This window comes from Bidens hawaiensis, unplaced genomic scaffold, assembly GCF_021521415.1.
Source record: "Bidens hawaiensis isolate Kalapana, Puna unplaced genomic scaffold, B.hawaiensis_p1.1 tig00000296_1, whole genome shotgun sequence".
NCBI lineage: Eukaryota > Viridiplantae > Streptophyta > Magnoliopsida > Asterales > Asteraceae > Bidens > Bidens hawaiensis.
The window spans coordinates 1738596-2026953 of record NW_027491024.1 but is presented as its reverse complement, the minus strand read 5'-3'; the positions used below and the strand labels follow the sequence as shown (position 1 = coordinate 2026953).

Sequence of the window (288358 nt, the reverse complement as noted above, 5' to 3'; positions counted from 1 at the left end):
AATGTGTACTGATGCTTATGTAATATGTACTAATGTTTATTAATGAATGGAATATGTGTTGTGTATTGAGATTGGAAATTGTATTAATTATATGTATTTTCTTAATGTTGTGTAGAATGGCACCAAAACAGTCAGCTCAAATGTCAGAAGTGGATGTGAGTCGTCTGATTGCTCGGCAGCTAGAGGCGGCGATACCGGATATAGTATCGCGCATCGCCGCCAGTATTAATAATACCACCAATCCAGGCCCTGCGAGCAATCAAACGACCACCAATAATGATGGTGAACAAAATGTTAATCCTCCACCGAACGGTAACCCGATTCCGAGTAATGACGCACCGCCTAGGGTGGTCGTTACAGACAGTAATGGTCCTATACCTAGTGTAGAAACGAACCGCACTGAACCGACTCCTGCAACAAGGGGATGTTCAATTAAAGATTTCATGTTGTGCAAGCCCCTAGAGTTTAGCGGGTCTGAAGGACCAAATGGGTTGGTTAAAGGGATTGAGAAAATAGAGTCGGTTGTGAACATCAGTAACTGCCCTTAGGATTATATTGTTAAGTATGCTACCTGCACGTTCACGGACCATGCCTTGACATGGTGGAACACAATAGTGCAGACTCGCGGTCAAGCAGCGACAAACCGCATGACCTGGGCAGAACTCAAGGCCCTTGTGCTGGAACATTTCTGCCCGAAAAACGAACTGCAGAAGTTAGAAAACGAATTGTGGAACCTGGAGATGCAGGGGGCAAACCACTTGGGTTATACGAACCGATTTAATGAGTTGTCACGATTGGTGCCATGGTTGGTCACCCAGAGTCAAAGAGGGTTGAGCGTTATATATGGGGACTAACTTTAGTAGTAAGGAGTATAGTCAACGCTGGGGGACACCAGACGTTTGAGGGTGCGGTGACGTAAGCTGGTATCGTCACATACGATTTCGTGAGGAGTGGGTCACTGAAGGTGGCAGGAGAGTCTGCTGGAGGAAAGCGAGGTACGTATGACAATAGGATCCAGGAGAAGCAACAAAATAAACGTGCTCGGCCCGCTGCCCAGAACTACGCCATGACTAGTTCAGGCGGAAGGCAGGAACCGCAGACAAGGACGTTTCCTAGGTGTGGGAAATGCGGTTACCAGCATGGTGGCGAGTGCAGGGGGGTAGTGTGCCACCGGTGTGGCAGGAATGGGCACTACGCACCGAGTTGTAGGACAAACCTGAACAATCTGAACCGACAACCGCAACCTATCCGTGCGCAGCCATTTAGGACCCAACCAGCCCGACAACAAAACCCACAAGGAAACCAAATGATGACCACCAGCCGTGCTTGCTTTGAATGCGGCAGCACAGATCACTTCAAGAGGAACTGTCCGAAACTGAACCAGGGAGGAAATGGGAGGCAAACCGTGGGTCAGGCATCATCGTCCAATCCGGCGAGAGGCCGAGCATTCGTGATAGGGGCGAACGAAGCACGCCTGGACCCCAGCGTAGTGACAGGTACATTCCTCGTCTCTGATCATTACGCTTCTGTATTATTTGATACAGGTGCCGATATAAGTTTTGTCTCTGTTAATTTCCTATTGATAGCAAACCTTCCGATTAGTGAACCCATAGAACCTTATACCGTAGAAGTCGCTAACGGTAAAACCATGATAGTTAATCAGATAGTTCGGAATTGCCATTTTATTCTGAACGATCAATCCTTCCTGATTGACTTATTACCCGTAGAATTAGGTAGCTTTGACGTGATAGTGGGAATGGATTGGTTAGCACGTAACAAAGTCGAAATAAACTGTGAAAAGAAAATCGTCAAGATCCGGGTGTCGGATGACGAAGAGGTGTTAGTGCAAGGAGAGAAGTCAGGCACAATGATACCATTTATATCCCACCTCAAGGTGTTGAAATATATACGCCAGGGATCCGTGGCGTATCTAGCAAGCTTGACGGCCACAAATTCTGACGAGAAACGGGTGGATGATATCCCGGTGGTACGCGAATTTTCACAAGTTTTCCCATAAGAACTTCCTGGATTACCGCCAACCCGACAGGTAGAATTCAGAATCGATTTAATACCTCAAGCTGGCCCTGTTGCTAAAGCACCTTACCGACTTGCACCGTCCGAGATGCAAGAATTATCCAATCAGTTGCAAGAATTGTTGGATAAAGGATTCATACGTCCTAGTCATTCCCCGTGGGGTGCACCTGTATTATTCGTGAAAAAGAAGGACGGGAGCCTTAGAATGTGCATTGATTACAGGGAGCTGAACAAGTTAACAATCAAAAATAGGTACCCTCTTCCCCGAATTGATTACCTGTTTGACCAGCTGCAAGGTGCGAGCTATTTCTCAAAAATCGATCTTAGATCGGGATACCATCAGGTTAGAATTCAGGAAGAGGATATCCCAAAAACCGCATTCCGGACTCGCTACGGCCATTACGAGTTCTTAGTTATGCCTTTCGGGCTAACAAATGCGCCGGCAGTGTTCATGGACCTCAAGAATCGAGTCTGTAAACCCTATCTCGACAAATTCGTCATCGTGTTTATTGACGATATTCTGATTTACTTGAAAAGTAAAGAAGAGCACGAGCAACACTTGAGAATAATTTTAGAGCTTCTGAATCAGGAGAAGTTGTATGCAAAATTCTCCAAGTGTAACTTCTGGTTACAAGAAGTGCAATTCCTCGGTCACGTTGTAAACCATCAAGGAATACACGTTGATCCGAGTAAGATTGATGCAATTAAGAATTGGAAAGCGCCTAAAACGCCAAAGGAAATCCGCCAATTCTTAGGCTTAGCTGGATATTATCGTCGATTCATAGAGAACTTTTCCAGCATCGCCCAACCTTTAACTCTCCTGACTCAAAAGGATCGAAAGTATGAATGGGGAGAAGAGCAGGAGACGACGTTTCAAACGTTAAAGCAAAAATTGTGCCAAGCGCCGATTTTATGTCTCCCCGATGGAGACGATGGTTTTGTCGCGTATTGTGACGCATCGCGTAGAGGGTTAGGATGCGTGTTGATGCAGAATAATAAGGTTATAGCCTATGCTTCCCGACAGTTAAAAGTACACGAGAAAAATTACACTACTCACGACTTAGAACTGGGAGCGGTTATCTTTGCACTTAAAATCTGGAGACATTATCTCTACGGTACGTAGTGCACCATCTTCACCGATCATAAAAGTTTGCAGCACATATTCGATCAGAAAGAACTGAATATGAGGCAACGAAGATGGGTCGAGTTGTTAAGCGATTATGACTGTGACATCCGTTATCACCCTGGCAAGGCTAACGTTGTAGCCGATGCCTTGAGTAGGAAAGATCGGGTTAAGCCATTGCGAGTGCGAGCGCTAGGGATGATAGTCCAGTCGAACCTTTCGGATCTGATTCGAGTCGCTCAACGTGAAGCGTTGAAAGAGGAACAATTGGAAAGGGAGGGACTTTATGGCAATGAAAAGAATTTCGAACAACGCGTGGACGAAATTCTCTATTTCAAAAATCGGAGTTGGATCCCGACCCTCCATGACCTTCGTGAATTAATCATGGACGAAGCGCATAGATCGAAATATTCCATACATCCGGGATCGGATAAGATGTACATGGATGTGAAAGAGTTCTACTGGTGGCCGGGTATGAAAAAGGATATCGCAACGTATGTCGGTAAATGTACGACTTGTGCGAGAGTTAAGGCGGAGCACCAGAAACCCTCGGGGATGTTACAACAACCGGAAATTCCCGAATGGAAGTGGGAGCAAATCACGATGGATTTTGTGACACATCTCCCTAAAACGCCCCGAGGACATGATGCAATTTGGGTAATCGTGGATCGATTAACCAAATCGGCACATTTTATCCCGATTAGGAATAATTATAACACTGAGAGACTTGCGCAGATTTATATAAATGAAATTGTGTCTCGTCATGGGATACCCATCTCAATCATCTCCGATTGGGATAGCCATTTCACCTCCAAGCTTTGGCAAGCTGTGCAAGAAGCGCTGGGAACGCGTATTGATCTAAGCACAGCTTACCACCCTCAGACCGATGGTCAGTCTGAGAGGACCATCCAAACCCTGGAGGATTTGATTCGTGCATGCGTACTGGATTTTAAGGGAAATTGGGACCAACATCTTCCACTCGTTGAATTTTCCTATAACAACAGTTACCATAGCAATATAAAGGCAGCGCCTTACGAAGTATTGTATGGTCGGAAGTGCCGATCACCACTCTGCTGGACTGAAGTGGGCGACACTCAGGTTATTAGATCAGACCTGGTCAAGGAAACGACCAGTAAAATCCTTGAAATTAGGAGCAATCTGAAGGCCGCGCGGGATCGGCAAAAGAGTTATGCCGATACCCGTAGAAAACCGTTGTCGTTTGAGAAAGGTGATAAAGTGTATTTGAAAGTATCACCTTGGAAGGGTGTAGTCAGATTTGGAAAGGCGGGGAAGTTAGCCCCGAGATATATTGGACCATTTAATATTACTGCAAAAATCGGTCCCGTAGCATACCGATTAGAACTACCGGATGAACTGAGTGCAGTTCACAACGTGTTTCACGTATCGAACTTGAAAAGATGTCTGGCGGATGAGACATCGGTGTTACCTTTAGAGGGTGTCCAAATAAGTGATAAGCTCAATTTCGTAGAGGAACCCATAGAAATAGTAGACGGGAAAATCAAGCAACTTAGACACAACAAGATTTCGTTGGTCAAAGTTAGATGGAATTCACAACGAGGCCCAGAATATACATGGGAACGAAAGGACGAATTCCGGAAGAAATACCCCTATAAATTTTCTCAAAAGGAAGTAGTCGACGTGTAAAATTTCGAGGACGAAATTTCTTTTACGGGGGGAGAATGTAACGATTCCGACAAAATCAGGTATACCCTAACCGGTATATACTATTTATGTGTTATTTAATAATGAATATGTGAATTATGATGCGTTTATACGAGTGTGTATGATTCATAGTACGACATTAAATAATAATTATATTAAAAACATTCATGATCAACTTGATTATAAGTAATTAGGCTATCATATGCATTAAAGAGTTCGCATTTGGTTAGGTAACTTGTATCGGTAATCGTTGGAGGATTACCTGGTCACACTAGTATGCCCGAGACAAAGGAACATTGATAAAGTATGACACACGACGATAATACATGGATTCATAATTATGTATTCATCTACGAGAGTAAAATGATATTACGTATCAATATATATATATATATATATATATATATATATATATATATATTCAAATAAAAATATATCTAAACTTAATGACATAGGATTAACATGTAACTACCTAATAACTAGCTTGTAATTAACATATAATATCATTAATGAACAAATTAAATGACCACCTAAATACTACACACAAACCTAGGGCCAAATAAGCTCACCTTCTAATATGTATTACTTTATTTAAATGCACATTATTATCAACCATCACCTAATCATACCACCTCTCAACCTATTATTATATGTTGTTTGACAAAAAGAATAAAATGACAAAAGGGAACATCATCATTTTACTTGTTTGAATAAATTTTAACCATCACCATGCACACCATATCCAATCAGCATCAACTTTCACCAACCCTCCTCACCCATCCCCTCTCCCTCGTCCGGTTCCACACCAACCCAATCTCAAACGTATTCTTCAATCTTTTGATTGTGATCTACTTGTTCACCATATTATCTTCAAACTTCAAATCTAATATAATATTGGAAGAAAGTCATCCCTAGTTTTATTATATAAATATGTGTTAAGAGACATAACAAACAAAACACACTCATTTTAATTCTTTCTCTCTCTCTTCTCTCGTCACTCTCTTGGCAGCAACACACAACTCAAACTTTATTTATAACCACTCAAGCTCAAGTATGAAGGAGGTCTAAATCGTTGCAAGCATTTAAAGTTCAAGTTTCTCTTGTTATTCCTCTAACTATTCTTGTTTACTAAGTGAGTACCTAACCCTACTAGTGTTATTTTCATAAAAGTCATAAGTTGTTTATGTCCTAAACACTCACCCAAATAGTTAGTATGGATTTGGATTCCTTAATTAAATATAAATAACTAAAGACGAACTTGTTTCATCCATAAAACTAAAATAAATAAAATGAAATTAAATTACATGATTAGTGGTCTATAAAATGGCTGACGTATTAAAACTATAAACCAAGTATATGTATAAATGCGTACTTAAAATATTAAACCCATACCATCATTTAAGTTTAAAATGCTCATTTACAACTATTATTTATATATGGTATAAAATGTACACTTATACAAACATAAAACTAAATACCTATTAATATATGTAAGAGTTGGTTGAAGATCACTTTGGATATACGTATACTGATGTATGTGGTTATGATAATAGGAGTTTTCTTAGAAATTACTCAATGAATTATTTGTCAACAAAATTATCTCGTTTAGAAACAGGGCTTTAAAAATCTTAAAAATAACTTATGGGGCAAAATTGTAGATCAAAATAAATTACGGCATGTTATTTCAGGAAAATCTATATTACGCATGTGTGTATATATAACTCAACAAAATACGAATATTAACCAGTTGGGTGACGCGGCCATGAAACATTGAATGAAACATTAGATCTAAATTGCCCATGCACGTTATAGGGCACCCGTAGGTCGAGACTTGGACTTTAAATTATCTAGCGCGCATTTGAGAATCAGGTGAGTTTTCACGAGCCCCTTTTAATGAATTGTTTCAATTATATTTTCCCGGGGCGGAAAACATGTCTTATTTAAAGTATTTAAGTACATACCGATCGTATGGAAATACTTGTATATTTATATATATATGGTCTGATGCACAGAATATATAAAATGTTTATCATGTGTTATTGTTCTGGGGTAACATAGTTCCCAGGGGTTATTATTGTTCTGGGGTAACATAGTTCCCAGGGGTTATTATTGTTCTGGGGTAACATAGTTCCCAGGGGTTATTATTGTTCTGGGGTAACATAGTTCCCAGGGGTATTTATTGTTCTGGGGTAACATAGTTCCCAGGGGTTATTATTGTTCTGGGGTAACATAGTTCCCAGAAAGTTAATGGAAATGTTCTGGGGTAACATAGTTCCCAGCATGATTATATTGCTAATAAATGACTATTAAAATGATTTGTCAGTGCTTATTTAAATTAGTGAAACTCACCAACTATTCGTAGTTGACCCGTTTTCTTTACATGCTTTCTAGGTACTCCCAAACTGGAATAAGTGCTACATGCTTGATGATGCTTGCTTTTTGTGGAAGCTTAGTGATCATTTTGTATTAAATATATTAATGTACTGTTGGTAAAACTTATGTGTAACGCCTAGACGGTAACTAAACTCGGAACAATGTAATATGATGTGAATTAATGTAGTGGTGTTTTCTTTATAAGCAATGCTGTTGATATCAGACGTGTCTGTTGCATCCCGTTTACGTTTCCGCTGCGGTTACGGGGTGTTACAGAACTTGGTATCAGAGCCATTGGTTATAAAAGAATTAGGATGTCTTTAAAAGATACCTAAAATATAACCAGTAGCTCAAGTATTATAGGATCTGAATATCAACTAATAATTTATAGTGATGAGATCTGGATGAACTTGGACGGACAAGTGAGTTATTATGGTCCGGAACATAATAACAGACTTGTCCGCACGAGGGAATTCGGGGGAAGTCACGGGGAACATTAATAGGTAAAATCGGCAACATATGTGTAAGTATATGATAATATTTTTATGTGTCAAAGTTGTATAAGTATGTGTATATTAATCATGATTTACATTATGAAAGAAACTATATGTTTGCTAACTTGTTACAGGTAAGGATGTCGAGGTCTCGAAGTTTGTCCATGGAAGAGGACCCGGAGGAGGCCAGTTCCGGGGACTCTAGGAGCTTACACTTAGCATCAAGCACCGAGCCTAGTGAGACTAGCCGTAGGAGTGCTAGCTTGTCCTCCCCTGCTAGGGTTGCCAGTTCCCCCACCCCACCCGCACCACAAGTCACCCCTACCCCTCCCAGACCCGGTCCCCGCCTCAAGGCGCGGATCAGTGCCCCTTATGTCCCACCTACCTTTACCCCACCCAGACCCACTTACCACAGGGGCGAGTCCTTCTGCCTCCAGCCTGAGCCTGTGCCTCCACCCGTGTGGGGTACCCCTAGGCTGGAGGGGGATGAGCGTCCCTCCTCTGAGGCTGCATGGCTCCGAGTGCTCCACGAGCAGGTGGTTTATCACACCGTCGCCTTGACGGTGGGGATCCAGAGGAGGAATCACTTGGCGGACTGCGTACTGGACAGCCAGTACGCGATTGGCCTGCTGAGGAGGGAGGGTGCAGACTCCCGGTGGATGATTGACAGGATGGAGGCGCGGATTCGGGGATTGATGGCGGTGTTGGTGGTGATGGTGGCAGTGTTGGTGTGGTTGGTATACCACCATGTTTAGTCATGTTAGGATGGTAGTAGTCAGGGTCCGCTTTTTGATACTCTGTGTAAGCAGTTAGTGGCGATGCTAACATAGAGTGAATCTTGGGTAGTTATAGTACAACCACTAGCCCATAGGGGGTCTCTTTTTGGGAATATCATTGTAGATACTTTTGGTGTATCATTCAAGCACTAACCCATAGCGGGTTATGTCGAAATGATGCCGGTGTAGGACCGATGTATGAAAACTTGATCTATGGCCTGATGTTTACGAAATGTGTACTGATGCTTATGTAATATGTACTAATGTTTATTAATGAATGGAATATGTGTTGTGTATTGAGATTGGAAATTGTATTAATTATATGTATTTTCTTAATGTTGTGTAGAATGGCACCAAAACGGTCAGCTCAAATGTCAGAAGTGGATGTGAGTCGTCTGATTGCTCGGCAGCTAGAGGCGGCGATACCGGATATAGTATCGCGCATCGCCGCCAGTATTAATAATACCACCAATCCAGGCCCTGCGAGCAATCAAACGACCACCAATAATGATGGTGAACAAAATGTTAATCCTCCACCGAACGGTAACCCGATTCCGAGTAATGACGCACCGCCTAGGGTGGTCGTTACAGACAGTAATGGTCCTATACCTAGTGTAGAAACGAACCGCACTGAACCGACTCCTGCAACAAGGGGATGTTCAATTAAAGATTTCATGTTGTGCAAGCCCCTAGAGTTTAGCGGGTCTGAAGGACCAAATGGGTTGGTTAAAGGGATTGAGAAAATAGAGTCGGTTGTGAACATCAGTAACTGCCCTTAGGATTATATTGTTAAGTATGCTACCTGCACGTTCACGGACCATGCCTTGACATGGTGGAACACAATAGTGCAGACTCGCGGTCAAGCAGCGACAAACCGCATGACCTGGGCAGAACTCAAGGCCCTTGTGCTGGAACATTTCTGCCCGAAAAACGAACTGCAGAAGTTAGAAAACGAATTGTGGAACCTGGAGATGCAGGGGGCAAACCACTTGGGTTATACGAACCGATTTAATGAGTTGTCACGATTGGTGCCATGGTTGGTCACCCAGAGTCAAAGAGGGTTGAGCGTTATATATGGGGACTAACTCCAGTAGTAAGGAGTATAGTCAACGCTGGGGGACACCAGACGTTTGAGGGTGCGGTGACGTAAGCTGGTATCGTCACATACGATTTCGTGAGGAGTGGGTCACTGAAGGTGGCAGGAGAGTCTGCTGGAGGAAAGCGAGGTACGTATGACAATAGGATCCAGGAGAAGCAACAAAATAAACGTGCTCGGCCCGCTGCGCAGAACTACGCCATGACTAGTTCAGGCGGAAGGCAGGAACCGCAGACAAGGACGTTTCCTAGGTGTGGGAAATGCGGTTACCAGCATGGTGGGGAGTGCAGGGGGGTAGTGTGCCACCGGTGTGGCAGGAATGGGCACTACGCACCGAGTTGTAGGACAAACCTGAACAATCTGAACCGACAACCGCAACCTATCCGTGCGCAGCCATTTAGGACCCAACCAGCCCGACAACAAAACCCACAAGGAAACCAAATGATGACCACCAGCCGTGCTTGCTTTGAATGCGGCAGCACAGATCACTTCAAGAGGAACTGTCCGAAACTGAACCAGGGAGGAAATGGGAGGCAAACCGTGGGTCAGGCATCATCGTCCAATCCGGCGAGAGGCCGAGCATTCGTGATAGGGGCGAACGAAGCACGCCTGGACCCCAGCGTAGTGACAGGTACATTCCTCGTCTCTGATCATTACGCTTCTGTATTATTTGATACAGGCGCCGATAGAAGTTTTGTCTCTGTTAATTTCCTATTGATAGCAAACCTTCCGATTAGTGAACCCATAGAACCTTATACCGTAGAAGTCGCTAACGGTAAAACCATGATAGTTAATCAGATAGTTCGGAATTGCCCTTTTATTCTGAACGATCAATCCTTCCTGATTGACTTATTACCCGTAGAATTAGGTAGCTTTGACGTGATAGTGGGAATGGATTGGTTAGCACGTAACAAAGTCGAAATAAACTGTGAAAAGAAAATCGTCAAGATCCGGGTGTCGGATGACGAAGAGGTGTTAGTGCAAGGAGTGAAGTCAGGCACAATGATACCATTTATATCCCACCTCAAGGTGTTGAAATATATACGCCAGGGATGCGTGGCGTATCTAGCAAGCTTGACGGCCACAAATTCTGACGAGAAACGGGTGGATGATATCCCGGTGGTACGCGAATTTCCACAAGTTTTCCCAGAAGAACTTCCTGGATTACCGCCAACCCGACAGGTCGAATTCAGAATCGATTTAATACCTCAAGCTGGCCCTGTTGCTAAAGCACCTTACCGACTTGCACCGTCCGAGATGCAAGAATTATCCAATCAGTTGCAAGAATTGTTGGATAAAGGATTCATACGTCCTAGTCATTCCCCGTGGGGTGCACCTGTATTATTCGTGAAAAAGAAGGACGGGAGCCTTAGAATGTGCATTGATTACAGGGAGCTGAACAAGTTAACAATCAAAAATAGGTACCCTCTTCCCCGAATTGATGACCTGTTTGACCAGCTGCAAGGTGCGAGCTATTTCTCAAAAATCGATCTTAGATCGGGATACCATCAGGTTAGAATTCAGGAAGAGGATATCCCAAAAACCGCATTCCGGACTCGCTACGGCCATTACGAGTTCTTAGTTATGCCTTTCGGGCTAACAAATGCGCCGGCAGTGTTCATGGACCTCAAGAATCGAGTCTGTAAACCCTATCTCGACAAATTCGTCATCGTGTTTATTGACGATATTCTGATTTACTTGAAAAGTAAAGAAGAGCAGGAGCAACACTTGAGAATAATTTTAGAGCTTCTGAATCAGGAGAAGTTGTATGCAAAATTCTCCATGTGTAACTTCTGGTTACAAGAAGTGCAATTCCTCGGTCACGTTGTAAACCATCAAGGAATACACGTTGATCCGAGTAAGATTGATGCAATTAAGAATTGGAAAGCGCCTAAAACGCCAAAGGAAATCCACCAATTCATAGGCTTAGCTGGATATTATCGTCGATTCATAGAGAACTTTTCCAGCATCGCCCAACCTTTAACTCTCCTGACTCAAAAGGATCGAAAGTATGAATGGGGAGAAGAGCAGGAGACGACGTTTCAAACGTTAAAGCAAAAATTGTGCCAAGCGCCGATTTTATGTCTCCCCGATGGAGACGATGGTTTTGTCGCGTATTGTGACGCATCGCGTAGAGGGTTAGGATGCGTGTTGATGCAGAATAATAAGGTTATATCCTATGCTTCCCGACAGTTAAAAGTACACGAGAAAAATTACACTACTCACGACTTAGAACTGGGAGCGGTTATCTTTGCACTTAAAATCTGGAGACATTATCTCTACGGTACGTAGTGCACCATCTTCACCGATCATAAAAGTTTGCAGCACATATTCGATCAGAAAGAACTGAATATGAGGCAACGAAGATGGGTCGAGTTGTTAAGCGATTATGACTGTGACATCCGTTATCACCCTGGCAAGGCTAACGTTGTAGCCGATGCCTTGAGTAGGAAAGATCGGGTTAAGCCATTGCGAGTGCGAGCGCTAGGGATGATAGTCCAGTCGAACCTTTCGGATCTGATTCGAGTCGCTCAACGTGAAGCGTTGAAAGAGGAACAATTGGAAAGGGAGGGACTTTATGGCAATGAAAAGAATTTCGAACAACGCGTGGACGAAATTCTCTATTTCAAAAATCGGAGTTGGATCCCGACCCTCCATGACCTTCGTGAATTAATCATGGACGAAGCGCATAGATCGAAATATTCCATACATCCGGGATCGGATAAGATGTACATGGATGTGAAAGAGTTCTACTGGTGGCCGGGTATGAAAAAGGATATCGCAACGTATGTCGGTAAATGTACGACTTGTGCGAGAGTTAAGGCCGAGCACCAGAAACCCTCGGGGATGTTACAACAACCGGAAATTCCCGAATGGAAGTGGGAGCAAATCACGATGGATTTTGTGACACATCTCCCTAAAACGCCCCGAGGACATGATGCAATTTGGGTAATCGTGGATCGATTAACCAAATCGGCACATTTTATCCCGATTAGGAATAATTATAACACTGAGAGACTTGCGCAGATTTATATAAATGAAATTGTGTCTCGTCATGGGATACCCATCTCAATCATCTCCGATTGGGATAGCCATTTCACCTCCAAGCTTTGGCAAGCTGTGCAAGAAGCGCTGGGAACGCGTATTGATCTAAGCACAGCTTACCACCCTCAGACCGATGGTCAGTCTGAGAGGACCATCCAAACCCTGGAGGATTTGATTCGTGCATGCGTACTGGATTTTAAGGGAAATTGGGACCAACATCTTCCACTCGTTGAATTTTCCTATAACAACAGTTACCATAGCAATATAAAGGCAGCGCCTTACGAAGTATTGTATGGTCGGAAGTGCCGATCACCACTCTGCTGGACTGAAGTGGGCGACACTCAGGTTATTAGATCAGACCTGGTCCAGGAAACGACCAGTAAAATCCTTGAAATTATGAGCAATCTGAAGGCCGCGCGGGATCGGCAAAAGAGTTATGCCGATACCCGTAGAAAACCGTTGTCGTTTGAGAAAGGTGATAAAGTGTATTTGAAAGTATCACCTTGGAAGGGTGTAGTCAGATTTGGAAAGGCGGGGAAGTTAGCCCCGAGATATATTGGACCATTTAATATTACTGCAAAAATCGGTCCCGTAGCATACCGATTAGAACTACCGGATGAACTGAGTGCAGTTCACAACGTGTTTCACGTATCGAACTTGAAAAGATGTCTGGCGGATGAGACATCGGTGTTACCTTTAGAGGGTGTCCAAATAAGTGATAAGCTCAATTTCGTAGAGGAACCCATAGAAATAGTAGACGGGAAAATCAAGCAACTTAGACACAACAAGATTTCGTTGGTCAAAGTTAGATGGAATTCGCAACGAGGCCCAGAATATACATGGGAACGAAAGGACGAATTCCGGAAGAAATACCCCTATATATTTCCTCAAAAGGAAGTAGTCGACGTGTAAAATTTCGAGGACGAAATTTCTTTTACGGGGGGAGAATGTAACGATTCCGACAAAATCAGGTATACCCTAACCGGTATATACTATTTATGTGTTATTTAATAATGAATATGTGAATTATGATGCGTTTATACGAGTGTGTATGATTCATAGTACGACATTAAATAATAATTATATTAAAAACATTCATGATCAACTTGATTATAAGTAATTAGGCTATCATATGCATTAAAGAGTTCACATTTGGTTAGGTAACTTGTATCGGTAATCGTTGGAGGATTACCTGGTCACACTAGTATGCCCGAGACAAAGGAACATTGATAAAGTATGACACACGACGATAATACATGGATTCGTAATTATGTATTCATCTACGAGAGTAAAATGATATTACGTATCAATATATATATATATATATATATATATATATATATATATATTCAAATAAAAATATATCTAAACTTAATGACATAGGATTAACATGTAACTACCTAATAACTAGCTTGTAATTAACATATAATATCATTAATGAACAAATTAAATGACCACCTAAATACTACACACAAACCTAGGGCCAAATAAGCTCACCTTCTAATATGTATTACTTTATTTAAATGCACATTATTATCAACCATCACCTAATCATACCACCTCTCAACCTATTATTATAGGTTGTTTGACAAAAAGAATAAAATGACAAAAGGGAACATCATCATTTTACTTGTTTGAATAAATTTTAACCATCACCATGCACACCATATCCAATCAGCATCAACTTTCACCAACCCTCCTCACCCATCCCCTCTCCCTCGTCCGGTTCCACACCAACCCAATCTCAAACGTATTCTTCAATCTTTTGATTGTGATCTACTTGTTCACCATATTATCTTCAAACTTCAAATCTAATATAATATTGGAAGAAAGTCATCCCTAGTTTTATTATATAAATATGTGTTAAGAGACATAACAAACAAAACACACTCATTTTACTTCTTTCTCTCTCTCTTCTCTCGTCACTCTCTTGGCAGCAACACACAACTCAAACTTTTATTTATAACCACTCAAGCTCAAGTATGAAGGAGGTCTAAATTGTTGCAAGCATTTAAAGTTCAAGTTTCTCTTGTTATTCCTCTTACTATTCTTGTTTACTAAGTGAGTACCTAACCCTACTAGTGTTATTTTCATAAAAGTCATAAGTTGTTTATGTCCTAAACACTCACCCAAATAGTTAGTATGGATTTGGATTCCTTAATTAAATATAAATAACTAAAGACGAACTTGTTTCATCCATAAAACTAAAATAAATAAAATGAAATTAAATTACATGATTAGTGGTCTATAAAATGGCTGACGTATTAAAACTATAAACCAAGTATATGTATAAATGCGTACTTAAAATATTAAACCCATACCATCATTTAAGTTTAAAACGCTCATTTACAACTATTATTTATATATGGTATAAAATGTACACTTATACAAACATAAAACTAAATACCTATTAATATATGTAAGAGTTGGTTGAAGATCACTTTGGATATACGTATACTGATGTATGTGGTTATGATAATAGGAGTTTTCTTAGAAATTACTCAATGAATTATTTGTCAACAAAATTATCTCGTTTAGAAACAGGGCTTTAAAAATCTTAAAAATAACTTATGGGGCAAAATTGTAGATCAAAATAAATTACGGCATGTTATTTCAGGAAAATCTATATTACGCATGTGTGTATATATAACTCAACAAAATACGAATATTAACCAGTTGGGTGACGCGGCCATGAAACATTGAATGAAACATTAGATCTAAATTGCCCATGCACGTTATAGGGCACCCGTAGGTCGAGACTTGGACTTTAAATTATCTAGCGCGCATTTGAGAATCAGGTGAGTTTTCACGAGCCCCTTTTAATGAATTGTTTCAATTATATTTTCCCGGGGCGGAAAACATGTCTTATTTAAAGTATTTAAGTACATACCGATCGTATGGAAATACTTGTATATTTATATATATATGGTCTGATGCACAGAATATATAAAATGTTTATCATGTGTTATTGTTCTGGGGTAACATAGTTCCCAGGGGTTATTATTGTTCTGGGGTAACATAGTTCCCAGGGGTTATTATTGTTCTGGGGTAACATAGTTCCCAGGGGTTATTATTGTTCTGGGGTAACATAGTTCCCAGGGGTATTTATTGTTCTGGGGTAACATAGTTCCCAGGGGTTATTATTGTTCTGGGGTAACATAGTTCCCAGAAAGTTAATGGAAATGTTCTGGGGTAACATAGTTCCCAGCATGATTATATTGCTAATAAATGACTATTAAAATGATTTGTCAGTGCTTATTTAAATTAGTGAAACTCACCAACTATTCGTAGTTGACCCGTTTTCTTTACATGCTTTCTAGGTACTCCCAAACTGGAATAAGTGCTACATGCTTGATGATGCTTGCTTTTTGTGGAAGCTTAGTGATCATTTTGTATTAAATATATTAATGTACTGTTGGTAAAACTTATGTGTAACGCCTAGATGGTAACTAAACTCGGAACAATGTAATATGATGTGAATTAATGTAGTGGTGTTTTCTTTATAAGCAATGCTGTTGATATCAGACGTGTCTGTTGCATCCTGTTTACGTTTCCGCTGCGGTTACGGGGTGTTACAGTTACTCTTGGTGGTTTGAACTATTTCCACACCCCTTATGTGCAGAATATGGGTCTAACCAATGAACCGAATTTATGGTTCCAATTTTGTTGAACAAGTACTAGAAAGCATGTGCTGTTCTAGTTCTGCATTCCATCCTTGATCGGGAATCAGCCTGGTCCAGGTTTGAGACTGTGGAACAAGGCGTAATGGTGAAGCAGGTTATGTTTTGCATGATTTGTAGGGGTGTAGCGGGGTCATCATGACAAGGGATCACGTCATGGGTATGTAGGTCTACTAGGATTATATGCAGTGGTTTACATTAGTTATTACAAGAAATTACACACATTATTAATAACGTTGATTTAAATCATAATCTGAATCAGTTTATAAGAATAATGCTTAATCTGAATTAGTTTAAAAGCATACTGCTTAATCTAAATCTGTTTAAAAACATACTGCTTAAAAAATACAGGATTCCACAATACAAATATTCATAAGCAGTTAGCCGAACAAAATTAATTGAAAGCCCACAATACACCCTCGAAATCTCTTGATTGTTCTTCATCAATTTTGTAAGTTGAATTATTTCAATTTGCTTCAAGTGACTGTGTGGGTGGTAATCGTCACTCTCTTGGCAGCAACACACAACTCAAACTTTTATTTATAACCACTCAAGCTCAAGTATGAAGGAGGTCTAAATCGTTGCAAGCATTTAAAGTTCAAGTTTCTCTTGTTATTCCTCTAACTATTCTTGTTTACTAAGTGAGTACCTAACCCTACTAGTGTTATTTTCATAAAAGTCATAAGTTGTTTATGTCCTAAACACTCACCCAAATAGTTAGTATGGATTTGGATTCCTTAATTAAATATAAATAACTAAAGACGAACTTGTTTCATCCATAAAACTAAAATAAATAAAATGAAATTAAATTACATGATTAGTGGTCTATAAAATGGCTGACGTATTAAAACTATAAACCAAGTATATGTATAAATGCGTACTTAAAATATTAAACCCATACCATCATTTAAGTTTAAAACGCTCATTTACAACTATTATTTATATATGGTATAAAATGTACACTTATACAAACATAAAACTAAATACCTATTAATATATGTAAGAGTTGGTTGAAGATCACTTTGGATATACGTATACTGATGTATGTGGTTATGATAATAGGAGTTTTCTTAGAAATTACTCAATGAATTATTTGTCAACAAAATTATCTCGTTTAGAAACAGGGCTTTAAAAATCTTAAAAATAACTTATGGGGCAAAATTGTAGATCAAAATAAATTACGGCATGTTATTTCAGGAAAATCTATATTACGCATGTGTGTATATATAACTCAACAAAATACGAATATTAACCAGTTGGGTGACGCGGCCATGAAACATTGAATGAAACATTAGATCTAAATTGCCCATGCACGTTATAGGGCACCCGTAGGTCGAGACTTGGACTTTAAATTATCTAGCGCGCATTTGAGAATCAGGTGAGTTTTCACGAGCCCCTTTTAATGAATTGTTTCAATTATATTTTCCCGGGGCGGAAAACATGTCTTATTTAAAGTATTTAAGTACATACCGATCGTATGGAAATACTTGTATATTTATATATATATGGTCTGATGCACAGAATATATAAAATGTTTATCATGTGTTATTGTTCTGGGGTAACATAGTTCCCAGGGGTTATTATTGTTCTGGGGTAACATAGTTCCTAGGGGTTATTATTGTTCTGGGGTAACATAGTTCCCAGGGGTTATTATTGTTCTGGGGTAACATAGTTCCCAGGGGTATTTATTGTTCTGGGGTAACATAGTTCCCAGGGGTTATTATTGTTCTGGGGTAACATAGTTCCCAGAAAGTTAATGGAAATGTTCTGGGGTAACATAGTTCCCAGCATGATTATATTGCTAATAAATGACTATTAAAATGATTTGTCAGTGCTTATTTAAATTAGTGAAACTCACCAACTATTCGTAGTTGACCCGTTTTCTTTACATGCTTTCTAGGTACTCCCAAACTGGAATAAGTGCTACATGCTTGATGATGCTTGCTTTTTGTGGAAGCTTAGTGATCATTTTGTATTAAATATATTAATGTACTGTTGGTAAAACTTATGTGTAACGCCTAGATGGTAACTAAACTCGGAACAATGTAATATGATGTGAATTAATGTAGTGGTGTTTTCTTTATAAGCAATGCTGTTGATATCAGACGTGTCTGTTGCATCCTGTTTACGTTTCCGCTGCGGTTACGGGGTGTTACAGTTACTCTTGGTGGTTTGAACTATTTCCACACCCCTTATGTGCAGAATATGGGTCTAACCAATGAACCGAATTTATGGTTCCAATTTTGTTGAACAAGTACTAGAAAGCATGTGCTGTTCTAGTTCTGCATTCCATCCTTGATCGGGAATCAGCCTGGTCCAGGTTTGAGACTGTGGAACAAGGCGTAATGGTGAAGCAGGTTATGTTTTGCATGATTTGTAGGGGTGTAGCGGGGTCATCATGACAAGGGATCACGTCATGGGTATGTAGGTCTACTAGGATTATATGCAGTGGTTTACATTAGTTATTACAAGAAATTACACACATTATTAATAACGTTGATTTAAATCATAATCTGAATCAGTTTATAAGAATAATGCTTAATCTGAATTAGTTTAAAAGCATACTGCTTAATCTAAATCTGTTTAAAAACATACTGCTTAAAAAATACAGGATTCCACAATACAAATATTCATAAGCAGTTAGCCGAACAAAATTAATTGAAAGCCCACAATACACCCTCGAAATCTCTTGATTGTTCTTCATCAATTTTGTAAGTTGAATTATTTCAATTTGCTTCAAGTGACTGTGTGGGTGGTAATCGTCACTCTCTTGGCAGCAACACACAACTCAAACTTTTATTTATAACCACTCAAGCTCAAGTATGAAGGAGGTCTAAATCGTTGCAAGCATTTAAAGTTCAAGTTTCTCTTGTTATTCCTCTAACTATTCTTGTTTACTAAGTGAGTACCTAACCCTACTAGTGTTATTTTCATAAAAGTCATAAGTTGTTTATGTCCTAAACACTCACCCAAATAGTTAGTATGGATTTGGATTCCTTAATTAAATATAAATAACTAAAGACGAACTTGTTTCATCCATAAAACTAAAATAAATAAAATGAAATTAAATTACATGATTAGTGGTCTATAAAATGGCTGACGTATTAAAACTATAAACCAAGTATATGTATAAATGCGTACTTAAAATATTAAACCCATACCATCATTTAAGTTTAAAACGCTCATTTACAACTATTATTTATATATGGTATAAAATGTACACTTATACAAACATAAAACTAAATACCTATTAATATATGTAAGAGTTGGTTGAAGATCACTTTGGATATACGTATACTGATGTATGTGGTTATGATAATAGGAGTTTTCTTAGAAATTACTCAATGAATTATTTGTCAACAAAATTATCTCGTTTAGAAACAGGGCTTTAAAAATCTTAAAAATAACTTATGGGGCAAAATTGTAGATCAAAATAAATTACGGCATGTTATTTCAGGAAAATCTATATTACGCATGTGTGTATATATAACTCAACAAAATACGAATATTAACCAGTTGGGTGACGCGGCCATGAAACATTGAATGAAACATTAGATCTAAATTGCCCATGCACGTTATAGGGCACCCGTAGGTCGAGACTTGGACTTTAAATTATCTAGCGCGCATTTGAGAATCAGGTGAGTTTTCACGAGCCCCTTTTAATGAATTGTTTCAATTATATTTTCCCGGGGCGGAAAACATGTCTTATTTAAAGTATTTAAGTACATACCGATCGTATGGAAATACTTGTATATTTATATATATATGGTCTGATGCACAGAATATATAAAATGTTTATCATGTGTTATTGTTCTGGGGTAACATAGTTCCCAGGGGTTATTATTGTTCTGGGGTAACATAGTTCCTAGGGGTTATTATTGTTCTGGGGTAACATAGTTCCCAGGGGTTATTATTGTTCTGGGGTAACATAGTTCCCAGGGGTATTTATTGTTCTGGGGTAACATAGTTCCCAGGGGTTATTATTGTTCTGGGGTAACATAGTTCCCAGAAAGTTAATGGAAATGTTCTGGGGTAACATAGTTCCCAGCATGATTATATTGCTAATAAATGACTATTAAAATGATTTGTCAGTGCTTATTTAAATTAGTGAAACTCACCAACTATTCGTAGTTGACCCGTTTTCTTTACATGCTTTCTAGGTACTCCCAAACTGGAATAAGTGCTACATGCTTGATGATGCTTGCTTTTTGTGGAAGCTTAGTGATCATTTTGTATTAAATATATTAATGTACTGTTGGTAAAACTTATGTGTAACGCCTAGATGGTAACTAAACTCGGAACAATGTAATATGATGTGAATTAATGTAGTGGTGTTTTCTTTATAAGCAATGCTGTTGATATCAGACGTGTCTGTTGCATCCTGTTTACGTTTCCGCTGCGGTTACGGGGTGTTACAGTTACTCTTGGTGGTTTGAACTATTTCCACACCCCTTATGTGCAGAATATGGGTCTAACCAATGAACCGAATTTATGGTTCCAATTTTGTTGAACAAGTACTAGAAAGCATGTGCTGTTCTAGTTCTGCATTCCATCCTTGATCGGGAATCAGCCTGGTCCAGGTTTGAGACTGTGGAACAAGGCGTAATGGTGAAGCAGGTTATGTTTTGCATGATTTGTAGGGGTGTAGCGGGGTCATCATGACAAGGGATCACGTCATGGGTATGTAGGTCTACTAGGATTATATGCAGTGGTTTACATTAGTTATTACAAGAAATTACACACATTATTAATAACGTTGATTTAAATCATAATCTGAATCAGTTTATAAGAATAATGCTTAATCTGAATTAGTTTAAAAGCATACTGCTTAATCTAAATCTGTTTAAAAACATACTGCTTAAAAAATACAGGATTCCACAATACAAATATTCATAAGCAGTTAGCCGAACAAAATTAATTGAAAGCCCACAATACACCCTCGAAATCTCTTGATTGTTCTTCATCAATTTTGTAAGTTGAATTATTTCAATTTGCTTCAAGTGACTGTGTGGGTGGTAATCGTCACTCTCTTGGCAGCAACACACAACTCAAACTTTTATTTATAACCACTCAAGCTCAAGTATGAAGGAGGTCTAAATCGTTGCAAGCATTTAAAGTTCAAGTTTCTCTTGTTATTCCTCTAACTATTCTTGTTTACTAAGTGAGTACCTAACCCTACTAGTGTTATTTTCATAAAAGTCATAAGTTGTTTATGTCCTAAACACTCACCCAAATAGTTAGTATGGATTTGGATTCCTTAATTAAATATAAATAACTAAAGACGAACTTGTTTCATCCATAAAACTAAAATAAATAAAATGAAATTAAATTACATGATTAGTGGTCTATAAAATGGCTGACGTATTAAAACTATAAACCAAGTATATGTATAAATGCGTACTTAAAATATTAAACCCATACCATCATTTAAGTTTAAAACGCTCATTTACAACTATTATTTATATATGGTATAAAATGTACACTTATACAAACATAAAACTAAATACCTATTAATATATGTAAGAGTTGGTTGAAGATCACTTTGGATATACGTATACTGATGTATGTGGTTATGATAATAGGAGTTTTCTTAGAAATTACTCAATGAATTATTTGTCAACAAAATTATCTCGTTTAGAAACAGGGCTTTAAAAATCTTAAAAATAACTTATGGGGCAAAATTGTAGATCAAAATAAATTACGGCATGTTATTTCAGGAAAATCTATATTACGCATGTGTGTATATATAACTCAACAAAATACGAATATTAACCAGTTGGGTGACGCGGCCATGAAACATTGAATGAAACATTAGATCTAAATTGCCCATGCACGTTATAGGGCACCCGTAGGTCGAGACTTGGACTTTAAATTATCTAGCGCGCATTTGAGAATCAGGTGAGTTTTCACGAGCCCCTTTTAATGAATTGTTTCAATTATATTTTCCCGGGGCGGAAAACATGTCTTATTTAAAGTATTTAAGTACATACCGATCGTATGGAAATACTTGTATATTTATATATATATGGTCTGATGCACAGAATATATAAAATGTTTATCATGTGTTATTGTTCTGGGGTAACATAGTTCCCAGGGGTTATTATTGTTCTGGGGTAACATAGTTCCTAGGGGTTATTATTGTTCTGGGGTAACATAGTTCCCAGGGGTTATTATTGTTCTGGGGTAACATAGTTCCCAGGGGTATTTATTGTTCTGGGGTAACATAGTTCCCAGGGGTTATTATTGTTCTGGGGTAACATAGTTCCCAGAAAGTTAATGGAAATGTTCTGGGGTAACATAGTTCCCAGCATGATTATATTGCTAATAAATGACTATTAAAATGATTTGTCAGTGCTTATTTAAATTAGTGAAACTCACCAACTATTCGTAGTTGACCCGTTTTCTTTACATGCTTTCTAGGTACTCCCAAACTGGAATAAGTGCTACATGCTTGATGATGCTTGCTTTTTGTGGAAGCTTAGTGATCATTTTGTATTAAATATATTAATGTACTGTTGGTAAAACTTATGTGTAACGCCTAGATGGTAACTAAACTCGGAACAATGTAATATGATGTGAATTAATGTAGTGGTGTTTTCTTTATAAGCAATGCTGTTGATATCAGACGTGTCTGTTGCATCCTGTTTACGTTTCCGCTGCGGTTACGGGGTGTTACAGTTACTCTTGGTGGTTTGAACTATTTCCACACCCCTTATGTGCAGAATATGGGTCTAACCAATGAACCGAATTTATGGTTCCAATTTTGTTGAACAAGTACTAGAAAGCATGTGCTGTTCTAGTTCTGCATTCCATCCTTGATCGGGAATCAGCCTGGTCCAGGTTTGAGACTGTGGAACAAGGCGTAATGGTGAAGCAGGTTATGTTTTGCATGATTTGTAGGGGTGTAGCGGGGTCATCATGACAAGGGATCACGTCATGGGTATGTAGGTCTACTAGGATTATATGCAGTGGTTTACATTAGTTATTACAAGAAATTACACACATTATTAATAACGTTGATTTAAATCATAATCTGAATCAGTTTATAAGAATAATGCTTAATCTGAATTAGTTTAAAAGCATACTGCTTAATCTAAATCTGTTTAAAAACATACTGCTTAAAAAATACAGGATTCCACAATACAAATATTCATAAGCAGTTAGCCGAACAAAATTAATTGAAAGCCCACAATACACCCTCGAAATCTCTTGATTGTTCTTCATCAATTTTGTAAGTTGAATTATTTCAATTTGCTTCAAGTGATTGTGTGGGTGGTAACACAAGTGAATTGACTTGGCACCAAGTATTTATAGCAAACAAGAATTTATTTTGATCCCATAATGGATTTTATATTGCAGATAACATGCAAATAATTCTTGCCACAAAGATATGGTCATTTTCATGCAGAACCCATTTATATACCCGCACTGACTCATTTGTAATCGGCAATGTTGAGAAATTATGCAAATTACTTCTGGCTCCAACCAAATTAGGTCCATAACCGTCATTGTGATACTCGTCGCACAACCCTACATATGTAGTCTTTTGTATTACATGTGTATAGTGCTTGTCTAATAAATGCATATTTGGTCTATTGTATTATATATAAGAAGCACTTATATATTACTTACATATACAATATGTTGTATTATGTATATGGAATAGTTATCCCATACATATTTTCAACACTAATCTATTATGTACATATATAGTCTATTATATTACATATATGTAGTGCTATTATATGTTGTATTTGATGGGTTTTATACAAGATTATCAAAGTTCAAGTTAACCATATTTAACTAGAAAACGCAACGGAAGCTTAGATTTTAAATCTAGTTATAAACATACCTTTATGTTAAAACTAAAACCCAAAGCCAAGGATCAATATTACAAGAACAATATGCTTACAAAATGTAAATGGTACCTTCTTATACCTTATAAGAAGATGTAGATGGATGAAGAAGATGATGACTTTGAATGGCTAGGTTGCAAAGGAGAAACCCTCAAGCTTTTGATACCCCAAGCTTTGAGCAACAACACCAACTAGTTGCTAGGATTTTGAACACTTGAACTAGCTCACAAAACTCCCTATTTTCTGCCCACTTTGAGCCGTGGGTTTTGGAGAGAAAAAGAGAGAATATGAACTTGATTTTACACTTGAAAATTCTAAAATGAAAGATCACTTTTTGCATGTCTTGGATGTGGAGATTAATAAAGAGGCATCACATGGACCAAAAGAAAGCTTTGAACTTGATTGGACCAAAACCTTCCACCCACATGGGGTGGACGGCTTCTTCTTTCTTTTTTTTTTTTTTTTTTTTTTTTGTTATTTTGTTTTAACCATTTTAAAACCATCTCCATTCATTTTATAAAACTTAGTTTTATAAAATGTACATGCATTTACATAATTATTTAACCAATTAAATAATTAATTTACATAAACAAATTATCCAGATAATTTATTTAAATCCTCAAGTGTGTTTGTTTAGAAAACCAATTTTCTAAACACGTAGTGTTCGGTATTCTTTTAAATGATCAAATCACTAAAGGAATACATTTGGTGTTGTCTAGCTTGTTATTGGGTATGACCCGACTTGGATCAAACACAGTTAGCCACATTAGTATAAGTATGTGTCTCGGGCATACGTAATTCCAACAATCTCCCACTTGCACGAGATACATAGAAAATTAATGCAAGTGGTGAATACCGCCTAACAACAGTTCACCACCCCTAATGTGTTTGACGAAGTGCCATTCAATAACATCATCCCTTCAAGTTCCTTACTTGATATGATTTAGGTGAATCTATCATTATATCCCTTTGTTACTAGATGTCATGTTGAATCTAAGAGACATAGGTGATCATTCTCTTTACAATTCAACTTTATCAGGCCTTAGACATCTAAACTCTCAACACATAAGAGGAACAAATTCCATCTTGACTGTATACGCCTCCCACTATCACTTTTATACTCCACCTGAGCTCATCCTTATGTACCATCTTTTACGAATAGCGAAGGGGAGAGTCAAAGTGTAATACTTGGTGAAAATCAAGACCCAATATACATCTCAGGTCTAAGGATAATATGAAATTCTCCTTTACTCAAGATTACTAATGATCAAGTCAATCGACTCCATGTAGTAATATTGAGAGCGGGTCAGTCCAATATTTGTATCCCACAAATATCTATGAACTTTGGCAGCAAACCTATGCTCCATATTCATTCCTTATGAATATCCACCAATCCTAGTTCATAATAGTCTTGCTTCATATTTGTTCCCACAAATGTGATTGACTACGGACTTTTAGAATAAGATAACTTATTCATGGATTAAACATGCAAAATTAGAATTTAACTCAAGATTCCATAATCATATAAAAGAGTTAAATTACAAAAGTCTTTTAAACGTAAATACAAAATAGATCAAATCCAATTACTAGAATATCGAAGTCCTAAGCCACTCGCATGACGCTCATGTTTCGGTCTTTCTAGGAGCTTCGTGAATGGATCCGCAAGATTTTGATCAGTTCCAACTTTGCGAATACATATCTTTCCTTTTTCAACTTCATCCCTTATGTAGTTGAATCTCCGCTCTATGTGCCTTGTCTTTTGGTGTGAACGAGGTTCCTTGATTTGTGCAATCGCACCCTCGTTGTCACAAAAGATTTCTAGGGGGTCTTGAATGGAAGAGACCACCCCTAGATCAGTAATGAATTTCTTCAACCATGCAGCTTCCTGAGCTGCTAATGAAGCGGCGATGTATTCTGATTCTGTAGTGGACAATGCTACCACTTCCTGTTTTGAGCTCTTCCAAGAGACAGCTCCTCCATTAAGAGTGAACACATACCCAGACTGTGATCGAGAATCATCTCGATCAGTTTGGAAGCTCGCATCCGTGTAACCTTTTATAGCGAGTTCCTCCTCACCAGATCCATATATCAGAAACATATCCTTAGTTCTCCTAAGGTATTTCAATATGCTCTTAACAGCCATCCAATGACTGTTTCCTGGATTCTGTTGGTATCTGCTTGTCATGCTCAAAGCGCATGACACATCCGGTCTAGTACATATCATCGCATACATGATGGATCCTATAGCAGAAGCATATGGGATTTGTTTCATCGTCTCTTGCTCACCCTTTGAGCTTGGACATTGAGCTGAACTCAATATGGTCCCTCTTTGAATAGGTACAAAACCTTTCTTGGAGTTTTCCATCTTGAACCTTTTCAAGATCTTATCAATGTATGTACTTTGGTTCAAACCTATCAAGCGCCTTGACCTATCCCTATAGATCTTTATTCCCAAAATATAGGCAGCTTCACCAAGATCCTTGATGGAAAATCTACTTCCAAGCCAAGCCTTAACGCTTTCCATGGTTGGAATGTCATTTCCAAATAGTAGGATGTCATCGACATACAATACTAAGAAGGTAATTATACTCCCACTAGCTTTCTTATACACACAAGCCTCATCAGCGTTCTTGATGAATCCAAAACTTTTGATTTCTTCATCAAAACGATGATTCCAAGTTCTAGATGCTTGTTTCAATCCATAGATTGATTTCTTTAACTTGCATACTTTATTAGGATGTTTTGGATCGACAAAACCTTCAGGCTGAACCATATAGACATCTTCCTCAAGATATCCATTTAGGAAAGCGGTCTTGACATCCATTTGCCAAATTTCATAATCATAATGTGCAGCTATGGCAAATAATATCCTAATAGACTTAAGCATTGCCACAGGCGAAAAAGTTTCATCATAATCAACCCCTTGAGTTTGAGTGAAACCCTTAGCTACAAGTCTTGCTTTATAAGTATCCAAGTTTCCATGCATATCAGTTTTCCTTTTGAAAACCCACTTGCTTCCAACAGCTTTGGAGTTGAGTGGTGGTTCAACCAATTCCCAAACTTGGTTGTCATACATGGATTGCATCTCAACGTTCATGGCTTCAAGCCATTTGTCACAATCATTCTTGGACATTGCATCACGGTATGTGGTCGGTTCATCCGAATCTACCACGTAGCAACCTTCTACAAAAAATCCATATTTTTCAGGTGGATTGCTAATTCTACCAGATCTGCGAACGTTTTGTGTGTTTTGATCAACCACTTGATCACTTTCAACAACCTCTTATTGAGTGCTAGTATCAACCAATTGTGTATCATCTTGTGATTCTTGATCCTCATCAAATTTCACTGTTCTACTATTAGTTCCTTCCTCAAGGAACTTAGTTTCCAAGAACTTACCCTTTCGAGCAATAATAACATTTTGCTCACTAGGATCGTAAAAGTAATATCCTAAATCATCTTTAGGATAACCTATAAAGATACACTTAGTGGATCGGACTTCTAATTTGTTTGGGGTGTATTGCTTTACATAAGCTTCACAACCCCAAACTTTTAAGAATGATAGCGATGGAGCCTTTCCATGCCATACTTCAAAAGGTGTCTTCTCCACTTTCTTGGTTGGAGCCATATTCAATATGCGAACAGCGGAAAGTAAAGCATAGCCCCAAAATGATAGAGGTAAAGTGCTTCTAGCCATCATCGATCGAACCATATCTAATAGGGTACGATTTCTCCTTTCAGACACACCATTATGTTGTGGTGTTCCAGGTGGAGTAAGTTGTGAAATAATTCCACAACTCTTAAGATGATCTTGAAAAATACCACTTAGGTATTCACCTCCTCTATCACTACGAAGTACTTTGATTGTGGTCTTGAGTTGTCTTTCTACTTCAGTTTTGAAGTCTTTGAACATTTCAAAAGCTTCATCTTTGTGTTTCATTAAGTACACATAACCATATCGACTATAATCGTCAATAAAGGTAATGAAGTATCTTTCACCATTCCTAGTCATTGGTCTAAAAGGACCACATACATCCGAATGTATGATACCCAATAATTCTTTTGACCTTTCAAAAGTTTTATTAAAGGGTTGCTTTGTCATTTTGCCTTGTAAACAAGATTCACATATATCAAATGAATCATACTCATTTGTTTCTAGAATACCACTCTTGCGAAGAGTTTGCATGCGATTCTTGCTTATATGTCCAAGGCGACAATGCCAAAGATAGGAATCACCCAAGTCCTTCTTGAGTTTCTTGGTGTTGACATTGTACATTGAACTACTATGTGACATACCACTTTGATCTATTTCATATATACCATTCATGGGTATAGCTTTAAAATAAAACATGCCATTCATCAAAACATGAATATCACAATTTATAAATTTAAGATCAAAGCCACATTGTTTTAAAAGAGACACGGAAATAATGTTTCTCCTTAACTTAGGAGCATACAAAACATTCTTCAAAATTACTTCCAAACCACTTGGAAGCTTTAACAAGTAGTCTCCTTGGGCTTGGACTTCAACTCTTGCTCCATTGCCCATAAAGAGACTAATGTCCCCTTTGTTGAGTTGTTTACTTCTTTTGAACCCCTGCAACAAATTGCAAATGTGAGTTCCACATCCGGTATCAAGTACCCATGTATTTGAAGAAATAACATTTAGTTCAATATGTATAGTAAAGATAATACCTGAGGTATGCCCCGCATCCCTCTTATCTTTTAACGCATTGAGATAGGTCGGACAATTCCTTTTCCAATGACCTATCTCTCCACACTCAAAGCATGGATCTTGTGCCGCAACCTTTTGCTTCTTTTCCTTCGGTTTGGTGGGCGTGATGGCTTTCCTCTTTCCTTTTCCTTGGACGTGGCCCTTGCCCTTAGCAACACTTGCTTTGGGGTTGGAGTTATGTCCCCTTTTCCCTTCATTGATTGTTAGAACGGGTAAAACCCTTTTACCCATTCCCGCTTCGGCCGTTCTTAGCATTGCGTGAAGCTCACCAATGCTTTTGTCCCACCCATTCATGTTATAGTTCATGACAAAAGTTTCAAACCTTTTGGTCAAAGAGTTGAGGATCAAATCCGTAGCCAACTCATTAGAGACGGGACAATTCAACCTACGAAGCTTTTCAATGTAGCTTTTCATTTTTAGGACATAAGATGAGACGCTTTGGGTTTCCTCCATACGACATGCATGAAACGCTCGAACCGTTTCGAAACGTTCCGCTCTAGCTTGTTGAAGGAACATTTCCTTCAATTGAGTTATCATGTCGTATGCCCCATGATGCTCGAAATCCTTTTGGATTTCGGGAATCATAGTCCCTAACATGAGGCAAGAGGCTTGCACCGAATCTTTGGTGTACTTGACCCAATCGTTATACGCCTCCTCATCTTCCACGTTAGGCTCATCGGGAATGGGATCGTCTAAGACATATGATATCTCTTCTTGTTTGAGAACTATTCTTAAGTTGCGATACCAATCCATAAAGTTATTATGGTTTAGACGATCCTTTTCAAGGATGGTTCTTAAGGATAGGTTACGGGTGTTATGGGTAGAGGTGTTTGCATTGTTAGCGGCCATCTACAAAATTTAACAAAGTTTTATTTTAGTATTATAAACAATTTAATTATTAATACCCTTTTATTCAAAATTTTAAAATAATAATTAAATTCTAGAATCCAACGATAAATCAAATTTCGGTTAGGTGACCTTTATCCCGTTATTTGATTTAACAAGGTAGTCAATCTTGACAATTGCAACCCTTTGCAACTTCTAGAGGTATGGGACCATTCGAAATCCTTATTTCGTGTTGGCATGTTTATCCCATCAACACCATTGGACCCCATGCTTAGGTGACCTTTATCACATGGTTTCCAATTCAAGTCGTCCTACTTGTATAAACATGTAAGATTAACATACAAGTGGTTAGGTGACCTTTATCCCACAAATATGTTAATATTACCCTAAGTATATTAGTTTGCTCAAAATGGTTAGGTGACCTTTATCCCATTTAAAGTTCCCTAATACGTTAAGTGTCATACAAAAGGATGGTGTAAGACTTGTTTCCTTGGTAATTATGAAAAAGGGATTTTAAGTTTTCCAATATTCTAGTTTGAAAAACATTATGCCATATCCTAACATGCATTTAGTAATATGGCGATTTTGAAAACCAATTTTCAAGGTTCAAGTTATAATAAAACCAATTTTATTATATGTGAGTAATCGCTTAGTTTTAATAAACCCATTTAATTAAACTAATTGACGCGATATTACCAAATATATATTAGAACCCGTTTTATGCTTGTTGTCGTTCCTATGTGACGGTTTGGATATCCTAATATCTATCAACCACACATTACAATAAGTAAAACAAACAACCAAGCAAACACATGCAAAATATAGTCATAACCGAGAACCGCTAAGTTTGACCATACTTGTTAGCCGAAACAAGTATAGGTCATAAGTCACACCTAAGGGACAAAACATGACACAAGGATGGAATGTTGACTCCCACTTGACCTTGCATCCAAATGCTTCAAGTATCCTTTCCAAGTTGTTGTGTTCTTGTTGGGCTTGTTAATGGGCTCCAAACTTCCAAAAGTCTTCTTGGGCCCAAGAGTGAAATTTATGGGCCTAATGGGCTTGAATCCCATGATGGGCCGGTGAGGCCCAACAAGCCCAAAATTTCGGTCCAAGGCCCAAATCCACCAATTCTTGCATCTTCAATTTTTACAAAATGTATCCTAATACATATTTTTCTAAAAAAAGAAAATGCAACTAATCTATTTATTACAAACCAACTTATGAATAAATAAATTACACAAGCCTAAGATTATGAATTATTACAACCATATTGAATAATAAACATAATCAACATACACAAACAACAATCAACACATCCAAGGTCTAGGTTTCGGTTATGACACATCCAAACATACCAAATGTTCTAAGCATGCAACCTAAGCAACCAATGCCCAAAATCACCAAATAAAATCGGCCCCCCCCCCCCCCCAAGAGGCTACGGCCCAAAAGTGAAATTTATTATTTTTTTTTATTTTCAACATCCAAATGTTAATAATGGTTTCCTAAGATCTTTCCATGCATGTCAAGATCTTACAAATCCATGAGGGGTATAATCCACCAAAATTTCGGACCCCTTTTTCACCCATGAAAAAACCCGAAATCTATGAACATGTAAGAAACATAAGTCCTTGTAACCGGCTCTTGATGCCATTGATGGGTTTTATACAAGATTATCAAAGTTCAAGTTAACCATATTTAACTAGAAAACGCAACGGAAGCTTAGATTTTAAATCTAGTTATAAACATACCTTTATGTTAAAACTAAAACCCAAAGCCAAGGATCAATATTACAAGAACAATATGCTTACAAAATGTAAATGGTACCTTCTTATACCTTATAAGAAGATGTAGATGGATGAAGAAGATGATGACTTTGAATGGCTAGGTTGCAAAGGAGAAACCCTCAAGCTTTTGATACCCCAAGCTTTGAGCAACAACACCAACTAGTTGCTAGGATTTTGAACACTTGAACTAGCTCACAAAACTCCCTATTTTCTGCCCACTTTGAGCCGTGGGTTTTGGAGAGAAAAAGAGAGAATATGAACTTGATTTTACACTTGAAAATTCTAAAATGAAAGATCACTTTTTGCATGTCTTGGATGTGGAGATTAATAAAGAGGCATCACATGGACCAAAAGAAAGCTTTGAACTTGATTGGACCAAAACCTTCCACCCACATGGGGTGGACGGCTTCTTCTTTCTTTTTTTTTTTTTTTTTTTTTTTTTGTTATTTTGTTTTAACCATTTTAAAACCATCTCCATTCATTTTATAAAACTTAGTTTTATAAAATGTACATGCATTTACATAATTATTTAACCAATTAAATAATTAATTTACATAAACAAATTATCCAGATAATTTATTTAAATCCTCAAGTGTGTTTGTTTAGAAAACCAATTTTCTAAACACGTAGTGTTCGGTATTCTTTTAAATGATCAAATCACTAAAGGAATACATTTGGTGTTGTCTAGCTTGTTATTGGGTATGACCCGACTTGGATCAAACACAGTTAGCCACATTAGTATAAGTATGTGTCTCGGGCATACGTAATTCCAACAGTATTATGTATTACCAAAAAAGTAAATGGCCTTAAACGTTACAAGCATTTTTTAACAATGCAGTACATCAGTACTACACATATTTATTGCGACATAAACGCATATATACATTGTGTAACATCGTTAGTATACTATGTATTTAAAAGTCACATGTATATTTTGATGTTAATCATAGTAAAACTGAAACTTGTAAAATATGTTATGTAGAAAAGATGTATTTGTTGTGAAACCGGTATATAATTGATTACGATATCAATACGATTACGTATTTAGTTGTTGATATGATATACGATTAGAATTACTTTCATAGGTGCACTGTGTGTGTTGAGAGTTCAATCGGACAACATAACAATAAATAAACAAATGATAAAGATAACTGATAATTACTTCAATACTTTACAAGTATATATAGACGATTAACTCATTCGTTATACAGGCCACAATGAATGAGCTTCATTCGTCATCATACGTAAAGTTCAATACTTTAAGCTAACAAATAAGTACATTCGTAACCTTCATTCGTTAATATGTCTAACGTATGGACCAGAATACACATGAATGGACACATTCGTTATTGGCTACTCTAACGAATGTGTCTGTCTTACAATAACAAATGAACTTAATACATTTACCAAAAAAACCCCTATAGTTTTTAACAAAGACCAATTACATTAAACAAAGACCGATATGAACAAAACGTGTACTAACAAACTCTCCCTCGTCTCGTGCTCTTTGTTTTGTTCACTTGAACCTCTAGGTCTTCCAATCTGCATAACTATGAATCCCAAACACACGGCAAACACGAAACACGCGTTAAAATTGCATAGCGGCTTCATTGTCTTTTACGTTAGCCCAATGAATCCAATTCTTGTACAGGACTTCTTTGTCTGATTCCGATAAATTAACCAACCACATAGGGTCGATTACTCGAACAAACTCAGTCTTCAGCCCCAATCCCATCGCAATCACGGATTCACCTGTTCGATTATCATAATACCACCAATTGAATTTCATGTAAAGACTTCGGGGAAAGGTCTTCACAGGAACTTTCTTTAAAGTGTGACGGGGTTTTACCTTAAGTACCAGCTTCCTCCAACCAATTCTAGGATCTATTTTTTCCATATACTTGTGTGCCGTAACTTGTGGCTTGAAGTACTTAAATCCATACTTTACCTCGTGTAATAAAAGCTTATAGAACCAATCCACTATTTGGTTTCCACCATGACTAACGAATGGTCTATTAGCCAGTGTACGCACATCCTACCTCTGAAGAGTAAAAACATTGGCAATACGTTGATGGTATTGTATGTCATGTTCCCATTTGGCAATGCAAACCTTCAACTCCGAATCATATAACCATGAGACAATGTCTCCTTTCACCATCTTCGAGGCAACGAAGTTCTTCATATGATAAGCAGTAGCACGAGCCTTCAACTACTTATCATCCTTCTGTTTTGCATACCTTAACAAACCAATAAGTTTGTTCATTCTAGACTTACTGTGCGCAAACATACCCTCAAATACATTATCATCCGAATCTCTTGAAACCGTCTGACGTAATTTTCCTTTATCCTTCTTTTTCTTCTTTGAACGCTCTTTGGCCGCTTGATAATTCTCTGTATTAAAGAATGGAATCCTTTCATCTGTATTCCAACGAGTCCAAACAGGATATTCCTCAGCCGTCACGTCTTCGACCTCCACATCTTCATAATTAAACGGCGTATTCCCAGTTGGAATACTCGTATCAAATCTCACATCCTCATCATCCACGACCTCCACATCGTCCTCTTTCTCCAACTCATCCTCATTCAATCCCAGAAGCAAGGCGATTTGTTTATTTGGTTAACGAATAGTCAACAAATTCTCCCTATTCGATCTCGTCCGCATTCACCGTACTCATCACAATACCTTTATAATAATCCATAAACAGGATCATGTTCGCCTTTAATGAATCAATCGGTTGAACATTAGTTGTATCACTATCCACTACTAACTGCTTACCCGATTCTTCAACACCAACACCATGAGATCTAGATGCACCAGCACCTGGTTGCTGCTCACCATATGCACCAGCCTCGGGGTCTTTATCATCGTCATTACCCTTCAGTTTCTTCAACATATCATCTTTACAAGTAAGCTGAAGGATAACTCTGTCTTGTTTCTGGATTTTCACCCCCTGAGAAGTAACCAGAGCTTTCAACTCCAGGTTCTCTATTTGTAGATACTGCAATCCTCTCATAATCTGTCGTTGATCAACCTTCATTTGTTCTTGAAATTGTCTATCTGCCGCCATTTGGTTTCCTTGTATATGAAACAGATTCAACAATTGAAACATCTGACGTTAAATAGACATGTTATTGAATGTGGGAGGAACTAACTGCATTGGACCTTCAGGTATGTTGAAAGACATAAATGAGAAATTAGGTCTTAGCATCGGTCTTGCAGGAAGTGACAGACTTTTTGTTGCAATGGTTTGTTGAGGAGTCGGCATCGGAGATAGCATAGCTTGTGGAATAGATGCGAACCTCGGATCAGTTTAAACTGTCGTTGTTATGTAACTACTGCGACACTCGTTAGAGCATTAACCGTCGGTATTTGTTGAGATGTTACGTTAACTGTTGGATGTGGTTGGGATTCCACAATCTCAACACCAGAACCTCTACGGGTTCTACGTTTATGTCACACCCCAACCTACAGCGGAAATGTCGGGGTGTGAGCTGATTGCTCACAGCTCTCAAGGTACTATCATGCAATATTGGAAATTTCAATATCTATAAAATTTAATTCACATAAAACAAAATATTAAATACAATATCTAAAATGAAATATAGTTCAGCAAATAAACATAAACCATAAAACAAATGTCTTGTTAATTTTCTCTATCTTTATTCTTAAGTGATATTTCAAAACTTGAACTAACTTCACATCACACGATGACCTGCATATGCGTTAAAAATAAAGTAGATTTGTCAACATAATATTGAGTGAGCAACACACCTGTTTTAATGTGCATATAATATAAAAATAAGTATTGCAACAAGTCAAATGAGATAAGCAATTTAATCAATGAGCAAAAATAAATGAGATGTCGAAAAGCACACAGCTATTACGACGGTTGCATGATCATACTATTCTGAGATTATGCTAGACCTCTCCGAATGCGGTTCACATAAAGAAAATAAGCACATTACAAGTAAGGTACAAATCGTTAAGCACAAGTGACAATAGTTGCAGTTTGGGTATTAAATAGTACGGAAATAAATATTAAACGAATATGTCCCCAAAACAGTATAAAATGAGTTTCAAAAGGGGGAATGTGATTCTCACCTCAATAGACGAACAAAGGTGAAATAAAATATTAAGAATGACGATTCACGGAAATCACGCGTTAACGATAAAGCCTTTAACGACGAAGATCAGAAGGTTAATTGGATCAACTTAGTGCCGACCAAAGAATGATGAGGAACAGGGTATAAACAAACATGATAATCTAATTAATGGTGGGGAAATTGTAGGCGATATAACATACGTTGTGTATGCAGATTTAATTGAATTTTCATGGTCGTTATATAATAAATCCGTAAACCAATTAATACATATAGGAAATTCGTATCTTGTTGATCTTAGTTTCCTGATTACGAGCGTCGGTGAGGGTCGTTTTGGCAAGGGGAATCAAAACCCCAAATCAGTTACAAGATTACAAAACGTAAAGCACAAGATTAGGGTTCGGGTATAGTAATTTAAGAACGGATTGTTGGATTGTGATTAGGATACGGGTATGGGTTTGGCTCATTTGGGTAAACGGATTATAATATTGTCAGGATTTTCATATTAGTCCCTATACTATTCAGGTGGAAACATAATAGAGTTATTGTTTTGTTTAGGGTTAATTATGTATAAATTCAAAGTTATTTTTATATATATTATATAAATATAATAAAAAAATATTAATAAAATAATATTTTCTCGAAGAAACGCAATATATTTATTTAATAAAATAACCTGAACATTGAACCAAGTCGGGTAGAAATATAAATTCGAAAACCCTAGTTGTTACAGTTAGCAGGCTTATCTGTTGCCACACCCTTACCCTTACCCTTACGTTTACGTTAAATAGCTTCACGAGCTGCACCACCATCATTTCCATCACAGCCATCACCGTTCCCACCTTCACCACCTTCACGTTCAGAATCCAAATCATGTGGATCCAACGATCACTGGGTGGAGCTACATAATTATCACGAGCAACATGACTGATTAATCACGTAAACCTCAGCTTGTTCTCAATAGTTTAACCGCGGTTAGTTCTTAACCTCCTCATAATTTCTTCACTCATATGCTCCAGAACCATAATATCATTAGCAAGTTCTGGTCCTTCACCAAATTAGGTTCCAAGTGGTCAATAATCAGCTGCTAGAATCTCATCTACATGAGAACTTATTCTTCACATGGTGTGTCATATAATTCTCCTTCAAATGGTAGAACACAGGCTCAGAGAAATTAAAAGGCTTGTTCAGTACTAAAGCAACGAATGCAGATTGCAGCATTATATGAAATTCGTCGAAGCCTCTTTTACATCCGCCGAGACAATGTATAGGTACATGTAAGAGATTATAATAATGCTCGCGTAGATACGCCTTATTACATCGAGACTTCTCAAGCTCGCCTTTATAATTTAAACATCCGAATAACCCCTTGATAATGTCCTTATCAAACTCACAGCGGTCATCTATCGTATCAGGAAACTGTAAGACCTTTCGTATCACCCCAATATCAATAATAATCTTCGTTCCCTGAATCTTTGCCTCAATCGGCTTCTCGTCTGAGTTATAATTGGAGGTATTACAAAAAGGTCAGATAATACTAAAATATATTGGAAGGTTTGCCAAGATAGCATAAATGTAACATCCTACTTTTGATAAGAATTAATAAAATAAATTTCGTTTATTTTATAATATGTCGTGTATCGGTTTAAATAAATAAACTAATAGAAGGTGGGAATGAACTTTAGAAGATGGAATATAAGATGGAATAGGCCTTAGGTCCATGGGCTTAAGGGAGTATAAATACCCCTTAAATCCTAAAGCTTTCCATTTCATCCATCTCTACACCATAGCCTACACCATCAAAAACACACACAAACACTATCCTTTATCCCGAGCCGAGATTCGAAGGCGAAAACCCGACCCCGTTGGTGCTAGATCGTCGTGAAGAACCAAAATAACGTCAAGGCTTAACCGTGTTCGTAGTTCGACTCGTTTAAGGTACGTTTATAATTAGAAATCATTCGTTTAGGTTCGGATTTATTTGGGAAATCACAGATCTGTTCTTGTATGTTGAAAACGAATCATACACAACAAGTAATACTGAAATCCATTAACGTTTGATATGTTAATCGATAACCTAAAAGAACCCCTAACCTATATGCCTAAATTGCACCCCTTAAACATTGATGTTTGGACAATTTGATGGTTAGGTTTTGTAGATGCTGTAATTCCGAATCTATTGATACCTAAATCGTGATTTTTGGTTAAGAAACGAGGGTTTAATTGCAGATCTGATGAATGTTGACTATTCTGTGTTCTTAGCAATTTTGACTTTGAACCTAAGTCAAAGTCTGGATAAGAACAAGGATGATTCGCTAAGAATGGTACAATTCGTTATGTCCAGATAGCGAATTAGTTCAACCATTCGTTAAGACAAAATAACGAATTAGATCACCCAGTTTGTTATGCTAAAATGACGAATCAAGTGATTCGTTTCCCACTAGTTCGCCATGGAATGATAACGAATCAAGTGATTCTTTACCTGCCCAATTCGTTATGATAAGTTAACGAATCAGAGGACGAACCAGATGATGATTAGATGACGAATCAGTTAACGAACTAGATTATGAAAGTAACGAATTAGCTAGCGAATTAGGCTTAATTCGTTATGGCGAAGGAGATAGCGAATTTAATAATAAATTAAAATCCTAATGGAAAATGTGTTAAGACAGCTCGACCCCAGCCAGGGGCTCTGCCCCTTGGACCCTGCTAGGGGCTGCCGCCCCTAGACCCTGCTGCCAGGGGCGCTGCCCCCGGACCCCCGTTCGTTGAGGGTAATAATTAAAGATAGAAATACGTTTTGGGTAGTAATAGTTAATTGATACATGTAATTATTATACAGTTAGCCGTGCACAGCTCAATAAAGGAATAACTATAAACGGTGAACGTAATTGCATTCAGGTGAGTTTCTAGCCCCACTTCCTTGTTATGTTTTCGGGGCTGTGTGCATACTCGATGTGATTTGTTAATACACTTACCTTAAATGGTAAGTGTATGTCTTATATGATTTGATTTATGTGTGAATGAATGCTTGATGATGCATGAACGATCTTCGGATATTGCGTGTACCGTAAAGGGATAGTTTAAAGATATGATTGATATATATATATATATATGATATACAAATGATGTATGTGCAATGGAAGTTATAATTAAGAATGTATAGAAAGGTATGGAGGGTATGGTAGAAAGGGAACGGACCCAAATAGTATCCGCGAATGAAGGGAACAGACCTTAATAATATCCGCGAATGTAGTGTAAGGACTCTAATAATATCCGCAAATGTAGGGAACGGACCCTAATAATATCTGCGAATGTAGGGAACGGACCCTAATAATATCCGCGAATGTAGGGAACATACCCTAATAATATCTGCGAATGTTTTAGGACGAGGTATATGCATAGGTGTATGTATCAGAGAAAAGAAAGAAGGTATGATAGTATGAACGAATGAAGGAAGGTAAAGAACTATGTATGTATATGTACTTTCGGGTACGTGTATATGAATGTGTAAGGACGTATTGTATGTTTTCTGATTAACTAGAACTCACTCAGCGTAGCTGACTTTTAGTATGCACGCAGGTGGGTAGAATGAGGCAGCTGGCTTGAGCGGGGCACATGGTAGAAGAATAAGAGTCTGGAATCTGAAGACTTGTTATGTTATGTTTTGATTTTGAAGGACAAGATGAATGTTTTAAGACATGTTATGACTTCTTATTGTAATGTTATGAATGTTTTAACATTCCGCGTATGTTTTTATTAACTCTGATGATTAGAACTATGTTGATGAGTAAATCCAACGTCCAAATGTGAGGCACCGGTAATGGGGCCTTACAATAAAATATCCCAGATCGTTTGAGAAACGCAATCATACTTCCAAACATCGATCTACTGAAGAAATCTTCTTTTAAGAAGGCACAAATATTATGCTTCTTTTCATACGACCACTCAACGACTTGAGCTTCTTCCTCAGCTTGTTGAGCAACAAACTCTTCTTGAGCAGGAGCATCGACTTGTATATCCTCAGCCATAACTAAAAAAAACCGAACATTAGTATACGTATTATACATTAAAAATCCAAAATTCACCAACACCTAGTTAAAATTTTGATTTATGATCAAAAGAATCACTCATTCGTTTAGGTAATGTACTCATTCATTAAAACATATCAACGAATGCACACATTCGTTAAACCAAATTAAACGAATGAACACATTCGTTAGCAATTAAGTCTCATTTGTTAAATAAATTAACAAATGACACGTATTCGTAACATGTAACAATGAATGTGTTGTCATTCATTATCAGATAAAACAAAAGAATACTTCATTCGTTACTGAGAACGAATGTGAACAAACGAATGGTATATTTGACTAGATTAGTCAAAGAATCAAAATTACCAAAAACAGTTAAAAGTCAAACATGCATTTTGAATTATCAATTCATTACAAACAACATGTTTATACATTAAAATCATTATTAATAACATTGTTATGACATCGATAGCAAACCCAAACATTGATTTGATTAATTTGAGTAATTTTAAGTGTCAATTGATCCAGTTTATGTTCATTACGAGTTTAGTCTAATTAACCCCTTAAAACTGGTCCAAAAATCATAACTAAACCATTAAATGACTCGTCTTTACGTGCTGAACAATGTGACATCACTCAAACAAGTATTAATTGATGTTAGAAATTTTTGGTAAAATCGGAAAGAGTTTCTTTCTGTATTCTCTTGTCTCAAGGTAAATAGTTGTGAACGAATGAGCGTCCATTCGTTCACATAGGGTTTATATATGCCGTGCACTTGGGTACAAAACCATAGGAAACAAATAACCTTATTGGTTACACGTAATTAAGCGAATGACCTCTCATTCGTATGTTTATTCTTAACATAGGTAACGAATGTCTCTCATACGTTAAGAATACCGAATATTATGTTATTAGTTACTCATTAGTAAAAACAGTTTAACGAATAGACACACATTCGTTATCAAACAGAGGAAGCGAATGTGAATGGGGACGAATGTCATGCATCCGTTGCTAAACCTTAACGAATGGGTGTCCATTCGTTACAACAGTGGTAATGAATGGTATAATACCTTTTAAAATGGAATTTTACCATTTCAACATTTTAAATTAACCATCAAAAACCAATATATTGATGTATTTACATTAAAAAAAAAATACTTAAACAATTTTACCCACGGGTAAAAAAATTTTAGGTTAAAAATGCTTACTTTAACAGACTTAACTTAAAAATGTGGGAATTTTTTTCTTTTCAAATCCTTTTATCCACTTAGCTCAGTAATCGAAAATAATCTGGAAATAAAACCTTTTTGAATTTTAAATTTTTTAAAACTAAAACAAAAATAAAATCTACAAATAAACGAAAAACTGAAAAGTAAACTACATAAGCGGTACATATTTTTATGAGTTGAGTAGGAATCATATTGATCAAGAAATCCATCCATAAAAGTTTTATATTTCAACTTTATTATGATTGGTGTTAAGTCAGTCATTGGTATTGTTATCCACTTAAATTTATAACAAATGTTTTAGGAATTTCTGTGATATGTTTAAAGCTCAATTAGGGCACAAGATATTAGAAACTATCAGCTTATTATCTTGACTCAGGCATAATTTGATTTTTACTATGTCACCCCAACTTGACTTAAACCTTTAAATCACTTGACCAAAATATATGCATTTTAGTTTTTTAGCAACCTAGCATATAATCCACACTACAAGATATACTCTCGTTATCAAGCAATACTTCGAGTTCCTTTCCCACAGGTGAGTATGCACGATTTCATCTTTATAGCTTACATTAACTATATCCCTTGTGGTCCATTTCTTACGTGTATTAAGACGCAAGCAAGAGAGCAACAATTTTATGATTCACATCGTGATTTGATCAAGTGAGTAGTAAGTGTTGTACAAAGTACAATTGTGATCAAGTTTAATAACTTATGTAACATTCGTTACTTTTCAAACCCGAAAATCCGACCCGTTTTAAATTTTCGTTTTTTATTTATAAATAAATGTATAAAACATATTATAATATCCAACTCCATAATAAAATATGCATTCAACATTTGTAATCCCCGATGTGATACCCGGCATTTTCAGTTAAATCCTGTTGAGTGTGTCAGTAAACCCAGTTAGTTCTGTTAACTAAGTTAATGAACTCACATGCATATAGTGTCATATACGCATACATTGAGTCAGTGGTGTCGTTAGTGACCTAAGTTAGAGTAACTAGTTATTGATAACTAGAATAATAAACTTGTCACACGTGTTATAATATATGATAGGTTATAATAAATTTGTCACACATGATATGTTACATGTATTATATGTGGTGGGTGAAATTGTGTTACATGCTACATGATTAGTTGTTGTATACCTATATCTTGTAGGAGAAGTGAACAAATAAAATAACATAACCTATGATATATTACATGACAAGTAACCAAAAGACTAGTACACAACATATGATTACTAGAAAATGTTTATAATAGAATGTAACATGTCACATGTAATAAAAACTGACATAACTTAAAGTTTAATAAAATTAATTATGTCTTAATAATTGTGTTAATGATGAGTAAATTACAATTAAGGTTATAACTTTTATTTTTCTTCCTTTTGGCCGTCCATATCACATCACACACACACACACACATTTTATTTTTCAAAAACACTCTCAAAATATCATAATCAAGTTGGGTGATTCTTGGAACAAATAGTGATATAGCATTGATCAAGCAAGTAAGTAAGCATGGTTAATATATATTTTGTTTATGTTTCTTTTATTTGGGATTGTGGGATTGAGTATCCAAACACATGTAATCATAAGAAATAAAAAGATGATCAAGTTGATGGTTTTAAAAGAAATTGTGTGTCTTGTTATAAAAGAAAATACGGAAACCTTTTGTGCATAAATAATATTTTATAAATCAGTAAAATAATGAAATATATGAGATTTGGTTATAGAAAATGGTTTCTTGAGTATGATATAAGAATCATGATTTTTGTGACTTTTGGTTTGAATCTTCTTGTTGACAGATTCTGTGTTTTAAATTGTAGATTGTATAACTTGATGATACGTTGGTGTTTTTGATTGATTTGTGATATTATGATTAAGTAATTTGAATCTAGTTTTCAAAAAGTCAAGAATCATAATTTTCGGACTTTGTTTGACTAGTTTTTATCAATTTACAAAATCGGGTTGCAATCCTGATTGAAAGAGTAATTTTCTGAGCTGTGTTGTAAATTGTATACCTTGAGATTAAAAATAGATACGGGTGTAATTACACATCTAAAATGTTATACATTGAATTAGGAATCTAATCCAATTGGTCTTGCATCAGTCGGACAAACATAGAGTTTTTGGCAAATATTTGTGTACTGCTGTGTTAAAATAGAGACTGAAATTAGGTTGTTGTAGAGTGTGAATATTTTGTATATCTGGGTGAATTGGAAAATTATAAGAAAAATATTTGTTATACATAATACTTGAAAGAATATGTGTGAATTATTTGGTAATTTAATCACAAGTTTTGGTTGGTTGGAAAAATCAGTTTTGATGATTGAAAACTTGTTAAGGATGATCAACATATTGGTTACTGAAAATAATTGTAATTTGTAATAGATTGATTGTGGTAAATTTAATTTTAACTTTATGTGTCAACTTAGAACTATTTGAATAATTGGTTAGTCTTACTTATGAGAAATGAAATTGGTAAAAGTGTGACTTAGTCATAGAGTTGCATGAAAAAAATGATTAACTACAAATTTCATGATCGAATATTAGGTTGCGACTATGAATATCTTATGACTATTTTAAGTCTAGATAATTGGTCAAAAGTCACTAACGGGTCGTCAGTCAACATTTAGGGTCAACGTTCAATATTCTGGTCAACGGTCAATATTTTTAGTCAACGGTCAAAACCTTGAACCTTTTGGTCAAAGTCAACGGAAAGTCAAACTTTGGACAGACTTTTACTAATCCGTGGAATTGTTTGGATACTAAGAATTCTAGAATCGCTTGGAAAATACTTATAGTGCTTGTATGAATATCTACTTTTTATAAGTCGTCAGTTAATATTAATTTTTATGCTTCTAATTCTAGTTCGTGACGTTTAATTGCTTCTATTTCATTTACGTACTTTCGGTTTTATTTCAAGTTTGTCTTCAACATCAAGGTGAGTTTCTCACACCCCCTTTTTAAAGCTTTTACATATTTTGGTGGTAGCATATATATCCTATCAACATTACAATTTCGTTTATTTATTATATACAAACTAAAATTCGTTACATGGACTTATGTGTGTATTTGCTTACTTACTCAAAGATTACTTGCTCATGGTTTCCTCAATAAGTATGATCATATGCCCCCCTATGCACTCTGGACCTTTATGTTATGAGTGGAATAGGGACCCTCGATTCGAGTACATTGGTTAATACCAATTGAAAAAGACATTACTTGCGCTTATCTGAGTACGTTGGTGCACAATCCCAACTGGAAAGGACCTTACTTGTTCATTTTACACTTGTTCATGGAATTGTACGAATTTTCTGTACTTATATCAAACTGTGGAAGCTCACCAACTATTCATATAGTTGACCTTTATTTTATATATATACTATAGGTACCTTATGTAGAGGTATGCTGCCGTGAAGAAGACACTAGAACTTAGGTTATATTAATAAATGGAGAAGTTGTTAATTGTTCTTGTATTTCCCTTGTATTTCTTGTTACAAACATGTGTACTTTATGTTTAAATTAATTAATGATAATATTGTCACTTAATAGTGTCACATTTGTTTTGAGCAATTTGTACGTCACACTCGGGCGTATTCTGCTTTAGCCAGGGTGTTACAACTTATAATGGGTAGTAAAACTGCGGGTTCGCCTCATGATCAAAATAATATTCACATTTGTGAATACCCATATGGAAAACCGCATAAAGACCCAATGAAGTCTGTAATTCTCGAAGTATCCCATCAATACATGATTTAAGGCCATAAGACCACAAACCGTTCTATTGTTAACCATTAACTAGACGCTTATTTAAAATTTGGTTTTTGGAGATCAAACATATTTAAGTCTTGAGTATGACACAACTATTACATTTCTGCCTTCATCACCAAGACTTTGTAAGAGACGAACACCTCTTTCAATTTGGCAACATTATGTTTATATCAACTACTCTTCCTTACTGGTTTGTTTAAGACCTACCAATGCACCAATAAAATTAAGCACATAGTCGTTTATGTCTATTTTAAAACTGAAATTTATTATATAAATAATCAATGACTATCATTTCCCCAGTTTTCTTTAAAAGTCATTTTTGAGGAGCGGATTTTTATTATTTTTTTATTTTTCAAAATATCTCATTGTTTTTGGATTTTATCTGTACAAATTGAAAGCACAATATATTTGTATTTCCCCATTTTTCTTCCCCTCCCCCCGGTAAAAACCAAATTATTGAAGAAAAAAATCAATAAACAAAACAAAAACAATAAAAATGATTACCCAAACATAGGAATAACAGTAAATGATTTTAAACTTTTTAAACCAAGAAAAAAAATTTTGAATTTTGTATATTTAAAAGCTTTGGTAAAAAGGTCTGTGTTTTGATAATCCGAGTGAATTTTTTCAATGTCATTTAATTTCTTTTCATAGAAATCACGGATAAAATGGTATCGAATTTCAATATGTTTAATTTTAGAGTGGTGCACGAGATTCTTCGTGATACATATTACGACAGATTTATAAATAAAAATTGGAGTAGTAAGAAACTTCAAACCGTAATCCCACAGATGTTGCTGGATCCACAAAACCTGTGAACAACAACTCGATGTTGCCACATATTCGGCTTAAACCGTTGAATTAGTGAAAAATACGCTTCACAACCGCCAAATGAGTCCCTCGTGGACTCGATTGATACCTGGCACAATGACAAACAACAAAAATTATATCAGGACGCGATGCAGTTAAATATGTTAAAGAACGAATCATCGCTCAGTAAATGGCCGGATTAACGGTATCCTTCAATTCGTCCGGTGACAAATTGTAACCCACGGGAAAAGGAGTAGAAGGGACTTTTCTGGCAATGATCTTGAATCGACTCAAGACATCATTCACATACTTATTCTGATGGATAAAGATCCCATCGTCTGACTGATGAACCTGCAACCCTAAAAAGAAACTAATTTATCCAATCGGGCTCATCTCAAATTGTCTGCATCGACTTTTCGAAGTCCTTATATAACGTGTCATTTGTGGAGCCAAATATGATGTTATCGACATAAATCTGGATAAGGGGCAGATTTTTTTCAACTGTCTAGTAAAAGAGAATACAATCAACAGTCCCTCGTTTGAAGCCGCTATCTATCAAATGGTTTGCAAGTGTGTTATACCAAGATCTCGGGGCTTGTTGAAGACCATATGGAGCCTTGTTTAAATAGTAAACACCCTCAGGATAGTCAGGATCTTCAAAACCAGGAGGCTGCTTCACATACACCTCTTCATGAAGTTCTCTGTTAAGAAACGCACTCTTAACGTCCATTTGATAAACTTTGAAATTATTAAACGCTGCGTAGACTAAGAAAATATGTATAGACTCCAGTCTCACAACCGGTGGATATACTTCCGTGTAATCCGTAACTCCTTGCTGATTGAAACCTTCCACAACCAATCGTGCTTTATTAAGAATGATGACCCCACGGTCATCCTTTTAGCTTCTATTCGGGATAGGCCTTTTAACCCGATCTGGTTTTTCAATGAGATCTCACACACCCAGTCGCACAAATTGCTACAACTCTTCTTGTATTGCTTCTAACCACGAAGAATCTTGAAGTGCCATAGGAACACTTGTCGGCTCAACTTGAGATAAAAAGTAAGGGTATCGAGTGATGCTCATAATTCCCGAAGCATGCATATCCGTGCATGCACACAATACCTTATCCTTACAAACATTAGCTATATGTCGTGCGTACAAACACCGTCATTAACATTGCCACCGATGTTTTCCTGAAAATGATACGAGTTAATCTGAAAGATCGGATTCTCAGAAACTACAATATTGTCCTATAAACTGGTGACGTTTTTATCTGCCGATTGATCATTCAAAGGTTGAGATGATTCTCCGACATGTAACTCAAAAACATCTCAAGTCTCAATCAATGGAGCAGATGAAGAATCTTCAAAGTCAGCATCATCTGAAGAATTAGAAACATCATTGGATGTCTTAGATTGATCTTTTACCACTTCATCACATTAAATAGAAGACCTTGGTATGGAAAAAATTTGTTCTTCCAAATATGCATGAACAACATCTTCGGTTGGTATCTCAACCAATGGAGTAAACGACATAAATAAACTCTCATAATCAAATATCCAATCAGGTCCTTTTTTGGCAGGTGGTGTACTATATCTTTGACAATCAACATGATGCCATTCTTCAACACACCCAAAAGAAAAATTAAAGATGTGTTTCTTGGGTGATGCATAACCAAGAAAGTAGCCTTCAATCGCCTTTTGTTCAAATTCACCCGCCTCTCGTTTAAGCATAGTACAAGGACACCAGAAAGGTTTGATAAATTGTAAGTTAGGCTTATAATTATTATGCAGCTCATAACTCGTCTTCTTGAGCTCTTTAACCGTTAGAACATGATTCAAAATATAGCAAGCGGTGTTCATAACTTCATTCCAGAATTGGACGGGAATATTTGAATCTACCAACGTTGTTCTTGCTACTTCAATCAGTAATCTATTCTTTCTCTCGGCTACACCATTCTGTTATGGCACATACGGAACACTGTATTCCCGATGAACTCCTTTTTGAATACACAAAAAGTCCAAGACATTATTCTTAAACTCCGTTCCATTATCACTTCAAATTCATCTCACTTTATGTTTGTAAAGTGATTCGATCTTGGTAATCAAATTTTGTAAAAGAATAGGTGTCTGATCTTTGTAACTCATAAATAACACCCATGAAAACCATGAACAGTCATCAGTTATGACTAGACAATACAAGTCTTCAGCAATACTTAAACGATTCACTGCACCGAATAGATCCATATAAAGACGTTCCAAAGGAGAATGCAACATGTGTGACTTCCTCTTCTGTTTACCTTTCTTGCATGCAACACAGTGATAAGTCAATTTGATATGTTTTAATGAAACACCGTCCACCAAATCAGTTTCCATTAAGTGATTCGTCTTTTAAACATGAATATGACCCATACGCCTATGCCATAAGATTGAGTCTTTCTCAGTTGCTTTTGAGACAAAACACGTTTCATTAGAAGAAGAAGAAGAACACGATACATTAAATCTCATATTGAGTAAATAAATATCATTCGATCGAGGAGATCTCATGATTACACTTTCCTTGTTAGTGAAAAAATGGTAAATTTTTTATCACAAATCTGTGACACGCTAAACAAATTGTGATCCACTTTATAAACAATATTTAACCTGCTCAAATGTAACACAACCATTTGAGACTACACCCTCTTTCGTAATCATCCCACCTTGATTAGGACGTAGGTAGTGGGCGGCATTTATAAGCGAATTGTGGCGATTAGGGCGCAACCCCCCCCCCCCCGCCCCTCGGCGAATTGTGGGGCGATACGGGGTGGGGGGTATTTGTTGCCGGCTCAAACTAAATACCAAACCATTCACCATACCATATTCAGACTCAAATATAAATACCAAACTAATTCAACCATTCTCACCATTTCATACTTCTTCACCTTTTCATGTCATACTATCTCAAAATGGATTCTCCGAACTCTTCCTACATTTAGGATCAAGTAATAGAGGAGAGTCAGAAAATTCGTCAAATGCAACGAGTGTTGAAGGATGTAGAAGAGGTCATGAGCGCAATGCGGTACGTCTCCAATAAGATAGTATCTGGCTCAACTAGCTCTTTATCGCAATGTAGGCGATTATATATCCTTTGAATTGTATTTGAGCGAACGATCGTTTGATGAAGGACTACTTCAACTACAGACCTACATTTAACGACATTACGTTTCAACGTCGTTTTCGGATGTCTAGGCGTTTATTTGCGCATCGTGTGAGATTTGAAGCGGGATTATATGTATTTTCATCAAAAACCCGACGTAAGAGGATATTTAGGATTCACCTCCATCCAAAAGTGTACTTCGACTCTACGCATCCTCGCATACGGCAACACAACAGACATCAACGATGAGTATTTAAAGATGGCTGAGAAACCGATGCGAGACTCTTTGGAGAATTTTTGCATTGGTAAAAATTAATGTAATAAACAAAGAAGGCTGATGAGTATTAGTATTCAAAGAAGGCTGATGAGTTAGTGCACGGTTTTGCGTCTTGAGTCTTTGTATTTATCGTTAAATGCATTTGTCGTTTTGATTAATGCAATAATCAGTTAAGTTATATTGTAGTTAGCTAATGTAAGTGTCTAGTTCGCTAAGGATGTTTAGCGAACTAGATCTAAGCTTTTTCCCTCTTGTTCGTTAAGGATGTTTAACGAATCAAGAGGCGATTCGGTAAGTTATTTAGTTTTATGTATGTAACGAAGCAGACTCTAGTTCGTTAGGGGAAGTTAACGAACTAGGTCCGTCTTCTATTTATACGTGAACACTGTTCACGAATTATTAAAAGTTTTGAGAGATAATTATCGAACCTCTGTTGGAATCGCTCTCGATCTTCATCTTAATATTATTCACACATACACATACTAATATTGATAATATATACATACATATAACATACAAACAAACGTGATAATGAGCTAGATCCGAGATATAGGATTAATCGTATTCACCCAGATCTGTGATCTGTTTATAGTTATAGGATTGATCTGAGTTCAAACAAGTGGTATCAGAGCTTTCGGACGCTTGATTTAGTTGTTTATTTGGATTATTAGCCTGATAATTAGTATTACATATTGCTATTGTTCTATTTTGATTAAATTTGGATCAATTAAAGGATAATTGATTGAATTATGGAATGTTTGGACTGGTTTTGAGGTTGTTAAGGTATTGGTGAGGTATTGTGGATTGGAATTGAAGTTTGGTTTGGTTTTGGATTGAATTGGTATTGATTCTGATTTTAGCCGAAACAAAGAATTGGTTTTGGTACAATTGCATTCGAGAAACGTGTTAATCGATTACGAGAGTTGTTGTGTGGGTTTCGTTTGGTAATGACGAGTTGAGTGGTACTTGTTTTGTGAGATTTGGTTAAGATTTGAGTGTGTATTACAAATCTAAGTTCTGGGTTTCATGTTCTTCATTTCCAGATTTCTGGAAATCCTCTTTGAAGATTTGAAGAATTAAATATCCTTCTAGTTCGCTGAGTATTTTTTTAATTCGTTATCAAATTCACATTAATTCGTTAACTGATCTGGTCAATTCACTATGAGTTATAGCTAATTCGTTAACCAGCTCGCATCAATATTTGATTCGTGTCACTTGATTTGTGATTCGTGTAAACTAATTCGTGTTACACGTGTTCACCTTGGAATTTGTGTCATAACAACCTTTGCCACGTGGCATTCGGTGTCAGAGTTTGTTACAAACCGTTGTAACAACCTGATTCGCTATTAGTTGATTCGTTATCAACTGTAGCATGTTCGTTATCTATTTCGCTAAGTCTTTCTTAACGATTCGTTACTGAAAACCTTCTAATTCGTTAAGGTTACACTTAGCAATTCGCTAGCCAATTCGTTAGTCAATTCGTTAGTTTGACTTATTGTTGAATCTGATTCATTGACTATCTGATTCGTTGGATTGATTCGTTAAGTTCAATCTTGATTCGCTATCTGATCAATCTTAGATTCATTAAGATTTGATTGGTTAGTTTACTGTTCACAGTTTGCTACAACTGTTCACAGTTTGCTACAACTGTTCACTGGTCTTTACATTTAAACCCTAAATTTTTTATATTTGTCTAAAATGGCTGGTATGTATGCACTAGCCTCACAGAATATGTTAATGCAACAAATGTTGCAACTTGATACCGAGATAGGGTCACATTTGAAATATCCAAGATTGATGAAGTTTAGTGACTTTTCCAACTGGGAACCTCGGTTTCGTGCTCATCTAGGATCAATTCATCATGACTGCTCATATTGTTTAGATGAAGTTTATACCGTTCCTATGATTGGGGATGAGACTATCGGATCCAGACCTAAAGCTATATCTCAATACTCACAGGAAGAGAAGAAAGCATTAGAGATAGAGACAAAAGCCTATACTACTCTAACCATGGCTTTACCTAAGAATATCTTTCACCAAGTGGGTAGTATAAAAATTTGTGCTTCTTTGTTTCAACATATCCAAATGAGAAGTATGGGAAACAGTGCTGAAAGCAAAAAGGTGATGCTTAAGTTTCAATTCAGAAACTTTAATTTACTCAAAGGTGAGACGGTTGAAGAAATGACAACGAGATTCAATCACTTGATTGTAGAAATGGATAAAATGAAGTTGGAAATTTCTGAGATTGACAAGATTGATACTATTAAGAGTGCACTACCAAGTTCATACTCTACTTTTCTAATGGTATTAAAATAAAACAGTTATTTCAATGAAGACTTGACTGCAAGTGAGTTCTTACAAAAGATTTAAGCTTGTGAGTATGATCTCAAGTGTCAAAAATCATCCAAGGAAAGTCAAGATCCTGCTTTGTATGGTGGTAGCATGCCTCTAAGTTCAACCATTTCACCGATTACTGCATTTCTTACCCAAGAGAAAATGAAACAACCATTTATAGTGATCCTAGAGCATGTTTTTATACTACTGGTAGTTCTGGGTCACCAAATGTTTCTGCTGGTTCAGGAAGTTCGTCCACTACAAATCAGTACTCATTACCTCCAAATGTCAACATGAAAGAAGCTAAACAAATTTTTCCTTTTTATCAGCTTTCATGACTTCTTATGAAAATTTGGTGAGTAGCAAGATTGCCACTAGTGATCTGATTGATGAAGACTATGATCAGATTGATCCAGATGACTTAGAAATCAGGGATTTAAAGTGGAACATGGCAATGATTGTTCGTAAGGTGAAAAGGTTTATGCAAAGAACTGGAAAAGATTTTCCTGCCCTGAACAAGAAATTGGGATTTGACAAGTTAAAGGTGAAATGTTATAATTGTCAAGAATTCAGACATTTTGCAAAAGAATGTGACAAACCGAAAAAGGAGTATACTGGTCCTCGTGGTCAAAATCAAAATTCTTCAACACCCCGAGGTAATGATGCTGAGAAGAAACCATCATGTTCTGGGTTACAAGCTGTGTTAGCTGATGGAAGTGATTGGTCACAACGACTATTGTGTAATGATAATCATGCTAATTTGGCTTTGTTTGGGTTGACTCAAGATTTTCATGATGCTAGTGGAAGTAAGATGTCTTCTGATAATGACTCTGGAACGGATTTTGATGACTCCTGTGACAAGCCTACAGCTGTCTTTGCATGCATGGCTAAGATCAATGAGGTTAGTCATTCTATTTCTGCTGCATTATTAGTTAAAGCAACTTGTGTTGAATGTGAATCTAACAAACCTATGTTAGAATCTTTAAAGAATCAAAATGACAATTTAGTGAGAGAAATTGCTTCACAAAAAGATACTTATCGACAATCTCTCGAATCTCAAATGAGATCTCGTGAAAAGATTGAAGCATTGTCGACAAGTAATCATGATCTCAAAGCTGAGTTATCTGTGAAATGACAATTAATGACCAAAAGTTTCAAGAAATCTTGAAACATCGTTCAAAGATAACCGAGCTTGAGAATGAGGTTCTTGAGTTAAAGAACAAATTGGGTAAATTTAGAAACTCTTCGTTCTTGTTGAATGAAATTATAGAAGTTTCTGGAAAACAAAAAGATTCAAAGAAAGGCATAGGTTTTGTTGAAATTCCTCCACCGTTTCACAATGATTATAAAATTAACCCTTTTGCTCCAACTGAGGAAGATGTTATTCTTAAAGAACATGTGGTTTCAGAAAAAGCAAAACCTATTACTACTAAATGTCTTAAAACCCAATCTTCAATTCAGAAACCTCATGTTCAAAGCAACAAAGTCTTTGTTGAAAATGTTGACAAAGTTATCATTGAGGATGTGTTTGAACCTGTAATTATACACAAGAACAAGAAAATTCCAAGTTCTAATCACATACTTTGTGAACCTCATGAATTTGAGGAGGCTGTGTATGGTTCGCACACAACTAGGGTGAAACAAGATGCTTATGTTAGTGTCAAACTAGTGAAGGCTAAAAATTCAGAAAAACCCAAAATTTCTGATGAGGAGTTGTTGCGTTTCATAAATCCTAATGTCTCTAAGCCATCATCTGCCCGTGTGTTTATGTTAAAGGGGATGGACATGATGTTCACTGAGAAAGACATTCCAATAAGTATCATTAAACCTGAACTGATTGAGAGTGTGTTTCACAATGAAACTTCCATGGTTCGTGAACTTAAACGTCAATATGCTCAAGCGAAAACATCAGTTTCATCTGATCCATTGACTAAAGCAAAGCAGGTTTTAAAACAAGCTAAGAAAATTCAATTTGTAAAGTCAACTAGAACAGATACATTGAAAAGTTTTTCAAACTGTTCTAATTTAGATTTCTTTTTGAAAAAGAAAGCTGAATTATCTAATGATTTTGCTAAGAGCATGACCAAAAATGTGAGTCATCATTCATCATCTGTGTCACATGTTCCGACAAACTCTCAACATCATCATGTTGACATTGTTGGTACATGATTTCAGTAGTTCAGTATCTAGTGTCTGTAATCGTGTTAGTTTTTTTTGTTTTGATGTTTTAGTTAAGTTGTCTCACAAGTTCGCCTGTTATAAGCGAACTTGTGGACAAGCGAAGTTATTGACAACTTCGCCTAGTTTGTTAGGCGAAGTTGTCGAGGTTTTTATATTCTTGGTTACGACTTGTTTGTAAGGAAGTTTTTCAGAACGTGTAATGGTGATTTGTATATCACGTGTTAAAAGAGTTGCAATACAACGTGTCTTATGAGTATTGTAACGTGTATTTGTGCTTGGTTTTAACGTATATCGCATCGAACACTCGTATCGTCTTACGTAGGGATTCCGCACCTACGTAGTACGAGATACTTCCGTGTAGATCCGGCTGGGAACCTACAATTGGTATCAGAGCTTTTGCTCGTGATTGTGTGGTTCGGGATTATCACACGAGTGTAGAAATCGTTCCGTTTGACTTTTCGTGGGACGAGTTTACGTTGAAATACCGAGTTTTTGTGTCCTAACCATCTCCCACTATCAAATATAACCCATTACACCTTCGCATACCTCGCAATACGTCAAATTAAAACCTGCAAAAACCTTGTGTTCATCAGGCGAAGTTGTCGTCAATGTTCGTAGGGTTTAGGCGAAGATATTAGTTTAAGCAAAATTATCATTAACTTCGCTTGTCTCACAAGTTCGCTTAAATTAAGCGAAGTTGTCAATAAGCGAAGTTAACATCAGGCGAAGTTAAGAAGCAAGCAAAGTTAAGGTTTAGCGAAGTTGAGTATAAGCGAAGTTAAGCTTAAGCGAAGTTAAGCATAACTTCGCCTACCGGGCACTGTTCAAAATAATAAAAAATTATGTTATACTTTCCTCGTGTTTTGAGTTGTGTTACTTTCAGCAATGACTTCGATAAACATTACGGAACTGGTGAAAATGGAAGTTGAGGCCGGTTCAGCAACTAAGGCTCCGAAAATGCTTAAGGGTACCGATTTCGTTGCTTGGAAAGATCGGTTTGAACAGTATGTTAAATATCAAGATTCTAAGATGTGGGTGTGCATACCAGATGGATACATTCCACCAATGGCCTTGTTTGAGGGTTGTGATCAAATAAAGAAGTACAGTAAGATGGATGAGGAGGAGAGGAAAATGTATGAGGCAGAGAGTAAAGCTCATGCGGCGATCACCATGGCTCTTCCACAAGAGATTCTTCACACCTTCAGGAAATACAAAACCGCTAGAGAGCTATGGGAAGCGCTAGAAAATCGATATGAAGGTAATGTGGGGATACGTGCATCCAAAATTAAGCTACTAAAAACCCAATTCTTGGTGTTCAAATATTTGAAAAATGAATCACTTGATGATATCATCACAAGATATTATCACCTGATGACCGAACTAAGCAATTACTCCATTGTATACAAAGAAGAGGAGATAGTAGAGAAACTTCTTGATGCTCTTCCACCGAAATGGGAAATGTACACGGTTTTGATGAGAGAAGATAAAGAGTTTGCCAATATCGATTTGGAAACAGCAGTCAATAAATTAAGAAATTTTGAACTTAACATGGTTCGGAAAGAGACAACAACTGATCAGGTTCAGGATCCGGGAATGTATGGTGCGAAAGTTACTTCAAGTTCAAGTTCAAAGTCAGAATCCTCTGCTTATTACTCAAAGGGAGACTCATACTCAAATTCAACTCAGGATGGTCATGTGACTCTCAACATAGATGGTGATGTATGTTTCGTAGCTGCAGGAAATAATTCTTTAAAACCTCAAGCCACAACTGGTAACTGTTCATCAAATGTTCCAACCAACAACTACTCACAGATGCCCATGAGTGTTAAATCAGCTGAACAACAGTTTGCTCTCTATGCATCTTTCATTGCATCTTATGAGAATTACATCGAAGGTAAAATAGTCGATCCCGCAACTTTGGATGAAGACTATGATCAGATTGATGATGATGATCTAGAAGAGATGGATCTGCAGTGGCAGATGGCTATGATAGTAAGACGGGTTAAAAGATTCATGAAGAAAACGGGTAGACCAGGTTTTGACAAATCAAAGGTTAGATGTTACAACTGTCAACAAAATGGTCACTTTGCCAAGGAATGTACAAATGAGAGAGTCGAACGTAGTCAGAACAGGCCTGCACAACAAAATGGGGGAGGTAGTGAGAATAGGGCTATGGTATCTAGACACCATGGGGGATACAACTGGAATCTGCAAGTTGAGGAAGTGTTCGAACAGGCAAACTTGGTAAACATCGAAACTGGAGGGAGTGAGAAAGAGACGGGAGAAAATAAAGCTTATATGGCAGAAGTGAACGATCAGCTTTCTGAGGTAAGTTCTGAACTCTCTTGTATGTAATGTGAAAATCTGTCTGAACAATTGAAAACAATAACTGATCAGTTTGTTTGTTTGGACGCTCAATTTAAAACGTTAAAAGAAGATCATCACTATACTAAAACTAGAGAAAACAGTTACTCAGTAAAAATAAAAGCTAGTGAAAAGGATATCAGAAGTCTTAAAGCCAGTCTAACTGAGAAAATACAAGTTATTGATCTTAGTTATGAAGTGTTAGAGGAAAAAACCAAACTAATTGCTGAAAGGGATAAACAGATAGCTGATTACTAGGTAAAAGTGGTGGAATTAAACAGAAAAATTGAACAGTTTAGAAACTCCTCAGCAATGCTTGATCACATCCTAAGTGTTCAACGTTCCCCAGTTAACAAAGGGGGAATTGGATTTTCTGAAGTTCCACCACCATATAACCATAACTATACGTATGATCCTAGTAATCAGAAATCTGTTGATGTTGAAATTAGTCAGATAGTTCCTTTCAAAGTTTTGATTAAAGAACCTGAAGTTAGTAAAAGCGAAACATGTAAGCCTGTTTCAAATGTTAAGATTTCTGCTCCTAGTTCTGTCTCATCAAATTCGGACAAGACATCCGAATCAAGTGAGATAAAAGAAGAGGTAGTGTTACTAAAACGTGGGGAGGAATATAAGCCAATTGAAAAGAACTCTCCCCTAAACCCGTTTGTTCCACCATATGTTAGACAAACGGGTAGTAATGCAACCTCAACATTTGAAACAACTGTTGAGACGAAAGTTGAACATAGGAGTTGTTTCAGATGCAATCAAATAGGAAAACTGATTGCTGATTGCCCTCTAAATCAGAGATTCAGAGGTATGTGGCCTCCGAAAACTGAGAATAAAACGAATAGTAATTACTATAATGGTAAGAATGCAAACTCACCAAAGTTAAGACATTGGACTAAACCAAGATTTCAAAGATATCAATCTCAGTTTTCCCAGTTAACAACCAAACCTACCATCATAATTCGGTTAATTCACTAAGGTTTGGTAGGCCTCAAAGTCAATACTCAAGAAGGTTTCCTTTTAGGACTTACAGAAATCATTCTCAAACTGACTTTGGGCAACCAAAGTACAGGATGCCGTTTAACAGATTTAATCGACCCAAGACCAGTAGGTCTTGGGTCCCTAGATTTTAATCTCTTTCTTTAACTGTGCAAGAACAGTTGAACAGGGCAGTAAACAATCTGTGGGTTGTAGACAGCGGCTGTTCCCGGCACATGACTGGTAACAAAAATTTGTTACACGAATGGAAACTTGTTCAAGGAGGTAGGGTAAGTTTTGCTGGAGAGAGTGGTGGTAGAATTACTGGTATTGGGACTGTGACAAATGGAAAAATGAAATTGGAAAAGGTGAATTTTGTTGAGGAGTTGAAGCATAATCTATTGAGTGTATCTCAGATTTGTGACAAAGAGTACACGGTGCACTTTACTAAAAATGAAGCAATAGTTATGTATCCTGGTTTTAAGATAACAGAGGCATGGGTGGTGATGAAAGCTCCAAGAGAAAAGAACACATATGTAATGGATATGAGGTCAACTGAGATGGCAACAAAAGAATCATGTCTTCTGTCAAAAGCAACTGAATCAGAGTCCGAGTTATGGCATCGAAGAATAGGGCATATACATCTTAGAAAAATGAACTACATTGTCAAGAATGGGCTGGTGCTTGGTGTTCCCTTGAAGAATTTCAACTTTGAAGACCAATGCTTATCGTGCAAGAAGGGAAAGCAACACAAGAAACCCCATCTCTCCAAGAAGGTTAATTTTATAGTCAGTACCCTAGACCTACTTCACATGGATCTTTTCGGTCCCGTGAATGTAAAAAGTCTAGGTGGAACATCATATTCCTTGGTAATAACTGACGATTACTCTCGATACTCTTGGGTATACATTCTGTTGGCAAAAGATGAGACGGTTCAGTTAGTAGTTAACCTGATTACCAAGGTTGAAAATATTGTGGGGAGAAAGGTTAAGTACATCAGGAGTGACAATGGGACAGAGTTCAAGAACTACTAGATGGAGATGTTCTGCTTACAGAAAGGGATAGACCACCAGTACAGCGCCCCGTATACTCCGCAACAAAATGGAGTGGCTGAGAGGAAGAACAGGACACTAATTGAAGGAGCCAGAACCATGCTGGCTGATGCTAAACTTCCCGTGATGTTCTGGGATGAAGCAGTTGCCACAGCCTGTTATATCCTTAATCGTGTTTTAACTGTTAAAAGGCTAAATAAAACTTGTTATGAACTTTTGCGTGGTCGAAAGCCAAACTTGAATGGTCTCGAACCATTCGGGTCCCCGTGTATGAAATTAAAGACAAACTCAAAATTTGGTGAGAAAGCCGACGAAGGTATTTTAGTCGGATATGTTGTTGGGACACCCAACAGAAGAGTCTTTAATTTATCGAGCAACAAGGTTGAAGTGGTATGTAACACCGACATCACGAGTTACAAACCACCAATACCTAGCACGGGACCTGCTGAAGCTTTTGACTATGATAAACTGTTCAAATCCTTTAATATGCCTTACTTGGATTTTACAGAAGTTGATGAGAAAATTGCTACACAGATTCTGTATGATGAGGAAGAAAATTTTGTGCCACGTCCGAAGTACAATGAATGTCAACCTTCCTCGTCAACTGCTGCTGATACCCCTGCTGCCCCTACTGAAGACGAATTTTTCAATCCATTTCACTCTCAACAACAATCGCCCATTGATGAACTCTCTTCGAACCTGGAAGACAATCTGAAAGTCAGTTCGGTTCCGACTACTGGAGTTCACAAAAATCACCCTATGGAGAACGTGATAGGTGATCTGTCTAACGGTGTACAAACAAGACGAAGCTTGAATGAACCCACTTGTGTTTACGCAAGCATTAAAGAAACGGGTATCTTAAATGAATGCTTGTACACCTGCTTCATCAGCCAGATTGAACCAAAAAACTATCAAATGGCTCTAAAGGACAGCTCGTGGGTCGAAGCCATGCAAGAAGAGTTAGCCCAGTTTGAGAAGATGGAAGTATGGAAATTGGTTGCAAAACCGAAAAATGTTCATGCTATTGGCACCAAATGGGTTTTCAAATGTAAGAGAGATGAGAAAGGAATAATCATAAGGAACAAGGCAAGGCTGGTAGTAAAAGGGTTTAATCAGCAAGAAGGGATCGACTACAATGAAGTGTTTGCTCCTGTGGCTAGATTGGAAGCCATTCGACTATTTTTGGCATTTGCTGCATACAATGAGATGAAGGTGTTCCAGTTAGACGTGAAAAGTGCTTTTTTGAATGGTAAAGTCGATGAGGTAGTATACGTTGAACAGCCTCCAGGTTTTCCTGACTGTGACTTTTCTGATCATGTGTACAAGCTGAGTAAAGCGCTATACGGACTACATCAGGCCCCTCGTGCCTGGTACGCAACCTTATCAGATTACTTACTTGAGAATGGGTTCGAAAGAGGAAAGATCGACAGCACGCTATTTGTCAAGAGAAAGGGGGGAGATTTTCTTCTAGTTCAAGTCTACATGGATGACATCATCTTTGCTGCATCAAAAGTCGCCATGTGTCAAGATTTTGAAGAAGTCATGAAAAAGAGGTTTGAAATGAGTGCAATGGGTGAATTAACTTTCTCTTTATGATTGCAGGTCGATCAGAAGAAAGATGGGATGTTCATCCATCAAACTAAATATGTCCAAGACGTTCTCAAACGCTTTAAGATGGAGGACAACACTCCATTTGATACTCCAGTTTGCGTCAACCACAAACTGGGTGCTGATTCAGACAGTGATGCAGATGTGGACCCCACCCAATATCGAGCAATCATAGGTTCTTTAATGTATTTAACTACATCTAGACCTGACATTATGTTTGCAGTTTGTCTCTGTGCTCGTTTTCAGGCAAACCCAAAGGAATCTCACATGAAGGGAGTAAAGAGGATATTGCGGTATCTCAACGGCAAGCCTAAGCTGGGATTGTGGTACACGAAAGGGGGAGACCTGGACTTGGTCGCTTACTCGGATTCTGACTATGGAGGTTGCAATCAGAATCGAAAGTCGACAACAGGTGGTTGCCAGTTTCTGGGAGGAAGATTGGTGTCATGGCAGTGCAAGAAGCAGACCTCTGTCGCCATTTCTACCTGTGAAGCAGAGTACATGGCAGCATCAAACTGCTGCTCCCAGGTTCTTTAGATACAACAGCAATTGCACGATTACGGTCTGAATTTCACTCAAACTCCTATTTGTATTGATAAAACTGCTGCAATCTCAGTAACTAACAATCCCGTAAAACATAGCAAAACTAAACACATTGACATTCGTCATCATTTTATACGGGATTGTGCTGAGAAGAAATTAATAGTGCTCGAAAAGGTTGATTCGTTAGATAATTTCGCTGGTTTTTTTACAAAAGCGTTTGACCGAACTCATTTTCAAAGTCTTGTTGAGCTTAATGGGATGATCAATCCCGAGTAACCGTGTTTCTCGTTTCTAAAAAAAACGTCACTATCGCTTAGAATTATGTCGGTTGCTTCAGTTTGAAGGACATATCTTCGGATGTGTTTGGTCCTCACTTCTACCAGTAGATTATGAGGATAGCCATTAACCAGATGACTGAAAGTGACTGGGGATGTTTATGATGTGTTTTTATTCTTTCGCTGAAAAATAGTCGTTCATACTTAGTTAGAAGGACACATATTCGTATGTGGTCGGTCCAGTTGATCCATTGGATCTTCAGGATAGCTGTTTACCTGAAGACTTTGACTTGATCGGGGCGATAGAATCTAAATTTTTTTTGGGGAGATGATATAATTTTTCAAATCTACAACTTCGTAAGAAGTTTCAATACAATGTTTCTAAGAAAATTGATCCAACCTTGGAAAGTGATACAGAAACTATTCATGTGTGCTTAACTAGTGAAGTTATTAGGCCTAAAAGACTCTAGAACAGTCATTGTATGTTATGGTAGCTTTTTATGGTGCGTAAAAGTTAAAGTGTTACTAAATAAATCTTCTCGATTCAAAGGGAAGACTTATTAAGAGTTGTGTATGTCTCCATATACATCTTTCCGAATGATAGGCAGAAAAGCGATTACCCAGTCATACACGAGCCCGTGAGTGTTCTGATTTCCGAGAAGATAGTGTGTCAAGTACCTGCAGTGATCCAGATTCGGGACTTGTAGTAGTCTACAGTTTGAAGCTATGTAAATCTTTATTATTTATAAAATAATAATAATAATAATAATAATAATAATAATAATAAAAATGATGATGTTTAGCCTTCTGAAGCCTATTATGTTATAATTATCAATCAAGAGGCAAGAAAGAGAACGGGAAAAAGACTCTAAAGATCAAGATGTACTTATTGTTTAATCAGACACTACGGGTCGAGGTTAACTCGGGGTGACTTGGGGAAAGCCAAATAAGCTTTGAGAATAGATGGGAGGCATCACAATCTCTGATGTGTTGTCCGTTTAAATTTTGAGCTTAATTGAACCTAATCCGTATCACAGAAGCGATGAAAACCATACTCAGTTGTTTACATGATTACAACCTGTTTCTTTAAGTCATAATACAGCTGAACATGGATCTAAGTGACAGCCATCTAATTAGTATGATTCCTGTTCGGATCTTTTCTAAAACATTCTGGTCCCCGTCAAGACTGAAATTTGATCCCGTGTACTTTATTTCTAAATTTTATTTTACATATGTCGTTTTATGGTTTAATACCTGGTTACTTGGTCTTTGATCGTAACATTTAACTCTTTAAAGGAATTTTTAAAAGTTAATTGGATAACGTTCAATTTTTAAGGGACTGTTTTGTAAGTTTAATATTAAGCCAAGTTGTGTAGGGGCGAAGTTGTTAAGGGGAGAAGTTAAGGGTAAGAGAAGTTAACCTTAACTTCGCCTGGGCATATTCAGACCTATATATAGGTCAACTTGGTCAAACTCTTTAAACTTTCCAAAATCCAGGCGAACTTATCCTCTCATAACCCTCGACGAAGTTATATCTCGAATCAAAACTTGTTGTTTATTTCCGTTTTAATCAGTGTTAAAGGTGTGTAGGGTCGAGATGACATATAATTAGTGTCAATGGTGTTAATCAGAAGTCGTTTTGGTCCGATTTGAGACCTCGTTCATGCATACCTTAAACACCCTCTTTTCAAACTCGGTTTAACGTGGTCGTAACCAACTTGATCGTCTAGATCTCCATAAAAACATGTTTTTTAGAATCCACAATCATCAAATTCTCCAAAAGACATCTCGTCTGGCCTTCTAAACCTTTGCCGTTTCAGATCAGGCGAAGTTATAGTTTAGGCGAAGTTGTTTTCAACTTCGCCTTATGCTTAACTTCGCCTGCTACTTCAATATTTAACAACTCAGGGGCGAAGTTGTTCAAGGGGCGAAGTTATGGGTAGGCGAAGTTATCCTTAACTTCGCCTTATACCTAAATTCGCCTGGTTCTTTATTTTATTTATAAGCTTATCTGTTATCAGGCCAAGTTATAGTAAAGGCGAAGTTGTACTCAACTTCGCCCTTTCCTTAACTTTGCCTCCACAACAGATTCTATCAGAACTTCGCTTATGGTAACAGGCTAAGTTGTGATCTGCCTTGACGATTTTTTAACTTAGCCCTTTTGTGGTGCAGATATGGCAAGTGTAGCAGGAGCCGGTGGTGCTGGTGGTGACGAAGGTGGTGATAACAACCGTCAGTTCTTTCCGGGGTAAAATATGTACATCACACTGGACCCGGATGCTAGCGGTGTTGATGATTATAAGATCATCACTTTTCTTATTCGCTCGCGTATCTTCCATGCAATTACTACAACTCTGCCCATTTCTCTGCCGAACATAGAAGACTTCTGGCAGACGGTTGAGTATGATTGCAGAGTCGAGCCCCCAGTAATGCGCTCCACAATCAACAATCAGGAGGTGCAGTTCTCATCGGAACAGATAAGGGTCTCCTTGCAGTTTGGGAATGAAACGAGGGATGATCCTACAGACTTTGTTGCTCCATTCGGAGATGGTGCATTTTTAAGAATGGGATATTCTGGTCCTTTGGGTGACACTCTGAGACGAAAGGGATTTTTGTTGGATCAATGGCGTTTTCTCATGCACGTGATGATCGTATGCATGTCGGGTCGTAAGGCTGGAACGGACGGTATGGGTGCCGCGATGCAATCGGCAATGACAGCACTGACTTACAACAAGCGTTACAGCTTCAGTCAGATGGTGTTTTATGAGATAGACCGTCAGAGACGTGAGGTAGCTCGTGAGAAATTCTTGATGTATCTAAGATTCTTACAAATGATCTTGAATCATGTGGTACCTACGCTACCTCAGCGCCGTCCCATTCGATATGTAGAGAGCGTCAGCATGAGGATATTCGCACAGTGCAGAGCGTCGAGTGCTCGAAGTAAACCAGAGCTTCGTCCACGACATACTCCGCTTTTTGGTTATTTGATCAACCCGGCGTATGTTGCTCCTCGTGGGGACGAGTTTCGGGATCCGGCACCGCAACAGGCTGTTGTTTCCCAACCACCACCTGTGGTACAACAAGCTTTGCCTGCTGCTCCTGTTGTGGCACCGGAGGAACAAGTAGACCTTGAAGCTGCTTTTGGTGGCCAAGGATTTTTCGATATGGAACGAGTTGATCCTGAGGCAGAGATTCAGGTCTCAGTTGCAGAGGTTTCCGGCATTGATGTGTCGATGGTAGCTGTGTCTGTAGCTGATTCTGAAAGAACCGATTCTGACTCCTCAGCCGATGATGTTGCAGAAGCAAGACAGATTCTGGTTGCCCAAAAAAGAATTCATGGAAAAAGAAAGAAAGACACGGATGACAGTGAATCTGATTATGAGAAGGAGTTAGATCGGTTGGTTCGTCGATCGAAAAGGGCAAGAACAGGTGAAGGATCGGGAGCTGGTGAAAGCTCGAGGGTGGTCCATTTCTCTCCACCCGCTTTATCTAGTATGACTATGGTCCCTTTATCCTTAGCTGTGACAGGACAAACCACCTCGGATGTTCCCGTGATATCTACATCATCTTCCTTTGGCATTCCTCCCACCACTTTTCAGTTTTCGGCTCCAGAAATTGTTTCCTTGCCACCTCCTACACTTACTCCATCGGAGGTTGTTGCAAGATTCGTTGAGTCGACACTGGTTGCCACTGTAGGTTTATCTGTTACAATACCACCTGCTGTTACTTTTCAGCCTGTTTCTGATGTTTCGGCTACCTTGGGAATCCCTCCACCGTATGCTCAAGACACTTCTCATATGAGATTTGATTTTGATGCAACTTTATCTGACTCAGACAAGATAGCAGCTCTTGAGAGGGTCGTGGCAGAACAGTCAAGAATTAACCTGATCCAGACTCACGCTATCCAGCGCCTTGTTGCAGAAAATCAAATTCAGTCGTCTCTCCTGATTGAGCACGGTAAACTTTTTGATGACTTAAAACAGTTCTTAGCATCTCAGGGGGAGACGAGCTGCAAGGGCGATGAGTTGAGGACGAAGAAGAATAACGATAGAGACGATGATCCCAATGCATCGAAAGATGCAGGTGGTGAGTTGCCAAGAACTGAACAAAGTCTTGGGACTTCCACATCTCAGGGGGAGTCAACGGGTGCAACTGGTGGATCAGGGGGTGATGATGTGGTAGTAGTGGATGATGAGGAGTTGTTGGATGATGATATTGTAGGTGACGACGATGTGTTACCGGTTGAAGAGATTGAGAAGATAGGAGCTGACATTGTAATTGATAGTGAGATTGAAGAGGGAGAGATTGTGGAGGATAATGTTGAGCATGAAATTCCAGAAGTTGATAAGTCAAATGTGGGTTATGATATGGGAAGCGATGAGACTGAATGGGAAGAGCATCCGAGATGGAAAGAAAGCTACGCTCAATGGTTCGTAAAGACAAAGAAACCGGCGGTTCCTACTATGTTCAAGAAGAGTTACAACATCAAAGGGTATGCTGAATCGAAAAAGGGGATTATTTGCTGGTTGTATGATGAGCAGTTGAGGCTGTTTGTGATTAAACATTTTGACGGAGTTCAGTATTTCAAGAGGTTGTTGAGATCGTTGAATACCTTGCCTGAGTGTGAGGTGAAGGATTTGGCCAAGTTGGGGTTGATAAACAGAAGTGATGATAATATGGCTAGGATTATTGGGAAGATCGTGCGGAAAGAAAGCATAAAAGAGAAAAAGTTCGAGTTGTTAAAGCCGCAGAGAGGGAAGCTTGTTGAGGATAAAGACAGAGGTATGAGAGCTGATGGCAAAACTTGGATGGTAATGAAGTATAAGCCGATCCGGTGTTTAAAAGAAGTGCCGATGAAACAAATGCCCAAGGATGTCTTAAAGAATCTGAAATGGTGGTATGTCGATAGTGAAACAGCTGAAGCGGTGATGGAGGATGAAGATGAACAAGAGTTGCTGAGAGTGTATGATCCAATGCACTTGGTGAATTTGTCTCAAGCTGACTTGCAGGTGCTGATCGAGAAAAAGATATTCTATATTCTTGCATGGAAAGATGAAGCCAAGAAATATCAGAGAGTGGTTTCTATTTGTGTCAGAGAAGGCGTTCATGCTTGAAGACGGGTGACTCGAGGTTTGGGATTACACGACACGTGATTGAAGTTAGAGATATGAAGCTACTGCCAAGGGGGAGTCTGTTGGTTCATGATGTCAGTAGTTCAGTATCTAGTGTCTGTAATCGTGTTAGTTTGTTTTTTTTTGATGTTTTAGTTAAGTTGTCTCACAAGTTCGCCTGTTATAAGCGAACTTGTGGACAAGCGAAGTTATTGACAACTTCGCCTAGTCTGTTAGGCGAAGTTGTCGAGGTCTTTATATTCTAGGTTACGACTTGTTTGTAAGGAAGTTTTTCAGAACGTGTAATGGTGATTTGTATATCACGTGTTAAAGGAGTTGCAATACAACGTGTCTTTTGAGTATTGTAACGTGTATTTGTGCTTGCTTTTAACGTATATCGCATCGAACACTCGTATCGTCTTACGTAGGGATTCCGCACCTACGTAGTACGAGATACTTCCGTGTAGATCCGGCTGGGAACCTACAGACATGCGAAGTTGTTTCCTTTGCGGTCAATAAGGTCATGTAGTAAGAAATTGTGGTCAGAAGAACTATCATAATCTTCATCCTTTTATCAAGGATCATTCTAAACCAGTTCCTTTGGTAAAAGAGATTCTGAAACGACTTGTGTCGTATGCTGATGATACTCATCTTATGTTCTCGAATGTACATCCTCGAAAAGTTGTTCATGTGAATGAAACTCATGGTTCCGTTAAACCTAAGTTTATTTCAACTGAAACGTTATGCAAAAATGTTAATTCAAATGTAGTTCAAGCTGCGTATCTAAGACGAAAGTATAAGAAACCTGTAACTTATTCTCAAGTCGCTGAACAACAATTGAATGCAACTAAGGTTAATTTGTCTCAAGAAAACCAAAAGGTGCCCAAGACCGAGGCCTGGGCTGCCTTTTGAACTAATCATTTTCGTTTGTGTTTAGGGTACATCCAAGACTATTTCGGGTGAAAACTGGATTATGGATAGTGGAAGTTCTCGTCATATTACTGGGAATCTCGATCTCTTAACAAATGTGAGAAATATTCAAGGGGGTTATGTGGCGTTTGCTGGGAATTCTGGGGGTATGATTACACAGGAAGGTGATGTTTCGAATGGGAAAATTACTTTTGAGAAAGTTAACTATTTTGATAAAGTGGATCATAATTTATTGAGTGTGTCGCAAATCTGTGATAAGCAATACACTACAGTATTTACAGATAAAGAGTGTCTGATTTTGAAACCGGGTTATGTGATTCCCGAGGACATGGTTGTCATGCGATCACCTCGATCAAATGATATTTATCTCTTGGATATGAATTCTAAAGTATCTACATCGATCGAAACGTGTTTTGTCTCGAAAGCAACCGAGAAAGATTCAGTTCTTTGGCATCGAAGAATGGGTCATATACATGTTCGAAAGATGAACTACCTGATGGCAAATGATCTGGTAGAGGGTGTGTCATTAAAGAATTTTAAATTATCCGATCACTGTGTTTCTTGCAAGAAGGGCAAACAGTAGAAGAAACCGCACTCATCTAAGTTATTAAATTCCATTGATACTCCGCTTGAACGACTTCATATGGATTTATTCAGTCCAGTGAATCGTTCGAGTATTTCTGGAGACTGGTATTGTCTAGTAGTTATAGATGATTATTCACGATATTCATGGGTCTTGTTTATGAGCTCAAAAGATCAAACACCGGGTCTTGTTCAAAACCTTATCACTAAGATCGAATCACTATAAAAACAGAAAGTGAGGAGAATTCGAAGTGACAATGGTACTGAATTTAAAAATACTGTATTAGATTACTTTTGTATACAAAAAGGAATTCATCGAGAATACAGTGCCCCATATGTACCAAAACAGAACGGTGTAGCTGAAAGAAAGAATAGAACATTGATTGAAGCTGCTAGAACGATGCTTGCTGATTCAAAGCTTCCTGTCCAGTTTTGGAATGAGGCGGTGAATACTGCTTGTTATACACTCAATCGAGTTCTAACTGTTAAAAGACTCAAGAAGACCAGTTATGAATTATTGAATAATCGTAAACCTAATTTAAAGTACTTGGAACCATTTGGGTGTCCTTGTACTATGTTTAAAAAGGATGTGGGAAAGTTTGATGAAAAAGCCGTTGAGGGCTATTTCTTGGGATACGCGTCACCTAAGAAAATAGTTTTTAACTTTACGTCTGGTTGTGTTGAAAAATGGTACCATGTGGACTGTCAAAAGTACACTACTCCTTCTCAAGGAAAAGGTCCCGACTTGATGTTTGACTATGATGGCTTATTTAATTCTTTTACTCCAACAACAGATCATCCAGATGAAGATTTAATTCGTGCTTATTTTAAAGAACATTTGGAAATTCCAAGGTTTGCAAGTTCAAATGATGTTGAAGCTCAAATTGTTGTTCCAACTGAAGAACCTAATAATGAGTCTCATGTTCATTATGATGATTCTTCTACTTCATCTGATGATAATGCAGTTGTGGATCAAGTTATTGAACTTGATAGTGATGTTTCATCTCCTGAAGTGGGCGAACATTACACTAATTTATTTGAAAATGTTGTTGTTTCTGAGAATCCTACTCTCAGGATTCATAATTACCATCCACAAGAAAACATTATTGGAAAACTTGATGTGGGAATTCAAACACGACATCAAGTTGCTTCTTCAAGTGAAAATAATGTTCTATGTGCTTATGATGATTTAAACTCGTCTGGAATTGTAAATCTTGCTAAATTCACATGTTTTCTATCTCAAGTTGAGCCAACGACTCCTCGTGTGGCACTTCAAGATCCTTCTTGGGTAGAAGCCATGCAAGAAGAATTACAGCAATTTGCACGTTTAGGTGTTTAGGATCTTATCAATAAACCTGCTAGAGTCAAGAAAGCGATTCCGACTAAGTGGGTATATAAGTGTAAAAAGACTACCGTGGGGTAATTGTGAGAAACAAGGCACGTTTAGTGGTGCAAGGTTTTCATCTGCAGGAGGGTATTAATTACACTAAAGTATATGCTCCAGTTGCAATATTAGAGTCGATTCGAATCTTTCTGGCTTATGCTGCTTACAAGAACATTAAAGTTTATCAAATGGATGTCAAGAGTGCTTTTCTCAATAATGAACATCATGAGGAAGTGTTTGTTTTACAACCTCAAGGTTTTGAAGATCCTGATTATCCTGACCGTGTTTACCGATTAAACAAGGCATTATATGGTCTACATCAAGCCCCGAGAGCTTGGTATGGCACGCTCGCCGACCATCTGACGGATAATGGTTTAAAACGTGGAACTGTCGACTGCACTTTGTTTTATAAAAATATTGGGGATGATCTTCTCCTCTTTCAGATTTATGTTGATGACATAATATTTGGGTCTACAAATGACACGTTGTGTAAGGAGTTTGAGAATTCAATGCAAACCAAGTTCGAGATGAGTTCGATGGGAGAGATGAATTTCTTTTTAGGGTTGCAGGTTCATCAGTCTGCGAAGGGAATCTTCATTCATCAGACAAAATATGTGAACGACATCTTGAGCCGATTCAAAATTACTGCCGGATAAATCCTTTCTACTCCTCTTCCCGTGGGTCACAATTTATCACCGGATGAATTGGAGGATACCGTTGATCCAACACTCTATCGTGCAATGATTGGTTCTTTAATGTATCTAACTGCTTCTCGACCCGACGTAATGTTTGTTGTTTGTTTATGTGCTAGGTACCAAGCTAGTCCCCGAGTGACTCACCTGGCAGCGATCAAGCATATTCTGCAATATCTAAGTGCAAATCCTGACATCGGGTTATGGTACCCCAAAGATGATACTTTTGATGTTACTGCTTATTCAAACTCAGACTATGGAGGATGCAAGATTAATTTCAAGTCTACCACAGCGGGATGTCAATTCTTAGGAAGCCGGCTTGTTTCCTAGCAGCGTAAGTAGACAACGGTCTCCACTTCAACCGCTGAAGCTGAGTATGTTGCAGCCTCGAGTTGCTGTTCCCAGGTTTTGTGTATACAACAACATCTTCACGACTATGGTTTGAGGTTTCTTACTACCCCCATCTTGATTGATAATTCTGCTGCTATTAGTATCACCAAAAATCCCGTATAACATTCTAAAACAAAACATATCGAAATTCGATATCATTTTATACGGGATTGTTATGAAAAGAAATTAATTGATCTTGAGAAAGTACATACTGACTTTCAGAAAGACGTTCTATTTACCAAAGCCTTTGATAAAACACGTTTTCAATTCTAGCTTGGTTTAAATGGATTGAAGACTCTTGCTGAGATCCTAAAATGAGGATGATTATCTTTTATTTTAGTCTGTTTTAGTTTAAATTTTATTTTGTATTTTAGGTTTAGGGGGTGAATCTTAGAAAATACAAAAATATTGTGCTTTTCGTTTGTATAGATAAAACCCAAAAACATTAGAAAATTTTGAAAAATCAAGAATATTGTGTTCTTTCCTGTTTTATTTTAATATTTGAAAAACCAAAAACATCTTAAAATTAGAAAATACCAAAAAGATTGTGATTTCTACTTGTACAGAAAATTTTGAAAAGGTAAAAAAGAATGTGAATTTCTCGTTTTGTAAAGAAAAATCCGAAAAGACAGAAAGATTGTGTTTTAGTTTGTAAAGAGAAAAACCAAAAAGATTTTTGCTTATGTTCACTAAAATTTATGTCATTTGCTTCTATTTTGAAGGACATATACTTATATATGTTTGGTCCTACTAATTTCTCGTAAATATTCGGGTTAGCCATTTACCTGACAAATGGAAAGTACTTGGGGCGTTCTTTAAGCTCTCTATTTACTTTTAGCTGAGAATTATGTCAGTTATTTAAGTTTGTGAAGCATGCTTGCATGTATTGGTCCTGTTATCTACTTGTAGATGGACAGGATAGCCATTAATTTATGAACTTAAATTAACTGAGGCAACTAAAATTCATTTTGTTTTATGCTCCTCAAAATTTTGAGTTTTTGAAGCAAAAAGAGAAAATGATAGTACATTGATTATTTGACCCCATATACAGAAAAAAATAAGCTTAAAAGACTGTGTGCTTAATCATTGGTGCATTGATAGGTCTTAAACAAGCTGTTAGAGTAAAGTAAGTGATATAAACCTAAAGAAAAGCCAAATTGAAAGAGGTGTTAGTCTCTAGCAAAAGTCTCTGTGAGGATGGCAGAAATGTAATAATCGGTCATACTCAAGCCTTATAGTTGTTGATCACCCAAAAATATAATAAAGCAAATAACAAGCGTTAGGATTCTGGACACTGTGAGTCTTTATGCGGCTTAATCATCTGGGTATTCGTATGCATGAATCTTTTAGAGCAAACCCAAAGTCATTAAACTTGATCACTGCTGTACTTCGTACAATCCAAATTACTGACTTGATCAAAATCCGTTGTTAGTCATACAATTATTCCTCCCTTGCGCGCGTCTCAATACTATTAAGAAACAGATCCCAGGGGATATAATATATGTAAGCCGACAGTTGGACTCGTGCATACTCACTCACAGTAAAGGAAACTTGATGCATTCCTTAAAAGTTTAAATTTGGTAATAAAATTTTGATTAACACTATAATGGTTTAAGTCGAGTTGGGGTGATTTGGCAAAAATCAAATTAAGCTAGAACCGAGATCAGGGGCTGATAGTTTCTGATATTCTGTGCGCTAATTGAACCATATTGAAGGTTTGTTATAAGATTTAAGTGGACAACAATATCAATGACTGACTTAACGTCAGTCGTAATATCGTTGAAATATAAAACTGTGATGGAAGGGCATTTTGGTCAATATGTTTCTCTGCTCAAACTCAACAAAAACACAAAAATATGTACTGCTTTTGAAAAATCATAGAAAAACACAAAAAGATTGTCTATTTTTTCTAAAGTTCGGATATTTATGTAAATACATTCTTTTATTTCTTACAAAATACCAAAAGTATTTTACTTTTTCTTTTTACATATTATTTTAAATACTTTAAGTTATGTTTTGAAAACGTGAAACGTTTTAAAATTAATTGATTATCGAGATAAATGGTCTCGGTAATCCTCGTAAGTTAATTAAATAATCTTTATTTATTTTATTTATTTATTGAGTGAATTCAATTTTTATTTAATTAATTAAGTTAAAATTAAATAAACTTTAATTCGTTAAGTATGGATCGAGTTAGGTTGTTCTCTAGCGAACTACTTTCTAGTTCGCTCACCTAATTCGCTTCCGCACTCTGTAACGAACCACTTCTAATTCGTTAAGCATATTTAACGAATCAAACAACGAGTCAAATCTAATTCGCTACACTACGTGAGTAATTTGAAGAACGAATTAGCTAATTCGTTAGTTCAAATTCATAGCGAATCAGTCTGACTCGTATATTGGAAAACGTGCAAGGACTGTGTATAAAGGACAAGGGTTACACGAACCGTCCTTCACTGTTCACCTTCTTCCTTATACCTAAAGCAACCCTTTTCAAATTTTTCTCTGAATTTTCGACCTTCGAATTTTGAACTTTCGGGTATTCCATTGTGTTGCTAAGGTATAGATTATCACGTCTTTGTGATTTACGTCAAAAATGACACTGTATTGATAGTCTATTTATGTTATTTGGTTATTCAGGGTTTTACGAAGTTTTAAAACTTTGGTTAATCGATATCATACTATGTTATAGATGTTTATTTTGGTTTAATTGTGATCGGAATGAGATTCCGAGACTCTTGGTGGACTTTAATCAAAGTTTGATTCTTGTTTGCCAGGCCGATTGAATGTTTATGTTTTCGGGGATTTAGGCTCTGTTAATACTCCGAGTATACTTAATTTATTTCATGGTGTTGAGCCTCAATCTTAACATCATGTGCTTCGTATTGTATTTCCAACTTTGCTAAGACGATTGATTCGGTTATCCCACGATGATTATTGATTAATTGATGTTGGGTTAACGCTGTTGACTTTCAGTGTTCTTCAAGCCTTTATCGACCATTCGTCAACCTTAGCGAATTGGAACTGCTTCGTGTCCAATTCGTTAAGGATGCATATGAATTAGCTCAGCAAATCACTTTCTCAACGAATCAATTGTGGATTCGTCAAAATTGGAACGAACTACAATTTAGTTCGTTAATATTTATAGTTAATTCGATTGGTCTAATTCGTTAATATATTTACCTGATAGCTCTAACAACTCGGAATTTCCAAAATTTATTAGTTATATTAAAACCCGACCCATTTCGATGCTCGGAAAACTTTACCGCATTATCAAGTAAATTAACTATTTTTACTATTATTTAGTTAATTATATAATATGTATTTATAACTATGAATCTTTGGCAAGTTTAACCCAAAACCATAACCTTTTACCCTTTTTTGTACCCATCCTTAAACCCCAAGGGCTAAAATTAACATTTGTTAATAACCCATATCTCTAACTGGATCCCCATGATCCAAACCCGTATCCATTTCAGTTTTCTTGTACCCGAATCAATTAATCGCCTAATTACGCCAGAAAATCCGTTTGTAATCAAGGTTGTGATATGGGAATCGTTTACCTATATCAATCGCGGCCTCACCGACATTCTATGCAAGCTAATTATATCAAGTTGATTCGTGTTTCCCTATTAACCAAACCGATTATAAACCCTAATTTCTATTCTTTATAAACAATATATTATACTGCAATTAAATTTACACCGATGATACCCTAGCCATCGCCAATCTTCACCCTATAGTTAATTGGATTTTCATCTTCGATTGATAGCTGTTCGTCATCATCCTCAGCCGTCTTCGGTTTGAGTTCGTTACCCTACCTCAGATCATTGTCCAAGGCTTTAACATTCGCGTTTGACTGATCCCGCCTTCTCATTATTTTAATCATCTTTTGTTCATCTTTGAGGTGAGTGCCACATTCCCCTATTTTAGTTCTTTTTCCACGTTTTGGGGACATATGCGTAAATTATATTTCTTATATATACTTATACTCAAAACTGCAACTTTGTCTTATGTGTTAACAACTTATACCTTACTTGTTTATGTGCTTATTTGCTTTGTATGCTTCCGCATTCGGAGAGGTCCAACATAATCTCAGTCTAGTATGATCATACGCCAGTCGTTAGCCTTTGTGCTTCTCGACATCTTAGTTATACTTGCTCATTTGGTTAATTTGTTATTCTCATATGACTTGTTGCAACTACATATTTTTGTTGTATACTATATGTATATTTAAACTGGTGTGTTGCTCACTCAACCTTGTGTTGACAAACTATATTATTTTCAACGCATATGCAGGTTATCGTGTGAAGTGATTATCAAGATTGTTTGAAGCAACTTAGGAGGCATGTTAGAGAAAAGATACAAGAACTTAATTTTGGATGTTTAATGTATTGTTTATTTATAAATTTGTTGTACATGAATATTTGTTTTATTTGAAATTATTAATTAGATATTGATACTTATATTGTGCATGATAGTAACCTTGAGAGCTGTGACATCATTTCGCGCCTCGGCATTTCCGCCGTAGGATGGGGTGTGACAGATTGGTATCAGAGCCGAAGGTTTAAGATAGGTCGTTAGAAATTGCCTTAGACACATGTTTAGGAACCCTATACGTGCCTATCTGTCTAACTTTATGTGTTAAATTTTAAATTGTTTACAGCTTTCTTATATAATTACCTATTATTTATTGTTATGCACACACCCACACAAACTCTGAGGCTATGCCTCAACATTCAAAGAAAACTTTTCAAAAATTAGATTGCTTTTATTTTCGGGAAATTCCTTAAGAATTCACACCTGTTGTTTTCACTCGTAAACCTTAAGGTTAGGTTATGTGGCATGTCCCTATGATAAATGAGAAGGGAAGAGAAACTGTGAGTTGGGCACTGGCAAAACAGTTCCAAGAACCAAAGGTAAGACGTTATTCCTTACCTTGGTGATAACCTGACCATAGTACTCAACCCTATAGACCCGAGCGAGACCCATAAATACCATATGACCGACACCTTAGGTTAACTTTGACTGAATTCACGGTGATTTCGTGGCTAAACTCGGTTTTCCTGATTAATGTGTTCCGTTATTTAAATGGTTAGTATGATGAAAAATCCGTGTAACCAATGGGCACTCCTACAATTCATTTCTTAACTTGATTTCGTATTTTTGTTGGAGTAATCAACGTGGTGATTCACTAGATTCTCCGACTACCTATATTTATTTCGATAGTTTGTTATTTAGTTCGGTCGGTTAAAACGCCGTGTAACGCTCACTGGGCCGACAAAATTTATTGCATTGTTAATTCGTTAATTAGTTGGGACAAACAAACTTCCATGTAACGCTCATGGGCTGTCCAACTCAATTGTTTTTCCTTAATTCGTTGGGCCATTCAAATTGCCATGGAAAGCTCATGGGAGGCCAGCATCCACAATTTATATTTCGTTACTTTATTGTAAAGTTAATAATCTAAATTTTAAACTGACTTAAGTCCTCATGTAGTCATCACACATTAATCTTATTGATTACATCATTTAATAACTATTTACGCTATGTACCCCCTCATCTTATAAACTTTTACTTTTAATCCTCATGACACAATTTCCTTTAATTCTCAAGGCAATGTTATTATAAGTTACCTACATACTTAGACATCTTATTATCCTAATGTTTTCCTCAACTCATCCTTCATCTTATAAATCCTCATTTTTGGTCCCTATAGAATGTCTCATCTAAGAACTCACCGTCGTCCTCAACATCAATCATCTGATTCTCACATTCACCGTATGGCTGCCTATATCGCTAAAGAGATAACTGCTACAATCCCTAGGATAGTGACCCAAATTCAAAACATCATTACAATCGATTTCAACTTTTCCCACAAATTCCTCTACTAGTGACTACAAAACATCTACCTCCACTCATCCTCACAACAAGAAACGTAAGAACCTTACTGCAACAATTCATAACCACCCGCAAACCTCCTCAAACAAGAAACCTTACCTCGGTCCTTTTCCGTCATGCTCTGTTTGTATTCATCATCACTCGGTTAAATCCCTAAGCCGTCGTTGCACCCAATGTAACTTATGGTCATCTTGCTAACACATGCCGTGTCCCGCCTACTGCACAAGCTGTTCCGCAACAACCTACCCCTCATGCTCAACATGATATTCCTAATACTCGAGCTTGCTACCATTGTGGAAACCCAAATCACCTTCGTAATGCGTGCCCTCAACTTACCCAAGCTCATCAAGCCCAATCCACGACTACACCACACTACTTGCCCCATGTTTACCAAGCTCAAACCCACCAACCTCATCAATCAAGGTCAACCATACTTAACCCAACATTACCACACCTCGCAACCGCAAGCTCAGGTTTACCGGATATATTTTCGCCATACAACCTTCTTGAAAATTGTTCAAGCTCACGTTATTTAAGTTACCCCAAACTAATCTACCTCGACTGCTCCAACTCCTACTCCTGCAACTCCTCATAGAGCCTCAAGACACGTCAATTAAGCTACTCAACGAACGTGAAGACTTTTGTCGTTCCATTTATCTATTTTGATCATTTTGTTTCTTTCTTAATTATTGTAACGCCTCTTTATGGCCTTGGATTATTTCTCATTTGAACTATTTATCTTTTATAATCTATCTTATGAATAAAGTTCCTTTTTGGTCCAATAGATTGTTTATTGAAGCCTACTTATATCTTATCTCTTTACCTTCATTAACCTTAACCATATATAAGCTACGCTTTCTTAAACTTTAAATACTTATATCTTTACGTTTAAAAGTTGTCTTAAAATTTCTTGCTCTATTAAGATTCACTTCAACTTTTAAAATTACTTTATACATTGGTGACTTTCTAGTGTTCTAAATTAAAACTCCTTAGAACTTTTGTTCCTCAAAGTCATGTTTTACTCAAATGTTTTGTAAACCCACACGATAAGACGAATCATGTGGACCATCCAACGATAACAATAATTATGGTCCGAAACATAATTATCGAAGTCCTCATGGAAATCATGATGCGTAAGATTGTGTGTCGTAATATTGAATCGAAGGTAGTTGGGATAACAGTAAAAATGTAAAAATGATAAGGACATGGTGGATACACCGCTGGTACATCCTATATATAAGTGCCCTTATTGGATTTACATTTGGAGCGTTGTTTTAACTATTCAACATTCTGTACTATGATAATTTTTTTTTATCTTCAAATTTTCTTTTCCTCAAACTTTAATAGTTTTGTTATAATATCCTTTAATTTCGGGACGAAATTCCTTAAAATAGGGGAGACTGTAACAACTTGGAATTTCCAAAATTTATTATATATATTAAAACCCGACCCAGTTCGATGCTCGGAAAACTTTACCGCATTATCAAGTAAATTAACTATTTTTACAATTATTTAGTTAATTATATAATATGTATTTATAACTATGAATCTTTGGCAAGTTTAACCCAAAACCATAACCTTTTACGCTTTTGTGTACCCATCCTTAAACCCCAAGGGCTAAAAATAACTTTTGTTTATAACCCATATCTCTAACTGGATCCCCATGATCCAAACCCGTATCCATTTCAGTTTTCTTGTACCCGAATCAGTTAATCGCCTAATTACGCCAGTAAATCCGTTTGTAATCAAGGTTGTGATATGGGAATCGTTTACCTATATCAATCGCGGCCTTACCGATATTCTATGCAAGCTAATTATATCAAGTTGATTCGTGTTTCCTTATTAACCAAACCGACTATAAACCCTAATTTCTATTCTTTATAAACAATATATTATATTGCAATTAAATTTACACCGATGATACCCTTGCCGTCTCCAATCTTCACCCTATAGTTAATTGGATTTTCATCGTCGATTGATAGCTGTTCGTCATCATCCTCAGCCGTCTTCGGTTTGAGCTCGTTACTCTACCTCAGATCATTGTCCAAGGCTTTAACGTTCGCGTTTGACTGATCTCGCCTTCTCATTATTTTAATCATCTTTTGTTCATCTTTGAGGTGAGTGCCACATTCCCCTATTTTAGTTCCTTTTCCACGTTTTGGGGACATATGCGTAAATTATATTTCTTATATATACTTATACTCAAAACTGCAACTTTGTCTTATGTGTTAACAACTTATACCTTACTTATTTATGTGCTTATTTGCTTTGTACGCTTCCGCATTCGAAGAGGTCCAACATAATCTCAGTCTATATGATCATACGCCAGTCGTTAGCCTTTGTGCTTCTCGACATCTTAGTTATACTTGCTCATTTGGTTAATTTGTTATTCTCATATGACTTGTTGCAACTACATATTTTTGTTGTATACTATATGTGCATTTAAACTGGTGTTGCTCACTCAACCTTGTGTTGACAAACTATATTATTTTCAACGCATATGCAGGTTATCGTGTGAAGTGATTATCAAGATTGTTTGAAGCAACTTAGGATGCATGTTAGAGAAAAGATACAAGAACTTAATTTTAGATGTTTAATGTATTGTTTATTTATAAATCTGTTGTACATGAATATTTGTTTTATTTGAAATTATTAATTAGATATTGAAACTTATATTGTACATGATAGTAACCTTGAGAGCTGTGAAATCAGTTCGTGCCCCGGCATTTCTGCCGTAGGTTGGGGTGTGACAATAGCGAATCAATTGATTCGTTACATGTGTGTAACGAATCAGATTGATAATCACACGAATGGCATTTCATTTTACATTAATTAATTAAATTTAAATAACTATTGTAATTAATGAATTATTCCAACCGTCTAAACGCGTAAATATATTGATTTAACACGACATATAAAATTAGATACACCATCTATAGATAAATAGATATATAAGTGCTAAATGTATATTACACCTTCACATTACTTATACTCATTCTGATTTATTCAGAAAAATGGCTGATCAATTGAATCAAGATCCACCGGTTAATGATCAAGGGCAACAAGAACAACCACCTCAAGAACAGCAGGAAGAAGTCATTTTATTACCGTATGACACAAAACACAACATCTGTGCTTATGTTGATCAAGATGTTGCTGAGTTCGGAGACATGTTGGCATTCTTAAGACGTTCAATGATACATTATGCAATCACTGCTCGACCTAAAGTTTATCTAAGCATTATTAAGCAGTTTTGGGATACTGCTGAGTATGTTGAGGTGGAGAATCTCATTCGAGCCACGATTAATCAAACTCTTATTACAATTGATGTGGAAGTAGTTCGCCGTGTGCTTCGTTTTGGTGAAAATGATAACAACCCAAGTGAATTTGACAAGCAGCTGATCAAGGGTTTGTTTACTCGTTTACGTTACGGTGGAGGTATTGATGAATCTATGTTGAACAAGAATGGATTATGCCCACCATACAAGTATCTTCTACATGTTTTAATTCATTGTATGAGTGGTCGTCGTGGTGTATTTGACCAATGCAGAAGCAGTGTGCAATCGGTTTTTGTTGCACTTATACTCAACAAGCCATTTAACTACTCCGAGCTAGTCTTCGATCACCTGAAAGAACAAGTTTAGCAAACGACTCAGAAGAAGAAATTTTTAATGTATCCACGATTTCTACAACTGATCATTCAAGATTTGATACCCAATTTAGTTATTGATCAAACTCTGGTGAATGATGTGCTTCCTATGGAACACATGATGGCTGATACTGTGTATCGAATGTTGATTTATAGAAAGGAGAGGCCACACGATAAACGTATGATTGGTCACATTATTAATCCTAATTATCTATGTCCTCCTAATGAACGCTAGATCCACGATGACTCGGATTCCGAGCGTGAAGGGGGAGAAGGTAGGAACAATGAAGATGGTAATGATGATGGAGATGGTGGTAGTGGTGGTGCTAGTAATGCTGCTTTTCAAGAGCAACAAGATGCAGTAAATGCTGCGTTAGCTGCCACTATTGCAGCTCAACTAGAAAGGAAGAGAAAAGGGAAAGAAGTGGCAACTAGAGAACCATCAAAGAAGAGACGTGTATCAACTGGGGCTGGTGTAATTATCGGTGTTCTACCGTCTCGTCCGACTATTTCACAACGTCAGGCAGTGCCGTCCACTACTAGCACTCCGATGCTCACATTAACGACGACTATGGTGTCTCATGAAAGGCTTGGTTTGATTCCACAGATGGCTTTATCTGAAATACCAAGGCCTCCTGCTACATCTTCTACTGTTCCTCCAACACCGGCCATGAGGCCTCCCCCTCCTCCTCCTAGTGATGTCTTTTTTATAAGAATTACTCGCCCTCAAGGACCGATTCAACCAGTTCATCCATCCCTGTACAACTTGCCACCGAACCATCAGACAGATACGTTGTTAAATCTTCTTCATCTGTATGAAAACCAAATGTCTGCTGACCATCAGAATCAAGAACGCTTATGGAGAATCAAAGAAGGCTGATGAGTTATGTATCATACTGTCAAAAAGAGACAAAAGAGCTTCGTGCAATTGTTGAGTCTCAGGGGGTGAAACTCAAAGAACAGGAAGATCTAATTCTGCAATTAATATGCAAAGATGATGCTTTGAAGAAACTCAAGAATGATGATCAAGATCCTGATGAGTCTGGTGCAGGAGGTGAGCCTAAACAAACGCACGGCTCATCTTCCGGTGCTGGTACAAGTGGCAGTGATGACTCGGGTAAGCAGGTTGTTGTGTATCAGGATTTAACTACTGTTAAGCCGATTGAAAGAATTGAAGCTGATACGGTCATATTTTTGGATGGATCGGGGGTGGTTAGAAGTGTGGTGAACAGGAATGAGATCGAGGTTGGTCAGTTTGTTCATCGGTCTCTGGCACGAGAGCAGATTTCCATACTGCTAGGATTGAATGATGAACAGTTAACCGTGTTAGAGACAAAGCCTAACGTTGAGGTGGTGAATGAGAAAGGTATAAAAGATGATCCATCTATTCAAATGAATACGGATTTTACTTATGAAGACGAGGATGTTGAGATGGAAGATGTCACTGTTGAGGAGTATCCTGACTTGTTTCAACACAAAAATGTTGATCAAGGTGCTCTAGTATTCGATGAGCAAATGTTTAAAGCTTCTGAGGATGATTTGGTAAAGGCATCTAAGGGTAAACAGGCAGCTGATGCAGTATTTAATTCACTTGAAGTCATATCCGATGCTGATATTACTAAATGGTTCAGTTATAAGAAAGTGGGTAAGATTATCAAGGCGTATTTGGTACATTGATCAAGAAAGAAAGGAAGAAGATGCTGCTAGAAACAAAGCTAATCAAGTGACCTCATTCAAGACTGTATCGAAGGTTCATGGTGATATCGTCTTGTGGCTATATGATTCCGAGCTTAAGGTATGTGTAGTTAAATGGGAAAAGGAATCCAGTACTACGAAATGATAATGGACGTTCTTACACTACCTCGTTGGGATGTTCGTACCCTCGCGTGTCGTCCATTTATCAATCGCGGTGGCGACCGAACAGCTGAGTGGTTTCATCAACACTTACTGTTCAAGGTCAATCATGGTTTCAAGTTCTTCAAGCCCCAGGTCCCGAGACGTAAACGTATTGACGAAATTGATGCAAGGACTGGCTGGAGGAAACTTGTTCTTAAGGTAAAGCCACCAACACATGCATCTTTCGTTTGACCGTTGGTACTACGAAAATCGTAATGGCGAGGCCTTCATTGTGCTTGGTAAAGGATTGAAGACTGAGCTTATCAAGATTATCGACCCGATGTGGTTGGTTAATTTAACTGAGACCGACAATGACGTGCTACACAAGAATAAGATTCTGTTTGAGTGCGATGAAGACTATGACCTGGCTATGCAATTCCAACGCGTCGTGCGTGTTTGTTATAAAAACGGAATTCATAGTTGTAGAGACTGGCAGTCCAAGCGTTTCAAGTGAAGACAAAAGACAAAGAGCTCAAGACGAGAAGGTGCCTGTTAGTGCACGGTTTTGCGTCTTGAGTCTTTGTATTTATCGTTAAATGTATTTGTCGTTTTGATTAATGTAATAAACAATTAAGTTATGTTGTAGTTCGCTAATGTAAGTGTCTAGTTCACTAAGGATGTTTAGCGAACTAGATCTAAGCTATTTCCCTCTTGTTCGTTAAGGATGTTTAACGAATCAAGAGGCGATTCGCTAAGTTATTTAGTTATATGTATGTAACGAAGCGGACTCTAGTTCGTTAGGGGATGTTAACGAACTAGGTCCGTTTTCTATTTATACATGAACACTGTTCACGAGTTATTAAAAGTTTTGAGAGATAATTATCGAACCTCTGTCCGAATCGCTCTCGATCTTCATCTTAATATTATTCACACATACAAATACTAATATTGATAATATATACATACATATAACATACAATCAAACGTGATAATGAGCCAGATCCGAGATATAGGATTAATCGTATTCACCCAGATCTGTGATCTGTTTATAGTTATAGGATTGATTTGAGTTCCAACAGTAATATTTAAATTGTTTATATTAATTATTGTTTTTAATATAAATTTTTTTAATATTTTATTTGTATAAGAATAATACAATTATAGGATGGTTGTTATCTAAGGATTCCTACTTTAAACGACCTAACTCGCATATACGATGCACACGAAAGTGAAAATTCTTTTCCCGGCATGATCGGTAGTATAGATTGCATGCATTGGGAGTGGGCCAACTGTTCAACCGCATGGCAAGTTCAATACACGCGTGGTGACCATGGAGTACCAACGGTTAGTCTTCAAGCCATTTGTTCACACAACCTTTGGATTTGGTCGGCGTACTTCAGCTCCGTCGGGTTCAACAACGACATAACCGTTCTCAATGTGTCGCCCGTGCTAGAGTATTACATCAGTCGTAGCATACTGGTCTTACCGTTTTATGCCAACGGTACCTTCTATCAACACGGATACTATTTGGTAGATAGGATATATCCTGAGTACTCGATCATCGTCAAAACGTTTCAAGACCCGATCAAAGAAAAAAGAGAATACTTTAAGAAGAAGCAAGAGTCCGCGAGAAAGGATATCAAGAGGGGTTTTGGAGTTCTAAAAAACGTTGCCATTATGTGAAAAACTCATGTCGTGTATGGTCGATAGCAAAAATGAGTGATGCCATGTATACGTGTATATTGCTTAATATGATTTTAGAAGATAAAGGCAGAGCAATATGGCAACACTATATACCAGGAAGCGTTCCAGAACAATTCCCTGAACCAACCGAAGAGCAACGAACACAAAACATCGATCTCACATCAAGTGTGATACATAAACAACTTATGGAGGATTTGGTTCAACACGTGTGGGATAATCGCCCTGTTGAAGTCAAAGACGAGGAGGAGAACGAAGACGAAGATGAAGACGAGGACGAGGACGAAGATGAAGACGAAGATAACTAGTAGATTAGTATTTTTATAAGTATTTTTTATTTTATTTTTTGGTGTGTTTTTTTATTTTGATTATATTTTATTTTTCTTTTATTTAGTGACTTTAATAAATTTTAATTACTTAAAGGGTTTTTATTTGTTTAGTTTAATTACAAAAATAAAATAATAAAATAATAGTGATGTGATAAAAAGGGGCTACAAAACCATTACACACCTAAAACAAATTCCATCCCTTTGTTGATTGGGCGCCACGTATAGCAATTCGCCCCAATTTGTAGCCCCTCGCCTACACATAACCTTACCAGCAAACGCTACATACATTCCTTGAATGTCTTTAACATTCGAAACAAGATCAAGGTTGTCATTGATGCGCCGAGAGCATCCACTATCTATTATCCATTTATCGCTAGTAATAGTTTTGGATGAACTCCACAAAATAAGATAAATGATTAGTTCAAAAAGGCTTCCTAGGCCTCAGTCTTAGGCACTTGTTTTGATTCTTTGTCGGACTCAATAATTTTAGGTTTGACATGTGATTGATGCACTTGAGTATAAGTCATTGGTTTCTTTGACTTTCGTATAAGATAAGCATCTTTAATCACATTTGAATCCTTAATTTAACAAATTGGTTGAACAGGGTCAAACGATTTGTTCTTTACAATAATCTCGTTTACATTAACATGAATCACCTTACGTGGATTCACCATGAAACATGATATGAGTGTTATCAAGTTTGACTTGTGGTGGTTGTCTTTTCAATATTTGTTTTACCAAAGGAACCTTAGGTGATTGTTCCTTGGTTAAAGGCTTTTCAGTCTTTTTGACCCTAGATCCACATTTACGTGCCACATGACCACGTTCACCATATGAGAAACAAGTTCTCATGTCCACGAAGGTGTATGGTGAGTCAACACTAGTATATGAAACTTCGGGTTGAAAAGAATCAATCGATGCTTTAGAACCATCCAATTGAATAAAACATTTATTCTTGTAAAAATCAAGATTGGAACAATTTGATTTTAAAGTATCTGTTCCAGTTGAACAGACAAACTTAACAGGTTCCAGAAATTTCACTTGATGTTTTACTTTATGCTTAGAAATTGTCTTGTTTATCAACTTGGATTTTTCAAAAGGCTTTTCAAAGTCATTTAAGATTGATGTCTCATTACGAAAGACACTCTCAATTAATTCAGGTTTGATTAAGTGCAAAAGGAACGTCTTTTTCATCAAATACTTTATTAACACCTTTTAACTTAAAATCCCTCCCTGTATTTAATTTAATCTCAGTTGGATTAATGAATTTCATCATATCCGCATAAACAATTATTGGTTTTTCTGATTTCTTTTTGCTCACTTTAGGCATGTTTGACCCGTACACAGCTTCTTCAAATTCATGTGCTTCACAAATAAGGATGGCAATGGATCGGGTTTGGGTCGGTTTTAGGTAATCCCAAACCCATACCCGGTTATGAAAGTCCATCCCAAACCCGTCCCAAACCCGTCGAGTTTTAATCGGGTAATTACCCTTCGGGTTTCGGGTTTCCAATCGGGTTTTGTCAAAAGACCCGTTGGGTATACTGGGCCTAAAACCCATCGGGTTTTGACAAAATATAACTAATCGATCACAAATAATGATTACCATAAAAATATAATGTCTCAAATAATTGTTATAAACAAGTTTCGAGATATAATATATTTAAAATATTTACAGTATACTATATATAAACATAAAAAAAGTTATGTCCAGTATATCGGGTATATAATCGGGTAAATGGGTTAATTTATCAGGTAATCAGGTCAGGTAATCGGGTATATTACAAATCCCAAACCCACGAAAGTTTTCAAAATTAATCCCAAACCCTAATGGGTCGGGTATTACCCGTCCCAATTATGTCGGATTTTGGGTTTCTATGACAAACTGAAATTTTTCTTACTTTTTCAGACACTCATCACGACTTGACTCAAATTTTCGGGACGAAAATTCTTTAACATGGGAATGATGTGACAATCGTCAATTTCAGGTTAACTCCGTTAACTCAACTCCGTCAATTCAAACTTAAGATCATTGAATCTATAACGCACACCTCATTACATTTAAACTAGGGTTTAAATGACGCTTAACACTTACTACAAGTGTAGTCTTTCGGGAATTGCACCGAAAAGCAAACGAATTGACGCAAACTATTGATGAATAAACGAAAAAAGTCAAAACAGTAATTATGTGATAATTATGTGTTATGTGATAACATGGTTATAAACGTTAACTCAAGATGTAAACAAGTTAGTTTAAGCTAGGAAAAGTAATACTTAGAAGTGGAGGGGCCAAAGTGTAACATAGATTATTATAAATACATCATTAACAATTAACCCTAACTCATTATTCTTTTCTTCTCCCAATCCCGATCGGAAACCCCCCTTGTGAACCTTTGGCTTCCGTCGACTTATACACACACATACAACCACAAATTCAAGTGTTTAATTGAAGAATTAGGTGCTAGGAAGGTATAATCGATTATCATATGCATCCTTTATACTTGATTTTGATGTTTAATGGGTTAATTAAAAACCCTAGAGGCCGATTTTTAGGTGTGTATGTAGTTGATATCATTGTTGTTGATTGTTGATGATATGATAACTAGTTTGGATATTGTTACATGTTAATTGTTAGTGTCTTTGATTTGAGTTCAAACAAAAACCCTAACCATGTATGTAATGTGTAATTGATGTGCATGGATGGTGTTTATGGAGTCTAGAGTGTTACATGAATGCATGATAGTTCATAGATAGTTAATATGTTGAGTTTGGATGCAAACAGTTTCTGGACAGAATGTGTTATGGATATTTAAGTGACTGTAACGAAGTGTAAATGTGAAAAATTGGTTGAGATTATTGATACTACAGTAAACTAGGTTGAGTCTAGTTTCTAAAGAATATAAACTTATAATTTTTGGACAAGTAGAAGTTAACTTTAATGATTTTACAAAAACGTTGTGCAAAGCTGAGCTGTTAGACCTGCTGTTAGGTTGTTTTGTAAATGTGATATCTCATGAACTACGAGACCAATTGGGTTGGTTCCACTTCTGGAAGTTGACTCATTGATTTAGGAAACTAACCCAAGTGGTCTTGCATTTATTGAATTTTTCATTTAACGGGAATTGCAAATAACATTCTGTTGCGCATGAATTTGACTGTTATGAGTTTGCTGTAATGATTTGATGATTGTGAGAAAACTATGTGGAATAAAAATATAATAAAATATGTTCTAGAAACCTAAGACATATATGCTTCTGTGATGATTTTTGGTAAATTAATTGAGATGCTATGATCAGTGGAATAGTACAATCTTTCAAGTAGAATTTCTGTCTCGGTGAAACTAGCTGCTGAGTTTTGTGAAAATGCATGAAACATGATACTTGCTATATAATTGTTATGTTTTGACCAAATTACCCTTATGGGGAATAATGGCTAGTTAATTGTCATGATTTGACCAAAATTCCCTTACGGGGAGTAATTGCTAGTCATGTACTTTATGAATACATGACACGTATATGATTGCTTACACATGTAATGTATCACAAATACACTTGTTAAAGTCACACACGATTCACAAACGAAACATGAAACATGTTATGTGCATAGGTATTATGTGCCGGGTCTAGAGACTCGATAATATTCCGACACTTAGAAAAAAATCTCTTTGTTGTTTTAGAACGCTAGAGAGAGTTTTCTGTGACGCGCATCTTGGTGATTTAAATTGGGAATTTCTTCGCAAACAGTGAGTTTCACTTTCCCCTTTTTAAACTCTTTAAACGCTTTTCTCTTGGGGGAGATAACATACTCCGAAACGCATTTAAGATTTTGTTAATATAGATTATATATCACTTGTAAAGACTAGGTGGCAAACGCGTTAACTAAAGTCCTTCATTCACATCGAACCGTTTAATATTGGATAATAGCGAGTCATTGTTGAGTAGTACTACTGGGTTTGACAAACCCCACCCAACGCTAAACTCGACTGGAGGTCGAGTGGGTGTAATCTTGGCTAAACACATATCATGGTCTGGATGACCTGGTGGCAAGGCAAATGATAAACAGTCAGCTTCGGTGTCGAACACTTAGTGATACTTGTTTTATAGGCTAGCTACCTATAGATATATAATTGACATAACACTATCTGGTAACGCAAAACACTTAACGCAAAACGCTGTAACGCAAAACGCTGAACGCAAACGCTAAACGCTTTATTTTTATATAACTTGTGAACTCACCAACCTTGTGTTGACACTTTTAGTATGTTATTCTCAGGTAGCCGAGGCGGGCGCGTGGTTTAGGAACATGCATTGCTTGAAAACGCTTTTGTTATGCAAACTTATTTTTAACAGTTATCATTGGTTTTAAGTCGTCTTGCGTGACGCAACTTTTGGTTAAACGTTTTTACGCTTCCGCATTTAATTTCTCGTAAACGTTTTCATGGTTTTGAAACTTTGTTTTATGGTTTGATTATAACTAATGATTCCGATCCTGTTAGTTCACACCCTCTGACGGTAAAACTCCGTTAGTGGATTTTGAGGGTGTGACAGTTACCCCATCGAGTTCGGGTTTCATTGACATCCCTATTCACAAAGAATGTGATTAGAACGAGGGTGTCCTATTTTTTGTGTACCACTTCGGTTTCAAACACATCCTCAATGACCACACCATCAACAGATTCAACAAATATTTGTCACTTCGAATATGAGTTCATGAGTTGATACTTAAGAAACTAGTTTTACTTGTGTGATGTGCTTTGGTTCCTCCTTTTTGATTACAAGCTCAATTATTTTGGGAGGATCAACAGTCGATATCAACTTTTGCCTTCTCTCCATAAAATAAACTGTTTGTATAATCATTATGAAATGGTGGAGGAACTTCAACAAATCCTAAACCATTTTTATATCCTTTTTGTTTACTAGATACTTCAATTATCTCATTGAATAAAAATGAAGAATTTCTAAACATTTCAAGTTTATTTTTCAACTCATGCACCTCATTTTCGAGTTCAGTAATCTTGGTTCTCGATTTCAATATTTCCTGAAACTGTCGATCAATAATTACCAATTTTCCTGAAATTTTGGCTTTCAGATCATGATTACTATTCGACAAAGCCTTAATTTTAACTTTAGATCTTTGTTCAAGATCAGTGGCTTGTCTATTGTAATCAGGAACTATAGCTAAGTCTTTCACCATTGTCTCATTGTGATGACGAATTAATTCTAGTTTAGACTTGTTTTCATCACAATGAGAGCATTATGAAATCACAATTTCAATCACAACTTCGTAATTTACAATAATAGGTTCAACTGCAGCAGGATTAGGATTAACCTCTTTGATTTTAACCATACAGGCGAACGAATCTTGTGGTTCCTGGCTTGAAATATCATAATCAGTCTCTGACTGATCACTTTCTTCAGTCAATCCATCCCCGCTTGCATCCTCTAACCGTTCAATTGTCTCAAACATGGCTAGGTTCGCTTAATTACAATTAGGTGAGTTACCTAACAACCTTTGATTACAGTCAATACAATCAGCAGCAACCAAAGCTTGTGACCCACCAGTTTTCACTAGTTCACCCGTAGAAGTTTTCACTGGTTCACCCCAAGAAGTCTTCTCTTTTGACTTAGTATACTTCTTACTTGGACTTATGTCTTGATTTCAAGGTCCCGAATACTCTTTCTTCAGCTTGTCACATTCTTTAGAAAAACGACCATATTCATGACCGTTATAACACCGAACCTTTAACTTATCAAACCCAACCCTCTTGTTCAAAGTTGGCAAGTTCTTCCCCATTTTCTACATAAACTTCTTCACTTTTCTTGCGATCATAGCCATATTCCACTTTAAATCCATTAACTCTAAATCATCAGAATCAGTCTGGTCATAGTCTTCATCGGTAAATTCAGTCACAGCAATTTTTCCACCCACCAACTGTTCATACGAAGTCATAAAAGCACACATGAAAGCAAAATGTTGTTCTACTTCATTCATGTTTACCTGTGGTGGTTGAGGAATTTGAGAACTTGGCCCAACATATGGATTACTTGAACCAGATGCCATGAAACATACATTAGGCATGTATATTCTAGCTTGTGGAATCTCTTGGCTGTTTTGTGAATAAAAAGCAGTGATAGTAACTGAACTACTACTCATAGAAGATAACCACCATACAAGGTATGGTATTGATTATCCTTTGATGAGTTTTGACACTCAAGTCATACTCCATTTCTTCAATCTTTTGCATGAATTCCATAGAAGTAAGGTCATCATTCTTGAAGAAATTATTCTCATTCAGTACCAACAAAAAAGTAGAATATGAACTTGGTAAAGCATTCTTGACCGTGTCAGTTTGATCAAATTGAATTGGTTCCATCTTTAGATTTTTCATCTTAGCAATTAGATGGCAAAACCTCGTCAACATCTTCTCAACCGTTTCACCTTTCAATAAGCTAAGTTCGGAATTGAATCTTAAGCATGACCTTCTTGCTCTCTTGAGTAGTTCCCATACTCCTCACTCTCAAATGCTTAAATAATGATGCACAAATCTTGATACTCGCCACTTGATGAAAAATATTCTGGGGTAAAGCCATCGTCAAGGTTGAGTAAGCCTTTGTCTCAATTTCTAGAGCCTTCTTTTCATCATTTGAATAAGATTGAAATGGTTTCTTAGTGTAGCTTGTAGTAGGATCATCGAGCATCAGAGGAGAGTACACAATATCCAAACTACGAGTACAGTCAGGATGTACAGATCCCAAATCAAGAAACCTCGGTTCCCACTTTGAAAATTCGCTCAATTTCATCAATCTTGGGCATTTAGAATGAGATCTAATCTCAACATCCAAGTGTATAATTTTTTGCATAATAGCATTTTGAGAAGCTAAAGAATAGAAATTAGCCATCTTTAAAAATTATGGGTGAAAACTATCAAGTTTTAAAAATTATGGGTTGACACAGTCAATATGCAAAAGTTTAGGTAAAGAATGGGGAATACTTTTTGAACGAATGAGACTGTGTTTGGTTAACGAATTAGTCTGTATTGGTAACGAATGTATAACGAATGATGATATAACGAATAACCAATAACATATGAAGTGTAATGCGAATGAGGTTTAAAATGAACAAATGTGGCACTATTATGACGAATGGGTAGTTGGATCTGAATGAGAGCTGGCATAAAAGGTTACAACCATTTCTCAAATGAGCTGTTAAAAATGATGTGTGGGCATTCATCATATAACGAATGTGCATTCAAATCTTCAAATCTTTATCAAATTTTAAGATTCAAACCAATACCAAATCAAAGATTCAGACTTCACTTAAACAAGTATAACTCATCCAAAACACAACCAAAATTTACAAATAACCACTCTATACACTCGTCCACTCAATACGAACACAACCAAACCTCAAATTCAATTCCAAACACACTCAATTTCAACCTAAACCAGTCAAATCCACACTCTGTTCCCGCCAATACAATTAAAATTTCAATTCACACTAATTATATCAGATTAATACAATTAAACCTCCACAATTGATCAAGATTCACTTACGAACACTCTGAGCATCAAATTGATATCAATTATCATGTTTTTAATGATTAATTGATCAATTTTCATGTTCGTACAGTCTAAAATCAGTTTCAATACATTTAACAATCAATTAATGCGTCGATTGATTCGTAAACACTTTATAATCGATAATCAATCCTACACAAGCTTTGATACCACTTGTGAAACCGGTATATGGTTGATTTCGACATCAATACAGTTACAGATCTAGTTGTTGATATGATATACGAATATAATTACTTTTGTAGGTGCACTGTGTGTATTGAGAGTTCAATCAGACATCATAACACTACCCAAACAAATTATAAAGATAATTGATAATTATTTCAATACTTTACAAGTATATATAGACGATGAACTCAATAGTTATACATGCCATAACAAATGAGCTTCATTCGTCATGATGCGTTAACTCTAATATTTTAAGCTAACGAATAAGAACATTCGTAGCTTTCATTTGTTAATATGTCTAACAAATGGACCATAATACACATGAATGGATAATGAATGTGTCTTAAGTTAACAAATATACTTAATACATTTATTAAAACACCCCCTATACTTTTTAACAAAGACCAATTACATTAAATAAAGATCGAGACGAACAAAACGTGTACTAACATTTGCATTTTGATATGGAAACATGGTAATTTATTTTAAAAAGTGCGCTTTGAGACAAAGAATTGTATGACAACTTCATTGACTGTTGGGCCACAATATTTAAGTAGCAATAAAGATATAGAATACTGAGATCACATCATTGTTTTTTTTAATTTCATGGACAGTAAAGAGTTGTTATATTATATGTTGTATGAATTTGTTTAAAACATGATAGTTACTTGATATAATATGGTAAATTTTGCTTATTAGCTGTTAGATTACGACGTGTTTATGTGGTATGAAAGTGAATATGAATATAGTACTTCTTATGGGAAGTCAATTGTTGTTTTAAACATGCAATTGAATATTACAATTTAAACTCGTAGCCGTACGCACGCAAACACATTTGTTATCTATTTTATGAATGTATGATATTTATGACATGCAAAATACAAACATATAAGTTTGAATATAGGTTGAATGTAATACAAAAATTATGTGTCGATCGGTTTTTTAAACAGGTCGGTGGGACAGGTAGCTAGTTTTCACTGGTATAAGCACTTTCACTTTGTAATAGAATCCTCCAGTTTTATTGGTGGGAACTACATGGTCAATCTCATGGAAACTGCAACAAGGTTAAACCCGTGGAAACTACAACATGGTCAAACCCATGGAACCATCCAAACTACAAAATGTTGTTGACCGTACCATATTTGTAATTAAACTACCATATCAACTCTTCAACCTTCTATGATTGTAAAAGTAGTCGATGGGGTCAAGTGGTATGTAATAAAATGGTTAATGGATTTGAATGGAAAATGCAGGGTATCACTTATGAAACTGATGCTTATGTGTGATTTAGTTTAGCCTTTTAGGTGTTCATTGGTATACAAAGCTTGGTAGTATTCATATGAATTATCAAGATAATACTATTGACTTCAAATATTAGGGGAAAAAAGTGGTATTAAGAGTAGGGAATACGAAAAAGTTGGCAAACATAAAAAAAAGGAAATTTAAAAAAATTGGTACTTCAAAGGGGTGAACTTTCTATGTTGTAGACATGTTCAATCCAAGGTAAGTCAACACCAACTTCAATAGTTCTTCAAGAGCCTATTCATTGTAAAGATCAAACATGAGATATTAGAGCATTGTTGCAAGAATATGAAGATGACTTTTGTGATTTGCCAGATTTACCCCCTCTTAGAGAAAGGTTTGATCATAAAATTCCTTTACCAGGAGGTACTGTATGAATCAATATAACACCATATAGGTTTCCTCTTATTCAAAAATATGTCATTGAGAAAATGATAGTGGAACTCTTAAACCAAGGTGTGATCAGGCATAGGTATAGCTCCCTTGCTTCCCGTGTGGTGTTAGTTAAAAAATATGGAGGATGGCGTATGTGTATAGATTATAAGAAACTAAATCAGGAAACTATTCCTGATAGATATCATATACCTCTAGTAGAGGATTTAATGGATGTGCTCTATGGTACAAGCTATTTCTCTAAATTGGATCATAAGTCTGGGTGTTATCAAATTAGAATGCATCCTCATGGCATTCATAAAACTACTTTTAAAACTCACAATGGTCATTATGAATTTTTGGTAATGCACTTTTGGGCCTACTAATGCACCTTCAGCCTTCAAAAGTCTGATGAATCATGTGTTTAGACCCCATCGAAGGAAATTCGTTTTAGTTTTTTTGATGATACATTGTTATGTATCCCAATATAAGGAATCTGTGTATAAACGTCTGTGAAAGAATAATTGTGATGCTTTGAAATGAAGACCGGCACGCGAACAACCAGAATTAAATAAAACTTGTGTTTCACCTTTTTTAGAATATCAAAATAAAAATGTTTTTAGTTAAAATGCAGGGAATAAAACCTCGCAATTAAATAACCAAGAATTGTTGACTATTCAACAGGTTATGGGCATTCCATTTGTTTTTTATGGTATTTATTGTGAATTACAATGTTCAACTTCTATTTATTTGTCGGGTCGAGCCAAGACTTGTGTGGCTTAGGTCCCTCTCGAAAACTGATAATTGGTTTTTGTACAGGTTCATCCAAGTATAACTTTCAAAAACACATCGTATGTTGACAGTGTGCAGGTTCATCCTATGTTAACTTTCGTCCTTGTTGATTTTAAACCGATAATTGATGGATACGTGGCATTTGCTGATAAGGGAGGATTAATCAGTGGTAAACGAACTATAACAAATGCAAATTTAAGCTTTAAGAATGTTCATTGTGTTAAAGACATTAAGTACAAATTGCTAAGCGTCTCCCAAGCTGTGGCATAGACTTTTCGACTCATTTCACCAATACCGATTGTTTTCTTATGAAAACAGGATTTGTTACTCCCGATGAGGGGATTTCTGACAAGATCTGGCAGGAGGAATGACACTTATATCCTCGATATGGGGCCCAAGGAAATTAAGATGAATGTTCCTACCTGTTTAATTAGTAAAACATCAGAGAAAGAGTATTTCATGGCGTCGAAGAATGTGACACATCCATCTACGAAAGATGAACTATTTGGTCCGACATGACCTTGTGGATGGAGTTCTTGAACAATCATTCGCCTAGAATGATCACTGGATTTCGTGCAAAATGGGCACGCAAAAGAAGAAATCTCACAAGCTAAAACTTGTAAACCATCAATACTCCACTAAATCTGCAACATATGGATTTCTTCGGTCCTATTGGTGTCCAAAGTATTTGAGATATGTCTTATTGCTTGGTTGTTACTGACGGTTATTTTAGGTTTTTGTGGGTTTACTTTCTAGGTAACAAGGATGAAATAACTGAGATACTGAAGTATCTGATCTTGAATTTGGAGAACCTTTGTGACTTAAATGTCAATAATTTCAAAAGTGATAACAACACGGAACTCAAGAATCGTTCAACGGAGCTGTTTTGCTTATAAAATGGAATACATCATCGATTCATTGCACCTTATTTCCCTAAAAAACGGAGTGGCTGAATGGTAGAACAAAAATTGGTTGAAGCGGCAAGGACCATGTTAGCTGATTCAATGCTTCCGCTCACTTTCTGGGTAGAGGCAGTAATCATAGCTTGTTATGTGTTAAACAAGGTTTTGACTGTTAAAAGGCATAACAAAACTTGTTATGAACTTTAAAACAATTGAATCTCACTTTGAGCTTTTTGGGTGCCCATGCACTGCCTTACTTGTACGAGACAGGTCAACTAAATTTAGTGAGAAAGCTATCGAATGCTATGTTCTTGGATATTCATCCAACTTACCTAACAAATGTATTTTCAATAGTTCATCGAGAAAAGTAGAGGAAGCGTATCATGATGGTTTCAGTAAGTATACGATTCCTAAGTTTGGCACTGGCCCCGATTTGTTATTAAACTATGATAGCTTGTTCAATACCTTTAATATTCTTCCTAAGTTTCTGCAGATGTTAATATAGATAAGGCTGTTGAAAATTTTGTTGATGACGTGTTTCATGATGCACCAAGTTTTAGCACACATTCAACAATTCCTTAATCTGATTTTGATTCAAGTCTCTCTTCAGGCTCAAATTTTCATGAGGTTACCCCACGTAAAGTAAATTAGGAAACTGAAGCCATTCCATATTCTAATGTTGATTTCTCAGCCGAAGATAGTGACGGTTCATCTGGTTAGGGATTCTTGGAAACTTTAACAAATTTTGACTCAAAACTAACTCCAGATCCTATTCCAACTCTCAGAATTCACAGGAATCATCCCAAAGAAAACATAATTGGTGATCCAAACGCCGGGGTACTGAATCGTCATGGTGTGGTGAATGAATGTTTATACATTTGTTTAATCTCTCAAGTTGAACCCAAAATGTTGCAATGGCTCTTAAAGAAACCATTTGGGTCGAAGAAATGCAGGAAGAGCTTCAAAAATTCGACACATTGCAAGTTTGGAATTTGGTTGATTGTCCTCCAGGGGTTTATCAGATTCATACTGATGGGGTATTTAAGAACAAGAAAGATGATCGTCGAGTGAAAGACGATCATGGAGTGGTTATACGGAACAAAGTTAGGTTGGTTGTTCAAGGATTCAATCAACAAGAAGGGATTGATTACACAGAGCTTTACTCTCTAGTCGATTGCCAATTCCCCAATTCCGGAATGGGGAACTTTCAGAGTAAGTGTATGTCGATAAACCACATGGCTTTGAAGATCCAGATAAAGCTTACAAGCTTGAAAAGGCTTTATATGGTTTTCATCAAACTCCTTGTGCATGGTATGCCAAACTATCCTCTCATTTATATGAGAATGGGTTCTCCCATGGGTAAATCGACAACACCCTTTTTACCAAGAAAATGGAAAATGACTTATTATTGGTTTAAGTCTATGTTGATGACTTCATCTTTGGGTCTACAAACGACAAGCTATGCAAGGAGATTGAGAAAGTAAGGAAATCAAAATTTGAGATGATTGCTATGGGGGAACTTACTTTCTTCCTCGGATTGAAAGTGAATCATTCATCAAATGGGATGTTTCTTTAGCAGATCTTTCTTCATCAGACAAAATACATTCTTGACATTTTGAGTTGGTTCAATATGTCCGACTACTCTTCACTTAGAACCCCCATGTAGAGTTAACCACTAGCTGGGTACCGATTCAGAAGGTGAAGATGTCGTTCTTTCTCAATATCATGCAATGATTAGCTCTCTCTTGTACTTAATCGCATCATGTTTGTCGTATGCATTTATGAAAAATTTCAAGCCAGCCCAAAGGTGTCGCATTTTAATGCAGTCCGAAGGTATCCTGTAAGTGATGACTTCTCGTTTGTTGCTTATACTGACTCCGATCTAGATGGTTTTAATATTAATTGGAAATAAACTTCTAGGGGATATCAGTTGTTGGGTAATAGATTAGTGTAATGGTAATGCAAGAAGCAAACAAACGTTTCAATTTCCTCTTATAAAGTTGAATATGCGGCTGACTCCGGTTGTTGTTCACAAGTATTGTAGGTACAACAGCAAATGCGGGTTTACGGTTTGAAGTTCTTAAACACTCCCATTTTTATTGATAATAATGCTTCCATGGATATTGCACACAATCCTGTACAACATTTTCATACAAAACATATAGAAATTAGACATCATTTCATATGGGATTGCATGGAAAAGAAACTGATTAACATAAAATGTGTTGACACTCTAGAAAATCTGGTTGTTCTTTTTACCAAAGATTTTGATAAAATCCGTTATAATTACCTATTGAGCTTAATATCTATGAAGAATCCCGAGAAAAAAAATTTTCTTAAACGACCTGGAAGGTTTTGTAAATAGAGTTTATTTGTGTGTCTGTAAATATTTGTTTATTTTCTTCAGTATTTTGAAAATCAGAAACCGTCTAAAAAAATGGTTGCTGAAAAGCGATGAAATACGAGTTCTTCTAGCCCATATAGAATATGATAGCGCTTTGACTAGATAGTTAACCATGCCTGCTTGAATTTCTACTTATCTTAAAAGTGGGATAGACTTACTATATGATGCATTGATAGATTTAACATTCAAGTATGCTCACTGGCCTGTGATATAAACTTAATTTTCTTCGCTACTTATTCAGTGACTTACCACTTCATAGGCCTATGATTTCATGGTCTTAATCTCGTATTGAGAGAGTTGCCAAGTTCTGAAATTCTAGGTCTTTATGTTGTTTGTTTATGTGGGTATCACATGCACAACGAATATTTTTTCTTAGCTATATGTTAATCCCGCAATTAAAGTTGTCAAATCAATCACTAATACAAAATAGTGACGAAATAACAATTGATCAAAAGATCAGAAAGAACAGAGAATCTATCAGGATCAACATGAATTGTATCTGCTCTTTAATGTATTGTGCGGAAATTAATACGAGATTAAGATAAACAAGAAATTAGTTAACATTTAAGCTCATTTATATCATTAATCATCAACAATTACAACAGATATGACCATGATATGCTCTAGGAATTCATACAACTTCAAAAAGCTACTAAATGAATGGATAAGTACACTATTTATAGTGTAATACACTTATACGCACGTATATGACATATACGACGTATAACATACACGTTGTGTGTATGTGTGTGTGTATATATTATATGTATTTATCCATTCATTTTACATTAAATCCTATTTTCCCATATCAAATGCATACAAAATACAAGACCCTAGCACTAGACATTATGTACTAACAAACTCCCATTTGGATATTGTTGCTTCTTGATGTCTTCACTCTGTCGTCCCAAACACTCTTGCTCTATACTCTTTACGATATTCTTCAAACGAGCGTTTAGTTGAACCTCCTTGAGGCGTAGGCCTTGAAATACCAACAAGCATATAGTTAAACTTGTTCCAATACGCTCTAATCAATATGTCTTGACGTTCAGTTTCGATCTCTGCCTCCTTTTTATCTTCCTCCTTCCCAACATTAATCCATTTTGTCTCCCAGACTCTACCAGAATGTACCTTGTTCACACAACAAACATTGACAACCGGTTGGTACTGTTGAGCCTGGTCTTCACCCTTATCAGAACATACTTGAATCTTGTGGGATTTAAGGACTTCGATATCTTTCTATTAACAGTTAATCAACCACAATGGATCAAGCACCAGAATCATATCATAATTCTTCTTTCCTTTATTCTAATTGATTACTGCTTCACCAGTTGTTTCATCATATACCACCACAAGAAATACTTGTAAAAATCTTGCTCCTTTGGATATAGTGGTATCTCTTTCAAGGTATCAGGCCTTGAATACCTCAATGTCTTGACAAAAACCCCAGTTTCTGGATCTATCTTCACACGAGAAACATGAAACTTCGTCTTTAGTGGAGTCCAATTCTAAAAACCACCTTTTGATTGACGTACAATAAAATCGCATATCTCCGGTATATAGCCTTTAGCAAGAGAATACATCATTTTTTTTCTAACATATATCATATACGTCATGCCACAGAAACGATTTCAACTCCATCAAGCTTTCAAAGTATTGCATCCCAAATTGTCTTTTAACAGCAATCTTCTGAATCTTCTTTAGATACGCAATAGTAATACATTGTCCCAATGTCGTATCTTTCTTCCTCTTTTTGTAGTATTTAACAGGTCTGAGACATTGTTTCTCTGGTTCAACATGATTATCTTTAAACTAGTCAATCTTCATCTTGCTGGTTACCTCATCTTCTACCGGTTTACCATATCCATTGAATTCTTAATTAATCATATCGATTTCTTCATCAAATTCTTCACTAAATTCACCAAATTATCACGTCTAAGATATGTTATAGGTTTTTTCACCAACACATAATCATCAGTAGGCATGAATTCATGTTTATCATCACATACACCACCCATCTCATGTTCAAAGTCGAAGTTGAATTCATCTTCAGTGACATTCAACTATCTTGCTAACTCAACTCCATCCATTATTATTTCCCCTTCCTCTGCCTCGTACACAACACCATTCGTCTAGAAAAAAGTTGTTGAAAGAGGATCTACATTGTACACTTCGGTATCTTCCACAGACTTCTCACCAACACTATCATGTTGTGTTCGATCCTCAAAAGTATGACTTTCATACGCAGTATCAACATGAGATTTACTGATTTTGGAAGTAACCAAAACTCTAGTTCCTCCACTAGCATTGTCATCATCATCATCCAAATCTTCATAGAAATCATCAACAGATAAGTCAAATATTCCTTCATCCTCCTCGTCCTCATCATCTTATTCCTCAACAATTGGTTCAACAACCAACGGACCAATGTCCAATGGTACCAACTCTAACAGTTCAACAAATAAAGGTTCATCAAGCTTTGGTTCATAGACAACCATATCCAAAATAGTTTTTTCCACCATTAGTTCTTGTGTAGTAAACATAGCAGAAGACGATCTGACCTTATGCTCATTATGAACAAAAGTATCTTCAGACAAGTCTATCGCTTTCTCAGCTACTTTGCCTTTACCTTTCAAATATGCTTTCTCTTGATCATACATCATTTTGAAAGCAAATTCTTCAACACCAACATCACCACCATATACACATTCAAACAATTTAGCGTCGGCATATTCAACCTTAGATGCAAGTCGATACCCAATTTTTCTTCAATCAACACAAAGATTTTCATGTGTTGGTTTAATTGATCAGCTAGAACAGCTCTCTTATATTTACTATCCCCTAACCTTTTCTTCATTTCAACATTGTCTTTTCTCAACCGAGTGTTCTCTTTAACAAGACTTTCAATCTTCACATCTTGATCCTCAACCCTAGTCTTTAATACATCAACTCCCCTTTTCTAGGACCATCAGGAAATGCAGCTGGATCAAAGTCAGGTATACTCCCAAAAGAATGACCTTGTGGTGTAAAACGTGGAGTAACTTTTGGAGTAACCTTTAATGTAATCTTTGGTGTCTTCTTTCTTTGTGAAGTTTGACTCACCTTTACCTCAGAAGTCTTTAATATATTGTCATCATGACCCAGACTACAACATGCTCATCAACATTCAACTCATCTACAAATTGACTAGCCTCCACCTCAAGTTCAGTAGCCTTTTCCCCTTCGACTTCCGGTTCATCTACTAATTGGAAAGCAGAACGATTAACTATATGCTTCTTACACCGTAAATGATGTGGTCTGAAACATACATAATATTATATAAATATTTCCTATACTTTCAAGTATTTTAAGCCAGGTTTTTGTTGAATATATTTCTATTTGGTGCAAATTAATACTTAAATGTCAAAACTCATAAGTATATATAATAACTCAATCAATTATAAATGTAAAATTAATCATGAAGGAAATTTTGCTAGAGTTGGTCACGTAAAATCAAATAAAAAAATTAAGTGGCAAATTAATTATTTTGATGATTAAGTACATGTGCTCTCAATTAACATTAAATGTCAACTCTTTTTGTTGACATTAGTCATTTGAAGAATTAGTGGGGCTACTGTACACACTAAAAAAGAGCCAAGAGGTCTTCAATTCATTTGTTTGTTAATGACATATTGGGCTGAGGTATTTGTTAATATGGTGGGCTCACAATATGAAGAACTCATGAGGGCTCATTAGACAAGAATTAAAAGACCTAATATATATATATATATATATATATATATATATATATATATAAATAAAGAGAGGGACAGTTGATTGGAAGAGGTGCGCAGGAGCCGCCATATATTCATTATTATTATTGTTTACGTGAGGGTTAGAAAGTCAAGAGAGAGAGCATAACACATATGATTATTAATATATATTGTTGGTGATTGGGAGAAAAAAACCCAGGTGAGGCTTGGGTGTGCACATGTGTAACACCCCGCAACCGCAGCGGAAACGTAAACGGGATACAATAGACACCTCTGATATCAACCACATTGTTTATAAAGAAAACTGAATGCATTAATATACTTCAAAATTACTTTATCTCGTATTTCATTACCGTCTAGGTGATACACACATCATACAATGCGATGCATAATTCTATCTGTTATAATGTATCCTAACATCCCGCACGCAAATCTTACACACATCAAGCAATTAGCACGTAAGCAATCACTTCATCTTAATTGTACCTGAAAAGCATGTGAGAAAACGGGTCAACTACGAATAGTTGGTGAGTTTCACAATTCGAGTAAACCATGATAAATCATTATTAAAATATAATATTATCTGGGGACACTGTTAACCCAGTACTGTACTCATTCTGGGGGCAACGTTAACCCAGAACACTTCCAAAGACATCTGGGGACACAGTTAACCCAACACTTCCAAAGACATCTGGGGACACTGTTAACCCAGTACTGTACCCAATCCGTACGATTCCCGTACAATCAAATATTTATAAATACACGCAAATCCATGCGTTCAGTATGTACTTAAAAATCTCAGTAAAAAAACATGCTTCCGCCCCGAGAAAATATTCGAAAACAGTTGGGGCTCGTGAAACTCACCTTAGCACATGCAAGCAGATAACAACAATCATTATCAGTTAACACGTCCAATCTGTAATATGAACCCTACGATCGTTACTATACACTCATTATTAATATAACTTTAACCAAGTTAACCGGTACATCTGGGGACACTGTTAACCCAGCACTGTACCCGTTCTGGGGGCAAGGTTAAACCAGAAACACTTCTCCTGACTCAGATTGTGATATCGTTTAGAGTTCCATGGTCACAACTACTATTAGTCGTTTTTCTCGTTTTGCGTGCCTAGCACGGTTATCCGTTTTTACGTTTCAAAAATGAGTTTGGTCACACACGACCCGAAAGTAGTGGTTGACTGATAATTTAATTAAAGATGTGAAATTTGAGCTCGGTTTAGACGCCCCGATTGGCCGCGGGACCCGTTTCCGTCTTTGGCATACCGGAAACTGTTAAATCGGTTAAAAATACCCAAATCATCCGAATTATTTTCGGATGATTCATTTTTACTTGTTTAACTCAATTATATGAAAATAGTTCATTTTTAGGGTTTTTATACACCAGTCAGTTCGTTTAGACGAACTTTACCGGTTTATGCGTTTTAGACATTAAAAGTTTGTTTTTATCTTCTTTTTAGCACAAATGATTATCCGTTTAGTCTCGGATCTTGAAATTTTGCAAAAATCACTTTTTGACAGTGGGGAATTTTATAAAAATATTTCCAGAATTAATTTTTATATTTAAAATTTATTTATCTATTTTTAAACACCATTTAAACACTAAATATGTCGTAAATACCAAACGATCTTAGAAAAATCCCAAATTTCTCCTGGATGTCCCCTGCCATCTACATAGTCCCCTGTAATTTTTTCAGAACCAAAATCTTCCTTTACATGCCATTTTCACTAAAACCGAGCTAGAAAACCCTAGAACTCGTTTAACCGAAAATCCTACTTAGACTTCTCCCACGGACCTCAAATTTTGTGTGTGACTTATACCTGATATAAAAAGCTTATCTGCAATTTTCCAGAATTTTTCATGATATTTAACTATTTTTCACCATTTTTGGCCAAAACCGAGCATTAAATTCACCAAATATTCATCCTTTATCCAAAAATTACCAAAAATTCACAGAACTCATATTTTCATGTGTTTAACTCTTCTGTAAAATTTCATGACTTAAGTCTAAAGCATCAACAATCTGTCCAAATCTCCAAAACCGAACATAAACCGATTATACCTTTCGTTTTCCTCCACTACAAGCTACAAACTCGTCTTTCCGCCTTATCTACCACTAAATACAGAACCTACAAACAACATACCACAATACCAAGCAAGTTACACTCACGATCAAGCCATTTCTTTCATGGTTTCGGTTATGATTCCAAAAACAAATATTTAACCGTAAAAATTCGTTTTTGATTCGTTTAACTCCTTTCTTGGACCAAGATCCCTTGTATAACCCGTATACATCACTTGATCATGCAAGAATCGGTTTTCATCATCAAAACCTCATTTTCTAGCAAACTAACTCAAGAAACGAAGATGGAAACGTGATTAACTTGATTCTTTACCTTGTTTTCTTGCTACAAAATCTCGGTTTTAGTTCATACTTTGGAGAGGATTGATGGATGATGCTTTGTTGTGATGAAAAAAAAGAATTGAATGGGGTTTAACCCCCCCTAGGGTCCGGTCGCAACTAAGAAGGGGTGGGGTGGAACCCACTTCTTCAATTCTAGCCACTCATTTGGATATTCGCAATCCGGATAATGTTTTGGATAATCTGGTTCAGTTCGTTTTTCGGTTAAATGTTTAATTCGGCTTAAAACGAGGCTAAAACGGTCGTTTTTCGGCTTAAAAATGAAATTTATATAAAACCGAGTTAAAAACTTTATAAACTTAAACCATGACATTTATTAACTTGAAAAATCATGTGATTAATAATTGTGCATCTTTTTCGGCTTGATCGATCATCTCTTGTTCGGTTTGGTATTGAAGGTTTCGTTTAATGTACCGACGTATCATTAAATCGAAATTCTTTTTCTGTGCCGTACTTTACTTATCCCGAAGCATTAATGCTTCGTAAAATCACTAAATATTATAGATATCGTCTATAATTGAATCCTCGATTCGTTCGGGTTTCAATAACTATCGATCGATTAATCGCATATTCAATGCGATGAATTATATATTCACGTACAATCAATACAGTGAACCATGTATTCTCGTATAATTACTATGGTAACTCATGTACTCGACATTAAATATGACGTAACTATTGTCTACCGGTTAGGGTATACCGGGTTTCGTCGGAATCATTACATTCTCCCCCCGTTAAGAAATTTCGTCCTCGAAATTTTACACGCCTACTATTCCCTTCCAAGAGAAGGGTGGGGGGTTTTTCCTTCAGAAATCACCCTCGCGTTACCAGGTATAATCTGGTCCTCGCTGTGAATTCCACTTAATCTTAATAAATAAAGCTTGATGTGTCCAAACTGTTTAGTTTTCCCGTCTATTATCTCAACGGAATTATTTATGATATCAAGTATGTCTTCTATGAGTACTTCCATTACTAGTACTTTCGTTGCCTCATCGCTTAGGTACTTTTCAATCCGTATACATGGCAAAACATCATGTATAATACTTAGCCCCTGGAGTACTTTAATCGATAAACTAAATGACCAATCATGGAGATAGTCTCATGAGGTCCAATATATTAAGGAGCTATTTTTCGGTTTTGCCAAACCTCATATCACCTCTCTAAGGTGTTGCCTTAAAAATACCTTGTCACCTCTTTCCAGCGACAATGGTTTCCTTTGAATGTTGGCATAAATCCTTTGCCAATCTCGCGCTGCTTTCAACTTATCTTAAATATTATAAATCCCGGCCAGACGCAGCAGAGCGACGACCCGGGAGCGGATTCCCCACCGGCGGGGGGGGGGGGGGGGGGGGGGCAGGAGACGGCCATCTCAAGGCACATCACGACCTACAGGCAACACCGGCGAGACCTGGGAAGGCAACCCGATTGGGTGAGCGATAGCGAAGCCAAGCTGGATAGGCTTTTTATGTCGAAAGCCCCAAAACTAGCTATCTTATAGCAGACAGCTAAGGCAAGCCTACTCAACTAATCTCATAAATTAAGTAAAGGCCTGTTTGCATCGCAACTAATAGAAAAAAACGACTACTTGGTTGTTTCCCGAACCAATTCATATCTTATGGCTTGAGTGACGCCCATTTTCAATTTAACAAATTGGTGATAATTACTTCACCCATAGAAAGCTTCAAGCTCTCGCTGCTTCCTTCCCCGCCTTCCAATAATGGAAGTAGAATGACTATTTCGATCTGAGATCATTGAAAATGGTACTCCACGACGAGATACCATTTCACCATCAGGAATTTGGGCGAGAATTCATTGTGGTAATCGTCATGGATTGGGATGAAACGTGAGGATTGGTTAATCGATCCACGATTACCCAATTTACATCATGCCTTTGATATACCTTGGGAATTTGCGTCCCGAAATCCATTATAATTTATTCCCACTATCATTGGCGAACTTTCTGTCGTTGTGGCGTTCCCTAGGGTTTTCGGTGTGCAGCCCTATCTCTTGCATAACTTGAATTTTCACCAACATACGTAACCATATCTTTCTCCACACTCGGTCATTAACAAAATCCTTTCAGATATTCGTATCATCAATAGTCTAATCCAATCCCGGATGTATGGAATATTTCGATCTATGCGCTTCGTCCATGATTAATTCACGAAGGTCATGGAGGGTCGGGATCCAAACCCAATTTTTTTTTTAAGTAGAGAATTTCGTCCACACGTTGTTCGAAATTCTTCTCATTGCCGTAAAGTCCCTCCTTTTCCATTTGTTCCTCTTTCAACGCCTCACGTTGAGCGACTCGAATCAGGTCTGAAAGGTTCGACTGGACTATCATCCCCAACGCTCACACTCGCAATGGCTTAATCCGATCTTTCCTACTCACGGCATTGGTTACGACGTTAGCCTTGCCGGGGTGATAACGGATGTCACAGTCATAATCGCTTAACAACTCGACCCATCTTCGTTGCCTCATATGTAGTTCTTTCTGATCGAATACGTGATGCAAACTTTTATGATCGGTGAAGATGGTGCACTTCAAACCGCAAAGATAATGTTTCCAGATTTTAAGTGCGAAGATAACCGCTCCCAGTTTTAAGTCGTGAGTAGTGTAATTTTTTTTTCTCGTGTACTTTTAACTGTCGGGAAGTATAGGCTATAACCTTATTATACTGCGTCAACACGCATCCTAACCCTCTACGCGATGCGTCACAATACGTGACAAAACCATCGTCTCCATCGGGGAGACTTAAAATCGGCGCTTGGCACAGTTTTAAATGGTTTCTATCTTATTTGGATCTATGTGAAATCCCTGTTGCTTTACAACATGACCAAGGGATTATGCCTTCTTTATTCAAAATCACGTTTCGAAAACTTCGCGTACAACTCCTCTTGCTTTAACACTTCCACAATTTTCCTTAACCGTCGTTCGTGGTCTTCTTTACGTTGCGAATATATCAAAATATCATCAATGAATGTTACGACAAATTGTCAAAATAAATTTTACAGACTCGGTTCATGAGTTCCATGAATGCTGCCGGCGCATTTGTTAGCCCGAAAGGCATAACTAAGAATTCATAATGGCCGTAGCGAGTCCGAAACGTTGTTGTTGCAACGTCCTCCTCTTGGACTTTCATTTGGTGAAACTATATCTAAGATCAATTTTCTAAATATAAGTCGCCCTTTGCAGTTGGTTAAACAGATCATTTACTTCGAAGAAGTGAATACCTATTCTTGATCGTCACTTTATTCAATTCTCCCTAATCAATACATATCCTAACACTTCCGTCCTTCATTTCCCAAATAACACTGGTGCACCCCATGGTGACTAACTAGGTCGTATAAAACCTCATCCAAAAATTCTTGCATTTCAGTTGGTGCAAGTCGGTAAGGTGTTTTAGCAACAGGGCCAGCTTGAAGCATTAAATCGATTCTGAATTCGACCTGTCGGGTTGGCGGTAGTCCAGGAAGTCCTTCTGGGATGACTTGTGGGAATTCGCGTACCATCGGGATATCTTCTATATGTTTTCTTTTAAATCTGTGGCAATCACGTTTGTTAAATACACCACGTCTTCTTGTCGTAAATATTATAACATCTCAAGATGAGATTAGAATGGTAACATAATACCGTACACTTTTCTCTGTATCTAATCGCTTCATCGTCCGAAGGAGAGCTTCTAATCATCTTCTTTTCATATTTGATTTCAGCTTCATGTTGAGTTAGCCAATCCATGCTAACTATTACGTCAAAACTTCTTAACTTTACTGGTCGTAAGTCAATAAGGAAAGGTTAATCGTTCAGAATAATAGGACAATTCCGAACAATCTAGTTGACCATTAGGGGTTTACCGTTAGCGATTCTACAGTACAGGGTTCTATAGTTTCACTAATCGGTAACTTTTCAAATGATAGTAGGTTAACAGGAACTAACTTCTATCGACGACCGTAAAAATATCGCTGAAGTCTATTGATTTAAAACTACAACGTACTTAATACCACCTTTGGATCATGACGTGCTTTATTTGAATTACTCACAAAAGCACGATTCCTTGCTTGATCAAAGGTTGATGCTTGTCATGAGGTCCGTCTTCCAACGACACTTTGGTTCAACTTTGGGCAATTTCTCTTGAAACGTTCTGTACTGCCACATTCATAGCAAGTACAACTATTTGGCATAATTTGATTTCTTTGGATGGATTGCTATTGAAGTTGTTGGGTTCGGAGTGGTTGTACACGAATGGGTTGGGGTTGCCGGTTCACATGGCTTCAATTGATTCTACAATTAGGCATTACGTCCATCTTTACCACACCTGTGGCCTACTATCACTCGACATTCTTCTTCCTACCGATAACCATATTTTCCACATTTAGGGAAGGACCCTTCATGCGGTTCATGTTTTCACACCAGAACTAGTCTTAGTATAATTCTGGGTTGTAGGACATACCTACTTATTCAAAAGCCCATCTTGCCCTATACCTTTAACATTTCTCTTCTTTAACACTCGACGTCTCACCTAACGTCCTTCCAGTCCGCTTCCCATAGAGTAAAATATATCAATGCTGGCTTGTGACACAACCCTTCCAAAGGTTGTATATTTTACAGGATTGACTATTCTCCTTATCGATGGAGTTAGTCCTCAATATTGCGCTCACTTAGCTTAGTTTCAGGAGTAATTAGCCATGTTACCAGACATGACAATTCCTTCAAACGATTAGTGTTTTCTAAGTGATCAGCATACAACATTTCTATCTTCCATAGCTCAGTTTCCAATTTCTGAACTTAATTACTCGAATAAAAGTGCTCTAGCACAAGAATTTTAAATCCTGACCATATCATCTGAGCAAAAATTGTCTAACTATAATTTTGTACCATCGTGTTCCATCACGATACAACATAATCTACCAACATATCTATAGCATATTTCACCACACAATGTTCTAGACTCTTACCAATATCCTTAACCATTTCGATCTTTTTTATCCACTTGCCAATCTATTCCCCCCTTTACCATCAGTAAACTATTAATAGTTTCCTTAACACAACCAACAAACATATCCTTATACCGGATCTAATTCATTACGACTACTATTATGTTTAGTTTATAACTAATACTTGTAGTTATAATAGTATTTAGTGGGACATTATCACTCTTAGTAATAACACTAAGAATTAAAATATTCATAATCATGTGATTGCTCGATCTATAATTCTGTGATCACATTTGCATCAACACTAGCAGTGATCTGTGATACGACACTCGGTATCATCATCTGCTATCTTTGAGCAATCAACTGAATCATATCAATCTCCATCATTGGAGTTACTCTTTTTATGTCATTGTGCCGTACTCATCCCGTACGCAGTAATCAATACTAATCTCACCGTGTAACTCGTTACCAGCTCAATCATAACAGCAGGTACACATACACACCAAATATTATCATACAAATTACACATACCAGTATCTAGTATATATATATATGTCCCACAATATAATAACATACGGACTTAACCTGACGTCGGTTAACGTTTTAATATGTTTCATAACCCTTGTCACCAACTGACATATAGATCTTTCTTAACAAAGATTAATGTTTAATATGCTTGATTTCAATATCCTTCTGCATGTCAGCATAACCGATACATGCTCACCGTGAGCACCAAACGATTACGTACCACGGAGTTATAATATCCGTGTCTATTAGTATATCCGGCATACACGGTATACCACCTACGAACGAATAACCAACTATGCTATAATGATTCCAACACCTCTTTGTGTATGGGTAATCATTCTATTCGAGTATACATGGGTATAGGCATCTAACGGATGTAAGGATAACATAGGGAGTTGCAAGGTTCAAGGTAATCGCGCGACATGGGTTGCCTTCAAATATTATTAATTACTATTATGGGAACTCTATCACTGGCTCAGTCAATGTCCTTAGGCGTTCTAGGTTCGCTGAAATCGGTAATTCTCGATCTGGAGGATGTATGTCTCATATGTTTGGGAGTGAGAAATACGTATATATATTTCTATATATTATTTTTATCTGCTGATTTTTCAAATTTATTATTATTATTTTATTTTTATTTTAATGGAACAAGAATGGGTTCAGGTACAGGTCCGTCCGTACGTGAGGGTTGGCGGTTCGGGTGAACATAGGGGGTTATTAGGATATACGGTACCGGTGTTGGTAGGGTAAAGGATTTAACACTTTTGGTTGGGAGTGACGGTTACTAGATATTTCTGTTTAATGTCAAACGGGAGATCTAACTTGGTAATATCGTAACTATGGCCCGATAAGTCAGGCTTATCATCAACCGATGCTCTAGAAATTTCAGCATCCTCGGTACTTTTTATTATTTCATCCTCCGGTTCCTTATCCGGGTCCTATTTCTCAATACATGTACCCACAAGATATGCACGTATATATATATACACATTAGCACACATAAATAATATTATGTACTTTACACATATGTTGCCATTTTTACCTATTAATGTTCCCCGTGACTTCCCCTGAATTCCCTCGTGCGGACAAGTCTGTTATTATGTTCCGGACCATAATAACTCACTTGTCCATCCAAGTTCATCCAGACCCCGTCACTATATATTATTAGTTGATATTCAAATCCTATAATACTTGAGCTACTGGTTATATTTTAGGTATCTTTTAAAGACATCCTAATTCTTTATAACCAATGGCTCTGATAGCAACTTCTGTAACACCCCGCAACCGCAGCGGAAACGTAAACGGGATGCGACAGACACCTCTGATATCAACAACATTGTTTATAAAGAAAACTGAATGCATTAATATACTTCAAAATTACATTATCTCGTATTTCCTTACCGTCTAGGTGATACACACATCATACAATACGATACATAATTATATCTGTTATAATGTATCCTAGCATCCCGCACGCAAATCTTACACACATCAAGCACTTAGCACATAAGCAATCACTTCATCTTAATTGTACCTGAAAAGCATGTGAGAAAACGGGTCAACTACGAATAGTTGGTGAGTTTCACAATTCGAGTAAACCATTATAAATCATTATCAAAATATAATATTATCTGGGGACACTGTTAACCCAGTACTCTACTCATTCTGGGGGCAACGTTAACCCAGAACACTTCCAAAGACATCTGGGGACACAGTTAACCCAGTAACACTTCCAAAGACATCTGGGGACACAGTTAACCCAGTAACACTTCCAAAGACATCTAGGGACACTGTTAACCCAGTACTGTACACATTTCGTACGATTCCCGTACAATCAAATATTTATAAATACACGCAAATCCATGCGTTCAGTATGTACTTAAACATATCAGTAAAAAAACATGCTTCCGCCCCGAGAAAATATTCGAAAACAGTTCAGAAAAAAGGGCTCGTGAAACTCACCTTAGCACATGCAAGCAGATAACAACAATCATTATCAGTTAACACGTCCAATCTGTAATATGAACCCTACGATCGTTACTATACACTCATTATTAATATAACTTTAACTAAGTTAACCGGTACATCTGGGGACACTGTTAACCCAGCACTGTACCCGTTCTGGGGGCAATGTTAACCCAGAAACACTTCTCCGGACTCAGATTGTGATATCGTTTAGAGTTCCATGGTCACAACTACTATTAGTCGTTTTTCTCGTTTTGCGTGCCTAGCACGGTTATCCGTTTTTACGTTTCAAAAATGAGATTGGTCACACACGACCCGAAAGTAGTGGTTGACTGATAATTTAATTAAAGATGTGAAATTTGAGCTCGGTTTAGACGCCCCGATTGGCCGCGGGACCCGTTTCCGTCTTTGGCGTACCGGAAACTGTTAAATCGGTTAAAAATACCCAAATCATCCGAATTATTTTCGGATGATTCATTTTTACTTGTTTAACTCAATTATATGAAAATAGTTCATTTTTAGGGTTTTTATACACCAGTCAGTTCGTTTAGACGAACTTTACCGGTTTATGCGTTTTTGACTTTAAAAGTTTGTTTTTATCTTCTTTTTAGCACAAATGATTATCCGTTTAGTCTCGGATCTTGAAATTTTGCAAAAATCACTTTTTGACAGTGGGGAATTTTATAAAATTATTTCCAGAATTAATTTTTATATTTAAAATTTATTTATCTATTTTTAAACACCATTTAAACACTAAATATGTCGTAAATACCAACCGATCTTAGAAAAATCCCAAATTTCTCCTGGATGTCCCCTGCCATCCACATAGTCCCCTGTAATTTTTCCAGAACCAAAATCTTCCTTTACATGGCATTTTCACTAAAACCGAGCTGAAAACCCTAGAACTCGTTTAACCGAAAATCCTACTTAGACTTCTCCCACGGACCTCAAATTTTGTGTGTTACTTATACATGATATTAAAAGCTTATCTGCAATTTTCCAGAATTTTTATGATATTTAACTATTTTTCACCATTTTTGGCCAAAACCGAGCATTAAATTCACCAAATATTCATCCTTTATCCAAAAATTACCAAAAATTTACAGAACTCATATTTTCATGTGTTTAACACCTCTGTAAAATTTCATGACCTAAGTCTAAAGCATCAACAATCTGTCCAAATCTCCAAAACCGAACATAAACCGAATATACCTTTCGTTTTCCGCCACTACAAGCTACAAACTCGTCTTTCCGCCTTATCTACCACTAAATACAGAACCTACAAACAATATACCACAATACCAAGCAAGTTACACTCACGATCAAGCCATTTCTTTCATGGTTTCGGTTATGATTCCAAAAACAAAGATTTAACCGTAAAAATTCGTTTTTGATTCGTTTAACTCCTTTCTTGGACCAAGATCCCTTGTATAACCCGTATACATCACTTGATCATGCAAGAATCAGTTTTCATCATCGAAACCTCATTTTCTTTCAAACTAACTCAAGAAACGAAGATGGAAACGTGATTAACTCGATTCTTTACCTTGTTTTCTTGCTACAAAATCTCGTTTTTGGTTCATACTTTGGAGAGGATTGATGGATGATGCATTGTTGTGATGAAAAAAAGAATTGAATGGGGTTTAACCCCCCCTAGGGTCCGGTCGCAACTAAAGAGGGGTGGGGTGGGACCCACCTCTTCAATTCTAGCCACTCATTTGGATATTCGCAATCCGGATAATGTTTTGGATAATCTGGTTCAGTTCGTTTTTCGGTTAAATGTTTAATTCGGCTTAAAACGAGGCTAAAACGGTCGTTTTTCGGCTTAAAAATGAAATTTATATAAAACCGATTTAAAAACTTTATAAACTTAAACCATGACATTTATTAACTTGAAACATCATGTTATTAATAATTGTGCATCTTTTTCGGCTTGATCGATCATCTCTTGCTCGGTTTGGTATTGAAGGTTTCGTTTAATGTACCGACGTATCATTAAATCGAAATTCTTTTTCTGTGCCGTTCTTTACTTATCCCGAAGCATTAATGCTTCGTAAAATCACTAAATATTATAGATATCGTCTATAATTCAATCCTCGATTCATTCGGGTTTCAATAACTATCGATCGATTAATCGCATATTCAATGCGATGAATTATATATTCACGTACAATCAATACAGTGAACCATGTATTCTCGTATAATTACTATGGTAACTCATGTACTCGACGTTAAATATGACGTAACTATTGTCTACCGGTTAGGGTATACCGGGTTTCGTCGGAATCGTTATAACAGGAGGCGCAAGTGGCTCTCATCGCAAGTAAGAAAGAAAAGAGTTAAAGAAGTTAACAAGCGACTTGATTCTTTTTACTTTTTCTTTTAATGAACTATAATATTTATCTTGTTTATTTTTTTGTTTTGAACATGATTATTAGCTAAAACCCTTTTAGTTATCTAGGCTTGAGATGATGTTTCGTTGACTGTTTGGACTTGTCGGTTTTCGGGTTTCGTTTATGGGATTTTGATTAGTTAAAAGTTTTAATTAGTTTTATTGGATGTGTCTCATGCGTATTTACTTTTGATTTGTGTCTGAATAAATGTTTCACATGTTACTTGATTGATTGTCTTTCGATTATAGGTTGCATGTTAGGGTTGTTTACTATGTGTTTGCAACTTGTTTATGGTTTATTGAGCTCATTTACCATAGAAACTGATTTTTGGCATATTATTAGAAGTTTATATTCTTACTAGCTTAAATATCTGACGGGTGATAAGTTGTCGGGTTTGTCTGCGTTGTTAGGGTTTTAGGTTAAATTATCTGACAGGAGGTTTGCCTATTTTTGCCTTAATTTCACTGTTTACCCGTGTCCTTTATACTGTTCAAAAACCACCCTGTGTACTTAGGTGCATTGAGATAGTGAAACCGACGGGTTAGTTGTTTTATAGGGTAATTAATCATAATTGGTGAACTGAAGCCGGTGTTTTTACATGATCTCTAAGATTTCTTTTTAGGTGACAACTTGAGAGTGATTAAGGATCCATTAAGTTTCCTAGAGTTTCAAATCTTTAGATTCCCGGTTCCCATAACATTTTCCCGTAACCGATAAAAGCCTGTGTCGTCACAATTCGGATTCCTTGCCTAGGTAACTCTTGCTCTCATTTGAATTTACTAAAGTCTTATTCGGTAATTTAATTTTTTAGTTCACTTTAATTTAATTAAGTAATTAGTTTAATTAATTATTATTTTTTAAAATAAAATAAATAAAAATCCAAAAATAATATTTTCTTAATTATTACTTTAAATTAGCTTTTAGAAATAGTTTCGTTATTTTAATAAGTGTCTCTAGGGTTCGATATTCTCGGTCTTCCCATAGCTATTCTACACCCGATAGGTTCACTTGCCTGTTGCTAGTGGTTTGGTTTAGGGTATTCTAGGTTTTTATTACTCGTTGTACTTGGTCATTATTTGCTAAATTTTTATATACCACTTCGTGCACATCAAGTTTTTGGCGCCGTTGTCGGGGACACTTAGGCGATAGCGAAACTAGCTTTGATTGAATTTAATTGATTAATTGGTATTATTTGTGTGTCTAATAGTTTACGTCTAGTAGGTCTTAGGGAGTCTTTTTAGTGTGTCTAGTAATTTTTGTAAATATTTTAGTATTATTATTCTTATTATTGGTCTTTTTATGTTTTGAGTTGTGGTGTGTCTTGTGAGTCCGTGTCTTAGATTAGTGTGTCTAGTCGTTTTTAGGATAATTTAGTTTGGGTTTTATTTAATCAAGTCTAGTTAATATGTTTAATAGACCGAGTCAGTTTAGAAGTACGTTATATAGAAGATGTTGGAAAGAGATGATGTTGGAAAGAGCTGAAGAAGAGGAACGTGAAATAGTTCGGAAACTAGAGGCATTGGAAGCTAGGCTTGATAAGTTGATCTAAATATATAGGGTCCGTAAATTAGAAGAACTAGAAGCTAGGTTAGAGGAGTTAAGTGCAAGATATCAAATTGAGAGTCCTTCTTACAAAGAACAGCAAGTCTTTTATGATGATGATGAGGGAGTGATAGAATAGATGGAGTTGGAGCTACCTGATTACACAAATCTGAGCAAAGATGTCGTTGTGGAGCCACTTAACCAGATGGAAGATGACGAAGAGGAGGAGCATGCACCATCTTGGGAGGATGAGTTTGGTGATGAGTTAGTGGGTTTACCAGTTTTTGAAGAACATGGAGAATTTGACCTTGTTGGCGATCTTATATATTTAGAAAAACTAATCATGGGGAAGCCAACAATGGAGATCAAATGTCACTAGAAGAAGAAAAAGAAGAGGAAGTGGTAACAGAGGATGAGGAGTCATTAGAGTTAGTTGAGTCGTTACATCCTATGAAGGTGAGAATGTCTGTGGATGAACTAGATAGTGGATCGTCACCGAAATCGAAAAAGCCACAGAAGAGGGTGAGAAAATGCTTGGATCAGCACATTTTCAGAATTCAAAAATGGTACATTAAGAGTTATAGGACAACACTAAAATGCAAAAATAACCATTTTCTTCATTATATGCCACGTATTAGGTTTGGTCCGGGTAAGTTTAAGTATTGGTGGTCCGACCCATTTGTGTGTTTTATATTACTTTTTAGTTTCAGTATGTGCTATTTGTTTGAATATGCTGGAAGGGTGGAATTAAATGGGTTAGACCGGGGTTGGATAAAAGAAAAGCCTCCTGATTGAGATTTCTGGAGCGAGTCTTGCTGAAGACTTTTCTGTAAACTTAGCGCTTCCCGGGAGGCAACCCGGTAGAATGTTTTTGCTTTTATTTTTATTTTTATTTTTATTTTTGGGGTTTCTTGCTTCCGTTTGCTGGCCGCTTGTTTTCTGTTTTTCTTTCAGGTTGCTCCAGGATTGCTTGTGAAAGTTTGATGATACATGGTTTGATTCAAGTGTGGGGAGGCTATTTGCTTATTGATTGTCGCTTTCGTTCGTAAGTGACAGCTTGGTAGAGAGCACTGGAGTATGAGGATTTCGTTCGAATTGGAGGGCACGGGAACACGACTCATGAGGCATATCGTCATATTTACCAGGGGAGTCTGTTCCACTTTACTTATATTTGAATGTGCTTTAATTATTGTCTTTTTTCCTGTCTCATTGAGGACAATGTGACATTTAAGTGTGGGGATGGGAAACTGACGTTTTTATATTAAAAAAATAAAAATTTTAAAAAATTAATTATAAAAAAAAATTAATAGATAATAAAAAAAATTGAAAAATGTCCCGAATATTTATTGAAAATTTTTGCAAATAATGGAAAATGATAGAAAAATTTGAGATTGGTTTTTAAAACTACTATTATATATGAGATTAAATAAAAGATAACGCACTAAGATTGGGATGTGTCGGTAGGCCCAACTAGCTTTGATAGTCCTCTTTAGAAAATTTTATATATCTAATAATTTGAAAATCGGTGAAACCGAATTTCGATGCTTAGGGAGGATTACCATAATCTAAAAACTTTGAGATGGTTATACTTAGATGCACTCAAATCAGCACACCACCACATGTCCATCTTTTTACGAGCTTATAAATAACTATATACTTTAGGGTGATATAAAAAAAAGAAAAAAAACATATTGAAAAAAAAAAGAAAAGGAAAAAAAAGTATGTGATGAAAGTTATAAGTATTCCAAAAGTTGGTCCGAAAAGCAAATGACCATGAGAAAGTTATGTAATGCAAAATGCCAAAGAAGCATTTTCAAAAATAGAAAAAGAGGTCAAAGTTGCACATATTAGACGGGACTTAGAGTTTACGTGTTACCAAGGGGATAGTGACTCTATGAATACACTATTGGGGCTCGAAGGTTCTTAGTCAATAAATATAAAATTAGGAATTTATAGGACAAAGTCCAATAATATTTAGGAATAGATCGTACGACCTTCACGTGACCATTCATCCATCAAATTCCACCGAGTGCATCTACTGAGTACCATTAACGAGTCCTTGGCTTATGGTGATTTGTCGAACCAGTTTGCTTCGACTCTATTTCTTATAGCTCTCTTTGTCTGAGATGGGGTATGTGTAGCCATAGCTTTTGAACTTTAAAACGCTTAATGCAATTAGGGGCTTGATAGGCTAGTAGCTGGGTTTAGGTGGGCAACAATATCGGCAATCGCGGTTTTTGCGTTTATCTATGCTTAAAAGATAACCTATATGTTTTAAAGATCGATCTCGAATTATGATTCCATTGCATTATATTTTTTCGAGGAAGAAAAAGGATCAAGTGTGGGGATATCCGTAAACCTCTAGTTTTCTTTGATATTGCATGTTCAGGTTCAAACGTCACATCCACTTCATCATCAATATGCTTTATTTTTATTGATTCCTCATTTCAAGGATTGCACGAGGATCAGCTAACCTCTTTTTTACTTTATGAATCTGATTCTATACGTTCATCATCATCTTTTGATTTAGCTGAATATACAGGTTGTTCAACTAGTTCAACAACAGGAGTAATGGCTTTTTCTTTCACAAACTTCCATCTCTTATGTTTCGGATTTTGTGAATCTTCCTCAATCTCCTCCTTGGTTTTAATAAACCACCTACTACCCCCCCCCCCCCATAGGCTTAAAATCCTTCATCCGTTTAGTATCATTCACTGGATCAAAATCACTATTATCGTGCCTCCATATATTCCCCTCAGGAGCAACATAAGCTTCATTCTTTAAATGTCCAAATAAACCACTGAACTTAGGGATATACTCTCTTTCTTCTTTTTTATACAAAGATAACTTCGCACAATTGTTTACCCCCATGTGAGATAAAGTAATCTTGTCACCCTCCTTCTTGACGTTAGGAAATTGATATTCAACAATCAGTTGTATGAAACGTGGAAACATCAACCACTTTTATTTCCCGAAGTAGTGCTTCATATTCTTAAATATCATCCTTGAGAAATTGAACTTTAAGTTCAAGCACAGTGCAGCAAGAATTCACATTTGGTAATCCAAGATTTTCTCGTATCCTCCCTTCTATGACCCAAACTTTGAACTACAGCGTGCACCAAAAACTTGTACGGTCTCGACAACCCCGTCTTTAGAAATGGTCCTCGATTGATGTCATTTTGGTAACCCATTCTTACCAAACAACCTTTTACTAGTGTTTCATCCAAAGTAATTATATCCGTTTCATCATCTCCAAACTCCAATATAGCACGAATAATCCTTTCCAACACAACAATCTCCTTTCCTTGAACTGTGGATTTTATCTCTGAGTTACAATCTTTTGCATTTTTCCAAAATTCAACCACCACACTTCGGTACAGATCACACCTTACCGTTATTGCTTGTAAATTCTTGAACGTAATAGAAAAGGAATAATCGGCATGAAGTGTTTAACCATGTCATCCTAGTCATCTCGAAACTCATAGACGTTGAGCATCAGATATGTATCTTTAATTGCGCTAGCCATCTGTAAGATCAAAACACAATTCAAATAGTTAATATCAAATTACATGACCTACAGGTATGAATCTAAATGTATAAGTCTTAATAGCGGATACAACATATCAAGCGTATTAGACCAGTTAAAACGTATAAGTATTCAAGATTATATGACTCATTAAATGGATAAGTCTGTTACACCGGATGAGAAATTTAAGCGCATAATATCATTTCAGCATATAAGTACAAGTATAACGGATATATACATAGCAGCGGATATGATATCCAACGAATATCAATATAGACGTATATGGTATCCAGCAGATATAACCTTTTACAACAGGTAACCATTTAGAGTATAAGAAAGATCTTATACGCCGGATAAGCTATACCACTTCAAAGAATAGTGAATCTATCAGATCGACATGAATTGTATTTTCTCTTTGACGTATTTTGTGGAATTCAATACGAGATGAAGATACACAAGAAATTCGTTAACATTTAAGCTCGTTTATATCATTAATCATCAAAAATTACAACGGATATGACAGTGATATGCTCTGGAAATTCATACAACTTCAAAAAGCTATTGAATGAATAGATAACTGCACTATTTATAGTGTAAGATACTTATATGCTTGTATATGACATATGCGGCGTATAAGATATACGCCGTATATGTATTTATCCATTCAGTTTACATTAAATCCTATTTACCCATATCAAATACATACAAAATACAAGACCCTAGAACTAGACATTATGTACTAACAAGATCTCACGATATTATTAAACAATGAGTCGATCAGATAAAGAGCCACGACTTTACTCAAATGGCTCAATAACAACTAACCATAATCAAATAACCCTAACAGAAATACTCGGTAGACAAGCCTCACACTTAAAAGTCTTTAATCAAATATCATAAAACTACTAACTAAACAAAAGACCTAACAATCTTATTTATAAATAAACATAAGCATATGGGTCGGGCCAACTTAATGGACCAGATGTCACACCCCAACCTAAGGCGGAAATGTCGGGGCGCGAACTAATTGTCACAGCTCACAAGGTTACTATCATGTAATATTTAAATGACAATATCTATTAATTAAATTCATTTATCAATTAAATCAAATACAAACTGTTGGTGCATAATGTCAGTAGTTCAGTATTTCGTGTTTTGTATGTGTCTGTAATCGTGTTAGATTGTTTGTTTTGGATTGGAATATTGTTTTACACAAGTTCGCCTGGGATGTAGGCGAACTTGGAGATAAGCGAAGTTATGACAACTTCGCCTAGTATGTTAGGCGAAGTTGTCGAGGTTTATTTAAACCTCACTTCGGTTTATTTTGGTTAAGTTTTTCCGAACGTGTATGGGTGATTATTGATATCACGTGTTGAAGTGTTGCAATACAATCGCGTTTATTAGTATTGTGACGTGTATTTGTTTATCGGTTCAACGTATTATCTATCTTACGCTCGTATCTTATTACGTGGGGATTCCGCACCCTCGTGTTACGAGATACTCTTGTGTAGATCCGGCTGGGAACCTACAATTGGTATCAGAGCATTTGCTCGTGGTTGTGTGGTTTGGGATTATCACACGGGTGTAAAGATCGTTCCGTTTGACTATTCGCGGAACAAGTTTACGTTGAAATACCTAGTTTTTGTGTCCTGCCCATCTCCCACCATCAAATATATCCCAAAACACCTTCGCATACCTCGCAATACATCCAATTAAAACCTGCAAAACCTCGTGTTCATCAGGCGAAGTTGCCGTCATCTTACATAGGGTTTAAGCGAACTTATAAGGTTTAAGCGAAGTTATAGTGAAGGCGAAGTTAAGAACAAGCGAAGTTTAGTACAAGCAAAGTTAGGAAGCAGCGAAGTTAAGGTTCAAGCGTAGTTAAGTCCAAGCGAAGTTAAGTCCAAGCGAAGATAAGCACAAGCGAAGTTGTCACAGGCGAAGTTATAATAACTTCGCTATCTGATCACTGATTAAAATATATATATATATAATATTTTCTTTGTATTTCGAGTTGTATTTCTTTCAACTATGACTTCAATAAACATTACAGAACTGGTAAAAATGGAGGTTGAAGCCGGTTCAGCAACTAAAGCTCCAAAAATGCTTAAGGGTACCGATTTCAATGCATGGAAAGAACGGTTTGAATAGTATGTGAAGTATCAAGATGCTAAGATGTGGGTTTGCATTCAAGACGGATACATTCCACCAACATCCTTGTTTGAAGGTCGTGAACAAATTAAGAAGTACAGTAAGATGGAAGAGGAGGAAAAAAATGTATGAGGCAGAGAGTAAAGCTCATGCAGCAATAACAATGGCTCTTTCACAAGGGATTCTTCATACCTTCAAGAAGTACAAAACTGCTAGAGAGCTATGGGAAGCACTAGAAAATAGATATGAAGGTAATGTGGGGATACGTGCTTCCAAGACAAAGCTGCTAAAAACCCAATTCCTTGTATTCAAGTATTTGAAAAATGAATCACTTGACGATATCATCACAAGATATTAGCACTTGATGACCGAACTTAGTAATTACTCCATTGAATACAAGGAAGAAGAGATAGTAGAGAAACTTCTTGATGCTCTTCCACCGAAATGGGAAATGTACACGGTTCTGATGAGAGAGGATAAAGACTTTGCCAAGATTGATTTGGAAACAGCGGTCAATAAATTACGACATTTTGAACTTAACATGGTTCGGAAAGAGACACCAACTGATCAGTTTCAGGATCCGGGAATGTATGGTGCGAAAGTCACTCCAAGCTCAAGTTCAAAATCAGAATCATCTGCCTACTACTCAAAGGGAGAGTCAAACTCAAACTCAAACTCAGCTCGGGATGGTCATGTGATTCTCAATATGGATGGCGACGTATGTTTCGTAGCTGGAGGTAGTAATCCTTCAAAACCTCAAGCCACAAATGGAAATTTCTTGTCAAATGTTCCAAGCTACAACTACTCACAGATGCCCATGAGTGTTAAATCCGCTGAACAGCAGTTTGCTCTCTTTGCATCCTTCATTGCATCTTATGAGAACTACATCAAAGGTAAAATAGTCGACCCTGCAACTTTGTATGAAGACTATGATCAGATTGATGCTGATGATTTGGAAGAGATGGACCTGCAGTGGCAGATGGCTATGATAGTTAGAAGGGTAAAGAGATTCATGAAGAAAACGGGTAGAAAGTTCGTTGGAGAAAGACCAGGGTTTGATAAATCAAAGGTTCGATGTTACAACTGTCAACAAAATGGTCACTTTGCTAAGGAATGTACAAATGAGAGAGTTGAACGAAGTCAGAACAGGCTTGCACAACAGAATGGGGGAGGTAGTGAGAATAGGGCTATGGTATCTAGACAGAATGGTGGATACAACTGGAATATACAAGTTGAGGAAGTGTTCGAACATGCTAATTTGGTAAACATCGAAACTGGAGGAAGTGAGAGGGAGACGGGAGAAAATCAAGCGTATATGGCAGAAGTGAACGATCAGCTCTCTGAGGTAAGTTCTGAACTTCATTGTGAAAAATGTGAAAATCTGTCTGAACAATTGAAAACAATAACTGATCAGTTTGTTAGTTTGGACACACAATTTAAAACCTTAAAAGAAGATCATCACTATACTAAAACTAGAGAAAAAGTTACTCGGTAAAAATAAAAGCTAGTGAAAAGGATATCAGAAGTCTTAAAGCCAGTCTAGCTGAAAAAATACAAGTAATTGATCTTAGTTATGAAGTGTTAGAAAAAAAAACCAAACTAATTGCTGAAAAAGATAAACAGATAGCTGATTACCAGGTAAAACTGGTGGAACTAAACAAAATAATTGAACAATTTAGAAATTCTTCAGCAATGCTAGATCACATCATAAGTGTTTAACGTTCCCCGGTTGACAAAGGGGGAATTGGATTTTCTGAAGTTCCACCACCGTATAACAATAACTATGCTTATAATCCTAGTAATCAACAATCTGCTAATGTTGAGATTAGTCAGACAGTTCCAGTCAAAATTTCGACTAAAGAACTTGAAGTTGATAAGAGCGAAACGTGTAAATCAATTTCTAATGTGGAGATTTCTGTCCCTAGCTCTGTCTCATCAAATTCGGACAAGTCATCCGAATCGGGTGAGATAAAAGAAGAGGTAGTGTTACTAAAACGTGGGGAAGAATATAAGCCCGATGAAAAGAATTCCTCCCTAAACCCGTTCGTCCCACCATATGTTAGACAAACGGGTAGTAATGCAACCTCGACATCTGCAACGACTGTTGAGACGAAAGTTCAAAATAGAAGTTGTTTCAGATGCAACAAAGTAGGACACCTTATTGCTGATTGTCCTCTAAAACAGAGAAAATTTAGAGGTATGAGGCCTCCGAAAACTGGGAATAAAATGAATACTAATTATGATACTGGTAAGAATGCGAACACACCAAATTTCAGACATTGGACTAATCCAAGGTTTCAAAGAAATCAGTCACATTTTTTCCCAGTTAACTACCAAACCAACCATTATAATTCAGTTAATTCACTAAGGTTTGGAAGGCCTCATAGCCAGTCCTCTAGAAGGTTTCCTTTCAGAACTTACAGAAACCATTCTCAAACTGACTTTGGGCAACCAAAGTACTGGATGCCAGTTAACAGATTTAATCGACCCAAGACCAGTAGGTCTTGGTTCCCCAGATTTTATTCTGTTTCTTTAATTGTGTAGGAACAGTCAAACAGGGCTGTAAACAATATATGGGTTGTTGACGGTGGTTGTTCCCGGCACATGACTGGTAACAAGAAATTGTTACGTGACTGGAAATCTGTTCAAGGAAGAAGGGTTAGTTTCGCTGGAGAGAGTGGAGGTAGAATCAGTGGTATTGGAACTTTGACTAATGGAAGAATGAAGTTAGAGAAGATGAATTTTGTGGAAGAGTTGAAGCATAACTTGTTGAGTGTGTCTCAGATTTGTGACAAAGAATACACGGTGCATTTTACTAAAAATAAGGCAATCGTTCTTTATCCTGGTTTCAAGATACCAGAGGCCTGGGTGGTGATGAAAGCTCCAAGAGAAAAGAACACGTATGTGATGGATATGAGGTCAACTGAGATGACCACAGAAGAGTCATGTCTTCTGTCAAAGGCAACTGAGTCGGAGTCAGAGTTATGGCATCGAAGAATGGGACATATACATCTTCGCAAAATGAATTACATTGTCAAGAATGGGCTGGTGCTTGGAGTTCCCTTGAAGAATTTTAACTTTGAAGATCAATGCTTGTCGTGCAAGAAAGGAAAGCAACATAAAAAACCTCATCACTTCAAGAAGGTTAACTCAATTGTCAGTACCCTAGACCTACTTCACATGGATTTCTTTAGTCCCGTGAATGTAAAGAGTCTAGGTGGAACATCATACTGCTTGGTGGTAACCGATGATTACTCTCGATACTCTTGGGCATACATTCTGAAGGCAAAAGATGAGACAGTTCAGTTGGTAATTAACTTGATTACCAAGGTTGAAAATATTGTTGGGAGAAAGGTTAAGTACATCAGGAGTGATAATGGTACAAAGTTCAAGAACTATCAGATAGAGATGTTCTGCTTACAGAAAGGGATAGAACATCAGTACAGTGCCCCGAATACTCCGCAACAAAATGGAGTAGCTGAGAGAAAGAATAGAACGCTAATCGAAGGAGCCAGAACCATGCTGGCAGATGCTAAACTTCCCGTGGTGTTCTGGGATGAAGCTGTTGCCACAGCCTGTTATATCCTTAATCGTGTTTTAACTGTTAAAAGATTAAATAAAACTTGTTATGAACTCATGCATGGTAGAAAGCCAAACTTGAATGGTCTCGAACCTTTCGGGTCCCCATGTTCGATATTAAAGACAAACTCAAAATTTGGTGAGAAAGCCGACGAAGGTATTTTAGTCGGATATGTTGTTGGGACTCCCAACAGAAGAGTCTTTAATTTATCGAATAGCAAGGTTGAGATGATATGTAACACTGACATTACGAGTTACAAATCACCAAGGCCTAGCATGGGACCCGCTGAAGCTTTCGACTATGATAAACTATTCAAATCTTTTAATATGCCTTACTTGGATTTTGCAGAAGTTGATGAGAAAATTGCTTCACAAATTCTGTATGACGAGGAGGAGAATATTGTGCAACGTCCGTGATACGACGAAAGTCAACCTTCCTCGTCAAGTGCCGTTGATACTCCTGCTGCCTCTACTAAAGAAGAATTCTACAATCCATTTCATTCTTAACATCAATCACATACTGATGAACTCTCTTCGATTTTAGAAAACAATCTGGAAGTCGGTCCGGTTCAAACTACTGGAATTCACAAAATTCACCCTTTGGAGAACGTGATAGGTAACCTGTCTGACGGTGTTCAAACAAGAAGAAGTTTGGATGAACACACATATGTTTACGCAAGCATTAAAGACACGGGTATCATAAATGAATTCTTGTACACCTGCTTCATAAGCAAGATTGAACCAAAGAATTATCAAATGGCTCTGAAGGATAGCTCGTGGGTCGAAGCCATGCAAGAAGAATTAGCACAGTTTGAGAAGATGGAAGTATGGAAATTAGTTGAAAAACCACAGAAAGTAAATGATATCGGTACAAATTGGGTTTTTAAATGTAAGAGAGATGAGAAAGGGATAATCATACGGAACAAGGCAAGGCTGGTAGTAAAAGGGTTCAATCAGCAAGAAGGAATCGACTACAACGAAGTGTTTGCTCCTGTGGCAAGATTGGAGGCAATTCGATTATTTTTGGTATTTGCTGCACACAAAGAGATAAAAGTGTTCCAGTTAGATGTGAAAAGTGCCTTTTTAAATGGTAAAGTCGATGAGGTGGTGTATGTTGAACAACCTCCGGGATTCCCTGATCCAGATTTTCCTGATCATGTGTACAAACTTAGTAAAGCTTTATATGGGCTACATCAGGCACCTCATGCCTGGTACGCAACCTTGTCCGATTACTTGCTTTATAATAGGTTCGAAAGAGGAAAGATCGATAGCACGATGTTTGTCAAGAGAAAAGGGGGAGATTTTCTACTAGTTCAAGTCTATGTGGACGACATCATTTTTGCTGCATCAAAAGAGGTTTGAAATGAGCGCCATGGGCGAATTAACTTTCTTTTTGGGGTTGCAGGTAGATCAGAAGAAAGATGGGATGTTTATTCATCAAACAAAATATGTCCATGATGTGCTCAAACGCTTCAAGATGGACGATGGCACCCCATTTGATACTCCTGTTTGCGTCAACCACAAACTGTGTGCTGATTCTGACAGTGATGAAGACGTTGATCCCACCCAATATCGAGCAATCATAGGTTCTTTAATGTATCTAACTGCATCTAGACCTGATATTATGTTTGCAGTTTGTCTTTGCGCTCGTTTTCAGGCAAGCCCGAAGGAATCTCACATGAAGGGAGTGAAGAGAATATTGTGGTATCTCAAAGGCAAGCCTAAGTTGGGATTGTGGTATACGAAAGGGGGAGAACTGGATTTGGTAGCTTACACAGATTCTGACTATGGAGGTTGCAATCAGAACAGGAAGTCAACAACCGGTGGATGTCAGTTTCTGGGAGGAAGATTGGTGTCGTGGCAGTGCAAGAAGCAGATCTCAGTAGCCATTTCCACCTGCGAAGCAGAGTACATGGCAGCATCAAACTGCTGCTCCCAGGTTCTATGGATACAACAGCAATTGCGCGATTACGGTCTGAATTTCATTCAAACTCCTATTTGTATTGATAACACTGCTGCTATCTCAGTAACTAACAATCCCGTCAAACACAGCAAAACTAAACATATTGACATTCGTCATCATTTTATACGGGATTGTGCTGAGAAGAAATTAATTGTGCTTGAAAAGGTTGATTCTTTGGATAATTTCGCCGATCTTTTTACTAAAGCGTTTGACCGATCCCGTTTTCAAAATCTTGTTGAGCATAATGGGATGATCAATCCCGAGTAACCTTTGATTTAAAAAAAAAAAAAAAAAAACATCACTATCGCTTAGAATTATGTCAGTTGCTTCAGTTTGAAAGACACATCTTCGGATATGTTTGGTCCTTACTTCTACTAGTAGATTTTGAGGACAGCCATTAACCAGATGACTGAAAGTGACCGGGGCGGTTTATGATGGGTTTTTATTCTTTCGCTGAAAAATAGTCGTTCATACTTAGTTAGAAGGACACATACTCGTATGTGGACGGTCCAGCTGATCCATTGGATCTTCAGGATAGCCGTTTACGTGAAGACTTTGACTTGATCGGGGCGATAGAATTTAAATTTTTTTAGGGAGATGATATTATTTCTCAAGTCTATAACTTCGTAAGAAGTTTCAATATAATGTTTAAAAGAAAATTGATCCAACCATGGAAAGTGATAGAAAAACTAATTCTGTGTGCTTAACTGGTGAAGTTATTAAGCCTAAAAGACTCTAGAACAGCCATTGTAAGTTATGGTAGCTTTCTATGGTGCGTAAAAGTAGAAGTGATACAAACTAAATCTTCTCGATTTAATGTGGAGAATCATTCTGAGTTGTGCATGTCTCCATATACATCTTTCCGAATGATAGGCAGAAAAGTGATTACCCAGTCATACACGAGCCCGTGAGCGTTCTGATTCCCGAGAAGATAGTGTCAAGTACCTGCAGTGATCCAGATTCGGGACTTGCAGTTGTCTAGAATTTGAAGCTGTAAAAAAAAAAAAAAAAAAAAAAAAAAACATATATGTTGTTACGCCTTCTGAAGCTTATGTTGTTTCAAATATCAATAAAGAGGCAAGAAAAAGAACGGGAAGAAGACTCTAAAGATCGATGTGTGCTTACTATTTAATCAGACACTACGGGTCGAAGTCAACTCGGGGTGACTTGGGGAAAGCCAAATACGCTTTGAGAATAGATAGGATGCCTCACAATCTCTCATGTGATGTCCATCTAAAGTTTGAGCTTAATTGAACCTTATCCGTATCACTGAAGCGATGAAAACCATACTAAGTTTTATACCTGCTTACAACCTGTTTCTTTATGTCATAATATCGCTGAACATGGATCTATGTGACAGCCACTTAATTAGTATGATTCCTGTTCGGATCTTTTCTAAAACATGCAGGTCCTCGTCAAGACTGAAATTTGATCTCGTTTAATTAATTATCTTTAATTTATTTTATGTTTTATACCTTGGTACGTTTTAATAAACACTTGGTTACTAGTTTCTCTTTAATCTAATTTAAGGCGATGTTGTTTATTAAGAAGTTAGTTCAGGCGAAGTTATTATCACAGCGAAGTTGACCAGCGAAGTTGTCACAAGGGCGAAGTTAACCTTAACTTCGCCCATGTAAGGTTAACTTCGCCCATGTATTTCCAAACCTATATAAGGGGTCAACTTGATCAATCACTTTCCAAACTATCAAACTCTCGGCGAACTTATACCCACTCACTTCTACCCTTGGCGAACTTAAACATTGAATCGAACCTCATTATTGTCTGTTTCTTGTCCGTGATAAAGGTGTGTAGGATCGGTGTAACCTGTAATTCATATTAATGGTGATAATCAGAAGCCTTTGTAGTCCGATTTGTGACATACTTTGTGCAACCCTTTAAACATTCAACTATCTGTTTTTACTGTGATTGTAACCCATTTGGTCTTCTAGATCTCAATTGAACAATCTGTTCATGTTTTCATTCTCAAATAATACCCAAACAAACCCTGATCGGATCTCCGTAATACGCCGTTTCAGATTCAGGCGAAGTTATGGTTTAGGCAAAGTTGTACTCAACTTCGCCACATGTTTAACTTCGCCTGCTGAAGAATGTTTTGTTATAAGAGTACTGGTTTGTTCTCAGGCGAAGTTAGGGATTAGGGCGAAGTTGTACTCAACTACGCCATATGACTAACTTCGCCTGTACATGAAATTTTTGCCTAAGTGTTCTGATCTGTTTACTCAGGCGAAGTTTGGGTTTTGTGAAGTTAAACATAAAAGATAACATAACTTCGCTCATGGTAACAGGCGAAGTTATGACCTCCTATGTCGATGTTCTAACTTAGACCGCTTGTTGTACAGATATGGCTGCTGTGGCAGGGGCTAGTGGTGCTGGTGGTGACGAAGGTGGTGACAACAACCGAAAGTTCTTTCAGGGTCACAACATGTATATCACTTTGGATCCGGATGCTAGTGGTATCTACGAATATCGCGAGATCATATCCTTCCTCGTTCGCTCACGTATTTTTCACGCCATCACTACTACTCTCCCCATTTCTCTACCAAATATTGAAGATTTTTGGCGAACGGTAGAATATGACTGTAGAGTTGATCCTTCGGTTATGCGCGCTACTGTGAACAATCAGGTGGTACAGTTCTCGGCAGATCAAATCAGAGTCGCTTTGCAGTTCGGGGCTGAAACTACAGATGATCCAACATATTTTCCGACTCCATTCAGAGATGGTTCGTTTCTACGGATGGGTTATTCGGGTCCGTTGGGTGACACTCAAAGGAGAAAGGGATTTTTATTAGATCAGTGGCGTTTTCTGATGCACGTGATGATAGTGTGCATGTCTGGTCGTAAAGCTGGAACTGACGGTATGGGGGCAACGATGCAATCTGCAATGACAGCCCTGACTTACAACAAGCCCTACAGCTTTATTCAGATGGTGTTTTATAAAATTGATCGTCAGAGACGCGCGGTTGCCAGGGAAAGATTTTTAATGTACCCAAGATTTTTACAGATGATTTTGAATCATGTAGCCCCTACGCTGCCTCAACGACGCCCTATTTGTTATGTTGAGAGTGTAAGTAAGAGAATCTTTGCGCAATGTAGGTCGTCAAGTGCTCGTAGCAAACCAGAGCTTCATCCGCGGCACACTGCATTGTTTGGTTATTTGGTGAACCCTGCTTATATTGCTCCTCAAGGAGATGAATTCCGTGACCCGGCACCGCAACAGGCTAATGTTCCTCAACCACCTCCTGTGGTTTAACCACCACCTGTGGTACAGCAAGCACTTCCTGCTGATCCTGTTGCAGCTCCGGAAGAACAGGTCAATCTTGAAGCCGCCTTTGGAGGACAAGGGTTCTTCAACATGGAACAAATTGATCCAGCTGCTGAAGTTCAAGCTCCAGTGGCCGAGGCATCTGGTGTGAATGTTTCTATGGTCGCTACGTCTGTAGCGGATTCTGAGAGAACCGAATCTGACTCCTACACTGATGATATTGCTGAAGCACAACAAATTCTGGTCAGACAAGAAAGAATACAAGGCAAGAGAAAGAAAGACTCGGATGACAGTGAATCTGACTATGAGGAGGAGTTAGACAAGTTGGTATGAAGATCGAAGAAGGTCAGAACTGGTGAGAGTTCAGGAGTTGGTGAAAGCTCAAGGGTGGTTCGTTTCTCTCCACCCTCATTATCTGGTATGACTATGGTTCATGCTTCTATGACTGTGACAGTGCCGATTACATCAAGTATTCCCATGCTGACCACATCGTCATCCATTGGTGTTCCTCAGACCACGTTTCAATTTACAGCACCAGAGATAGTCTCCTTGCCACCTCCTACTGTCACTCCATCGGAGGTTGTTGCAAGATTTGTTGAGACAACGTTGGTTGCTACTGCGGGGTTGCCTTTTTCAATACCACCCGCAGTTACTTTTCAGACTACTTCTGATACTCCAGCTAGTTTGGGAATACCTCCACCTTATGCTCAAGACGTTTCTCACATGCGTTTTGATTTTGATGCTACCTTGTCTGATTCTGAAAGGATAGCTGCTCTTGAACGGGTAGTTTCTGAACAGTCAAGAATCAATCTAATCCAGACTCAAGCTATCCAGCGACTTGTAGCAGAAAATCATATCCAATCGTCCCTCCTTGTTGAACACGTTAAACTATTTGATGCTCTAAATCAGTTCTTAGCATCTCAAGGGGAGACGAGCTGCAAGGGTGACGAGTTGAGAACCAAGAAGAGACAAGATAGAGACGATGATCCCAATGCATCGAAAGGTGCAGGTGGTGAGTTGCCAAGAACTGAACAAACTCTTGGGACTTCCACATCTCAGGGGGAGTCAACTGGTATGGCAGGTGGATCAGGTGGTGAAAATGTCATTGTTGTTGATGATGAGGAAATGTTGGGTGATGATGACGTGGGTATGATGATGTGTTAACTATTGTTGAGATTGAAAAAACAGGAGAACAGATTGTGATTGATAGTGAGATAGAAGAAGGTGAGATTGTAGATGATAGTGTAGAACATGATATTCCAGACGTTGACAAGGTGAGTGTGAGTCAAGATATGGATGTATCAGATGAGTCTGAGTGGGAAGAACAGCCGAGATTGAAAGAAGGCTATGCTCAGTGGTTTGTTAAGACAAAGAAGCCAGGGGTTCCAACAATTTTCAAAAGGAGTTACAATATCAAAGGGTATGCTGAGTCGAAGAAAGGTATTATTTGCTGGCTGTATGATGAGCAGTTAAAGTTATTTGTGATTAAACGCTTTGATGGGATTCAGTATTTTAAGAGGACGTTGAGATCGCTCAATACCTTGCCTGAGTGTGAGGTGAAGGATTTGGCTAAATTGGGTTTGATTAATAGGAGTGATGACAATATGGCTAGAATAATTGGGAAGATTGTGTGGAAAGAAAGTGTGAAAGAGAAGAAATTTGAGTTGTTAAAGCCTCGGAAAGGGAACTTAGTTGAAGATAAGGAAAGGGGAATGCGAGCTGATGGCAAACCATGGATGGTGATGAAATATAAGCCGATTCGGTGTTTGAAAGAAGTGTCGATGAAGATAATGCCCAAGGATGTTTTAAAGAGTCTCAAGTGGTGGTACGTTGATAGTCAAACAGCTGAAGCTGTTATGGAAGATGAAGACGAACAGGAGATTCTGAGAGTGTATGATCCCATGCACTTGGTAAATTTGTCTCAAGCTGATTTGCAGGTACTAAACGATAAGAAGATATTCTACATTCCTGCGTGGAAAGATGAAGCCAAGAAGTACCAGAGGGTGGTCTCTGTCTGTGTAAGACAGGGCGTTCATGCTTGAAGACGGATGACACGAGATTTTTGGGATTACTAGACACGAGAATGAAGATAGAGATATGAAGCTACTACCAAGGGGGAGTCTGTTGGTGCATAATGTCAGTAGTTCAGTATCTCGTGTTTTGTATGTGTCTGTAATCATGTTAGATTGTTTGTTTTGGTATTGAATATTGTTTTACACAAGTTCGCCTGGGATGTAGGCGAACTTGGAGATAAGCGAAGTTATGACAACTTCGCCTAGTATGTTAGGCGAAGTTGTCGAGATTTAAACCTCACTTCGGCTTATTTTGGTTAAGTTTTTCCGAACGTGTATGGGTGATTATGATATCACGTGTTGAAGTGTTGCAATACAATCGTGTTTATTAGTATTGTGACGTGTATTTGTTTATCGGTTCAACGTTTTATCTATCTTACGCTCGTATCATATTACGTGGGGATTCCGCACCCTCGTGTTACGAGATACTCCTGTGTAGATCCGGCTGGGAACCTACACAAACAAATACATAATTCAAACAACAGTACAAATTATATATTTCTTGATTACATTATTTTTCTAACTAAATTCTTCACTAAGTCTTCACCAACCTGCATTAAATTCTACGATAACCTGCATATGCGTATAAAATAGAATATTTGTCAACAACACATGTTGAGTGAGTAAAACACCAGTTTAAGACACAACAATAATAATATATAGTATATAAAGAAAGATGCAAACTGTTCCTGTGAGAATAAACAGTCAAGCCATAGCATATAAACAAGCAAGCAACCATAAAGAAAGCAAACCATAAAGAAAGGGCTCAACCAATCCATATAAATGGACATTGGTTACCAAAGCAAGGACTAAACCGTTGCCATAAAAATGGACATCGGTTGCTGAAGTAAGCATACAACGTTCACATAAAGCAAGTAAGCAAATAGCAAGTTAAGCATAAACTGATATACACACAAGGATTAACAGTTGCGGTTTTGAATACTAGATAATAGTTAAATATATAAGATACGCACATGTCCCCAAAAAGGTTTAAAAATAAGTAAAAAGGGGAGTGATTACTCACCTTAGCAATTAAGCAATAGATAACGATTAAGCGACAAACGAAGCTCTTCGGGAATTACCGACGAGAAATCCTAATCAACAATAATTACGGGAAGATAAATATGAAATGAATAAAGAATCTAAACTAAATAAAGATTCGGGAATTTTGATGATGATGGGGTGTTCTCTTACGAAAGTTAAATATTAATTGATTTATTATTAATTCTATTATCAAAGTTTTATATTATGATTTAACTATATAAAATACTTAAAATGTTCATGATTTTCGGATGGATTATATAAAGAAATCGTTTTAGAATATTAATTTTAAACTAAAAAACCTTTAATATATATTTAATATTATTAATGATTTCTTTTAAGTTAATGTTGTAAATAATAGATAATAATAAATTAAAATATTTATACAAAATATGATCTTTCAATAAATACGCAAATTATCTTGTTAATACATGAATAAACGAGATAAATTTTAAATATATATATATATATATTACATTAAAATTCTTTTTAAATATTTTTAAATCTTTAATAAACCATTACATATACATACATATATATATAGATATATACGACGTTTAACCAAAGCTCGGAAAGGTGATCGATTAATATATAAGTTTTTATATAAAACAAAACTGTTTAGTTACTAATTATAATATTAACTACTGATTATATTATAAAACAAACTGATCAATGATTTAACAGGATTGATTAATAGTTATTAAATAAAACTGATTCAAAAATAAAAGGAGTTAAAACGGGCTGGTCGGGACTCGAACCCACGCCAGTGGCCGGTTCAATGAAAGAGACACACACAGACCAACCAGCTGTGCTACAAGATCCATTGGTTAAAAGTTAAGATCGATATTTTATAAACAATTAGCAGTTCATCCATAAACCCTAACAAATTTAATCGTTTAATCCGTTATTGTTATTGTTTAATTCATATTAGGGCTTTTGTTGAGGAATAAACGACGACTCTAATCATATAATGAATTACCTGTGACGATAAAGGGATAGGGGTTAACTGATCACGGTAGTGACATCAAGAACGATGAGCAGAATCATTAGCCTGCTCATTAGCAGCAGGTCATGAAAACACGATTAAGCAGAGGGGTTTATTGGCGACATCATAAGGATTGTGCAGCCAAGATTAAATTTGTTAATATGTTTGTTATAGGATATAACCTTAATCGGTTTAGGACGGCTCGTTTATATCATTATATAGATCAAAATTGAATTCGTTTTCTTAATTAAAAGTTTCGGTTAGTTGATTATGGTAAGAATAGAGATATACATGATTCAATTTCTAAGTTTAAGACGAAGATTGTGGTGCAAGATACAATCTGGTCAAATGGGTTTGATCAACGGGTCAAAGAGTTTGGGTTTGGATCTTAGATAACGGGTTTACCAGATTTTCTTGGGTTATAATGTAAACTTTGAAATTTAGTCCTTATGATTTGAGTGTGGAAACATAAAAGGATAAAAGGTTTAGTTATGATTGGTTTTGCCAATAAGAAAAAGTTATATTTTGTAATACGTAATTAAGCAATAATATGTTAATAATAAATCTTTTTGATAAACGCGATATTTTGATAAAATAATCCGAACATCGAAACGAGTCTGGTTTTAATAAAGATATATTTTTCGAAAAGTCCGAGTTGTTACACCAGATGCCTCCTGCATCATACTCCCTCTCTTGAAAAAACTCGTCCTCGAGTTTTATATCTAGATCAAATCCACCTGGATCAAATGGAACATCAATTCGCTCCTTAATTATTATTGTTATCACAACCGATGTAGCTAGTTCAACTTTACGGTTCGGTTTGCTTAGCTTGTGCCTTGTTCCACATGGGTCGAAGGGAGCATCAGTTGTATTTTGAATTATAAAGTTCACGTGTGGGCCATCTTCATTTATAGCATAATAACCACCCTTGTCTTTTGAATTATCCAATTTAAAGTATTTTTTCCTTGGTGCATGTGTATGCCATCATTTTGCATGACACATATAATACTCATAATTAATGGATAAATCATCACTATCTTTGTTAACATCGATCTCAATATCAGTTTGAATCGTAGACTCCGTAATCAATCCCGAAACTTTTGGTTTAACACTCAAAACCATAATCAATAATTTGAATTCTAAAATCATTGGACCCCAAAAACCGTGGGACATCGTAATTCTCCCATGACGGTCGGCTTTATTGTTGGAAACTCCTCAACCGGTTCATTCACTCCGACCAACGATCCGCCTTTAGCCACTGTTGAACCCTCATCTTTACCCACATCAGTCAACCCACTGTTTAATTCAACCAAACGAATTTTTTTATAAACATTAACAACCTTACAAGAATCATCATCGAACACATGAATCAAATGATCATACACTACCACACCAGTATTCAAATCTTCATCAAACCTCAGTCCGTCTTCTTCTTCTTCTTCTTCCTCTTGATTGGGAGCTCCGTTAACAGCTTGTTGCGCCCATAAGTATCCCTCGTCATCGAGGTGCAACCCCTCTTTATCAAACATGGGTTCATCAAACTTGGGTCCATCTTTTGATAAACCATCAGGATAGGTTGGTCCCCGACGAGGGTGCTCGATTCCGTTTCCGTTTGACATGTATCTTGTTGCAACTTGAGGTGTCAGATCCTTTTTCGGAGACGTTTAATCTCTTGTTTCAACTCTAGATCTCGGACTCGTTGTTTGATTCGTTTGATCTCATACTCCCATGGTTCAGGATAGACTCCATCGCTGCCTCGGGCGGCGAATTTGCGTGGGCGTTGATCTTCTCCATGACCACGTGAATCGAACATACTTCTCTCGTTACCTCTGGCGGCGAATCTACGATCAAGAAAGTATCTCTCTCCACGCAGTGACATTTGAACAACCAAAGCTCTGATACCAAATGATGCAGTTTTGGAAGCAATCAATGGCTCGAGAGATTCATGATTAATCAAAAGACGATAATTGAACCGAAGTTCCAATAACAATGTTCTTATCTATAAAACTTAAAAAAATAGATTATCATGGATCCCTATTTGTACTAAACAATGAAAAAGATAAACAAGGAAACGAGATAAAAATAATTAATAAAAGATATTAAAGTCTTAATTCAAATTAGGAGATCAATCTGCATCACAATCACTTCCGCTATGTCGGAAGACTCATAAAATTACGGCTATTAACAAGTTTGGTTGTTTTCCTTCTATTTTCTTTTGTTTTAGTTTTTGTCTGTTTCCCTTGCTTAGAGTTATTGAAAATGTCTAACAACAAGATTTTATTTATCTTATATTTCTAAAAAATACAAAATACTTTCCTTCTCTTCCAAGTTCATTAATGTTTTTATAAATTTTTCATACTTATGTTTTTAACATGAATCCATAAAACGTGGTTAAACAAAATTAAAATTGGAGTTCACAAAGGAAAGTGTCACAGCCCCCGACCGTTATACCCCGGGAGGGGAGCCGTGAACATTGATTGGTGGTATCGGTGTTTAAATTATTTTGCAGCGGAAAATTTCATCAGAACTGTAGTTAGAAAAAATGATCAGAGTTATAAAAACACCATGATTATTATAATGATAAAACCGGGAATTAAATCCCTTTTTATACAAACATAAGTTTTATAGGGTTAAACCCTAATTTACAAAACACGTTTCTTTATTCTGGTGACAAGCCACTTATTTAATATGGTAGCCCGCAGGCATTATTCCTTTGCCTCTAACAAGTCACTTGAAACATGTTTAAAATATTTGATCAGCAAGTAATACTGGTGAGTATATTCATTTGAGAATGACACAGTTTACAATTACAGCATTAAGATGTTTTTACATCTGCCTTCTTACAAATTACCGAAAGGTACTTGTCACTCGACCGTATCTATGACCGTGGTCATATTACTTATTGGCTAACACTTGTCCAATAAGTAACGTGTAATAGCCCAGTAGGCAAGCCTTATATACAAAACCCCATAATACCAGTAGTAACCATCCCGTAAGTCTACAAAGACTTAATCACTGTAATGTATTTAAAATACTTTAAAAATATATTTAAAAACCTTTAGACCATTTGCCATGAGTTTTATAGGTTTTGAAATTATCATGACAATGTCGGAAAAGTAGTGGTCTCACGCAAATGTGAGTTGTACAAAAACTCGAATGTCTCACCTTGCAAGTTTATATTTAAAGATCGCCTCTTGGTATTAAGCACCTAGGATAAACACAATGTAGTATGTCTAGATTAGTATAAAACCAATAATCATAACAATAATCACGAGAGTAGAAACTTTACACGATGGCACAATGTCATACCTTAACAGGCAGAGCTTTCGGATTCGTGTATATTTCTTTCGATCGGATAGGGTATCGTTACGACAACTCGGGTATTATACTAAATACTTAATATGTATGTGTGTATTGAGAATTCAGAGAGAAAGATGTTTTTGGTGCAAAGAATGAGAGTCCCGTTGCCTACCTATTTATAGTAAGTTTTGGACCCCATCGCGGTACGCGATGGCCATAAATAGAAAGGCATCGCGTATCGCCAAGAATCTTGTAGCTATGTCGAGTCAGCCCTAGCCCTCCTACGTGGCACGCAACGTGGCAGGCTACGTGTCCTCTGCGTAACCTCCACATCGTGGTACGCGATGGGTAGTCTAAACCCGTCGCGTATCGCGATGGAAGGATTTATTTTTTTTATTTTTAAAAATATTAATTCCCAACAAAAATACTAAGGCGGCCCTTAAGTGGCTCGCGGCGATGCGAAGTGCAAAGTGCGCCATCAAAGCGCCACATTGCACACATCGCACTTCGCCCGAGCCCGTTCCCGAGCGGGTGCCCGTGCGCATGCGCGTTCGGGTGCTTTGCACCCTCCGCTAGGACCACTAGGTGTGATATGTCTTATAAGAACATTAACATAGAAATTTCCTTTCTTATAAAGAGCTTACTAGTTTTATAATCTAGCGATGTGGGATAAGATACTTACACTCCTATTTATACTAAGGTGGAAGCTTCTCCTTTCCTTTCCTCCACCATTGTGGGATGGAATCTTCCTTCTTTCATTTCCTTACTTTTTCCTTTTATTTATTTTGTTGTTCGTTATAGTATCCCCTCCTTATTTTGAATCTTGTCCTCGAGATTTGATTGGAATAAGTGTGGGTACTTTCGTTTCATTTCAGATTCCAATTCCCAAGTATATTCCGGTCCACGTTTTGAATCCCACTTCACTTTGACCAGAACTATTCTTTTATGCTTGAGATTCTTGATCTTTCTATTTTCAATTTGCAAAGGTTTCTCAATGAATTTCAACTTTTCATTTACCATTATATCTTGAAGGGGTACTTCTAGTGTTTTATCAGCTAAACATTTCCTTAAGTTACTTACATGAAATACATCATGTATACCTGACATTTCCTCTGGTAATTCTAGCTGATAGGCTACTTGTCCAATTCGTTTGAGAATTTGAAATGGTCCAACAAATCGTGGACTTAACATTCCTCTCTTACAGAATCGGATTACTCCTTTCCATGGAGACACTTTTAGTAGCACTTTGTCTCCAACTTGGAATTCCAATGGTTTGTGTCGATGATCCGCATAACTTTTCTGACGATCTCGTGCGGTCTTTAATCTATCCTTAACTTGATTTATCTTATCAGTACTTTCTTGTATGATTTCAGGACCTGATAATTGTTTTTCTCCTATTTCTGCCCAACATACAGGAGTTCTGCACCTTCGTCCATAAAGGGCTTCAAATGGGGGCAGCATTAATACTTGTATGATAACTGTTATTATAGGAGAATTCTATTAGTTGTAAATGGTCATCCCAATTTCCACCAAAATCTATTACACATGCTCTTAGCATGTCTTCTAATGTTTGTATGGTCCTTTCACTTTGACCATCAGATGGTATGCTGTGCTCAAGTTTAATTTTGTTCCCATAGCTACTTGAAAACTTTTCCAAAAATGAGAAGTAAAACGGCTATCCCGATCTGATACAATGGATAATGGAACTCCATGTAATGAGACAACTTTGTCTATATACAGCTTAGCTAATTGTTCCATTTTGAAAGTTTCCTTCATTGGTATAAAATGAGCTGATTTTGTTAATCTGTCCACAATCACCCAGATTGTGGCATTACCTCTTCTTGTGGTAGGTAATTTGGTAACAAAATCAATTGTTATTAATCCCCATTTCCATTCTGGCATTTCTAATTGTTGAAGTAATCCTGATGGCTTTTGATGTTCTACTTTAACTTGTGAACAAGTTATGCATTTTGAAACATAACTAGTTATGTCCTTTTTCATTTCTATCCATCAATAGATTTCCTTCAAATCTTGATACATTTTCTCTCTTCCCGGATGCATTGTGTATTTGGACTTATGGGATTCTTCGAGAATCTTTTTTCGTAATCCTCCTAAAACTGGTATCCAGATCCTGTTCCCCATTCGGAGAATTTCATCATTTCCTTTGACAAGTAGATCAATGGTACCATTTCTTTTCTCATCAGCAATAGTATTTTCTTCTATTGCATGTTTCTGAGCATTCTTTACTTCATCAATTAAATTGATTTGAAGTTCTAACCTTAGAGCTCGCACTCTTTTAGGTTTCTCATGCTCTTTTCTGCTTAATGAATCGGCTACTATATTTGTCTTACCTTCACGGTATAAGATTTCACAATCATAATCGCTAAGAATTTCCATCCAGCGTCTTTGCCTCATGTTAAGCTCCTTTTTTCTAAAGATATATTTTAAACTTTTATGATCTGTGAATACAGTAAACTTACTACCATATAGATAGTGTCTCCAGATCTTTAGGGAAAAAATTAATGCTCCTAATTCTAAGTCATGTGTTGTGTAATTCTCTTCATGCTTCATTAATTGTCTAGATGCGTAAGCAATAACTTTCTCACGTTGCATTAGTACGCATCTCAGTCCTGATTTAGAAGCATCACAACAAGTATTGGGGCATTTGTTAACTTTTTTCTTCAAAGTTATAAAAGCTTCTTCTTGCTTAGGTCCCCATTCAAACTTGACATTCTTACACGTTAACTTAGTTAACGGAACTGCAATTCGGGAAAAATTTTGAATGAAGCGTCTATAATATCCTGCTAATCCCAAGAAACTTTGAATTTCTATAGGAGTTTTAGGAATTTCCCAATTAGTAATAGCTTCTATTTTGGAAGGGTCCACGTGAATACCTTCATGGTTAATCAAGTGTCCTAAAAAATGTACTTCTTGTAACCAGAATTCACACTTTGAGAATTTAGCGTAAAGCTTCTCTTTTCTCAATAGTGTCAAAAGTGTATGAAGATGTTTAACATGATCTTCACTGGTTTTGGAATAAATAAGTATATCGTCTATAAAAACGATTACAAATTTATCCAAATATGGTTTACATATTCGGTTCATCATATCCATGAATGCAGCTGGTGCATTGGTTAAACCAAATGGCATGACTGTAAACTCATAATGACCATATCTTGTCCTAAAAGCTGTTTTAGGAACACCTTCTTCTTGCACTTTTAATTAATGGTATCCTGAGCGTAAATCGATTTTAGAAAAATATCGAGCTCCTTGGAGTTGATCAAATAAATCATCAATTCTCGGTAAAGGATACTGATTCTTAATTGTGACTTTATTCAATTCACTATAATCGATACACATACGCATCGACCCATCTTTCTTTTTGACAAACAGTACTTGTGCTCCCCAGGGTGATGAGCTAGGTCGTATGAAACCCTTTTCTAGCAATTCATTTAATTTCTTCTTTAATTCTAACATCTCTGTTGGCACTAATCGGTATGGTGCTTTAGCAACTAGCGCTACTCCTGGTATTATATGGATTCTAAATTCAACTTCACGATCAGGCGGTTGTCCAGGTAAATCTTCTGGAAAGACATCAGGATATTCCGATACTACTGGAATTTCTTTTAGCTCTTTTCCTTTAGCGCTAATGATTACAGAAATCATATATACTACGCCTTGTTTCCTTAGATAGCTTGCCGCTTTCATTATTGATATGAACTTTCTAGGCTTGAGCACCTTATCTCCTTGGATTGTAATAATTTCTCCTGTTGGCGAGCGAATTTCAACAGAATTTGTATTACCTAGGATTCGAGCATGATTGGCTGCTAGCCAGTCCATTCCTAATATAACATCGAATCCAGCCAAATTCGTTGGGAGTAAATTTGCTTTAAACTGGTGGCCTAGTGAGTTTATATTCTCTTCTTGAAGTACTTCTTGAATATGAATGGAATTTCCATCTGCCGTCTCTACCGTGCAGACTTGATGGAGTTTGGTTAATGGTTGATTTAAGGCTTGGCAAAACTTTGTGTTTATAAAACTTTGGTTTGCTCCGGAATCAAACAATACTTTAGCGTAAACGTTATTGATAAGGAACGTACCCGCAATGACGTCCAGAATCATTGTTGCTTCTTGTGCAGTAAGCTGAAAGGCTCGTGCATTCTTCTTAGGTCCATCTGTGTTCTTTGCTTTATTGTCAGGCGCCTTTATCAGCTTTGGACATTCTGGACGGATGTGGCCAGGTTCTCCACAGTTGTAGCAAACACGACTTTCCTTTCTTCCACATTCTTCATCCGTATGCCCAGCCATTTTGCAATAATTGCAATACTTAGTTTTCTTAAAAGCGCATCTCCCTGAATGACTTTTTCTGCAATTTCTACAGAAAGGATGAGCATGTTAGTGCACGAAATGGTTGTCCGTAGCATTCGAATAAGTTATACATAGTCTAGATTGTTTATTTATTGTAAGTGGCCCATTCGCTATGGTTTGTATAGCGAATGAGGTCCATTCGTTATATGCTAGGCTAGTTCGTTAAGGTATAAGCTCATTCGTTATGGTAGCATAACGAAAGAGAACTAGTTCTTTAAGTTTATAATCCCATTCGTTATGTAATATAACGAATGGAGGCTGGTTCATTAAGTTATCATCATTCGTTATGGAATCATAACGAATGGAGTCTAATTCGTTTATGAAGATATAACGAATTAGACATAAGTTAACGAACTGGTGCTTTGGCCTATAAATAGGCATATCCATGCTCATTTGTAGATGTACATATTTAGAGAGAGATCTAGATCTAAATTATGCTCTCCATAAGTTATTTCCATCCACCATAATGTATTCATCACATATTTATCAATAAAGTAATAATTTAGCGTTTAGATCTTGTATATAATCGTAGTATCGTATTAGCGGCTAGATCCGTATCGGGTTTCCAACAAGTGGTATCAGAGCTTTTGGTGCTCTTTACACTTGATTTGGTGTTTTAATTGTTATTGTTATTAAGTTTTTCGGTTTTGTTTGGTTTTGAATCAATTTGTGTTTATTTTGGTTGAATTATGGACGGATTGGATGGAATTCGTGTTGGTTAAGGTATTGTTAGGTTCGGATTAGAGGAATTGAGGTGTGGATTGGATTTGTGTGTTTTGGATTTGGATTCGGTTTAAGTCCGAAAACAGGGGTGTGTTTATGGTCAAATTGATTTGGTTTAAGGTGTTAATCGGATACGAGATTATGTGTATTGGATTCGGAATTAGATTACGAGGAGTTTGATAGGTAATTTGTGCGATTTGGTTGAGTAACGAAGTAGTATTACAAATTTGGTATTTCTGGGTTTCTGGGTTTGATCTTCAAATTTCTGGAAAATTGTTTGAAGATTTGAAGATTTGAAGATGAACTTGATTCGCTATCATCTTCCTGGTGATTCGCTATATGTTTATCTGTGATTCGTTATCAATTTTGTTACTTCGCTACCTTGTTCGTTAGCCAATTCGTGTGAGTTATTGGTTCGTGTTATCTAGTTCGCTAACTAGATTAACTGATTCGTGTGACACACGTCCAACTTGGGATTTGTGTCATAACAACCTTTGCCACGTGGCATAAGGTGTCAGAGTTTGTTACAAACGGTTGTAACAACCTGATTCGCTATAGTGTGATTCGCTAATCTACTGTAGCGGATTCGTTATATTAATTCGCTAAGCATTTCTTAGTGATTCGTTATATTATCATCTGATTCACTAAACTAATCCTTTGTGATTCGTTTGGTCAATTCGTTAGGTTGACTTGTGATTCGCTAAGTTGACTTGTGATTCGCTAAACCTTCATCTCATTCGTTATTTGTTTCGCCATTTGGGTGATTCGTTAACCTTATTTGTGATTCGTTAAGTTGACTCGTTAAGTTGACTTTTGATTCGCTAAAACACTCACCTCATTCGTTAAGGTACTTCGTTGCTGATCAGTCTTAACTTCGTTAAGGATTGATTCGCTATAGCTGTTCACAGTTTGCTATAACTGTTCACAGTTCGCTATAACTGTTCACTGATTCGTTAAGCTATTTCACTATTTGATTTGTTAAATACATAAATTTTTTTAAAAAAATAAAAAAAATACATATATATTTTGATTATATATTTTGATATTTATTCTCATATTCTGTTTTATTTATACAGTAAAACATGGCTGATCAAGAACAACAAGCTCAACCACCACAAGAACAACCTCCACAAGGACAACCACAACAACACGATCAACAAGTTGAAGTGATCTTATTGCCGTTTGATAAAAAGCACAACATTTGTGCTTATGTTGTTCAAGATGTGACTGATTTGGAAACGTTTGGAGCTATGTTGACTTTCTTACGACGTTCAAAGATATACTATGCCATCACTGCTAAACCTAAAGTGTATCTTAGTATAATCAGGCAATTTTGGAATACGGCGGAATATGTTGAGGCAGATAAATGGGTTCGAGATACAATCAATCAGATTCCAATTACGATTGATGTTGAGGTCATTCATCGAGTACTTCAATTTGACGATAATGATGATAACCCGAGTGAATTTGACATGACATTGGTTAGAGGTTTATTCACACGCTTGAACTATGGTGGTGATATTCGTAAATCTATGCTGAACTAGAATGGGTTGTGTCCACCATAGAAGTATCTGTTGCATGTTCTACTTCATTATATGAGTGGACATCGCGGTGGGTTTGATGAGTGTCGCCTAAGTTTGCAGTCGGCGTTTGTTGCCCTAATCCTGAACAAGCCCTTCAACTACTCAGAGATGTTCAGCAAACTCTACAGTCAAAGAAGTTCTTGATGTATCCTCGCTTTTTACAGCTAATTATTCAGGATTTGATTCCGAATTTGGTGATTGATCGAACGTTGGTGAACGATGTTCTTGATATGGAACATATGAAAGCTAAAACAGTACATCGGATGTTAATTTATAGAAAGGAAAAGCCACAGGACAAACGGATGATTGGTCATATAATCAATCCGGATTATGTATGTCCTCCTAATGAGCGCTGGATCCACGATGATTCGGATTCCGAGCGTGAAGGGGGGGAAAGTGGGAACAATGATGGTGGAGATGATGATGGTGATAATGATGGGAATGATGGTGCTGGTGGAGCTGGTGAACGAGCTCTTAAAGAACAACAAGATGCAGTCGATGCTGCTCTAGCTGCCACCATGAAAGCTCAGATGGAAAGAAAAAGAAAGGGTAAAGCTGTAGCTACTGGTGAACCATCAAAGAAGCCCCGTGTGTCTGCTGGGGCTGGGGTAATCATTGGAACCCCACCACCACGTCAATCAACTCCTCAAAGCTCGGCGGTGCCGCTAACTACTAGCACTCCGATGCTTACTTTAACGACGACGTTGGTGTCACACGAGAGGCTCAGTCTTATTCCTCAAATGGCGTTAACCGAGATATCGAGACCTCCTGCTGCATTGTCTACAGTATCTTCTACTACATCAATGAGACCTCCTCCTCCGCAAACAACTACTCTTCCTCCACCTCCGCCTAGTGATGTCTCATTCATGAGAATTACTCGGCCTCAAGGACCTGTTCAACCTGTTCATCCACCCGTATACAACTTGCCACCAGGTCGTTAAACTGAAATGCTGCTAAATCTGCTACATCTATATGAAAATCAAATGGCAGCTGACCGTCAAACTCAAGAACGACTCATGGAGAATCAACGACGAATGATGAGTTATATTTCTTTCTGTCAGAAGGAGACTAAGTCGTTGCGTACGATTGTTGAGTCTCAGGGGGTGAAATTAAAGGAATAAGAAAAGTTGATTTTACAATTAACTTGTAAAGAAGATGCCCTCAAGAAACTCAAAAATGACGATGATGATCCTGACGAGTCTGATGCAGGAGGTGAGCCTAAACAATCGCATGGTTCATCCTCTGGTGCAAGTGTTAGTGGCGGTGATGATTCGAGCAAGCAGATAATTATTTATCAAGATCCAACAGCTGCCAAGCCAATTGAAATGATTGCAGCTAACACAGTGATATTTGTTGATGGATCAGGGGTGGTTTGTAGTGTGGTAAACAGAGATGAGATAGAGGTTGGTGAGTTTGTGGTTAGATCCTTGACACGGGAGCAGATTTCGATTCTGCTTGGGCTGAATGACGATCAGTTGACTGCTTTAGAGACTGAGCCGACTGCTTTAGAGACTGAGCCCGATGTCGAAGTGATAACAGAGGAAGATTTGGAAGTTGATCCGTTATTTATGAATACGGATTTTGTTTATGAGGATGAAGAGATTGAGATGGAGGATGTGACTGCTGAAGAGTACCCGGACTTGTATCAACACGCAAATGTTGATCAATGTGTTCCGGTATTTCATAAAGAAATAATTAAAGAGACTGAGGATGAATTGGAAAAGGTTGTGAAGCAAACAGTACCCTCACACAAAGAAGTGACTGATAAGGACGTAGAAAGATGGTTCAAACGTCATAAAGTGGGTAAAATTATCAGTGCTTATCATTATGTAGATCAAGAAAGAAAAGATACTGCTGCTGCTTGGGTTGAAGCTAATCAGGTGACTACCTTCAAGACTGTTTCAAAGGTACATGGTGATATTGTTTCATGGGCTTATGGCTCTGACCTTAAAGTATGTATAGTCAAGTGGGAAAAGGGTGTCCAGTATTACGAGAGGATAATGGATGTTTTAACTCTACAGCGTTGGGATGTACGTACCCTCGCGAGACGTCCATTTATCAATCGTGGGGGTTACCGAACGGCTGAGTGGTTTCATCAACACTTACTGTTCAAAGTCAATCATGGTTTCAAATTCTTCAAGCCCCAGGTCCCAAGACGTAAGCGCATTGACGAGATTAATTCAAGGACGGGCTGGAAGAAACTTGTCTTGAAAGTAAAGCTGCCAAAGACGATGAAAAAGGTTCCTGTGAAGACAATGCCTCAAGATATTTATCTGTCTTTCAACCGTTGGTACTATGACAATCGTACTGGCGAGGCCGTTATTGTTCGTGGTCGAGGACTGCAGACCGAGCTCATCAAGATAATCGACCCGATGTGGTTGGTTAATTTATCAGAGACATACAATGATGTGCTACATAGGAAGCAGATTTTGATCGAGCGCCAAGAATATTACTACCTGGCTATGCAATTCCAACGAGTCGTTCGTGTGTGTCATGAACATGGAATTCATAGTTGCAGAGACTGGCAGTCCAAGCGCTTCAAATAAGTTAAAAACAAAGAGCTCAAGACGAGGGGGAGTCTGTTAGTGCACGGTTTTGCGTCTAGAGTCTTTGTATTTATCGTTAATGTTTTATTTTTTAATGTTTATTATTAACTAGTTCGTTAAGGTTAAGTCTAGTTCGCTAGGGATGTTAGCGAACTAAGACATTATAATGTATTCCCTCCTGATTCGTTAGGGGATGTTAACGAATCAGGGGGTGGTTCGTTATGTTAATTTATGTAACGTAGGGGAAGCTGGTTCGCTAGGGGATGTTAGCGAACCAGGTCACCTTCTATATATAGTGAACTACTGTTCACTTTAATTAACAAGTTTTTGAGAATAATAGAAAGAGTTTTTTTAGTAATTGCTCTCTCTAAAGCTTCGCCTTAACATTATACATCTAATATATTGATAATATATACACATACTAACATTAATTCAAGGTTAATTATGAGCTAGATCCTTAGGTGTTCTAATAGGATATTCACAGATCTGAGATCTGTTATTGTCATCGATTGTTAATCAGGGATCCAACAAGATGAAACTTTAATCAGCATGGGAAACACAGCTGAGAGTAAGAAAGTGATGCTCAAGTTTCAGTTTCGAAACTTTAATCTATTGAAGGGAGAAACAGTTGAAGAGATGACTACAAGATTTAGTCATTTAATTGCTGAAATGGACAAGATGAAAATGGAAATTTCTGAAAGGGATAAAATTGACACTATTAAAAGTGTGCTTCCAAGTTCCTACTCAACTTTTCTAATGGTTTTGAAAGAGAATGACTATTTTGTGAATGAAGACTTGACGGCACTTGAATTTCTACAAAAGATCGAAGCTAGAGAATATGATCTTAAGTGTCAAAAATCCTCCAAAGAAAATCAAGATCCAGCTTTCTATGGTGGAAGTATGCCTCTTAGTTCAACGATCTCTCCAATCACTGCTTTTCTTACTCATGCTGCAAGTGAAAAAGAATCAACTATGTTTAATGATCCAAAAGTTTGTTTCTACTCTGCTAGTAACTCGGGTGGTTCTGGAAGTTCAACTAATACCAATCCATTTGCTACACCACCTAGTGTTAACGTGAAGGAAGCTGAGCAAAATTTTGCTTTTCTGACGGCTTTTATGTCTTCATATGAAAACTTAGTAAGTAGTAAGATTGCCACAAGTGATTTAACAGATGAGGACTATGATCAGATAGATCCAGATGATCTAGAAATCATGGATATAAAATGGAACATGGCGATGATCGTTCGTAAAGTTAAAAGATTCATGCAGAGAACTGGAAAAGATCTTCCAGCTTTAAACAAGAAGTTGGGTTTTGACAAATTAAAAGTAAAGTGTTATAATTGTCAAGAATTTGGGCATTTCACGAAGGAATGTGACAAACCAAGGAAAGAATACACTGGACCTCGTGGTCAAAGTCAAAATGCTTCTACACCACGAGGAAGTGATGCCGAAAAGAAACCATCTTCTTCTACAACACAAGCAATGTTAGCAGATGGAACTGATTGGTCACAACGGTTACTATGCAATGATGTTCAAGCAAATTTGGTTATGTTTGGATTACATAAAGATCATCAAGATGCTACTGGTAGGGAGATGTCTTCCGATAATGATTCTGGATCTGATTCTGACGACTCTTGCGACAAGTCTTCTGAATCAATGTTTGCTTGCATGGCCAAGATCAATGAGGTTAGTAACTCTATTTCTGCTACTTCATTTGTTAAAGCATCATGTGTTGACTGTGAATCTAACAAATCTAAGTTAGAAGCATTGAAAAATCAAAATGATAATCTTATAAGAGAAATTGCTTCTCTTAAGGATACTTATCGACAATCTCTTGAATCTCAAAGGAGATCTCGAGAAAAGATTGAAGTATTGTCGACAAGTAACCACGATCTCAAAGCCGAGTTATCTGTGAAAATGATCATTAATGATCAAAAGTTTCAGGAAATTTTGAAACATCGTTCTAAGATAACTGAGCTTGAGAATGAGTTTCTTGAGTTGAAGAACAAATTGGGGAAATTTAGAAATTCATATTTTCTGTTGAATGAAATTATTGAGGTATCTGGAAAACAAAAGGATTCCAAGAAAGGTATTGGTTTTGTTGAAATTCCACCACCTTTTCATAATGATTATAAAATTAATCCTTTTGCAAGAAAAGAAAGGATTTGATTCAAAAGGAATCTGTGATTTCTGAAAAACCTAAATTGGTTAAACCTGAAATTGTCAAACCTCAATTTGCTCCTCAAAAACCCCATGTGGAAAGTAAAAAGGTCTTTGTTGAAAATGTTGACAAAGTGATTATTGAGGATGTGTTTGAACCTGAGATTATACACAAGAATAAGAACATTCCTAGTTCTAATCATATTCTTTGCGAACCTCAAGAGTTTGAGGAAGCTGTGTATGGTTCATTCAAGTCTCAAATGAACAAGGAAGAAACTGTGAAAACCAAACCAGTGAGGGCAAAGAAGTCAGTTAAACTAAAGATTTCTGACGAGGACTTAATGCGTTTCATTAATCCTCTGAGTTCTAAGTCTTCATCGGCTAGAGTTTTTAAGTTAAAGGGAATGGATACGATGTTCACTGAAAATGATATTCCAATAAATATTATCAAACCTGAACTTATTGAGAGTGTTTTTGTCAATAAAACTTCAAAAATTCAAGAACTTGAACGTGTGTATGCTCAAACAAAAACATCAGTTCAATCTGACCCATTGACTAAGGCAAAACAACTTTTAAAACAAGCTAAGAAAATTAACTTTGTGAAGTCAACTGGGACAGATACACTAAAAAGCTTTTCGAACTGTTCTAATTTAGATTTTTATTTAAAGAAGAAATCCGAATTATCTGATGAGTTTGCTAAGAGAGTGATTAAAAATGTGAGTCATAATCAACCGTCTGCATCATTTATTCCAATTACTTCTCAACATCATCATGTAGACATGCGAAGTTGTTTTCTTTGTGGTCAACAAGGTCATGTTGTGAGGAATTGTAGTCAGCAGAACTATCAGAATATTCATCCTTTTATCAAGGACAAATTTAAGCCAATTCCATTGGTCAAGGAGATTTTGAAACGACCTGTGTCGTATGCTGATGATACTCATATTTTGTTCTCTAATGTGAATCCTCGGAAGGTTCTTCATGTCGATGAGACACACGGTCAAGTGAACCAAAATTCGTTCCAATTGAACCCATCTGTCAAAACAAGAATTCAAACATTGTTCAGGCAGCTTACTTAAGACGAAAGTCTAGGAAGCCGGCAACTTATTCACAAGTGGCTGAACAACAATTGAAATCTGTTAAAGTTAATGATCAAAGAGAAAACCAAAAGGTGCCCAAGACTGAGGCCTGGGCTGCCTTTTTGAACTAATCACTTTTGTTTGTGTGTAGGGTTCATCCAAGACCATTTCTGGTGAAAATTGGATCATGGATAGCGGATGTTCTCGTCATATCACTGGAAATCTCAACCTCTTATCAAATGTTAGAAATATTCAAGGGGGTTATGTAGCGTTTGCAGGGAATTCTGGGGGCATGATCACACAAGAGGGTGAAGTTTCAAATGGTCACGTTACGTTTGAGAAAGTGAATTATTGCGACAAAGTTGATCATAACTTATTGAGTGTATCGCAGATTTGTGATAAAAAGTACACTACGATATTTACTGATAAAGAATATCTTATCTTGAAACCGGGTTATGTTATTCCCAAGGACATGGTTGTTATGCGATCACCACGAACAAATGATATTTATGTCTAAAATATGAGTTCTAAAGTATCCACATCGATCGAAACATGTTTTGTCTCGAAAGCCACAGAGAAAGACTTGATTCTATGGCATCGTAGAATGGGCCACATACATGTTAGAAAGATGAATTATTTAATGGCAAATGACTTAGTTGAGGGTGTCTCGTTAAAGAATTTTAAGTTATCCGATCACTGCGTTTCATGCAAAAAGGGCAAGCAGAAGAAGAAGACACATTCCTCTAAGTTATTGAATTCCATTGTTACTCCTCTTGAATGACTTCATATGGATTTGTTTGGTCCAGTGAATCGTGCGAGTATTTCTGGAGACTGGTATTGTCTTTTAGTGACTGATGATTATTCAAGATACTCTTGGGTGTTATTTATGAGTTCGAAGGATCAAACACCGGTTTTGGTTCAGAACCTTATTACTAAGATCGAATCACTGTATAAACAAAAGGTGAGGAGAATCCGAAGTGATAATGGTACTGAATTCAAAAACACTATATTGGATTTCTTTTGTATTCAAAAGGGAATTCACCGAGAATATAGTGCACCTTATGTACCTCAACACAATGGTGTTGCTGAACGGAAAAATAGAACTCTGATTGAAGCTGCACGCACAATGCTCGCTGATTCTAAGCTTCCTGTTCAATTCTGGAATGAGGCAGTGAATACAGCTTGTTATACGCTTAATCGAGTTCTAACTGTGAAACGTCTCAAGAAGACAAGCTACGAGCTCTTAAATAATAGAAAACCTAATTTAAAGTACCTGGAACCATTTGGGTGTCTGTGTACAATGTTGAAGAAGGATTCGGGTAAATTTGAAGAAAAAGCTATCGAAGGGTATTTCTTGGGATATGCATCTCCAAAGAAAAGGGTTTTTAACTTAACATCTGGTTGTATCGAAGAATGGTACCATGTGGACTGTCAAAAGTACACAACTCCTCCTCAAGGGAAAGGTCCAGACTGGATGTTTGGCTACGATAATTTATTTAATTCATTTACTCCTTCGACTGAACATATTGATGAAGATCTGGTTCGAGCATACTTTGAAGATCATTTGAGTATTCCAAGAACTTCAAGTTCTAATGAAGTTAAAGCTCAACCAGATGCTCCTACTGAAGAACCTCAAGTTGTTTTTCCAGTTGCTATTGATAATTTTTCTACTTCTTCTGATGATGATCAAGCTGAAGTTCAAGTTATTGATCTTGACAGTGATAATGTTTCATCTCCCGAGTTGGGTGAACATTACACTAACTTATTTGATAATGTTGTTGTTCCGGAGAATCCCACTCTTCGGATTCATGGATATCATCCACAAGAAAATATCATTGGAGAACTTGATGTGGGCGTTCGTACACGTCATCAAGTTGCTTCGTCAAGTGATAATAACATATTGTGTGCTTACACTAACTTACATTCTTCAGGAATTTTTAATCTTGCTAAATTCTTTTGCTTTCTATCTCAAGTTGAGCCAACGACAGCTCGTAAGGCACTTGAAGATACTTCTTGGGTAGAAGCTATGCAAGAAGAATTACAGCAATTTGCACGGTTAGGTGTTTGGGATTTAATAGACAAACTTGCTAGAGTCAAGAAAGCCATTCCGACTAAGTGGGTATTTAAGTGTAAGAAGGACGATCGAGGGGTGATTGTCAGAAACAAAGCACGTCTAGTGGTGCAAGGTTTTCATCAGCAAGAGGGTATTGATTACACAGAGGTATATGCTCCAGTTGCAAGATTAGAGTCGATTCGAATCCTCCTGGCTTATGCAGCTTATAAGAATATCAAGGTCTATCAAATGGATGTTAAAAGTGCTTTTCTCAATGGTGAATTACACGAGGAAGTGTTTGTCCAACAACCACCTGGTTTTGAAGATCCTGATTATCCAGACCGTGTTTACTGATTAAACAAGGCCCTGTATAGTCTACATCAAGCCCCGAGAGCTTGGTATGGCACGCTCGCCGACCATCTGACAGATAATGGCTTCAAACGAGGAACTGTTGACTGCACTTTATTTCATAAAACTGTTGGTGATGATCTTCTTCTAGTCCAGATTTCTGTCGACGATATTATTTTTGGGTCTACAAACGACACATTGTGTAAGGAGTTCGAGAAGTCCATGCAAACAAAGTTCGAGATGAGCTCGATGGGAGAGATGAATTTCTTTTTAGGGTTGCAGGTTCACCAGTCTGCTCACGGAATTTTTATTCACCAGACTAAGTATGTGAATGACGTCTTGAGCCGATTCAAGATTTCTGCCGAAAAAATCCCTTCTACTCCTCTTCCAGTAGGACACAATTTATCACCGGATGAATTGGAGGATTCCGTTGATCCTACCCTATATCGTGCCATGATTGGTTCTTTAATGTATTTAACGGCTTCTCGCCCTGATATTATGTTTGCTGTTTATCTTTGTGCTAGGTATCAAGCAAGTCCACGAGTGACTCACCTAGCTGCAGTCAAGAGAATTCTTCAGTATTTGAGGGGAAATCCAGACATCGGGTTGTGGTACCCCAAAGATGATACTTTTGATCTTACTGCCTACTCAGATTCAGATTATGGAGGATGCAAGATCAACTTTAAATCAACGACTGCAGGATGTCAATTTTTAGGAAACCGGCTTGTTTGCTGGCAGTGTAAGAAGCAGACAACGGTCTCCACTTCAACCGCCGAAGCTGAGTATGTTGCATCCTCGAGTTGTTGTTCCTAGGTTTTGTGGATACAACAACATCTTCGCGACTACGGTTTGAAGTTTCTTACTACTCCTATTTTGATTGATAATTCTGCTTCTATTAGTATCACCAAGAATCCCGTACAACATTCTAAAACGAAACATATCGACATTCGAAATCATTTTATACGGGATTGCTATGAAAAGAAATTAATCGATCTTGAGAAAGTACATACTGATTTTCAGAAAGCCGGTCTGTTTACTAAAGCTTTTGACAAAACGCGTTTTAAATTTTTGCTTGATTTAAACGGATTGAAGACCCTCGCTGATATCCTTAAACAAGGATGACTATCTTTATTTTCTGTCATATTTTTCTTTTAAAATTTATTTTGGTTTTAGGGGGTGAAAATCTAGAAAATACAAAAAGAGTGTGTTTTTTGTTTGTATTGATAAAATTCAAAAATATTAAGAGTGTGTTTTTCGTTTGTATAGATAAAATTCAAAAATATTATAAAAAACACATCTAAATTCAAAAATATTGTGATTTCTGTTCTTTAATGTTTTTCGTTTAAATATTTAGAAAAACCAAAAACATTTTAAAATTTTTGAAAAAAACCAAAAAGAATGTGATTTATGTTTTATACAGAAAAATCCGAAAATCCAAAAAGATTGTGAAAGTTATTTTGATTATAAGAAATTTGAAAAAGACAAAAATATTGTGTTTTTAAAGTTTGTATAGAGAAAAACCAAAAAGATTTTTAGATAATTTTCTCGCTGAAAATTATGTCGGTTATTTAAGTTTGTGAAGCATGCTTGCATGTCTTGGTCCTATTATTCACTTGTGAATTGATGGTTAGCCATTTATTTATAAATTTAAGGTAACTGGGGCGATTAAATTTATCTTTTCTTTATTTTATGCTCCTTAAAATTTTGAGGTTTTGAAGCAAAAATAGAACATGATAGTACATTGATTATCTTGACCCCAAATTCAGTAAAAAAAAAATAAGCTTAAGAGACTGTGTGCTTAATTGCATTGGTGCATTGATAGGTCTTAAAACAACCCAGTAGAGTAAAGTATGTGATAAAACATAAAGAAACGCCAAATTGAAAGGGATGTTAGTCTCTAGCAAAATTCTTTGTGAGGATGGCAGAAATGTAATAACCAGTCATACTCAAGCCTTATATTTGTTGATCACCCAAAAATAAAATGAAGCAAATAACAAGCGTTAAGATTCTGGACATTGTGAGTCTTTATGCGGCTTAACCTTCTTGGTATTCATTAGCATGAATATTTCACTTGCTTTCTAGAGCAAACCCAAAGTCATTAAACTTGATCACCGTTGTACTTCATACAATTTAAATTACTGACTTGATCAAAATCCGCTGTTAGTCATACAATTGTTCCTCCCTTGTGTGCGTCTTAATACCAATAAGAAACGGACCCCAGGGGATACAATGTATGTAAGCCGACAGATGGACTCGTGCATACTCACTCACAGTAAAGGAAACTTGATGCATTGCTCAAAATTTCGAAATCGGTATCAAAATTTTGATCAACAATATAATGGTTTAAGTCAAGTTGGGGTGATTTGGCAAAAATCAAATTAAGCTTGAACCGAGATTAGAGGCTGATAGTTTCTGATATTCTGTGCTTTAATTGAACTATTTAATCATATCACAAAAATACTTAAATGTGTGTTATTAGATTTATGTGGATAACAATACCAATGACCGACTTATCGCCAGTCATAATATCGCTAAAATATAAAACTGTGATGGAAAGGCAATTTGGTCAATATGATTCTCTGCTCAAACTCAACAAAAATACAAAAATATATTGTCTATTTTTATGATTCGGATATTCTTTTGTATAAACATTCTTCATTCTTTAATTTTTTTTTTTACAAAATACCAAAAGTATTTTCGTCTTCTTTGTACAAAATACTTAAATAATTTTAAGTTATGTTTCGGAAAACTGAAACGTTTTTAAGGTATTTGGTTTTCGGGATAAAAGGTTTCTCGATAACCTAATTTTTATTTTATTTAATTATTTAATTCATTTAATTATTTAATTTAAAATTAAATAAAAGATTTTTTAATTAGAATCTAATTCGTTATTTATGGATAACGAACTAGGTGGTTCTTTAGCGAACTAGCCTGTGGTTCGTTAACCTAATTCGCTTCCGCACTCTGTAACGAATCATCCCTTCGTTATGCATATTTAACGAATCATGACACGAATCATGTCTTAATTCGCTACCTTTAATTTAACGAATCAAGTAACGATTCGCCAACATAAGGTAACGAATTGAGTTAGCGAATGGGCTAATTCGTTAACTTTAAACAAATCGTCTGATTCGTACAAGCTGTACCTCGGGTTGCGTGCAATGTTATATAAGACAAGAAAACGAACAGTCTTCCATTGTTCGCCTTCTTCCTTCATCTTTAAGAAACCCTGTTCAAATTTTCTCTGAAATCTCGACTTTCTTGTTTGGATATTTCAAGGATATGTTTGAGTATCTAAGGTATAGCCGATCATGGCGATATAATTTTCGTCAAAAATGGCTACGAATTGATAGTTAAATTATGAACTTTTAAGAGTTTAAGGGTTTCCGAAGTTTTAAAATCCATTTGTGTATAATTTATGTTAATAACTATATGATTTTGTTGTCATTGTGATCGGAATCATATTCTGATACCCTTGGTGGGCTTCAATCATGATTTGATTGTTGTTTGCTAGGTTAATTATAGTTTTGTGTTATTGGGTTTACAGTAGGATCGTCTAACCTATGTACTTAGAGATTTTGAGTCTTAATCTCATTCATCTTCGATTACGAATGTAATTCCGAGTACACCGATCTCATTATTGCGATGATTCGACGATAGTTATGGCCTAATCGTTCCCGGGTTCATATTATTGACTATCTATGTTCATCCTAATTTTGACCTTGACTTTGTGAAGTCAAAGAACAAGTCTTAATTATGACCATTCGTTAGTCTTAGCGAATTGGGACTGTTTCGTGTCCAATTCGTTAAGATTTTACACGAACTAGCTAAGCGAATAAGATGTTACACGAATCAGATATGGATTCGCTTAAAATATAACAAACTAGAGTTTAGTTCGTCAAAATTAAATAGTAATTCACTATGTTCAGTTCGTTAAGGTATTTACTTGATAGCGAATCGCCTGATTCGTTATCTTATTGTAACGAATCAGTGTGATTCTCAACGAATGACATTTAAAAAAAAATTCATTCTTGAAAAAAAAATTTTCATTCTTGAAAAAAAAATTTCATTCTTGAAAATGGCGGGAAAAATTTTCTTGAGTGAATTTTTTCCTGAATACTCCTCGTAAGTGAGTTTTCATTCTTGAAAATTTTGGCGTTAAAATTTATTTTTCGAAAATTTTGGGTGAATTTTTGGCGGGAAAATCGGGAAAAATTTTCTTTATCGAAATTTTTCTGGGATGTTCCTAAGGTATTGGAGACTCTTCGTGTAAATTTTGGTAACATATTTTTCGGTCGACTGTTTACGCGTTTCGGCTGGCCGAGGGGGAGACCGTGAGTAATTTAAGGAGGAGATTGTTTGTGAGTTTTGGATTATTCAAGACCTTGCTGAATTTGTCAAGAAAACGGGGAGATAAAACTTTCATTTGAGATTATTTGGCTTCCTACGTTTGCAAGGTTTCTTGAAAAATTACTGCAATTCGGGTGGTAATTCGTGTTTGAAAAGCTTCGTTTAACGGAGTTCAAGACTGCAGTTGTTTTTCGATTGGTGATTGATTTGTTCAAGATTGAAACCTGACTATGTGGGATACGAGTGTCTGTTCGTTTACTTCTTTCTGAGGGACTTGATCCTGACTATGTTGGCTATGAGTAAATGGCGGATTACTTCTGTTGAGGGGGACGATTCTCGAACGAGTTGATCTTATTGAAGAATATACGAGTCTTGTCATTGGAGTGAAGAATTTGATCATTTGAGGTTTATTAATGAAGGTTGGAACTCTGAATCTTATGCCCAAACATTAGTGCATCTTTGCGAACGAGATGTGGAAGAGCTTCAAAGAGTATATTTGGATACACGTTATCAAGAGAGGGAAAACCGAAGTGAAAGATGTTGAATGATCGAGTTGTTCATGAAGATGTGTGACGAGGTTAAACGTAAAGATATGTTTTTCTTTTACCGGTGTTGACGGATAGCTGATGACTTGCTGCTGATTGTTGAAAGATTGAACCATATCATACGCCAATGGATGATCGGGATGATCTTCAAGAGTTGCTCACAATGAGGGGGTGATCTGATATGAGAAGCTACAGGTTATTAGTTTGCTGAAAAAGATTTAAAGATTGTCCGTCTACACAAGCCCGAAAATCATCAGTCAAGGGGGTGTCTGTTAGTGCACGATTTGTGACTGGTGATTTGCAGTTAAAGTATTCAAGATTAAATTATTCGATAGCTACGGAAAAGGGGGTGTCTGTTAGTGCACGAAATGGTTGTCCGTAGCATTCGAATAAGTTATACATAGTCTAGATTGTTTATTTATTGTAAATGGCCCATTCGCTATGGTTTGTATAGCGAATGAGGTCCATTCGTTATATGCTAGGCTAGTTCATTAAGGTATAAGCTCATTCGTTATGGTAGCATAACGAATGAGAACTAGTTCGTTAAGTTTATAATCCCATTTGTTATGTAATATGACGAATGGAGGCTGGTTCGTTAAGTTATCATCATTTGTTATGGAATCATAACGAATGGAGTCTAATTCGTTTATGAAGATATAACGAATTAGACATAAGTTAACGAACTGGTGCTTTGGCTTATAAATAGGCATATTCATGCTCATTTGTAGATGTACATATTTAGAGAGAGATCTAGATCTAAATTATGCTCTCCATAAGTTATTTCCATCCACCATAATGTATTCATCACATATTTATCAATAAAGTAATAATTTAACGTTTAGATCTTGTATATAATCGTTGTATCGTATTAGCGGCTAGATCCGTATCGGGTTTCTACAAAGCATAAGATTGCCATGTTCCTTTCTTCCGAAATTCTTGGGAAATAGTTTGGGCTAAATCTTTCTTTTTATTTTCTTCCTGAGTTCGGACTAATCCATCTGTCATGGTATTCGCTAGCTCGACTGTTTTATCAATAGTCTGAGGTCTAGCTGACTTTACCAGATCACGGATTTCACTTACTAATCCCCAAATATAACGAGAAATTAGTATTGATTCTGGCGAAGCCAAAGCCGGTACCATTCTTGCATATTCGAAGAATTTTGTCGTATAATCACGACACTTTACACCCTCCATCTTGTGGTTTAAGAACATAGTAGCAATCTTTTCTCTTTCATGAGGAGGACAAAATTTCCTTTCTACTATTTCTTTAAATTTTTCCCAGGTCATAGTATAGACTATGTGACTTCTTTTTGAATGGAGAATCGTGTTCCACCATTTCATTGCTTCATTAATGAAGAGGTTAGAAGCATATATTATTTTATCTTCTTCAGCACATTTACTGATTCTTATTATAGCTTCTGTCTTTTCTAACCAGCGTAGTGCAGAAATGGGTCTTTCATTTCCAGAGAATTCGGTTGGTTTACAGGCTAAGAAATCCTTGTAAGTACAACCGTGAACTTTTGATTTTTTGGGTTGTGGGTTGCTATTTCCTCCATTCATGCTATGACTAGCCTCATTGTTAGACTTGCGTTTATTACTCTCGGTTTTATGCCTAATTACAGAAACAGGTTGCCTAATAGCATCAGCAATTAAAGGAATTGCTTCAGTGATTTTCAGATTATCATATTTTCAATAGCATTCATATTCAAACGATTTTCTTGATTATGAATTTCATGATTATGCTCGTTTCCGGGATTGTGCTCATTTACGTGACTACGCTCATTTTCGCGATTGTGTTCATTTTCGCGATTGTGCTCATTTTCACGATTGTGCTCATTCGACATCTGAATTACATTTAAGAAAGAAATTATTAATATCGAAATCAAATAATAGGGTAGCAAGATATTAATAATACATAAGCATAAAATAACACATAGGCACAGAATATGTCAAAATCGTCGATCTTTGCAACATTTACTCTTTTTTATATATATATGCATCACTATATTTTACATTTACACACCTTACATATATGCGTCACTACACACCTTTATTACATACATAGACACTTTTTTTTATCTAAGAAATTACGGTAATGAACATATAAATATTATATATATATATATGGTTTATATGTATGGTTCCCGGTCATAGTACTTCCAGGTTAATTTTTCCCCCATATTTCTTATTCTATTCCCAGTATCAATTAATTCTTCCCCGTAATGGCGGAGCTCAGCCGTCATTTCTGGTGTCATGGTGGGGTAGTTTGTGGTTTCTACCTGGAACGGTGCATAAGGATTTGACATCATTGTTTGATATTGCCAATCGTTCGTCCACCATTCTTCCATTTGAGCTTGACTGATAATATCATCATGGGGAAATGTATTATTTGGGTTTTGAGTTGGCATATTTGGATTGCTGGAGCTTCCTGCACCTATATCATTGAATATGGGTTGAAAGATTTCACATTCATCTAGGCATCTGCCTAGTTGCTCCTCCATTGGTATTGTTGACATGGGTGGTGGTAAAGTTGGTAGTGGTTCTATTGGTTGTGGTTGAGTTGGTTGTTCAGGTTGTGGTTGAGTTGGTTGTAAGGGTTGTGGTTGAGTTGGTTGTTCGGACTGTGGTTGAGTTGGTTGTTTGACTGTGGTTTTTCCTTTCTTGTTTCTTCTCAATCCTCGTTGCCAGTCTTTGTGTGACAATCGTCAATTTCAGGTTAACTCCGTTAACGCAACTCCGTCAATTCAAACTTTAGATTATTGAATCTAAACGCAAACCTCATTACATTTAAACTAGGGTTTGAATGACGCTTAACACTTACTACATGTGTAGTAGTCTTTCGGGATTTGCACCGAAACGCAAACGATTGATGAATAAACGAAAAACACTAAAACACTAATTATGTGATAATTATGTGTTAGGATTATGTGTTATGTGATAATATTATTGTCATGTTAATTTAATGTGCAAGTTATGATAGAATGTTCTAGAAAAAGTAATACTTAATGTTAACTTAATGTGCAAGTTATGATAGAATGTTCTAGAAAAAGTAATACTTAGGAGTTGAGGGGCCAAAGTGTAACATATTCCTTTATAAATACATGGTAAACCTAAACCCTAACCTCCTACCTATTCCCCTACAAAAATCGGCAGCCATCCCCTCCCTTTATTTCCTTGAGATCGATTAATATACACACACACACAATCAAGATCTTTCAAGTTTGATTGAAGATTAAGGTGCTAGGAAGGTATACACAACTATTCTATGTATCCTCTATGTTTAATTGTTAGTTTTATTGGGTTAATTGTAAACCTTTATGGCTGATTTCTTGGTATTATGATATTCATGTGATTCTTGATTTAATTGATGATGATTGATAACTAGATTGATATTGATACATGATTGATTGTTGTTCTTGATTTGAATTAAAACACAAACCCTAATCTTGTATGTATGGTGTGATTGATATGCATGGATAGTAGTTATAGTGTCTAGAGGGTTATATGGATGCATGATAGTTCATAGATTGTTATTATGATGAGTTTTGATGTGAACAGATTCTGGACAGAACGTATATACGATGTTTAACTGACTGTAACGAAGTGTAAACGTGAAAATTGATTGAGATTGTGGGTACTGCAGTAAACTAGGTTGAGTCTAGTTTCTATGAAGTATAAATTCGTAATTTTTGGATAAGTGGAAGTATACTTTTATGATTATACAAAAACGTGATGCAAAGCTGAGCTGTTAGACCTGCTGTTAGGTTATGTTGTAAATGTTATATCTCATGAACTACGAGACCAATTGGGTTGGTTCCACTTCTGGAGGTTGACTCACTGAGTTAGGAACGAAACCCAAGTGGTCTTGCATTTATTGGATTTTTCGTTTAACGGGAATTGCAAATAACATTCTGATGTGCATGAATCTGACTGATATAAGTTAGCTGTAATGTTTTGATCATTATGAACAATCTATATGGAATAAAAATAAGATAAAAGATGTTCTGGAAACCTAAGATATGTATGCTCCTGTGGTAATTTTTGGTAAATTAATTGAGACGTTATAATCGGTAAACTAGTGCAATCTTTCAAGTAGAAATTCTGTCATAACGAAACTAGCTGCTGAGTTGTATAGGAATGCATGAAATATGATAGTTTTTATATAATTGTTGTATTTTGACCAAAATACCCTTGCGGGGAATAGTTGCTAGTTGATTGCCATGAATTGACCAAATTGCCCTTATGGGGAATAATGGTTAGTTAGTCTTTGTTTGTTGACCAAAATGCCCCTACGGGAATAATTGCTAATAAGTATGTTATTAATACGTGACACGAAAGTAATTGCTCACTCATGTATCGTATCACAATTTTACTTGTTTAAGTCACACACGATTCACAAACGAAACACGAAACATGTTACGTGCATAGGTATTATGTGCCGAGTCTAGAGACTCGTTAAACATTCCGATACTTAGAAAATCTCTTTGTTATTTTAGAACGCTAGAGAGTTTTCTACGACGCGCATCACTCGGTGATCTAGATCGGATATTCTTCGCAAACAGTGAGTTCACTTACCCCACTCTTAAACTGTTTTCAAACGTTTTTCACTTGGGGGAGATAACATACTCCGATAAACATATTTTCTGAGATAAACGCATATGAAAGATTTTGTTGTATAGATTAGCTACCTATCGATATATAATTTGACATAACACTATCTGGTAATGCAAAACACTTAAACGCTGTAACGTGGTTACACACTTAAACGCTGTAACGTAGTTACACACTCAAACGCTGTAACGTGGTTACACACTTAAACGCTGTAACGTGGTTACACACTTAAACGCTGTAACGTAGTTACACACTCAAACGCTGTAACGTGGTAACACACTCAAACGTCGTAACGGGGTTACGCAACATTTAAACGTCGTAACGAGGTTACGCAAAACGCTAAACGATTTATCTTATTTTACTTGTGAACTCACCAACCTTGTGTTGACACTTTTAGTATGTTATTCTCAGGTAGCCGAGGCGGGCGCGCGGTTTAGGAGCATGCATTAATGAAAACACTTTTATTCTGCAAACTTAATTTTAACAGTTACATTTGGTTTTAAGTCGTCCTGCGTGACGCAACTTTTGAATTAAGGTTTTACGCTTCCGCACTTACTTTCATTTAAACGTTTTTCTTTGGTTTGGTTATAACTAATGATTCCGATCCTGCCAGTTCACACCCTCTGACGGTAAAACTCCGTTAGTGGATTTTGAGGGTGTGACACTTTGAGCCTTCTTCTTCTTTTAGGCTTTGGTTTTTCTACAAGTAGGGCTTGAAAGATCATGGGTTCAGGTTGTTGTTGACTAGCTTCTCCTTCTTCTATATCCATGGAGTTAACGGATATGTGTTCAAAAGCATCAACTAGTTCACACATGCTGTTAATCAAAAATTATAAAACAACGAATTTCAAAAGAAAATAGTATTTATTTTCACGTTTGGTTAAAATCTTATTTTTATGGTTAACACATAGGTTAATTCATGTATTTCCTAACAGGTATTATTAAAATACCCATATTGCTTAAACCAGTGGCTCTGATACCACTTCAGCTGTCACAGCCCCCGACCCTTATACCCCGGGAGGGGAGCCGTGAACATTGATTGGTGGTATCGGTGTTTAAATTATTTTGCAGCGGAAAATTTCATCAGAACCGTAGTTAGGAAAAATGATCAGAGTTATAAAAACACCATGATTATTATTATGATAAAACCGGGAATTGAATCCCTTTTTATACAAACATAAGTTTTATAGGGTTAAACCCTAATTTACAAAACACGTTTCTTTATTCTGGTGACAAGCCACTTATTTAAGATGGACGCCCGCAGGCATTATTCATTTGCCTCTAACAAGTCACCTGATACATGTTTAAAATATTTGATCAGCAAGAAATACTGGTGAGTACATTCATTTGAAAATGACACAGTTTACAATTACGGCATTAAGATGTTTTTACATCTGCCTGCTTACAAATTACCGAAAGGTACTTGTCACTCGACCGTATCTATGACTGTGGTCATATTACTTATTGGCTAACACTTGTCCAATAAGTAACGTGTAATAGCCCAGTAGGCAAGCCTTGTATACAAAACCCCACAATACCAGTAGTAACCATCTCGTAAGTCTACAGAGACTTAATCACTGTAATGTATTTAAAATACTTTAAAATATATTTAAAAACCTTTAGACCATTTGCCATGAGTTTTATAGGTTTTGAAATTATCATGAAAATGTCGGAAAAGTAGTGGTCTCACGCAAATGTGAGTTGTACAAATACTCGAATGTATCAACTTGCAAGTTTATATTTAAAGATCGCCTCTTGGTATTAAGCACCTAGGATAAACACAATGTAGTATGTCTAGATTAGTATAAAACAATAATCATAACGATAATCACGAGAGTATAAACTTTACACGATGGCACAATGTCATACCTTAACAGGAAGAGCTTTCGGATTCGTGTATATTTCTTTCGATCGGATAGGGTATCGTTATGACAACTCGGTTGTTATACTAAATACTTAATATGTATGTGTATATTGAGAATTCAGAGAGAAAGAACTTTTTGGTGCAAAGAATGAGAGTCCCGTTGCCAACCTATTTATAGTAAGTTTTGGACCCCATCGCGGTACGCGATGGCCATAAATAGAAAGCCGTCGCGTATCGCGAAGAATCTTGTAGCTATGTCGAGTCAGCCCTAGGCCTGCTACGTGGCACGCCACATGGCAGGCTACGTGTCCTCTGCGTAACCTCCACGTCGCGGTACGCGATGGGTAGTCTAAACCCTTCGCGTATCGCGATGGAAGGATTTATTTTTTTTATTTTTAAAAATCTTAATTCCTAACAAAATTACTAAGGCAGCCCTTAAGAGGCGAATCAAAGCGCCAAATTTCTCCCATCGCACTTCGCCCGAGCCCGTCCGCGTGCGCGGGCACCCTATGCTAGGACCACTGGGTGTGATATGTCTTATAAGAACATTAACATAGAAATTTCCTTTCTTATAAAAAGCTCACTAGTTTTATAATCTAGCGATATGGGACAAGATACTTACACTCCTATTTATACTAAGATGGAAGCTTCTCCTTTCCTTTCCTCCACCAATGTGGGATGGAATTTTCCTTCTTTCATTTGCTTACTTTTTCCTTTTATTTATTTTGTGGTTTGTTATAGAAAGATTTTGTGTGTGCTTGGTTTCTTTCTCGTGTGCAGGTTCATGCTCATGTGAAGATAGTGATGAATTCACCAAGAAAGTTCCTTCTAGCTCTAGCATGTGATATGTCATAGTATCTAGTGGGGATTCTACTTCTCATTTGGGTGCTTCTCGCCAACAGCTAATTATGATCAAGATAATGCATCTGACTTTAATGCTGACACTTTAAATCTAAACTCATATTCGGATTTATTGTTCAAGGGGAGTATTCTGATGATCACCTTTCAAAAATCACAATAATGACAACAACTCTCAAAAAAGGTTATTAGAAGCAATTAGAACGATGAACAATCAGATCTGCTCAACAATTGTACCGTTAATGCTGCTTCTAATCATCCAGTTGATCAAAACAAGACTAAAGCTTTCTCAAAACTGCCGAGCTAAAGTCGAGGGGAGTTTGTTGAGAAACAGCTCACCTGAAAAGTTGAAGCGGAAGACTATCGGGTAGACATCAAGGGGGAATTTGTTGATACTGTTTTGACATCGAGTTCCATATTTATCGTCATTGATATTTTGTCATCGATGATAATGGTTCATCGTTATTTTTTTTATCATTATTGTAATTAATGGTTAGCTCGTAAGACGGTTTATTAGATAGTTGTGTTGGTGGAATGGTCCATTAATGTAATGGGATTGGAGTGGTTGACATAATTCCTTGGAGGAATTCCCTAACACTTGCATTTGTATTACTTTGGTGTTGCATGTACGTATTTGAAACCGACACAAACAGAGAAGAAATCCATGAAGTTAGTTTGGTGATCTGCTTGTGTTCATCTCTTTCTACTCTATTCCTTACTTATTACTACATAGTTTTGATTCATACGTTCGTTTGGAGTGATTTCCGCTCACTCAAATACGTTAGATCCGAAACTTGTTAGATTCGTACACCTCACGAGGTCCTACATGTCTTTCTATTTGTCATTGTATCTTTTTGCTAATTTTTTTGTCATTGTGTCTTTCTACTAATTATCGATTTTTGGTCATTGCGTTCATTGTCTTTTATTCAAGATTTGCATTTGTCATTAACTTAATTTGAGAAAAAAAAAGTATTACGTTCATTGTGTATTACGTTCAGGTCACCGTGTAATATGTATTTTCCATTGTGCTTTACATTTCATGACATGTGCAACATGTATTCACCATTGTGTTTTACTTTTCAGGTTATTATTTAACATGTAATAATCATTGTGTTTTATGTAATTAATAATTTGTTGTTATTTTATTATTATATTTATATATTAGGATTACACAATGGTGCAATTATTATTAAAAAAATACAACGAGGAGTAGAGAAAACATGACGAAAAAAGACATAATGACAAACAGAAAGACACAATGATGTAATTTTTTGTTTAATACCTATATTAATTACAAAAACACGATTGTTATTGTTGTGAAAGTTTTTTTATTAAATTATTATCATATGAAAAGTTATAGGTGATTTAAAATGAAGTAAGAATTGAGATATGCCTTGCATGTGAAGAGAATTACTATTATGCCCTTCTTACTTTGGTCCCAACTTGAGACGTGTCCGTTAATTATAACTTCTTACACTTATCATTTTCTTTATATTTTGTAGAATAACTCAAACATTTAGTCCAAACAGTTTTTTTTTGTCTATCATTAGGTTTTTTTTCTGACTCTACCTATTTTACCACTAAGACACAATCATATAGTTCCTCAGTTCCTTATACAAGATGAGGCGAAGCATTCTTACCCGTATCATTTTCATTATATTTTGTAGAATAACTCGAACCTTTAGTCCAAAGAAGGTTTTTTGTCCATCGTTTGGTTTTTTTTTTGTCTCCACCTATTTTACCCCCTAAGACACAATCATATAGTTCCTCAGTTCCTAATACAAGATAGGAGAAACGGTTGCACTTGAGGGGTTTGTGCAAGTTTCAGAAAGAAAAACGTGAGGTTGGTGGAATAGTAAATATTTAACCTTAAAAATAGTTATATAAACATGTTACATCTTGACTTCGGACTGATTGATTGTAATAAGGTTATTAGAGGTGGATAAAGGATGATCAACAAATGAGAAAGAATCGTGTTATAAGTAGAATCGTGGTATATAAAGTGTTATAAATATTTATGAAAGAAATAATAAAATATAAAGACAAAATTAAAAATTAAAAAGAAACATTTAATTGGTTAAGGGTCCACATAGATTACATGAAACAGAGACATTTTAGACAAACCATGATGTGAGTTGATTCATGGTCAAATTTATAGAAAGAGAATATATTGGTCTTTCTTCACAAAGTTGTAAATAAATTTCAGCCTTTATTTGCCATCCAAATTTGGCCAGAAAAAAACTAAAAATAAAAAAACAAGTTGACTCGACTTTTAGTATCTCCTTGAATAATTAAGGATAACGCGGGTCGGCGCTATAAAGTATGTTTGGCAGGAATCTTTTAAGAGCTTCAAGCTTCAAGCTTTTAAGAAAAAAGTCTTACTCAATTAAAAGCCTTGTTTGGTTCAATGAGCTTGAAGCTTTTAAGTCAGATGAAAAAGTTTAAAGATTCTACTAGTAACATTTAGAAAGAGCTACAAGCTTTTATTATTTAAATTTACTTAAATAACCTTCAAAAATAAACACATGTCCAATTTAGTAATTGTATACATTTTATTAAAAGCTTCAGCTACTCTGTCAAACATCTAAATATATCTAAAAAGCTACAGCTTTCAGCTACAACTTCCAGCCATCAGCTAGCAGCTTCCAGCCACAGCTACCTGCTGGTTTTGCCAAACATACCCATAATCTTCTACGTCGGAAAGCAATAGCTAGTTCACCATAACGCTTCCCCCTTTTCCCTTATGTCGATGTCCTATGGCACCGAACAGGATGACGCCGGATAACACCCCTCCGGTGTGCTGTTTAGCACCGGATAACGGTGGATATCTGGGAAATCGCCACCATGTCAGACGACGACGTCGACATAACGCCAGGGACCTTCTTCTCGGCAACATACAATTTTATCATTAGGGTCGGCTCCAAGAAGTTAAAAAAAATTTTGGCCAAAGGCGAAAATCTTTTTGAGGCATAATAAAATAAGTATTTTGTTGGGTTTAAATAATTTAATTTTTAAATATGCTTATTTTGTTATGATTTGGGTTGTTTAAAAACTTTTATATAAAAATATGCTTAAACATGTCTCAAACGAGACTAGACCCCACAACCTTTTGGTTGGGAGTCGTACTCTTTGTCACAAAAAAAAAAATAGTTGATATGTAATTGAGTTTAAACAAGTTTAAACATTAAATATACATATCATTTTTCATAAAAATACATAAAGAAATTTAAAAAAAATATTCGGACCTAACAAGATGTTGGGATAGAGTTGTCGACCACCCGGCCCCACCATATGACACCCTGCTTATCATGGTCTCGCTTTGATCTTATTAAAAATATCTTACCTCTTATTCTCTTTTTTCTATTTATATTTTATTGACAAATACCTCTTTTATTACTTTCTTTGGTACACACTCACATAAATAATGAAGAGTTACTATAAATATAATTATTTAGAATTACTTTTACTTTCTATCATATATTTTAAAGATGGAGAGTAAAGCGAAAATGAGTTGTGAAAACTAAATATACGTGAAAAACTACGGAGATCAACATAATATAGAGTGTGAGAGGTTAAGAATACTCACTTTCTCCTCATCTCTATCTATAAATGAACTATAAACACTACTTTCTTTAAAATTTCTATATATTTCAAAAGCATCTCACATCTCATCATTTATTATTGATAAAATTTTCAAAATAACCATTTTTACAAAACATTTTCAAATACTAGACATGTTTCCATAAATTCCTAAAATGTCCACTAGTAACCGGACGGTCACCACAATCTCAAACAATAATAGGTCATTCCCAAAATATTTTAAAAAATAGCTTCGTCCTCACAATCTTGAAAAATAGCCATACTCATAGGTTTGTATGCATAAACGGGCAAACCTCACTATTTTGTCATCTTTTCCAAAACTTGTATGATTTGCCTCAACTTGTGGAGGCTAGGGTACACGATGAGTTTGTGGTAGCCGGAGTACATAGCGAGTAAATGTGACAGAACTTTCTTTCAACCGATTTTATTAAATAAACTAACTACAAAAATAATTATAAAACTCGCATTTAAATAAAATTAAATAAAAATCTTTGATTGGTGACCCAGCTCAATGTTTGATTATTCTAAAAAAAATAAGAAAAGTAAACATTTATAGAAACAAGATAATTCTACAAACTAAATTTAAGAAAACAATTTAAAATACTTTTTAAAAAAATGATTTGATTCGTGACACATGCTTTGGACTATTGAATGTGGGTGCGATTCGTTTTAGAATATTCAGAATTGAGGGGTTAGAGCAATCACAATTAATAACCTAATTTTAAATCTAAAATTACACTAAAAAAAAACTATACTTACCTTTTTATTTAAATTAAATAATATTTTTTTTATACTTTTATCATTATCATTTCTCTTTTCTTCACTCACTACCACTTTCAAACAACCACTTTCAAAATATGTTAAAAAATTATAGGGTGTGAACAATAACTTTTCAGATATACAGCAATAGCCAAGTTATTCTACAAAGGCTAACAAAAATAAGAAGTGTGAGATCCTATAAATAATTGACATGTGTCAAGTGGAGACAAAAAAATGTATAAAAGTAATAGTACATATTTTTTCTCTCTCAACATGCAATTTACATGTTAACACTCTCATCATTTTAATAAGTCTATAACTTTTTCGTATGATACATTTTTTTATAAAAAAATTCACCATAATAACAAGCGTTTTTTATCTTTAATATGAGTATGTATATAAAATCTAAAACAAAATTTACGTCATTGTATTTTTTTTGCTTATCATTATGTTTTTTTCGTCATTGTGTCTCTCAACTCATCATTATGTTTTTTTAAAACTAATAACACCGTTGTGTAATAATAATATGCAAAAATAATGATAAAATAACAATAAATTATCTAATACATAAAACACAATGATGAATACATGTTACACAATAACTTGAAACATAAAAACAGAATGGTGAATACGTACGACTCAATGACCTAAAACGTAACACACAATGATGAATACATATAACACAAAGACTTGAAACGTAAAACACAATGGAAATAACATATTACACAATGACTTGAACGTAATATACAATGAATGTAATACTGTTTTTCTCAAATTAAGTGAGTGTCATATGTCAATCCGAATAAAAGATAATGAACGTATTACATAATGACTAGAACATAATGACTAACAAAAAGACACAATGATGTAATCTTTGTTTTAATATTTGTCTTTATTATGAGTACCAATTGAAAAATAAAATGATCAAAATCAATAATACAATGCATATGGAAACTTAATTAAAAGACACAATGAACAACAAAAAAAACATAATTAAAAAACCTCATTAATTTTTTTTATTTTTATTTAACGATATGATACTCATATTAAAGATAAAAAAACGTTTGTTATTATGGTGCTTTTTTAAAAAAATAGCGTATGAAAAAGTTATAGACGTTTTAAAATTATGAGGGAATTAACATGTGTCTTGCAGGTGAAAAGAGAAAGTCAACAAAAGTAAGTTATTACCTTCATGTCCTTCCCATCAATTTATATTTATTAAATTAATATGAAGCATTTAAATCTAAGATTAATGAATTAGATTCCTTTTCATCATTTCATTTTTGCTGTCCTTTGTATTTTAATTTTATCCATACCGCAAAATCAACGCATTTCTCTCTCATTCACTCACAACACCCTAAACCATTCAGTACATTATAAAAAACTCCACTCACGTAATATGGTCGATTGAATGTGAATAGAGAATAGAGAAACAGAGACATTTCTTTCGAGGAAGAGAATATATACTTATATCTCACCTTCTAGTGACATCTTTATCAGTTCACCACACTTGTATTTTCAAGAATAGAGAATAGAGATCTTGTTTTCAAGGAATAATTTAGCTTCAAAATCTTATCTAGACGTTAATAGTATATTAGAAACGGCATATAGTTTTTCACATAGGATCTAAACACCAACAAACAGAAAGATATAAACAGAACTAAAAATTTAGTATTGGTAGGTTATTAACAAATATGGTGGAAAAGTATAATCCTAAAAACAAGAAGAAACTATGAAGAAAATATGCAAATTCAACCTATAGGTAAAACTATGCACCTAAGACAAATCCGGAGTCTCCATTAATCCTACTTCTCAACAAAGCCTTATCCTTGTCCTCTATAAGTTGAAGTGCAGCATTTAAACGACCCTTAAATAGTTAATTAACAGTTACATATATCAACATTAAGATACACCGAATTTGTTGAAACTTTCTATTACTTTCTCTAGAATTTTTTTTTATTAATTTCTTGTTTACACATCTCCTAAATATCGGATAATCGATTTATCAAATTATAATAAATTTTCTTATTATTTAACATCAAATTGGTCCTTATTATATAATCGTTATATTGTAATGTCATTATTGTTTTTATTTAAAATAGTTACTTGTTAGTCAAGAAAGAGAAAAGTATTTCTATATTTTTAAAAATTTCTAAGGGTTTGCATTGATTACATGAGGCTTAATGACGATACTAGGAAAACAAACACTTTTATATTTCGTTCAATGATCAGATGTTGGAGCGTCTGTTGGGACGACATTTTTACTGTTTCTTTGAAGGATTTCAGGTTATTTCCAGATCTCGGTTGCATGTGAGGATAAGGAAAAGACCGCCTTTACATGTCGATACGGTACCTTCATGTACAAACGTATGCCATTCGGTTTATGTAATGCTTCGGCTACTTTCCAGCATTAAATGGTGGCGATATTCCAAGACATGATCTAGAGTACTATTGAGGTTTTCATGGATGATTTTTCGGTATACGAGGACTCATTTGATCAATGTCTTTCTAATCTCGAGAGGATCATGAAGCGATGCATAGAGACAAAGTTGATGTTGAATTGGGAGAAGTGCCAGTTTTTGGTAACTTAAGGAATTGTGCTCAGGCACAAGATTTCACGAGACGGTATTGAGGTAGACAGAGCCAAAATCGACACAATCAGCAGACTTTCTCCAACGACTAGTGCGAAATCCGTTTATAGTTTTTTTGATCATCCGGGTTTTTTTATAATAGGTTCGTTAAAGATTTCTCTAAGATCACCCGACCCATGACACACCTTTTGAGAAGGACATCTCATTCGATTTCAATGCTGATTGTCTGAAGGCATTCAAGTTTGTCAAGCGGTAGTATGGTAACACCCATATCTTAGTAGCACCCGACTAGAGCTTACCCTTTGAGCTCATCTGCGACGCTAGTGATTTTGCAGTCAGGGGTACTCTAGGGTAGACGAAGGACACTAACTTGCATCCTATATACTACACTAGCAAGACCCTCAATGATGCCCAGGAAAATTACATGACTACTTAGAAGGAGCTTCTAGCAGTGGTTTTCGCGTTCGACAAATTCCGTCCTTATCTCATGTTGTTCAAAACCATCGTTTACACTGATCATGTAGCATTGCAATACCTTTTCTCCAAGAAAAATGTCAGAGATAAAAAGGGCGTTGGGAATGTTGATGCAGATCATTTTATGTCTAGAGGATCCAAAGATATAGGAGATTAAAGAGCACGCCACCGGGGATACGTTTCCCCATGAGTCGTTGATGATGGTGAGGGAGAGATTCGAGAGAGAGTCAATGCTATATGCGAGTGCCGAAGAGGAGGGTCTTCCATGGTTCTCCGACATTACAAACTATCTGGCAGATGGTCTGGTGATCAAGGGCATGACATATTAGCAGAGAAGGAGCATTTTCGCAGATGCAAGCTACTACTTACGGGATGCAATGTGTCATTTCGTGTAGACGTCGAATGAGTTTTGAGGAGATTTGTGAGTAAAGAAGTAGGGTGTGAGATTCTGAAGCATTGTCATTAAGGTTTGACTAGGGGCCACCACGGTTTGTCTTCCACCACTAGGAAAGTTCTAGATCCCGGTTTCTATTAGCCATCGATTTTCAAAGAGACACACGAGTTCGTGAGATAGTGTGATGCATGTCAGCGCACTAGAAAAATCTCACTTGTAATGGGATGCCCAAAAACCCAATTTAGGTTTGTGTAGTTTTCGATGTTTGGGGTATTGATTTCATAGGTTCATTCCCTTCTTCTTGAGAGAACCGATAAATTCTTGTGGCTATCGATTATGTTTCTAAGTGGTTTGAGGCTCAATCTTTGCCCATTAACGACACCCAAGTTTTAGTGGGATTCTTGAAGAGGTTTTTTTGTAGGTTTGGTACTCCCAAAGCCTTGATCAGTGATAGGGTCACGTATTTCTTGCAATGCCCAGATGGAGCACACATTGGCACGGTATGGGGTTACACATCGGTTTTACACTGCCTATCACCCTTAGACTAGCGGGCAAGTGGAGAACGCAAACCAATGCATTAAGTGAATTCCGGAGAAAATAATCAACAAGAAGGACCGGTCCGACAAGTAGGATTATACGCTATGGATTTTTGCACATCATTTAAAACACCTATTGGACCATGCCCTTTAGAGTGGTGTATGGGAAAGCGTGTTATTTTCCGGCTGAGTTAAAGAGTTCAAGTGTGGGGATCATGTTTTGGTTGATAATTCTCGTCTGAAGTTATTACCAGGTAAACTTAGATCGAGATGGGTTGGTCTGTTTACGGTGAAGGCGGCATTCCCGCACAGTGCAGTGGAGCTTGTTGATCATGAGGGGAGAGCGTTGAAAGTAAACGAACATAGGTTAAAGCATTATATCGGTGGGCAGTTGATTTGGTCGAGGAAGATGTATTTATCCTTGACATCCATACTTTGATTGATTAATAGGGATAGGCCTCGGGAAAAACCCGAGTGTAGAATTTGTTTTATTTGTTTCCTTGTATTTTTGTTTTTTGAGTCAGTTTTAAGTTTTAGAGTCCATTTGATGTCTACTTCGGGTTGCTTCGAACTTTGTTTTGCAGGTTTGGATACTCATGTTCATAGTCAATCTCCATTTGGGCGGGGGCGTTCTGAGCTTATTTGATTGTAGAAGGTACTCGAAAGCTGCGGTCACGAATATGGTCGCTTTGTTAGAAGATGACTTACAAAGAGCACAACAATATTTACCAGGGGAGTTTGTTCCATTTTCTTTCTGATTTGTTTTATTTTATTTATTTTTATTTTATTTTATTTATTCTTTATTTTTGTCTTTTTCCTGTCTTCTAGTGAGGATAATGTGAAAATTTAGCGTGGGGATAGGAAACTGACGTTTTTTGGTGTTAGGAATGTGTTTCGTGATCAAACAGTAACAAACAAGAACAAACACACGAAACAGTAATAAGACCCCAACTATAGCCAGCGGAATCAACTAGAATTAGTAAGTTGCTAAAATAGGAAATGACAGAAGATCATCATCATCATCATCGTACTCAGTATATCCCACCAATAGCAATGCTATGGTAGGGTCTGAGGAGGGTTAGATGTAGACAGCCTTACCTCTATCCCATAGGGATATAGAGACTGCTTCCGGTGAGACCCCCGGCTCGATAGTAGTTTTGCATCAAGCCTTGGACATAAGGCACATAGCACTCAATCATCGAGACACCGGCTGATTGGTGCATGTGCCCTTGTCTTTCGGCTATCAATGCCACCACATGATGCCAGATTAACCTTCCGCCACTTTTAACGTTATTTTCATGAGATTAGTAAAATAATGTCAAAATTAGTGCAATTTTACTTTTGCCCACCTGAGGGTTCACACATATATACATTATATGCGCGCACCGCAAGCAGGGCGTAAACTGACAATTTCTCAATTTTAAATATACAAATAGGCAGCTATTAGAACTTAAAATTAACAATGCTTGCCTCTTAAGAACACATCGAAAGAGCAGCTATAATCACCGTTGTCGGCGCAAGGCATCGTATAAAAGGGCCTAGCTGCGAGTGGGTACCGATGCAGTATGAAAAAGTCGGTGTCATACTTCTCCAACACGAGCTTCCCTAACGCTCTTTCTGACTCTGTGTTAAGGTCTCCGAGCGATCTCTTTCTGACTCTGTGACAGAAGATCAATACACTCAAAAGATTTCCATTGCATTAATTGACAATCAATAAGATATAAGAAAATATTAGGGTTTGAAGGAATGTCGGCACATAATTTTATATGCTCAGCTGAATAAAGTGTAGAGCTGTCAAATCAATGTGAAATGACATTCTATTGATATGGGACTTGACATTCCTTCTCCTTCTGGAAACCCTAATAATTAGTAAAAACAGAAAAATATATAAGTATAAAAGGTCTTTGTGCAGACATTTTCTTTACGAGCATGGCTCTTTTGACCTTGTAATCTTCTAGTATGCTCAGGATTTTACTTCGAGTGTGCAAACACTTAGAATATTGGAATCAGGAAAATATTCCTCTTTAGCAAGCTTCATCTTCTCAAGCATACCAAACTTTGTTTGGATATGCTACTACAAGAAAGAAAGTTCTTTCTCGAATTAGTTCAGTCTTGACGTAGACTTATTTTGAACAAACCAAGTATACTCGGGTACTGTAAGCTTGTTCGAGATTGAACTTTGCTGAGAGTAAAACGTAGTTGATTTCCACAAATTCCCTACCAGCTTGCTTGTCATCCTTTTTATTATAAACCTTGCTTGACCCACTAAAATGCTCGAGAACTTAGTTAAAGAAAAGTTTCTTCACAAGTTTTCTCGTTAGCAAACCTTGCTTGATCAAGAACACTCCTTGCTCGATGAAGTGGAGTTTTCTCGAACTCAACACTTAGAGGATTATTGAAGACTCTCCTACTCGGGTAAGGATATCTTGCTCGAAGAATTAATTACCTTTCTCGGAGTGCATCGTCTTTCTCAGAATCCATACTTTGCTAAATATGGAGAGGTTGAGTAGATTTTAATCATTCCTTTAGACCCAACAATCTCCCCTTGATTGAAACAAGCTTAGATACACTAGATTACGTACACTTGTCAAAATACACATCAAATCCTTACAAACTGTAAATTACATTACTTAATGAGTACATATTCAAATTCTGCCACAAAGGCATGACAATGTTAATTACATGAAAAGATAAAATTACATCAAAAGAAAATACATAAGACATAAAAATAAAATCTTCACTGATCAGCTCTGTCGTGTCATCTTTTGAAATCCCTTTCATGTTCCACTACTTTGTTTACTTTGGTATAAGCTACCATCTGCTAAAACATACTTTAACTCAACATAATAACTATGTGCGAGAGGTAGCTCAATGTCAACAATTTCCTTCAAATCATCTATACGAAGGTACTGGATATCATCATCATCTTCAATCACTCCCAAGATCTGTGAATCACTACCAAGAATAATGAAAAATTTGGTCACTGAATCATATTTAATTCGAAAAATTATTCCATTGGGTGTAGCTTTAGCATTAGATATAGTCATGAATCTCTTTATTCTGATAGCCTCTCTAATAGTCTAATTAGGAGTCTTAGGAGCAAATTTTGACTTCTGAAGCTCCTGATTTCTTTTATCTTTTATTTTCTGCAATGCAACAGAGGGATCCACATTTATATTGCATCTTGTTCTTATACTAAACATTGGAAACCCTTTTGTCATTTGGTTCCTCAAGTACGAGAAAGCTTTTTCTGTTGAGCTCTTGCAACCCTTTATTGATTCTCATAATCATGTGGTGGAAGCTTTGCAATCTTTGAAAGTTGTTAAGTGTCAAACTCTAGAAATGTTCTTTCCTTTCTATCACAATCCCTCTCTTACTACTCATTCTTATCATCAACACATTCTTCTTTTTATCCCAAAACCAGTCCGTAGAAATATCATCACTTGGTATATCAAGTTCAGGACTTGTTTCTCTTCTGTATGCCGCCCTGGTGGTTGGCACATAAATTGTTGATGTTGAAGGCCTTGATGATGAATGTTGATGCTGTCTGCTTTCAAACCTTCTTGATGATTCCGGCCTTGGAGGAGTTCTATCTTTCCAATATTTTTCAGTGGAGACTTGTACGTTAACATTTAAATCCTTAATAGAAACTTCTCTAAATACTATTTCCAATTGGTCTCTAGTCCAAGTTGCCATATCATCCATATTGTACCCCCTTTTAGCCAAATGAACTCTTTAATCAGCCATGTTCTTCTCAATACGTTCTTTTCTGGATATTTATTCATCTTCGGCATCATCTTTTTCATTAGTCTCCTTCACCTCATCCCTTTTTCTCTTCTCCCCTTTATGAATTTTTAACGAGGAAGGTTTCTTCCTTCTTCAGATGATTTTCTTTGTTCAAGAAAACTTTCATTAAACCTCTTGACTTCCAGATCAAAAAGGTTCTTTAATTGTTCTCTAGTTAGTTTTTCAATTTCATGCTCATTCCAACCTCTACTTTCTAGAAGTCTTTTACTTTGTTTTATCCATAATGTCAGTGAATATATGCTCTTCAACTTCCTTCTTTTTTTTCAAACTCCCTCTTTCTATATTTCTTTTCTATTTTTTTTTTCCTCTTTCCTTAATATCTTCTCAGTTTTCTCTTTAACAAAATTCTGTCTTTTACCAGTTGGAGGACTATCTTCTTTTGATTTATGTGTATGATTTGATGGTATAAAGACTAGCTCCTTGGTTATTTGAATTACTCTTTCAACGTGTTTCTTCACTTCTTCATTTAATATTTTTAGTGCATGTTCAGGGACATAGTCGCTAATCACTAGGAAATATTTTTTGTATCCCAAATTCTCAACTCTGCTAGCCTTATTTCTTCCTTTTCTCCATCCTTTCTAACAAAATAATCAAGACAATATTCATCTTGGTCTTCGATTTCATCAAAACTCATTTCAAATCCTAACAAGATTATAACCTTGGGGCTCTTCTTCTTTTCAACATCTAATTTCTTCTGAATATTTTTATCATGATCCTCAGTCATATCAACATGAGGGCTTTCTCTCTCTTGGGTTTGGATTTCAGGTTCATCCTCAGAATCATTAACTTGATATTTAGAAAGACTATCAAGTGCACTGGTTCTAGGTTCATCATCTTTAGGCTGTTCATCACCCTTCTTGTATAGTTTCTTCAAATTCTCCTTTCCCTTGAAGGTGTTCTTAGCCATAGACTTTTGTCTTTTCTATTTGGGCCAGTAGATTTTTTGTGTTTTATTAGGTTCAGTAACAGGTGATGCTTCCTTTGCAGTTTCAATTTATGGTGAGGTTGGAAGTGGGTAAACATACTATAATGGTATTGCAGCAATAGGCTTACTAATCTTTTTTCTGGCGTAATATACCAAATCTTCTGGTTATACTCTTTCTTCATAATCAACTTCATCATTAACCTTGATTTTCTTTCCTTCTTAAAATCTATCAATGATTCATTCCGTTCTTGCGAGATCTCTTCTCCAAACATTTCAGATTCAAGCCTCAACTACCCAGCCAAGTTGGATTGTTCAAGTAAAATCCTTAGCTCATCCAATTCTTTCTCTGTTAAAACAAAGTACAATAGTTATTGTTCTTTCATTTTCTTTCTTCTCTTCTTCATTACAACTCTTGCCCCTTGTTTCAGATTCATCCGATCCACTAATGTATGCATAAATGGCCTAAAAATTTCTTCAGGATTTACTTCTGTAACAGGGGCTTTATCCTTGTCTTTTCTCCTTTTATTTACCTCATTTTCTTGTTTATCTTGTTATGTAGGATGAGTTATGTTATCAATTTCTTCATACAAATCCCTCAACTCTTCATCCATTTCTCCTTCTCCCATTACCTCAGTCTCAAAAGACTTCAAGGTCTTATTCACACCTTCATCAGAATCATAATTAACTACATCATCCTCAACATGATCATCAGGTATACATTTATCTACCACATCATCATCTTCCATAGACTCACTAGACTCACCATAAGTTTCACCAATAAGCTCCATGGCAGTCTTACTGTGATCAACCACATCACTATCTTCATCATCTTCACTAAATAATTCTCTAGTTAGCTCCATGGCAGACTTACTCTCCCCATGTTTTGGTGCATTTGAGGTCATGTCAACCTCAACAACAGACAACTTTAGGGTAAAAGGGAATGGATAGGTGACAAATAAAAGGTTTTAGGGCGGGGGGGGGGGGGGTGAGTTGGTGTTTCGATGTCTTCTTGTTCAGGAGAATGTGGAGGTGTGAGGATGTTCTCATAGATTGGATATTGAGGAGGTGCGTGGACTTTTTCTTGAAAGGGGGACATGGGAGGTGTAGGAGTTTGCATTTTAGTTAGGCAAGCAGAAGGTGTAACAACTTATTCTTGATATACATCTTGCACTATGTGTTTAATGACTTCACTAGGTTTTTGGCAACCACGTTACCACCCATATCACCATCATGGCCATCTTCATCATTTGGATCATCCTTGATACTTTCAGAATTTTCATTTTCTCCATCTTCAACAACTTCTGTCACACCACAACCTAAGGCGAAAATGTCGGAGTGCGAATTGATTGTTCACAGCTCACAAGGTACTATCATTCAATTGTAAGGTGACAATATCTAATTAATAATTTTACATAAACAATTTACAAACAAGTACATCAACTGATAAAATATTACAAACAAAACTAAAACATCTTGTATACAATTTATCCTAGAGGTCATCACTAAGTGTTCTTCACCTTGATAGACAATCTAACCTAATAAACTGCAAATGCGTACAAGATAGAATAGGTTTCTCAACACGAGATTGAGTGAGTAAATCACCAGTTTTGAAACTAACAATAATATATATAAGAAAACTGCAAAACTGTCATTAATGAGTATAAACAATCAAACAATAGCATTTAAATATTGCTAACAAATAATGACATATGGGCTAAACCGTTGCAATGCGAATCGGGCGTTGTTTCCATGATAGAATGATTGAGTTGTTGGTGAAACCCTTGTGATGCGCTCGGACGTCGACCAATACGACATGATGTGACAATTAATAAATGTTGAGCCTCTCCGAATACGATAAATTAACAAAGTAAACATATTAACAAATAGAAAATAGTCATTTAATTGATACACAACACAAATGTTAATAGTTTACATTTGAGACTAATATAATATCTAAATTGAGAATTGGTACGCATAAGTTCCCAAAAAATTTGAAAAATAAGTAAAATAGGGGAGTGATTACTCACCTGATCAGATGCGCAAAATACAATTGAGGATGTGAGACTGTTAATCCCTTCGGGATTTACCGTCAAGGATTCTGTCACACCCCGACTAGGTAATTACGGAAGCGTAATACGGGAATGCAACATACACCTCTGGTATCAACCACATTGTTATAAAGAAAACTAATAAATTAATTTACATCATGTTACATTGTTTTGTGCTAAGTTTACAAACTAAGTGAGATACACATAACCGGTTCCGATGTTTACTCTTTATTAGTATTGCGTCTATCTACACCATGTCAGTCTAATTATTAACACGGAGCACATAAGCAATTTATTCCATCTTCGGCTAACCTGAAAAGCATGTTTAAACAGGTCAACTACAAAGAGTTGGTGAGTTTCATAAGTTTATACGAGATCAGTATACGTAATCGTAACATTCAGTATGTATACGATGTAATTATACTAGGCCACAAGTGAATCCTTGACATGTTATCCTAAGTGGCCTCTACTACCCACACGTTTCCATGGCGAAATGCCCCAAAGGTACTATGTCTAACACCACATAGCATGTTAAAAAATGTTCGTATGGTTATGTGCAATTGTAAAACATGTTCCGGCATACCCCACCGTCCCTGTCAATTGGGTTTGTCAAACCCATAGTATACTATTCACACGCCATGGGTTCGAAGTTAATCACTTATGTGGGGAGACTTTCAAGTGTTAGCACTTAGATAATTCATATCATATAACGTTTCCAATAAATAGGTATGCATAAACATGCTTTCCACCCCAAATGTTCGTTAAACAGTTTAAAAAATGGGCTATGAAACTCACCTTACAGTAGTATCGATCAGTTACACGTGCAGTATGTATTATGCTTCGATTATAGTTTGTATCCTTTAATCGGTATCGTAATGTTAACACTACTACACTCATTAAACTAAATCAGGATGTATATCTAGTCTAGGTATGGCTGTCATGCCCAGAACATGTCAGTAGTCTTAGATTGTGACATTGTATGCTATGAAATGTTCAAAACCAGTCTTGGCTTAGTTTCGCCTTTTTTCGTGCTTGGCCAAGTTGGTCGTTTACGCTTTTAGAAAATAGGTAAGATCACAAAAACTTAAGTAAAATACTGTTTAATAAAATGATTCGGTTTATAAAAATGGTGTCAGTATCTGGATTGGTCGCAGGGATCGTTTCCGTTTTCATACGGGTTTGATTCTAGAAAACGCGCATAATCCACCCAAATTGTCCGGAAAACTCGTAAAAAGTTCTTTTTTTATCAAATTCATACAAGACTATGATATTTGACCAGTTTTGACGTTTGACATACCAGTCAGTTCGTTAAATATAATGTTGTCGGTTTTGTCAAAACATTTATAATTTTAATCTTTAAATTATTATAACTATTTATATAAATATATAAAAATTATGGGAATTATTGTACTAACAAATAAAAATATATATATAAATTATGGGAATTATTGACTAAAAAATTAAAATATATATAAAAATTATGGGAATTATTTACATTTACTTATTTATAAAAATTCATTTTATGTGTTATAATTAACCGATAAATCACCCGTTCATACCAAACGATTCCCAAAAAATCCAATAACATTTCTGGATGGTCAAAGTATAATCAAATAATCCATGTAAAATTTCCAGAGCTTAACTCTTTTGCTAAAAAAAACCTTTTCGTGCATAATTTGGTTGTTAAAACTCGATTCAACGAAAATGCACGAACCATACCTACACTTATCCAATTGATCCCAAATTTTTAGTGTTATCTAAGAATGAAATTTCCATGTTCTTCACCAAATTTCATAAATTTTTCAGCAGTTTAACTATTTTTCATAATAATTCGCCAATAAACTGTAATAAATTCGCCAAGATTCATCGTTTTTGAAAAATTACCAAATTTGGACAGGGACTCTCTTATATGGTCCCAAATGTCCATGCAAAGTTTCATAGGCTAACAACAAGCTCGCCACAATCTAATCCTAAACAACCCCTAAACGATAATTCGGTTATTTCCTTTGCGGTTTTCCAAGAGTTTTGGTCGTTTTCTTGCCTCTCCGGGTTCTTGTTTCTCAAGTTAGTATATCTACAGGTCCTATAACACAAAACCAAGAATTCAACATCAATCAACAACCTTGTTACTTAGGGTTTCAAAGCGAACTTTGAAAGGTAATAAAAACGTTCTAATCCGTGTTTTTGGCCAAAAAACTATATGTTTCTGGTTTGTAATCATGTTTAGGAATAAAAAATATTTTAGGTGATTTTTAAGGGTTTTGGATGGTTAAACATGATTCTCTTTTATCAAATCATGATTTTATGATTATAACATATATTAAACATGATTAAAAATCTATAAAAAATGATGTTTTACATTAAGTTTTCTTGCACAAAGATGAAGAATAGAGCTGACCAGAAGTGTGTGTAGAGTTTGGGTGTGAAATGATCAAGGAAAATTCAAGAAACAAGAAGATATACTAGGGGATGGACCCCTTAGTTTGTGGCCACCAACAAGGAGAAGCCTTTCGGCCTCTCTTTTGTCCTTTATTGTCTCATTTTACGTGCCAAGGTGAAATCCCGAATTCAAATTTAATTTGTTTTCGGTTTTAATGCGAAAAATAGTTTGAGTGCGACAAACAACGTGAAAACGAGTGTTTTTCGACTCAATTTTGTAGAATAAGAAAACTATACTAACTCATTGTTCTATAAGTGTTCTATAAGTCTTTTTCAGCTTGACTACTGATGCAATGATTGTTTTGGTATTAATGATCGCGTTTAAGTTCATAGCGTATAGTTAAACATAACTCTTTTTGTTTAAATGGTTTTGTACGTATTGGGGTCTTAATATCAATATTTTAGTCCCTATAATATATATAATATATATCACTTATATATGACCCCCCCAGTATATATATACGGGTCATAATCAGTATCGTTTGGTTACTCATTTAATCGTTACGAATTAACCTATAATTGTTTACTCGCTACACAGTATATATAGTGTACATCGTTTTCTCACGAATGTCACATTCTACCACCGTTAAGAAATTTTGTCCCTGAAGTCCTATGTGCCAACGTGTTTTCTTTTTAGGAAACAAGTGTGGGTATTTCTTTCGGAATTCATCATTTCGTTCCCAAGTAATTTCGGGTCCTCGTTGTGAGTTCCACCAGACTTTTACCAATGAGATTTTGTCGTGTCTTAACTGTTTGGTTTTCCCATCTACAATCTCTATTGGTTCTTCTACAAAGTTTAGCTTTTCGTTTACCTATACATATCCAGTGGTACTGTCGCAATTTCATTAATGAGACACTTTTTCAGGTTCGACACGTGAAACACATCATGAATAATACTCAGTTCCAAGGGTAGTTTCAGTCGATAGGCTACAAGACCAAATCTAGCAATAATGTCGAAAGGTCCAATGTATCTTGGGGCTAACTTACCGGCCTTTCCAAACCTTAAAACACCTTTCCATGGGGACACTTTAAGAAACACCTTGTCGCCTATTTCAAAAGATAACAATTTTCTACGAACATCGGCATAAATCTTTTGTCGGTTACGGGCGGCTTTAAGTTTTCGTTTAATCTAAAAAATTTTATCGATTGTTTACTGGATCAAATCGGATCTCGTTATTTGAGTATCCCCAACTTCTGTCCAACAAATCGGCGACCTACATTTTCGCCCGTATAATGCTTCATATGCTGCTGCTTGTATACTACTGTGATAAATGTTATTGTACGAGAATTCAATGGGTTGGAGGTGTTGATCATAATTCCCTTTAAAACTTACACAAGAGCGAAGCAAATCTTCTAATGTTTGAATAGTTCTTTCGGATTGGCCAACTGTTCGGGGGTGGTAAGCGGTACTCAGGTCTATTCGGGTTCCCAAAGTTTCTTGTACAGCTTGCCAGAAATGAGAAGTAAAGTGACTGCCTCGGTCCGAAATAATCGAAAGTGGTACACTGTGTCGAGATACGATTTCGTCAATATAAATTTGGCGAGTTTTTTAGTAGTGTAGTTGTTACATATCGGAATGAGGTGTGCTGATTTCGTCAATCGATTAACTATCACCCAGATCGCATTATGCCATCGAGAGGTTTTTGGAAGGTGCGTTACAAACTCCATGGTAATTTGTTCCCATTTCCATCGAGGTTTTACATGTTGTTACAACATTCCCAAAGGTTTTTGGTATTCGGTCTTAACAAGAGCACAAGTCAAACATACATGGCTATATCCTTCTTCATACCAGGTCACAAGTAAAATTCTTTAAGGTTTATATACATCTTATCGGTACCTGGATGAATAGAATATTTGGACTTGTGAGCTTCATCAAGAATCAATTCCCAAAGATCATGAAGGTTCGGGATCCAAATTCAGTTTTTGAAGTAATAAATTTAATTAATTTTCTTTTCAAAATTCTCTTTGTTTCCGTGAAAGTCTTCTTTTTCTAAGAGATCTTCTTTTAAAGCTTCATTCTGGGCGATACGAATATGCTCGACGAGGCTACTCTGGACAATCATTCTAAGTGCCCGTACTCTTAGTGGTTTAATTCGTTCCTTCCGACTCAATGCATCGGCTACTATATTGGCCTTACCTAGATGGTATTTAATTTCACAATCGTAGTCATTTAACAATTCTACCCATCTTCTTTGCCTCATGTTTAGCTCTTTCTGATCAAATATGTGTTGTAGGCTTTTGTAGTCTGTATAAATTGTGCATTTGGTACAATAAAAGTAATGTCTCCAGATCTTAAGTGCAAAGATAACTTGTCCCAATTCCAAGTCGTGGGTTGTATAATTCTTCTCATTACTTTTAACTGTTGGGAGGCATATGCTATTACTTTGTTTCTTTTCATTAGTACGCATCCTAAACCTTTACGAGATGCGTCTCAATAGACTACCAAGTCATCAGTTCCTTCTGTAAGACTTAATATTGGAGCTTCACATAGCTTTTGTTTTAACATTTGGAAGGCCAATTCTTGCTCTTCTCCCCAGTCATACATTTGGTCTTTCTGAGATAATAGGGTTAAAGGTTGGGCAATACAAGAAAAATTTTCAATAAAACGCCGATAATATCCAACTAATACAAAAAAATGGCGGATTTCTTTTGGTGACTTAGGCACTTGCCAATTCTTAATAGCTTCAATTTTACTGGGATTGACCTGAATTCCTTGTTGGTTTACAACGTATCCTAAAAATTGCACCTCTTGTAGCCAAAATTCACAATTGGTAGCCAAAATTCACAATTGGACAACTTTGCATAGAGTTTCTCCTGCCTCAACAATTCCAGAATTACCCGTAGATGTTGCTCATGTTCCTCCTTACTCTTTGAGTAGATTAATATATCATTAATGAATACTATCACGAACTTATCAAGGTAAGGTTTGCAGACTTGGTTCATAAGATCCATAAATACCGCTGGTGCATTGGTTAACCCGAAAGGCATAACTAAGAATTCATAGTGATCGTACCGAGTTCAAAAAGTTGTTTTTGGAATATATTCTCCTTGAATTTTCACCAGGTGAGAACCGGATCTAAGATCAATTTTAGAAAAGTACTTCACCCCCCTGAAGTTGGTCAAACAAGTCATCAATTCGAGGTAAGGGGTATCTGTTCTTGATAGTCACTTTGTTTAGTACCCGATAATCGATACACATTCGAAAACTTCCGTCTTTCTTTTTCATGAATAAAATGGTGCTCCTCACGGTGAATAACTAGGTCTTATAAAACCATATCTAGTAAATCTTGCAATTGATTGGACAGTTTTTGCATTTCAGAAGGTGTAAGTCGATAAGGTGCCTTAGCAACGGTAACTGCTCCTGGTATTAGGTCAATATGGAATTCAACTTTTCAGGTCAGTGCTAAACTAAGCAATTAATCGGGAAACACATCTGAATAATCTTGTACCACTGGGATGCCTTCTATACGTTTTTCATCTTGGTTCTTAGTTGTTATATCGCTAAGTATACCGTAAAACCTTGGTGCAAATACTTCGGTACATTAAGTTGGGATACGAGAGTTAGTACATTACCATATTTCTCTCCTTGTATAATGATCGCTTTATCATCTGAGAGGGGAATTCTAACAGTTTTGTCCTTGCAAACGATTTTCTGCCCTATACTTAGATAGCCAATCCATACCGACTATCTCAACAAAACTTCCTAATTCTACTGGGAGTAAATTGATAAGGAAGGGTTGGTCGTTTAGGATGAGGGAACAATTTGAGATTATTTGGTTAACAATTATAGACTTACCGTTAGCGATCTCTATAGTATAAGGATCTATTATTTCACTAACCGGCATATTTTCCAAGGATAAAAAGTTAATAGATACAAAACTCCAATTGGCTTCTTTATCAAACAAAGCTGAAGGATACTGACCGGGAACAAAGAATTTACATGTCACTACGTTCGGGTCATGTCGCGCTTCATCGGATCCAATTAAAAAGCGCGTCCCATGGCCGCGTTGGAAGTTGAACCCTGTGCTTGGTTCTGTCTCCTCACTACACCTTGATTCAATTTGGGGCAGTTTCTTCTAAATGTTCCGTACTACCACACTCATAACAAGTACGTAGATTTATTGTGGGTGGAGTTTGTTGGTTCAGTTGTTGTCGAGTTGGTTGGGTCGAGGTGGTTGTTGAGGATAACGGGGTTGATTTGTTTGAAGTGGTCGGTTAATATTGTCTGGGGCGGTTCTGTAGTTGGGGGCATAGTGCCCGGTCTTCCCATACTTATCACAAACTATCAGTCGACACTCCCCCATTTGATGTAGATTACATTTCCCACATTTCGATAAGGTCCCTTTGTATGTTTCTTGTTTCACATCCGAACTAGTCATGGCATAATTTTGGGTTGTCGGATGGGCTCGTTTATTTTGAAGGTTCCCTTGCATCCTAGTCTCATAATCAGTTTGTTTCAAAATTGATGATTCCCCTGGCATCCTTATCACTTCACTCCTTGTAAGGTCACAAGTAACTACACAGGCTTGGGAAACAACACTTTCCAAGGTTGGGTGGGCTATTTAGTTTCCTATACTCCTCACAACAGAGGTTAATCCCCAAATATAGCATTCTATACATTTGGGTTCTGGTGTTTCTAGTCATGGTACTAAATGAGACAGTTCGTTAAAACGGTTGGTGTACCATACGTGGTCAGCACCTTTCATCTCTAAGTTCCACAATTCGTGTTCTAACCTTTGAATTTCACTTTTTGGACAAGAATACTCTAATAAAAGGGTTTTGAGTCCAGCCCACGGCATACGGTTTATACCTTTTTGTCCCCTTATTCGAACAATTGTGTTCCACCAAATCAAAGCATGATCCACAAACATACTAACAGCGTACTTGATTATATGGTCTGGTGGACAGTCACTGATATCAATTACGGACCTGGTCTTTTTAATCCATGCAACCAATCCGTTAGGTCCCTCTGGACCCTAAAACTCGGTCGGTTTACACGATGTAAATTGTTTAAACGAGTATTCCCGAAGCGGGGGTTCTTGGTTGTTACGATTGTTACCGGTATTTGGTTGACCATTAATGTTTGTAGTTGTATTGACATTCAGTGCGGGAGCTGTATTCGTGACATTATTGGTGTTCAAAATAGGTTTGGGTTCCTAGTGACATTAACAGTTAGGCGAGTATTATTATTGTTAATAACAGTATCAGTAGTCAGCGGGTTAGTAACGCCCGGGGCTACATTAGTATTCGGCGAAGGTATAGTATTTATGGCTGTAGTGGTGCTCGATGGTTGGTTAACAGTTGTATTGGCATAAATACCAATGTGACTTGCGCTACTATAGTCGGTATCACTGCTTGTAATTGGCGAACAATCATTTTGGGCCTTTCGGCCACTTCCGCCTCAAATATATTTTAATTAATACCGTTTCCACGATAATAAGCATATTATCACGATAATCAAAATCATAAACACAGAACTATGCCAAAGACACATTTGTATTACCCATAATTATTACACAACATAAGCATCTGAAAATTAGCGCATAGGCTTAACTTGGTATAGGCCAGCGCTTGTATATGTGTATCAAAGTTTTTCACTAAGTGACATATAGACTTAACCCGATAAGGGCCAGTTCTTGTAATAATAGTAAACCGTAAACATTTTCCATGTCAGCCCAACATGCTGCTACAAAATGCTGCATTGGATGTCAAAAGACTATGTACAACCAAACTATACTACTCGTGTTTCTACCCATTCATACGTACATGATATACAAACTCCCAACAATGTCATCGCCCAATCAAGACGCCAATGGTAGTGAGCGTTCAACCTTTGTACGTCCCTCACTTCTCGCTGCATATACCACATGTGATCCTGCATCTGGTGTCGGTATTGGCTAAGGTTGTTTATTGAGTGTGATTATTCTAATATCTAATCAGTCAACAATCCCAACCATGTTGAATCAGATAGAAGGGGCGGCTCCAGTATCGGTGCGGGTAGACCACAGTTGGGAATGGGTATATCTGTAACTTATACACGTGAAGTTTCCCCCCTATGGTATGTCGATCGAGGTGGAGGAAATATGTGTTTAGGTGGAAGAACGCTCATGTGGGCAGTCTGGAGGTTCCTAAGAGTGGGTGGGGGTACTAAGTATGGTTCACATGTGGAGTAGGGGATCTGGCAGCTCTAATCAGGGAATGATAAGCACTAGTAGCTCCAACCTCTAGCCTAGGTGATTCCCTAAGAGGATAACTATCACACCGGTAGCCCGATAAGTATGGCTGGTCTGTCGGCACCTCGTGTGGTACCATGGCGTCCCCTAAGCTTTCACCTACTTCTTCTTCAGGCTCCTCCTCGGTCTTCTCTTCTGAATCTTCTTCTTCTTCTTCTTCTTCTTCTTCTTCGTGAAGCATTGGTACCTCAATAGATAGACAATCATCAGCTCTCGACATATTTCTCCACAAGGGTTAGTAATAAGAGTAATAATTTTCAACAATATTAATCACAATAAAGTACATACGGGTATTCATACACATTAGCACATATAGTCATTTATATATAATTAATTAATATTATATTTTATACACATATGTTGTTTTTACCTATTTGAATTATCAGCGATTTCTACCAGAACTCCCTCGTACAAACAAGTCCTTTCTTGCGTTCCGGACCATAATAACTGATGTGTGCCTAATTCACGAATCTATATCTATGATACTCACAACTAAGCTTTAATTTTAAAATGGATTATTCTATTAATTCAACACACAAATGGAAAGTGTACCGATCGTAAGAAGTATAGAACTAAGAAGTCCGAGAATCGAACACAAGGACAACTGAAAACGCTTATGATTACAAAATCCTAGAGAAGACCTTCATAAGAATAATATTTTGATTAAGTTAAATATTAAAATCTACTTGACAAAATTTACTTTAAACTAACTTAATTAATTAAACTTAACTAACTGGAATAACCGACAAGACTTTCCAAACTTAGAAAACTTAACAACCCTTAACTGATACGATGGAGAAAACGTCTACATAGGTAAGAATCAAATTGACGACTTAATAGCAAATAGATTGAATGATCTCATGACACCGGTATCTAAAGATGACACAACTAAGGCTCACTCAAGCTAGCCAGATCACCTCTCGGTCTCACTAACAAACCTTAACTACACTTAATTGATTAGAAAAACAAACCGAAAAACGATTACTAAGGTGTTCTAATGTCGACTCTCCTCCCGGACTCACCGACACTCAACCCTAATGGATATGAATACTACACAACCAAGGATAGAGGAATAATTCAATTTAACACAAACTAGATCAACTAGTCGCTCAAAAACCCAAACCCGACAAGAACCGAACTCGCTCTCGCGTAATTCTAATCCTAGCATGCAAAGGCTATCAGACAACCCTAAATTCTTATCACCTCTCGGTCTCTAAGAAGGTGTATACACGCTGGTTTTTATCAAATAACTCACTTAACAAAACCTTGCGGTTGTACATACCGCAAACAAACCCTAAACACAAAGTGTAGAATCAGTCAAAATACAATCAATCAATCGATCAAAGCATGATGTCTATGAACTAATATTAATAAAATCGTAGCAACTAGACACAACCTAATTCATATATAAATCAATCTTTAAAATAGCAATTCAAGTATTTTGATCAAACAATCCATAAAACTCATTAAACATGAATAATTATCATCAAACCTAGGTAGAACTAACAAGATTAGCCAAGCATATTAAATGAACAACAACATATACTCAATAAAACATTCATATTACTCATCTAAATCTTTAATAAAATTAATCCACAATCAAGTATAATCAAACAGAACTTAATCCTTAACTCAACTGCAAAAGAATTTAACATTATGATCAAAGAGAAGACAATAATGAACCATAAATCAAACCAAAGTATATGTAGATATAATGTGATGTTCTTGGCTCTCTTTGTATTCTTAAACACTTGATAATACTTGTAGCCTTGGCTGCAAAACTCTTTTTCTTCCTCCTTGGTTCTGGCCGATTGCAACCCTCACCAAAACTAGGGTTTATATATATTTTTTCTTCTTTTCTTCTTGATGTTGTTGTTGCCGATCGTACATAGGGAGGGGGCTTCCTAGGGTTTTTTATTTTGTTGTTTATTTTGTAATAACACATTAAAGGCCTCACACAAATGGACTCGGGTCGGGATTTTAACATGGTTCTTCAAGAATTATAAGTAGCGCGGAAAACTAGTGTGTTTTACAACACATCAAATATCCTCACACTTAAGAGTTTTTCGTCCCTGAAAAAGTACACAGGATCATAACCGATAGATAGTAGCAACTCAACTCTTGATCTTTTTTATACTAAAAAAACATGATCAAAGCATCAACCGCAATTGCCAGTATGTTGGTCCACTTTAAACCCATGCTCTTTCCATACGCAACGAGAAAAATAACAAGTGACGGTTTTTTTTAAGTTTATATGAACTAGTGGAAGCCAAAATTAATAATAATATTTTTTCTTTTGCTTTGTTTTACCGACCCGGAACCACCCCAAGTTGAGTTAAACCTCAAATGTAACTGACCAAACATAATGTAACATTTAAGCAAAAACTGAGACGATCAAGGATATTTTTTATCCACCTAAATTTAAGCATTAAGGTCTACTAGAAAGCCACTTAGATATTCAATTAAGTGCAATTACAAACAAACTAGTTAGTGTTCCCCACTGCATGGCATACCCCCATTATCAAGCCACACCCCAGGACGATCACCACCGGTGAGTATACACGAATTCACTTGTTAGTGTACATATGACGTGAGCCTTGTGGTCGATTTCTTAATGGTAATAGGACACGAGTGTGACACTCCGTAACTAAAGTCGTTTCCCGTACAAGTACTAAATATGATTTCTTTGTGTTAATTCCCTTTAGATCAATTTTGTAGATTTAATCATCATCAACGAGTCTAGAACAGCCCACATGCATGATACATTGCTTATAAGTAGTTTTATAGATTACTTGAACGTTCGAATTTTATCCGATGGATATGAGCATTGGTGATAACTTGTGTAATTGACCTGAACATATTTAACGTTCCTATAAGGTTTGATTTTATATTATATGAATGTATAAGATATCCACAACAACAAAAAAAAATTATGAAATTGATTTTCAAAAACCCACCCCAACCGATTCCTATGTACACACACCATACTTAAAAATAAATGAATATGCAAATATTAAACCCCTACTAGTATACTACTTAAAAGTCAAGATGTCAAATAATAATATCCATCACCCTCCATCTTTCCTGCTTGTTTATTTCACCAAACTAGTACAAAAAGGAAATCTTGGTCAATTTATTCAAACATCATCATAACAATACACTGCCAAACCTTTTACAACACTCAAAATCAACTTATTACTCTTTCCTCTCTTTGTTTGGCCGAGACTACACCAACTCCACCACCTTTATACTTTACTTGATTTGGCTACTTCCACACTCTACATCATTGAACTATTGATATCCACAAGTTTAACATATTTACCATCTTCTTTTTATTATATGTACATACCTAGATGCAAACAAACAATTGCAACTCTTTTGCTGCATCTCATACTTCGGCTTCCTATCTCCCTCTTCTCGGGTATCATCCAACACCATAAACAGCCACCAACCACCACCCTACAATCTCCTTCTCCCTCCTCTCGGTTCTGTAACGATTCCGACGAAACTAGGTTCTGTGTTTAGTTTGTAGCTAAGGCGGAAAAATCGAGATTTAGGCGTGTAAAAGCGGAAAGAGCAAGGTATTTCGGTTTATAAATTTGTAAATGTGTTTGGACAGATTGTGATGAATTTTGAGTTGGGTCACGATATTTTACAGGGATGATAAACATATGAAAATATGACTTCTGTGAATTTTTGGTAATTTTTGGATAAATATAGAATATTTGGTGAATTTAATGCTAGATTTTGGCTAAAAATTGTGAAAAATAGTTAAAGACCTTGAAAAATTCTGAAAAATTTCAGATAAGCTTTTTAGGTCATGTAAAGGTCACACACAAAATTTCGAGTCATTTGGAAAACCCTAAGTATGATTTCTGGATAAACGAGTTCTAGAGTTTTTAGCTCGGTTTTGGCATCAAAAAGAGTATTTGAAAGTGAGTCTGGATCTGTAAATTTTTACAGGGAACTTATAGTATGGCAGGGGCCATCCTGGAAAATTTGGGATTTTTCGGGTGTCGTTTGGTATTTACGACATATTTAGTGTTTAAATGAGTTTTAAAAATGGATAAATAAATATTAAGTACAAAATAAATTTTGGAAATATTTTTATAAAATTCTAAACTGTCAAAATGTTATTTGTGTAAAATCTCAAGATCCGAGGATGAATGGATATTTATTTGGAATAAAAGTGAACTTTTATAATATAAAACGCGTAAACCAGCAAAGTTCGGGTAAACGAGCTGACTGGTATACGAAAACCCTAAAAATAAGCTGTTTTCATATTATTTATTAAATCGAGTAAAAACGAACCATCCGAAAATAATTCGGATGATTTGGGTAATTTTTATAAGGATTAATAGTTTCCGGTACGTTAAAAACGGATACGGATCCCGTAGCTAATCGGGACATCGAAACCCTGTTCTGTTTTCATAACCTTAATCAGTTTATCAGTCAACAACTATTTTCGAGTCGTGTGTGACCATACTCATTTTCGAAACGTAAAAACGGACAACTGTGCTAGGCACGCAAAACGGGGAATACGGGCCGATAGTGATTTTGACTATCGGACATTATACGACATCACAATCTGAGTCCAGAAACCTATTTTTGGGTTAACACTGCTCCCAGAATGGTTATATTACTGGGGTAACGGTGTTCCCCGAGTGACCGAATGATACGGTTAAAGATTATATAAACAATAATTGTATAATAACGATCGTAGGGATCATATTACAGATTGGACGTGTTAACTGATAATGACTGTTGTTACCTGCTTGCATGTGCTAAGGTGAGTTTCACGAGCCCCTTTTTTTGAATTGTTTTTAAATATTTTCCCGGGACGGAAAGCATGTTACTATTGAAATGTTTAAGTACTGTAGGTTCCCTGGACGGATCACACGAGATATCCCGATTTACACAGGTGCGGAATCCCTGTGTAGATCGTTACGGACGTAGAACACAAACACACGAACACACGAATACGATACGAACAAACACACATTATATTAATAACTCAACACGTGATATAATCACAGTTACAGACTCTCGACCTCACGTCACTTGACTCACGAACAATAACTGACTTACACGAACAACTTGAACAACCTAAACCAATCTCTACTAAACAAGCCGTAACATCTAATATAAATACACGACAACTTCGCCTCAGGCGAAGTTGTCCATAACTTCGCTTGTTCAACAAGTTCGCCTAGGCGAACTTGTTGACAACTTCGCTTGAACAAAAACATAAATAACATTACAGACTCGATTACAGACACTAGACTATGAACTACTGACATTTATGCACCAACAGACTCCCCCTTGGCAGTAGCTTCATATCTTGACCTTTAAGCTCTTGTCTTGTAATCCTGTATCTTCACGCATGCACTCATTCTCTAACACATACCGTGACTCTCGCTGATATTTCCTTGCTTCGTCCATCCAAGCAGGAATATAGAATATCTTCATTTCATTCAACACTTGCAGATCAGCTTTCGATAAGTTAACAAGATGCATCGGATCATACACCCTCAGCACTTCTTGTTCGTCTTCGTCTTCCATCACGGCTTCAGCAGTCTGGCAATCAACGTACCACCATTTTAGATTCTTCAACACATCTTAAGGCATAGTCTTCATTGGAACCTCCTTGATGCATCGGATCGGTTTGTACTTCATCACCATCCATGGCTTGCCATCTGCTCTCATTCCCCTTTCTGTATCCTCCACGAGCTTTCCCTTCTGTGGCTTTAATAATTCAAACTTCTTCTCTTTTATGCTTTCTTTCCACACGATCTTCCCAATCACTCTTGCCATGTTGTCGTCGCTTCTATTTATCAGGCCCAACCTGGCCAAATCCTTCACCTCACATTCCGGCAACGTATTGAGAGATCTCAAGGTTCTTTTGAAGTATTGAATACGATCATAACGCTTCACCACAAACAACTTTATCTGTTCATCATATATCCAACAGATAATTCCCTTCTTCGACTCAGCATAGCCTTTGATGTTATAACTCTTCTTGAACATGGCTGGAACAGCAGGCTTCTTGATCTTAATAAACCAATGAGCACAGCCTTCATTCCACCTAGGCTGCTCCTCCCACTCAGTCTCATCCATCTCAGTACCCATGTCGGCTTTCTCAACATCTGGGATCTCGTGTTCAACGTCTTCTTCTACTATCTCTCCTTCCTCAATCTCATTCTCAATCTCAATCTGCTCACCGATCTTCTCAATCACATCACTCGGCAGCACATCCTCATCAAACAATATATCATCGCTGAACATATCATCATCTAGTTCTTTCAACGCATCAATCACATCATCACCTATATTCTCATCATCAACCAACACCACATCATCACCACCAGAACCACCAGCCGCGTCGGCAGACTCCCCCTGAGCTGTGGAAGTACCAAGAGCTAGAGTAGTTCTTGGCAACTCACCACCTGCATCTTTCGATGCATTGGGATCATCGTCTTTGTCATTCCTTCTTTTCTTCCTTAGCTTGTCGCCTTTACAGCTCATCTCCCCCTGAGATGCCAAGAACTCTTTCAAGGTATCTATAATTTTCCCATGCTCAACCAGGAGGGATGACTGTAGTTGATTTGCTTCTACTAGGCGTTGAATAGTCTTAGATTGCTCTGCCACGATCCGCTCTAGTGAAGCTATTCTCTCTGAGTCTGAAGTAGGCGTAGGCGAGACATCAGAAGCAGGCGTAACCGTAGGTGGTACCATACCTTATAACCCTGCAGTAGTGACGACCGTTGACTCTACAAATCGTGCAGCAACCACCGACTGAGTAAGCGTTGGAGGTGGTAGAGACACAATCTCCGGAGTCGACATCTGGATAGTAGTGGTAGATGGAATGCCAGCAGATGATGTAGCCACCACGGGAACATCCGCAGTGCTTATACTTGTAACCTGTACAGAAGTAGGAACGATAGACATACCAGACAGTGCAGCCGGAGCGAAACGTACCATCCTTGAAGTCTCTCCAGCTCCCATACCTGCACCTGTCCTTTCCCGTCTTGAACGTCTTATCAGCTTATGTATATCTTCTTCCTCTTCTGACTCATCATCATCCTCCGTTCTCTTTCTCTTCCCAAACGTTCTCTCTCGAGACACCATCAACCGTCTCCCCTCATCCATGATCTCATCCAAATCTGAGTCAGCCATCGACGTTGCTGCTCTAGTAACACTCACACCCGAACCCTGTACAGCAGAGACCTGCACCTCTTCCAGCGGATCAACTCGGTCTATATCAAAGTAATCTTGACCACCAAATACTTCATCAAGATCAATATTCTCCTCAGCCGTCACAACAGGCACAGCAGATGCAGCTTGAGTTGCTCTTGCCTGTCGCGGTTGAGGATCTCTGAACTCGTCCCCACTAGCAGGAACATACTCTGGGTTGATTAAAAACCCAAACAGTGGAGTATGCCTTGGACGCAACTCAGGCTTGCTCCTCGCACTCGAAGTGCGGCATTGAGCGAAGATACGCTTGCTCACAGATTCCACGTATCTGATCGGGCGTCGTTGAGGTAGATTCGGAGCCACATGATCCAGGATCATCTGGATGAATCTCTGATACATAATAAACCTCTCGCGAGCCATCGCTCTCCTCTGTCTATCGATCTCGTAAAAGACCATCTGACTAAAACTATAGCGTTTATTGTAAGTCAGTGGAGTCATTGCGGACTGCATGGTTGCACCCATACCGTCAGTGCCCGCCTTCCTCCCAGACATGCAAACTATCATAACGTGCATGAGGAAGCGCCACTGATCAAGCAGAAAACCCTTCCGTCTCTGTGTATCGCCTAATGGACCAGAATAGCCCATTCGGAGAAACGCTCCATCACAAAACAGAGCCACAAACTCAGTTGGGTCGTCCCTCGTCTCTTCTCCAAACCGTAACGCCACCCGAATCTGTTCAGAATTGAACTGAACCTGTTGATTGTTCACAGTCGCTCGCATGACCGGGGGCTCAACACGACAATCGTATTCTACCGTCTGCCAAAAGTCTTCGATATTTGGTAAGGATATCGGCAGAGTCGTCGTGATAGCATGAAAAATCCTCGAGCGTATGAGAAAAGTAATAATCTCGCGGTAATCCTCAACGCCGCTCGCTTCCGGGTCAAGGGTGATGTACATATTGTGACCCGGGAAAAATTGCCTCTGATTGTCACCGTCGTCTCCTCCAGCACCAGCTACTGCGGCCAAATCTTGAATCGGTATGAAATCTGGGAAAAAAATAACTCGGAATCGGAATAAACACAAGTTCGCCGGAAAATATTGGATAAGTTCGCCGGAAAAGATGAGTGAATAAGTTCGCTGATTTTGAATAATGAACACTGTTGACCCTTAAAATCCTTTATATAGGGGCGGAGTTATACAGGCGAAGTTACGGATAACTTCGCCTAGGCGAAGTTATTCACAACTTCGCCTGTTTAACAACATCGCCTATATTTACAAAATCAAACCTTATAATTTGAACATTTTTCAATTAACTCTTTAAAACTTCCCTTTAAGAAGTAAATGACATGATCAATTCTAAGTAACCAGTTAAAAAATCATAAAACTATCTAAGTACAAAAACTTTAAAAATTTAAAGTATAAGGTATCAAATTTCAGTTTAGTTAGGGACTACCACGTATTAGAAAAGATCCGAACAGGAATCATACTAATTACGTGACTGTCACATAGATCCGTGTTTAGCTGTATTATGACATATAGAGACAGGTTGTAAGCAGGTATAACATAAAGTGGTTTTCATCGTTTCTGTGATACGAGTTAGGTTCGATTAAGCCTCAAAATTTAAGTGGGCAATAACTCAGAGATTTTGATGCCTCCTATCTATTCTCAAAGCGTATTTGGCTTTCCCCAAGTCACCCCGAATTGACCTCGACCCATAGTGTCTGATTAAATTTGTAATTACTCTCCATCTGCTTCCCGTTCTCCTTCTTACTCTATGATTGAGAAGTCTTGGCACTTTCATCTTTAGAATGCTTCAATACTCACAATTTTTTTTTTTTTATAATCATTTACATAGACTTCAGAGTAGTAACCAACTGCAAGTCCCGAATCTGGATCACTGCAGTTTCTTGAAACGCTATCTTCACGGGAATCAGAACACACATGGGCTCGTGTATGACTGGGTAATTGCTTTTCTGCCTATCACTTGGAAAGATAAAAATGAAGACAAGCAAAACTCTTAAGGAGTTTCCACGTAAAATCAAGTAGATTTAGTTTGTATCACGTCTACTTTTACGCACCATGAGAAGTTACCATGACATACAATGACTGTCCTAAAGCCTTTTAAGCCTAATAACTTCACTAGTTAAGCACACAAAGTTAGTATATCTATCATTTTCCAAGGTTGGATCAATTTTCCGTTTAACATAGCAAACGTACTTCTTACGAAGTAGTAGACTTGAAAAATAATTTCATTTCCCTTTAAAAAAAAATTTTGAATTCAATCGCCCCGATCAAATCAAGTCGTCAGGTTAACGGCTATCCCGAAGATCCAATGGATCAGCTGGACCGACCACATACTAGTATGTGTCCTTCTAACTAATTAATATGACCGACTAATTTTAAGCGAAAGAATGAAAACACATCATAAACCGCCCCGGTCACTTTCAGTCATCTGGTTAATGGCTATCCTCAAAATCTACAAGTAGAAAATGAGGACCAAAACATATCCGAAGACAAGTCCTTCAAACTGAGGTAACCGACATACTTTTAAGCGATAGTGATGTTTTTTTTTTTAACATAACTAGAAAAGCATGGTTACTCGGGATTGATCATCCCATTTAGCCCGATAAGGTTTTGAAATCTTGTTTTATCAAACGCTTTAGTATAAAGATCAGCGAAATTATCAAGCGTATCCACCTTTTCAAGCACTATCAGTTTCTTCTCAGCACAATCCCGTATGAAATGATGACGTATGTCAATATGTTTAGTTTTACTATGTTTCACGGGATTGTTAGTTACTGAGATAGCAGCTGTGTTATCAATGCAAATAGGAGTAAGTAAGAAATTCAGACCATAGTCGCGCAATTGTTGTTGAATCCAAAGAACCTGAGAGCAGCAGTTGGATGCTGCCATGTATTCTGCCTCACAGGTTGAAATTGCGACTGAAGTCTGCTTCTTGCATTGCCACGACACCAATCTGCCACCAAGAAACTGACATCCTCCAGTTGTAGACTTCCGACTCTGATTGCACCCTCCATAATCAGAATCCGTGTAAGCGACCAGCTCCAAGTCTCCTCCTCTCGGGTTCCACAACCCCAGCTTCGGCTTGCCCTTGAGATACCGCAGTATCCTCTTCGCACCCTTCAAATGAGATTCTTATGGATTTGCCTATTATAGCCCGATATTGAGTTGGGTCCACATCTGCATCACCGACTGATTCAGCACCCAATTTGTGATTGACGCAGATTGGAGTTTCATATGGAGAACTGTCCTCCATCTTGAAGCATTTGAGCACATCATGAACATACTTCGTCTGATGAATGAACATCCCGTCCTTCTTCTGATCAACCTGCAATCCTAGAAAGAAAGTTAGTTCACCCATAGCACTCATTTCAAACATTTTCTTCATGACGGCCTCAAAATTTAACACATGGAGACTTTTGATGCAGCAAATATAATGTCATCCACGTAGACTTGCACCAGCAGGAAGTCGCTTCCATCTCTTTTGAAGAACAACGTGCTATCAATTTTCCCTCTTTCAAAACCATTTTCGAGCAAGTAATCTGATAAAGTTGAATACCAGGCACGAGGTGCCTGATGTAATCCATATAACGCCTTGCTCAATTTGTACACGTGATCTGGAAAGTCTGGGTCAGGAAAACCCGGAGGTTGCTCAACATACACAACCTCATCAACTTTCCCATTCAAAAACATACTCTTCACATCTAGCTGAAATACCTTCATCTTTTCATAAGCAGCAAACTCCAAAAACAATCTTATGGCTTCCAACCTGGCGACAGGAGCGAACACTTCATTATAATCAATCCCCTCTTGTTGATTAAAACCTTTAACGACTAGCCTCGCCTTATTCCTTATAATGATCCCCTTATCATCTCTCTTGCACTTAAACACCCATTTTGTGCCTATAGCATGCACATTCTTTGGTTTTTCAACCAAAGTCCAAACTTCCATCTCCTCGAATTGAGCCAACTCTTCTTGCATGGCTTCGACCCACGAGCTGTCCTTTAAAGCCATTTGATAATTCTTCGGTTCAATCTGGCTTATAAAGCAGGTGTACAGGCATTCATTGATTATTCATGTCTCCTTAATGCTTGTATAAACACAGGTGTGCTCATTCAAGCTACGTCTTGTTTGTACACCGGAGGACACATCACCAATCACATTCTCCAAAGGGTGATCTTTATGAATTCTCGTGGTTGGTACAGAACCAACATGCAAATTGTCTTCCAAGTTAGAAGAGAGCTCGTCAATGGTTGTTTCATGCTGAGAGTGAAATGGATTGAAAAATTCTTCTTCAGTCGAGGCAGCAGGGGTACCGATAGTGTTTGATGAGGAAGGTTGACATTTATCAATCAGCTGTCTTTGTAATAGAATGTCTTCCTCATCAAGGATCATCTTCGTTGCAACTCTCTCTTCTTCTTCAGCAATATCCAAAAACGGTACGTTAAAAGACTTGAAGAGTTTAACATAGTCGAAAAACTCAGCAAGTCCGTTGCTTGGTTTTGGCGGTTGGTAACTTGTGATGTCGGTGTTACACACCACCTCAACCTTGCTGGTCGATGTATTGAAGACACGTCTGTTAGGAGTCCCAACAACATAACCGACTAAGATTCCTTCATCGGCTACTTCACCAAATTTAGAATTTGTCTTCAAAATCGAACAAGGGGACCCGAATGGTTCAAGACCACTCAAATTGGGCTTTCTCCCATGCATAAGATCGTAACACGTTTTATTAAGCCTCTTAACCGTTAAGACTCTGTTCAGGACATAACAGGCTGTAGCAACAGCTTCAGCCCAGAACACCACAGGAAGCCTCGAGTCAGCCAGCATTGTTCTGGCTCCTTCTATTAACGTTCTATTCTTCCTTTCAGCCACTCCATTCTGTTGCGGTGTATACGGAGCGCTGTATTGGTGTTCAATCCCTCTCTGAAGGCAGAAGATCTCCATCTCAAAATTCTTGAACTCCGTTCCATTGTCACTTCTGATGAACTTAACCTTCTTATCCATAACGTTCTCAACTTTGGTAATCAAATTCTTCACCATCTGAGCCGTTTCATCTTTCGATTTCAGGAAATACACCCACGAATATCGTGAGTAGTCATTAGTGATCACCAAGCAATAAGAAGTACCTCCTATACTTTTTGCATTCACGGGACCGAAGAGATCCATGTGAAGCAGTTCTAGAGTACTGGCAATAGAGTTGACCTTCTTGGTGAGATGGGATTTCTTGTGCTGCTTTCCCTTTTTGCACGCAATACATTTGTCTTCAAAATTGAAACTTTTTAAGGGAACACCCAGCACAAGCCCATTCCTGACAATGTGGTTCATCTTCCGAAGATGAATGTGTCCCATTCTCCTGTGCCACAGTTCGGACTCTGTTTCGCTCGCTTTTGACATAAGGCATGAAACTTCCGTGGCTGTTTCAATAGACCTCATATCCATAGTATAAGTATTTCTATCACGTGGAGCCTTCATCAAAATCCACTCTTCTGGTATCTGAAAACCAGGCTTTAACACAATTGCCTCATTCTTCGTGAAATGAACGGTATACTCCTTATCACAAATCTGTGATACACTCAGTAGATTGTGTTTCAACTCTTCTACAAAGTTCACATTCTCAAGAGTCATCTTTCCATTCGACACCGTTCCTCTTCCAGTAATTTTGCCACCAATTTCACCGGCAAAACTAACTCTCCCTCCTTGAACAGGTTTTAAATCGTGTAACAAGTATTTGTTACCCGTCATGTGCCGGGAACAGCCGCTATCTACGACCCAAAGATTGTGGGCAGCCCTGTTCAACTGTTCCTGCACAATAAAGCAAAAGATTAGAATTTTGGGACCCAAGACCAATTGGTCTTGGATCTATACATCCCGAACTTTGGCTTTTCACAGTTAGTATTCGCAAAATTTCTGTAAGCCCTATTAAGAAACCACCTTGGAGATTGAGTGTGGGACCTTCCAAACCTAAGTGAATTGAAAGAATTATATCTTGTGGTTTGGTTATTTGCATTGTAAAACTGAGGTTGGTTTCTGTGAAAACCTGAATTAGTTACATTTCGAAATTTTGAATGGTTTTCATTTTTAATAGTATTAGTCTTATTCTCAGTTTTATTAGGCCTCACACCTCTGAATCGCGGCTTCAGAGGGCAATCTGCAACAAGATGTCCTAATTTATTACACCTAAAACAACACCTATGCTCCACTTTCTTTTCAAAGGTTGTTTTGAATCTCGAGGCTGTGTTACCGGCCGTTCGTTTCACATAAGGTGGGACGTACGGGTTTAGTGGAGTACTTTTCTTATTAGTTTTATCTTTTTCTCCACCATTGGGTAACACATTCTCCTCTTTTGTCTTACCTGATTCGGACGATTTCTCCGAATCTGATGAGACTGGACTTGCAACAGAAATTTTCACACTTGAAACAGGCGAATTTGTTTTGCCTTTACTAACAATTGGTTCTTTACTCGAAACCTTGATTGGAACTGTCTGAGGAACTTCAAAATCAACAGATTTCTGAACACTAGGGTTATAAGTATAATTGTGGTTATAAGGTGGTGGAACCTCGTGATAACCAATTCCTCCCCTCTTCGCAGAGGTACCTTGATCACTAACAAGGTGATCAAGAATAGCTGAGGAATTTCTGAACTGCTCAAGTTTTCGGTTCAGTTCCACCACTTTCACCTGGTGGTCAGCAATCTGTTTTTCTCGTTCAGCAATAAGTTTGGTCTTTTCTTCCAAAACCTCATAACTTAGATCTATCACTTCAATTTTTTCAGCAAGTTTTGTTTTTAAGCTTTTAACATCTTTTTCACACGCTTTTATTTTAATTTTGTAACTGTTCTCTCTTGCTTTCATAAAGTGATGATCTTCTTTAAGAGTTTTAAATTCAGCATCTAAACGAACATACTGATCAGTTATGGTAGCAAGTTGCTCAGACAAGTTCTCACATTTAGTACATATAGGTTTAGAACATACCTCGGAGGACTGGTCCTTGAGATCTGCCATGAAAGCTTTTTCCTCTCCAGTAGCTTTCACTTCTCCGGTGACCTTCTCACATTCTTCATTCTCAACCTTAGCCATATTTGCCTGCTCAAAAGTTTCATCCGAATGCAGGTTCCAGTTGTATTCACCTGCTTCTCTAGATATCATGGCACTTAAATCTTTACTACTCCCATTGTACTGTGCAGACCTGCCTTGACCATGTTCAACTCTCTCGTTTCTGCACTCTTTAGCAAAGTGGCCGTTTTGTTGACAGTTATAGCACCTCACCTTAGTCTTGTCGAACCCAGGCCTGCCACCAACAAACTTTCTCCCTGTCTTCCTCATAAACCTCTTCACCCTCCTCACAATCATGGCCATCTGCCATTGTAGATCCATCTCTTCCATATCATCAGCATCTATTTGGTCATAGTCTTCATCCAGCATCGCTGGATCAACAACCTTCCCTTGGATATAGTTCTCATATGAAGCAATAAACGAAGCATAGAGGCCAAACTGCTCTTCAGCAGATTTGACGCTTATTGGCATCTTAGAGTAGTTATTGCTTGAAGAACTTGAAGAGCCACTACTCTGGCTTGCTGTCTGTTTAGTACCACTTGATCCACCGGCTACAAAGCAAACATCCCCATTTGAGTTTACTGACACATGCCCCTCCTATGAAGACTTGGCACCCGACTCGCCCTTCGAGTAGTAGGCGGCAGAATCAGTCTTTGAACTTGAATTTGAGTTTACTTTAGCACCGTACATGCCTGGATCTTGAACCTGATCCATAGATGTTTCTTTTCTTACCATATTAAGCTCAAAAGTTCTGAGCTTGTTGACAGTGGTTTCAAGATCATAAGTAGGGAAGTCCTTGTCTTCCCTCATCAGTACAGTATACATCTCCCATTTTGGTGGGAGGGCATCGAGAAGTTTCTCAACTATTTCTTCTTCTCGGTAGGAGATAGAATAGTTGCTCAGCTCAGTCATTTGAAGATTGCTCAGGAGATAGAATAATATCGGGTGATAATATCATCTAGAGATTCGTTCTTCAAAAATTTGAAGACGGAAAACTGAGTTTTGAGCAATTTGATTTTTGAAGCTCGAATTCCTACATTCCCTTCAAATCTGTTCTCAAGAGCTTCCCAAAGCTCTCTAGCTGATGTGTATTTTCTGAATGTATGGAGGATCTCCTGTGGAAGAGCCATTGTGATTGCAGCATGGGCCTTGCTCTCGGCCTCATACATCTTCTTCTCTTCCTCTTCCATCTTACTGTACTTTTTGATCTTGTCCCTACCTTCGTACTCCATTACAGGTGGAATATAGCCATCTTGGATGCACACCCACATTTTCGCATCCGGGTACTTTACATATTGGATGAACCGATCCTTCCATGCGACAAAATTGGTTCCCTTCAGCAACCTTGGGGCCTTTGTAGCTGACCCCGCTTCAACTTCCATCTTTACAAGCTCCGAGATGTTGATCGACGACATCCTTCTTGAAGAGAAGAAACCTGAAAAATAAAAAAAAAATTTTTATTTAATAAAGTACTGTAGGCGAAGTTAAGAATAACTTCGCTTAAGTAATAACTTCGCTGGATCTTTCTTAAATTCGCGTGACTGGGCGAAGTTGAGAATAACTTCGCTTAGGGTGAGCGAACTTAGGAAGTAGGCGAACTTGAAGAGAACTTCGCTGAGTTAGGCGAACTTGAAAAAGTAGGCGAAGTTGTGAATAACTTCGCCTCTCCTTATATCTTCGCTGAAACCCTACGTATCCTGACGGCAACTTCGCCTGATGAACAACAACTTCGCCAGACGAACAACACAGTTTCTGCAGATCTGTAAAACGGATTTTAACGAGGTTTTTGATGGTTTAAAGGCTTGAACACACTGGTAGGAGGTTAGAATGAGCAAAAACACCGAAAACACGTCCCGCGAAAAGTCGAAACGGGACGAATTCTACACCCGCGTGAATATCCCGAACCACACAATCGAGCAAGTGCTCTAATACCAATTGTAGGTTCCCTGGACGGATCGCACGAGATATCCCGATATACACAGGTGCGGAATCCCTGTGTAGATCGTTACGGACGTAGAACACAAACACACGAACACACGAATACGATACGAACAAACACACGTTATATTAATAATTCAACACGTGATATAATCACAGTTACAGACTCTCGACCTCACGTCACTTGACTCACGAACAATAACTGACTTACACGAACAACTTGAACAACCTAAACCAATCTCTACTAAACAAGCCGTAACATCTAATATAAATACACGACAACTTCGCCTCAGGTGAAGTTGTCCATAACTTCGCTTGTTCAACTTGACAACTTCGCTTGAACAAAAACATAAATAACATTACAGACTCGATTACAGACACTAGACTATGAACTACTGACATTTATGCACCAACAAGTACATACTGAACGCATGGATTTGCGTGTATTTATAAATATTTGATTGTACGGGAATCGTACGGAATGGGTACAGTACTGGGTTAACAGTGTCCCCAGATGTCCCTAGAAGTGTTTCTGGGTTAACATTGCCCCCGGAATGGGTACAGTACTGGGTTAACAGTGTCCCCAGATGTCCCTAGAAGTGTTTCTGGGTTAACATTGCCCCCGGAACGGGTACAGTACTGGGTTAACAGAGGTTTCACTTGTGGGCTCAGCATAATTACATCGATAATAATATATTTTGACAATGATTTATCATGGTTTACTCGAATTGTGAAACTCACCAACTATTCGTAGTTGACCCGTTTTCTCACATGCTTTTCAGGTACAATTAAGATGAAGTGATTGCTTACGTGCTAAGTGCTTGATGTGTGTAAGATTTGCGTGCGGGATATTAGGATACATTATAATAAATAGAATTATGTATCGTAATGCATGATGTGTGTATCACTTAGACGGTAATGAAATACGAGATAATGTAATTTGAAGTATATTAATGTATTCAGTTTTCTTTATAAACAATGTGGTTGATATCAGAGGTGTCTGTGGCGCCCCGGTTACGTTTCCGCTGCGGTTACGGGGTGTTACAGAAGTTGGTATCAGAGCCATTGGTTATAAAGAATTAGGATGTCTTTAAAAGATACCTAAAATATAACCAGTAGCTCAAGTATTATAGGATCTGAATATCAACTAATAATTTATAGTGACGAGATCTGGATGAACTTGGATGGACAAGTGAGTTATTATGGTCCGGAACATAATAACAGACTTGTCCGCACGAGGGAATTCAGGGGAAGTCACGGGGTACATTAATAGGTAAAAATGGCAACATATGTGTAAAGTATATAATATTATTTATGCGTGCTAATGTGTATATATATATATGTACATATCTGGTGGGTACATGTATTGAGAAATAGGACCCGGATAAGGAACCGGGGGATGAAATAATAAAGGTACCGAGGATGCTGAAATTCCTAGAGCATTGGTTGATGATAAGTCTGACTTATCGGGCCATAGTTATGATAGTACCAAGTTAGATCTCCCGTTTGACATTAACCAGAAATATCTAGTAACCGTCACTCCCAACCAAAATTAATAAATCCCTTACCCTACCAATACCGGTACCGTATATCTTAATAACCCCCTATGTTCACCCGAACCGCCGACCCTCACGTACGGACGGACCTGTACCTGAACCCATTCTTATTCCATTAAAAAAAAATTTGATAATAAATGAGCAGATAAAAATAATATATAGAAATGTATATGTGTATTTCTCACTCTCAAACATATGAGACATACCACCTCCAGATCGAGAATTACCGATTTTAGCGAACCTAGAACGCCTGAGGACATTGACTGAGCAAGTGATAGAGTTTCCCATAATAGTAATTGATAATATTTGAAGGCAACATGGGTTGCGCGATTACCTTGAACCTTGCAACTCCCTATGTTATCCTTACATCCGTTAGATGCCTATACCCATGTATACTCGAATAGAATGATTACCCATGCACAAAGAGGTGTTGGAATCATTATAGCATAGTTGCTTGTTCGTTCGTAGGTGGTATACCGTGTATACCGGATATACAAATAGACACGGATATTATAACTCCGTGGTACGTAATCGTTTGGTGCTCACGGTGAGCATGTATCGGTTATGCTGACATGCAGAAGGATATTGAAATCAAGCATATTAAACATTAATATTTGTTGAGAAAGATCTATATGTCAGTTGGTGACAAGGGTTATGAAACATATTTAAACGTGAACCGATGTCAGGTTAAGTCCCTATGTTATTATATTTGTGGGACATATATACTAGATACTGGTATGTGTAATATGTATGATAATATTTGGTGTGTATGTGTACCTGCTGTTATGATTGAGTTGGTAACGAGTTATACGGTGAGATTATCATTGATTACTGCGTACGGGATGGGTACGGCAGAATGACATAAAAAGAGTAACTCCAATGATGGAGATTGATATGATTCAGTTGATTGCTCAAAGATAGCAGATGATGATACCGAATGTTGTATCACAGATCACTGCTAGTGTTGATGCAAATGTGATCGCAGAATTATAGATCGAGCAATCACATGATTATGAATATTTCAATTCTTAGTGTTATTACTAAGAGTGATAATGTCCCACCGAATACTATTATGACTACAAGTATTAGTTATAAACTAAACATGAATAGTAGTCGAAATGAATTAGATCTGGTATGAATGATATGTTTGTTGGTTGTGTTAAGGAAATTATTAATAGTTTACTGATGGTAAAGGGAGGAATAGATTAGCGAGTGGATAGAAAAGATCGAAATAGTTAAGGATATTGGTAAGAGTCTAGAACATTGTGTAGTGAAATATGCTACAGATATGTTGGTAGATTATGTTGTATCGTGATGGAACACGATGGTACAAAAGTATAGTTAGAAAATTATTACTCAGATGATATGGTCGGAATTTAAAATTCTTGGGCTAGAGCACTTTTATTCAAGTAATTAAGTTCAGAGATTGGAAACTGAGCTTAAAACACGCTAATCGTTTGAAAGAATTGTCATGTCTGGTAACATGGCTAATTACTCCTGAAACTAAGCGAAGTGAGCGCTATATTGGGGACTAACTCCATCGATAAGGAGTATAGTCAATCCTGTAAAATATACAACCTTTGGAAGGGTTGTGTCACAAGCCAGCATTGATATATTTGACTCTATGGGAAGCGGACTGGAAGGACGTTAGGTGAGACGTCGAGTGTTAAAGAAGAGAAATGATAAAGGTATAGTGCAAGATAGGCTTTTGAATAAGTAGGTATGTCCTACAACCCAGAATTATACTAAGACTAGTTCTGGTGTGAAAACATGAACCGCATGAAGGGTCCTTCCCTAAATGTGGAAAATATGGTGTTGGTGCATAATGTCAGTAGTTCATAGTCTAGTGTCTGTAATCGAGTCTGTAATGTTTAATTATGTTTTGTATGTTTAAGCGAAGTTACTGACAAGTTCGCTTAACAGGCGAACTTGTTAGTCAAGCGAAGTTATGGACAACTTCGCCTGAACATGCCAGGCGAAGTTGTCGTGTATTTATATACCTAGGTTACGGCTTGGTTTTGTGTTCAGTTTCAATTAGTTGTTCGTTTCAGTAGTTTATCAAGTTCATTGTAACGTGAGGACGAGAGTCTGTAATAGTGATATCGTATCACGTGTTTAAGTTATTATATAACGTGTGTTCGTTTCGTGTGTTCGTGTGATTCGTGTTCTATACTCGTAACGATCTACGCAGGGATTCCGCACCTGAGTTGATCGAGATATCTCGTGCGATCCGTCCAGGGAACCTACAATTGGTATCAGAGCTTTTGCTCGATTGTGTGGTTCGGGATATTCACGCGGGTGTAGAAATCGTCCCGTTTCGACTATTCGCGGGACGTGTTTTCTGTGTTTTTGAGTCAATCTTACCTCCTACCATCGTATTCAAGCCTTTGCACCGTCAAAAACCTCGTAAAATCCAGATTTCAGATCTGCAAAAACGTCCGTGTTCATCAGGTGAAGTTGCCGTCAGGATACGTAGGGTTTCGGCGAAGATATAAGGTTAAGAGAAGTTATCCACAACTTCGCCTACCTTCTCAAGTTCGCCTAACTCAGCGAAGTTCTCTACAACTCCGCCTACCTCCTAAGTTCGCTTACCTTAAGCGAAGTTAATCATCTGCGAAGTTCTTCAGCGAAGTTAATCTGCGGCGAAGTTAAGGCTTAAGCGAAGTTATCCGTAACTTCGCCTACAGTACTTTTCAGAAATTTTTTTGATTTTTTTCGGGTTTCTTTGTTTTCGAGAAAGATGTCGTCAATTAACATCTCTGAGTTAGTAAAGATGGAAGTAGAAGCAGGGTCAGCTACTAAGGCCCCAAGGTTGCTGAAGGGAACCGATTTCGTTGCATGGAAGGATCGGTTCATACAATATGTCAAATACCAGGATGCGAAGATGTGGGTATGCATCCAGGATGGTTATATTCCACCAGTTATGGAGTATGAAGGTCGTGATCAAATCAAAAAGTATAGCAAAATGGAAGAAGAAGAGAAAAAGATGTATGAGGCCGAGAGCAAGGCTCATGCTGCTATTACTATGGCTCTTCCACAAAAGATCCTTCATACGTTTAGAAAGTATACATCAGCAAGAGAGCTTTGGGAAGCTCTTGAGAACAGATTTGAAGGGAATGTAGGAATCCGTGCTTCAAAGATAAAATTGCTCAAAACCCAGTTCTCAGTCTTCAAGTATTTGAAGAATGAATCTTTAGATGATATTATCACTCGATATTACCATCTAATGACTGAATTGAGCAACTATTCAATTTCCTATCGAGAAGAAGAAATAGTTGAGAAGCTTCTAGATGCTCTCCCACCAAAATGGGAGATGTACACTGTGCTGATGAGGGAAGACAAAGACTTTCCCACATATGATCTAGAAACGGCAGTCAACAAGCTCAGAACTTTGAGCTTAACATGGTCAGAAAAGAGACACCTATGGATCAGGTTCAAGATCCAGGTATCTATGGAGCTAAAGTCAACACTAACTCAGGATCGAAGACTGAATCTGCTGCCTACTACTCGAAGGGAGAGTCGGGCGCAAATTCATCACATGAGGGGCATGTGTCAGTCAACACAAATGGTGATGTTTGCTATGTAGCAGGTGGATCGAGTGGTTCTCAACCCCAGGTAAGAAGGAGTAGTTGCTCTCCAAGTATTCCCAGCAACAACTACTCCAAGATGCCTATGAGTGTCAAGTCTGCTGAAGAGCAGTTTGGTCTCTATGCTTCTTTTAATGCTTCCTATGAGAACTACATTCAGGGGAAGATTGTTGATCCAGCTGTGTTGGATGAAGACTATGACCAGATTGATGCTGATGATCTGGAGGAAATGGATTTGCAATGGCAGATGGCTATGATCGTAAGAAGAGTGAAGCGGTTTATGAGAAAGACCGGAAGAAAGTTTGTCGGTGGAAAGCCAGGGTTTGACAAGACGAAGGTGAGATGCTACAACTGTCAGCAAAACGGCCACTTTGCTAAGGAGTGCAGGAATGAGCGTGTAGAACGTGGTCAAGGAAAGTCTACACATCATAATGAGGGTAGAAAAGATTATAGTGCCATGATGTCCAGAGAAGATGGTGAATATAACTGGAACCTGCATTCTAAAGAAACTTTTGAGCAGGCAAATTTGGCGAAGGTTGAAACTGAAGAAAGTGAGAAGGTTACCGGAGAAAAAAAGCTTTTATGGCAGATGTTAAAGGCCAGCTCTCCGAGGTATGTTCTAAACCTACATGTTCTAAATGTGAAAACTTGTCTGAGCAATTAGCAACTATAACCGATCAGTATGTTAGGTTGGATGCTGAATTTAAAACCCTAAAAGAAGATCATCATTTTACAAAAGCAAGAGAAAATAGCTATAAAGTCAAAATAAAAGCCTGTGAAAAAGATGTTAAAAGTCTAAAAACAAAACTTGGTGAAAAAATTGAAGTGATTGATTTAAGCTATAAATTTTTGGAAGAAAAAACCAAACTAATTGCTGATAGAGAAAAATAGATTGCTGATCACCAGGTAAAAGTGGTGGAACTGAATAGAAAACTAGAGCAATTCAGAAATTCCTCTGCTATTCTTGATCACCTTGTTAGTGATCAAGGTTCCTCTGCTAAGAGAGGAGGAATCGGTTATCATGAGGTTCCACCACCTTATAATCACAATTACACTTTTAACCCTAGTGTTCAGAAATCTGTTGACTTTGAGGTTGCTCAGACAGTACCAGTTAAAGTAACTTGTAAAGAACCAAATGTTAGTGGAGGCGAAACAAGTTCGCCTGTTTCAAGTGTTAAAATTTCTGATCCAAGTCCAGTCTCATCGGATTCGGATAAGTCATCCGAGTCTGGTAAGGCAAAAGAGGAGGTGGTATTACCCAATGGTGGAGAGAAAGATAAGACGAATAAAAAGAGTACTCTACTAAACCCGTACGTCCCACCATATGTGAGACGAACGGGCGGTAATAAAGCCTCGACATCTAAAACACCGGTTGATAAAAAGGTTGAGCATAGGTGTTGTTTTAGGTGTAATCAATTAGGGCACCTAGTTGCAGATTGCCCTCTGAAGCAGCGATTCAGAGGTGTAAGGCCTACTAAAACTGAGAATAAGCCTAATAGTAATTATCATGCTGCTAAAAATGAAAACCATTCAAAATTCAAAAATGTGACTAATTCAGGTTTTCATAGAAACAAATCTCAGTTTTACACTGCTAATAACCAAACCACAAGCTATAATTCTTTCAATTCACAAAAGTTTGGAAGGCCTCACAATCAATCTTCAAGGAGATATCCTAATAGGACTTACAGGAATTATCCAGAGACTAACTTTGGAAAGCCAAAGTTTGGGATGTATAGATCCAAGACCAATTGGTCTTGGGTCCCTAAATTCTAATCTTTTGCTTTATTGTGCAGGAACAGTTGAACAGGGCTGCCAACAATCTTTGGGTTGTGGATAGCGGCTGTTCCCGGCACATGACGGGTAACAAATACTTGTTACACGATTTGAAACATGTTCAAGGAGGGAGAGTGAGCTTTTCCGGTGAAAGTGGAGGCAAGATTACAGGAATGGGAACGGTGTCGAACGGAAAGATGACATTGGAGAAAGTTAACTTTGTGGAAGAATTGAAGCACAATCTGCTGAGTGTGTCGCAGATCTGTGATAAGGAGTACACCGTTCATTTTACAAAGAATGTGGCGATTGTGTTGCAACCTGGTTTTCAGATACCAGAGGAGTGGATTGTGATGAAGGCTCCACGTGAAAGAAATACGTATATTATGGATATGAGGTCGACTGAAATGGCCACGGAAGAATCATGCCTTATGACAAAAGCGAGCGAATCGGAGTCCGAATTGTGGCATAGGAGAATGGGGCACATTCATCTTCGGAAGATGAACCACATTGTCAAGAATGGACTTGTGCTGGGCGTTCCCTTGAAGAGTTTCAATTTTGAAGATAAATGTATAGCGTGCAAGAAGGGAAAGCAGCACAAGAAATCCCATCTCACCAAGAAAGTCAATTCAATTGCCAGTACCCTAGAATTGCTTCACATGGATCTCTTCGGTCCCGTGAATGCAAAAAGTCTAGGAGGACTTCTTACTGCTTGGTGATCACTGATGATTACTCACGATATTCGTGGGTATATTTCCTGAAATCAAAAGATGAAACGGCTCAGATGGTGAAGAATTTGATTACCAAAGTTGAGAACGTTATGGATAAAAGGGTTAAGTTCATCAGGAGTGACAATGGAACGGAGTTCGAGAATTTTGAGATGGAGATCTTCTGCCTTCAAAAAGGGATCGAACACCAATACAGCGCTCCGTATACACCGCAACAGAATGGAGTGGCTGAAAAGAAGAACAGAACGTTAATTGAAGAAGCCAGAACAATGCTGGCTGATTCGAAGCTTCCTGTGGTGTTTTGGGCTGAAGCTGTTGCTACAGCCTGTTATGTTCTGAATAGAGTCTTAACGGTTAAACGACTTAATAAAACGTGTTATGAGCTTATGCATGGGAGGAAGCCCAACTTGAGTGGTCTTGAACCATTCGGGTCCCCTTGTTCGATTTTAAAGACAAATTCTAAATTTGGTGAAGTAGCCGATGAAGGAATCTTAGTCGGTTATGTTGTTGGGACACCCAACAGACGTGTCTTTAATACATCGACCAGCAAGGTTGAGGTGGTGTGTAACACCGATATCACAAGTTACCAACCGCCAAAACCAAGCAACGGACCAGCTGAGTTTTTCGACTATGTTAAACTTTTTAAGTCTTTTAACATACCGTATTTGGATATTGCTGAAGAAGAAGAAGAGAGAGTTGCTACGAAGATGATCCTTGATGAGGAAGAAAATCTATTGCAAAGACAGCTGATCGATAAATGTCAACCTTCCTCATCAAATGCTATCGATACCCCTGCTGCCTCGACTGAAGAAGAATTTTTCAATCCGTTTCACTCTCAGCAAGAAACAATCATTGACGAGCTCTCTTCTAACTTGGAAGACAATCTGCATGTCGGTTCTGTTCCGACCACGATAATTCATAAAGATCACCCTTTGGAGAATGTGATTGGTGATGTGTCCTCCGGTGTACAAACAAGACGTAGCTTGAATGAGCATACCTGTGTTTACACAAGCATTAAGGAGACATGCATAATCAACGAATGCTTGTACACCTGCTTTATCAGCCAGATTGAACCGAAGAATTATCAAATGGCTCTCAAGGACAGCCCGTGGGTCGAAGCCATGCAAGAAGAGTTGGCTCAGTTCAAGAAAATGGAAGTTTGGACTTTGGTTGAAAAACCAAAGAATGTGCATCACAAAATGGGTGTTTAAGTGCAAGAGAGATGAGAAAGGGATTATTATAAGAAACAAGGCGAGACTAGTCGTTAAAGGTTTTAATCAACAAGAGGGGATTGATTATAATGAAGTGTTCGCTCTTGTGGCAAGATTGGAAGCCATTAGATTGTTTTTGGCATTTGCTGCTTATAAAAAGATGAAGGTTTTTCAGTTGGACGTAAAGAGTGCATTCCTAAATGGGAAAGTTGATGAGGTTGTGTATGTTGAGCAACCTCCGGGTTTTCCTGACCCAGACTTTCCAGACCATGTGTACAAATTAAGCAAGGCGTTGTATGGACTACATCAGGCACCTCGTGCCTGGTACTCAACTTTATCAGATTACTTGCTTGAAAATGGGTTTGAAAGAGGTCAGATTGATAGCACACTGTTTGTGAAGAGACAAGGAAGCGACTTCCTGCTAGTGCAAGTCTACGTGGATGACATTATTTTTGCCGCATCAAAAGTCTCCATGTGTCAAGATTTTGAGGCCGTCATGAAGAAAAGGTTTGAAATGAGTGCTATGGGTGAACTAACTTTGTTTTTAGGATTGCAGGTTGATCAGATCAAGGAAGGGATGTTCATTCATCAGACCAAGTATGTCCATGATGTGCTCAAACGCTTCAAGATGTAGGACAACACTCCATTCGATACTCCAATCTGCGTCAACCATAAATTGGGTGCTGATTCTGACAATGACGCAGATGTGGACCCAACTCAGTATCGGGCTATTATAGGTTCTTTAATGTACTTAACTGCTTCTAGGCCTGATATTATGTTTGCAGTTTGTCTTTGTGCTCGTTTTCAGGCAAACCCAAAGGAATCTCACATGAAGGGTGTGAATAGGATCTTGCGGTATCTCAAAGGCAAACCGAAGCTGGGGTTGTGGTAGGCAAAAGGAGGAGACTTGGAGTTGGTCGCTTACACAGATTCTAATTATGGAGGGTGCAATCAGAGTCGGAAGTCAACAACTGGTGGATGTCAGTTTCTTGGTGGCAGATTGGTGTCGTGGCAATGCAAGAAGCAGACTTCAGTCGCAATTTCAACCTGTGAAGTAGAATACATGGCAGCATCCAACTGCTGCTCCCAGGTTCTTTGGATTCAACAACAGTTGCGCGACTATGGTCTGAATGTCTTACTTACTCCTATTTGCATTGATAACACAGCTGCTATCTCAGTAACTAACAATCCCATGAAGCACAGTAAAACTAAACATATTGACATACGTCATCATTTTATATGGGATTGTGCTGAGAAGAAACAGATTGTGCTTGAAAAGGTGGATACGCTTGATAATTTCGTTGATTTATATACTAAAGCGTTTGACAAAACAAGATTTCAAAACCTTATTGAGCTGAATGGGATGATCAATCCCGAGTAACCATGCTTTTTATGTTCGTTTAAAAAAAAAAAAAAAAAACGTCACTATCGCTTAGAATTATGTCGGTTGCCTCAGTTTGAATGACATGTCTTAGGATATGTTTGGTCCTCATTTCTACTTGTAGAATATGCGGACAGCCATTAACCAGATGACTGAAAGTGACCGGGGCGGTTTATGATGTGTTTTCATTCTTTCGCTTAAAATTAGTCGATCATACTTAGTTAGAAGGACACATACTAGTATGTGGTCGGTCCAGCTGATCCATTGGATCTTCGGGATAGCCGTTTACCTGAAGACTTTGTTTTGGTTGGGGCGATTGATGTTAAAATTTTTCTTTTAGGGAAATGAAATTATTTTTCAAGTCTACTACTTCGTAAGAAGTTCGTTTGCTATGTTTAACAGAAAATTGATCCAACCTTGGAAAATGATAGATATACTGATTCTGTGTGCTTAACTAGTGAAGTTATTAGGCTTAAAAGACTTTAGGACAGTCATTGTATGTCATGGTAGCTTTTTATGGTGCGTAAAAGTAGATGTGATACAAACTAAATCTACTCGATTTTACGTGGAAACTCCTTACGAGTTTTGCATGTCTTCATATATATCTTTCCGAATGATAGGCAGAAAAGCGATTACCCAGTCATACATGAGCCCGTAAGTGTTCTGATTCCCGCAAAGATAGTGTGTGAAGAAACTGCAGCGATCCAGATTCGGGATTTGCAGTTGTTTACTACTCTGAAGTCTATGTAAATGTTTATCATAAATAAAAAAAAAAAAAAAAAAATTAGGAGTTATTGAAACATTCTATAGCTGAAAATGTCAAGACTTCTCAATCATGGAGTAAGAAAGAGAACGGGAATCAGATGAAGAGTACTTACAAACTTAATCTGACACTATGGGTCGAGGTCAATTCGGGGTGACTTGGGGAAAGCCAAATACGCTTTGAGAATAGATAGGAGGCATCATAATCTCTGAGTTGTTGCTCACTTAAATTTTGAGGCATAATTGAACCTAACTCGTATCACAGAAACGATGAAAACCATCTTAAGTTATTTACCTGCTTACAACCTGTTTCTTTATGTCATAATACAGCTAAACACGGATCTATGTGACAGTCACGTAATTAGTATGATTCCTGTTCGGATCTTTTCTAAAACATAGTAGTCCCTATCGAGACTGAAATTTGATCCCTTGTACTTTAATTTTTAAAAGTTTTTAGTACTTAGGTAGTTTTATGATTTTATATCTGGTTACTTGGACTTGATCGTGTCATTTAATTCTTAAAGGGAAGTTTTTAAAAAATTAATTGAAAAATGTTCAAATTATAAGGTTTGATTTTGTAAATATAGGCGAAGTTGTTAAATAGGCGAACTTGTGAATAACTTCGCCTAGGCGAAGTTAACCGTAACTTCGCATGTGTAACTCCGCCCCTATATAAAGAATACTTAAGGTCATTCGTTCAGTATTTTCAATATCAGCGAACTTATACTCTCAGATTAATCAGCGAACTTATCGATCTTGTCTTTCGATCTTCTTTGTTATCTTTCTTCGATTTCAAACCGATTTAAAGGTTGGTTGGGTCATTATATCATATAGTCGATGTTCATGTTGCTAATCCTAGGTTGTTTCGACACCCGGTTAGTGACCTCGGACGTCGGACTTTTGAACCCGATTTCAAAAACTTGTCTTTACGTGGTCATGAACAAAACGATCGTCCAGATACTCTTAATATCATGTGTTTTAGACTCCTCAATCGTCAAAATTGACCGAAACATCAGATTTTTCGATTTTGAATCGATCTTACTGTTGCCGTTTCAGATTCAGGCGAACTTAAGGTTTGGGCGAAGTTATCCGTAACTTCGCCTGAGGCTTAAATTCGCCTGAGGCGATGTTGTGGTGAGGCGAAGTTAACATTAACTTCGCCTGGACCTTTTAACTTATTAGTTATCAGACGAACTTAAAGATGAAGCGAAGTTGTTCCCAACTTCGCCCCAACTTTAACTTCGCCTATACAGATTTTATCACAACTTCGCTCATGGTAACAAGCGAACTTGTGTTATGCCTTAACGTTTATCTAACTTGGTTCGTTTGTTGCAGATATGGCTGCAGTAGCCGGTGCTGGAGGTGCTGGAGGAGATGACGGAGATAATCAGAGGCAATTCTTCCCGGGTCACAATATGTATATCACCTTAGACCCGGAAGCGAACGGAGTTGAAGATTACCGCGAGATAATCACTTTCCTCCTTCGCTCGAGGATATTCCATGCAATCACTACGACTCTGCCGATTTCCTTACCCAATATTGAGGATTTTTGGCAGACAGTGGAATACGATTGCCGCGTTGAGCCCCCGGTTATGCGAGCAACCGTCAACAATCAAGAAGTTCAGTTCTCTTCTGAACAAATACGGGTGGCTTTACGTTTTGGAGAGGAGACTAGGGATGACCCTACAGAGTTTGTTGCTCCGTTCCGCGATGGAGCATTTCTACGAATGGGCTATTCTGGTCCATTGGGCGATACACAACGGAGGAAGGGTTTCCTACTTGATCAGTGGCGCTTCCTCATGCACGTAATGATTGTCTGCATGTCTGGGAGGAAGGCGGGCACTGATGGTATGGGTGCGACCATGCAGTCAGCAATGACTGCTCTGACTTATAACAAACGTTATAGCTTTAGTCAGATGGTCTTTTACGAGATCGATAGACAGAGAAGAGCGATGGCCCGTGAGAGGTTCATCATGTATCCAAGATTCATTCAGATGATCTTGAATCATGTTGCTCCCACGTTGCCTCAACGACGTCCAATACGATACGTGGAGAGTGTGAGCAAACGTATCTTCGCTCAATGCCGAACATCCAGTGCGAGGAGCAAGCCTGAACTGCGTCCAAGGCATACTCCACTCTTTGGGTACTTAATAAACCCGGGGTATGTGCCAGCTCGTGGGGATGAGTTCAGAGACCCGGCACCACAACAGGCAGGAGCATCTCAAGCTATACCTGCTGCTCCTGTTGTGTCACCGGAGGAGGAAGTGGACCTTGATGCAGAATTCGGAGGTCAAGGATTCTTCGATATGGATCGGGTGGATCTAGAGGAGAACGTTCAGATCCCTGTTGAACGTGTCTCGACTGTGCGTATTACTAGAGCAGCTACGACGGTGGCTGACTCAGATCTTGATGATGTTATGGATGAGGCGAGAAGGATGTTGGTGACTCAAGAGAGGACGTTTGGAAAGAGAAAGAGGACAGCTGATGATAGTGAGTCAGAAGAAGAAGAGGATATTCACAAGTTGATTAGACGTTCAAGACGGGAAAGGACAGGTGCAGGTATGGGAGCTGGAGAGACTTCAAGAGTTGTACGTTTCGCTCCGCCCGCACTGTCAGGTATGTCGATTGTTCCTACATCACTACAGGTCACAAGTTTAAGCGCCGCGGATGTTCCCGTGGTGGCTACATCATCAGCTTTCGGCATTCCATCTACTACTTTCCAAAGGACGACTCCGGAGATTGTGTCTTTACCACCTCCAACGCTTACTCCTTCAGAGGTGGTTGCATAATTTGTAGAGTCCACAGTCGTTGCAACTGCAGGGTTGTCAGTCACGATACCACCTACGGTTACGTCCACAGCTGCTTCTGATGTCCCGGTTTCATTCGAAATCCCTGCTGAGTATACTCAAGACACATCTCACATGAGGTTTGATTTCGATGCAACCCTCTCAGACTCGGAGAGAATAGCTGCACTTGAGCGGGTCGTGGCAGAACAATCAAGGGTGAATCTTGTCCAGACCCAGGCTATTCAACGCCTAGTAGCAGAAAATCAACTACAGTCGTCCCTCCTGGTTGAACATGGGAGAGAGTTCTTGGCATCTCAGAGGGAGACAGGCTGTAAAGGCGACGAGTTAAGGACAAAGAAGAGAAATGATAGAGACGATGATCCCAATGCATCGAAAGGTTCAGGTGGTGAGTTGCCAAGAACTACTCAAGCTCTTAGGACTTCCACAGCTCAGGGGGAGTCTGCAGGTGCGGCTGGCAGTTCTGGTGGTGATGAAGTGGTGATGGTTGATGATGAAGAAATGGGAGATGATGTGATTGATGCTTTGAAAGAATTAGATGATGATATGTTTAGTGATGATGTGTTGTTTGATGATGATGTATTGCCAGTCGAAGAGATTAAAAAGATTGGTGCTCAGATTGTGATTGAAGAAGATGTTGAAGAAGGTGATATAGTAGAAGAGAATGTGGAGCATGACATTCCAGGTGTGGAGAAAGCAGATATGGGTAATGAGACAGTAATCGATGAGACTGAATGAGAAGAGCAGCCTAGGTGGAAGGAAGGCTATGCTCAGTGGTTCGTCAAAACGAAGAAACCGGCGGTCCCTACAATGTTTAAGAAGAGTTACAATATTAAAGGCTATGCTGAAGCGAAGAAAGGGATTATTTGATGGATCTATGATGAGCAGTTGAAGCTCTTTGTGATTAAACGGTATGACGGCGTTCAGTATTTTAAAAGAATGTTAAGGTCGTTGAATACACTGCCGGAATGTGAAGTGAAAGACTTAGCCAGATTGGGGTTAATCAATCGGAGTGACGATAATATGGCTAGAGTTATTGGGAAAATTGTATGGAGAGAGAGTATAAAAGAGAAGAAGTTTGAGCTGTTGAAACCGCAGAAGGGAAAACTTGTTGAAGACAAGGATAGAGGTTTGAGAGCTGATGGAAAACCTTGGATGGTCATGAAGTATAAACCGATCCGGTGTTTGAAAGAAGTACCGATGAAGCTTATGCCCAAGGATGTGCTTAAAGACCTAAAGTGGTGGTTTGTGGATTGTGAGACAGCAGAGGCAGTGATGGAAGACGAGGATGAACAAGAGCTCCTAAGAGTTTACGATCCGATGCATTTGGTAAACTTATCGCAAGCTGATCTGCAGGTGCTCAATGAGAAGAAAATCTTTTATATTCCTGCTTGGAAGGACGAAGCGAGGAAGTATCAAAGAGTTGTGTCAGTTTGTGTTAGAGAAGGAGTGCATGCGTGAAGATACAAGGTTGAAGATTACAAGACAAGTGCTTAAAGATCAAGATATGAAGCTACTGCCAAGGGGGAGTCTGTTGGTGCATAATGTCAGTAGTTCATAGTCTAGTGTCTGTAATCGAGTCTGTAATTTTTAATTATGTTTTGTATGTTTAAGCGAAGTTACGGACAAGTTCGCTTAACAGGCGAACTTGTTAGTCAAGCGAAGTTATGGACAACTTCGCCTGAACATGCCAGGCGAAGTTGTCGTGTATTTATATACCTAGGTTACGGCTTGGTTTTGTGTTCAGTTCCAATTAGTTGTTCGTTTCAGTAGTTTATCAAGTTCATTGTAACGTGAGGACGAGAGTCTGTAATAGTGATATCGTATCACGTGTTTGAGTTATTATATAACGTGTGTTCGTTTCGTCTGTTCGTGTGATTCGTGTTCTATACTCGTAACGATCTACGCAGGGATTCCGCACCTGAGTTGATCGAGATATCTCGTGCGATCCGTCCAGGGAACCTACATATGGTTATCGGCAGGAAGAAGAATGTCGAGTGATAGTAGGCCACAAGTGTGGTAAAGATGGACGTAATGCCCCAATTGTAGAACCAATTGAAGCCATGTGAACCGGCGACCCCAACCCATTCGTGTACAACCACTCCGAACCCAACAGCTTCAATAACAATCCATCCAAAGAAATCAAATTATGCCAAACAGTTGTACTTGCTATGAATGTGGCAGTACAGAACGTTTCAAGAGAAATTGCCCAAAGTTGAACTAAGGTGTCGTTGGAAGACGAACCTCATGACAAGCATCAACCTCTGATCAAGAAAGGAGCCGTGCTTTTGTGAGTAATCCGAATAAAGCACGTCATGATCCAAATGTGGTACTAAGTATGTTGTAGTTTTAAATCAATAGGCTTCAGTGATATTTTTACGGTCGTCGATAGAAGTTAGTTCCTGTTAACCTCCTATCATTTGGAAATATACCGATTAGTGAAACTACATAACCCTATACTATAGAATCGCTAACGGTAAATCCCTAATGGTTAACTAAATTGTTCGGAATTGTCCTATTATTCTGAACGATTAACCTTTCCTTATTGACCTACGACCAGTAAAGTTAAGAAGTTTTGACGTAATAGTGGGAATGGATTGGTTAGCACGTAACAATGTGGAAATAAACTGTGAAAAGAAAATCGTCAAGATCCGGGTGTCGGATGACGAAGAGGTGTTAGTGCAAGGAGAGAAGTCGGGCACAATGATACCATTTATATCCCACCTCAAGGTGTTGAAATATTTACGCCAGGGATGCGTGGCGTATCTCGCGAGCTTGACGGCCACAGATTCTGAGGAGAAACGGGTGGATGATATCCCGGTGGTACGCAAATTTCCACAAGTTTTCCCAGAAGAACTTCCTGGATTACCGCCAACCCGACAGGTCGAATTAAGAATCGATTTAATACCTCAGGCTGGCCCTGTTGCTAAGGCACCCTACCGACTTGCACCGTCCGAGATGCAAGAATTATCCAGTCAGTTGCAAGAATTATTGGATAAGGTTTTATACGACCTAGTTAGTCACCATGGGGTGCACCAGTGTTATTTGGGGAAATGAAGGACGGAAGTGTTAGGATATGTATCGATTAGGAAGAATTGAATAAAGTGACGATCAAGAATAGGTATTCACTTCTTCGAAGTAAATGATCTGTTTAACCAACTGCAAGGGGCGATTTATTTTTAGAAAATTGATCTTAGATATAGTTATCACCAAATGAAAAATCCAAGAGGAGGACGTTGCAACAACAGCGTTTCGGACTCGTTACGGCCATTATGAATTCTTATTTATGCCGTTCGGGCTAACAAATGCGCAGGCAGTGTTCATGGACCTCATGAACCGAGTCTGTAAACCCTACCTCGACAAATTCGTCATCGTGTTTATTGACGATATTTTGATCTACTCGAAAAGTAAAGAAGAGCACGAGCAACACTTAAGAATAATTCTAGAGCTTCTGAATCAGGAGAAGTGGTATGCAAAATTCTCCAAGTGTAACTTCTGGTTACAAGAAATGCAATTCCTCGGTCACGTTGTAAACCATCAAGGAATACACGTTGATCCGAGTAAGGTTGAAGCAATTAAGAATTGGCAAGCGCTTAAATCGCCAAAGGAAATCCGCCAATTCTTAGGCTTAGCTGGATATTATCGTCGATTTATAGAGAACTTTTCCAGCATCGCCCAACCTTTAACTCTCCTGACTCAAAAGGATCGAAAGTATGAATGGGTAGAAGAGCAGGAAACGGCGTTACAAACGTTAAAGCAAAAATTGTGCCAAGCGCCGATTTTAAGTCTCCCCGATGGAGACGATGGTTTTGTCGCGTATTGTGACGCATCGCGTAGAGGGTTAGGATGCGTGTTGACGCAGAATAATAAGGTTATAGCCTATGCTTCCCGACAGTTAAAAGTACACGAGAAAAATTACACTACTCACGACTTAGAACTGGGAGCGGTTATCTTCGCACTTAAAATCTGGAGACATTATCTCTACGGTACGAAGTGCACCATCTTCACCGATCATAAAAGTTTGCAGCACATATTCGATCAGAAAGAACTGAATATGAGGCAACGAAGATGGGTCGAGTTGTTAAACGATTATGACTGTGACATCCGTTATCACCCCGGCAAGGCTAACGTCGTAGCCGATGCCTTGAGTAGGAAAGATCGGGTTAAGCCATTGCGAGTGCGAGCGCTGGGGATGATAGTCCAGTCGAACCTTTCGGACCTGATTCGAGTCGCTCAACGTGAGGCGTTGAAAGAGAAACAATTGGAAAAGGAGGGACTTTACGGCAACGAGAAGAATTTCGAACAGCGCGTGGACGAAATTCTCTATTTCAAAAATCGGGTTTGGATCCCGACCCTCCATGACCTTCGTGATTTAATCATGGACGAAACGCATAGATCGAAATAGTCATCCTACTTCCATTATTGGAAGGCGGTGAAGGAAGCATCGAGAGCTTGAAGCTTTCTATGGGTGAAGTAATTATCACCAATTTGTTAAATTGAAAATGGGCATCAATCAAGCCATAAGATTTGAATTGATTCGAGAAACAACCAATCGGATTTATAATATTTAAGATAAGTTGAAAGCAGCGCGAGATTGGCAAAGGATTTATGCCAACATTCAAAGGAAACCATTGTCACTGGAAAGAGGTGACAAGGCGTTTTTAAGGCATCACCTTAGAGAGGTGATATGAGGTTTGGCAAAACCGAAAATAGCTCCTTAATATATTGGACCTCATGAGACTATCTCCATGATTGGTCATTTAGTTTATCGATTAAAGTACTTCAGGGGTTAAGTACTATACATGATGTTTTGCCATGTATACGGATTGAAAAGTACCTAGGCGATGAGGCAACGAAAGTACCAGTAATGGAGGTACTCATAGAAGACATGCTTGATATCATAAATAATTCCGTAGAGATAGTAGACGGGAAAACTAAACAGTTTGGGCACACCAAGCTTTATTGATTAAGATTAAGTGGAATTCACAGCGAGGACCAGATTATACCTGGTAACGCGAGGGTGAATTCTGAAGGAAAAACCCCCACCTTTCTCTCGGAAGGGGATAGTGGGCGTGTAAAAATTTCGGGGACGAAATTCTAATAACATGGGGAGAATGTGACACTCCGTAAATAAAGTCGTTTCCCGTACAAGTACTAAATATGATTTCTTTGTGTTAACTCCCTTTAGATCAAATTTTGTAGATTTAATCATCATCAACGAGTCTAGAACAGCCCACATGCATGATACATTGCTTATAAGTAGTTTTATAGATTACTTGAACGTTCGAATTTTATCCGATGGATATGAGCATTGGTGATAACTTGTGTAATTGACCTGAACATATTTAACGTACCTATAAGGTTTGATTCTATATTATATGAACGTATAAGATATCCACAACAACAAAAAAAAATTATGAAATTGATTTTCAAAAACCCACCCCAACCGATTCCTATGTACACACACCATACTTAAAAAGAAATGAATATGCAAATATTAAACCCCCTACTAGTATACTACTTAAAAGTCAAGATGTCAAATAATAATATCCATCACCCTCCATCTTTCCTGCTTGTTTATTTCACCAAACTAGTACAAAAAGGAAATCTTTTACAATATATTCAAACATCATCATAACAATACACTGCCAAACCTTTTACAACACTCAAAATCAACTTATTACTCTTTCCTCTCTTTGTTTGGCCGAGACTACACCAACTTCACCACCTTTATACTTTACTTGATTTGGCTACTTCCACACTCTACATCATTGAACTATTGATATCCACAAGTTTAACATATTTACCATCTTCTTTTTATTATATGTACATACCTAGATGCAAACAAACAATTGCAACTCTTTTGCTGCATCTCATACTTCGGCTTCCTATCTACCTCTTCTCGGGTATCATCCAACACCATAAACAGCCACCAACCACCACCCTACAATCTCCTTCTCCCTCCTCTCGGTTCTGTAACGATTCCGACGAAACTAGGTTCTGTGTTTAGTTTGTAGCTAAGGCGGAAAAATCGAGATTTAGGCGTGTAAAAGCGGAAAGAGGAATGTATTTCGGTTTATAAATTTGTCTATGTGTTTGGACAGATTGTGATGAATTTTGAACTGGGTCACGAAATTTTACAGGGATGATAAACATATGAAAATATGACTTCTGTGAATTTTTGGTAATTTTTGGATAAATATAGAATATTTGGTGAATTTAATGCTAGATTTTGGCTAAAAATTGTGAAAAATAGTTAAAGACCTTGAAAAATTCTGAAAAATTTCAGATAAGCTTTTTAGGTCATGTAAAGGTCACACACAAAATTTCGAGTCATTTGGAAAACCCTAAGTATGATTTCTGGATAAACGAGTTCTAGAGTTTTTAGCTCGGTTTTGGCATAAAAAAGAGTATTTGAAAGTGAGTCTGGATCTGTAAATTTTTACAGGGAACTTATGGTATGGCAGGGGCCATCCTGGAAAATTTGGGATTTTTCGGGTGTCGTTTGGTATTTACGACATATTTAGTGTTTAAATGAGTTTTAAAAATGGATAAATAAATATTAAGTACAAAATAAATTTTGGAAATATTTTTATAAAATTCTAAACTGTCAAAATGTTATTTGTGTAAAATCTCAAGATCCGAGGATGAACGGATATTTATTTGGAATAAAAGTGAACTTTTATAATATAAAACGCGTAAACCAGCAAAGTTCGGGTAAACGAGCTGACTGGTATACGAAAACCCTAAAAATAAGCTGTTTTCATATTATTTATTAAATCGAGTAAAAACGAACCATCCGAAAATAATTCGGATGATTTGGGTAATTTTTATAAGGATTAATAGTTTCCGGTACGTTAAAAACGGATACGGATCCCGTAGCTAATCGGGACATCGAAACCCTGTTATGTTTTCATAACCTTAATCAGTTTATCAGTCAACAACTATTTTCGAGTCGTGTGTGACCATACTCATTTTCGAAACGTAAAAACGGACAACTGTGCTAGGCACGCAAAACGGGGAAAACGGGCCGATAGTGATTTTGACTATCGGACATTATACGACATCACAATCTGAGTCCAGAAACCTATTTTTGGGTTAACACTGCTCCCAGAATGGTTATATTACTGGGGTAACGGTGTTCCCCGAGTGACCGAATGGTACGGTTAAAGATTATATAAACAATAATTGTATAATAACGATCGTAGGGATCATATTACAGATTGGACGTGTTAATTGATAATGACTGTTGTTACCTGCTTGCATGTGCTAAGGTGAGTTTCACGAGCCCCTTTTTCTGAATTGTTTTTAAATATTTTCCCGGGGCGGAAAGCATGTTACTATTGAAATGTTTAAGTACATACTGAACGCATGGATTTGCGTGTATTTATAAATATTTGATTGTACGGGAATCGTACGGAATGGGTACAGTACTGGGTTAACAGTGTCCCCAGATGTCCCTAGAAGTGTTTCTGGGTTAACATTGCCCCCGGAATGGGTACAGTACTGGGTTAACAGTGTCCCCAGATGTCCCTAGAAGTGTTTCTGGGTTAACATTGCCCCCGGAATGGGTACAGTACTGGGTTAACAGTGTCCCCAGATGTCCCTAGAAGTGTTTCTGGGTTAACATTGCCCCCAGAATGGGTACTGTACTGGGTTAACAGTGTCCCCAGATGTCCCTAGAAGTGTTTTTGGGTTAACATTACCCCCGGAACGGGTACAGTACTGGGTTAACAGAGGTTTCACTTGTGGGCTCAGCATAATTACATCGATAATATTATATTTTGACAATGATTTATCATGGTTTACTCGAATTGTGAAACTCACCAACTATTCGTAGTTGACCCATTTTCTCACATGCTTTTCAGGTACAATTAAGATGAAGTGATTGCTTACGTGCTAAGTGCTTGATTTGTGTAAGATTTGCGTGCGGGATGTTAGGATACATTATAATAAATAGAATTATGTATCGTAATGCATGATGTGTGTATCACCTAGACGGTAATGAAATACGAGATAATGTAATTTGAAGTATATTTATGTATTCAGTTTTCTTTATAAACAATGTGGTTGATATCAGAGGTGTCTGTGGCGCCCCGGTTACGTTTCCGCTGCGGTTACGGGGTGTTACAACGAGCAAGGAGACCTCATATGGCTAACATCGTGGTTTGATCAAGTCAGTAATGTAATTATACTTTAAAGAACGAGTGATCAAGTTTTATGACTTATGATTTGAAAATAAATTGTGGGTTTGCTATTTTTAGCTTTTTTAAATATTCACAAATCCACTTAGGCGATGTGAATACCCTAATGAAATACCGTATACCGACCCATAGTCTGCGAACCCTGGAGCATCCTATCAATACAGAATTTAAGATTATAAAACCATACACATATGAAGTGTCTACTACTAAAACTAGAAGTATGTTTTTTATGTTTATATCATGGGCTGACTAGTATACCCTAACGTTAAACCTACCCAAGCATCGTATTTCAGCATATTTTCATAAAAATTTAGCAACCAAATTAAATATGAGGCTTGAGTATGGCCCAGGCTTTCATCGCAAAATTATTTCAACGCATCCCACTAAAGTTCAAGCAAATTAAGATTCAATTAAACTCAAAGATGTACAGTCTATACCAACTAAATAGCTGAGCCTACCGACACATCCCAATTTATATGATTTGATTTAAAAACTTATTTTTCTTCTAAAAATTAAAGAGTGATAATGATCGGTAGTTAATATCATTTCCTGTTTAATGCAAAAAGAATTTTAGAAACAATGGACACAAACTTTTAGAAATTCTTTTTGGATTTTTTTTGACCAATTTTTTTATTTTTTATTGAAAATATATAAAAAAAATTATTATTTTATTTCTTTTTTTTTCTACAGCTAAGTAAAATAAACTCACATCCCCACACTTGAATGAGAATCATCCTCGATGAGCATTAGGACAAGAAAGAAAAAATAATAACTAAAATTACAAGAATAAAACAAAGAACGGGTTACTCCCCAGGTTTGTATGCAGAATATTCACTAGCTGTGTATCAACCAAACAACCGTATAGCATTTCATTCGTGGCCGAAACCTCGGGTTAAAAAGTTCTAAAACGCCATTAGAGCTACCATGCGCATAATATAACTTGTGATAAATCAAACTCGCTCGCATGTAGCGGCGTACAAAACAGAAAACAAAAAATAAGAAATTAACATATTTTTTGTATTTTTTATTTTTTTTATTTTATATATATATGTTATACTCCCGAAAACGACCAACTAGAATGGAGATTGAGTATGAGCGGTTTCAATTGGGAACATACTAACAAAGATAAAATAAATAAAAAAGATAATAACGCAAATCATAATGCACACTCTACAACTCGGGCTGTCTCCTGAGTGATGCATCCAACACGTCTACACCTCTTTGAGGGAGTCATGGTAGAATACTTCCCGCTTTTATCTTGTATCTGTGACCGTTCACTTTAAATTTCCCACTCTTATCTTGTATCTCAGTTGTGCCATACGGGAATACCTTAGTAACTGTGATCGGTCCTGAACATCGGGATTTTAGTTTTCCCGAGAATAACCTCAACCAGGAACTATACAATAAGACTATATCCCCACCCTTGAACTGCTTATTACCCTTCAACTTCCTATCATGCAGTTTCTTCGTCCTCTGCTTGTACCTATAACAAAGCGCGTGTGCGTGATCCCGCAGCTCCTCTAACTAATGCATCTGGTGGAAACGAGTGCCTTCCACGGCAGATAGATCAAGATTAACCTTTTGAAGGGCCCATGAAGCATCATATTCCAACTCGATAGGTAGATGACATGCCTTCCCATAAATAATCCTAAGTGGCATGTAACCGGTCGGAGTCGTGTAGGTTGTACGGAAGGCCCACAAAGTGTCATCTAATTCTCGGACCAATCCCAACTAATCGAACCAACTGTTTTCTCAAGAATACGTTTGATTCCCCGATTACTCACTTCCACCGGCCCACTAGTCTGTTAGTGGTAAGCGTTCGCAAGCTAGTGGGTGACCCCATAGCGTTGCAAGGTCTTCTCCATCTGCACATTGCAGAAGTGAGTACCTCGATCAATGATCAAGTATTTCGGGACACCAAACGGCAAAAAGACTCTTAAGAAACCGGACTACAACTCGGGCATCATTCGTGGATAAATCATTGGCCTCAACCCTTTCGAAACATAATCAACGGTCTCAAGTATGTACTTGTTACCATGTGAAGATGGGAACCGTCCTATGAAATCAATGCCCCAAATATCGAAAACCTCACAAACCTGAATAACATTTTGGGGCATTTCATTTAGCGACGAGATGATACCGACACGCTGGCGACGATCACAACTCCTCACAAACGCGTGAGCATCCTTAAAAATCAAAGGCCAATAAAAAACAACAATTAAATACATTATTCGCAGTCAAACTCACACCGTGGTTATCCTTCAATTTGATTTTAACTATGTGTTATGTATCTATATGTTTATTTTGTCATGTACTATTGATCTATAGGATGGAGTACGAATCTCCATGGTCCTACTATGCTAGAAGACCCAACCCGAACAAATAAAATAATTTTTCAAAAATTTAGTGGCCACACACTTTACCTAACAAGCATCTTTGCAGTACAATCTGTTTTTTACTTTAAATATTTGTCTCATTCTTATTTATTACTAAAGAAGAATGCTAGCCAGACCCCGGGTCTCCTAACTCCGCTCCCTCGAGACATGAAAGATGATCGGCCGCCACATTATTGTCCCCCATTTTGTCACGAATCTCAATATCAAACTCTTGAAGCAGCAGGATCCATCGGATAAGATGAGGCTTAGCATCCTGCTTACTGAAGAGATATCAAACAGCAGCATAGGACCTAAACTTATCGAATGCAAACAACACCGCTAAAAACTCTTTCTCGGTGGTAGTGTAACTCTCTTGTGCACCGTTTAAGGTCTGCCTAGCACAGTAAATCGGATGGAAGTGTTTATCCTTCTGGTGTCCAAGAACTGCTTCGACTGCGAAGTCACTCGCTTCACACATCAGCTCAAAACGAAATGGCCGGTCGGGAGCAATCATGATAGGGGCGTTAACATGTTTTACCTTGAAAAGATCAAACTCCTTGACACACAGTTCAGAAAACACAGATAGGCATCCTTCTCCAGAACTTTGGTCATGGGTCTCGCTATTCTAGAAAAATCTTTGATGAAGCGACGGTAGAACCCGGCATGACCCAAAAAGCTTCAAATAGATCTCACGGAGGTAAGTGGAGGAAGTTTAGAAATGGTCTCGATCTTTGCTCGATCAACTTCAATCCCCGCACTTGATATTATATGTCCCAAGACAATGCCCTCACGCATCATAAAATAGCACTTCTCCCAGTTAAGGAAAAGATTGGTGTTGACGCAGCGGGCCATCATCTTCTCTAAATTGGGAAGACAATAATCAAAGGAACTCCCAAATACTGAAAAGTCGTCCATGAAAACCTCCATGGAGTCCTCGATCATGTCGTGAAAGATAACCACCACACACCTCTAAAATGTGGTTGGAGCATTACACAACCCGAACGACATATGTTTATAGGAAAACGTTCCGTAAGGATAGGTAAAAGTGGTTTTCTCTTGGTCCTCGGTAGCTGTCGGGATATGAAAATACCTGGAGAAACCATCAAGGAAGCAGTATTACTACTGACCCGCTAAACGCTCCAACATCTGGTCAATGAAGGGTAAAGGAAAGTGGATTTTTCTGGTGGCATCATTTAGTCTGCGGTAGTCGATATAGACTCTCCCACCAGTCAAAGTTTGAGTGGGAATGAGATCGTTCTGGTGTCAACCCCAGAAGGTCCTGGTATTAAGTCTATCTGAAATTCTACCTCTCGCTCTGGTGTCAACCTCGGAAGGTCCTCAGGGAACACTTTTGGATAGTCGCGCACGACAGGAACATCTTTCACTTGCTTCATCTCAGCCGTAGCTTTGACAACATACACCAGGTAGGCATCGCACCCTCGCCTTAACAAGACTTCGGCTTTTATCATCGAAATGACATTAAGCCCTGAACTTTCTTTATCACCATAAACCGTCACCGTATCACCGTCCAAGGACTTTAACCTTATTAACCTACCCTTACACAATATCTGAGCCTCAAACTCATACAGCCAATCCATTCCCAAAACCACATCGAACTCTCCTAAGGTCATAACATACAGGGAAACAGGGAACTCACGTCCCTCTAACTCTATCTTTCTGATGTGTGAAAATGTATAATATAAATAAAGAACGAATTACAATTAAGCTTTAAATTTATAAAAACGAAAATCCTATAGAAACCACACAAAACTGAAAAGTGTACCGATCAAAAATAGTATATCATCAAGGAAGTCCTGATTTCGAACTCAAAGACACGTGAAAACGTTTATGATTAAGAAAACTCTAACCAAGACTTACCAAAATAATATTTATTTAATTTTTAAGATTTTATTTAACTACTTAAATTAATTTAACTTAAACTTTTAACAAAATACTTTTAGAAAACTTTGATTTAAATTCAATATGTAAAAAAAACGTCTACCTAGGAATGAATCATGTTGATAGAAATAACAAGACAACGGATTGAAAATATTCAAGACACGGGTTATAAAAGATGACACAACTAAAACTTGTTTAAGAAAGTCAAATTACCTCTCAGTCTCTCTAACAATCTCTAACTTATTTTAGTTGATTTTAAAGAATAAACCGGAAAAACAATTATTAACGTGTTCAAATACCGACTCACCTCTCGGTCTTACCGACACACTAACCTAATGGAAACGAATACTACGCAACCAAGGATAGAGGAACAATTTAACTTAACCCAAATTAAACCAACTAATTGCACATAAACACTCAAACTTGACAAGACAAAAACCCGCTCTCGCGCGGTCTTAGTTCTAACAAGTAAAAGCAATGAGACAATGTTACTTCTTATCACCTCTCGGTCTCAAAGAAGGTGTATTTTAACTTATTTTAGATGATTATATTACCCACTTATCCCTACGGTTGCACACCCCGCAAATAAACCCAAAACACCAAGTAAAGAGTTTAACGAGCAATCAATTAATCAAAACCAATTCAATTAACTAAGGCAAGAGGATTATAAGTAATAACAAATAAAACACAGCCATCACACACAATCCAATTTATGGTTTAGTTAAACTTTACATCAATAATTAAGTCTTGAACATCAACAATCCATTAAACAAGTTAAAACTATGCAACAATCATCTATCCTAGGTAGAACAAACAAGATTAGCTACTCATCACTTTTGGACAGCCACAAACAATCAAAGTAAACATCAATAACATCATCATAAACATTATAAAACTCATTCAAGATCCAAACTCAATCAATAACAAGTCAATCTATCAAACAATTGCAAAACAATTCAAATCAAAAGACCAAATCAAGATAGTTAGGGTTCTTGAAAGATAAATAAAGTTTAAGGATGTATACTAAGTAATATGGCTGAGATTTGTGATGTTTTGAAACCCCTAGCTGCTGCCCAAAGACTCCTTCTTTCTTTCCCAGCCGCCAAAGACCACAGCCGCCACTTCCTTCTTCTTTTTTTTCTTCTTTTTCCCGGCGGTTACTGTAGCTGCGATCGCAGCTAGGGTTTTTTTTAGGTTTTTGATAATTTCGGGATTAATGGCTGGAAACCCCTTCAATTAACTTAATATAATATTATATAAGGCCTTTAAGATGTGGGCTTGGGTCGGGCCTTGACTTATAAGTTTGAAAGTTGCACAATTAAGCCCCTAAACTCTTCAATTTGACTCTTTTTTCCACCAAACTTCACAACCTACAAGTAAACAATTATATTTGTAAAATCAAGCATAAACAAACCATAAAACTTAATAATTACACTAAAAAGCAATTAAAACATGATAAAAATGATACGGAAAGTAAGTGTGTTTCACTACACATCAAACATCCCCACACTTAAACATTTTTCGTCCATGAAAAAGTCTAATGCAGTTGGATCAGAATCGGAAAATCAAGTTAAATCAAACATATAGGTTATATTTTAAAGCTCAGAAAAACGCAAAAACCGTGATCACCGATATTGTTGTCCACCAAAACCCATGCCTTAATCTTTACCGGGACAAATAAGATCCGACAATAATATTACTTAGTGGTTTACACAATTAAGACCCGCTTATTTTCTGCTTTTACCAGACCAGACCACCCCAACTTGACTTAAACCTCAAAATTAGCAGAATTAAAACTTTGTTGCTCAATATTTATGAATAGTTAAGATGATCAAGGGTATTGTTTATCCACCTAAGCTTAAGCATTAAAGTCTACCAAGCAGCCATTAGATATGATTAAGGTTCAATTATTTATAGCTAGTGCTCCCCACAACATGACATACCCCCGTTATCAAGCAATACCCCAAATCCATAACCATAGGTGAGTATGCAAAATTTTATCTGTAGGGCTTACATGTAGCGTGTCCCTTGTGGTCCGTTTCTTAATGGTAATGAGACGCGAGCAAGGGGACCCCACATGACTAACAGCGTGGATGATCAAGTCTGTAGTGTATTTGTACTTTCGTACTATTATGATCATATTTATAGACTTAAAAGGGTTTGCTCTTTGGCTTTATTTTAAATATCCACAACCCCACTTAGGAATTGTGAATACCTAGCTAAATAGATTGCATACAGACCCATGGTCTCCGGACCCGAAGCATCCCATCAATACAGGATTTAACATTATAAAACCATACGCCGATGAGGTGTAAAACACTAAACTAGCATTTTAAGATTTATATCACAGGCTACACGGCATACTCTAAAGTTAAACCTACCCAAGCATCATATGATAACGTATTCAGATTTTTAAAACTCATGATATTTCCAATTTTTCATACCAAAATTTGAGGCTTGAGTATGGCCCGACCTTTCATTGCTTATTTTCCACGGACAAAATGCTTTACCCACAAAAGATTTCTGTTTAACCGTTTTATCAAATTTGCCCTTTCATTTTCAAGGCTGAGCCTACCGACACATCCCAAGTTAAGTGCGTTTTCTTTTATTTATCTCATATTATTAGTAGTTTGAAAAACCGATTTCCGATAAATATCATCATCTCCCACTTTAATGCAAAAGAAACTAAAAACAAGGGACATTTTTTTCTTTCTTTTCTTTACTTTTTTTTTATAAAAACAACGTACGAAAACGAAAAACAATTGAAAACTTTTTATTTTTTAATTTTTTTAATTTTTTTATTATTATATTTTTTCTACAACTAAGTAAAATAAATTCCCATCCCCACACTTAGAACGAAATCGTCCTCGATGAGAACAAGGAAAAGAAATAAAATAAAACTAAAACGTAAAGCATAAAATTAAGACTTGAAAGAACAGAAATTAAAATAGAGAACGGGTTACTCCCCTGGTTTAGATGCAGATTCTTCATCAGCTGTGTATGATTCGAACGAACGACCGTATAGCATTTCATTCGCGGCCGCAACCTCGGGTGAACCAGTTCCAAAACGCCATCAGAGCTACCATGCGCATAATAATACTTGTAACAACTCAAACTCGCTCGCATGTAGCGGCGTACAAAACAGAAAACAAAAACATAAGAAATAAACATATTTTTGTGTTTTTGAATTTTTTTAATTTTTTTTTATTTTTATTAAATATTTATTGTTTTTGTATTTTATGTTTTTATAAATAAAAATAAAAATAAAACAAATAAAAACAGATAATAAAGAGAATTATAATACAAACTCTACAACTCGGGCTGTCTCCAGAGAGCGCTTAGTTTAACGGGTCCTCAGCCTGACCCCAAATCTCAATTTCAATCAGGTGGCTTCTCCTTTATCCGTTTCCCACTTGACCCGTTTCGTTTTATTTGTCTACTAGTAGTCAGGAAAAACTTACCAGAAAAATTTAAAGAGATTTTGAAAAACTGAAGCGGGTCGGACCACCAAGACTTATACTTGCCCGGACCAAACTTTATACGAGTCGTGTAATGAAGGAGGATGTCATCTTTGCTGTGTGTCAACTTTTTATTTCGTTTCGTATGTTGTATCCTCACTTTCAAGTTCGTTTGATCCAAGTATACATGTTCTCTCTTCTGTGATGTCTCCCTGAAAATTAATCTTCATATTTCTTCAATGTCACCTCCCAGGTAAAATTGCGTATCATCTAATTCCATAGAGGTATCCTCCACAAGCTCTTCATGACAACCCTCGATATCAAAGATAACCACATTCGCCTTCTTGACCTCCATCAAAGTAGATGCAATGATATCCGGCAGCTTCCTCTCTTCATCTATAAACGCATACTCAAGGTGGGCAGGCGAATCCTTAATCTCTAAGGAAGAAGGAGGAATCTCGATCGAAGGTCGGTCAATCGGATCGTCTCGTACGATCTTAGCAGACACACCAGATTCAGGGTTATGCGACTCGGTGTCGTCATCAAAGGACTGATTAGTTACGGCAACCATCTCAATCTCTGGAATCTCCCTATCGATAATCTGGGTGTCGGAGGCAGATCCTCCACAGATTTCGCTGAGAAATTCCCCGACATGCTCCATGATGGTATCAATGAATTATAAGGAGTCATCAGCAGACTTAGGGTGTTTAATTGACTGTCGAACGTCAAAACTAACGTTCTCATCCCCAACTCTTAAGATTAATTTACCCTCGCAGACATCGATCAATGCCTATGCAGTGGCAAGGAATGGTCGGCCCAAGATGAGTGGGACACTATCGTCATCGTTCATGTCCAGGATGACAAAGTCCACCGGGAAGATGAACTTGTCGACACGAACAAGCATGTTCTCGACCACCCCTCGGGGGTATTTCACAGAACGATCAGCAAGCTGGATACTCATACGGGTAGGCCTCGGTTCGCCTAGTCCCAACTTGCGATACACGGAATATGGCATGAGATTAATACTGGCACCAAGATCTGCCAGTGCATGAAAAATCATATTATCGCTCAAGATGTAGGCCCTAGACATTGGCCTAGCTTGCTCAGCATCGTTCCTTCCACTTCCACCAGCTTCATCAGTGCACTCCCAAGTCATATGACCCGTCTTACCGCACTTGGAGCATGCGGGCTTTGTAGTGCAATTTGGAGCATAATGCCACATTTTCCACACTTGTAACAGGCATTCGACCCAAGCCTGCACTCTCAACCATGATCCTTACCACACTTGTAGCAGATGTCCATACCCTTACTCCATCGGCCCTCACCACCGTGCGTCTTAACACAAGTCTTACATGACTTATTCTCCCAAACCTTCTGCTGCTTACCCTTGGGGTTTCACATCTGAGTACTGGGTCGTTTAGCATAAGCGATCCATTTCTTCTCCTTTTTCTCTTCTACTTCCATATCATCCACAATTAAGTCATCATAAACCATTTCTGCGAGTTCAACAGCATAATCAAAAGTTTCAGGTTTACTTGCCCTGACCAATGTGCGGACGTTCTGTGGAAGTCCCTCAAGTAGCACTTTATCCTCTTAGTCTCAGAGTTCACCATATCATGCACCAATTTGGACATACGATTGGACTCATTAGTGTATTCGCGGTGTGTCATCTTTCCCGCCTTCAGATTCAAAAACCTTATCTAAGCCCTCCCAACCTTAGCATCAGCACAAAACCTCTTCATAACCATCTCTGTTGGTGCATGATGTCAGTAGTTCAGTGTCGAGTGTCTGTAATCGTGTTAGTTAGATTTGAGTTTTGTATGTAAGCGAAGTTATCACAAGTTCGCTAGTTATAGGCGAACTTGTGGAACAAGCGAAGTTAGGAACAACTTCGCCTGAACTTACCAGGCGAAGTTGTCGCCTATATATTCAGCTAGGTTACGGCTGAGAAGTTAAGAGAGAGGAGAGAGTCTTATTCGTGTATTAGAGTCAGAGAGTTTGTATTCAGTGATCATAGTATCACGTATTTACGGTTGGAATACAACGTGTGTTTGATTATCGTATCGTGTGTTAGCTCGTATCGTTTTCTATACTCGTAACGTCTTACGTAGGGATTCCGCACCTACGTAGAACACGATATCTCGTGTAGATCCGGCTGGGAACCTACAATTGGTATTAGAGCTTTTGCTCGATTGTGTGGTTCGGGATTATCACGCGGGTGTAGAAATCGTTCCGTTCGTCTATTCGCGGGACGAGTTTTCTGAGTTTTTGTGTCATACTTATCTCCTACAATTATAAACAACCCATAACACCTTCACAAACCTCGTAAAATCCAGAAATCAAACCTGCATATTCATCGTGTTCATCAGGCGAAGTTGCCGTCACTGTTCGTAGGGTTTCAGCGAAGATATAAGGTTAAGCGAAGTTATCCACAACTTCGCCTACCTTCTCAAGTTCGCTTATCTCAAGCGAAGTTACCCATAACTTCGCCTACCTCTCAAGTTCGCTTACCTCAAGCGAAGTTATTCACAACTTCGCCGAATCAGGCGAATTTAAAAAGGAAGCGAAGTTCAGAATCAGCGAAGTTCAGACTTAAGCGAAGTTATCCACAACTTCGCCTACAGTACTGTTTAAAATAAATTTTTTTATTTTTCGAGTTTCTTTGGGTTTCGTGAAAGATGTCTTCAATAAACATTACGGAACTAGTTAAGATGGAAGTGGAAGCGGGTTCGGCTACAAAGGCACCGAAGATGCTTAAGAAAACCGATTATGTAGCGTGGAAATATCGTTTTGAACAATATGTCAAGTACCAAGATGCTAAGATGTGGGTGTGCATACAAGATGGTTACATTCCACCTACTGCTGAGTATGAGGGTCGTGATCAGATCAAGAAATACAAAGAGATGGAAGAAGAAGAGAAGAAAATGTATGAGGCCGAAAGCAAAGCTCATGCAGCAATTACAATGGCTCTTCCACAAGAGATTCTGCACACTTTCAGAAAGTATAAAACTGCCAGAGAGCTTTGGGAAGCGCTTGAAAACCGGTTTGAGGGCAATGTGGGAATTCGTGCATCGAAGATTAAACTTCTAAAAACCCAATTCTCGGTCTTCAAGTATCTGAAGAATGAATCACTTGATGATATCATCACTAAATATTATCATCTGATGACTGAACTCAGCAACTATTCAATTGTTTACAAAGAAGATGAGATTGTTGAAAAGCTTCTTGATGCCCTCCCACCGAAATGGGAGATGTATACTGTGTTGATGAGAGAAGACAAAGACTTTGCTGACTATGACCTGGAGACAGCAGTTAACAAGCTAAGAACGTTTGAACTGAACATGGTACGAAAGGAGACACCTACCGATCAGGTTCAAGATCCGGGTATGTATGGTGCAAAGGTTAACTCAGGATCAAGTTCGAAAACTGAATCATCTGGTTATTACTCTAAGGGAGAGTCAGGCGCTAGCTCAACACATGAAGGACATGTCTCTCAACATGAACGGTGATGTGTGCTTTGTAGCTGGAGGATCAAATGCTTCTCAACCTCAAGCGACCAAGAGTAGTTTTTCCTCAAGTGTTTCAAACAACAACTACTCGAAGATGCCCATGAGTGTTAAATCTGCTGAACAGCAGTTTGCTCTCTATGCATCTTTTATTGCTTCGTATGAGAATTACATTCAGGGTAAGATTGTTGATCCTGCAATTTTGGATGAAGACTATGATCAGATCAATGCTGATGATCTGGAGGAGATGGATCTGCAGTGGCAGATGGCTATGACTGTGAGAAGGGTTAAAAGGTTCATGAAGAAGACTGGCAGGAAGTTTGTCGGTGAGAGGCCAGGGTTTGATAAGTCGAAGGTTCGCTGTTACAACTGTCAGCAGAATGGCCACATTGCAAAAGAGTGCAAAAATGAATGTGTAGAACGTAGTCAAAACAGATCTACACAGCAGAGTGGTAGTGGTAATGACTATAGAGCCATGATTTCCAGACAGAATGAGGAGTACAACTGGAATCTGCATGTTGAAGAAGTATTTGAACAGGCCAATTTGGCAAACATCGAAACTGCAGATAGTGAGAAGGGAACTGGCGAAAATGAAGCTTACATGGCAGATGTGGCAGACCAGCTCTCCGAGGTAAGTACCGAACTCCCTTGTACTAAGTGTGAACATCTGTCTGAACAACTGACAACTATAACTGATCAGTTTGTTAGTTTGGATGCGCAATTTAAAACATTAAAAGAAGATCATCATTTCACTAAAGCTAGAGAAAATAGTTACAAAGTAAAAATTAAAGCTAGTGAGAAAGATATTAAAAGTCTTAAAGCAAAGCTTGCTGAAAAAATTCAAGTGATTGATCTTAGCTATGAAGTTCTAGAAGAGAAAACCAAACTAATAGCTGAAAGGGATAAACAGATAGCTGATCACCAGGTGAAAGTGGTGGAACTTAACAGGAAACTTGAGCAATTCAGAAATTCCTCCGCTATACTTGATCACCTCGTTAGTGATCAAGGTTCCCCAAAAAGGGGAGGAATTGGTTATCATGAAGTTCCACCACCTTTCAATCATAATTACACTTATGACCCTAGTAATCAGAAATCTGTCGATGTTGACTATGGTCAGACAGTTCCGGTTAAGGTAACGATTAGAGAACCAGAAGTTAGTAAAGGCGAAACAAGTAAGCCTGTTACTAGTGTTAAGATTTCTGCTCCGAGTCCTGTCTCATCAAACTCGGACAAGTCATCTGAGTCTAGTGAGACAAAACAAAAGGAAGTGTTACCAAAAAGTGGAGAGAAAAAGAAAACACCTGAAAAGAAGTCTCCACTAAACCCGTATGTCCCACCTTATGTGAGACAAACGGGCGGTAATACAGCCTCAACATCTAAAACAACTATGGAAAAGAAAGTTGAACACAGGAGTTGTTTCAGATGTAATCAATTAGGACACCTTGTTGCTGATTGCCCTCTGAAGCAGAGATTCAGAGATGTGAGGCCTTCGAGAAATGAGAATAGAACTAACGGAAATGTTAAAACTGAAAACCCATCAAAATTCAGAAATTGGTCTAATTCAGGTTTTCAAAGAAAAAGATCTCAGTTTTTCACTGCTAACAACCAAACCATAAGTAATAATTCTTTTAATTCACGAAGGTTTGAATGGCCTCATAGACAATCCACAAGAAGGTATCCTGTTAGGACTCACAGAAATTATTATGATACTAACTTTGGACAGCCAAGGTACGGGATGTATCGACCCAAGACCAATCGGTCTTGGGTCCCCAGATTTTAATCATCTGCTTTAATCATGCAGGAACAGTTGAACAGGGCTGCCAACAATCAATGGGTTGTGGATAACGGCTGTTCCCGGCACATGACAGGTAACAAGAAATTGTTACACGACTGGAAACCTGTTCAAGGAGGAAGAGTGAGTTTCGCATGAGAGAGCGGTGGAAGGATTACAGGAATAGGAACGGTGTCAAATGGAAAGATGACTTTGGAGAAAGTAAATTTTATTAAAGAACTGAAGCACAATCTGCTGAGTGTTTCGCAGATCTGTGACAAAGAGTACACCGTACATTTTACAAAGAATGAGGCGATCGTGCTATATCCTGGTTTCAAGATACCAGAGAATTGGATTGTTATGAAGGCTCCAAGAGTGAAGAATACGTATATCATGGATATGAGGTCGACTGAGATGGCCACAGAAGAATCGTGTCTTCTGTCAAAAGCAACTGAATCGGAGTCCGAGTTGTGGCATAGGAGAATGGGGCATATTCATCTTCGGAAAATGAACTACCTTGTCAAAAATGGGCTTGTGCTGGGTGTTCCCTTGACGAATTTCAACTTTGAAGACAAATGCTTATCATGCAAAAAGGGAAAGCAACACAAGAAATCCCATCTCACCAAGAAGGTCAATTCAATTGTCAGTACCCTAGAATTACTTCACATGGATCTATTCGGTCCCGTGAATGTAAAAAGTCTAGGAGGAACATCTTACTGCTTGGTGATCACTGATGATTTCTCTCGATATTCCTGGGTATATTTCCTGAAGTCAAAGGATGAAACAGTGCAGATGGTAAAGAATTTGATTACCAAGGTTGAGAATATCATGGGGAAATGGGTTAAATTCATCAGGAGTGACAATGGAACTGAGTTCAAGAACTATGAGATGGAGATCTTCTGCTTACAGAAGGGGATAGAACACCAATACAGTGCACCGTATACACCGCAACAAAATGGAGTGGCTGAGAGGAAGAACAGAACCTTAATTGAAGGAGCCAGAACCATGCTGGCTGATTCGAAACTTCCCGTGGTGTTCTGGGCTGAAGCTGTTGCAACAGCCTGTTATATCCTTAATAGAGTGTTAACTGTTAAAAGATTAAATAAAACCTGTTATGAACTTATGCATGGGAGAAAGCCCAACTTGAGTGGTCTTGAACCATTCGGGTCCCCGTGTTCGATATTAAAGACCAATTCTAAATTTGGTGAAGTAGCCGACGAAGGAATCTTAGTCGGATACGTTGTTGGGACTCCCAACAGACGGGTCTTTAATACATCGACCAGCAAGGTTGAGGTGGTGTGTAACACTGATATCAAAAGTTACAAATCACCAAAACCAAGCACGGGACCCGCTGGGGTTTTCGACTATGATAGACTTTTTAAATCTTTTAACATACCTTATCTGGATTTTGCAGAAGTTGAGGAAAGAATTGCTACGAAGATGATATGCGATGAGGAAGACACTTTGGTGCAACGACCACAGTATGATGAATGTCAGTCTTCCTCGTCAAATGCTGTCAATACCCCTGCTGCCTCTACTGAAGAGGAATTCATCAATCCGTTTCACTCTCAACATCAATCACCCTTTGATGAGCTATCTTCGAACTTGGAAGATAATCTGAATGTCAGTTCGGTTCCGACTACGAGAATTCACAAAGATCATCCTTTGGAGAACGTGATAGGTGATCTGTCCGCCGGTGTACAAACAAGAAAAAGCTTGAATGAGCACACCTGTGTTTACACAAGCAATAAAGACACGGGCATTATCAACGAATGCTTGTACACCTACTTCATCAGCCAGATTGAACCAAAGAACTATCAAATGGCTCTTAAGGACAGCTCGTGGGTCGAAGCCATGCAAGAAGAGTTAGCTCAGTTTAAGAAAATTGAAGTATGGAATTTGGTTGAAAAACCGAAGAATGTGCATGCGATAGGCACGAAATGGGTCTTCAAATGTAAGAGAGATGAGAAAGGGATTGTTATCAGGAACAAGGCGAGGCTGGTTGTTAAAGGCTTTAATCAGCAAGAGGGGATTGATTACAATGAGGTGTTTGCTCCTGTAGCAAGATTGGAAGCCATTCGGCTGTTTTTGGCATTTGCTGCTCATAAGGAGATGAAGGTTTTTCAGTTAGATGTGAAGAGTGCGTTCCTAAATGGTAAAGTCGATAAGGTTGTGTACGTTGAGCAACCTCCGGGTTTTCCTGACCCTGACTTTCCTGATCACGTGTACAAGCTAAGTAAAGCGCTGTATGGACTACATCAGGCACCTCGAGCCTGGTACTCAACGTTATCCGACTACTTGCTTGAGAATGAGTTTGAAAGAGGTAAGATTGACAGCACATTGTTCTTCAAGAGAAAAGGGAGCGACTTTCTACTGGTGCAAGTCTACGTGGACGACATTATCTTTGCTGCATCAAAGGTCGCCATGTGTCAGGAGTTTGAGGCCGTCATGAAGAAGAGATTTGAAATGAGTGCTATGGGTGAACTAACCTTCTATTTAGGATTGCAGGTTGATCAGAAGAAAGATGGAATGTTCATTCATCAGACGAAGTATGTCCATGATGTTCTCAAACGTTTCAAGATGGAGGACATCACTCCATACGATACTCCAGTCTGCGTCAACCACAAATTGGGTGCTGAGTCAGACAACGATGCAGATGTGGACCCAACCCAATATCGGGCAATTATAGGTTCTTTAATGTACTTAACTGCTTCTAGGCCTGATATAATGTTTGCTGTTTGTCTTTGTGCACGCTTTCAGGCAAACCCAAAAGAATCTCATTTGAAGGGTGCGAAGAGGATACTGCGATATCTCAAAGGCAAGCCGAAGCTGGGGTTGTGGTACTCGAGAGGAGGAGACTTGGAGCTAGTCGCTTACATAGATTCTGATTATGGAGGGTGCAATCAGAGTCGGAAGTCAACGACAGGTGGATGTCAGTTTCTTGGTGGCAGATTAGTGTCATGGCAATGCAAGAAGCAGACCTCAGTCGCCATTTCAACCTGTGAAGCAGAATACATGGCAGCATCCAACTGCTGCTCCCAGGTTCTTTGGATTCAACAACAGTTGCGCGATTATGGTCTGAATTTCTCACTTACTCCTATTTGCATTGATAACACTGCTGCTATCTCAGTAACTAACAATCCCGTAAAGCACAGTAAAACTAAACATATTGACATTCGTCATCATTTTTTACGGGATTGTGCTGAGAAGAAACTGATTGTGCTCGAAAAGGTTGACACGTTAGATAATTTCGCTGACTTGTTCACGAAAGCGTTTAACAAAACTAGATTTCAATACCTTGTTGAGCTGAATGGGATGATCAATCCCGAGTAACCATGTCGTGTGTTTGTGTTTGATTAAAAAAAAAAAAAAAAACGTCACTATCGCTTAGAATTATGTCGGTTACTTCAGTTTGAAGGACATATCTTCGGATATGTTTGGTCCTCATTTCTACTTGTAGAATATAAGGATAGCCATTAACCAGATGACTGACACGGATCGGGGCGGTTTATGATGTGTTTTTATTCTTTCGCTGAAAATTAATCGATCATACTTAGTTAGAAGGACACATACTTGTATGTGGTCGGTCCAGCTGATCCATTGGATCTTCAGGATAGCCGTTTACCTGAAGACTTTGATTTGGTCGGGGCGATTGAAGTTAAAATTTTTTTTTCTTTTAGGGAGATGAAATTATTTTTCAAGTCTACTACTTCGTAAGAAGTTTCTTTACTATGTTAACAGAAAATTGATCCAACCTTGGAAAGTGATAGATATACTGATTCTGTGTGCTTAACTAGTGAAGTTATTAGGCCTAAAAGACTTTAGAACAGTCATTGTATGTCATGGTAGCTTTTTATGGTGCGTAAAAGTAGAAGTGATACTAACTAAATCTACTCGATTTTATGTGGAAACTACTTAAGAGTTGTGCATGTCTTCATACATATCTTTCCGAATGATAGGCAGAAAAGCGATTACCCAGTTATAGACGAGCCCGTGAGTGTTCTGATTCCCGTGAAGATAACGTGTCAAGACACTGCAGTGATCCAGATTCGGGACTTGCAGTTGTTTTCTACTTGAAGTTGTGTATATACATGTTAAAAAAATGTATTCTAGAGTTCATAATGTTAATGATTCTCAATCAAGACGCAAGAAGGTGAACGGGAAGCAGAGTCTAAGATCGAATAGTAATTACTACTTAATCAGACACTACGGGTCGAGGTCAATTCGGGGTGACTTGGGGAAAGCCAAATACGCTTTGAGAATAGATAGGAGACATCATAATCTCTGAGTTGTTGCCCACTTAAGTTTTGAGCTTAATTGAACCTAACTCGTATCACAGAAACGATGAAAACCATTTTAAGTATATTACCTGCTTACAACCTGTCTCTTTAAGTCATAATACAGCTGAACACGAATCTGTGTGACAGTCACGTAATTAGTATGATTCCTGTTCGGATCTTTTCTAAAACATGGTAGTCCCTGTCAAGACTGAAATTTGATCCCGTGTACTTTTATTTTAAAAGTTTTTCTACTTATGTAGTTGTATTATTCTATACGTGGTTACGTGATGAGTTGCCAAGAACTAATCAAGCTCTTGGAACTTCCACAACTCAGGGGGAGTCGACAACTGCAGCTGGTGGTGATGATGTGGTGGTAGTGGAAGTTGAGGAGATGGATGATGAGTTGGTTGGTGATGATGATGTATTACCAGTGGAAGAGATAGAGAAGATTGGTGAAGAGATTGTGATTGATACAGAGATAGAAGAGGGAGAGATAGTTGAGGAAAATATTGAGCATGACATTCCAGATGTTGAGAAAGCATATATGAGTAAAGAGATGGCAAGTGATGAATCTGAATGGGAAGAGCAGCCTAGATGGAAAGAAGGCTATGCTCAGTGGTTCGTCAAAACGAAGAAACCAGCGGTTCCTACAATGTTTAAGAAGAGTTACAACATTAAAGGTTATGCTGAAGCGAAGAAAGGGATTATTTGCTGGATATATGATGAGCAGTTGAGGCTCTTCGTGATTAAGAGATATGACGGTGTTCAGTATTTCAAAAGACTGTTAAGATCGTTGAATACACTGCCAAAATGTGAAGTGAAAGACTTAGCCAGATTGGGGTTGATTAACCGAAGTGATGATAATATGGCTAGAGTTATTGGGAAAATTGTGTGGAAAGAGAGTATAAAAGAGAAGAAATTTGAGCTGTTGAAACCACAAAAGGGAAAACTTGTTAAAGACAAGGATAGAGGTTTGAGAGCAGATGGAAAACCTTGGATGATTATGAAGTATAAGCCGATCCAGTGCCTTAAAGAAGTGCCGATGAAACAGATGCCCAAGGATGTGCTCAAAGATCTAAAGTGGTGGTATGTTGATTGTGAAACAGCTGAAGCAGTGATGGAAGACGAAGATGAACAAGAGCTGCTAAGAGTTTATGATCCGATGCATCTAGTGAACTTGTCACAAGCTGATTTGCAGGTGTTGCATGAGAAGAAAATGTTTTATATTCCTGCTTGGAAAGACGAAGCGAAGAAATATCAAAGAATTGTATCAGTTTGTGTACGCGAAGGAGTTCATGCTTAAAGATGAAGATGCAGGATTGTTGAAGATTACAAGACACGTGTTTGAAGCTAAAGAGATGAAGCTACTGCCAAGGGGGAGTCTGTTGATGCATGATGTCAGTAGTTCAGTCTCGAGTGTCTGTAATCGTGTTAGTTAGATTTGAGTTTTGTATGTAAGCGAAGTTATCACAAGTTCGCTAGTTATAGGCGAACTTGTGGAACAAGCGAAGTTAGGAACAACTTCGCCTGAACTTACCAGGCGAAGTTGTCGCCTATATATTCAGCTAGGTTACGGCTGAGAAGTTAAGAAAGAGGAGAGAGTCTTATTCGTGTATTCGAGTCAGAGAGTTTGTATTCAGTGATCATAGTATCACGTGTTTACGGTTGTAATACAACGTGTGTTTGATTATCGTATCGTGTGTTAGCTCGTATCGTTTTCTATACTCATAACGTCTTACGTAAGGATTCCGCACCTACGTAGAACGCGATATCTCGTGTAGATCCGGCTGGGGAACGCGATATCGTTTTCTATACTCGTAACGTCTTACGTAGGGATTCCATCAAATCATCCCATCCCATAGCCTTAATCTCTTAACGGGTCTTTCTCTTTTCCACAGTTTCCCACCAGAACATAGCCTCATCACCAAACAACTGTGTAGCATAACCCACCGTTTGGTCAGGACGGCACTCGCTAATTCGGATAACCTTGTCCATTGCGGTTATCCACTGGAAAGTAGCAATTGCATCCCCCAAACCAATCAGCTTCGGCGGGTCAGAACCTTTGGAAGATTTGTAGTTAAACCCACCTCGTCCCATCCTTCCCTCACCAACTTTCATAAGCCTAACCTCACTCGAGTCGCCTTTCTTACTCTCATCACCTTTCCCAACATGCGATTCGATTACTTTTCTGATTCTATTCCTCTTCACTTTCCAGCCTTGCTTTTCGACTTGTTTACGCTCGTCATACATAAGAAACGAGCCTTGGTCTATAACCACATTGTTTTCTTGCACTAACCCGGTCCAATGTTACCCGTTTATTATGTTTCATTCCAAACATTTCGTTTACATTCAAGTTTGCATTTTTCTTACATAATAAGGGCCGATTTGCCTTAGTACCAAATTTTAGGGCAAACCGACCTCAAAAACTTAACCTTTTCATCTAAAACGTACATTTTTGGTTCACTTCTAGCTACGGTTTGACTCAACACGTGATTAAGGACACTTTTTCTTGTTTGTATGATGAAGATCTACAACAAACCCTTCTTAGTTCGAATTCAAATCTGATCCGAAATGAAGAGGAGTGTTTGTGTGTGTTTTGAATGTATAGGGAGGAAAGGTTGGTGGGAATGAGGGTTTTAGGGAGGTTTAAGGGGTTTATATACCCTTAAGCCCATGGACCTAAGACCCATTACCATCTCTTATTTCATATTTTATTGACCAATCTCACACTCTATTATTTTTATCTAACTTAATTGAATAATAACACACTATCTATAAAAACGAAATTTCTTTGTTTATTATTATCAAAAGTAGAATTTTACAAAAGCACATGCTACAAACCTGTAAAAAGGGACTCGTGGAGGGTCAGTAGTGTGGTGGTGAAATGTTTGTGATTCAAACATACGCACAAGTTTGTCTACACCATTGGATCCCGTAGCAAAAATAACTACGTCCACTTCTATGTTTGTTTTGTCATCATCGACTAATCCCTTTCTCATAAAACTCAAAACTTGGAGATTTCTACAACTTGATTCTTCCTTTGTCAATCGCATCAAAGAAGTTGTCAGGATTCGGCATATACAAAACCAATCCTGAGGAGAAGTCATTCAAGAGACTATGTTGTGGCACCATGTCGTACTTGGAGAGTGGAAGAGTCATTTTGGCATGGTTTTCGACAAGTGTCCATATTAACCAACGCTATTAAATTTATATATCTCACTATGTTGGAATTCCATGCATGGCATGGGTTGAATATACGATAAAATGTGTAAAAAAATATAGTTTACAAATCAAAATTGTGTAAAATACTTATTTTTATACAATATTTCATGGTCTTTAAGTAAACACATTATACACTTGTTGAATAAATAATATAAATAACAAGTATGTTACCCGGCGCGTTGCGCCGGGGCAGGTCGATAAATTCGGGCGATGGTAAAACCTAAACATTTTGACTGTAAGTCGACACAAATTCGGTCGGTTTCGGTCACATGTGTTATTGTACTGGAACTAAAACAAAAAAAATAATAAAATAGACCAATGGGGTGGAGTCAATCGGTAAAACTCGATCGTTGGTAAAATCCAACCGTTATCGATCTTGGGCGTTGAAGCGGTCAGTCTATGCGAATTCGGTCGGTTTCCGTCACGTTTGTTAATGTACCGGAGCTAATAAAAATTAGCATTCGGTTGGTTTTCGTTACATTCGTTATGGTACTAAAACTAAAATGAAATGCGGTGAGTTTACGAGAATCTGGTCGGTTTCCATCATTTTGTTATGATACCATAACCAAAACAAAACATAAACAAAATTAGTTTTCGGTCGATTTTGTTACGTACGTTACGGACTTGAACTAAAACTAAAAGAAAAAACAAAATAAATACTACCAATAAGGTGCCGCAAAGTGACCCAAGGGACTTCGCGGAACAAAAGTTTCAAATTATTATATATAATAATACTATGAAAAGAAAAAAATCATGAATATCTAAATAAAATTTCTTTATATACAAACTGACCTTTGATTTTTTTATTATTTTTTTAATTTAATTGTTCCAAGTAAAGAAACAATTTAAAAACTAACATTATCACTGTATTATTTTGATATGCTTTATTTGTATATATTTATAAAGGGTCAACTATGTTATTCTATAAAGATGGATAAAATGGTTAGTACGTTATTCTATAAAGATGGATGAAATGGTAAGAAAGAGAAGAATTTGTGACCTAGGAAACTCATAAAAAAAGTATATATATAACTCAAAAACAAAAAAAAGTTAAAACACTAGCATGTTTCTCCAATCGTCATAGTTAAAAAAAAGACACAGTATTAAGAGAAAAGTATCATTGTGTGTTTTTATTTATCATTTCGTTTTTAGTTTATTTTCGTCATTAGTTGTGTGTTTTACCTTTGATATTGTGTATTTATTCTTTAATATTGTATTATATTACTCAACATTGTGTTATATGTGCTCGTAATTGTGTTATATTTTGCGATATATTATGTTTTCTTTTATTTATTGTCTTTTCTGTTTATTATCGTCATTGCGTCTCTTTCCCTCGACATTGTGTCTTATGGCTTTTTTTTACAAGAAAGACGCGGAAACATTTTAGTTTTTTTACAATTTTTCATTTATATTTGAAGTTATGATTTTTATTATTTTATATTTCTTGATTTTTTTAGGGTTATTTTATACCACAAATCTTCTAATCACACTTGTATTTATCTTCCATTGTATTTCAACATTTTCAATTTCAATACTGATAATATAATTCCGAATGTTACCAAAAATGTGAGAAACTGGAAAATTGAAGTTAAAGATAGGGCAGGGGTATATGTAATTTTGTGATCTCGTTGGTGATTTGTTATAAATAATGAAATGTAATAGTTAAATAACTCTATTATTAATATGTTATTATTTTAATTTTAAACATAACATAATTCAATGGCAAATAGTTAATCTAAATGTATTGTTTAATTTATTGTGGTTTTTCAAACATGTTACATAATTGAGAACATACATAATTGAAAAGGCTAAGAATAAATCTGATTATGACAAGTGAAAAAATCTGATGTGGATACGCAACGTGTCCCCTAATTACTTATATACATAGAAGATTTAGATCATCTAAATGTTAGCTGATCAACAATTTCTTATAACCATATGAACACTACTTGCATATTTAATAACTTACTACTGGTGAGAGTAATGCTGCTCGAAGACTAAGCAGAAAGCTTTCGGCTGGCTTATGAAAAGAAAGCACTGTGGTTCGAATAAACATCATATTCACCAACAAGATTCCCAACGGAAACCACTCTGATAGCTTCAAATGACCGCGCTTGTACACTATTGTACATGGATGCTCTGGCCCTACAAAACAACATGCACTAGAAAGTTATAGATGGCTAGTAACTGCATCATTAGAATGTGGCAATAACCATGCCTTAACTACTCGCTGATTGTTGAGCACTCCCTTGCAATGTCTAAACCTGTTTTCCCAAACCCCACAACAACCACCTTCTTTCCTTTCACAAACTCTTCAGCTTTGTCGTCATCCATGGCCGCATATTCCATGGAGTGTATGGCATGTCCTCGGAAAACTTCGGGGCCTTTGCCGGCTTGAAATTGAGGTATGTTTGGAACATCTTTGAATTTTTTCCACACAAAGAATCACAAAATCCAGTGTAAACCTAGTTGTTCCATAGATCAATGATTTGACAACACATTAAAGATTTTTTTATTAGATACGTAATTTTGAAAGGGTGATTACAACATGAGGTACAATTTTAAAAAGGTTTTACAAATGGAGTTGCGTTCTTAGAAAGGGTGACGTCTCCACTCTCCAACCCTTTTTACATGTTTGTTAACTTTTTTTTTTAATTTTTTAGTTTACATTTAATATTTTATTTGTGTTCCCGAGTTTATTTATGAGAATAAAGGGAAGTAAAAAAAAAAGATTTCTTCTTATCTTTTCTTGGATGTTGCTAAACGTATCCCCCTCCATGTGATTTTTACTAAACGTACACCACCTTTGAACTTATCAAATCAATTATCATTTTCTCTTAACGTTACTTACATACATATTAGTCCCTTCAACATTTTGTTTCACTTAATAGCTCCACTAAATATATCAAATTAAAAACTATTTTGTTATTATTAATTATTTATATTATTATCATTGTAAATATTATTAACATTTTTATTTTTAATAATATCAATATTAGTATCAATCTTTCACACACACATATTTATATATATTTTTATAAATATAATAATGCATTAACATTGAAAATAATAAATATTATTATGATCAAAGACAAATTAAGAAACAAAAATAAATAAATAAATAAAACATTCTAGAAATAAAAAAAACAAAAATTTTAAAGAGAAACCATAAAATTTAAAAAATGTTATAGTGTAGTAATAAGTCAAATAAAATTTTTGAAGGAGTCAAAGTTCGGGGGGGGGGGGGGGTATGACAAGTAAGAGAGTGGAGGTACGTTTAGCCTGATCCCTTTTCTTTTGGTATCTCCTCTTTCTCTTCACATATCATCGTTCTCTTTCTACTAACGACTCATCGTCCTGCAAAAAACTAATGTCAAAATAAAACGAACACCTATTTAATTATAAATACAGATTTACCTTCTTTTTTTTCGGACATCCGGTGATGTTATGTCCCGGTTGCTTGCAATAAGAACAAGTTTCTTTTTTGGTGCTTCCAGTAAAGACTTTATTCTAGTTGCACTTTTGGGACGACCTTTATTATTTGTTTTAACTTGTGGATCACGAATAGAAATTTGAGGCATCAAGTTTACTTGCGAACTTCACACATTAGAATTTTGTATAGTAATTTCCAACTGTATGGAATTTGTTCAAACGCTTTGTTTTTCTAAGAAGTTAACCAAGATGGAATTGAGTTTCTTTATCTCACATGGGGAATATCTTGCATGTTTGATTGCTTTTCTAAAGTTAGATTGAACACACTATAAAGTTAACGCGCTGACTTCGTTTCCACTATGTGTGTCTTCGAGCTCAATCGTGTGATTATCAGACTTATACCTAACATCAAGTGTCCACCTAGGTAAAATATAATGATCAGGAAGGGTTTGAACATTCCTCTTCTTCAACACATATAATATATGCTTGCATAATATCCCACATGTTTCAAACTTTGCACATGAACATGTTACATCTATCTTATCCGAGAGTCGAAAGTTAACAGTTCTCCAGTATATTTTATCAATATCGAGTTGTTCAACTTTATATTTGATTTCTTCTAAAGTTTTGCTTATCGTCTCATAGGTTAAATTAAGAGTAGCTTCGGTCCATTCTTTCTTGAACATATCAAAGAGTGATGTGTGTATAATGATGCTCTCACAACTAAGCTTTAAATTTATTAAACGAAAATCCTAAAGAAACCACACAAAACCGGCAAGTGTATCGATCACTAATAGTATAGCACTAAGAAAGTCCGAGTATCGAACACAAGGACACTGGAAAACGTTAATGATACTTAACCCTAACCAAGACTCACCTAAGAATATTTAAATGACTTTTTTTATATAATTAACTACTTAACCTAACTTACTTTAACTAAATTAATTTACTAGACTTAACTTAACTTAAATAAACTCTTAACAAAACTTGGAAACTTGACTGCAATCGGAGAAAACGTCTACCTAGGTAAGAATCATATTGAAGGTATAATCAGGTAATGGATTGAAGACTCTCACGACACCGGTTCCTAAGGATGACACAACTAAGGTTCACTCAAGAAAGCTAGATCACCTCTCAGTCTCACTAACAAACTCAAACTTACAATTAGTTGATTTTAAGAACAAACCGGGAAACGAATTGTTAAAGTGCTCTAATATCGACTCTCCTCTCGGTCTCACCGACACACTACCCTAATGGAGACGAATACTACACAACCAAGGATAGAGGAACAATTTAGTTTAACTTAAATTAGATCAACTAATCGCTCAAAAACCCAAACCCGACAAGAACCAAACCCGCTCTCGCGCGATCTTAATCCAAACAAGTAAAATCTATAAGAAGACCTTACTTCCTATCACCTCTCGGTCTCTAAGAAGGTGTTCACCCACTGATTATATTCAATTAATACACTCACTTAAACCCTACGGTTGATCACCCCGCAAACAAACCCTAAACACAAAGTAAGGAGTTCTAACAAGCAACAATCAATCAAAACTTATTCAATTAATCAAAGCAAGAGGTATATGAGTATAACTAATAAATTCACAGCCACTAAACACAACCTAATTCAATGTTAAACCAAACTTTTCATTAACAATTCAAGTCATGATAATCAACAATCCATATTACTCATTAAAACCTAACAATAAACATCTAACCTAGGTAGAACTAACACGTTTAGCCAATCATAATCAATGAACAATAGATGAAATAGATATAAATGATAAACATGTTCATATAAATCTGATTACAAAAGGTTTGAATGCTTAAAAACCAAAAACGAACTCACAAACGTTAAAATAGTCAAAACCGACAACCGAAGGATAAAAGATGGAACCGTAAGTTTGTCCTCCTTGGTTTCTCCTCTAGAGCAGGTGTGGGATGGCTGGAAACTTGAATAAAATCGTTCATAGGGTTTTAGGGTTTATATATATGTTTAATCACCTCCTTCCTAATATAAAATAGGTTAAAACAAGCCCACTAGGCCCACTAGAAGACAAAATAGACGTGGTAGTTGATTCTTGAACATTCTTGGCAGCCTTGGGACATGTTGGAATCTACCACATGCTTCTTGAATGGTATAACCTGGTCACGTAGCTCAAACATGACATTTACTGACTTTTTCGACTTTCAGCACGTTTATCTTCGTTTTTGCGTACCAGCTTCATCCGAGCTCCGTTCTAGCTGATTCTTTTTTCATTTGACTCTTTTTCTCGCTCTCTTCAACATGGTACCTATCACATACACAAACATGTAATTTAATGCAAGAATAACAAAATAATCGTTAACGTTTAAGCACAAAATAACATAAAAACTATTAGGAAAACATGTGTGTTTTACACCACATCAAAGAGCTTTCTAGTGTAACGCTGACTTGCTTTTTTCTCTATCATATTTACAAAAGAAAGATTCGTCTTGGAGTCCATGGTCCTAAAGTCTTCATCGTTTTCGGAGCCCCTTCGGCACGCAACAGCTTTATCATACTGGATTACAAACTCATTCAACATGGTATTTGAATTCACAAATCCATCAAAAAAAAATGAATGCTCTCGCTTCTTCCACTTGATGTCATGCCAGCAAAAAAACAATCTTTCAAGAAGGCTTTAGCCCAATACTTGTGTTGATTATACATCTCTGTTATCCAGCTCCCACTTTCAAATTGGTATTTACCACATAAAAATTCCTAATGATTTTCAAATTCTTCAACAGTATTACTCTTTATCCACAACTTGTATGGCTCTTCAATGTCACTATAACGAACTGTAAGTGCTCGAAGATGTTCAATCTGATGTTTCTTTATATGCCATGAACAGAACCGATGTCGGGTTTTTGGAAAACCCCTTTTAATTGCATTTCAAATAGCTTTGTCTTGATCGGTAATTATTGCCAATGGATGCTTATCAAACATGCACTTTAAGAAATTTTGAAATAACCATTCAAAAGTCTCTTATTTATCATTCTCTAACAGTGCACAGGCAAAAAGCATGGACTGGTGGTGAGGATTCACCCCGAAAAATGGAGAAAATAGCATCATAAACTTGTTGGTCATGTATGTGACATCAAACACAACAACGTCCGCAAATTTTATATACGCGTCTCTTGATCTCCCATCTGCTCAAAAAATATTTCTAGGAGACCCATCGTCAAATAAGTCCAAAACAAAATAAAGGTCACTGTAGGTTCCCAGTCGGATCTACACAGGAGTATCTCGTAACACGAGGGTGCGGAATCCCCACGTATACGATACGAGTGTCAATACAATTAGTACGTTGAATCTAAGCAAAAACACAAGAACATAAGATAATACTTGATATATTGCAAAGACCAACACGTGATACAGAGAATCACACAAACAATCGTTAAGAAGTTTTTCAACACAGCCGAAGTTATGGGTTTATAATACTCGACACCTTCGCCTAACACACTAGGCGAAGTTGTCATAACTTCGCTGTCCTTCAAGTTCGCCCAACACATGGCGAACATATAACAAACACTATTCAACACAAAACAAACAACCTAAACGATTACAGACACAAACAAACACAAGATACTGAACTACTGACATCATGCACCAACAGACTCCCCCTTGGCAGTAGCTTCATATCTCTATCTTCTTTCTCGTGTCTGGTAATCCAAAAATCTCGTACCACTCGTCTTCAAGCATGAACACCCTTTCTTATGCAGACAGAAACCACCCTCTGGTACTTCTTAGCTTCCTCTTTCCACGCAGGAATGTAGAAAATCTTCTTATCATGGAGTACCTGCAAATCAGCTTGAGACAAATTAACCAAGTGTATGGGATCATACACTCTCTGAATCTCCTATTCGTCCTTATCTTCCATAACAGCTTCAGCAGTCTGGCAGTCAACATACCACCACTTGAGATCTTTTAACACATCCTTGGGCATCATCTTCATCGGCACCTCTTTCAAACAACGAATCGGCTTATACTTCATCACCATCCAGGGTTTGTCGTCAGCCCGCATTCCCCGTTCCTTATCTTCAACCAAATTTCTTTTCTGAGGCTTTAGAAGTTCAAACTTTTTCTCCTTAATAGCTTCCTTCCATACTATCTTTCCAATTATTCTAGCCATATTGTCATCACTCCTATTAATCAATCTCAAGCGAGCCAAATCTTTCACCTCACACTCAAGCAAAGTGTTAAGCGATCTCAAAGCCTTCTTAAAGTACTGAATCCCATCATAACGCTTTATCACAAACAACTTCAACTGTTCGTCATACAACCAGCAAATGATACCTTTCTTTGACTCAGCGTAGCCCCTGATATTGTAACTCTTCTTGAACATTGTTGGTACCGCGGGCTTCTTTGTCTTGAAGAACCACTGAGCACAGCCTTCTTTCCATCTCAGTTGTTCTTCCCACTTAGACTCATCTGGTACATTTGCATCTTGACTCAAGTTCACCTTATCAACATTTGGAATATCATGCTCTACACCAACATCAACAATCTCCCCTTCTTCTAACTCACTATCAATCTCTATCTGTTCCCCAATCTTTTCAATCTCATCAACCGTTAACACATCATCAATTAACTCATCATCATCATTTCCCAACACTTCCTCATCATCTACAACCACCACATTCTCACCACCTGTACCGCCTGACGGACCAGCAGACTCCCCTTGAGATGTGGAACTCCCAAGAGTTTGTTCAGTTCTTGTCAACTCACCACATGCATCTTTCGATGCATTGGGATCATCGTCTTTGTCTTGCCTCTTCTTAGTTCTCAATTCATCACCCTTACAACTCGTCTCCCCCTAAGATGCTAAGAACTGTTTAAGAGCATCAAAAAGTTTACCGTGTTCAACGAGGAGTGAGGATTGTATCTGATTTTCTGCCACCAGTCGCTGAATAGCTTGTGTCTGGATGAGGTTGATACGTGATTGTTCAGCAACTACCCGTTCAAGAGCCGCAATTCTCTCGGAGTCAGACAAAGTGGCATCAAAATCAAACCACATATGAGAAATATCTTGAGCATACGGCGGTGGAATTCCCAAAGTAGCTGGAATGTCTGAGGTAGGGTGAAAAGTAACCATGGGTGGTATTGTGACAGGTAACCTGGCAGTTGCTACCACAGTGTAACAATCAACCTAGCAACCACCTCTGAAGCAGTAAGTGTCAGAGGCAGTAATGAAACAATCTCTGGAGCTGTAAACTGAAACATTGTTGGAGGAACACCAAAAGATGACGACGTGGTTACCAAAGGAACACTTGAGGTTATCGGCAGTGTGACAGTTGAAGTAGCAGGTAACATAGTCATACCGGACAAGGATGGTGGAGAAAAACGAACAACTCTCGAACTTTCACCAACTCTTGAACTTTCACCAACCCTTGCCTTCTTTGATCTTCGTACCATCCGATATAAATCCTCCTCATAATCAGATTCACTATCATCTGAATCTTTCTTTCGCTTGCCATGAATCCTTTCTTGTCTGGCAAGAATTTGTTGCGCTTCGACTATATCGTCAGTGGAGGAATCAGAGTCAGTTCTCTCTGAGTCTGCCACAGACGTAGCGACCATGTAAACATGAACACCAGACGTCTCAGCTACTGAGAATTGAACTTCAGCAGCTGGATGAATCTGTTACATGTCAAAGAACCCTTGCCCTCCAAAGGCAGCTTCAAGATCAATCTGTTCTTCTGGAGCTGCAGCAGGATTAGCAGGCGGTGCTTGTTGTACCACGGGTGGTGGTTGAACCACAGGATGTGGTTGAGGGATATTAGCCTGTTGCGGTGGAGGATCCATAAACTCATCTTCCGGAGGAGCAACATATGCCGGGTTCACTAAAAACCAAACAAGGCGGTGTGCCTCGGACGAAGGTCAGTTTTTCTACGAGCACTTGATGACTTACATTGCGCAAAGATTCTCTTAGACACACTTTCCACATACGAAATAGGATGACGTTGTGGCAGATTAGAGGCTACATGATTCAGAATCATCTGAAGAAATCTCGGATACATCAAAAATCTTTCCCGTGCAACAGCACGTCTCTGACGATCAATCTCATAAAAAATCATCTGGCTAAAACTATAAGGCTTGTTGTAGGTTAAAGCAGTCATAGCCGATTGCATTGTCGCCCCCATTCCATCTGTACCAGCTTTGCGACCAGACATGCACACTATCATCACATGCATCAGAAACCTCCACTGATCTAACAGAAACCCCTTTCGTCTCTGAGAATCTTCTAAAGGACCCGAGTACCCCATACGAACAAATGCACCATTACGGAAATTGGCCGAAAATTCAGTAGGATCGTCAGTAGTTTTAACCCCAAACTGTAAAGCTACCCTTATTTGATCGGCCGAGAACTGTACCACTTGATTGTTAACTGTAGCACGCATAACCGGAGGATCAACCCTACCGTCATATTCAACGGTTCTCCAAAAGTCTTCAATATTTGGTAGTGAAATGGGAAGAGTTATTGTGATGGCATGGAAAATACGTGAGCGAACGAGAAATGAAATGATCTCACGATAGTCATCTATTCCACGAGCATCCGGCTCCAAAGTGATATACATGTTGTGTCCCGGAAAAAACTGTCTGTTATTATCTCCCCCTTCATCACCACCAGCTCCACCAGCTCCTGCCACAGCAGTCATATCTGCAAAACAAACGAGTCAAGTCAGATTTTCGCATCAACAGGTCATAACTTCGCCATCTACCAGGAGCGAAGTTATGTTGTAACTTTGTATGAAGTTCGCATGAAGTCCAACTTCGCTTGAGGATAATATAAAAAGTGACAGATCAGAACATTTAAGCAACTTTCATTAACAGCTATAACTTCGCCCTGTATGGTATAGGCGAAGTTATGGCTTCAGCGATGTTAAGGCACTAACGAAGTTAGGCCAACTTTTCCCCAAACCCTAACTTCGCCATATAAATGGCGCTTCAAGTTAATCCAGTAATGGCAAAGGGTGGTCGATCAGATAGTATCAATAAGAGAAGAGGAATGAGATTAGAGTGCCGAATCACTTATTATAATGATAAATTGCCTTTAAATCGAACCGACATAGTGACAAGAGGGTTTGATACAAAACAAGTTCAAACCGATCATTGTGGATCAGTTTGCCATACATAAAGTAAGAATTATGAGACACTATGATATTGCGAACCTGTTAACCAAGACGAAGGCAGATTATAATGAAGTTTGATTCAAGTGGATAAGTTCGCCGAGGGTTAGAGGGAAAAGGGTATGAACAATGTTTTGACCAAAATTTGACCACCCATTTACTTTATATACTCTTAGAGAGAACCCCAGAGGCGAAGTTTGAGTTAACTACGCCCAAAAACAACTTCGCTCAGTCAACTTATGGTCAACATCGCCTCTTTTGATAACTTCGCCGTTAAGTTAAGTTCGCCTATTATGACTTATAAATAGAAACACATAAAGTTTACCAAAGGTCAACTTCGCTGTATAAAATTCTCCGAAAAAGATTTAAACATAACGATCAAAGAACCAAGTAACCAAAAGTGTAAAAGTCTAAACACAGTACCAAATACAGAACGAAAACTTGAAAGATAGAATAAAACGGGATCAAATTTCAGTCTTGACGAGAACCTGCATGTTTTAGAAAATATCCGAACAGGAATCATATTAATTAAGTGACTGTCACACGGATCCATGTTCAGCGGTATTATGACATAAAGAGACAGGTTGTAGGCAGGTATAAAACTTAGTATGGTTTTCATCGCTTCTGTGATACGGATTAGGTTCAATTAAGCTCAAAATTTAGATGGACATCACATGAGAGATTGTGATGCCTCCTGTCTATTCTCAAAGCTTATTTGGCTTTCCCCAAGTCACCCCGAGTTGACTTCGACCCGTAGTGTCTGATTAATCAATGAGCATACGTCGAACTTCTGAGTCGTCTTCCCGATCTCTCTTATACTTAGAAAATATTCTTTCTTGCCTCTTTCTTGATATTTGTAACAAGACTAGCTTCAAAGGCTCGACGATAATAACTATCGATAATTTTTTTTTTATTTTTTTTGGAGTTAAAGATAATAATATAACTGGAAGTCTAATACAACTGCAAGTCCCGAATCTGGATCACTGCAGATTACATAACACTATCTTCGCGGGAATCAGAACACTCACGGGCTCGTGTATGATTGGGTAATCAATTTTCTGCCTATCATTCGGAAAAATGTATAAGGAGACATGCACAACTCAGAATGATTCTCCACATTAAATCGAGAAGATTTAGTTTGTATCACTTCTACTTTTACGCACCATAGAAAGCTACCATAACATACAATGACTGTTCTAGAGTCTTTTAGGCCTAATAACTTCACCAGTTAAGCACACAAAATCAGTTTATATATCACTTTCCAAGGTTGGATCAATTTTCATTTTAACACCGTTTTGAAACTTCTTACGAACTTATAGACTGAAAAATTATATCATTTCCCAAAAAAAAATTAAAATTCTAGCGCCCCGATCAAGTCAGAGTCTTTAGGTAAACGGCTATCCTGAAGATCCAATGGATCAGCCGGACCGACCACATACGAGTATGTGTCCTTCTGACTAAGTATGAACGACTAATTTTAAGCCAAAGAATAAAAACCCATCATAAACCGCCCCGGTCACTTTTAGTCATCTGGTTAATGGCTATCCTTATAATCTTCACGTAGAAGTAAGGACCAAACATATCCTTGGATATGTCCTTCAAACTTGAGCAACCGACATAATTTTAAGCGATAGTGATGTTTTTTTTTTTACGAAAATAGAGAAAACAAGGTTACTCGGGATTGATCATCCCATTAAGCTCAACAAGATTTTGAAAACGGGATCGGTCAAACGCTTTAGTAAAAAGATCGGAAAAATTATCCAGTGAATCAACCTTTTCAAACACAATTAATTTCTTCTCAGCACAATCCCATATAAAATGATGACGAATGTCAATATGTTTAGTTTTACTGTGTTTAACAGGATTGTTAGTTACTGAGATAGCAGCAGTATTATCAATGCAAATAGGAGTTTGAGTGAAATCCAGACCATAATCGCGCATTTGTTGTTGTATCCATAAAACCTGTGAGCAGCAGTTTGATGCTGCCATGTACTCTGCTTCGCAGGTGGAAATGGCTACAGAGGTCTGCTTCTTGCACTGCCACGACACCAATCTTCCTCCGAGAAACTGACATCCACCGGTTGTTGACTTCATGTTCTGATTGCAACCTCCATAGTCAGAATCGGTGTATGCTACCAAATCAAGTTCTCCCCCTTTCGTGTACCATAGTCCCAACTTAGGCTTTCCTTTGAGATACCACAAGATTCTCTTCACTCCTTTCATGTGTGATTCCTTCGGGTTTGCATGAAAACGAGCACAAAGACAAACTGCAAACATAATGTCAGGTCTAGATGCAGTTAGATACAATAAAGAACCTATGATTGCCCGATATTGAGTGGGATCCACATCTTCATCACTATCGGAATCAGCACCCAGTTTGTGGTTGACGCAAATGAGAGTGTCGAATGGGGTACTATCATCCATCTTGAAGCGTTTAAGCACATCATGGACATACTTCGTTTGATGAATAAACATGCCATCTTTCTTCTGATCTACCTGCAAGCCCAAAAAGAAAATTAATTCGCCCATGGCGCTCATTTCAAACCTTTCTTCATGACTGCTTCAAACTCCTGACACATAGTAACTCTTGAGGCAGCAAAGATGATATCGTCCACATAAACCTGAACGAGTAGAAAATCTCCCCCTTTCCTCTTGACAAACAACGTACTATCAATTTTCCCTCTCTCAAACCCATTCTCTAGCAAGTAGTCTAACAAAGTTGCATACCAGGCTCGAGGTGCCTGATGTAACCCATATAGTGCTTTGCTCAGTTTGTACATATGATCAGGAAAATCTGGGTCAGGGAAACCCGGAGGTTTCTCAACATATACCACCTCATCAACTTTACCATTAAGAAAGGCACTTTTCACATCTAACTGGAACACTTTCATCTCTTTGTGTGCAGCAAATGCCAAAAACAGTCGAATTGCCTCCAATCTCGCCACAGGAGCAAACACTTCATTGTAATCGATTCCTTCCTGCTGATTAAACCCTTTCACTACCAATCTTGCCTTGTTGCGTATGATTATCCCCTTCTCATCTCTCTTACACTTAAAAACCCACTTTGTACCGATAGCGTTCACTTCTTGCGGTTTTTCAACTAATTGTCATACTTCCATCTTCTCAAACTGTGCCAGTTCTTCCTGCATGGCTTCAACCCACGAGCTATCCTTCAGTGCCATTTGATAATTCTTTGGTTCAATCTGGCTGATGAAGCAGGTGTACAAGCATTCATTTATAACACCTGTGTCTTAATGCTTGATAATTCTTTGGTTCAATCCTAAAATGCTATTTTATAGGATCTTTTATTTAATAGAACCAATGAGAAAAGCGTTTCATGTAAAGGGGTCGTAATAAGTCTCGGAACTCAAAAAGTGTCCTAATATCCCAAATAAGATTACGAAACCAATTTTATGGTAGTATAAAATATCCATTAACAACCCAAAAAACGTCACAATAGAAACATATTAGGACACTTTTACTATGTTTTAACATGTGCTTACCCATCTTTAATCTTTTGATACACAAACAAGCGTCCTTAAAAATTAATTTATAAGACCCTTATGATGTAACATTATAGGTACTTTAGTATAGGGATGAGCATGGGATGGTACCGGTACCGATCCCGATTTTCCCGATCCCGAAAATTGGAAATTCATGGTACCGGTACCGGTACCGAAATATTCGGTTCGGTACCGGGACGGTACCGTGATAGTACCGGTACCGAGGGTCAAAAATCGGGAAATACCGGTACCGGTACCGATCCCGAAACTTAAAATCTTGGTACCGATTCGGTACCGACGGTACCAAATCGGTACCGATTTCGGTATCGGTACCGGTACGGTACCGGTACCAATCGATACCGATCCTGATTTTGCTCATCCCTACTTTAGTACCAAGAAAAAAGTCCTTATATCCCAAATAAGATTATGAAACTAATTTTATGATCGCATAATATATTCATTAACAACACAAAAGGCGTCCAAATAAAAACATATTATGACACTTTAACAATGTTTTGACATGTGCTTACCTAATTGTAAACTTTTGACACACATACAAGTGTCCTTAAAAATTAATTTATAGGACACTTATGATGGAACATTATAGTACCAAGAAAAGGGTCCTAATATCGCAAACAAGATTATGAAACTAAATTTTATGGTCGCATAATATGTCTATGAACAACTTTAACACCGTTCTAAAAAAACATATTATGACACTTTTACAATGTTCTAACGTTTAATAGGACAAAATTCGAAGTCCTAACAAATCATATTATGCAACCCTCTTTTAAACGTCCACACACACAATTTTACGATACGTTTATGGACATCTAAATGTTGAAAGAAATAAAACTTCATTATATTAAATAAGCTTGTTCATAACGAAAACACTAAACATAAATAAGTTAAAACATTATCCAACATAAGCTCTTGTAACATTCAACAAAAAAAAATAAAAGCAATAAAAGAAACAATCACCATAAAATCCCGAGTCATATTGCGTCCTCAATCATCACGGACTAACTATAAATAAGCCATCCATGTATAAGCATTAAGTTCCATGTTATTAAAATTATTCGTATTACAAGTTTAACAAATACATACCGATACGAATGGACAAGGCCATGCGATTGATGCACTAATACAATCTTGAATTGTTGAAAATAACCCATATGGTCTCACCAACCTTTCATCTGTTTTTATTGGTACTTGAACATTTACCTCACACCATTTTGATCCAATCTCTGTACCACCAACGAGCTCATTTGGGTCCAGGCTCTTCACCCATCCTCTTGCTACATGCTCAGTAGGATTTAGAATGTTTTTGTAGAAAACTTCATCTCCGACCTAGATTTTAGTTTTCAAAAAACAGTTATATATTAAACTCGAGTCATTGTAGTGCAAAAAACATTTACAAAAAAGAAGGTTTTTCACTAGCAGGCTAACATTTTATAGAAAAAATAATCTGAAAAAAAAAACATCAATAGACATTGTTGTTTTCTAGTGTAGCCCAATGTAACCGTTATTTAATCACCAACTTACAATCAATTTTTGGATGAGTCTACAAGCTAAAGATTTACCTCTATTTCGCAACTTCTACGTATCCTAAGTCTAACAAAGTATCCAAATTACATACTAATCCACTTTTTGACCATGTACTTTGTGCAAAACATAGTGACGTGCCTATTGTTTATCAAAACGATTACCAAATTAAGGTAACGATGAATATAGGGTTATGATTTAAGGGACAAATTGTGTTACGGGTTATGTTCAACGAGAAAGAATGGGTTACGAGCCCGTGCTACAGGTTACGGGTTATGCGTTTCGAGTTCATATTGTTGATATTTAATTATATGATTGAAATAGATGGAAAATGCCCAGCTAACATAGAGTTCAACCCTCTAAACTGCATAAAAAGCATATTATATATATTATTTCTAAGACACACATTTATTATTTCATTGTTATTTATCGACTACTAATATATAACTTTAAATAAAGAATATATAACCTTCTGGCGTCGGTAGCAACAACAATCTTTTTGTTTCTGAAAGTCAATCAATGGCTCTCACTGTGCTCTCACAGCTCTAAGAAGGCCAACAATTGCAACTCCACCTATTCACTGTAACGAAAAAAAATAGCATCTTATTTTGAAATAAAAATATCATAATAATTTAAATCAATTGTACCTGCGCGTAATTATTAAACATTCTATATCATCATCATCTCAAGTCTCTTAAAGTCAGCTACTGTTATTTTTTTAATTTAATTTTAAATAATATACTCGTATAATCAGCTCCTGATCAGATGAACCATCTAAATACATGTGTTTAATAATTACAAACTAATGGGTCAAAGTAAACATGACCCATTACAAACTAAACATGACATGAATCAAAGAATTAACAAAATGGGTCAAAGTAGCCACCTTTGATAAAAAAAAATTTGAAAATATTTAATATATGAACGAGCATAGAATAAAGTTTTTGCTCATTTAGTTAAATAAATAAACTTGAACGCATGTCCCGATCCTTCATTTATGTCGGTGAATAATCATTCAGCTATGTTCGTTTATATTCGCTGATTTGAATTCGCTTATGCCGGAAAGTTTAAATTTGTCAAGTTAGATTACAACCATTCTCGAATTAATGTATAGTTTTTTTTATTTGTGTCCGTTTGTGTCCGTTAGTGTCCATTAATGTACGTTAGAATAATCCGACCAAAACCGTAATCTTATATTTAAGAACACGGCAAACATCAACAAAAAACAACCCGATCTGAAACGAACCAGTAAACAAAAACCCAAAACAAAAATTTGACCTTTATTTTCCCTTTGCCTCTAAAACCAAATCCAACCCAAACAAACCCTCAACCATTTTAACGAAAACTAAAGTGTAAAGAACTAAGAAAAATAGAAAGTATACCTCAACCATTTTCCTTAGCTCCTTTTAAAGAATACCATGTTTATCATTCAAGCTGTCTATCATTCACATGTTTATAAAATTCAATTAAAGAGTCTTCATCAAAATATATAAGTATACAAATTGACTTATTTTATAAACAACTAGTTTAAAAAAAGCATACCTTATATTCCGGCAATTAAAGACGCTGAAAGAAATCCGCAAAGCCTGCAAACTAAAAAACCAAAGAAAAGAAAAGCGTCACATTGTACACCATCTAAATTAAATCAGCCTTCTAGTTCTAACAATAATCTAACTCATGACAATAATAATAGCTAAAATGTACAGCTAGATATATAACAACAAACTTCTTATAATTGGCAGTCTATCAGTCAACAATACACAAGCCTAGAGATGCAGCAACTTTGAAACAAATAAGTCAAAACTTGAAACTGTGACCTAATGTCGATAATGCAAGAATCATAAAAAACAAAAAATATCACCCCTAAAACACAAAGCACACATCGAAAACCTAAAAAATATGCAATCACACAAATATTAAGCAGCCGATGAAATCTCTTAAATCTTTAATTGGACCTAAGACTACAGCAGCAAAAGACATCAACAATTCCAACTGCACCACAATAGATTACGAAGAATCAACGCAATTGCAAAAAAGGAAGACCGAGCTCGTTCAATTCCGATTTCATGTGTTTCTAACCACTACTTCAGTCGATTAAAAGTTAACCAGTTAGTGGAAAACGACGTATGGCTAATACACATGTCAGAAACCTAAAAGCGATTCATGTTCTTAAATAACCTAACTGGACAACTAGTAATAGTAATAAAACCTTGCATGGACACAGACTTGAACACAAGCTCTGAATCTGAACGTTATCGTAACAACACCTAACAACCACCAGCCAGGACCAAAATTATTTTACAACTCGAAACTGTGTATTATGGTAGTAACAAAGATATCCTAAAAAAAACAACATTGTGGCACCTAACTTCTCAATTATACCAATTAAATAACGGACAAGTAAACAAATTGACGTTTTTTGTACACAACTAAGTGTCACTCCATCTAACACATACTACAAAGCTCCAGCAATTGATCAACAAGAAAAAAACAAATGACATATTCACACAACACCTAGTAGGCATCCACATGTATCAAATAACTAAAGAACCGACATGCTCCAAATAGTTATTCTACCATATAAAAAGCTCCAATAGTTACCTTTTCGTGAAATTCAGACAAAAAGCTTCGTATTGATGGCAGAGTACCTCTTTTAGGGTTCGTCGTTTGGCCGGTGAAGATGATATTGATGGCATGGTTCGTTTAGGGTTGGCTATGTGGTTCACGGATTCAGTTTGCGAAGAAGAAGCGATGGCGGATTAGGAGAATTGAGAAGACAATGGCGGACGTTTGATAGATTTGGGGCTTATGTCTTGAAGTTTGAAAGATTTGGGAAAAAGGAATGGTAGGTTAGAACTTAGAAGACATCGACGGGATATGAAATTAGATAATGAAGTTATACAAGGGGCTATGTGCAGGGGACGGGACCGTAAAGGAATCGAACGTTCGGTAAATTGTTCGTGTTAACATTAGGCGGAAAGTTTGTTTATTTAATTAACGAACGAACAAGAACAAAAAATATGTGCTCGTTTAATTAAGCGAACGAACATGTGTTCATAAACGTTCGTTTATTTATGTTCGTGTATGTCTACTTATTTATATTCGTTTATGTATTAATAGAAAATAATTAATAATATCTAGATGAGTAATCTACTTAAAGGTTTTCATAATTGTTAATTTGTGTTTATTTAAGTGTTTTCATTTATGTTTGTTTGTGTTTATTTACACTTGTTCATATATGTTCGTTTATCTTTATTCAGTTATGTTCGTTTAGATTTTAAACAAACAAATATAAACAAACACAAATGTTCATTTTAAAAAAAACGAACATGAACACAAATATTTGTTCGATTAAGTGTTCGTGTCCAAGTAAAGTTAAATGAACGAACACGAACACGAGCATGCCCTTATTCGTGTTTGTTCGATTCGCTTACAGTCTTTCATTATTCACAGTGATGAACATACCGGTCTCAATATCTAGCCTCTACCGATTTTTATTTGTGTTCATGAACACATTCATTTTCTTAATGAACGAACACGAACATAAAATCTCGTTCGGCAAGTATTCGTGAACACGATATTTCATTAAGGAACATACATGAACAAGGCTTATCGAATACCATCTTGTAATATGACGATTGGTTAGGATACCAATTTACATTAAAAAAGAATTATAATAAAAATAAATATTGATAATAACAGATAACAAAATGACAAAAGAAACAACAAAAATGTCTAAATCGTATTAATGTAAAACTTGCAAGGGTGTATGTTTATTAAAAATGAATGGAAGAGGGGAACATTTAGCAGCACCCTTAATTTAATACCTCCCTATATGTGTTAGGCAGCTTTGAAGAAATTCGAAGAAACGAGTGAGCTAATATAAAAGGGAAAATTTCCAAAATAACTTAAGAGGGGAGAAAACATTCCAAAACAGCTGGTTTTTTTTCCAAGATTTTATTAAAATCTCTGTAAATCCATCGGCTCAGACGCATTTTGAACGAAAACCGTCGACTCATACGACTTCTATGAAATCCGTTGTTTTATAAATTCGACTTTTTGAAACCCACCGTTTTTTACCAACTTTCACAAAACCCGTCGTCAGAGCCGACGGATTTGAAACATGTGACAAATTTTGATTGGCTGAAACAAAACTTATCGACGAAAAAACGTGTCTCCGCCAACGAGTTTTGGCGAGACTTTTATGAAAACTTAATAAAAAAAAGGGTTATTTTGGGATTGTCTCCTATTTTGAATAATTTAGAATTTGTTTCCAAAATAAAAGTTTCTAAAAATTTAGATATGAATTTTTGTGTGTATATAAAAATTTGGATAGTCGATTTAAGTTGAGAAATGGTTGTGGATATGTGGTCTTTGATTTGAGTAACACTCCTATGGTCATCAATATCTAGGTGTTTGACTTTGATATGGTGGTTTAGAAGCGGTTCTCTAACTAAACAGCTTTAACATGTCGATGAATATATATTATTTGATTAGAAGTGGTTTTGGTTGGTGACCGCTTATAAGGTGAAAGGTGACTCGCTTCTTATAACTCATTTTATAACTCATATATCAAGTTTCTTATTATGATGTATTATACAATAACATCAAAATGGTTAGACATCATGTAAAGGTTAAAATTATAAGACCCAAATGTCAAGTGTCATATTAAGTTATGTTATAATAAAACTCTAGCGAATAAGCGTCCTATAAAACATATGTTTTATGACTACAGTATCAAGCGTCCTATTTCGGTGTATTATAATAACACCACAATGATTAAGCGTTCTATAAATGTTAAAGTTATAAGACTCAAGTGTCAAGTCTTTTGTTAAGTTATGTTATAATAAAACTCTAGCGAATAAGCGTTCTATAAACCAGATGTTTTATGACTAAAATATCAAATGTCCTATTACGGTGTATTATAATAACACCACAATTGTTATGCATCTTATAAAGGTTATGGTTATATGACCATAGTGTAAAATGTCCTATTAAGTTATGTTCTTATATGACTTCGACTAGAAAGGGTCCTATAACACCAAACATTTATGACTTAACTACAAAGTGTCCTATTAATTTATGTTATAATAAGACCTCCAGTGATAAAGTGTCCTATTACATTACCACATAATGGGACACCAACAACTACATGTCTTATAAATTATTTTATTAGGATTTACATTTTAAGTGTCTTATTAAGTTATATGATATACGTCCCCCAAGAATCATCCATCCTATTAAATAACTTCTTAGGACACCGGTTCTGTAACGTATATTGTAAAAGGACCCCAAATGTTCATTTGTCCTATTAAATAGATTTTATGACCATATTTTACAAGCGTCCCATATAAAAGGTCCTAAAAAGCCCTTTTTGTTGTAGTGACTTGTGGGTGTTTTAATCCTATTTAGTTTTTAGGTTATTTTTATCAAAATTTCGTAGTTTTGATTGGTTTTTCGTGTAAGGTTACACGACTCATAGCACCGCATTCACTTTCCCCTAACTTATATCATATGAAAAAGGAATGCATTAATTGTTGGTATATAAAAATCATATCATACCGGAAAGAAAAATTAAGTATAGGAACCACGAGTTTTGAATGTCGAATTGATCCGTCATAAAAACTTATTTATGAATTATATCACCATACCGTATTTTCTTTTATGTTGTTTTTTTTAAAGGCGATTTTATATAAAACACACAAACCACGAGAATCACGATTTCGATCTATTTTTCATCCAAAATGCGGAGTCCTCCTTTATGTTTTCCACCATATTATACTTAGTTTTGGAATAATGTGTGGTATTAAAAACCCCATCATTCCTACACCTTATATTCCACAAAGTCACCAAGAGCACCGCTTAAATCACCTTCTTCTTCTTCTTCTTTGATGCAATACCTTGTGTTTCTGAAAATCTTAACATTTCACTGACCGAGTACACATTCACGGGATTTGAATATTAAGCCAAAAGCTAACCTGTCACCATATTGACTTTGCCACCAAACACGATATAAGTAAATGATCCACTGATATTCTTGCACAAACCCACAATTAGCACATAAAATATCCACCCAAGTTACACCATGGTACGCCAAATAGTCTTTTGTGGGTATGCGATCAATAATATTTGTACACCTCGTAAAATAATTTAGTTTTAATGGAACACGATTGTTCCAAGAAATATCCACAAAGAACCCGCAACATCTTCTAAATCATTCCTCACTTCCTTTTATTAAAATCTACTTCACCAAGAGTCAACTACAAGTCTACAATAGTTTTTCTTTCTTTTTTTTTGTTCGGCTATGTACTTGAAAAGCTCACCAAATTTATCACAAAGAAGCCCACAACCGGCCCAATTATCGGTCCAAAACCAGCCTTTATCTGGGACTTTAATTTCTCTCTCATGAATATCATTCTTGTATTCCACTATTTTCCACATCTCCAATATCTTTCCAATTACCGGGTATGCTTTTATGCCACCGAATTGGCCCATCAAATTTGAAGACCTAAGTTAATCTTCTTACCTCAAACTTCGGTCTAAACTAAAAAGAAAGATTAATAGGACGTTAATGGATTGTTGCTTCATAAAATTTATTGATACTTTGAACCAAAGCTTTAGTACCATGAAAGGATTGTGTAATTCTCATCGTTCAGAATGATTACAATTGTGAGATATATAGTCGAACATAACTAACTATATTATCAATTATAACAAAGTGTGAGTAAATATACAAGTTACATAATGTTTATTCAACTTGTATAAGTTAGTCTCCTTAGAGATTGTTGGTCCAAAGCAAAATAGAGACCCCATACGCATGGTTAGGAACCAACTCAAGTAATACCTAACCTACTAAGACAAAGACACGATTAGTCTTATCGCATAAGGGGTCCTTCTACGTATCAAACTCTGTGTGAGCATAAGTAACCGTTTCTCCATGAAAAGGTAGATGGAGAAACTAGCGAAGGCAGGGTAGGAGCAGGCCGGTTCAAAAAATGTTCAATTTTAGTTTGGTGTCTGATAATTATCATCGGTTCAGGTCTACACGGGTTTCGTTTTAACTTTTAACGGGTTGGGGTCATAAAAAGTCAAATATTTGTTGTATACGGTGATATATTATTCTAGATGAATGAATTGGCTGAGTCATGGTGAAGAAAACGAGTAATTTGTTTGGAAAATGTAGGTAGTCCCCTTCCATTCCATCGATTATCCACCAAATATAGTAACATCCGTTTTGGAGAGAGAGAGAGAGATAGGAAGCTTGAGCTAAAACTCTTGTGTAGAAGTTATGCAAGTGGATAGAGAAGCTTGAGCTAAAACTCTTATGTTGTTACAGGTAAAATAAATTTGATCTCTTAGTTAAAACAAATGTACCCAAACAGTTATTGGTAGGGTCTGAAGAAGATATTATGGAGGTAAACCATTCCTCTTTGCAAAATTTAGAAATTTTAAATTTAACACAATGTAGAATTTTATTACAATATTAGATGGTAATAATCTGATCATTACCTTATTACATTAACAAAACATCTCAATCGCACGACAACAAGTTATCCCATATGGTTCGACTCTTCAATCATATTTCGGCGTAGTCCATGGGAGCATAAGCTTCAAATAGATTAGCGAGCAACCCTTTTTTTCTCATTGGGTTCATACCCATGTCTTTGCATAGTAGATCATTATACCAAATTTCTATGCCACCAAAGAAGGATCGAGAATGGAATTCCCCAGATGACTGCTTCATATATTTATCCCAGCGGAAGATGTCTTTCTGCATCTCTTTAATACTTGGTAACTTAACTGCACCTTCAAGAAGCGCCGCCACCCAACGACACCTCATTTCAGAGGTGTAAAGGCTTGAAAGACCATCAGAAAATCCGACCACAGCTAGTTGCGGTATCCGGGGATGAATGGATTCCCTATCGATAATAACATGTAATTTAGTTAAAGATTATCTTTATATTTTTATTGATATTTAAAGTGAAAGCACATGCTACAAACCTGTAAAGAGGGACTCGTGGAGGGTCAGTAATGTAGTGGTGAAATGTTTGTGATTCAAACATACATGCAAGTTTGTCTACACCATTGAATCCCGTAGCAAAAATAATTACGTCCGCTTCTATATTTGTTTTGTCATCACCGATTAAAATCCCTTTCTCATAAAACTCAAAACTTTGAGATTTCTTCAACTTGATGCTTCCTTTATCAATCGCATCAAAGAAGTGGTCAGGATCTGGCATATACAAAACCAATCCTGAGGAGAAGTCGTTCAAGAGACTATGTTGTTGCACCATGTCGTACTTGGAGAGTGGAAGAGTCATTTTGGCATGGCTTTCGACAAGTGTCCATATTAACCGACGCTATTAATTTTATATATTTTACTATGTTAGAATTTCATGTATGACAAAAAAAATGTAGTTCACAAATTATATATAATACTTATTTGTATACAATATTTCATTGTCTTTAGGTAAATGCGTTATACACTTGGTGCATAAATAATACCATGAAAAGAAAAAGTTCATGAATATCTAAATAAAATTTCTTTATATACAAAATACCATGAAAAGAAAAAGTTCATGAATATCTAAATAAAATTTCTTTATATACAAATGACCTTTGATTTTTTTTATCATTTTTTTTGTTTAATTGTCGTAAGTAAAGAAACAATTTAAAAACTAACATTATTCACTGTATTAATAACAATTTAAAAACTAACATTATCACTGTATTAATTTGATATGCTTTATTCGTATATATTTTATAAAGGGTCAAGTACGTTATTCTATAAAAATGGACAAAATGATAAGGATAACAATAATTTGCGGCTTAAAAAATACAAAAAATTTTTAAAAAAATGTATATTCATAACTTAAAAACAAAAAAAGCTAAAACACTTGGGGGGGGGGGGTGTTTACCTTGCTTTTTTAACAAAGCTTATAGCTTTTTTATTTTTTTTTTACAAAATAAGCTTAATTTAGTGTTTGGTTTAGCTTTTTAAGTTTAAGTTTATTAGCTTATATAGGCTAATTTGAAAAAACTTGTTTGAAGATTGTTTTTTAGCTTATTTGAAAAAGCTCATTTGTGTAAGGATATAAGCATAAGCCAAAAATTAAAAGATAGGACAAACACCCCTTTGTTAAAAAAAAGATACAATTGAGAAAAAAAAGTATTATTGTGTGTTTTTATTTATCATTTCATTTTTAGTTTATTTTGTCATTGATTGTGTGTTTTACCCTTGATATTGTGTTTTTTTTCTTTAATATTGTGTTATATTATTTAACATTGTGTTGTATTTGCTCGCCATGGTGTTATATTAATAATTGAGATACCAAAAATAATTGAAAAGGCTAAGAATAGATCTGATTATGACAAGTGAAAAAATTATACGTAATATGTCCCCTAATTACTTGTATACATCGACAATTTAGATCATCTAAATGTTAGCTGATCAGCAATTTCTTATAATCATATGAACACTACTTGCATATTCAATAACTTACTACTGGTGAGAGTAATGTTGCTAGAAGACTAAGCAGAAAGCTTTCGCCTGGCTTATGAACGGAAAGCACTGTAGTTCGACTGAACATCATATTCACCAACGGGATTCCAAATGGAAACCATTCTGATAGCTTCCAATGATCGCGCTTGTACAATATTGTACATGGATATTCTGGCCCTACAAAACAACATGCACTGGAAAGTTAAAGATGGCTAGGAACTGCAACATTAGAATGTGGCGATAGCCACGGGTCCTACTAAGGACACCTAGAAGTCTTGAACCCCCCTCCCCCCCCCCCCGGCGGTATATGCCCCCATATAGGATTTTTTTAGAAAAAGTGTGGGTGTCCCTAGAAAACCCCATAACCAAGCCTTAACTAACCATTGATTGTTGAGCATTCTCTTGCAATGTCTAAACCTGTTTTCCCAAACCCCACAACAACCACCTTCTTTCCTTTCACAAACTCTTCAGCTTTGTCGTGATCCATGGCAGCATATTCCATGGAGTGTATTGCTTGTCCTCGAAAAACTTCTGGTCCTTTTCCGGCTGGGAATTGAGGTATGTTTGGAACATCTTTGAATCTTCCCACACAGAGAATCACAAAATCCACAGTGTAAACCTAGTTGTTACATAGATCAACGATTTGATAAATATTATTATTTAGACGACGCATTTAAGACTTATTTATTGGTTTTTTTAAGATACGTAATTTTGAAAAAGTGATTGCAATATTGCATGAGGCACAATTTTAAAAAGATTTACAAATGGAAAGGGTGACGTCTCCAACCCTTTTTTTATTTTTTAGTTCACTTTTATTTTGTTTGGACCTAATTTTTTCTCTGATAACATGTAATATCTGTTTTCTGAAATATTTAAATACACAAATTTGTATTGATTTTATCGATATTTAAGATTATTTGTGAAATATATAACTGTCCCACACTTGGGACATTCAATTAACCATGCATGCATGCACGCACACATACCTGGGTGGTCGCAGTTTGAGTGTTTTCAACTGTAACTTTCCACTTGCCTTCCGGTGGAAATACTTCTCCGGTCCCGTTCCAAAGCGACCACACATCCGATGATGGTCCATCATAGTCGATCCCCTTGACTCAGGAATGGAACTTGATGTGAGGCATGAGATTGAAATGGGTGGCAAAGGATCGGATGTAATCTATCATCTCTTGTTGGGTGGGGAAGTCGTCGGTAACAGAAGCCGGCCAAGGGAAATCAGAAAACTGATACATGGCTTTAGGTATCTGTAGCCTAGTGGTTTTGATGGTTTTAGCCCATACTCCACCGATGTCGGATTCGAAGTCGAAGACAATGGGGTTGAAGCCTTTAGAGAGACAGTATTTACATGCAAGAAGGCCACTGTTTCCTGCTCCCACAATGGCTATCTGTTTCTTCTCCATATTGAGGGAATATTTGATCAAAGCTTGCTTCTCTTGATATCTTATTTCTTGGGTTTATATAATGTTTTTTCATACTCAAAGTTTTCTACTTTTATGTTATTTTTACTTTTCTTGATTTGAATAAAACGCACCCCGGCCTTCTGGATGCATGTAAACTATCGGTCCTGATTTGCCATCGAAGTTTCAAACAAATTGACAATTAAATGATTTGTTTTAAAGTAATTATATATCAATTAAATCATATATTTAGTTATGCATATTTTTTTTTTCAGGCTTAATTAATGTAATGTGATAATTAGTTATATCATATGAAAAAGGAATTACATTAATTAATTGTTGGTATATAAAACTCATATCATACCGGAAAGAAAAATTGAGTATAGGAAGTTAGGAACCACGAGTTTTGAATGTCGAATTGATCCATCATGAAAACTTATTTATTAATTATTTATTACCATACCGTATTATAACCACCTCCATATATATAGTCCACACAGTCACCAAGAACATCGCTTGAATCGCCTTCTTCTTCTTTGATGCAATACCCTGTGTTAAGGCTGTCCCTTTTACCCGAACCCCGAAACTCAATCAGAAAAAACCTGTACCCGAACCCGAATTAACCCAACTCGAAGAACCCGAAGCCGAGAAAAGACTAACCCGAACCCGAACCGAAGTAATTCGGGTTGGTTCTCGGGTTTGATTTATAAGATTTGGGTCAACCCGAATAAACTTTTAGTTTTGAAATTAAATATATTTTATGTATAATAAGCTAAGTCTTAGCCACAAAAGTTATCAGAATCTGACTCTAATCGACTGTAATTGTCATTCTAACTATTATGGATCGATTGTTTATTATTAATTTATGTTTTTCATTTATTACTAATAGCAACCGTAATCGAACAACCAAATCACGCCCGATTGAATACAGTTATTGTTCGAGTTAATTTTACTCTTCTTTTGAATTGTTTTATAAAGTTATGTTAGTTTATTCTTTGATTATTTGTGTTATAAGCAAAGAAGAATATGCTGTTTTGATTTTAACATTGTAGTTTTTTTTTTTAAAAATTAGGTTTTGTGTTTTTATTTATAGAATACTCGAAACCCGATTAACCCAACTCGAAAAAACCCAAGTCCGAATTACCCGAACCCAAAAAACCCCTAAGAGATTTGGGTTGGGTTTTGGGTCAAGATTTAAAACTTTGAAATCCGAAGAACCCGACCCGAAAAACCCGAAACCCAAAAAACACCCCTACCTTATGTTTCCCAAAACCTTAACATTTCACGGGGATTTAAATATTAAGCCAAAAGCTAGCATGTCACCATATTGACTTTGCCACCATACACATCAAGCATCATCATCGTACTCGGTATATTCTACTAATAACAAAGTTATGGTAGGGTCTGAGAAGGATAAGATATAGACGGTCTTACCTCTACCCCATAAGGATAGAGATGCTGCTTCCGGTGAGACCCCCGAATCGATAGTAGTTTTGCATCAAACATTGGACATAAGGCACATAGCATTCAATCATCGGGACATCAGCTGATTGGTGTATGTACCATTGTCTTTCGGCTATCAACGCCACCACATGATGCTTGATTAGCATTCCGCCACTTTTAACGTTATTTTCACGAGATTAGTAAAATAACATCAAAATTAGTACAATTTCACTTTTGCTCCCAAGGGTTCACACGTATATACGCGCACTGCAAGCAGGGCATGTACCCGGTATAAATAAATGATCCACTGATTCTTGCACGAACTCAAAATTTAGAACATAAAATATCTCCCCCAAGTTACACCAAATGTTCTTTTGTAGGTATGTGATCAATATTTGTACACCTCGTAATTAATTTAGTTTTAATGGAACATGATTGTTCCAAGAAATATCCACAAAGAACCCGCAACATCTTTTAAATCATTCCTTAGTTCCTTTCATTAAAATCTACTTCACCATCCTTAAGAATCAACTACAAGTCTACAATAGTTTTTTTTTTGTTCGGCCATGTTGAAAAGCTCACCAAATTTATCACAAAGAGGCCCACCACCGGCCCCAACCCATCCTTTATCTCGGCCCTCCGCCTTTAATTTCTCATGAATATCATTCTTGTGTTTTTTTTGAAAGGCCATATATTAAAAAAAAAACGGAAGAAAAAGGCATCTCACAAAAAGACGAGAGCCCTACACAAATACAAACGTTCAAATAAACGGAAACAAAAAATAAAAACAACTAACCACCAAACCTACAAAGTTACGCCAAAACATTATAAGGGAAAGTTAATAAAACTAAATTTGCACCACTTTTCCCTATCCAGTGAAGGACTTTTGCCTCTATGCTTGACCCAAAGAAAAGAAGTCACTTTAATATCATTTATCACTGAACGCTTTTTGGTTAAAAATCATGTCATTTCGAGATATCCAAAATCAACCAACACGTCGCAACAACAATAGCTTTCACAGCCTAACATATACCCATAATTCTTTTATGTTTATCTGGATATTCTAAAAGTTCTTTCACTGAGCCAAAATCACCAAGATAAGGAACCTTTATCCAATTGAGTATGATGGACCATACCCATCTAGACATTCTACAATTAACCATAAGATGAATTGAGGATTCTGGCTGTAAACCACATAAAACACACCCGAGCTCTCCAACATTAACCCCTCTAACCGATAACGCTTCTTTGGAAGCGATCCGATCTAGGACTAAACGCCATATAAAGCAATTTACCTTTACGGGAACCCATTTATGCCATGTATCATCATCAACAGGCTGCTGATCCACGTTGTCAATCTCCCACATGAGTGTCTTCGTCAAGAAAGCAACAGTCGATCCATCAACACCCTTCCAATTCCAAACGTCTGGAATGTCCAACGACCCCACATTTGAAATTAGTAATGCACATTCTTCCTATTCCAACCTTTGCTGGACAGTGTTAGGATTCCTACGCCACCTTCAAATCCAATTCCTAACCCCGTTCATCGACTCAAAACATTCTATAACCAAAACGTCCTTTTTTGTCTCCAAAGAAAAAATAAGAGGAAAACGGGCTTTCAGAGGCAGATTTCCAGCCCAAACATCAAGCCTAAAGAGAGTTTTATCCCCCTTGCCAAACTGGACATTTACCTTATCTTGATTACAAACATTACTAGTCGGGCCTTCAATCACCAACCTAGCAATTTGATTCCATGTACCACCCAAAGATTTTTTTTACTAGAATCGAATCCCACGTGTTCGGTCCTTGATGGACTGAAGATATAACCTTCACCCACAAAGAATTTAGGTCGTTTTTATACCGAGTCCACCATTTAGCAAGGAAAGCCGTATTAGCCGCCTTTAAACTACCTACCCCAAGACCATCATATTTTTTTATCAAGAAGTATCTTGTGCCATGCCACCCAACTAATTTTCTCCTTCGTATCAACCCCACCCCAAAGGAATTTTCTTTTACTTTCAAGTTTTTTTAATACGTTAACCGGCGCCTTGAATAAAGAGAAGTAGTATATCCCCGAAATACCCAACACCGATATGGTACGGGTTAAACGGCCCCCAAACGACAACACTTTTGCTTTCCATTTCGATAACTTTGAGTCAAACTTATCCAAAATTGACTTCCAACTATTAACTAAACTCATATTAGCCCCGATTGGTAGTCCGAGATGCAGAAAAGGAAGCTTGCCCACTATTCTCCACATCTCCGCCTTCAATTATCTTTCCTATTACCGGGTATACTTTCCTTAACCGTGACTGTTTTATGCCACCGATCGAATTGGCCCATCAATTTTGAAGACCTAAGTTGATCTTCTTTCCTCAAACTTCGCTCTAAACTAAAAAGAAAGATTAATAGCACGTGTAAATGGATTATTGCTTCTAATTTCGTGATTTATCAAAAAGACGTTGATACTTAGAACCGAAGCTTTGGTACCATGAAAGTTGGTGTCTGTGTAATTCTCATTGTCTAGAATGATTACAATTGTGAGATATATGAATTACAAAGTCACCTGATCGAACATAATTATAACAAAGTATAATTTTGTTTGGAAAATATAGGTAGGTCCCAAGGGAAGGAGAGTTCCAGCTAATATAATAATTTCCATTCCATCGATTATCCACCAAATATAGTAACATCCGTTTTGGAGAGAGAGAGAGAAAGCCAATTACCAAGAAAGATCACGCGCTTCCTATTTTCAACCCTCGCGCATTTTTTCCTCCATTTTCAGGTCACTATTATTCAATCTTGATCTTTATTGATTTCTTGTTAAATAAATTAATTATGGTTAAATTTGACGTCTTGGTCTTTGTTCTTATCTGCTTTGGAGATATATGGGTAATGGGTCTTTCGATTTCGATGTTGACCTGACCATAATTGGGGTTTCTTCTTTGATTATGTTCAAAATTGGCATGTCATTCGTTTTGAGCTTTTGTGATGAAGAAAAACTGGTATTGGTATTGACATATGTTAATTTTGGGTTTGCTCAATTGTTTTCTTTTATCAAGGTTAGGGGTGTTCACAGTTCGGTTTGGTTTCGTGGTTGGTTTTTTCTTCCACGAAGAGCAACCATTTAAAACCGGACTGGACCATACGATTTTATTACATTTTTGTTATTTTTTTATAAATTCATATTATATGTTTTTAATTGTTTATGTTTATATTAAACTTAGTTATGTGTTTGTTAGTTTGTTACACTTTTTTTTATGTTGGGACTGTTGGCTAAGCTTCATGTTGTGTCAACTGTCAATCCGACGATTCATTGAAGATAATTTTTGTAACATTTTTTTGTTTGTAAATACAGGCTTCCCTTGTAAATAGATGGGTGATCACTTGGTTCTGGATGTGAATCGACCCATTAAAAGGAGCGAGGAGATGGCGAGCCCCTCATCTTCTGATGCAATAGCTGTTGTAGTGGATGAAAACAAGGATTCATTTGCTGATGAGGAAGCGCCCTTATTATCAATGGCTGAGTGTCGGATTTGCCAGGAGGAAGATTCCATTGATGCCTTAGAGACACCCTGCGCTTGCAATGGCAGTCTTAAGGTATTATTATTTGCATTCCATGATTGAATAACATTTGTTTCTTCTTTTTGATGGTTAATAAGTTTGTTGTTTACGCAGTACGCTCACAGAAAGTGTGTTCAACACTGGTGCAATGAAAAGGGTGACATTACTTGTGAGATTTGTCATCAGGTATGTTATCGTTATAAAATATACGAAATCGTCTTTTTTAATTAATAATAAACGCTTAAATTTATGTTTTCTTGATTTGTGCAGCCTTACCAACCGGGCTATGTTGCTCCTCCACCTCCGTTACCGTGCTTGGAAGAAACCACCATAGACATTGGGTATGCATAACCAAAGATCAAATTTTGTTTCATAATAAACACTCAATACGTGTTACCGTCTCCACGCGCGGACCAGTACTGGAATGCTCGTAATCGGCATTTAAAAAGGCGTAACCTACGCTGCGCGTAACTGTTGTCTGAACGCGTATAATCGGTGCTGAAAACCAGAAGCGAAGCTGAAATGTTCAGTAAATTAAAAAATAAAAAATAAAATTTTAAACCAACCTGTTTTGACCCGAAACCCATTCCGACCTGATACCCGTTCTGACCCGACCCTTTTCGACCCGAACCAAATTAACTCTTTTTGGCAGTGGCTATTTTGACTTGTGACCCGAACCTGCCCGACCCGTTTGCCAGTCCTATATGCAACCTCTTAAATTAATTTTATTTAAAGATTTAATTGGTAATGAAATAATATTATTTTAGTAATAATAATTTACATTGGTTGGATATATGCAGGGGAGGATGGCAGATCTCAGAAGCTGACCGTCAATATCTGGAAGCCGAGTATGACGATTATAATGCCACAAACGCCAGCGGAGCTGCATTCTGCCGTTCAGCTGTTTTAATTGTAAGCCCACAAAATCACATATTCCATACATACAACTTTAATTAATCTCTTGTTTAAGAACTGGTTCTAGTATTTATAATATTGTGGCAGCTGATGGCTCTTTTGTTGTTACGACATGCGTCAACTGTACCCGATTCTGATGGAGGAGATGGAGATGATGATGCATCTACATTCTTAACTGTAAGCGGGACTTGAAGATTATGGAAATATTAACAATTCCATGAGTTTTATATTTATATCTATATATATAATTAACTTTATCTTATTTTGACAGCTTTTCTTGCTTCGGATTGCCGGGTTTCTTCTGCCTTGTTACATCATGGTTTGGGCCATCAGCATTTTGCAGCGTCGAAGACAGAGACAGGTTTGCTTATGTTCACTCATGTATGGTATATGTGTGTGTATATACACTTATTCATATATTATATTGATAGTGTTAAAATAAAATACAAACAGCTGTTAACGTGTGAAGCGTACAAGTAACTCGAGTGATTATGCTAAAAATAGAGTAATGATTACCGTGCTGCAGTTTTCTTAACTAGAGTAATTATTAATTACGTGACTATATTTGTATAATAACTTTTACACCACAACAAAATGAAGTAACCTAATAATAATTTATACTACAAAACTATAGCGTGATGATTTTTACTCTAGTTCAAGCATAATTAGTCTAGTTATTTGTACGAATCTCACGTTAAGAGCTGCTTGTATTTGATCCTAACATTATATAGTTGTGTGTGTGCATGCATGTAAAACTGATTTTGGTAAAATGTTGTGTGCAGGAGGCGGAAGCATTGGCAGCCGCACAAATAGCGTTTGTATTGCAAGCGGGACAAAGGAGAGGGCTACACTTGACGGTGGCTTCTTTAGGGCCAGCAGCGGCCCAATCACCCGCACCAGCACCCACTGTGACTCCAACTGCGGCTCCACAGGACGAAAATGTTTAAACGTTTGATGACAGAGGAGAAATTATTCTTTTATGAGAAAATTGTTTTGCTTTGTTTGTTGATGGCATCAAATTTGTTGTGAATAATTTATGTTATGTTAATGTGTATATGAAGCCATTTGACACTTAAGCCTTCTTCAACAACTTTACAAAACAGCTGTTTTGCAACTATGTATTTGTTATCATGTGTACTGTCTCCAACGTATCAAACAGAGCATCATAATTCTTTTTGATGAAAACAAGGATGGGGTTAAAGTTTGTCCAAAACATATATTTCATGTATATGTTCTATTTTTCTTTTGTTTTTTTTAAAAGAAAAGTAGATTATCAATGTTATAAAAATATGTGTTATGACTTATGATCAAGTAGAGACAGGTTTTAACACGCGAATGTACACAGTGAAAAAAAAGGAGCTGATGGCATTTTCGTAAATATATTATTACACTTATCAGTAAACAATTACCCTATAGCGTAATTATACTAGAATTATTATTGTTACTATACATAAGAATTGAAGTAGTGTAATACTATCTACAAGATAATTGAAGTAACATAATAATTATTACCCTAGTTCACTTCTTTGTAGAGTATAATATTGCGACACAACAAAACTTTGCAGAGTAATACTTTATTTGCTAAAGAGTATCATAATCATATTTATCAACATGTCACCATATCCTTTTTTTCTTCACTTTGCACAATATTTTTTTTATCTGTACTAGAGTAAATATTGGACGATAATGTGCTGTAGGTCAACATACTAACCCGTACCAAAAAAAAATTACTTGTTTTAACTGAAGCCATTTTAGCTTGCTTGATACACTATCTATCCATTTCGTTGCCGATTTTGTTTTTTTGTTTTCGTTTTTTGATTCTGTTTCCATTCCCACTACTAATCTTCTAGCATATATTCATGATAGATATGATATAATTTGGAGGAATAATGAAAGGTGAAGCTTTGGCCCTAAATCCAAATGAAGATAAAACTCCCACTGCATAAAGTACAAATGATTCTAGCCTAGAAGAATCATGGTATTAGTGGATTTCCTATTTGGTTCAAATGGGCATTTCTACCATTGTATAATGGTCAGAATATATGCATTCATTGTTGGGCAGCTGTAAATGTAACATCCATCAACTATTGCATGGAATCATGATTTTTTTTTTGCTTGAAACTGTTAATGGTACGAGTGAGAGTGAAATAAGACGGTATCGTTTTATAAAGACAGATCTAATATCTTTCCTCCAAAAGTATATCATATCATATCTAGCATCTAATATTGTGGAACTTTATCAAGTGCATATAATATGTTTTGTACTATATCTTCCTTGTACCAAAACAAGCATGGTTTTATTGATTTATATTAAATAAAAAGATAAAGCTATTATTCTAAAAAACATTATCTTTGGTAATTTATTTATGAAACAAGGAAGCATATTACATATGATTGATTGTATTGGGAATAATAGTAAAGTAGCCACCAAAGCATCTACTTTGGCATATGTTTATCAGTTTATGTTATGTTATAACCAATATTTGTTAAAGGGTTCTTATGCCACTTAGTATTTCAAAACAACACACTTAGTTTCTTTATGAACTAACACATTTTATTTGTTGAATATGGCAGAGAAGGTGAGGATTTTAATGCCACAAACTCTGAATGGACCCAAGATTTGCATTAAAGTTGACAAAAGCAACTTCTTTAAGACCAGATCTCAGAATCTACAAGCTGCAAAGCCAACATCTCTGTGTTTTTTAAACAAAACCATCACTTTATTTTGGATGTTGGCTAATTTGTTAAAGGTAGAATCATGCCGATCACATATTAGATTCTACTTTAGTATCTAACTAGTACATCACATTTAGAAGCCTAAGCGTACGTACCCGTACCATACGCAAAGCTCAAGGTCCCACTTCCTACTTTCATCCTAGTTTGTTACACACATCAATATATGATCAATTATGTCATTATCATATATGATTAGTGATTCATAAACACCTTGGCCAACATGACATGAGAAGAAAGAAAAGTGTAAAGGAACACATATGCATTGGTAACAGAGCTTGGAATTCTAAAGGGAGATTTTGAAAGTGGCATAAAGTGAATGATTGTTTATTTCTTTTGTAATTACATATTCTACATTGTTTCTTTATAGCTTAACACAATTCCCATTTGCTAATTATCACCAAAACTGCTCAATGTCTTTACTCTTTTCTTACTAACTAAGGAATAGTAATTTACCAAAATACCCTCCATGCATGTTAACTAGTATGTTTTAAAAAAATTTCCCACATCAACATAGAATCATGAGTCTTTGCTCCAATTCCCAATAACAGTCATCCTAGTCAGAGTCTTCTTTTGTATAACAGCCTTAATCTTCTTGAATAGAAGCTTATGATTGGGACATGTGGGTCCTATGATGCTATATTCTATAAATCAAAGGCCTATAACAATCACAACACAAGGAGGATTTAACTTAACTGCCTTACTCACTCCAAACAAAACATCATATCTATCTTCTACCCACCTTTCTTGTTTTACATATAAAACTATGATTTGTAGTACACATAAGCTATTTGTCCTTCTTACATGTATTGGCATACTAGCAACCCAACCATATATGGCTTTTGGGGTTAGAAACATACGCATTGAAGTCACGGTGAATCATAACCGATTGCTCAAAGCGGTTCCCATGATGGACCCACAAGCAAAGCCATCAGGCCCATCATCTGCAACTTTGAACAAGAAACTTGACCCTTTTCGGTCGAGTAAAAGACCGGTTAGAAAAGGGTCAGACCCAATCCACAACCGATCTTAAAATGTGCAGAAACAAGTTAAAAGGCTTCAAAACATGAGGTTATGATGATTTTTTTAAGTTGTGCTATAATAGGAAGTGGTATTATTATAAAGTGATGTTCATAATCAGATTTCAAGAGTTGCCAAGAGGTGTGCAGCGAACTTTGACATTGTCTGTCATAAACCAAATTGACAGTTTGAACACGTGCGCAATTAAGATCAAGATCAAGAGCAAGAACGAGAACAAATATTTGTTACTGTTACATTCTTATAGAGCTAGTGATATTGTTATCTACTTGTTCCTGATTTAATATCATATTGTATTTAGAAAAAGTATTAAGATCTAAACTATTAACAAGATTCAGCTAAAAATCATGGTTTGTATCATGCCGATTGTTGTTACCCGACCCAATGCTACCATAAGCAATGATTATAACCGACCACAAACAACGGGCCATGTGCTGTATATATCAAAACTAGGAAACCTTGATTGGTGACAAAATTGCATATGACTTTAAGAACACCAATTGGGCCAATTAACCTTTAAGACCATCTCCAGTGTTTTAGAGGGATGCAATCGTGTTGGGTTGACGGGTTGAAATGTTCAAATAGAGCATGACCTATATTTCAGTCTGTGTCAAAAACATCAATCTTAACCTGCACACTTAAAATCACGTAACCTAAACACAACCTGTTTGACATGTTTATGATTTATGTAAATGTGTTAAATAGGTTGGCTGGCTGGTGGTAATAATGGAGTTGTAAACGTGTTAATCAGGTCTGTGTGCTGTACAAAAATGGGTTAAACGGGTTGGTGGGCGACCTGTATAACTAAACGAGTTAAACACTTAACAGGTCAACCTGACGAGTAGCAGGATTCCGTAACATTTTGATTGATTAAAATTTGGATGTTACAATTTCATTTTCAGGATCACTAGATAGATGTTGATAATGAAACGAAAACCCAATTTAAAAATGGTGCATTCAAAACCCATTAAGCTTCTTGTATTACAAGGACAGGCCCATTAAGAATATGATGATATACAACCAAGGCTGGAATGACAGGAGTATCTTAGAAGAAAGACAAATAATCATTCTTGCAATTACAAAATATATTATACATTCAAGAATGAAACCTTTTGCATTAAAATTAAAAATATAATGGCATAGTGCTTTTGAACCTATATATGTTGTTCAAAAGCATTTCCAACTATATATAGAGAGACATGAACGGCAACAATTTGTTATTATTTATGTTTACTCTAGTTTAATTCGTTAAAATTAAAATTAGTATTAATTTCAGTTGCTAGACTAGGAATCAAAGGGTCAGGCAGTTTGGCTAGGAATTGGTGGACCGGTTGATTTATAAGAATCAGGTTTAACCAGAAACAATTTCAGGGGTTGATTCATGATTGAAATCTACCATATGAGTGAGATAGGCTCATAGACTTGTTGAGACACATGTGCATTTTTAAAGTTAACTAAACATAATCATGATGATATATAATACAAACCGAGCTACATATGGATAATGGGTAAGCGAGCAACAAGCTGCGCCGCTACCCCCTTTTGAATCGCAAAGCATATTCTACTAAATATAAATCCTTGGTTCCTCGGGCTCTGCGAGTCACTGTGGACCATCTTCTGCACCCGCTCCAAGAAGCGAACCGCCTCGGGAGCTAGGGATCCAAAAGTGTCGAAGGCAAATGGAATGAACACGTGTTGATTCTCCAAACACGTTGTCTCATGCTTAGCAACCTTCCTAGATTCCGCTCTCAACACCGCCTGTCCCGGTACGAAGCCACTGTCTCTCAGCCCCACCAACGGGGACACCCCAGTGAGGTCAACACACGCATGCTTACCCCCTGCCCAGCCAAACACAAGAACATCCGCAGGACGCAGGGTAGATCTTCCCTCTTGCGGATCAGTCAAAAAGTTAGCAGGTGCCTCTTTCTTGGCTGAGATCCCGGCACGTCTAAGTACATCCCATAAGACATCTCTAACCCAGTCATGACGATACTTGAATCCCTGCAATTCCTTACAGTGGAGGGCATGCTCACCAAATCTATCCAAACAAGCTTTTTTACAAACAGGGCATGATTCATCTGGAGGAAAAAGAGGAATCATAAGCCGGTATTTAAGGATGGTTCTATATTCAACTGCCGACATCCGTTTCCCAAGACCTTCAATGGGCATAACAGTCAAAAAATCCTAGGCATGAGCCCCTTGAGACAAGCTAAAACTGTCTTTTGTCTCGGGGTCATATCGAATCACTCCTCCAAATCATGTACGTGTTTACCATAAAGAGCACTCGCCAAAGTTTGTTGAGGTTTCTTGGGGCGGTTTCCTTATCAGTAAAACCGCCCATATCAAGGTCCGGGAGAGTTGTTCCAATATTACCAAGTGCAAAAGAGTATTCAGGATATACCCTCATAACACCAGCGTTTCGCAGGATGTGGTCATGCAATTTCCACGACTGAGACTTGGAAGCCACAAAGGCATATGCGGAGACATCCTCAGCCGAGAAAGTTTCTAAGCCTCCGCAACGCATAGGGAAGGAAGCCAACCTCCACTAGAGTTCGCCAAAATACGGTCCTCCACACACAACAATATCTTCAATTGCCCCCCGCAGGCCCGCATCAAAGATGGACACAACCTCTTTGACATGTTCAGGTTGATAGGTCCGGAGCCCAAACAATAACTTAGCAACCCTCATGCACGAGCACAACAAAAGGAGCTCATTTTAGGGGTCCCTCAGGTCCGGCAGGCGTTTCCATCTTTGATGCGGGCCTGCGGGGGCAATTGGATATGTAAACAAAAACTAATGAAAATATCATGTCTATGTAATTAACTAATTTTGGATTAGAAGAAAATGTCATTAATTATTGAAACTTAATCCTTCTAACTAGACTGACTTGTATTTCTTCCCTACCACAAAAATTGTGTTTGAAAAGTAAGATTGGTACTTTCAATTAAAGTCTAAAATGCCCAAATTGAGAGACTCAAGAAATATCTTTCTAAGGCTAATAATTATAATTATGAAACATTCGTTCGAAAAAAAATTATGAAACATTAAATACGATTATTATTAAACCTTGACTTTTAAGATGCTAACGGTTTTTAACTTCTTGGTCTTGACTCTTGAGCCGAGTCAATTCAACTCATCATTAATTGCCATAACTGACTCTTTTGTAAAATGCTTTTAATTTTTTCTAAAGGACCAACTTTAATAAAAAAAATCAAGGAAGAAAACCTCAAGCGAGTAACAAGAGACCTAAGATTACAAGCAGTCTAAACAAACGGATTACAAAAACAAATAAAAACGACATAAAAACTACAACCAAAAATTTGCAAAATCGAATTTGCACCAAGACTCGGTTTGACAATGTTTTATTAGAACAAGACAATACACCTAATTATACACCACCTAACTGTTACAGGAAAATTCTAACGATCCTGGTAAACAAAGTAATCATAAGGATCATCATAAAGTATCAGGATCTTGGGCAGAAAACATTATTCTGGTTAATTAATGTTATTAATTGACATAATCTTAGTACCTTTGACTTGGTCTGGCAACAGACAACGGTTAACAATTAATTACTAGCTGAAGACACGGTCAAACATTCAATATTAGAACGTTGGAGTTGTTATAATAACCGCTTAATGATGAAGATATGAAAATTTGTAACGATTCCAGGATTCTCGTCAGTGCATTTATTATTAGTTATTGCTATTGTAACTATATATAGAGATGTCTTGATCAACTAGAACACAATTACACACATTGTGGACACGCTCTTGTACTTATAGCAGTGATCATAACATCTCCAAACTTTTAATTGTTTTTTACTTAATAACATTGTCTAAGGCATGTCAACTTTTAGTCGCCTCCCGAGGTTTTGTGTCGGCGATCCTTAAGGATCAAGGGTTTTCTTCGTACATTACCGTGTCAACACTATTATCCTTACAAACATCATACCTCACAATCTTAGTTTGGTTACTTGATTATCCTTTGTTAATTTTTTACAAAAACAAAAATACCAATGGTGGGCTTTTAATCCTCACCACTTAGTTGAAGGAAATTCGCTAATTTCTTTGGCCAAAGACTTCTTGGCCATTGTTTTTTTATTAACGGTGACGATATATTAAAAAACTAGCGAGAATGTGGAGAAGTACAAGAGACAAAAATTATAAGGAGAGAAAACAATTGTTCATAATAAAACGAACCAAACCTGAAAATGAAAATAACGTCATGGACCACTAACCAAAAATCAATGCTAGAAGCAAAAGGTCGGGGAACACATGAGAACAATTCAGATTTAATGTCTTAGGATATATTTGAATTAGAAAACTTAACTCCTTCAACGATCCACGCATTTCACATTTTCCATACAAACTGGTATAACGTGTAATGAGACCTACGAGGAAGTTCTTCACCTATTTTGAAACTTAGCATGTTTACTACTTCTTGTATGACCATATGAAGAGAGACAAGATAAATGTAGTGATTAGTGGTGATTCCAAGTTTTTTTAAATATAAGCCAAAATATATTGAATGTTAATCTTAAAACTTTTTAGTTAAACGAATAAAAGAAAGTTGAAAAAGGGAGGGGAGGGGGGTTGAGCTATTATGTATATATATCAGAGTTGTGGGTTATTTAGCGGAAGACTTTAAAATGTTAATTTACATTGACAACATTTTGGGAATTAAATATTATAGTGTTGGTTTACAAAATATTTATATCATTTGGTTACAAGAATTTTAATACAACAAAATTGAGCCATCTTCGGGCTGTGATTGTCTATCTTCATTAACGACTCTTAATTCTTGTAGCTGCTTAATTTAGTTACTTATAATATTTAAAATACCTCAGCGATATGCTGATTAAACGTTGACATAATCTAAAATATTGAAGTAAATATGTATTCATCGGGATTGTGCCATTGCCCTAGACACACAATTCAAGGGTTCTCTGGGAGCTATGCTCTTTGGAGGACAAGTTGAGACTGACATATAGCATGCCTGTTGGTCAGTTATGTTTGGATCAAGACACATGTCTAATCGACCTAATTTGCTTTTATTTTCTATTTTGTATTACAACGTTTTAGAGATCACGTAATCTCATGTGAACATGACTGACTATCTAAGACATCCAGCCCGCTTATCTCATAGAGTGAAATCCGTTTGGTTGTTTGTAAAGGTTTAACGTATTCACATGTGTTGTCTATTTGGTGTCTCGTTTGAATACCTTCTTGTTTATCGAATGGGTAACCCTTAATAAAATAGGTTTACATAAATACCCATATCGTCTATTGATTCAACTGCAGACCACACTGGCCTAGTTTATCATTTCAAACCTCGTATATAAAGACTAGTTCAGTTTATAGGTTCAAAACTATATTTTAAATAAAATATTAATTTTATGTTGAGATGAACCGTATTACGGTGATACGGTCCGTAAAAAATGATATTTGGCCTCTTTGACCGAACGTTTAATGTGACGAGGTGTCAAAAAATTAGATAGTCCATTTAAATGAGACAGACCGTATCCTTATGAGACGGTCCGTATATGCTTGTGACAGGTTGTCTAATCTTTTGATCTTAACCCGCATTATAATAAGTTGAGGTAGACCGTAGAAGGGTTAGACGATCCGTCTAATCCTTCTGTTTGGCCCGTTTAAGTTAAAAACCATTTTAAACATTAATCTGACATACATGTTTGAAAATGTGAAATTCGTCAATTTTCTAAACCGAAAATTGACCCCTTTTTAACTTTCGATATAATTCGGATCCACATTTATTAACGAAAGTGTTGATTTTCATGTCATTTTTAATTCATGTTTATGATTTATTTGTTATAATTTATATTTTGATGTTTACGATCTTACGAACTCAATCGCAAACTCTATTTCCTGTATTTTATACTCAAATTTTATATTATCAAAGTCCAAGGTCAAAAGTGTCAAAAACCCAAACTTTTGGTTTTTCTTACTGTCTCTCGTCGTTGTGAAGGATCCATCTCAATGTCTTCGCGACACGCATAAATTCTAGGGACTTTCCGAGTCTTAATTGAGTTGCGCGTGACGAAGCCTAAGACTTCAATCTTTTGCAACACGCGACAAATGCCTAGATATGCGGAAATTTGCTAGTCCACCGACTAGTCTTCCTTTTGCTTTATTTACGTCAAAATTTCATGTCTTATGATCAATTAGGACGTTTCTCCATGTATCTAGACTAGTTCTATGCAATATAATATTAGCCACTTCATCAATTTTGGTCAAAACATTTGATTCACTCATTACTTTTGCTTGCGACTTAGCTAAAGACTTGGTTAACTAATTAATCTGGTCAAACATTGTTATTAACCAATTCTTCACTATACATGCTCCAGAGTGTGCAAACACTTTGCCACAAGTCAAGTCAAAATTCGAGTACTTTTTATCTCTAATTTTGGTGTTCTAGTTACTTTGACTTCTAAAAGCCAAACACGATTCTCCATATCGTCTTCTAGTTATTCATCGGGTAATTGCTAATTGTTTTTATATTTCTCTAAATTCGATCATAACCATGTTGTCAAAACAAATTGACAAAGGCAGTAATGTATCGCTTTCATCATTCGATTTGTTAAAGTTCGGTTTATGTTCAAAGTCTTTATGTTTTCTTAAACAACTAATTTAAATTTGAATTTAAGGGGGTGTTTGGTACAGAGAATGGAAAAGGAGAGAAAATAGAAATGGAAATGGAATTGTAGAGAAAGAGAATTGGTATGAAGAATGAGAATCATTTCTCTTGTTTGGTACACGAGAAAAT

The 288358-nt window shown here is 37.1% G+C and overlaps 1 protein-coding gene and 1 pseudogene across 2 annotated transcripts; one reads left to right on the top strand and one right to left on the bottom strand.

Annotated features, from left to right (window-relative positions):
• Positions 1 to 268535: 268535 nt before the first annotated feature.
• On the bottom strand, positions 268536 to 271881 carry LOC143619523 (putative flavin-containing monooxygenase 1; annotated as a pseudogene). The gene is made up of 5 exons (XR_013151198.1): positions 271450 to 271881; positions 270845 to 271082; positions 270465 to 270640; positions 268963 to 269321; positions 268536 to 268880 (listed from the first exon to the last, which is right to left on the bottom strand). The product of XR_013151198.1 is annotated as a putative flavin-containing monooxygenase 1 (transcript).
• Positions 271882 to 275947: 4066 nt separating this feature from the next.
• LOC143620481 (uncharacterized) lies at positions 275948 to 278914 on the top strand. The gene is made up of 8 exons (XM_077092176.1): positions 275948 to 276106; positions 276680 to 276921; positions 277000 to 277071; positions 277156 to 277226; positions 277686 to 277797; positions 277888 to 277977; positions 278072 to 278161; positions 278583 to 278914. Exons 2-8 carry the CDS (start codon positions 276697 to 276699, stop codon positions 278745 to 278747), a joined length of 825 nt encoding a protein of 274 aa, XP_076948291.1. The 5' UTR covers positions 275948 to 276106; positions 276680 to 276696; the 3' UTR covers positions 278748 to 278914.
• The last annotated feature ends 9444 nt before the right edge of the window (positions 278915 to 288358 follow it).

What these genes read in the sequence shown, in the direction of transcription:
- LOC143620481 (XM_077092176.1), top strand. Translation starts at nt 276,697, where the DNA reads ATGGGTGATCACTTGGTTCTGGATGTGAATCGACCCATTAAAAGGAGC. An exon ending in CTTGCAATGGCAGTCTTAAG is followed by an intron (nt 276,922 to 276,999) that starts GTATTATTATTT and finishes TTGTTTACGCAG; the next exon opens with TACGCTCACAGAAAGTGTGT. An exon ending in ATGCATCTACATTCTTAACT is followed by an intron (nt 277,978 to 278,071) that starts GTAAGCGGGACT and finishes TTATTTTGACAG; the next exon opens with CTTTTCTTGCTTCGGATTGC.